General features: G+C 42.6%; 2 protein-coding genes across 4 annotated transcripts; both read left to right on the top strand.

Moving 5' to 3' along the window:
* Positions 1-95,367: 95,367 nt before the first annotated feature.
* LOC311580966 (large ribosomal subunit protein P1-like) lies at positions 95,368-95,826 on the top strand. The gene has a single exon (XM_084752805.1). It carries the CDS (start codon positions 95,449-95,451, stop codon positions 95,791-95,793), a length of 345 nt encoding a protein of 114 aa, XP_084608931.1. The 5' UTR covers positions 95,368-95,448; the 3' UTR covers positions 95,794-95,826.
* Positions 95,827-115,686: 19,860 nt separating this feature from the next.
* On the top strand, positions 115,687-253,194 carry NCK2 (NCK adaptor protein 2). Of its 3 annotated transcripts, none has more exons than XM_084751907.1 (5): positions 115,687-115,926; positions 187,370-187,545; positions 214,629-214,867; positions 235,204-235,925; positions 251,826-253,194. In XM_084751907.1, exons 3-5 carry the CDS (start codon positions 214,642-214,644, stop codon positions 252,018-252,020), a joined length of 1,143 nt encoding a protein of 380 aa, XP_084608033.1. In that variant the 5' UTR covers positions 115,687-115,926; positions 187,370-187,545; positions 214,629-214,641; the 3' UTR covers positions 252,021-253,194. The 3 variants fall into 3 exon arrangements, with proteins under 3 accessions (XP_084608033.1, XP_084608031.1, XP_084608032.1); XM_084751905.1 differs by having other exon boundaries at positions 115,688-115,926; positions 214,626-214,867; XM_084751906.1 differs by lacking the exon at positions 115,687-115,926 and adding an exon at positions 171,547-171,564 and having other exon boundaries at positions 214,626-214,867.
* Positions 253,195-288,358: the final 35,164 nt, after the last annotated feature.

The following is a 288,358-nucleotide window of genomic DNA, read 5'->3' as shown; positions in this document are numbered from 1 at the left end:
TCTACAAAGAAAAGATTAGTTTGACCCCATTTAGGTAAAAGATGTTTATTTGAAAATAAATACTTTATTTAATTAAAATAAAAGAGAACTACCAGTGGACCTGCAATTGGATCAATGGCTTTAGAAAACAATTTAGTATATTTGGTGAAAGAAAACATGCATGCTCAGGCCTGGCTTTGTTGGCTTTGCTTTAAAGAAATTCTTAAAAGTTCTTTGCTATTGTTTGGAACTAAGCATCCCCCTACCCCAAATTTGTATGGTGACAGCCTATTCACCAGTCTGCAATAGTATTGGAGGTAGTGGAACTTTAAGAGGCAGGTCATAATGGGAGAAAGTGGGGCCATGTCATTTTAAAGGGTATACTTGGAAACTTGCTTCTTCTTCCTTGCCATCTTCCTCCATCCTGTTCTCTCTCCCCTCTCCTCTCTTCTCTTCTTCTTCTTCTTCTTCTTCTTCTTCTTCTTCTTCTTCTTCTTCTTCTTCTTCTTCTTCATCTCCCCACCACTATAAGGTAAGAAGCTTGACTAAATACTGTCACTAGCACAATAGAGCCAAGCGAGCAAGGACAGAAATATCTGGATCTATGAGCTAAAGTAAACCTTTCCTATTTATTAAGTTGCTTTTATTATATAGTTTATTATAGGGATGGAAAAATCAACACATCCATAACAAAATGTGCATACAAGTTCTCATTGCTCTGTCATCTATATCAAAAGGAAGCATCAATGTTTGTCTTAAGAGTAGGAACAAGTTCTAGTATATTTATGTACTGTGGGATATACACATATTGTATAAGTATGAAAGTTGAAGAACTAAGGCAATGTAATGAATTGCATTGAAATTAATGCACAAATGTAACATCATGTGGAAAAAATGCAACCTGCAAAAAACTCATCAGTTATTCAATACTGATTATTTTAAACAGTTTTATTTGTAAGGAAAAGATTATTAGAATGTAGATTTACTCCCTCTGTGCTGTGGTTACCTATAGTGAGGAAAAGAAAAAGTGAAATGGGAAGGATGGGACATAATTTTATTACATCTATATTTTTCATTCCTTAACAAATATCTGAATCCATTATAGTGAGTTTGGGGCTGGCCCAGTGAGATTATGTTTTCTGTGCTACTTCTCAGGTTCTAAGCATTTTCTTTCTTGTGTTTTATTAGCACACATTAATTATGTATATTGATGAAATTCAGTGTGACAGTTTCATACATACATGCAGTATGTATCCATCAGTCCTGGGCAGGCTTTCTCTTCTGTTCAGCCTTTGCTTACAGGCCTTTTGCTTCACATATCATGCCCAAACATATCACTGTTTCAGTTATCTGCCCCATAGACCTTTGCCCTCATCATTAATAAATCACTAAGGTTATGAGGCCCCAGACCACAGGCCATGGCAAACTCTGGCCTATATGGCATGAGAGCAAAACCAATGAAAAAATGACTAGTCTTTTCTCCTAATATGTGACTCTTGACTTGCAGGCTTTGTTGCCTCATCTGTCTGTTTTGTCTGTCTGTCTTGTCTGTCTGTCTGTCTGTCTGTCTGGATTTAGATATTCAGTTCAATATTTTCCAGCTGGTGTTTATGCAGTTTGTGGGTACTCCCTCTTTGTTCTACTAATCTCCAGTTGCTAAGGGGGTTACATGCAACACCATCTCATCCCTAAGCTACGCCCCACAGGACACTAGTTACCAAATAGAAATCCTTATGTACACTTGCCCAGCATTTAGTGCACTTGTGACAGTTGTCCCGTAGCATTGCCTCAGAGGGTTGGTGAGGATCCCTGGAGTCACTGAGCTCCATAAATGTTCACATCTGCTATAGAATGTGCAGTGTCAGCATGAGACCTATGCACATTTCCCTGTACAGGGACGACACCTCAGTACTGTTTCTAATACACTATGTGATAGCAGCAGACAATTTGCTGTGCTGTATAGGGAATGTTTCCCGTTGGCATCACAACATGGTCCTTTCCCCAAGTACTTCTGCCCAGTTTGAGGCAGCCATGAGATGTGGCCACAAAGCATTTCCATGGAGCACTGTCAAGATCTCTATCTTGTTTATAAGGATATAATATGGTTTCTGTACCCACTCAGTATGAAACCCCAGACAAAAAAGACAGGCTGATACCCATGGTCTCTCTTGTTGTATAGACAACTACAAAATATCTTCAATGATACTTATTGGGTCACAAAAATAGTTACTATCTCACCCTTTAGAGAAAATGTTTGCCCAATCTGGGAGTAGCCTTTGGAAGATAGTATAAGAAGAAAATTAGGTATATCTTTAACCTTCTACAGGACTCATCTATAAAATGTCTTGGTCTGGTTGATATCTTCTTTATAATGATATTAACTATGAATCTATTTCTTAAAGTGTTATGTTATTAAGCTATCCACTCATATCAATAGTTATATGCTGGGAACTGATGTTTTGGTCAATGACAAGCCACATATATACAAAAGCAGTGCTGTACGATCTACCTAGGGAGAACCATCTGTCAGAAGCTTGAGCACAGTTTGTAGCTAAGCTATTTATTTGCCACAGCCATAGAAAACTCTGTGTTCTTCCCGAACACCTTGGTCCATTTTGTGTTGTTATAACAAAGTGCTTGTGTTTGGATACTTTATTTTTTTAAACAGGTTTATACAACTCATTGTTCTGAATTCAGGAGCACTGTTACCAGCACCTGCTAAGATGTGGTAAAGGCCCCATAGACATAGAACCACATTTTCCCCTGTATACACCATTATTGGAGCATCCTTGGCTATAGCACCTACATTTCATCCATGCATCTCAGTAGCAGACCAAACTAGTCAAAGAAGACTCCCTTCCACCTTTGCACCCTGTAAACCATTTGCTCAGACACCAGATGTTTAATGTGCATAGACTGGTCTAGTCAGCCCACAAGCCATTCCTGGTTGCCATTTATTGAGTGATCAGGACAATTGAGCACAGTGAATAAGACAAATTATAATCCAGAACTTCAAGGAAGTCAATCTAGAAATGAAGATTGAAGATCTAGTAAAAAAAATAATAAGTTTAATAATTATCATAAGTCAGTTTTGGAAGTATGAAAGGGGTTGTCCTCAGCTCTACCAATGAGGGAAATGAAAGTGCAAAAGCCAGACACACACCCAAGGGTGACCAGAGGGTAATATCTATGCCCGTGAACTTTGAGGTAACTGACAGGAGCAGCAGTTAGCTACATGCAAATGGGCTACAGAGAAAGCATCCCTGTGCCCTGAAGAGTCCTAAGAAATGTCCCAGAAGAACAGTAATGCCCCTTGCGGTGTGTAGACACTCTTCCTATCAGTGAGCACCCTAGAAGACTTGGCAGGTACAGGATGGCTGCACAGGTTTTACAAGCAAGGCTAAGTATCCAAGACCTTCTGAGCTAGGGACCTCTCTCTTGAGAAATGCACAATCTCCTCCCACAGGGACTGAGACACACTTCTCCTATCATTCCATCCACTGCCCATCCCTCCCTGCCCTGTCATCAACTCTGACAAAGAATTGCTTCTGTACATGCCTGGAAAGAGGATGTTAGAAACATGGAAGGGTGAAGTTCTCGAGAGAGAGAGGTCTGGAAAGTGGCCAGATTTTTGTGTGAGTGGACACTGCTGGCTGCTGAGCCACTTGACCTGTGACCTGAGGCCTGGGAAAGCTGGCTTCCTCTCTTTCATTTTATTTATGGATCCATGCAAACTTCCTATTTATATAAACATTCTGACAGAAGCCGGCTTTCATTTGGCCAGATCTCAAGGCAGTACAACTTTTCCCTCTGCCTGACTAGCTGCCTCTGCCAAGGGCCTGTGAGTTGGCCTCTAAAATAGTCAGCCTTCCATGCTTTTCACATGTGATTCTGTCCATTAACTGAGATTCCCATGCCTGAAACCTTCTTTGATGTAGTTTTGCAATATTCGTGTTTTGCCATATCCATTTAGCACTTGATAGCTGGGACATTGTTAATCACCAGTTAATTAAATGGCAATATTTGTCCATCAGTGCTAATGGATATTTATTCTCTCTTTGCATACTGTATAAAATGAGAAGATTTCAGTCCACTCTGTAGCACAGTTGATTTTGTACCATGTTTGACTGACCAGACTGTTTTACTTGTGTGTAGATTTTCTGGATGAGGAAGAGAAGCAGAGCAGGTCACAGGCCAACATGCCGACCAGTGTATCTCATCACATGATGGCAGTGAGAGATGAAACTCACACAGTGAGGGCACTGAGACCCTCACTTTGCAAGCTAATAAACTAAGCCTAATTTCTCTTCTGTGTTCCTGTGGACAAGAAGGCATTGTCTTCCAGAAGCATGAGGACCAATGACAACCAGACTCCTCTTCTGAGCTCACATAACACAGGGCAACCCTGTGATGTCATCTTCTGAGGAATGCCCAGAGCAACAAATCAGAGACATTCATTTTTAATTAGCAAAATGGAAAAACAATTATGCTTTCAGTAGCAGGAATTTGCTAATGTAAGCCCAGCCATTGTAAAAAGGGCTGAAATCAGCCCTGGAGATGGAAGGCACCAAAAATAACTTTTGGGTCAGAAAGAAAAGACACTCCAACACCACAGTGGCCTGTTTCCCTCAAGCTGCCTCTTTTCTTGCCAAACACTGGAGGGATGGTTTCTTATTCACAGAAGTTTTTTTCTCAGTTAGTTTTATTTGTTTGGCTTAAATTCATACAGCCTTTGTACAGGCTGTTGGGGAATTTCTTATTTTTCATTTCTGCATCTTTAAGGCCAGTGAATCTACTCTTCAGAGGAAGTTGGGAATCAGAATATAGGAACCTGGCCAAGCATGAGTCACCTGGAATAGTAATTAGAACTAAGCCACAATAGCAGGCACTGAGGGATCAGTAGGGGGAAGGATTTGTGTCCTCAGTGTCCTCTTGGCTGGGCTTGGTCTCTAAGCCCTTCCCAGATCCTCAGCATCCTCCCCTTCTTCCTGTCTCTTTTTCTCTCTCCTTCCTCTCTATCTGGCATTTCCTGTCTATGGGACGCCAAACTTCTGTTTGGAATCAATCTGGGAATCAGGGGAAGCTTTAGGTCTGAATCAGCCATTAGACTGACTCGTTTTCTTAGTTATAACTCCCAAGAAAAGGATCCTAGATAAAGAGAAATATGAAAATTTGAAGTGAAGGTGATGAAAGATGAGAGGAAATATTCTTGAAATGACAACAAGGGAGCAAAATGCTGGATAATCTAGTTATTCAATCAAAGGAAGACATTGTGTCTAAATATTACAGAAAATCCTAGTATTGTAGGCAAGTGGATGCTATACACAGATACGACAGACAACAGTGCAGAGTAAGCCTACAAGTTATCAAAGACCCAAGATATTCTAACTGTTGCCAAAACATTTATTCATTGTTTACAAATATTTAGAGTATTTAAAATACTTCTGAATTGCACCAGTAAAAGATATACAAATTTCTAACCCAGTTGATATATTTGAAATACAGAATATTTAAGCAGTCCTTTTCAAAGTAAAAGAATGCTTTTCATATTTGACTTGTATAATTCCATAGATTTTAGTAATAATGTAATACAGAATTTCTTGGAGTCTAGAAAGATTCAAGGTAAACACATTTTTCAGAGTTTTTAGATAAATGCATATTTTATGTGTTATGAGTGTGAGTGCATGTGAGCCCATGACTGTATATGTGTGGAAGTCAAAGGAAAAATGTCAACTGTCAACCTGGCCTTCCATTTTGTTTGAGAGGTCTCTTGTTGTTCAGGTGTACAGCAGGCTAGCTGACCTATGAGCATCCTTGAGATTCTTTGGTCTCCACCTCCTCTCTAAGCATAAAATTTCTGGAATTACACATACATGCTATGATGCCTGGGTTGTGGGGACTTGAACATAAGTCCTCATGCTTGCACGGCAACCATTTTCCCCACTACATTGACCAACGTCCCAAGCCCTATAACTCTATATTTTTGAAAGTTATATTTTGATGATTCACTTTCTATTTCTAGGTTTACCTGTTAGTCATAAAGATGAGCACCTCTGCCTGTCAGGTCTTTATGCCTCTAGGAACTTCTTGGCAGTGAGTTCTGGCTTGTCTCACCCCACCCCCACCCTGATCCCAAACATTGGTAAGACAAGACTTGAAGAGCCTTTGGAACTCATTCAGATATAGTTGTACATTTGTACAAATTATATCGGGCATTGAACTCAAGAGTTGGAGTCCTGTAGGAACGCAATTCCAAATGAGACTTTAAAAGCTGGGTCTCAGAATATAACACATTGCTACCTTGGCTTTGCTGGTTAGAAAACTTCCTCTCCCAGAATCAAGAAAAGAAAGAAGGAGTATGTATTTCTTTTTAAACTGGCTAAGCTCTCCTAATTCTAGAATTCATTGTAGAACAGCCATGGGGAGACAGGATGATGATCTTCTAATGATGCAGCTATCCTGTATAATGCTGTCTCCATTAGCATTAAAATGCCCTGGCCAAAATCAACTTAGGGAGAAGAAAGGGCTAATTATCTTTATATTTCTACATCACTACCACCACCACCACAACTAGCACCACCACAACCACCAGCACCACCACCACCACCACTACCGCCACCACCACCAGCATCACCACCACCAAAGGAAGTAAGGGCAGGAAGTTCAACTGGCTTGCCCCTTATGGTTTACTCAACCTGCTTTCTTATAGAACCAGGACCACCAATACAGGTGTGGTCCCATGCACAGTGGGCTAACTCCCTCCCCACTTCAAGCACTATAATTAAGAAATTGCCCTACAGGCTTGTCTATAGTCTGATCTTATGGAGGCATTTTCTCAATTGCAGTCCCCTCTGCTCAGATGACCTGTGTCAAGTTGTCATAAAACAAGCCAACACAAATGCCTACCATAACTTAAGATGCATGCCTGTCTACCTATGTCCTCTCTCTAAAACTGCTCATCTTTCATCTTAAGAAAGATAGGCATAAGAAGGCCCTCTAGATCTTCAGCCAAGAACCATGTTTATAAATGACAGAATTTGCTGTTTAAGACCAATAGAAAGCAGCAATAGCAGCCATGAGAGAAAGGGACAATGCATTCTAAGTAGGGATTCTTCTGGAAACTTTAGGTATAAATAGTCAAAAACTGTCATTTATATTATATTTTATAATAGTATTTGTAAAAACATAAAATTAAAGAGACTCAGATATTCCATCCTCAAGCACACATAAGAGTTCTACGATGGCCTCTTAGACCACTGACAGCCTTGCACTCAACCATCGACAAGGAGTCTCAGATGGCCTTTTAAGATTTGGGTATATCTCTTCTTCACTGTGGATTCTAGCACAGTGCCTGGCCCTGTGTTTGATGATCGTTCATATAAGCAACTTGGGAAGCATCCTAGAAGGCCTAACTTGCTCATTATTTGTCCCACACAACGTCACCATGGTAATTAACCAGATTTGCTCCAAGTGAGCACAGGGACCCTCTGGTTGGTCTCAGAAACCCTTATTCCAGATCGTACCGCCTACTCTTCTTTCTTATAGATTATTTTATTACTCCTAGCACCTTGTGCAGTAGCATCTGTCTGTCTCAAAGAGAAACCTGCCACAGAACTGCAAACAGACAACCACAGTACGGTAACTGCCACAGAGGGAAGCCTACCTATAAACAGACAATAATAATACAGGATTCGGGACTCTGAAGCAGAGGAAAGAACCCAGGGCAATGGCCCAGATGTCCCCCACTGTGCTGCTTTTGCTCTCCGTGTGATGCTTTGAATTTTGTCTCAATTCCTATTCTCTTACAATATAGTCTGGGAGTACAACCAGAATGAAAATTAGGTGGGAAGTTTCCTGCTGCCCCTTGTGTATAAAAACAGGGAGGGCATCAAGCCAAGTGATGTAAGATAGCCATAGAAAGAAGTTCTAGACTCTAATGTATCTATATTGTAAGTCAACAATAAGATAACAATTGCATACAACATGCATATTTAATTAAAATTTGTTACATTTATTTGTTTTGTGTGTGCATGTGTATGTGAGTGTGTGTGTGTGTGTGTGTATGAGAGAGAGAGAGAGAGAGAGAGAGAGAGAGAGAGAGAGAGAGAGAGAGAGAGAGAGAGAGAGAAGGAGAGAGAGAGAGACAGACAGAGACAGAGAGAGACAGTGAGACAGACAGAGACAGAAAGACAGAGACAGATAGACAAGGAATGCACATATCAAAGTAATAGAACAATTTATAGGAGTCAGCTCTCTCCTTTCTCTATATGGGTTCCAGGACACAAACTCAAGTCACACTCTTGTCCCAGACAAGCTTCCAATCTCATTTCTACTGAAACATAAGAACCTTTCTCTTCATGTCATTCAGCCACACCTGCAGTCTCTGTGCTTTGCAAACTGCTGTTCAAAAGTTCTGCGTGCTAGCACACAGATATCTGTAGCATGAATATCTCCACTACATGCCAGGGTTGAGGCATAAGCCTGTGCTTTCTTTGGGGGTACACAGAGAAATGCATGCCACCACCTTGGAATTCCTGTCTGGTGTCATGTGCAATGTGGGGACAGCTGCTTTACACTGATAGCCCACTCTAGTTCCTGAGTAGACACATGAGTAGTGAAAATAGAAGTTGGTTCACAGTCACTGTAATTAAAAAGTCATTTTAGGTCACACAATACTTCTGCCAACAGGGCAAGCACATTTTCCTGAAATTCCATTACTCTTATGAATCCATAAGCTTAAGTGTTTGTTACAGAGAGCCTAGTTTTTAGATTCAGTCCATAGCTCAAACACCACAAAGATTGGAACTCAAGGCAAATCGTGACCCATCCTAGAAGCCTCAGATATTTTCTACTGCCATAAGGAGACATCATGGCCAAGGCAACTCTTATAAAAGAAAGCATTTGATTGGTGACTTGCTTACACTTTCAGAGGTTTGTCCATTATCCTCACGGCAGGAAGTAGAAGGACACAGCACTGGATCAGTTTCTAAGAGCTTTTGCATCCTGATCCCCAGGGAATAAGCTTAGGGGTGAAGCCAGTTGGGCTTTTGAAACCTCAAAGCCCATCCTTAATGACACACTGTCACCATCAGGCCACACCTCTTAATCTTTCCCAGTTTCACTAACTGTGGACTCGGCTTTGAAACATATGAGCCTTTGGGGCCATTCTTATTCAAACCACCACAGCAGGCTTGCAGGTTCATTTGTGGAAAAGCAGGGCTTGAAAACAATACCAACATGGCCCAGAGCTAGGAAATGACTTGGTAAGGTGGGACCGCTAAACCAGAAGGTGGTAGAAATAACTACTTCAGTTAGAGGCATCTAGGGAGAGTGAGGATGAAGGGAATTTGGTTTTCAAGTTGTCAGTTTTTCATTCTGCTGTAATGTGTATGTCTCCTAATTTGTCTCATGTTACTATGACTTTACCTCATGCACTTCACCTCCCAAAGCCTCTCCTCTAGACACCATAGTTGACTGTATTTCCATCCTCTCAGTGATTCACACGGGGGGTTTAATTACAGCAGGGGAAATGGGGGTGGGGGTGAGGGGTGAGGGGGGCATTGTCAAACAGCATCACAGCACCCAACCACAGCTCCCAGAAGATCGGTGTCACCAGCATGCATGAGAATCTCCTGAGGGAATGCTGGCCTGTGTTCAACATGGCTTAGGTCCAAAGTGTTAAGACCAAATACTGTGGGAGCTGGAGATATGGCTCAGAGGTTAAGAGCACTGTCTATTTTTCCAAAGGTTCTGAGTTCAATTCCCAGCAACCACATGGTGGCTCACAACCATCTATAGTGAGACCTCGTGCCCTCTTCTGGTGTGCAGGCATACATGCTGTATAAATAATAAATAAAAATTTTTAAAAAAGACATAATACTGTCTCAGGAGAGGAAGGACTGTAGAGAGCACAGCAACCTAACATCTGGGCCTTGGGAGATGGCTTAGTGGGTAAAAGTGCTTGCCAGCAAACCTGACTACCTGAGTTCAATCCCTGGAGCCTGCATGATGAAAGGAGAAAACCAACTTCCTTGGGTTGTTGTGTAACCTCTGCATACGTGCATGGCACATGTATGCACACACACATAAAAGCAAATAGATAAATAAATAATTTAAAAAAGATTAACATGTGAAGGAAGCCAGTTGAAAAGACAAAATGGAAACCCTTCCCTGTCTGGCCTACATGCTACAGAGCACACACTCAACCAGTGCTCATGTAAAAGACTTATAAAAGGCCAAGATACAGAGAGGCTCCTGAGTTCTTGTTGAAGATCCAGGGTCCACTGTGGATGTGCTTTGTGATTCATTAGCCCTTTCAATGGTCTGGAATTCTTCAGTGCTGCTCCCCATATTTTATACATAAGAAGTCTGATGCTCATAAGGTCCCTTCATGTCAGTCTACCTGGATTGTGAACCTGAGATTTGGGGTTTCACAGAGATTGCCTATGGTCCCAGAGCCTATAGGACTTTCCAGATCTCCTCTGTGGCCCAAGTGTCTCAGTGACTGATCAGAGAAACCAGCTGAACAGAAGAGTTCTGAGGTTCATGAGCTTGTCCTGAGCAAGAAAGAGGAAATAAGCCTGGTTCACAGGCATCCTGTGTGGTGAGTCCCTTTTGATCCTTGGATGTTATTCAAACACAGGATTATAAACCACCTCAGCAACTTTCAAATGCAAAAGCAAAAACTGACCCAGTGTTAGAACAAGGGATTTGTTATTTGACCATTAAAAGAAATGCTTTGAAACTCAAAATAATGAAAATTCAGGTTTTGATAGCATTGGGGAGAAATTCTAGACTAATCCTCTTTCTTTGTTCCTTCTCCTCCTTCCCACACACAAAAAAAAACACAAATCCCTTCCCAGGTATCTCTGGCAAGTGACCTCGAACTCCTCCTTTCATGATGAGAGCAGCTCTTTCTCCCTCCCTCCCTCCCTCCCTCCCTCCCTCCCCCCCCCCTCTCTCTCTGAAGCACTGGCGCCTTCATGATAGATTTGATGTCCTCACTCTTCCATTCTACTCTTTCCAGAAAGACACCTTTATTAATCTCTTGTTGCTGTTGTAACAAGTTAGCACATGTTTGACTTTAAAACAACCTTACACCTGAGCTCAGAAGTCTGAAACAAGTGTCAGCTGGCTGAAACAGAGGCCTGGGCACAGCCATGGAGGCCTGTGGAGGTCTGGGGCAGGATGTTCTCTGATAGTTTCTAGCCCCTGATGACTGCCTGCTTTCCTGGGTTCGCAACCACTAAGCTTCAAAGCCAACAGCACACCATCCTGGCCTCCTGCCTGCCTATTGACAAGGGCAATTGCAATTGTAGAGAGCCCAGTTAGCCCAAGATAACTGACTTCGGTGGTCTCCATTTGAAGATCCTTAGTCACATCTGCAAAATCCCTTTTCCTGTAAGTTTAAGGTATCAGGAAGAGCAGTCACCTTTGGGGACTGTTAACAGTGTTGCACAGAGCTTCAATGTTGGTTTTAAAACTATTATGTAAGTTTCCTCCAAAGTTGAAACATTGCATTCTGTAAGGATGCTCCTTAAATAAGAATGTAAACCACTCAAACTAGCTTCAGGAAGTGCCTAAAACTGACTAACTTCATTAGACCCCTCCCTTTCAGAGTAAACAATAAAAGATGAGTCTCCCTCAGACTGAGCTGCAAAGAAGACTCTTGAGATCAGACCAACCCAGCTGCGGAGAAGAAACAAAAATCAGTGGAACTGCCCAGTAGAGGTTTAGCCCAGAGTCACTTGGAAAGGACACTCTCTAGCCTATTGGGTTGCCTGCAAGTTGTGCAGCAAAGTTCAGGTTTCCTAGCATTTGTGGCCTGTCACCCATGCTGGGGTAAGCTTTGGTGATACAGCTGTCTTTGTGTCATTTCTGGTCCTGTAAATTACCACTCACCCGTATTCCTGTAAGTATCCACAATAAAGCATATTGGTTTCCCAAGTTTGGCTTTGGTGATATCCATATTTTTGTCTCTCATCAGTTCCCTTTCTGGGTTATGTGTGCTGCATCTCCCCAGGAAAAGTTTGTCACACAACAAGGACAAGTTTAGGAGTACCATAAGGAATCTTCCCACTGGCTGAAGAGTTAGAAAGCAGGTTCGGAGGGGAAGATGTTGATGTTGCTCACACCCACCTGTAACTCCAGTTCCAGGGTATCCAATGGCATTATTTTGGCTCCGTGGACACATGCAATATGCACATAACCACACACATATAAACATCATTTTAAAATACAAATCTTTAAGTAGTATAACATTGTATCACCAAAGTTGATAAATCTCTCAACTACAGTTAAACCTCACGGATGGCTCTATACTGGGTGAATTGCCTGTGGGCAGAGAAGACTCAGCCTGAGCCTTTTCTACTGTCAGGTGATGCAACTTCAGTGTCAACTTCTGGAAACTTCTTTTCAATCAATTCAGGCTGGAGGTATATGGTCGTCTTCCCACGCAGTCACTCATCCTGCTTTATATTTGGCGTATGGAACTTGGACTACAGTTATGTCGTGTGGGCACCCAACTCAACTCTAGACACTTAGAAGCACTTTATCAGCCAGTGTTTTTCTCTGAGTCCTCTGGCCACCTTCATAGAAGCTGAATTTATACTTATTGATAATTGTGATACCTCTGAACTGCTGAAGATTATATCTGGGAAGTACTTGCCTGCTAAGGAAAGTGGAAATGCATGGTGGTTTTGGAGCTGTGGTTTGGTCTCTGTCTTCCCTATTTGCAGTTTACAGTCTTGTTGACTCCCAGGTTTTCACTCCACAGTTCATCCATGGACCAGCCCTTGGCCTTGCTGCATAGCATGGCTCCTCTCTCAAGGCAGTCCCTTTCCTTTGTCTCTGTTCCCTGCTCACACACAGAACTCTCTCTGTCCTCCCAACCTGCACCTTCTTTCACCCCCACAACTTTGCATACCATAGAAAAGTCCTCAGGGTCATTCAGAATCCTTTTGTAGGGTACACAGCCCCTCCTCCACTGTCACTGGTACTGCCCGGTGTTCCATAGAAAGCAAAGTGAGTCCTGGAAACTTGCTGTTACCATGCAGATGCTCACTCAAGAGGTCTGGGTCCACTGATACCCTGCATTTCTAGTGAGTTCTTGGCAGCACAGAGCTGAAGTTCAGGTTGCACTGTGAGTAGTCACAGGGGTTCAGAGCTCTTCCCGTCACTTAGTTAGTCTTGATACGTCAACTTGACTGGATCTGGAATCACCTATGAAGCACATCTCTGGATGAGCATAACCCGGAAGGGTTACCTAAAGAAGAAGACTGTCCCCCAGAGTGAACAGCACCTTCTGGTAGCATCCTTGGTATAAAGAGGAAAACGTTGTGCTCTTGTTGCTGCCTATGTCCATGCCTGTTAAAATTATTTTTATAAAACTGTGTTTGTTTCTTAGTTTCTCTCTTAACCCAGCCATCACACAATCAAGACTCTTTTATATTTGTTTAATAATAAACTTCACAACACAATAACTGAGCAGTATTACTCTATTCTTTTTTGAAAATTTTAATTAATTTATTCATATTACATCTCAATGATTATCCCATCCCTTGTATCCTCCCATTCCTCCCTCCCTCCCTCCCATTTTCCCCTTACTCCCCTCCCCTATGACTGTGACTGAGGGGGACTTCCTCCTCCTTTATATGCTCATAGGTTATCAAGTCTCTTCTTGGTAGCCTGCTATCCTTCCTCTGAGTGCCACCAGGTCTCCCCATCCAGGGGTCGTGGTCAAATATGAGGCACCAGAGTACATGTGAAAGTCATACCCCACTCTCCACTCAACTGTGAAGAATGTCCTGTCCATTGGCTAGATCTGGGTAGGGGTTTGAAGTTTACTGCCTGTATTGTCCTTGGCTGGTGCCATAGTTTGAGTGGGACCCCTTGTATTACTCTATTCTTAATCTTGTAAATTAATCTGGTTTCCTCCCAGTGTACATCCCAGAGATACTTGCATTTTGTAGCTCTCCCTAATCCAGCTCCTCTCCAGATGTCACCTGGACATCTCCCATCACTGAATCCCCTGCTTTCTCCTCTAACTCCTCCTCCCCTACCTGGCAGAAAGTCCAGCCCTACTCTTTCCCTTGCTCAGCAATTGGCTGTAAGCTGCTTTATTTGCATTATTAGCAGTCAATCAGAGAGCAGTGTTTACACAACATTGAGACAGGAGATTCCCAGAACAAGAATTGTAAGAAGATATTGGTGGTATAGAAATCAACCTTTGAATTACACAGTAAGCTGATGCCTACACAAACCCTTACAGCTATTGCTGCCATTTCTGCCAGTGGAACCCATCTGCTCTAGCCTTCTAACATAGACTGAAGACCAGCAACCCTTCAGGAGTCCTCCATGGCTTCAGAGCTCCATTGGGACCTGAGACACATAGTCTTGTGGATTGAGCAGCTACCAAGATTCAGTATCTCCTGTGTGCATCCAACCATTGCCTGTGTTGCTAATTTAAAGAATATCATCTTTTGTAACATATGTTCATTTTATCGACTCTGCTCTTCTGCAGAACACTAAGATGTTGTTCTTTCAGAGAGAGAGACTCCATTGGCAGGAATATGGGCTTCCTGAAGTTCTCAATTAATGTTTGTGGATGGTAAAATGAATCTTAGTGTCTGAAACACAATAGCGAATCACTAGATATCTATTTAACAGATAAACAAATGGACTTCTTAAGGTTAAGGACATCTACCTGCAAAATATTTGGAGTAGGGCTAGTAATATAGCTCACTGGGTAAAGGTAACTGGCCACAATCCTCGTGACTTGAATTCAGTCCCACAGTGGAAGGAGATAACCAAATCCTGCAAATTGGCCTCTTACTTCCAAAATATACACCATGGATTGCTGCCTCACACACCTACGTGTGATAAATAAATGAATAAAAATGTAATAAAAAACTAGAAATAAGATAGACTTCTCAAACACCAAAGTCTGAGAACACATTTATATGTGACAAGAGAAAATCTCCTTGTTCTTTTTAACAACCATGATGAGCTTCAACTAGTTAAGGGAAGAAGCCCAGGGAATGCTGAGGCTCTTCATCTCACTGTGGGAGAAGATAGCTATTGTCTAACTCACTGTAGTTAAGGCAGACAGAAGGAGGAGGACAGTGTTCTTGCTTTCTGGAATCTTCTATCCTCTGCCAGTTTCTACCTAATGTTTCTAGTATCACTTGTAGAAAAATGAGGTATGGCTCTCCACAGCTGTTGAAACTTAGCTATGAACAAATGAAGCCACCGGGCCAGGCGTGGTGGCATTCACCTTTAATCCTAGCACTCGGGAGGCAGAGGCAGGTGGATCACTGTGAGTTCGAGGCCAACCTGGTCTACAAAGTAAGTCCTGGACAGCCAAAGCAACAGAAGGAGACTCTGTCTTGAAAAACCAAAAACCAACCAAACAACCAAAAAACAAAAGAAGCCATACATAACTAGACTTACTTACATAAGGAATGAAGGCTAAAAGCTCCCACTGGGATGGTGTTTGAGTTTACATGACATGCCTAGAAAAAAAGATAATGCCAAAGTAGGATATCTAAAACCAGGCTTTTCCTCATTATTTGTTTGCAGCCTTCAAATCAATAATTCTTTAAGGTAAAAATTAATTTGCTTACAAGGTCATTTGCACATATAGAATGGTGGAAATTCTGAGTTTTACATTCCAGGTTAAAGGAAGTGGGGTGTGATTCTTCTTCCTCCTCTTCTCCTCCTCCTCCTCTTCTTCCTTTTTCTTTTTCTTCTTCTTTCTCTTCCTCCTCTGACTCTTCCCTCCTCTTCCTCCCTCCCTCTATCCTTCTCTCCTCTCCCCCTCCCTTCCTGTCTCCTCCCCTCACCCTTCCCCCCTCTGCAGAGTCTTACTATGTAGCCCTGGCTGACCTAGAGCTGCCTGTGTATAACCAAGCTGGTCTTGAACTCACCAAGATTTGCCTACCTCTGTTTTCCCAGAGCTGAAACTAAAAATGTGCACCACCATGCTTTTAGATCCTATCTTATTATTACATCTTTCATGCTGTAGAAAACAGTCCTCTTCATTAAATTGTTCCTGCCACTGTGCCTTTGGGTAGTGATCTCGCTGTGTTAACTGACCTCAGAGCACACTGCTGAAGTACAATCATTCCACACAAGAAGGTGTGGTGCACTTTACACTGAAACTGCATGTTAAGTAAGCCTTCTATAGGCATGAGTTATAACATCTTTGACCCTGAGTCAAATATTAATGAATCAATAATATGTATTAAATTAGGACACTTTAGGAAGACGCATACATAACATGCAATTATAGACTGATCAATTGACAAAACTATGATCAGAATTTTATAGGACCCTCTCCCTATATTTCCTCAAGGAGCAGTATTCAGTATTTGCTGAAACATTGTTGATGGCGGCTTTATAGAACATAAGTTCTATGAATTATGAGAATCAAATTTATATACGTTTAGATTCTTGGAGTTTTGGCCTCTTGAGTTCTATCTATATGACATTTTCGTTTGTTTATTTGTTTGTTTCGAGACTGGGTTTCTTTGTGTAGCCCTTCCTATCCTGGAACTCTCTCTGTAGACCCGTCTGGCCTCAACCTCAGAGAGATCCGCCTGCCTCTGCCTTCTAAGGGCTGGGATTAAAGGCATATGCCATCACTGCCTGGCTGGCATTTTTTAAAATTTTGAAATATTTCACTTTAAATCAGTTATTTATCATAATTCTTGCATGCTTCTGAATTTTTTGTTGTTTTATTAAATGTATGTCAATATCCTGAATCTTCTCACTGCAATATGCAGAGAGGAAAGGCCCTTTCTGAGCCAAGTCTGGACTTTCTCAGAGAGCATAGGCCTTCCTACCCGACCCAGAAGATGACTATCTTTTTCCCATTTCAGGAAAGCAATCAACTCAGCCTGCAGAGACACTGTATTTCCCTTGCAAATGAGCTTCATTAACTGCTTGTATTATGACACTTCTCATAGCTCGAATGAGTGGCTTATGGCTCTACATCATAGTGGAAATTGTGTCAGCCCTGAATTATGTGCTCGCCTATAACCACATTTAATTATGAACATCACCGTGAGGTTGTGCTGTGAATACCCTTGTGGGTGCTTCGGAAGCAGCTCTTGGGTGCAGTAGGATTTGTCTCTGCTAAATACTTAGCCTGGGTTTATAGAAAATGTTCTTTTTGCATATTTTATTTATCTTCAGCATTAAAATGAGTAATACAAGTCTTATCATTATTAAGAAACATTATCAAGTGATTTAGCTCAAGCTGAAATCAAAACTGAAGTGACTCTGAAACTTTGAATCCATGTAATTGTCCTCTAATTGGCACCATGTGACTTGATTATTAACTCTCAACTGTGGCCAAGACAATTGTACAAACAAGTCTGTTTGTTGGGAAGTTTTTTTTTTAACAATTGTGTTGACAGAATAAACAACAAATTTTTCAAAGTTCAAACTATCTCATTTTATAAACAACAAAAACCAGAAGCTGCCAGGCATTAAGTATTGTGTTCACATGGAGGAAACATATTAAAGTGTTTTAAGCAATATATATCCCGATATATTTATCCCCTAGAGGGTCATTAGCCACTCTGTTATAGAGTTTTTCTTTCAGGACATTTAATGAAGCTTTGTTCATAGGTTGAAAGCGTGGCAGCATGTATGTGCGACAATTAAAGGAAGAGTGGATCAGCCTTGGCTTTTCCACGCAATGGTCAATCCCTTTGCATCCATTAAAGATTGTGTTTTTGCACAATGGGTAGATGCTAATTAGAACCACAGTGAAGCACCACTCACACCCACCAGACTGGTGAAAATTTCAAAGGCCTGCAGGCTCCTGAATTAATAAGCACTCTAAGCAATGTGATTTCTAGGCAATGCTTGTGGGAATAAAACTATAGACTTTAGCACCATGCAGGAGATGGAAGATTTCTCTGCTTAACAATTCCTCTGCAGATTTATGCCCTAGAGAGACTCTCATGTATGTGAAAATAGGAGGTATATTCAAGAATACTAGCAGCAATGGTGTGTGTTAAGGAAAAATTAGAAAAAATAAATATAGCTAATTTAGGACTCTAGGCATACACAATACATTCGCAGAGTGGCATCTTGTGTGCCATCAGAGATAACTGCAGGGGAGGAGGGTGTCGACTGGGATCCAGAAGAGCCAATCTCCCAAACCAAAGAAGTAGTGGGGGGACAAAAAATCAAACTGAGGGCAAATATGTGGCAATAATTCTTAAGTTTTTATTTTGCTTTGAAATGGGATCTCACTATATAATTCTTGATGGTCTGGAATTCACGATGCTCCTGGCTCAACCTACCCAGTAGTAGAATTACAGGTTGATGCCACCCTGCCCAACATATTATTTCAGTTAACTTACTTAGGTTTAAAAAATATTTGCTATGTGTTGCTTAAGAACATGCCTATATGAGGAGCTAGTGAGATGACTCAGTGGATAAAGGTCATCCTGCTATGATCCTGATGACCTGAGTTTGATCTCCAGGGCCCATATGGCAGTAGGGTGGATCAATTCCCAGGGGTTATTCTCTTACCTCTGTAGCATACACATATGCACAAAAATAAATGTGTGTATGTGTGCATATTTAAAAAAATGACTATATAAAATAAACATATAAAGAAGTGTTTAGGAAAGTCACCCAAGTCCAAAGGGAAGTTGAGAGTGTGGAGGGCACACATGGGGTACAGGTACTAGGTGACTTTGTTTCCTTCCTCTGGGGGCAGGTGTAAGCATGTTGTTGTTGTCTTCAATTGTTTGTGTGCGTTAATTCATTTATACTTGTGTGGGTGCATACATCAGTGTGAAGGTGCGTATGCAGAGGCCAGAGGACGATCTTGGGTGTTAGTTCTCAGGTCTTTGAGACAGTCTATCATTAGCCTGGAATATGACCACAGAGATCAGACTAGTTGGTCTGTGTGTACCTCAGAATCCTCCTGTCTCTGCTCCTACCTTGCAGCATGTGTGTGTTACCATCATGTGCTTCTCCCATGGGTTCTGAGGTTCCAAACTCAGTCCTTATGACTTCAAAGCAAGCACTCTACCAATGGGGCCACCTCCCATGCCTTTGTTGGGTCTCTCCTAAGTATTAGTTATGCATGATTTTGTTAAAGGAATAGATGATCATTTGAAAAGGCACAATGTAGAATCTACTGGGTAGACCCAAGGCAACATACAACCCTACACAGTGTAGAACTTCACGGTGTTTCCATTGGGCTCTCCTAGCTCTTTGCACCTCTTCTTCACATAACCGTCACACAGGGGATAGGGTCTGAGGACAAAAAAGAAGGACTCTGGGTCAACAGAATAGACCCAAAGTACACTCTGCTCTTATCTGGTGGGAGGTAAGGCAACTGGGCAGATTCATATTTAATTTCTCCTTGCTTGGATCAGACCCTTTCTGCAGAATTCTATTTCAGAATATGTAGGTCACACCACCCAGCAGAATAATAGCATTCAGTAAGCACTGTGCACACGCTACAGAATATTTCCAGAAGCTGAAAGGATATCATGCATAATTGAGTGAGCTCTACTCTGTTCTCAGAGCCGGCCTAGTGACATCTGAGACCATGAGTCCTGGATAACTGAGAGTATTTGGTTCTATTTGTCTGGGGTTTTCTTGCTCTTTAACCTAAGGTGTGCTGTCTGCCAGGCACACTAAGAACTGACAGCCATGTGTTTGGGCTCAGCTGGTGCCCTGGCTGTGAGGAGGGCCTAAGAGCCCCAGGCTTGGTGTTTGGGAATAAAGAAAGACTGCTTTTTTAGTTCCTGCATAGCCTTAATTCTAAATGGAGATCAACTAGGGAATAATGAATAAGATTTTCACAAACACTGATGATGCACTGATGGCAGTGTTCCCCTGTGTGGACTTTAAACAAAAAATGTATGGGCTCCAGGTAACACCAGATCTTGCATACAAAACAATGGATCATTTTTCCTTTTGTTTTTGGGAGGAAATGCTGACTCCCTAAAATCACTCCCATGGACCTATTGTGTCACAAAACAAAGTCAAATATTGTGTCTTTGTCCCAGATGCCTTACCACAGCCCATGTGAAGATCTAAAACATTGCAGTCTTAACAATGAGTTCTGGGATGGTTGAGGCAGCCATTGCCTCTGGACAGATGTTTCAACTTCAGTGTGGCAACCCCCAAAGCTTCGTGTCTCTACCTCTTCCCTTCTTTGACTCCAGTTTGGAAATTTCTTGGAGATAACAGCACAGTAAGTAGATCCATCTGCCTGCTGTGCAGCTGCCTAGGGATGGGGATCAAGGAGGTGATGAACTGCGGGAGGGTACCCATTCAGGAATGAAGGGTGATAACTGCCCAGTCAGGCCCCCCTGCATCTGCATCCATCTATGGCTTCCTCACAGTCTTCTTCCATCCCTAGGTAAGAGGCTTTTGAGCCTATAATGGCAGTTTTTTGAGGAAGCTATTTCACTTCTTTTTATTCCTGAACTCAGATCCAGATGAACAAAAGTGATAGGAAGAGAGGAAGATGGGAGAACAGTAGGACTATCATAAAAAAGCGAAAGAATAATGAATAATTGAGCCCACTACCTACTAGTTCTCAGAATATTATGGGAGAAAGTTACCTGAGACATGATCTTCCCTATATTTAACTAACACCTGTGGTGGATCCTCTAAGTGGCAGGGCTCATCCCTGGGACCCCTTTACCTCAGAGGCTGTTGAGATGAGACAGTGGCTGACAGCCATGAATATGCAAACATGGGAGCTCCTTGGCCCTCTATTGCAGCATCTTTGGTACTCATTGTCCAGAGCTCCCCGTGGAACTTGCAGACACTACCCTCCAGTGTTTTTTCTTGACACAGAGGCTTTGGTTGGTCATCATCCTTACCTGCTTTGTAGTATTCCTTTGCTTTCTCATGTCCAGGACTGTTTCTGAGGAACTCAAACTAAGACAACACTGTTTTAACAGTTGAAACACTGGCACTACAATCCTTGGAAGTAGGACCATGAATCTTTAGTGGGCCCAAAAGATGTCTCAATGGTTAAGAGCACTCTTTACTCTTAAAGAGGACTAGAGTTCATCTCCCAGCATCCACATCAGGTGACTCACAACTATATGTAAGTCCTGTTTCACACCCAGCGCCAACTTCTGGACCCTGGGCGTCCCCATTCACTTGCACAAACCCACAAAAAGGCATTTAATTTAAAAATTATAAAAATCAGTCTTTAAAAAAATGAGCCTTAAATCAGTTCCTATGATTATCAGTTGACACTGCCCGCTAGCTATAGTAGAAATGGACAACTATGTGTTTTACTTAATGACTTTCACAAAAGCCCGCTTTGAAGCCAAGTTAGAAAGATTTGTAATGATGAAAAGGAAAAAAATATTTTGTGCTTGTAACCATTTTCATTAAATGTCTTTCTTCCCTTGTTTTTCAGTAATAAATTTAAATTCTCTGGAATGCTCATGAGCTCACTGAACAGGAATTCCCAAAGGGAAACAGAGGATAGGGTAACCAGCAAGGCCACTGCCCTCTACAGTGACCTCCCTCTAACACCAGTAACAATGCAGCATGTTGCTTTTTTGTCCCATGCTCCTGTGGGACACACCCATCCTCTTTACCAGAGAGAAAGTGGGTACCAGAGGTGAGCAGTCTCATCTTAGACGCTGCCCAAGTCTGTGGTTTTTAAAAATTATGTTTCTTTTTTAACTTATACATTTATATTATTACACATGAATAAAACAAACTACATACAGCAGGAAGAACCATGAGACAACCAGGAGTTATATAAATGTTACATTCACAGTGATTTGGCTAATTGTATTTGGCAAACTTGAAGTAAACATCTTTCCTATCTTGTTGGATCTAAATTTCAGAATGAAGATCAGTATCTATCATATTTCATCTCTATTAACTTAAAACACCTATCTTTATCTAAAAACAACTTAACCCCTAACCTACTAAGCTTAATTGAAAGACTAAACTATCTGGTCTTCAACCCCATCTGAGATTTGAGAAAGAATAAAACTTAATTATCTGAGTGAACCAGAAATGCAGAAATGAAAAACTGATTGAGATTGTTTACTGCCTGAATAGTCACCCAACACTCTCTATAATGTTGGAGCATCATCTTCAGCCTTCTTGCCCAATATCTCTGACAGACATATTTGTGAGGCAGGAACTATTGAGGACTTTCTTACCCTGTCTTGACAGAGTTTGGCCATCGACTCTGCCTGCATCTAAACTTGCCCATTTTTAGACAGAATTCTGTCTGTGGCAGAAATGACGACATTTTACCCAGTGGCTCGCTTGCCACATTTAAAGCCAACTCCATAAGAAGGTTCTTTGATGCTCATCATCTTCTTTGAGGCAAGGTAGGTGTTGTAAAAGAATCTGTAGAATAGTAAAAACATCTTTAAATGCCATATTCTGTAGGTCTCTGAGGCTTTGCAGACCTTATTTAACTATTTTACCTTATATATCTATAGAATCATATCTATGTATTAGACCTAGAATATATATTCTTGGGATAAAATTAGACTAGTTATTTACATGAGCATGATTTGCAGCAATCTACAAAATTCAATACCACTGAATTAAAAACAATAACCTTAATTGTGAGTAAGAATTAAGACCTTGAGATGAGTAGATTCAATAATCTACCTTTTGTTCTATACTCCCACTATATTGCTGTATCCCCCTTTCTTTCATTTTAGCCCCTATCTCCTTACCTACAAGAGAAAGATAAAGGAAAAGAGAGACATCCCTTAATCAAACTTAGTTTCCTCTCTGTAAAAGATCAATAATACTTATAACCAATTCCCAGTGAAAATAAGCATCTGTAGACCAAGAGAGTAAACAGAAACCTATCGAACCCCACTTAGAGGGAATGGGACGTGGTCTGTTAGGGTTTCTTCAGGGTGATTTAGGACAAATAATAGCTTTGAAGGCCCCTCTAAGAAATGGGGAAATGGCTAAATAAGCCAGGAATAACATTTGTGGTCCATTTTCCAAATGTTGCAAAATTCCAGGCTTAATAGGAGTCTTGGGTGGGACAGTCTAAAATGCTGAACCAATTGGGAACAGAAGCTTTCTACAATGCTGACCCGGAAGCTGTTCTCGTCTGATGGGTAACAGCAGCTGAGGCACCTGGGGCTGGAATATGGGAAAATCTCTGAGACTGGCTGTTATACAAAAGTTTATGCATAGACAAGGCTTCGTGTTAATCACAGATGCTCTGTGACTTATAACTAGAGGTCATTCTTAGTATGGCATGGAGGAAGATTTGTAGATGTTTTACTTCTGCTCATACAATGAGCAGAGAACCAATCTTAATTGCTCTGTACATCCTGCACAACTCATACAATCACAATGTTAGAACTATATAATACTTGTGAGAAATTATGTTTTCAGAACAAAAGAACTGGACACCGGCACTGGATCAGATTTGGCAGGCTTCATTCCTCTCAGCAAGCTGGATTCTGACGTCCTGCATCCTCCATGCTGTTGTTTGTTTTTGTTTTTTTTTTAAACTTCATCACTCAGGCCACCTGGAAGCCCACAAGGACCCAGAAAACAACTGCATTTTTATTGGCTGGCATCTTTTTGGTAGAGCAGTCCACTCCATTTGTAAGATTCATGACTTTTTTTAAAAAAATCAAAGTTAAGTAAAAAAAAGACTTTACTGAAATCATTATTATTTAGCAAACATTTCTTCTGGTGTTGCTAGGGAAGACTAATTTAGGCTTCATGGTGATCTCTGGAAGGTGAGGTCCGAAGCCTTTCTGCTGCTAATGCAAGTAGAAATCATTCCTGGAGAAAAGAACAGCCCAAGCTTGTCCCTGGTTTTAGAACAAACAGAACCGTGTTTTGTAAGAAAGAACACATAAAATAAGAGAATAGAATAATCCTACGCCTCCCTCCACCCCTTGTCTCATGAGCCAGGGATCATGGCAAAGCGTTGTCTGTTCACTCTCCTTGGTTCCCCTGTACATGGGAGGCCAGTAAGCAGGCAGAGAATGGACCCTCAGGTGTCTGATTAGGTCCGTGTGCTATTGTAAGTGACAACTCACACTACCAAGTGTTTATCATGTAACCTATGGCATTTAAGAATATGTGTGTTTGCAGTGGCTAGCCGCCTCCAAAATCAAATGATGTTAGGAATGGCAAAGTCCACACTGCAGAAGGCAATGGCTGTGTGACAATAGAGGACTCAGTGTGTAAGCACCATCCTCAATCAAAGTTGAGACAGCTGTACCAGCCTCATACCATGTGAGGCTGTGCTGGGAGACAGCTGTGCAGCCAGAGAAGGTGCTCCCATTTTCTTCATATCTGGAGAGGCTCTGGGACTAGTTCCTCACCAATGGAGTAAGCAGGAGCCTTTCTCCTAAGGTCCAGGGCTGCCAGAACGGTTGTGTTGCTGGCGGACATCTCTGCTGGCCTGTGTGGCACAATAACTTCACAGATCCAAAGTCCCATCATTGCTGGTTGGATTTCTCCTGCTGAAAAGATGGGCTCCTCTGCAATGAGCCAGAGGCTGGTTGCTGCAGCATGGAAGCACCCCACTTCTCAGCTTTTGGCCTTCCCACACATTATAACCATATCTGCAAGAGATGCACATCTGGGCTTTAGTAGTGTTCAGTAACAGTGGGGAAAGATGTGTTCCCGAAGACTTGCTGCTCAAAATGTGATCCACACACCGTCACCAGTATCCCTTGCGCCTTCAAAGATATCACATTCCAGGTTGCACCCCAAGACCGCTGAATCAAAAGCTGCTTTTCTGTAAAGTCTTCAAACCTCTCACTCTTGTGGACACTAGAGTTGGTGAAATGACCATCTTGCTGATAAACATCTCCTTGCCACTCATGTGCTTATCGATACATATATACGATCACCTTGAGGTAGCTGATTCCAATGCCTCAATCCGTGGATATTCAAGTCCTTTTTGTAAAAAGGGATGGTGTTTGCATTTATCCCAAGCATAGGTTCAATAAAACTACTAACTAACTAACTAACTACTATATACATATATATGTATGTATGTGTGTGTGTGTGTGTGTGTGTGTGTGTGTGTGTATGTGTGTGTGTGTATGTGTGTGTGTAACTATATATAACTAACATTATCTGGAGATGCATTAGAAACCTCAGTTTACTATGAATGCTGAGTAAAAGTTGTTACATTGTGTTGTTTGGGAGATGGTGATGAGAAAAACCATCAACATGTTCCTAAGAGATGCTGTTTTCTGGCTTTGGCTGCTGGTTGACTCCGTAAACATAGACTCCTCAGGTCTGGAGACTGTGGATGTGAAGACGAGTTGTCTGAAAGGACATGGGCAGATGAGTGCAGTTCTCTGCTCCTTTGAAGTCGGTGGCTGATGCCTGAATGGATGTGATTCCGTGGGTTTTGGGCAAGAGACAGGGGGAGGCAAGATTTCAAAGGAAAATCATTAAAGCATTTCTCTTGTTTTGTTTACTTAATTTCCGTTTTAAACTCTATTTTCCACTTTCTTCCTTTCGAAATTAGTATCCACATTATCAAATCTCTTCATTATAACAGACTCAACACAGGCACCAAACACCTTGGTGACAGAGCTGTGGTACCCACCCCTTTCCTGTTTATCTGATATTCTATTGGTTCTTGAAGAGCCTCTGAGAAGGAAGGAAGATCTCCTCCATGGCACATCTGAGCTTCAGTCTTTAGGCAGGAACTGCTGCGGGCTTTATGATTAACACATTTAACAGCTCATCCACATCTTAATTTGCTTTTGTCTGTGGAGCAGGCTCTCATGATTTTCTTATGCCATTATTAGACTTGACTAATTGTTGTCAAAACCACAAGGAGTTTTATATAAAAAATTGGTAGAAAGATAAAGGAAGTTCTTTTACCCACACTCAGGGGTGAAACAGAGAGAAGAAGAATATGTAAAAAAAAAATCTAGATCAAAGTACTCTTGGAATCTCATACACAGAGGACTCTAAGCCACTCAACAGGCTAGCTGTTTGGTGGTAAGCTTTCCCTCTCCATTGCTCTAAATATTATTAACTAAGACTCAGTGGCTGAGATTTTTCTTTGTACTATCTATCTAATCTATCTATCTATCTATCTATCTATCTATCTATCTATTATCACCATCTGTTTCATGTGTGGGTGTCTTTAGTCTGCATGTATGTCTGTGAATTATCTATGTGCCTGGTGCCCATGGAGACCACAAGAGCATTGGATCTTCTGGAACTGGAAATACAGCTGTTTGTTACATGCCATGTGGGTGCTGGGAATCAAACCCAGGTCCTGTGCTATTAACTGCTGAGCCATCTCTCCATTTCTCAAGGCCTGAGGTTTTGCCTTGGAAATTCCAGGAGCAGGCTCAGGTACATCAGGCCCTGGAAGTTGAATCACTATGTACCTTAAAAGCAAGCCATGCTTCTTCAACAGGCTCATGTCCTTCCTAGCATGCTAAAACATTATCCTTAACTATTTAACTCACTTATATGTCATCCAGCCAAAGAAATAGGAATTCTTTTTATATTTTTTATTTAAATAACCTATTCAGATTACATCCTGATTGTTATCCTCTCACTTGTATCTTCCTGTTCCCCGTTCTTCCCTCTTTTACCCTATTCCCCTACCCTAGGCCTGTCACGGAAAGGGACCTCTTCCCCCACCATATGGCCACAGCCTATCAGGTCTCATTCAGATAGCCTGCTTCCCTTTCCTCTGAGTGCGGAATTCTTAAAGGAAGAGAATGGCTATTTGAAAGGAAATTAAGCTCAATACTTATGGAAAGATCACTAACTCCATTTCTCTACTAATTTACCATTTCAGATATAACACATTACAAATAAACACAAATAGCACATTACAGCAGCTATTAAAGGTCCAGCTGCCAAAATCTGTTAAAGGAAGGTGTTAGGATAAAGGCTTATAAAATTTACAATAAAGATGGGTAATAAAAAAATGTGATTTGTAAAAGAAGCTCATCTACATAACACCTAGAAAAGTCACTGTATTTGTTTTTAAATACAAATTAAAACTAGAAGGTATTGTGTAATGAAAATGGGCAAATGGGGAATAAATAAGACTCAGTGCTATAGAGGATAATGTGAGTCACTCTCACCAACTCCTGAAATGAGACTGCTTAGGCAATTAAATGCTCTAAAAGAGATTGGCCCATATGTGTCAAGAGCCCTAAAAACAGTTAATGCCTTTAAAACCAATGATCCCACTTGTACTAATTTATCTTAAATAAGCAATCATGTACTTGCCTTGGGAGTGTGTAACTCAGTGGTAACTCATGTAGCCATCATGCAGTAGGCTGTGAGTTTCGTTCTTTAGATTCTCCTTCTCTCTCTATAGCTGATTTGGGACATGTGCCCAGGGTTACAGAGATAGAATGCTTGCCTATCATGCCTGATGCATGATGTATACAATGTCTGTGCACTATTTGTGTGCCTGGTGCCCATGAAGACCAGAAGAGAGCACTGGATCTCTGGAGCTGGAATTACAACCAGTTGTTACATGTCACAGTGCTGGATATTGAACCTAGATCCTTTGGAAGAGTAGCAAGTGTTCTTAAGTGCTGAGCCATTTATCTACCCACCAAGAGCCGAGTTTTTGGTTTGATGGTACCATTATATACACATATATCTCTTCTAGTATATATTGTATATTAAATATATGTTATAGATTTGTTTATATTTCTATCTCCTCCCCCGCAAACTCACACAAGAATGGTCAGCCTTTCAGATCCATAAATTCTATAGCTGTTGATTTACCCAACTGCAGAGAGAAAGTTCTCTTCCCATCCCCCTTCTTTGGTGCTGTGTATTGAATCCACAGCCTGTATATCATGTAAGTCCTCTATGACTGAGCTATAGCCCCAGCCAGACTGGAAACACTCTTTTAAAATTATGTCTGTACTGAACTTATTGCAGAGCTATTTCTTGCCATTATTTTCTAAAATATGGCTCACATTGTACCAAATATTATAAGCAATCTGGAGAGGATTTAAAGTATATGAGGGTATGTGCATAGGTTATATGCAAATATTACTCCATTTTGTATGAGGGACTTTAACATTCACAAAAAATTGGTATCTATAAGAGTCCTAGAATAAATCCACGAGGACATACACAGACACAGACACATAATTCTGAAGACAAGATTCATTTATGTTTTAGTAAAAATGTGGGCTGATGTCTGTGACCACATGGTGTCACAGAGAGTCCCAAAGGCCTATCTGCATACTTTCCTTCTGCATAAAGAACAGTGTATCTGACTGAGTTTACAGAAGATGGACATGTTAATACTAAGGCAACCTTATCTTTTGTTAGTGTTCCAGTATTTAATTCTGCTAGTAGACATTGCAAAGCACTCTCTCTGCTTCTAATGCCTTCCTTTACAAATTAAAATGAAAAACTAAATGCAGCCTAGAGTTATTAATATCTTATAGAGCCAGGGTGATCTGTTTCTACATAAGAAACCCCAAACAGGAAGTTTACTAATGAGAACAGATGCATTCCAAAATGTACAAAGATTTAATAACCATCAACCTTCTTCTGTGATGTCATAATTAATATTTTCCCAATTAAACTATATGCCAATAACAGGTAACTGTTCTAATCATTACCACTTAAGTACTGTAAGTTTCTTTGTTCAACTTTCTTGGTCTTTTCAAAACACAAGTATGCAGATGCAGAAATATTCCACAGAGGACAGAGTGGGAACTGGATGAGTAGAATATGAATACATGTTTAGCTCAAGCTTATAAGAATACATTGTTCTCATAAATAAAAACATTAAAAATTGTACCTTTTGTTAAGCTAGTATTATGTGAAGAATATAATTTTGAAAAATATTCAAAAGCTTAAGATTTCACATATAAAAATGACCCTCCTTTTAATTAAAAAAAACAGTAAATTCTGGTAAATGTTATCTAGTAAAGTTATTAAATTTATAGAACAATGTGTGTTAATGAAACTGGCATACAACTTGGCTTTTTCTCTAAGAAGAGCATGAGGGCTTTAAATAGCCATATGTTTATTTTGATTTTTTTTAAATGGGTCATAAATGCCAAAGAAAGCCAGGTTGCTCTTAGGCTGTATTAAATAAGAGTACAGTGTCCAGGAGAAGAGTAACAATCAGCCCATTGTTCATTCTCTTGTTGGAGTGCAGCCCATCTGTAAGCAGCTGACAAATGAGGCCTGCCAGGCACAGGACCCACTGGAGCATGTCAAGCAAGGAGCAGATGCTGAGGCTTTCTTTATTCTAGAAACCTCCTCAGACACTCAGTTCATGGGTGTGCAAGTCCTCTGTACAAAATGTGTGCTGTTTATGTGTGACCTAGTCTCATCCTCCTGTAAGCTGTCAGCTGTCTATAGCTCACAGTGGCACTTAATCTCGAGTGAATTCTGTGTAAGTAGTTGATATGCCGCTGTCTGACTTGGGGAGTCATAAAATCAAACTGTGTGGTAGTGATGTGGTTTTCTTTCCATTATTTTTATGCTGGACTTGGTTGAATCTTGGCTCAAACCTGTGGATAAGGATATCTAACTGATTGACAATGTATTAGCAAGATCTTACTATTAGTGGAAGCCTTTGTAAACCTTCTAGGACAGTCAGTTCCCTAAGCTTACCAATGATTTGCTTTAGCCCAGAGCGAGGCATTAGGGATAGTGAGGGCCCAGACCCTCCTCTCTCACTTGCTAGTATAGCCTAACAAGAGCACAGACTTTACTGTTTCATTCTCATTGAAAAAAGGCATCTTTACCGGCTCCTTCAGTGTTAATGTGGGTTGAAGTGAAAAATAAAAGTTCTTTTAAGTCCCTACTATTTGCAAAGAATGGTCCCTTACACCACAGAGCTTACTGTGTGGTTTGGAAGAAAATAGACATATAGTGTATGATAAAACGTGATAGAAGGCCTCACTCATGTCATTTTTATTATACTATATTATAATTTATTATAGTTATGCTAATATCTTACTGCCCATAATTCATCATTTTATCAAATGTATGAACACACAAGATGACACATTATATATGTATATATATATACACACACACACACATATATATATTGGCTACAGGTCTATGTGGGGTTTCAGAAAGCACCACGGTGAGGCATCTTTGGATGTGTTCCTAATACATAGACAAACTACTGGCCAAGTGAACATAATTTTAGTGTAAAGTAACTTTTAAGATTGTTTAAAATGGTTTGAACTCTAAATGCCTCAGGAATTTTCAAGAGGGGAGACTGGCTGAAGTGAAACGGCACTGAAAACTTGATGATTGCACAAGGCACACACACAAAAAAAACAAAAAACAACAACAACAACAATAAAAAACCAGCAAAACAAACCACAAGTGTAAAAAGAGATTTGCCAAACAGAGGATCAAATTCGGTGGAAAAGGCAAGCCATCAATCAGGCTCCATGCCAAATTCTTTGGTCAATGATCTTTTTTTCTTTTTTTGGTTTTTCGAGACAGGGTCTCTCTGTGTAGCCTTGGCTGGCCTAGACTCACTTTGTAGACCAGGCTGGCTTCAAACTCACAGCGATCCGCCTGCCTCTGCCTCTCAAGTGCTGGGATTAAAGGCATGCGCCACCACCGCCCGGCCCGGTCAATGATCTTTATAGGGTCTTGGAATACTGGAAGATAGACCCATTAGTAAGGAGATGACTCTCAGTATTAATGGGGAGAAGGGGAATGAGGCACGATGATGCCAACTTGCAATCCTAGTATTTGGTCTCACTACTGTGTGAGCTACCTAGATTTCCAACTCCCTAGGTCTTAGTGGAATGGTCTACCATACCCCCAGCACCACCTCCCACACACACACAGTCCATTCTCCTAGGTTACAAACCTGCACAACTTGGTGGCATTTGGTAATGTGGGCCACTGGTACACAATAGTGTCTATGTATCTGAGCACAGAAAGGATCAGAGGCTGGGCATGGTGGCACACACCTTTAATCATAGCACTCAGCGAGGCAGAGGCAGGTGAATCACTGTGAGTTTGAGGCCAGCCTGGTCTACAAAGTGAGTCCAGAACAGAGAAATCCTGTGTACAGAGAATCCTGTCTTGAAACAAAACAAAACAAAACAAAACAAAAATAAAGAAAGAAAGAAAAGAAAAAGAGAAGAAGAGGAGGAGGAGGAGGAGGCAATAGTGAGTTCAGATCCTCTGTTATCTTGTGGGACCGCGGCCATACATGTGAGCTGATGTTAGTTGGAATGCAGATGGTGCAAGACTGTATTCCCTCCACCTAAGTTCAATCGGTTGAGAGAGAAATGTTGTAGCTAAATGATACAGACTCTCTGAAGGACTTTTTTTTTTAAAATCAACTTTCAGAAACTAGAATTTGCAAACTTGACCGATTCTTAGAAAAATGCAGACCCTAGGGGAGCAGTTTTACATCATGTGCTTCCTTTGCTACGTTATGGGTTCTTCTTTCTTCCACCCTTCTGCACCTCCTTTCTTCTTCCTTTCCAGCCTCCTAACACTAGATAGGAGAGGGAAAAGGGGATAGAGAGGAAAGGGGCAACATCTTTGGACTACTTCCTGCTGATTAGGGGCATAGAGTTTCTTGGGGTAAGTTCGATCTTTACAGTCAGGATATCTAATTTCTTCTATTATCTTCTTTGTGTATAACTACTTAACAAGCCATAACCAGTAGCATCCAATCACCAATGAGCAACCCACCCACTGGGGCTCTAGCATTTATATATCCTCTGAAAAGTTCCCAGAATTTCAAACGTCTCACACTTGTAGAAACTGTCTGCAGCTGGCAAAGTCACACCTCTGCTAGAGCACAAGGCACATCATAGTCAGCTGCTTCGAAGCAGCACCATATCCCCACACATGGGAATAAAACGAAAACATAGTCTTATGATATGTCTGTGTTTTTTTAAAGAAACTAAAATTCCAAAATTCTCACTATAGCTTCATATAGCCAGGAGGACATTTTTCTCCCCATCAAGCAGAACTGAAAAGAAAAGATACAGTCTGAAGGTCATAGCCCATCAAATGACCAACAACAGATCATTTCTGCATTCCCCATACCCCCATGCCTCCACCTCCACCCCCCACCTCTGGCTCCCTAACTGTGTGCAAGGGCTTTTACAAACTGTGTCTCTTGGATGTTATGTTTTCTGTTTTCCTAGCTGACAGAACAAAGGGACAATGACTATCTCAACCCGTCATCATGAAGCAGCTGAAAAAGGGTGGCTTCATGTAAATGTCCAGAGTGTTTCCAATCAGAGCCATCTGATATGTCTACACAGTAGCTGCAACCGGGGAGGAGCTCCGGGCAGTCGTGTGAGCCTTCCCTCAGATGCTACCACTAGCCAGGCTCAGGTACTTTTCCCAGATCAAGGTAGTAGTTTCAGTTCTGAGAATATTTTTTTCTTTTTTAAAAAGAAAGTCCCATTTTCCCCCACATGGCTGTGGCTGGCTCCTGGAAGCGAACTGTGGCAGCTGCACTGTTAGGCACCGTTGACACAACACTTTCCTTCTGGTCTCTATTTATTCCCAAACAGCACAGTGGTGATTTATCCAGTGACAATCAAATTGCAGTTTCTAAACATCCTGACTCCAGGGAGAGAGAGCTCTATTGTAGTCCCCGTCCACATGGCTGCTGCTGCTCTCAAAGGAAATTAATGACTTTGGAGAATGACATTTCTGTGACCCTGGAGAGCAGAGGCTGTTTCCTGGTTTTCTGCTGGTCAGAAAACTCTGCTGTATGGTTTCTGTGTTGCAAATGGAGTTCTGTCTCAGAGGACACTCTTTTCCCTCTTAGATAAGCTAAGATGCAGAAGACTGACACTTGCTAGGTGGCATTAGCACCTAAAGTTAGGTACAAGCTACCCGGGAGATGGCTCCTCGGGCACCAAAAGACACATCCTGTCTGCTTATACATGAAGACCTGGGACAAACTTTACATCGGAGGCAAACTTCATGGCTGTTACACCCTGAACTGAGTTACATCGAGAAAGAATGGACAGCATAAAAACCAGGCAATCGTTTAAGGCATACAGCTGTGCCCAAATGCAAGCGACTCTGTGAGAAAACCTGAGTGATAAACAGCGACTAGTGAATGGCGGATGTTCAAGTCAAACAAGATAGCGTCAATTATAAGGCATAAAACAACAGTGTTAGGGAAAACAAATAAAATTCCGAACAGTCTTGACTCAGCTTCCTTCTGACTCAGTGTTTCCCATTTGGAACTCACAGCACTGATCCGAGGAATCAGACGCCAGTGTGCGCTAGGGCCTTCTGAAGTCACTGCTTGGTTTCAGTTTGGATTCATTAGCGTTCAGACTGGCTCGTTGCCATCTTCCTGCAGTTACTGGGGAATGCTTACTTCCCACTGGCAAACGGAAAGAACTCCCCAGACCACTGGGAAAAAAAGGAAAATGAATGAGAGGAGCGAAAAGATCAACGCCTGCCTTGTCTTGCATTGCTTGTACCTTTATTCTGGCAGCATTCATTTGCACAGGCTCATCACTCAACCCACAAGGCTCGCAGATGTAGGCTGTACTGCCATGAGGCCACAGCAGAAACACTTCACTACAACGCTTGCAAGGGCTCCCAACCACATCCTCTGATGCCCCCAGAGAATCTGAGCAAAGGACCTCTGGCTTCCCCCTTTCTCCTCCCAGCCCATTCAGCTCCTTCCATCTTTGCTCTTTTCTACCCTAGTATCACCAAAGCCCTGAAAAGGTCTAATCTGAGAGCTTTACACCCATCAGGATCTTGGTATATTGAGCTGCCCATGTCAGCAAACATACTTGATACCACTCAGTATTGCTGGGAATCTGTTCCTTAGCAGGTATCTATGGGGGTAGACAGAGAGCCGGTTCAGAAAGCAAAACTCTAACAGTTTCTAAGATACTGGGAAGGTTTCTTTTTCATTGAGAACTTTCTGCTTCTCCTGTTTTAAATCCACACCAAAGCCTTGATTTTCTCATTCACAAGATGTCATGGGGAATAAGTGAGAGGCATGAATGTGCCTGGAGACTGCAAGGCGCTGAGTAGATGACCCCATTATTCTCCTTGATAGATGCCAGGCTTCCTGACTAGCAGATGATCAGTTCCTGGAAGGCGGAGGGGGGTGGGGCGCTGGAAGATGTTTCTGCATCATGTGTTTTCCATTTTCTAGTACATGCCTGCTTCCAAGGGAGAAAGGAAGGAAGGAAGGAAGGAAGGAAGGAAGGAAGGAAGGGAAGGAAAGGAAAAAAGGAAGGAAGAACAAATAAGCAAGGGATAAGTGAAATGGACTGCTATTAGAGAAGCCAAACAGCCAGTAAGGTGAAGTCCCTACTTTAAAAAAAGGGGGGGCGGAGGGTAGTTTCTGAGTATTTGGAAGTATAAAACAGGAAGGACAAAGTACTTTGCATGTCACGCAGATTTGTTCAACTGATAGAGCAATGATCCTTGTGGGAGTAAGGATCCCACATCTCAAAAGGGACAACACATTGAGGGGTGTATAAAAATAGGAGGGTCAATGTCCTACTCCTTGAATTTTTGGTTCAGTAGGTTTTCAGAGGGGCTAACAGTCAGTAATGTATCAAGTTCCATAGGTGAAGCTATGGATCTGGGACAATGCTTTAAACACTTCAAGCCTAAGGCTATGAGGTGACTCAGTGGTGAGTGCTTGCCCAGCATGCACTGACAAAAAAGAAGTTGGTACAGAAAACCTGGCATATTTGGGGTGCTGGAGGCAGCCCATCACTGCTTAAAGTCCCGTCTCTTCTTGGGGGACAAAATGTTGATGAACTAACTCCTTGTCTTCTCCAAGGGTAAGTTTCATCATCTGTAAGTTTTCCACACACCACCCACATGATTATGAACCTTCAGTGAGAAATTCTTAGTAAATCACACATTCAGAATGTATCTGGAACACAAGATTCTCCAGTTTCTGTGTATCATTCCAAGAGATAGATAGAAGACCAAGGACTTTTTACTTCTATGCTCCGAGTCAAATTCAAGTAAGTTGCAGACTATTGTGAATTATGGTGGGAGGAAGGAACCAAGTCAGGATCCATATGTCTGGCACAGGAGAGCAGATGCAGGATAGACCAAGCAGAAAATGGAATTCTCTGAGATCCTGGGAATGAACTACAAATTAGCAAAGGACCACTGTGCCAAGGTGGAGGCTAGGTTCTGGTCTCAGCTTCGGTGTTGACCAACTTCCTCTAATGTCTGCAGGACTTACTTTGCTCATGAGGTCACATAGGGGTAAACTCTGACCCTGTGGAGACTGAAGCAGCAAATGGGGAGAGTCTCAGTCTAAGGTGCTAAGAGGAAGAAGGTAGGAGGTGAGAGGTGGAGGGAGATGCCAAGCCACAGGGAATGAGAAAGGATGTTTTCAGGATGGGGGAGTAAAAAGAACTCAGGAAAAGAGATATCTGTCCTTGACATTTTGCCCAGTTTCCCTTGAGGGCAAATTCCAAGGAAGAGAACAGTCTTGTCCTACATCTAAATTGGACTGAATTCTACAAATGACTCCTAAGTTTAGTGGGTAGGTGCTCAGGCCTATTATGGTTAACCAAGAAAATGCTGAAGGTTCTGGGTTATTGGAAAATGAGAGGGGCCACTGGGACCACACATCAAGGCCAATTTTATGGAGAGGGCAATATTCATGTCAAAAGAACTGAGGAGGAATCAGGGCCCTGACAGTCAACAGAGTCTGCCCTGGTTCCTGAAGAGCCTGCTCTAGCTCTGCAGATCCTGAGAACCCAGCCACCTTCGTGTTCTGAGACTAACATGAACTATTAGCAGTTCAGATATAACCAGCCTTGAGGAAAAGGTAGGGGATTTGTTCTGAGTCAGGATTCACCCTGGGAATTTCACTCAATCAGACAAAGGGCACAGAGAAGGAAGTACTAATATGCTCCCAGCAGTCTGAGTTCTTGCTAATTTTGCTATCATCCACTCCTTGCCCCCAGCACTATGGGTGAATAATAATTTGCAGGATCTTTGCAGTGGACAAGGACAAAGAATGGTTCCCTTCGATTTCAGTAGAAACCAGTCTTAGGCCAGGCTAAGGGCTGGTTTGTGAAGGCCTTCTCAGTGTACAATGCTACCCAATGGGGGGTGTGCAAGAACATCTTTTGTGTTGCTGTGATAACATTTCCTGATAAAACCACTAGAGCAAAGAAGAGTTTGGTTTTGTCTATGGTTCCATAGAGATAAAGTCCACTCTGGAAGGGAAGGCAAAGAAGCAGGGTTAAATGATGAGGCCCTGGCTGTTAGGAGGCAGAGACATCACATTTCATCCATGTGTAGGAAGCAGAGAAAGAGAATGGGAAGTGGGGCCAGACTATAAAACCTCAAACCCCAGTGGACTGAACCTCCTAAATGTTCCTTAGCCTTTCTAAACAGCACCACACACAGTGGACCAAGTGTTCAAATGCATGCGTCTATGGGGGCTATTTCTCATTCAGCCCACCACAGGGAAGGAACACGATGCAGTGAGGAAGGCTACTGATGGGACATAATCAGGAGGAGAGGAGACCAGACTTTTAGGTAAAAAGAAATGCTGAGGTGAGCAGAAGAAAGGTTGATTTCCCTAAACCCTTCCCTAGACTGACCCTGCTTTGAGATCAATAGTTTATCTCTTATATGACATTGCACATATCTTTCTAGCTTGTTAGATCTTTAGGATGGCTTCATCTTTATTATCTCCTCTTTCTGGATTAAGAGGACATAATGAAGCTTGAGGACTTGTCAAATGCCACAGGAGTGCTGCCTTAAATCAACAAGCTCATCTCATGTATCTTTAGGTAGAACATTGTTATCAGGTCACTGTATGGACTTGGCAGTTGTCAAAAGACAAGGGAGAGCTTCCAGCTATGGTTTTCTCTAGGAGACTTGGAGATGTGTAGGCATAAGGTTATTGTGTAATACAAATGCTGATTTCTGTACCCTTCCTCCAATCTGGTTTCAGTCCTTGTTCTGAGAATCTTCTGTCTCAATGTGTAAACACTAGTTCCCAACTGTCCCATTGCCAATAAAGCAGCTGATAGCCAATCACTGAGCAGGGAAGAGAATAGGGCTGGACTTCCTGCCAGCAAGGGAAGGGGGAATTAAAAGAAGAAATAAGGGATTCAGCCATGGAAGAGGTCCAGAAAACATCAGTAGAGAGGAGCTGGAGCAGAAAAGCTACAAAGTACAAGTATTGCTGGGATGCTTGTTGGGAGGAAGCCAAATTAGCTTATAGGGTTAAGATTAGAGTAATAGCTGCTCAGTTCTTGTGCTGGGAAGCTTATTATTAAATAAATATAAATAAGTCTCATCTATTTGTGTGATAGCTGGGTTAAGAAAGAACCCCAAAACAAGCACAGCTTTATTTTTTAAAAAAATACTATAACCAAAATGAGTTAAGGTATTGATCTGATATAGATCACCCCAAGAGTAGCTTTAAGTACAAGTCCTTTTCTGTACAGTTTGATGGAACATACAGAAGAGGGTATCTGGAAAGGAGAGTTCACTGTGACTGAAACCTTCCTGTGAGATTTGGATTAGGGCATGGAGAAATGTGCAACAGGGGCAATGTGCATGAGTTATTATCCCCCAGGGAAGTATGTACCATGACTGGATACATCACCAAGCAAACTAAGCAAAGAGATGCTCTCCTCATGAGTACTAGGGAAGAGAACTCACCTGCGTCTCCTGAGCTTGCCTTTACTACAGGCAAGGAAGGGGGAGAACACGCTAGGAAAGAAAGTGACAAGAAGTTAAGCCATATGTACTAAACCCAGACCCCTTTCACTTGCACTTTTTACCAAGGCTGCAGAAGAATACCATTTACCCTGCTAGTGCTAGAGTTTGTAATCTGCCTGTCTTTCCTTCTGGGGAGATTCAGAGTGTGTAGTTATGGGTTATGAATAGATGAGTGTGTGTGTGTGTGTGTGTGTGTGTGTGTGTGTGTGTGTGTGTATGTGTGTGTGTGTGTGTGTGTGTCTTCGGTCTATCATTCTTTCTATTACTTGACTATCACTGATATTCCCTTTCTACCAACATAACTGAAGTCAGGATGCTACCATATTCCTTACTCCCCATCATATTCCTTCTACAATACTAACTCCTTTAGTTATAAATACCTCCCATTAATTTATCATGACTAACTCCACCTCCAAAAACCAAATCTCATTAATCAGTATGTGCTGAAGTCTCCACCAAGCTCTGCCATCGACTTAGCTTCCTAGAGCAAAGTTTGCCTTCTCCGTCTTGGAATGACCTTTAGCCTCCTCCTTAGGCCTTGGGACCCTCTGCCACCACAGCAAGGCCATAGCCACCCACCTTCTTTATCTGTTCCCTTCATAACTGCGTGGCAGTCCTACCTATTCCTACCTTTCTCTCTTCACACTGCCCTCTGTTCCTGAGCATTTAAAGGAAATGAGTGAGTCATCTATCTGCTGTGTCAGAGGTCTATCTCTTGGCTCTGAGTCCCATCTCTGTTCCTCTGTCATTCCCCTACACTCCATTGTTTCTTTGTCGCTTATCTGATCTTCTCTGTCTAGGCCACTGTCCTAGTTAGGGTTTTATTGCTGTGAAGAGAAACCATGACCATCAAAACTCTTATAAAGGGAAGCATTTGCTTGTGCCTGCCTTACAGTTCAGAGGTTTAGTCCATTATTATCATGGTGGGGAGCATGGCAGCATGCCAGCAGACATGGTGCTGGAGAAGGAGCTGAGAGTTCTACAGTTTGATCCACAGGCAGTAGAAGGAGACTGTGACTCATTGACCAGACTTGGGTATATGAGACCTCAAAGGCCACCTCCACAGTGACACCCTTCTTTCAACAAGGCCACGCCTCCTAATAGTGCCAGTGCCTATGACCGAGCACTCAAACACATGACTCTATGGGGGCCATTCCTATTCAAATTGCCACACCCACCTGTTGTCCACTTTATCATCCAGGGACCTAGTAGCCAGCACCACTTTTCCTGACCGACAGTTGTGCTCTCAATAGTAACCATGTGCTACTGGTTGTATATTGTCCAATAGTCTCTGCCTGTCATAGCAGCCTGTCCCAGCTAGCTAGCTAATCATTTGCATAATAGCGCTGAGTAGAATAAGTGCTTCCCATCTAACCACGTAGTTATCTCCCCACCCCGTGTGTGTGTGTGTGTGTGTGTGTGTGTGTGTGTGTGCGCGCGCGCGCGCGCGCGTGTGTGAGTGAGCTTGTGTGTGCGCGTGCGTGCGTGCGTTTGATAATTTCTTCAGGCTCCTCCTTCCTTTCTAAGAACGAGTACAACTATGAAAAAAATAACACTAAAAATAATATAGCCAGACAATGGAATACTGTTCAATGTCAAAAAGAAATCAGCTCAGAGTTTTGAAAAAGCCAGTCCCTTGTGGTTTCTTTTTATTTCTTCCTAGTTATATTCAGTAAAATTACTTATGCATTATTTAAAAAGGAATGGAAGAAATTTAAGTGCATAATGCTAAGTGGGAAAAGCTGGTGTAAGGAAGTCTCTCCTCTCTATCAGTAGACAGTGAGTCACTAGCAGGCTGGGAAGCAAGATGACCAGGTGCTCTGTAAACAAATGCGCTCACTCCCTTCACAGCAGAATGATGGGCTTGGGCAGGGAGCTAGAATTTCTATTCCCACCAGACCCAGCCTGTATTTGCTGTCCCTGCCTGTCTGCTTTATGCCTGACCCTTAGGGCAAACAGCTTCTTAGGTGACTACATCTAGTGATTTTTCAGAAATGGTTTCTTTAGGACACTGGACTTGCAAATTTTTCAGGAGAGTTATTTTTCATTGTTCTAATGATTAGAGAGAAATGGTTCAGCAGTTAAGAGTGCTTAGTGATCTTGCAAGAGGATTGGAATTTGGTTCCTAAGACCCAAAGTCAGGAAGCTCCCAACTACCTGTAACTCCAGTTCCAGGGGAATCGACTGCCTCTGACCTCCTTGGGCATCTGAATTCAACTGCACACACACACACACACACACACACACACACACACACACACACACACACACACACTTAATCTTAAAATAACTCTTTAAAAAGAATGGTCTTTATAAGCATGAAGATGAATGGATAAAATGTGGCATGTATAAGAAAACGGCTATAATATATAGACTCCAAATTTCCAAAAGGTAAATATCTTTTTTTGTTTTTTGTATGTGGAATCCAGATTCAAACAAGTCATAGGGAAAAACACCAAGGAATAAGAACGGGGTGAGAGTTGTCTGGCCTCATTATATGTGCTCATAAATATGCCATCACGAAGTGTCTTATTTTGAATAATTATTACATGATAGTTTTAAAAGGGAAAGAACATAGTCCTGTTGGTGTCCTATGTACTTTCTGCCTCTATGATGAACACCATGACCAAAAGTATCTTGCGGGAGGAAAAGATTTGCTCAGCTTCCACTTTCATATCACAATGCACACTGTGGGAAGCCAGGGCAAGAACTCAATCAGGAACTGAAGCAGGGGCCATGAAGGAGCATCACTTACTGCCTTGTTCTCCATGGCTTGCCTAACCTGCTCCCTGCCCAGAAGTGACACTGTTCACAGTGGGCTGTGCCCTCCACTTCAATTATCATTCAAGAAAGTAACCCCACAGGCCAATCTTATGGAGGCATTCTCTTGACTGCAGTTGTCCCTTCCCAGGTGATCCTAGCTCATATCAAATAGACAACAAACTAACCAGCCCAGACGTTTTCTGTCCCGGTTCACTCTTTTGATTCCAGTCAAATCGTGAGTGTGAGAGTGAGGGTGAGAGATAAGGTGCTGCTGCTGGGATGTCCTGGATGAAGAGCCGTGCCTGCTGTGAGCATCTCATTTCTCAGTGCCATTCCAGAGGTGCAGTGAAGCTTCCTGAGCTGAAGTCGCCAGCTCAGTGAGGAACAGAGACATGTTTAAGCCTAGGCTGCTGACCCTTTGACCATACTCCTCCCTCCAAATTTTGTCTTGAATATGCTCCATTTCCTATCACTCAAATGCTTGGCCTGCTGCACCCTAGGGAGCACACTGGGACCAAGCCTCCTACCTCTCAGCCATGTGCAGCCAGTAGATGTAAACCACAACGTATTCTTCTGGAGCAGATCCCTAGTTGTTAGGAGCAGTTTGGCCTTAGACTCTCAGCTTTCCCTTAGGGCTGGCTAAAGTGAGTTGAATTCTTCATGGTCTCTCACTCCTTCCAGGCCTCTTTCCAAACATTTCAATTATGGGATCTCTGCTGGTTGGTCCTGTCACAACATGACTCTCTCCACAGCATGAGTATGTGAAGTTCCTAAAGGGTCCTTGAGGTAGGCGCCTGGCCCTTTATCACCAAGGCTTTGCCACCTGAATGTCATCTACTTTCTACCTCCCATGGATATCATCATCACTATGAATCAGGATGGCTGAGGAGATGCTCAGTGGGTGAAGAACTTTGTCATGCAGTCTTGAGAATTGCAGTTATTTCAGCACCTGCGTAAAAGTCAACAGACGTGGCAGCTGCTGGTAATTTTGGTACTTGGGATGGGTTCCCTGGAGGTAAGTGGCTACCTGCACCAGACAAAATTGTCAAGCTTCAGGTCCACTGAGAGAGAAAGAGAGGAGAAGGAAAGGAGGAGGAAGAGAAAGAAAAAGGAAGAGAGAGGGAGGGAGGGAGGAAGGGAAGTAAGAGGGAGGGAAGGAGAAAAGGAGAGACAGGGAGGAAAGGAGGGAGGAAGGGAAGGAGGGAAGGAGGGAGGGAGGGAGGGAGGGTGGGAGAGAAGGAGAGAGTGTGAGAGAGAAAGAGAGGGAGATGGGGGGAGAGAAAGTCGTGTAATACAAACATACGTATATATACATACAAGCAAGCATATTCAACACACCCACATACTAAAAACAAAAGAAGTTGAAAAGTAGGATTGGGATGTAGCATAGTAGTATAGCCCTTGCCTAGCATATGGTAAACTCTAGATTCAACAGCCTTAAAATTAATCAATAGTAAGAAGCTTCTATGGTTGGTCAATCATAAGTCATTGAGATATATACATGCAAGAATGTGGAAATCAAGTTTAGTCAGAATGTAAATGACTGAGAGCAGACTTCGGGCAAGAACTTAAGACCTTCATCAGCTAAAAGTTCCAATGACCTGGAAATATAGGAAATGCACACTGTTTGCTCTTGGAGTGGCCAACTGCAGCGAAGCAACTGTGATTTGTGTAGAAATAGGATACAAGATCCTGACAAGATGGCCTCCTGGGATAGTTGGCAGAGAAAAATGAACTGACATTGAAAACATGGCTTCAAAGATCTTTTAAGCCCTGTGGATGCAATAGTAAACTATGAAGTTATCAGTCTGCCTTGAGAGTCAGAGTTCTAAATAGCACTCTCATCATTGAAAACTGTAACATCATCAAAAGCAAGGCTGAATTTAAATTGCAAGGGCAGCTCTGCAAAGGTATGTGGCCCAAGGAGTGATTACTGAATGCTTGGGGGTTCTTTTCTTTTTCAGACTATGCTTTTATGGGGATTTCTGCAGATTTCTACATGCGTGATCAACAAGTGCCAAATTTGTCCTCAGTAGCTTATGTCTGAGAATTCTGGGTGTTCATGGAGGTGTTACAGGACTAGGTTCACAGAATGTGTGTGTAAAGCCTTGTTTCCATCCAGGTCTTTCCAGCTTATGAGACAATCATGTGACAAAGCACATGGACTGCAATCAGAATTTTTAGGATCTAAACTTTTGTGCAAATATTAGTATTTAGAGAATAACTCTTTGAATATTCAAAAAAGAGAGTCTCCTTGGTTTTATTGTGGAAAAAAAAGAGAGTTTTGACATAAAAATGTTTGTTACTTTCCATCTAATTTGATCTTAAGGAAAGGGGCTCATGGTAGCCTAACTTCTAGATTCCTTAATTTAATAAGCTTTGCCTTGTTCTAAAGTCTTATCATGTCCAGCTAGATACATAGGTCACACTATTACAGAGAACCTCAGTGTACACTTTTAATGTCGATTAAAGTATGCATCTTTTAATTAAATATCTGAAAAGATATATAATTCACAAAAATAACTAAAACAATTATCTTCATAAATGTCCTTCCACATTTCTGTAAGAACACATTTTTTAAAAAGTACTGTTTTAATTCAACAGAGAAATAAATACAGAAAGCATTTCAACAAAATAATTCTCTGTGACCTGTAATTTAATATATTTTAAGACAACTTCTCAAATCTATTTTATTTTAACAAAATTTCATAGTGATACCATTGTAATACTTTCTCCTTATTTGATAGTGTTTACTCCAACATTGTAATTAAAGCTCTAAGGAGGCAAAACAAAACAAAACAACAACCAAAAATACCCTACATTATTACAGAAATCGTTGCCATAAACAGAATGATTCATGCTTGCAGGACAGCAATTGAGTGAGCTGATGTATCATGTAATATTGTGCACACAGAGCTGGCTAGCAAACACGTGTTCCTCTAGGTCTTGGAGAGCATATCATCTGAGGTTGCTTCAGGGCGTTGTATTATTGGGCTGTAGAGAAGGCTCAATAGTTGACAGTTTATTTTACTTTTGTAGAGGAACCAAACTGAATTTCTATCACTCACATGAGGCATCTCACAGCTCCCCAGTGGTTTCATTGCTCCTGGCCTCGTAGGGTACCACACTCAAGTGCAATGCCCCGCCCCCATTACACACCGTTAAACATGAATAAATCTTTTTAGAAGTTTTGTATCACAAAGGATGGCCACTCTCAACTTATCCCTGTGTTGTGACCTTACATGAAGAGATTCCCAAATGGCTCCCTCCACCCATTTCTCTCCCTCTCTCTCCCTCTCTCTCTCCCCCCCCCTCTCTCACCAAAGTTGTAAAAACAGCACACAAAACTCAATTGTGTTTTAAATACTAATAAAGAACAATCAAAAAATTAAAATTATACTTATAGACATATAAAAATCCCAAACCAAGGTGACATAAGACCTGTCCATTGAAAACTACAAAACACTAGGTAAAACAAAGTCCAAGAATAGAACAGTAAACGAATATAGCATGAACTGCACAAAAGGATCTGCAGAGTGAATGCAATTCATACCAAACCACATGGCACTTTTTTTTTATAGATAAAACCGTATCTTAAAATGTATATGAAACCCAAGAGAGCAGGCATACAGACAGCCATACTGGCACAGGTCATGCATGAGAGAATTAAGACCAGAATTCTGTTAAGGGATGAGTCTGATTTAAACCTCATACTTGCTAAAAATATCTTTCTTTCTAAAGGATTAATCATTCTCTTAGTAAATTGTTTTGACACATTTATTAAAATTCGATGGACTAAATAACTGTGTCTAGTTATGTCCCATTGATCTACTCATCATCAGTATGCCAATATTACACCATCTTGATCAATGTAACTTTATGGGAGTCTCAAGATCAGATGAGTGCTCCAACACTATTCTTTTTCAAGGATTTGGTTGCTCTAGTCACTGTGTCTGAAATTAACTATTGAACTCTGGAATGAAGTCTGCAGGATTCTTCCAGAGTTTAGGTTGAATTTGTAGATTCAAATACAGATACTGTTTCCAATCCACTTAAGTAATTGATTTAACTCACCTACATAAATTGTCACTACAGTATTCCAGTGATACTTCTGTGCAGAAATCTTACATGCCATCTGTTAAAGAATTTTCTATTTTGGTGGAATTTAGTAGAGAAATAAAATGGACTGCAGATGAGAGGGTGAAAAAATGGGTTTAAGTATATCAACTTTATATATTAGTGATTACTACACTCACTTTCTCGTCTAGCAGCTTTTGGAGATTTCATGTATTTTCTGCATGAACAGCCACATCATCTGTGATTACAGTCGATTTTATACTTCCTTCTCAGTCTTGGCTGCTCATTTCTTATTCTTGGATTCCCACCCTGACAAGGACCTACAACACAAGGGCTGCTGTTTCCAGCATTCCCTCCCTCACCATTAAGCAGCAAAGGAATTTTCCTGGAGGCCAATTGTAAGTTGAGTGGGGTTCTTTTGTACTTCTATTGTCCTGGATATTTTTTAAGATTGGAGTGGTTTGGTAACTGCTTGCTCAGCCTGTTGGGATGAGATTGACAGTGATGTGATAAATTACCTTCGTTGGTTTTTTAAATGTTAAACACAAATAGAACAAGTGCCAGTTAAGCATGACACTTTCCTTATTCTTCTTATACATTGCCGGCAGTTTTCTTAAAGACTACTTTATTTTTATTTTATGTTTATGAGTGTTTGGCACCACGTGCATGCAACTTGAATGTGTGTCTATCTATTACCTACATGAAGCTTCATGGAGGCCAGAGGAGGGACCTGGCTCACCCTGAAACTGAACCCCAGTCCTCTGTAAGAGCAGAAAGTGCTCTTCATTACACAACAGTCTTCCCAGCCCAACATTGCTGGTATTTTGTCAATGAGGTCTTTAGAAATATTTTCATGAAAAATCTTAGTCTGCAGTTTTCTTTTACCATGTGCCATGTTGGTGTATGTATTATACTGACTCTTGAATCTGTATAAGATTGGCATCACTTTTTCTTTAACTGTTTGACAAAATTCCTTAGTGAATAAACTGAGCTTGGAAGATGTTTTGTGTAGGTGTTTGATTATGAGTTCAAGTTCTTGAGTTGTAGAGCTAGCCAGATTTTTCTATTTGTTTATGTGCCATTTATTTCAAATTCCATTTTCAAGGACTTTGGATATTGTACACAGCTATCAAATTCATTAGCATTCAGTTTCTTATGTATGTGAATTTCCTTTCAGAGTCAGCAGGAGCTGCAGTGGCCATTCTCCTAGAAATTGGACTCCATCTCACACTATTTCATTATCATTAGTCTTGCTAGGAGGCAACAATGCTTACATATTTTTTTTTAGAGAATGAACTTATGAATTTCACTACCATAGTTATGATTTCTGTTTCATTCACTTCCATGAGTGATTGATATAGATTGATTGACTAATTGATTGGTTCACTTTGGCAGTCCTGGGATTCATGCATTCTAGACAAGTACTCTACCACTGAGCTACATGCCTAGACCTTCATTTTAATTAATTAATTAATTAATTTTATTTTGAACTTTTGATCTTTGTGCATATCTGGGCTTATAGACCTGTACCTCCAGGCTTGGTTTATTCGCTCACTTAGTATGGCTCCTGGTACTGAAAGCTTAGTTTATGTTAAGCCTTCCCTCTTTTCTATCACTATCAACACTGAGCCCATTCATTGTTCCCAGTGAACTTATTTCTCTTTCACCTTCTTGGCTTCTTTGCTGTGAATGGAATAGTTTCCATCTTTGATTATAATTGCTGTTGAACTGCCTCCCTCTCTTCTGTTTCTAATTCCAATGGAAAACACAACACACATTCCTGTCTGACCAGAGTCTATAGAAATCCAATGCTGGCCCATGTCTCAGAAAACCAGGGAGAAGCTGAACACCATCTTTCATTTGCCCCTCTGTCCTTGTGTCTCACTCATATTTTAAACCAGGAGGTTGTATTTTAAAGTTTTTTTTAAGTTAGTGTTTTTCTTCTGGCCAACTTAGTTAGCAGTAAGCTCTCTTGGCTTTCAGTTGTCTGGAAATATTTTTAGTTCACTATGATTTATAAAAACTATCTTTGCATTTGTTTTCTTGTCTCCTGCACTGGAGCTGGTGGTGAAGAGTCCATGACATGGAAAATTCATTCTGGTCTGATGATCCCAAGTCTTGCTTTTTGCTTTTTTGTTTTCATCTTTTCAACCATGTACCTATAGTCTTTGCTTTTTAGTGTTTTTTGGAGAGGGTGTTCTACAGTGCCTTTTTGAAATTCTTTGGACTCCAAGAGGAGTTTTTATGTCAAATTTGAAATATTTTTTCATCATTTCCTTAAAATCCTCTTTTTAGGCTGGGTGTGGTGATGCACTCCGGAGGTAGAGGCAAAGGCAGGCGGATCACTGTGAGTTCAAGGCCAGCCTGGTCTACAAAGCAAGTCTAGGACAGCCAAGGCTACACAAAGAAACCCTGTCCTGAAAAAACAAATAAACAAACAAACAAAAAATCCTCTTGGTGTCCCATTTTCTTTCTTTGTCTTTTTGAGACTCCAAATACATGCATGACTAAGTGGCTTGGTTATATCCCATGGGTCACTTGAGTTATGTTCATTGGCTTTAGTTCTTCATCTTTCTGGATTTTTAGATTGGATAATTATTTTAGATTGGATAAACATTATAGAATATTTATCTTAAATATACCTTTTAGTTCTATAGTTTCCTTTTAATTCTACCAGGCTTGAGTAATAATTCTCTGCTGAGATTGCCAATCTATTTACTCTTTTTAAATTTTTTATTTTTATTAATTTATTCATATTACATCTCAGTTGTTAGCCCATCCCTTGTATCCTACCATTCCTCCCTCCCTCCCGCTTCCTCCCCCCACTCCCTTCCCCTATGTCTGTGACTGAGGGGGACCTCCTCCCCCTGTATATGCTTATAGGGTATCGAGTCTCTTCTTGGTGACCTATTATCCTTCCTCTGAGTGCCACCAGGCCTCCCCATCCAAGGGACCAAAGACCATCACCCCTCCTCTGTGTTCTTTATGCACCTTTGGCCTAGCAGCTCCAAACTGCTAACAGCAGTGTCAGGCTCATTGCAGTTTCATTTCCTGTCAGCTGTTGTTGTTCTTGAATGTAGTATACACTTTGCTTTAGCTCATGCATGCAGCTGGAACTTCTAAATTTTCTGCTAAACATTTAAAATGATATGTTGTGTGTAAATTCTGCGTGTTTTACTTTGAAGAGTCCTAGATTTGTTTCATCAAGCAATCAAGTTACTGGCTCATTGTTCTGAACTTGTGAAAACTTGGCTTCACGCTTTGTTTAGGCAAATTAAGAATGGCTATCCTTTGAGTCCTACTATCTCTGATAATGTGTTTAATTCTAAGGCATGGCATTTCTAGGGCCTTAGTGGAAAACTTCGGGTTTTTATCAAACCCCTCTAATTTCTTATGGCTTCTTACTACAGTTTGATATTAAATGTCCATCAAAATACTGTTCTGCTAGAAGGCTTGGTCCTTAGCTGGATCCAAATCCTGTGAGTTAATTGGATCACAGACTAATGATAACCCTTGTCCAAATTCAGAAGAAGGGGAGATGAAGTCCTTCTGACAGGGCTGTGAATGTTAGAAATCCAGTGGATTAATTCACAACCTGATGACTGGAAGGTGATGGGTAGTGAGGCCTAATTGGAGGGAGGTTACTCAAGGCATGCTGTCGAATGATCTATCCTCTCTCTCTGTCTCTGTCTGTCTCTGAATCTGTGTCTGTCTCTGTGTCTGTCTGTCTGTCTGTCTGCCTCTCTCTCTCTCTCTCTCTCTCTCTCTCTCTCTCTCTCTCTCTCCCCCCCCCCCCACACACACACACACACACACTAGCAAGTGTCCAGTGATCAGCCAGGGAGTTTAAAGGTAAACTGGGCCTAAGGGCCTAATTATTTATGGCTTCTTCTTTTCCAAGTTTATTTATTCAGTTCCAGAGACAAAGGTAGCTTAGACAATATGTGGGCAAGGCTTCAGCTTCAAGCCATTTCTGATTCACTGACTGGAATTCAGCCATAGCTTTCTTAAATGGAGCTCAGCACATACCATTACCTACCATTATCTTCTTTAAAACTCAAATTTTTTCTCAGTTCTATATCGGTTGCTCTCCAGCACCTTTAGGTAGGTATTTAACATCTTATTTATAGTTGTTATCTGCCAAAGGCAACACTAATATGAACAACTCTACTACTTTCCAAACTGCTATCTTTCTACAGCAGACAATCATGCTAATATACATAAAGAAATCATCACAGAACAACAAAAATGTCAGCATATAACAGTTATGTATTTCAAAGTTCTGCTATAATTATTTGAAATTAATTTGAGTTTTATTTTTTTATTTTATTAATTTATTCATATTATATCTCATTGGTTATCCCATTCCTCCCTCCCTCCCTCCCATTTTCCCCTTCCTCTCCTCCCCTATGACTGTGACTGAGGGGGACTTCCTCCCCCTTTATATGCTCATAGGGTATCAAGTCTCTTCTTGGTAGCCTGCTATCCTTCCTCTGAGTGCCACCAGGTCTCCCCATCCAGGGTCAAATATGGGGCACCAGAGTTTGTGTGAAAGTTAGACCCCACTTTCCACTCAACTGTGGAGAGTGTCCTGCCCATTGGCTAGATCTGGGTAGGAGTTTGAATAATTTGAGTTTTCTTATAAAATTATATGAGCATGTACTCAAGGATACCTTCCTAGGAATCATTCAAAAAGATGAACCTAACAGTAGCATAGCAAGGTTGCTAGGTTGGAGTGGGGAGCTGAAATATTGACATACTGTATGCTTGTACAGAAATAGCACAGTGAATCCTATTACCACATACAATTAGTGTTAGGTAAAGAACATATGCAAGGATGGTTGTATTAATGTTCCCCTACATACAAATTTAGTAATGTGTGTGTGTATATATATCCAAATGGATATATATATCCATTTATGACTTCCACAGACTTCATGTCAGAAGTTCATACTGAACCTGGGTCCACATCAGAGTCTCACAAGATTTAAATTAAAAGTTTCAGCTAGACTGAGATTCTTAGTTTGAGCCCAGGCTTCCTGTCTAGGCTGGATCAGATTTCCAGGAGATTTTAGCTCTTTGTGGCACAGAATGGGCATTACTTTGTTCTTGAGGCCACAAGAAGGTATATCTCTGATGTCTCACCTTCTCCTATGAGGCAGACTTGGTTGTGACCAGCTCATCTAGGAAGATGTCCCTTTAGTCAACCCAGAGTCAGCCTGTTGATGGTCTGATCATGGCTCTTGCTCATACCAGAGAGGTAAGGATGATAAAATTTCCCTGCTGGAGGTGGCAACCTTGGGAGCCATCTTGGAATCAACTCTGTCACAGAATTTGTTGATCTTGTCTGTAGGATCAAAACAGAAGAAACTTCCAGATGACCAACCACTGCTAGCTGCTAGCATCAGTGACCAACAGAAGCCTACTGAAGCAGAAAGAGTGTCTAAGATGTTGTAAGTTACAAGCTGCTGTCCCCGTTGACTGTGGTATGTTAATTTCATCTGTGTGAAAGGTGATCATACACATGAGATGAAGCCTGCATTTTATGCTGCCCCAGATGGGCTCTCCTAGACTCCATCACCTTTCCAGTATGGAGCGCTCGCATTAGGAGGTGGCAGGGTGCTGCTCTGCCTTGCTTGTCATGGCTCAATGGCTCCTCGTGCCTAACCTTAACACCACACTCCCCTGATCAGCACAGGTGTGGAGCTCTTCACTCTCTCCATTGCCCCCACCAGAGCAAACAGGATCCCAAGAAACCTTTGCCGAGGTTGAACTTTACTAGGAGCCATATTAGGCACAGGACTTCACTACCTCCCAAGACACATCCCCAGACCAGTGGTAACCTTCTAACCATACCTGAACATCCACAGCCTCCTTCCATGAGGCTTGCCTTGGGACAAGCAAAGTGGGCCCTTTACCTACTGCCTACATGTGCTGTCCCTATTGTTCTTTTCATATATCTCTGGAGAAACTATTCCGTTGCTATATTGGTATTCCTCTCTATCTGTGAGCTTGGCCATAAACACCATAGTTTCTGCCATGGAAACCAAGGTTGTCCAAGTAAGGGATACAGAAGTGATGTGTAATGTGCAGAGTGAGAGAGTTGCCTCATCTATCACACTCTGCAAGAGACCCAAATGTGGGCTGGGAATGGGGAAGAACTTGGAGGTAGAAAAAAGGAACATTGTAGGTGAGTTCTGATTGGAAGTGCTGGGATAGGCAGCCTCCAAGGCAGTTGAAGCCTTCAGCTCCTTCAGCTAACACTCAGTTGTAAATGGGAGAAGTTAACCATTGGTATACTTACAAGGCAGTTTGGATGGTCTGGTAATTATAGAGGCTGTCTTTGGCTTCTTGGATCACTTCTAGAAGACAAGTCTGGCTCTTCTGCACAGGTGGACTTCTGGGCTGTGATTCTGGTCTCTTTTGACTGGCTTGTAGGCCACAGTGTGTTACTATATATGGCCTGGCTACAGCCTCATTGTGTATGAAGTCTCTCACAGCACTTGGCTATCTGTGTTTGAAGCCTTATCTGTCGAGACAAAGCCTGCTTTGTACAAAATCGATCTGTTTTGATTTTACAAAATTGACTTAGTAGCATCTATCAGAAAACATGCTGGGAAACAGATCAAGGTAATTCAAATCCAGGAAAGGAAGATTGGGTAGTTGGCCATGGCAGAGATAGGAGTATGACTGCAGAATCAGGGATGCTGATGTGACCTCAGTGTTAATCTCAGATACAGTCCCACCCTAAAAGTAAAGGGATGGTGTCACCAGGAGCTGGGCCCAGGGCACGCAGAGGCAAGGAACTCCACAAGGCCAGTGTTTAGGACTCTGAGAAAGGGATGCACAGAGCCAGAGCCTTGTCTACTACTTCAGGCCTAGGCAGGCAATGACAGCAGAAGGCCTTGTTCCTTCCAGCTCCCAACTTTCTTCCACTGTCTTCTATTTGTCACAAACCAATAGGTCTCTGGAAGTATGTCTGGAGAATGGAAGTGATTAAATTCCAACCACTAGATCACAGAACAAAACCTGGGCTTAGAGCTCGACTTGGTTCCCTTTAGCAAAGGAATTAATGAGCATGCTGGTCAGGGTAGCAGCTTACACTGAGAGTACTGTGCTATGTGGATATGTGCAAGGAGGAGGAAGACATCTTTGTAATACCATCAAGAGCCTGGGTCCCTAAAGCCTATGTGCACATCATTGCTGTTCCATGTGCTGTATAGGGTGCATGGCTTGTGCATCCACTGCTGTGCACACACAGAATGACCAGAAGGATGAAGACATCCCAGTCAATGGACAGCACTCAAGAAAAGCTAGAGTCTGTGACACAGTGAGCATCACTCTACAGAGCATGACTTTCTCTAAAAATACTAATATCACAGCTTTAAAACAACCTTACTGTACATTATCAGTGTCCACAGACACTTTCAGCTCATGGTGTCACATCACTGTAGGAAGCTACTGGAAGTCGTATGAGGGGAAGTTGTGTTACATGGTTTGACAGAGGCCCATCACAGAGATTTCTGACATACCCCTCTTGGTAGTGAGAAGAGGATAAGGAATCTTGTCTCTAGCAGGTTTTCTCAGCATTCCCTCTTATATTCCAGAGTAGGATATTCTAGAACATTTATAGAAACTATGCATCTGTTGATGGATAGCAATGAAATGCAGTGCTTGTTTAATAAAACATTCATTCAAAAGAAAAAGTTATGGGAAACACAGTATTTTCCCTTCTTTTGTTTCCCATTTTTGCCAACTCTTCAATCCCTGCCCCCTCTCTTATGTCCTGGAGAACCTCCCTAGGTGTACCCTTCAGTTTGCAAGTTAACTCAAACCTATGAAGCATGCAGAAAAAGTTCTCCTCAAACTTGCATGTGTATTGAGAATCCTCTGAGGGTCTTGATGTCAATTCTGCTTCTGGGACTTACTGGTAAGCTAATAAATAATGGTGGGAGAGGACAGAAGCCTACATGGCCAAGCCCTAATTCATTACAAGGCAAAGGCCCAGGACCAATTTTAGAGAACTTTTTTCAAGGACAAAAAAAAAAAATCAACTTGAGGATAATTGTGATCTTTTCTGGCACATGACTCATACAATTAGAAGAGGACCTATGACCATGCAGGTCCCTGCCCCGTGTGTGTGTGTGTGTGTGTGTGTGTGTGTGTGTGTGTGTGTGTGTGTGTGTCTGTCTGTCTGTCTGTCTCTGTCTCTGTCTGTATGTGTGTGTGTGTGTGTGTGTGTGTGTGTGAGTCTGTCTGTCTGTCTCTGTGTCTCTGTATGTCTCTGTGTGTATGTGTATGTGTGTGTGTGTGTGTCTGTCTGTCAGTCTGTCTGTCTGTTTTCTCTCTCCTTCTCTCTCTGTTACTCTTTTGTTCTTGCTCTTGCTCTGTGTGTATCTGTGTGTCTATGTGTATGTGAAAAAAAAGACAGTCACAAAACATGGTCCTTTTGTGGTCACTTTGTCTTTCTAGGCTTAGTGATATCAGTTTTACCTGTCAAGTTGGACAGAAACAAAAAGTTGATGGCTAGGAAGAAGAGCTACATTCAAGCAGGCTGTCTTAAGGTGCCATCCTAAAAACAGTGCAGATATTAGCTTGAATAAGAATTGTCGCCTGTAATCCCAGCACTCAGGAGGCAGAGGCAGGTGGATCACTGTGAGTTCGAGGTCAGCCTGGTCTACAAAGTAAGTCCAGGACAGCCAAGGCTAACACAGAGAGACCTTGTCTCGAAAAACCAAGAAAAAAAAAGAAAAAAAGAAAGAAATAATTGTCCCCCATGTTCTCTGGCATTTGAAAAGTTGATCTCCATTGGTGGAGCTATTTAGAGGTGTGGTCTTGCTGGAGGACTTATGTCACTGGAGGTGGGCTTTGAGAGTTTAAAAGCACACATCATTTCTGCTTCATGCTTATACTTCAAGATTTGAGCTTCCTGCTCAGGCTGCCATGCATGCTGCTTGCATCATGGGCTCTTAGCCCTCCGGAGCTTAAGCCAAATAAGCCCTTTCTTCTACAAGTTGCTTTGGTCAAGGTATTTTATAACAAGAAAAGTCACTAAGATCTTCATACTGTTACCCTCTTTTTAAAATTTTTTTCGTTTATTCACTTTACAGGCTGATTCTAGGCGCCTCCCACTTCTCCTGCCAGTCCTGCCTTCATGCCCCCCCCATTCCCTCCTCTCCTTCTCAAAGAAGGGGAGGCTCTGAAGGGGTAACAACCCACTCTGGCATCACAAGTTAGAGCAGGACTAAGCACATCTTCATCCACTGAGGCCAGACAAGGCAGCCCAGCTAGAGGAAAAGTATTCAAAGGCAGGCAACAGAGTCAGAGACATCCCCTACTCCCATTGTTAGGGGACCCACATGATGACAATGCTGCACATCTTCTACATATGTGTAGGAGGTCTAGGTCCAGCCCATTCAAGCTCCATTGGAAAACATACAACAAGGTTTTATGTTATCACAAAGTGCCTACTCTGTGCTCAACTCCATCTGAAGCCTACACTTTTGAGATACAGATTCTTAGACCCTGTTCTTTTTTTCAGTCTTCTTCTTCAGGCCTTCTGTCTGTCCATGTAAAACCAAGATGCTCCTAGGTAGAGAATAGTCTCTGAAGCATTGCTTAGTTAAGAAAGGAAAATAGAGTTTGAAAGCCATATGAAGCCAAAGTGAAAAGAGACCTTGTGGGATTGAAAGGGAAGGCTTTGTGGACCAGAGAAAATTCAAGATGGGAAATGGTGGATGAGGAATCAGAAAATGATAAAGTCTGTTTACAAGTTGCCTCTGGACCAATTCAGGGAAGGAACATATGAGAAGGGCTTTGGTAATAAAAGTAATAAAAGTGAATTCAGCTTACATTGAGGTATTGGTAAACACTCTTTGAGAGGCAAAATTACCTCCCTGCAATTGACAACCACCAAATAAGCCATAAAAGAAGCTTATGTGTGACAGGCTGCACAAGTCCAGTATAGCTCCTCAGGGCAGTTCCCTTTCCTGTCCTGCTGTCCTATGACAATGACCTGTCCTCAGAGTCATAAATGGCTGCTCAGGCTCCTGTATCACATCCCCATAGCAGAAAGAGAAGAAAACAAAGGAAGGCAAAGCAAAGGTGCATAGCAGTAGAACTTATTTATTTTTTTGTTGAGAAATGCAGCTTCCTTTGAAGCTTCACCATCAGACCCTTGTGTACAGCAAAAGTGGGCAAAGCAGAGCCATTACTAGGCTGACAACTATATTGGGGAAGAAGAGGATCAAGGTTAGATAGAGAGCTAACAGAGTCAAGACCACAGCAACCAAGTATAAGAAGTTGGACTTCTTTATCTGTTGGTTCTGAATGTGTGGATTCAACCGACAACTAATCAAAAAAGCCTGTTGGTTCCTACTCAATATATACAGGTTTATTTTCTATCATTTTATTATTTTCATTATTCCCTAAATAAGATAGTATAAAAACTACTTAACATTGCCCTCATCCTATAGAGATCACTCAAGTGCCTGGGACAATGCATGTGGGTTACATGCAAGTGTGACACTGTTGTTTATAAGAGACTTGAACATCTTGGAGTTTGCATGTCTGCAGTGGTCCTAGAACTGATCCCCTGTGGATGCTGTAAGATGCATGCATTGTTTCTGGCCCTGAGCTGTGAATTGAGCAGGATAGAATTCTTTAAAAAATACTCTGTGGAACATCTATTGTAGTCTGGGTGCTCAGTGTAAACTTTTCACCTAAAAATGCATTATTTATCTTTGTTAACACAATTATATTTTATTTTTACAATAAAAATTAAATTTAGCTCAATATATTTCCTATACTGTCGTGTTAACAACAGCAACTACCACAACAACAAAACAACCACTGCCTCCAACAAATTTCTTGGCTTCCACATGTCCTACATGTGAAAGCAGTTACTGTAATTTATGATAATCCTACTGTATATTCACAAAGCAACCGAGGCAAGGAGAGGGCAGCTTCTCTTTTAAATGAGACATATAGGAAAACTTCAGAGGACATTAAGTCTTAAAAGATAAACAATGAAACCCTGGTTAGTTCATCCACTTTGTATTACTATAAACACCTGCAGCTGAGTAACTTTATTTATTTATTTATTTAATCACTTTACAACCTGATTCCAGCCCCCTCCCACCTCTCCTGCCTGTCTTGTCCTCATGCCACCCTTCCTCCATTCTCTTTTTCTTCTCAGAGAAGGAGAGGCTCCCAAGGGGTACCAACTCACACTGGCACCTCAAGTCACAGCAAGACTAAGCACATCTTCATCCACTGAGGCCAGACAAGGCAGACCAGCTAGAGGGAAGGGATCCAAAAACAGGCAACAGAGTCAGAGACATCCCTTACTCCCATTGTTAGGGGACCCACATGATGACAATACTGCACACCTGTTACATATGTGTAGGAGGTCTAGGTCCAGCCCATACATGCTCTTTAGTTGGTGTTTTAGTCTCTGTGAGCCCTCAAAAGCCTAGATTAGTTTGTTCTGTAGGTTTTCTTGTGGTGTCCTTGACTCCACTGGCTCCCTCAATCTTTCCTCCCACTCTTCCATAAAACTTGTCTAGCTTGGCCTATTGTTTGGCTGTGGGTCTCTGCATCTGTTTCCATCAGCTGCTGAATGAAGCCTCTCAGAAGACAGTTATGCTAGGCTCCTGTCTGCAAGCATATCAAAGTATCATTAATAGTGTCAGGGGTTGGCTGTCTCCCATGGGGTGGGGCTCAAGTTGACCCTGTAATTGGTTTGCTGTATCCTCACTCTCTGCTCCATCTTTATCCCTATACTTCTTGTAGGAAGGACATATTATGGGTGGGTTGGTGTCACTCTTCCTCCATTGGAAGTTCTACCTGGCTACAGGAGGTGGCAACTTCAGCCTTCTTAACCTCAGCTAGTGTCATACCCATAGACTCCTGGAAGCCTCCCCTGTGCCAAAGATGCCTCCACACAGATTTCTGTTCTCCCTTGGTCCTCTTGCCAAGTAACTTTATAAAGAGAAAGGCTTATTTGGTACACAGTACTGGAAGATTTAAGTGTTTGTACCTAATGATGTCCTTCTTGCTGGCAGAAACACCACTGCATAAGAGACAAGAAATGCCTGTTTCTCCTTCTTAGACAGTCACTAGGATTCAATCACAGAGACTATACCCTAATGGCCTGCTCTAGTTCTAATCACCTTTCGACGACCCCCATGATTATATTAAGTTTCAACCCACTCAGCACCTTGCAGTAGCAATTTCAACACACACACACTCAGGATCCACATCCAAACAACAGGACAAGGAGGAGAAAGTGTCTGATGGGCATCAGTGAGTACACAGTGTTAAGACATAAGGAATATTTGTTCTTTCTTCTCTTTAAACATATTTTTATGTATACTTTATGTGTACTGTATAGCCTTGTAGGATTTATGAGTGTCTGATACTAAAATAGATTAACATATCAACTCACAAAGACTCTCTTTGGACATGTGCCAAGAGTAGCTAGAATCTGCTTCTTAGTGGAAGTCCCTAACAGATACAACCTGACTGACCTTAGTTCTCACATTGTACAGTAATGTCTCCAGACTCTAAGGAGAAATACCTTTCATCCCATAGGAAAAATAGTTCACTGTCAACAGGCCAAGAAGTAAGCAGAGCAACATGACTGGAAATGATTTCAAGAATGTGACCTTTTCCTTCAACCCCCAGCTCTCTCCTTCTAGATGAGGTGGATGGTCTGGGACACTTGGTTCCTGACTAGGATAAGGTAGGACAGCTGTGAGGAGAGGGGCTCAGTGGGAACACAGAATCTGCTCCACATGGTGGAGACTGTCGGGCCACAGAGCTTGAATATATTTCCTGTTTCTAATGCTTATACAGAAAGAATAAATGGATCTCTGAACAGCTAGGGGACAGGTAAGTTTTGTGGAAGAGTGGGGATGAGTCATTGAATTGGGATGAGTCACTAAGGTAGTCTGTGGAGGATGCACAGTGCCTATGTGGCCCATGTCTTCATATTCTTATTGTCCAATCTATGGCTCCTAATTTTATGTTCCTACATCACAGTCTGTCTCCTTCAGGTGTATCTAATTCGGACAATATATACTCTGCTGTTTCTGCTGCTACCTCACACGATATACTTAATGTCCCATGATGACCAAGAATGTAGCACCATTCACTAGGCCACATGGATACTGGCTCTCATGAATACTCAAAGCCTCGTTGTTTTGGCGACCAATGTGTGTGATACCTAAGACTTCTAGGAATGAGCATTCATTTTGTGATCATGTCATACTTGCTGCTCAATGTATTATAGCATAAACATAAAACAACTCTTTTTCCAGGACACTGGCCACAGTGATGGGAGAAGATGCTCTTAGCTTAACTATGGGACCCTGCTAAATAAGATTAAAGTCTGACTTCTCTGGGTAGCCATTTGTGCTCAGTGTATGTTGGTGGACTCCCTTTTCTCAGCGGGGTTCTCACTCCACCTGATGTGGTAACTCCAGATCTTGTAAGGAGCTTCACATAACACTCAGGGAAGATTATAGATGACTCTTTCCTTATAAGGAACTTCTTCCACAAGCACAGGGAATCCCTGGAAGTACCCCACCCTATGCTGAGATCCTAGCTTTGTACCTAACTTTGTACCTAAAGTTATCCCGTCACACATAGGATAATTAAGTACTATGTTTTCCTTCTTGTGATAAGACCCCATAGTACTGCATGCAAATGAGGGCCTATATGTAGATTAAGTGTCCTGGGACCCTCAGCCCTAGCAAATCAGACACATTCACCCTCAAAACACCTTCCCAATGCCTATATTTTTTAAAATAAAGGCTGGATGTCTTGCTTGTGTGTTGGGGGCAGGGTTGACTTGCTTCCTCTCTTGCTCACCATTTCTCCACCATGATGACCACCTCAGACTCCATTTATTCTGGAGACACAGGTGGAAGCAATGGTGGAACTGCCTTTGCAGCTGCTGGGGCCTGTTCCACCACTGCTGTTAGCTCTCTGTGCTGACCCCCAGTGAAGCACCACTAGGCCTGTGTCTCACTGGACATCTGCCTGCTTCCTCAGCTCAAACAAGGAACTGTCACTTTCTGTCTCCTCCAGAGAGACTGGTAACCTGGCCTAGCACCCAGGTGATGGGTCTCACCCTATGAAACAGCCTTTGGGACCTTCGATGCAGAGGTCTGTCCATTCTTGTCTAGAGGCAAACAGTGCCTGGACCGACACTCGGGACATGGAAGCCAGGCCAGCACACCAGTTACTGAATGACCCTTTTCCAGCCCACAGATACATCTGTAGCTGTGAGATGCTTATTACTGTGGTGTGAGGAGAGAGATGGTTTTAATTTATGTATTAGATAAGAACAACCGGCAGTCACCTGTTAAGTCCTAGGCCTGTTCCCCTTGTTCCTCTGAGGTATTTTTGAAAACGGGCCTCATTGAATAGTAGTTTGCTCTTCACTGTTATAAGCATCATTTTTTGCCTTTAAAAATTATTTATTTTTATTTTATATGCATTGGTGCTTTATCTGCATGTATGTCTGTGTGTGGGTGTCAGAGTTACAGACAGTAATAAGCTTCCATGTGGGTGCTGGGAATTAAACGTGGGTCCTTTGGAAGAGCTGTCAGTGCTCTGAGTTGCTGAGCCATCTCTCCAGCCCTCATTTGCCTTTTTGCCAGCATCAACACAAATACAAGGACATTGAACTGTTGATCTTCTGTCTGTTTTCCCTGGCTCTGTTCTAGTACAGTCTACTGAAGTCACTGACTGAGGGCTCTAGGCCTTCTGGGGCCACTGCAGCCCTCTGACTATGAGCAACCATTCCTTACAATTTCAGCACTAACCCCAGAGTGGTAATGGAGTAATGTTCATAAACACTGAGTTGGAAGCTAGCATGAGGCACAGGCCTCACCAGGGTAAGGACAGCTTCACATGTTTTCATGTCTACTTTCCCTTTTCTTTGGGAATTCTTTTGGGGAGACTGTAGTTCTCTGGAGGAAGGAACCCACAGCTCCTCCCAGTGCGCAGAGCTGCCTCACTCTGGCAGACCTCAGGCACAGTGTTTCCTTGATCAAATCATTCAGACAGGAATCCTGCTCCTTTCCTCAGCAATCAGATAAACACAACTCTTGTTTCCTGGGTACCAAACTTCTCATTGCCCAGTAATCAGAAAGGCAGCAGATAGATTCCATTCAATATTTGTGTCACCCTCACCTTGTATCCTGGCCTGTGAGCTGATGGGCATTCATTCCAAGGCCTAGTCTGTCCTTCCCTCAAAGCAGGCCAGAAATTCCTGGTAGCTAATCCCTCTGGGAGCAGCTCTAAGCCAATGCCCAATGAGTATATTGTATAATAAAATGTTGACTTTTATGCAATTATTGAATCCTACACTTAAAGTGAAAATTAAAATAATCATATAGATAGATTTTTTTATACCATCATAAATCCTAAATTAAATGATGGAAGTCTGGGGATTAGACAAAGGATATACACAGCAGGTAAAATTATGCCTTTTGTTAGCTTAAAGGAGGATGATGCAGCAAAGTGATTAGAATTATTGGGTAGGTTAAGGGTAAGTGGAATAATCAAGGGAAATACCACCAAGAAAATAGCACCAAAGTAAAGTTTTACAGGTAGTGAGGGGCATGCTGGCACCAGAAGGCAGATCATCCCAATGATGGATACCAGCATGTACAAAGATGCCAAGTATAACTGTCTGGTAGACTTGGAACACTAAAAGATAACAAATCAAGTTGCATCTGTTGAGCAGACCATGAGCCCAGAAAGGGAATTTTTTTCTTATCAGATTCCCGAAGGTAATTTGTCACTGCTACTGGGATTACTCATGGTGACAGAATAATACTGTCCCTAGAGCCCTGCCTCATGAAAGCTAGTGCTCCTGTATCCTGCATACATGTTAATGCCGTGGTCTTATTCAGATATAATAAGTTAAATGAGATAAAGAGTATATCCATGTTCCTGATCTGAATGATAAAATAAGTAACCTTAGCTAACGTTAAAAGCATCAGCTTTGGTGGGAGGTGAAGAATTGAAGAGGCTAGGACTAGAACAAGGATAGCAAACACCTCATCTTACAAAGTGACTATGTAACTTTTAATCCCAGCACTTGGGAGACAGAGGCAGGTAGATCTCCGTGAGTTTTAGGCCAGCCTTGTCTACAGGGTGAGTTCCAGGACAGCCAGGACTGTTACACAGAGAAACCTTGTCTTGAAAAACAAAAACAAAAGCAAAAAACACCTAAAGAACAACAAAGACAAACAAACAAAACTAAAGTGCCTATGTTCACTCCAATGTCCAGGTGCCAGCACTTAGTGGTGATGGTAATAAGAGGTGGAGCCTTAAGGGATAATTAGGTCATAAAAGCTCCTCTGGTTGTGAGGTTATTCACATATCCCTCAGTCTGCACCCAGCATGGGGCTTTCTTGTAATGTAAGGAAAAAGTGCTCCTGCCTTTTGAATAACTCAACAGTAAGGTGCCATCTTTGAAGCTGGAAGTGCCCTCACCAGAGAGAGGAGCATGATCGTGCCATGGGTTTAGGCTCCCCGGTCTCCAGCACTATGAGAAATAAGTTTCTGTTCTTTATAGATTATTGGATCTCAAAGATGTTGTTATAGCAGTACAAATGGACTGAGAGTGGGAGACAGTCTTGTGTTTGTGGTGAATAAAACAAGATACAGGCATTTACCAGTGATGAGAGGAGACAGATCCAGAGCCCTCCTAGGAGAAGTGGAAGATAGGTATATCATGGCTGCCACCAAAAATTAAGCCTAAAGTAGCAAATAGAGAAATTTTGATGGATGTATGATTGAGGGGTGTATTGGTGGCTACATGAACAGCCACCAACAACTGTCTCTAGAAGGGGTTGAGGGAGCAAAGAGTCTCCTCTTAGAGCATACATGAAGTTCTAAGACCTGAGAAGAATGCTGAGAGACCCAGCAGGCTCCATCCCTGAGCTCTCACTGAGCACATGGCCCTCCCTCAGTGTTTCCTGTTTCCATTCGCTTCCAGCCCATGAGAAGGTACGGTATGTTCACAGTCTCTTGGACATTCTCTACAGCAAGCTAGGTCACAGAACTCAGAATGTTAATGGCTTTAAAAATAGAAATGGCACATATGGCACACATTGTCTGAGCCTCCAGCAGGAGCTGGTACAAACCTTAGACTCCACATACCAGGAGAAAAAACTAATCTAACATGCTCCGTGGGATACACAAAGAGAATACAGTGATCCTTGATGAATCTGGCTAGCTTCTGCCTAAAAAGTCTGATTTCATGCTCTTTGGATTTCAGAAACTCATGGAGGATTATCTAGTTGTGGCTCCATTCTATAGATAACAAAATGGAGGTAACAAATGCTATCAACTACGCAAGGTCATGAAAGCAGAGGAAATAGTAATGTGAGTGTGAGTCCACTAAACCCATAGCTCTTGGTTGCAAAGCTATAATTTCAAGTAAATCAAAACAAAAGCAAAAGAAAAGCAGCCAAAATAACATTCCCAAACGTTTCATTAAATGTCTATAGAACATATATTATGTCAATTTATTAGCTGTTCAATTCAATAGATGGAAAAATTATAACACACTTAAAATTGTTTATAGAAAATAATTTTAATGCACTTGGCAAATACCCCCACAGGCATCATGTTAGCTGAATCACTTGAAGATATGTAATTTCCATGCAGAATTGTAAAAATTAAATTTTAATGTGTAGCACCCACTATGTTCGTGTAATAGAGCCATGGTTACATTGTAGTAGTTTTGACAAGATTTGCTGTTAGCAATTCCAAAACTAACTATACCTAAGATCTGTAAATATATTAAAACTACTTTTGTAGGGGGCAATTACTGTTTATTAAAAGCCTCTATTCTCATTTAAAATGAAACTACATATGATATTGAGATGTTTCTTTGGTTTTTATAATAAACTCTGAAGCAGAGGAAAGAATGGTGGATGTGCACATGTGTGGATGAGAAATGAGAAGTACTGATCAAGGGGACAAAGTTCCTGGTGGGTGGGATCCCTAAACTCCACTGATCTTACAGTGACTATAGTCACCACAGCTGTTCTATATGCATGAAACTGAATGAGAAACTTTTTCTCATCATAAAAACAATCAACTAGAAAAATCAGTAAAAAAAAAAAAATGAAGTGATAGATGTGCCAATGAACGTGAATACTGTACATCATTTGCACAATATTCACCAATATGAACCCCTGTGTAGGTATAAGGATATTGTATTGTTTAAATTCTGATTTCCTGTCTAAAAGTTGTGTAATCTCTACTCCCCAATTGTTCCCCTATTATGTCACTAAAGCACCTTACAGCCTATCAATAAGCAGGGGAGAAAGCAGGGCAGGACCTTCTGCCAGCCAAGAGAGAAGGAGTTAGGAGAAAGCAGGGCTTCAGCCATGGGAGAGGTCCAAGTAAGATCAGGAGGAAGGAGCTGGAGCCAAGGAAAGCTGCAGAGTGCAAGTATTGCTGGGAAGTTTGCTGGAAGTAAGACAAAATAGCATAGAGGGCTTAGAACAGACTTAAACTGCTCAAGATTGTGTTGTGAAGCCTTGTATTATAAGAGAGTCTCAATTATTTGTGTGATAGCTGGGTGAAGAAATAAACTAAGAAGCTGGGTGTGGTGCTACATGCCTTTAATGCCAGCACTCAGGAGGCAGAAGCAAGCAGACCTCTGTGAGTTAGTTCTAGGCCAGCCTAGTCTATAGAGCAAGTCCAGGACAGCCAAAACTACACAGAGAAACCCTGCCTTGAAAAACCAAAACAAAAGAAAGAAAGAAAGAAAGAAAGAAGCTAAGAGAAGCAAATACAGTTTTATAAAAATAATTTGAACACCCCTGTACCCTGAAATTCATGTAAGTTTGTCACTATGACCCGAGGAAGGAAGAGGGATGGCTACTATAGAATCAAAGCCTTAGGAAATGAGAAAGTTACAACTTCATTATCTTTTATATTGATGTAATTATAAATGTAACTAGATGATTATATGATATATTTTCACAAGTACATTTAGCTGCCTTATTGAATAAATCACATTAAATATTAATAAATTACCTAACATAATTTGTTTGGTCTGTGGAAAAGTTAGTTTCTTTAGTTGGATGCTTTGGTTTTATTTTGCTTTGTTTCCTCCCCTCCCCAGAAACATCCTAGAATCAGCAGTAGTAGAGGCTGTGCATGTGTGTGCTCACTTATACTGCTTTCTAATAAGTCTTAATGTCAGGTGGAGTATTTCCCAGTAATGGAAGATAAACTAGTATTTTGCTCTTACATTCTGTAAAGATGAAATTAAACTCTTGTTTTCTGGTAGACATGGGAACTGCTTCCATAGAAGTCCCTTATTACAATCAAGGACAGTGGTGTTACTGAAAGTGTCTTAAATAATATGAAGTGCCCATGCAAAAACAAGTAAGTGTGTAACAACATGGTAGTCACTCACATGTTCACTCAAGAAAGAAATGTGGGGCTTTCCTGAATATCCTCCTACATTCAGGCCATCAATGATCCAGATGTGCCCACAGCTCTGCCTGAATCATGCCACAGCCTCCCTCCTCTCAGCTTCCCACTGTGCCTTCGATAAAGCCAGCCCCTTTCGTGAGGTCTACAGTTGCCCTACAGAAGCTCAGCTCTGACCTCAGCTTTGTCTCTGTGCCAGAATAGGCATTGTCATGTCTTCCCCAAACTCGTACTCCCTACAGACATAGGTTTACCGTCATAGTCAGGTCTTAGCCTGGTTGGTGTACCTTGACAGCTTACACTGCATGCCTGCCTCTGTGTGTGTGTGGGTGTGTGTATGTCTGTGTCTCCAAACCTATAATGTGTATATGGTGGTTAAAACACTTGTATCCAAGCTTATGCTACAAACAAGCATTATAGAAGATGATGGACAGCATGTATTACAAGGATCTCATGACATTATAATGGTTCTATCTGCAATGTTGTTATACTTTAGTGGCATCTTACTACAAAGCATTCCTCTGCATCAGCACTGATGTTAGCGGATTGGTGCCATCAATCAAAATAGAGCACCTGCAATTCTGTGTGGAGCATTTTCCTGGAGAATGGTAGCAGATGACAGCAACTGGCTATGCACTTACTATCCTGACTTCATCTAAACTCAGTGTGCTCTTTCTAAGTACAAAACAAATAAAGCCAGATGCTGTGTTGTGCTAACAGCTGCCTCACACATGCTGTGTTTACTTTGTCTCTTGATTGCATCAGACCACATAAAGGGGAAATTTACACCATCTAGATTTGGTGTTCAAGGTACAGTAAGACAGCTGAGCACCGAGTTTCTCAACACTTGTTCTGCTGTTATGGGGCATATGGTTCTACAAACAGTAATTGCGATGGCATAACTTTTTAACACCTAGATACAATCAAACAAGTTCAATTTCCACTATTTATTTATGTATGTTGCTGAGAAATAGAATAAAGAGCACGGCAGCAGGAATGCAGGGCAGAAGCTGAGAACTGACAACAGATTCACAAGCAGGAATTAGAGAGCGTTAACTGGGAATAACACTGGCTCTAGAAACCTCAAAGCTCACCCCTACTCCAACAATGCTACATGTCTTAATCCTTCCCAAACAGCCACACCATCTGCGGACCAAGTATTCAAATTTATAAGTGTATGGGGGAGGCATTTGCATTCAAACCACCACAAGGCCTAAAAGTGCTCATGATTTGTATGTGTATGTCATGTGCATATGTTTGTATATGTAATTTGAATGTAAGCTGTCTGTAGATGTGTGTGTATCTGTATATTTATGAGTGTGAATGTTTTGTGTATGTTCTACATATTTTTTGTGCTTGTATCTCCTTATGTGTGAGTGCTATTTGTGTATGGCGTGTGCGTGTGCGTGTGTGTGTGCGTGTGTGTGTGTGTGTGTGTGTGTGTGTATGTGTGTGTGTGTGTGTATGTGTGCACACATGCGCGCAGTGTATGTTAAGATGAACTGGAGGGTCCTGTCTCACATCATTCTTTCAGCTCTAAACCCTTCTAACTCTGACTCAAGATGTCTGACATCCTATAGAACGTCATCACTCTCTTCATGAGAGTAGGAAATTTCCTATTGTCAGCTTGTTTAGAATATGTCCTCCAGTTGTTTGAAGAGTACAAAAAAAGTATCCATTTTATTTACCACCATATGCACTGCCCACCTGCATCCTTAAAGCAGAATGGATGGACAGAGGTGAAATGCCTTCTATAGGGGCAGTTGTACAGATGGTGGTTTCTCCGGTTTATATTTTTGTATTTAGTTAATTCTAAGAAAATAGGTTTTAGTATCATTCTCGCTACTAACAAGACACTTCCATAACATTGAAGGTGGTGCCTTTGTTGCATTATCTCTAATGTAAAAAAAAATGAGTGAAAAAGACTGGTTATTGTCATTTTCTATCAGATTTTATACACAATATACCCAAATCAACATGCTTCTACAGGAGGTGAGAACTGTGTGCAGTTTGCTATCAAACCTTGTGTTCTGTGTTTGTTTTTCACCATGTGTTTTCAAAATAAATTTATATCTGTTCTTCTAACACCACATAGACCATCTGTAGCTCCACTATTGCGAGTGGTCCCCAGGCCTGCTCATAAAAATGATTTCCTCAGAGACATCTTTCCTTCCTCTAGAAGATAATGGGAAAAGCCCTGCCAGGATGAGTTGGCCTTTTCAGGGAAGCTAGATAGAGACAAATCATTTATTACATATTTAATTGATTCATGTCCCAGTATATTTTCACAATTATTTTGCTTTATTAAAATGTTATTATTGCTAAGCTTTGATAAGTTATAAACTAGATTTTATCATAGGTCTGTGAATATAGAAAAAACAGACCATATATTTTCATACATACATACATGATTTGATACTATTCATGGCCCAGGTGTCCACTTGGACTACTTGTCTCTCCAATAAAGTTGTCACTATATCTCTGTGTTATTTACCAGGAATCTTCTGTATGGATGCTGGACTCTCTGGAATGGGACTGACATATTGATGTATCTCAGTCACTCTGTTCACTGAGTTTTGAATCTGATACGGCCAGAAAAATCAAAGGAGGTGGCTTGATAAGCCAGTGCATATCAGTCCTTCGATCGATGTCTGGTCAAACTAACCTTGAAAATATTCCAAGATATTGGAGGAAGCACAATCCTTAAGTCAGAACAAGCCCAGTTCATTTAATTCCCCTTCTTTTATTTCTAGTCTTAACATTCAAAGAGGATTTCCAGACTTGAGGATTCTGAGTGAATTTTGACCTTCAAAATTTCAGATCAAACCTTCCAAACACAAAGTTGGAAACTTTTCCATCATCCATGGGATTGTTAAAGCAGAGAAGGTAATCCTTTTAGCTTATCCACTCTAAAATGCTATCCATTGAAAAATTACTTTATATATAAAAAGGAACTCAAAGCCACACTTTAACTGCAGTTAGGAAAACATTTTAACATTGAGAGCAATTGTGCATGAAAATCACCTGTCTTGATTTTCTGTTTTTGGTTTTTGTATCTTTGTTTTTTAATAGAAAAAAATGGAAGATTTCTTAGTGTATGGAGGACCATTATCATTTTTCCCTGAGTTATTTGTTTGGAGAGAGAAGCTGGTGTTTCACTGGTGAGTAAAACATAAGACAATGGCACAGTTCCTTTACAAGAAATGGTAGGCTTCTCTACCCAAGACCCTTCCTAGTGGAGTGTATCTTGTTCTCACTGCTCTGTGTAGCTCTTTCTCCTTTTACTCCTAGAGCCAACATGGACCCTCTCTGAGCAGGACGAGTACTTATAAAGAGGCCATTCCCCTACTTCCGCCCTCAAATCTGCCTGAAACCTGAATTATCTCCAGGCCAAAACCTCTTTTAAAAATAAAAATTTTAATTGATACTTTGTGAACTTCACACCATGTGTCCCAATCCCACTCGTCTCCCTATCCTTCCATGTCTGCTCTCTACCCCTGCAAACCTCCTCAACTAAGAAAAAAATGCTGGTGAGGATATGGAGAAAGGGGCACACTCCTCCATTGCTGGTGAGAGTGAAAACTTGTACAAACACTTTCGAAATCAATCTGGTACTTTCTCAGAAAATTGGGAGTAGTTCTACCTCAAGAACCAGTTATACCACTCCTGGACATATACCCAAAAGATGCTGTGCCATACATCAAGAACATTTGCTCAACTATGTTCATAGCAGCTTTATTCATAATAGCCAGAAACTGGAAACAACCTAGATGTCCTTCAATCAATGAATATATAAAGAAACATTACATAATGGAATACTACTCAGCTATTAAAAACAAGGACATCATGAAATTTGTGGGCAAATGAATGGAACTAGAAAAGATCATCCTGAGTGAGGTAACCCAGACACACCTGGTATGTACTCACTTATAAGCAGATATATCACTTTTAGCCATATAGTACAGAATAAACACTACGATTCACAGACCCAAAGAGGAGAAGTAACAAGAAGGACCCAAGGGAGGATGATTAAATCTCACTCAGAAGGGGAAATAGAATAGACAACAGAAGTGGTTGAAGAAAGGGAAGAAGGTAGGGGAAGGAATGCAGACAGAAATAAGGATGGAGATCAGACCTGGGGAAATTAGGGATAGGAGGAGAGAGGACCTGCAGGAATAAGACAAACTGTGGGCAGAGGGATCTCGGTGACAAGCTGGAAACTAAGAACAGGGTAGGCTTCTGGGAGGACATGGGGATGACCCTAGCTGAGATTCTTAGTAGCAGGGATCATGTAGACTGAAAAGACTGAAAAGTCCCTCTAACTAGACAGGACTTCTAGTGGAGGGAGAGGAGCACCAACCCACACACCCACAAAAACTTCTACCCAAAATTTACCCTTCCTAAATGATATGAAGAGATAGATACAGCAAAGATTGAGGAAATGTCCAACCAATCCCTGGCACAACCCAAGACTCTGACACTATTAACAATATTCTGCTATGTTTGCAGACCAGAGACTATCTGAGTTGTCCTCTGAGAAGCTACACCCAGCAGTAGATCCAAACAGATGCAGAGACTCACAGCCAAACATTGGGTAAATCATAGGGAGTCTTGTGGAAAAGTGAGGGAAAGGATGGAAGGACCTGAAGGTGACAGGAGCTCCACAGAAGACCAAAAGAGCCAATCAACCAGGGCTCAGAGAGGTTTGTGGAGACTGAAACAACCAAGGACCGTGTATAGATTGGACCTAGACCCCCTACACAGATGTAGCAGATGGGCAGCACAGGCTTCATGTGGGTCTCCTAGTAAGAGGAGTGGGGGCATGGAGGTGGTTACCTGCTTTTTGATCACTTCCCCTTGGTGGGGTTGTCTTACCAGGCCACAGGGGAAGAGGACATTCTCAGTCCTGATGAGCTGGGGTGGGTGGGTAAGGGGAGGCTCCCGTTCTCTGAGGAATAGGGGAGGGAGGATGGGGTATGAGAGCATGAGGGTGTGGCTGGGAGGAGAAGAGGGAGGGGGCTACAACTGGCATGTAAAGTGAATTAATTAATTAATTTTAAAAATAAAAAATTTAAATAAATTAAAAGACAAACAAAACAAAACAAAAATATCTTCAGGCCAAAGCTCCTTACCATGGCTCATTGCCTTTCTTTCTAGTAAATTCTTCCAGAAAGATTGTACCATTAATCTTTAATCTTCACTAGTGGCTACATCAGCTCTTCTGAGTCATCTGACGTTCCTAACCATTCTCTTTCTCATCACTATTGTGCTGTGAAAAAAAAAATAAGAAGCCGACCTGCAATCATAGAGTAGGCAGAACTGGGGCTCCTTTTCCAGAGTTAATTAGAAGCCACTCCCCTGCTGCTGAGTCAGGGGTCATAGTCAGGTCTAGGCTTCCATGATAATCGGTCTCACAGACCTCCAGACTGCACCAGTGTTGGGTTTATTAATCAGAACTTCCTCTTGGTTCCTCTCTAGACATCAGAGAGAATACAGTACCAAATATTCAGATACTCTAGTCGCTTTCCCAAACGATTCTCAGAGCATTTTCATTTTACCCATTCTCTTGATACCTGCTGTTCCTATCTGTTTTCAGTTCTGCTTGCCTCCAGCTCCAAATGCAGGTGCTAACATCTCAGCCACCATCTACCATTCCACTTGGCAGAACACCTTTTCTTCAAATTAGCTGGTGGATTTGGAGTTTGGTTATGCATCTGATTTTGATTAGAGCCTGTTGGATAGATGAATGCAGCTGACCCAACCCTGGGAAGAAAATGGTTGTGGATTCTTACAATTTAGTCCCTCTGCACTTTCTAGAGCTAATTCCTATCAAAGTATCTGTGTTTAGATGTTTTGAGGCTGTCTTAGAGAATCTTTATGAGGATGGAAGTTGAAGCCCTCCCTACCTCTCTTTAATATTCATTCATGGTCTTGGGTGATACAAAGAGAAGTGGAGATTTGGCCACTATCCAGCTGATTCAGTTAATACAGACAGATTACCTGAATAATTTAGGTAGCAGAGAAGATGTTTATAGACACAAAGCTACACCATCTTGTTAGTTCCACAGATTTATTGAGCTAAATGGCATGATGTCAACACTCCATTTATGTTATGCTGTGATGTCATAGTGCACGGCACTGGCCAAGCCCAGGTTACTTGAGATTAGTACAAACTCTAAGAGTTCGAGGTTTGTTTTGTTTTAATCCCACAACTAAAATTAAGGCAGAGTTTCCTTTCTGCCAGAATCTGTATGTCTCTATGCGTATGTCAGGGGTTTTCAAACTGAGTCTTCCTCATAAAATCCTTCCTGTTGATGGAATTTTAGGGAAAAGCCCAAGAGGTTGGGGGAATGTTGGTTCCTCTTGGCCACATACAAACCAATGTCTTATTTCACAGTAATACACATTTTGAAATGGACCAATCTCTGGGAAATTTGTCACTGACCAAAGACCATGGGGCAGTTTGCCCTTGACCCAATCCTTCCATGCAGTTTGTGTGGATCAGGAAGAGCAAGAAAGAAAATGGATGACACCACCAACTGAGTGAGGCCCATCAGGAAATTTGATTCACAAAGAAACTCTTTTGATGATGGGCATGAGACAGGGGAGCCACTGCAGTTGTTCAAGGGATTCAGGCTGCACCTACCCCTAAGCCTGGGATTAGCATAGATGTGGGAAGGGGGCAATTGACAGAGAATTAATGAGGTTGAAGAATGCCCTTTCCTCTTTCCTTTGCTTTCCTTCCCATTTCCTGATGGGTTCCCCATTGGCTAAACAAGGCCACATTCCAGGGAGAATAAAAGCTACTGAGTCTATACAGTCATGTTTTACTGGCTAGCCAGCAGAATGGTTGTGCAGAAAGGACAGACCAGTCTCTGTCTGTACTGGTTCTTTCTTCCCCTTCAACCCTTGCCATAGCCATACAAAGATGTATAGTACTACATTATTCCCATGGTGTTCTAACAGGCCTCCCTACACCCATCTTTCTATCACCCCATTATGAAATTAATTGTCCTCCACCATTGTAGAAGGACAAGGTTGGAAAGCTTGTCATTGTTTTTCTTATGGCACCTGACCCTGCAGAACATCTTCACCAGTAACAATACACAATATTGTTTACAAATATACACAGTCTTAATGGAAGACTACTTTAGTTCTGTAGACATTGATAGTTTGACAAGTCCTCCAAATTTGAGCTAAAAATCAACTTCAGAACTTCTGTTCATTAATTTTAGCTATAAAGTTGCAGAGAAAGCCCATTCTCTTTTCTACACAAGAGCCAATGTCCTCTATAAGTTCATGCCCAGATACCTAGTGGCTACCTGACAGGATACTCTTGCCTGCCCTTCTGTTATGTGATAGCAGTCGGCAGATGCAACAGCTTTGCATTCTACAAATGGGCCAGCTGACTCCCTGTGGCTTTGATTTGATGTTCTTGGCATACAGAAAGCCCATAACAGGTATCATTAATGAATGAATATATCCTGCCAGCGATTTCCTCTTGGTAGTAGCTTCCTATTTCAATTATTGAAGAAGCTAAGTAATATGCAGCTGCAACCCAAGGCTCTTGCTGCGTTATTAAACACCGAGGTTTGTTATCCTTAGTGTTATCCTGGACTCTAGGGAATATACTGTTAACTTTTTTTCAAACCAAGTAAAAATCTCAGAAATATTGCAAGAATGAAAGCCAGACTGGTGGCTTATACAACAGAAATTTATTGTGTCACTGTTACAGTGACTTTCTAGCCCCAAATTATCACATCAAGAGGGTTGGTATCTCTGGGTCTATACTACTTACTTTCCCCAGGACTGTGACAAAATGCCTGGAAAAGCAAACAAAAGGAAGAAGGGCTTATTTTTGTCTTATAGTTTGAGAGTACAGTCCATCATGGTGCGGGAGGTGGGATAGCTAGAGGATGAAGCAGCTGGTCATGTTGGGTCTGCGTCAGAAAGCAAAGAGTGCTGACCACACTGGCCAGTTCTCTCTATCCCTTGTATTCAGTTCAAGATCTTAGTTTATAGAATGGTGGCCACATCCATGGTGAATCTCCTCTGCTCAGTTACATCTCTTTGTCTGTGGAAAGGCCCTTATGGATAAGCCCAGATGTCTGTGTTGCAGATGCCTAGTGAGGAGTCAAAATAACTCTCACAGAGGCCTCTCCCCTCAGTGTTTAGTGGCCTATCTTCCCTGTGCTTGTCTGTGTTGCAATCTCCTCTTCTTATAAAGGTACCAGCCACATTCTAGGCCAGACATAGTGGTGCACATGCTTAATCCCAGAACCTGAGAGGCATAGGCAGGTTTAGTTGTGTGAGTTGGAAACCAGTCTGGTCTATCTAATGAGTTTGGGACCAAACAGAGCTACAGAGTGAGAATTTGTTCCAATAAAACCAAACAGAAAACAAACCCCACATTTTATCTTATTGACCTGCTACCTCTAAATAAAGCAACACTGAGGGACTAAAGGTTCTGTGGACTTTGACATAAGTTGCAGTCAGAAAGAAGGGACAAGTCATCTTACAACCAGGTCACGCTCTGTCCTGGTCTCTACGTGGGAGTGCCTTCTAAAACATCAGCCATAAAAGTAGACAGCAGATATCTGCTTGGTCTCATGTAAGGATGGGGAGCTTGCCTTTTACGGGAGCCCATTTCTTTGTTGTAAACTTCAGAGTTTTTGCTTGTGTTGAGTTGAATAAGATTTGCCTATCACCATATTCTCTTTTACCACGTCCGTGTTCCAGGCATGGCCAGGATAGATCTGGTCTGCTTTGCATGTGTTCTTCTGTATTTCTCAGCAGACATGCTTTGCAAACATCTCCAACTGTGAGTGCCACATGCTGATGATTCTAGGCCCCAACTCACAACTGCTCAGCACAGAAAAGCCTGTGAATACTTTCCCACACAAAACAGAGCAGCCAGTTACCGGAAGAACAGACTCCTCCACTCCCCTGTTCTGCCAGGGTGGCTGCTATTGGAAATAGCCCTTTTTCTCCCACACATTCACCACGGAAATGTAGTCTGTTCCAAAATCCCACACAAAAATTCAGAATCTCCACCTCCCTGTTTTCCAGTACTTTAATGGGGCTTTAACACTGATGCAGGCTGAATCAATCCCAGGAAGTTACACTTATTCCTTAGCAATGTAACAAACACCTGACAGGTAGCTCTGTTCTTTAGTATGGAGCATTACTAATGAGCTCATGCAGCACAAGCCATGGTCAATATAAAGCTGAGCGCATCCTATCACTTGGGGTGTTAATGATTAGACTCAACCCAGTCTTCCTGGCTACAAGCATGCAGAAAATATGGTTAATCTAATCTTTATTAACTTCACATCAAAATTCCCTTCACAGACACTCACTAACTCTTTATATCATGACAGTTTAGATGTTTTTAATTGAGGACCCAAGGTGGATCTGACTTAAAAGCATTCTTCCTTTAAAAAAAAAAAAAGTAGCCTTCATGATAGTGGAAGGAACCATGAAAACTTCTAAGAGAGGAAGAAACCTACAATCCTACCTGGCTAGGATGCCATGAACCGCAACAATGACCAGCATGGCATTATAACCCTAAGGGTACAACAATGGCTTATATCTTGGACATAACCAACAGCTCTCTAAATGGACTTAAAGCCGAATCAACAGGAGAGAAATCCTGCCTGGGTCCCGGAAACCTAGGCAACTACCCATGACCACTGAAGTCATGAATCTTATAAAAGAAGCTACAAACAACACTTTACTAAGCTGAACCAGCAAAATTATCATCTGCATCCAAATATTTGTCCCTATAACACAAATACATTTAACATTTATCTTTATCAAAGAAAATTCTTTTGCAAAAGAAAGAGAGCACTATAGAGAACCACAACCAACTGGAATGCAAAGAACAAGTGATTATGGAGTGTCCAGTGTCACTTAATACAGCCACAACACAACTTCTGCACTAAGGCTCATAGAGCACTGTGGAAGAGGACTTGGAAAATTGTAAGAGCCAGAGGACCAGAAAATCTGCTATGAACTGTGCCTCCTAGAAATAACACAGGAACTCAACATTATGACTACCTAACAAGACCTGAACAATTACAACACCAATAGACAGGCTAAACTGGAAATCTCATTGGGCCACACCCAAGGCAAAGAACAATAGGCAACTATAGACTGTTGCGAGAGGGAGAAATATTCTTCCCCTAATTGGTTATCCAATACTACATGGATACATGAAATCACATACATACACATAAAACTAAGAAAACTTAGCAGATTGTATCTATATACTTAGGCAAATATTTGGGGGCATGAAGGGGAGGAGAGAGAGAGACAGACAGACAGACAGAGAGACAGACAGACAGAGAGAATGTTTTCTAGAGAAGCTGGGAGGGGGGGTATGACTATATTTTAATTTAACAAAACTAAGAAGTTCCAGGGGCTCTCCACTCCCTTCCAAAGCCAGGCTATAGTTCCCACAGGGCATCAATCCCTCTTTGAGATGAAAATATTAAATGTGTACTGACTATGTGAAGACTTCCTTCTTGCTGTTATTCTCTAAACAAGCATCTAATACCTACTTACATTGAACTGTGTATTATAGAGTGACATAAAGACTGCAGAACACTACACATTAGTTGTTCCCAATTCACAGGGCACCTCTTATGGTTTGAATTCTGAGGATCATATGGTAGAGGCTTGGTTGCCAGCCTAGTATTACTTGAATCGTATGTTTGATGAGGACGCAATGGCCTTACCTCTCCTTTCTTTCTCTTTGCTTCCCAGCAACTATGAAGGGCACAGCTTCCTTGGTCACATGCGTCACATCAAATTGCCCTGCCTTGCCACAGGCCCCAAGGCAACAGACTGAGACTTCTGTAACCATGAAGAAGAAAAAAACTATTCCTCCTGTCTCCCATTGATTCTCACACAGCAATCACTGAAAGCACAGGAGTAGGGCATCTGTCAGTGCCATTAGGGACCCAGAACCAATCTCTGTGGTTACCTGTGACTGCATCCATTAGCTACCACCCTGTTGCCATTTCCAGATGTTCCTTCTCCACCTCATTCCTGACTCTGCTCTCTGGGAAGCTACTCATGTCAGACTTGGGCTTCCTCATACTGTGACTTGGGCTAGGTTAAACCAATGTGAAGAAACACAAAGAGATTTACAGGTGGGGGCACAGAGTGGGTTTGTCCTTTGAGCAAGTCAGGCATGTATTTATAACTTTTCCATGCTTGTAGCTTTGTTTCTCGCAGTCCTTATATTGCTCTGAGACTCTATCCTGGTCCCTCCTTTAGGGTACCTTTCCTGGGCTCCTGAGTGTCCCTTTCCTTGCTCCTTCCTTTCACAGATCATGGCTGAAGAGCATCACTCTGCTCACAGTCTCTATGCCTTAATGCCCCTGTTGAGTTCCCCAGAGCCACGGTCAATCTCTGAACCACCAAGGCTCTTGGCTGCCTGACTGGGATTCTGTTTCCTTCCAGATCCCATATTTTAATTCCTTTCTATGTCCTTGGACTCCAGTGAAATCTCAGAAGCCAGTTCTGACCGCTCCTCAGAATCACTAAACAAAAGCTTACATACCACCATGTGGGCCTGACCCTTGGAGGCCCTGTGGGAAGAACACAATGCTGGGTCCACATATGTTTCTAGCCAGGTAGGGAGCCTGAGCCTAGGCACTCCCCTCTCCAAAGTTCCCAGGTACAATTCAGCCACAACTAAATGCCACTGTCCCAAATACCACCCTCCCTGCCACTTTGTCTTAACATGATCGCCCTATTCTGTGGAATATGCTATAGTTTCCTTTTTTGCCATATCATGAAGTCTCACCTCAGAATTCACTGACTTTTGGAGCTTTCCCTTCCTGAGCCCAACCAGGGATGGAATCTCAAGACTGTGTCACTTACTCTCCCCTGTGGCTTCTTCCCTCCTCAGCTGACTAAGGCTGGTGTTGTTACTGCCAAATGGCCATGCCAGATACCATCTGCTTCTCTTGTGTTTTCCCAAATTACATAGGAAGCAGGAAGAACAAGCATGGGTGACACTGGTTGAAAGTCTCTAATGGACCATGGTATGACCTTTCATCACGTTTCAGAATTAAAGCCTCTGGCATCTAGTCCACTTCAAATTCTGAAGCTTCCCTGCTTACATCTCTCTAGCTGTAATACCAACATCCCTTTAAAGTGCTTGGTAGAAAATCAATCCTAGAATCATGTTGTAGGGCAGAAGTATTCTGTTTGGCTCTTACATCTGAGTATTCATTAATTGCTACAAATCACAATCAATAGATACAAATGTTGTATCCAAAACAATCCAATAATTTCCGTCAAAGCCCTAATTTCAGATTGTAAGGCAAATGCACAGGAATGCCCATATAAAATGTAAAAATAAATAAATAAACTGATTGATTTTTTTAAAGGAAGTATTATGACAACATCCTTCGATGGTCTATGGCTATCACTCTCCTAAGTTCAACTGTGAGTCAAACAGTTCCACATTCTTTCTCTTCCTTAGCATTTAGCATCTAGTCAGGCTTGCATCAGAGCCTGTGGGCTAGGCTCTCATTCTTTAGCAAAAATGAACTGATATGCTATGGAAATGAATGATGCTGTCTCCTCTCCCATGACAGTCTCTGTGCTTTGCTCATATGTCACATGTGTTCCCCATTCACTGCATTGGGCACCAGCAGTTGAGAGACATGCTTTTATTTTCTGTATAATTAGGAAAGGAAAGACAAGAGAAAAACCTCTGATGAACTGTGGCCAGCTGTCCTGTGGAAGGTGATACTGATTGTAATGTGCATCACTACTCCAGTATTGTCAATATATAAAGCCACGTGTCCTTTGGTTTTGTGAAATGTGTTACCCATTCATCCTTTCTGGCCACTATGTCTGTCCCAAGGGACTGAGAATCTTAGCAATGATCCTTAGTAGTAGTGACTGCTTTGTTTCTTTGCTGTGTAGCCATTATACTTGATTGGATGACTGCACTGAAGACCTATTTCTGTTCTTTAGGATGTAGGTTTTCATCAACACAGAAGCCATAGTGGTATATGCTTGTAGCATAGAAAAGAGATTGGAAGGTGTTGTGTTTGAAATGGCCAGGTTCGTTGGCAACATCTGAAACAGCCAATTACTTCCGAGATGGAGGCTAAAGTTATTGCCAGTATAAAACCAGTTCCTAGTGCTACAGATTTCCAGATGCTACATCATTTCTCAGTTAAATGGGATTAATAAATAATAATATATTTACACTTGTGCTACCCATATGCCCAAATTAATTAGGCACAGTCATTCTCATATAGAGTCTTTTTCTATGCAGAATATAGAATTTGTTTTCAATGCCTGTATTTTTCCTTATATGACTTCCCACCAGTTCTAAATGCTCTCTCTCTCTCTCTCTCTCTCTCTCTCTCTCTCTCTCTCTCTAAGAAATGGTTATGTGTTTTCTATGATCTAACATAGAGAGGTCATCTGCAAACAGAGCTGGATGCCTGCCTATTCTCAGCAACACACTGCCCTGGCTGCAGCAGAGGCTGTGGCAGTCTTCAACTTGAAGAGTATAGGGTCTTGTAAACTGAGTTTTTCTTTTTATTTTTTTAATGCAACACAAACTGTGCACCATGGCCAAGAGTCTGCCCTGACTCAGCCCTGTCCTAGCTGAGTGCCATGAGAGTACCCACATTAGCCTGAGCTTCATCATCTGTATAAGTGACAGCAGGCACTAACTGCACTTTTGCAAGCTTAAAACTGGATATAAAACATACATATCGTTACTAATGCCTATCATCATGTTTTGTGGTTAATTTTTAAATTATCCTGCAAGGGGCTGGAGTGACGGCTCAGTGGTTGAGAGCACTGGCTATTCTTCCAGATGACCTGGGGTAATTGCCAGCACCCACATGGCCATCTGTGACTCTAGTTCCAGAGGATCCAACACCCTCATATGCAGACAAAACACCAATGCAAGTAAAATTAAAATTAAAAATTAGCATATAAAATAATGGGTTTCATTATGACATTTTCAAACATATATTCCATTCTACTTTGCCTATATTTATTACATATAATTCAATTATTAGTATTAACATAAGTATAGACATACATTCATCTGTAATTCTCATTAACTACAGATAATTAGGAATAGCCATACACAACTAAGATGCATCTACCCTTTGATCTAGTAATTCTGTTTACAGAACCTTGCATGTATGCACAATAACACACAGGTGTGTGGAAAGATTTGATGTACTTCAGTATGTGAGAAAGAAAAACACTGGAAAGAAAATACAAATATCACTGGAGAAAAGCCTAGAAAAGACAGATGCCTTTTGTATGCTCATACTTCCCACTGAATAGGGTGTTTGGGTAAGTAGAGAAGAAATGTGGGTGACTGCTACATGTGGTGAGGAATTAACATACATGAGCTACTTCAAAAGTACAATAGAGTAGCAGAGAAATGTATTACACAGACATTATCACTTATCAAATTACTGAGACTCTGAAAGACAGTAATAGTGTTGGACACATGAATGATATTTTGATGGAAATTGAAACTGCACAGTCATTTTAGATTCTATTTTAACAATAAGTATCAAACATACTCACTTTTTAATTTTTTTGCACATTTTATTTTTTATTGAAAGTAGATTCTTCTCTCATGCACTACATCCCAACCACAGTTTCCCCTCCCTCCACTCCTCCCAGCTCCCCTTACCTTCCTCTCTTTCTTCTTCAGAAAATAGGAGGCCTCCGAAAGAGGACAACCAACCCTCAGACTGAGGCTGAACAAGGCAACCCAATGGGAGGGAAAGAATCCCGAGAACAAGCAAAAGAATCAGAAGTGAATCTGTTCCCACTTCTGGGAGTCTCACAAAACCACCAAGCTAACAGCCAAAACATGCACAGAAGACATGGTGTGGATCCCTGTGCTTGCAGCTTCAGTCTCTGTGAGCTCTGCTTAGTGTTATGCTGGTGTCTTCCATCCCCTCTGACTTCATGTGGGAGTGGACAAACACTGTTTGGCTTAATTTGAGTGGGAGCTCATACCCTGTATTACCTGGATAGCCAGGAACTGGAGACTGGTACAGAGACCTAGGGTAGAACTTAGTATGACTGGTAAAAAAAATTCAATGAAATGATTCATAATGATATTCTGTTATACTCATAAATAGGTTCTTTGTCCAGTTATCATTAGAGAGGCTTTCTCCAGTAGCAGATGGGAACAGGTGCAGAGACCTACAGCCGGACATTATGCTGAGAGAGTCTAAATTAGAGGGCTTTGTCAAGTCTCTCCCCTTGGAACTTAGGGAACGGCACAAAAGAGGGGGAGGAAAGATTGTAGGAGTCAAACATACTCAATTTTGAGTCCCTTCTGTCATGACACTTGCATCTTCATCTTCAGAATATATCCTGAAGAAACAAATCAAAGTGAACTCAGAGATGTGTGCCTTGACATTAGTGTTTGTAAAAGAATGAACTTACCAATTTCAAAGCTCAAGGAGAAATTGGTTCAGTGAGTTATTGGGAACACATACCCTTCTTAGAATGATGTTAAAAATAGTATTTGGCAACAGGAGGAATGCCATCATTTATTAATGAGAGAGAGAGAGAGAGAGAGAGAGAGAGAGAGAGAGAGAGAGAGAGAGAGAGAGACAGAGACAGAGACAGAGACAGAGACACAGAGAGACAGAGAGAGAGAGAGAGACAGAGAGAGAGAGACAGAGACAGAGACAGAGAGACAGAGACAGAGAGACAGAGAGAGACAGAGACAGAGAGAGACAGAGACAGAGACAGAGACAGAGACAGAGACAGAGAGACAGAGACAGAGAGACAGAGACAGAGAGACAGAGACAGAGACAGAGAGACAGAGAGAGAGAGAGAGAGAGCTTGAAAGTCCCTCAGTGTAGCATGGCTGTCTACCTCAGGGTCTTTGTGCAGTCTGCTGTTCCCCACTCCTTTCCCTCCCCAATCCTCACTCTGTGAGGTTGTGCTTGCCCTTCAGAATCCAGCTGTGAAAGTCCTTCCCCCACATACTCGCTGTGAGCAGCACTCCTTCTCTGGGGCATACTTGATGAGAGTCATTCAATAATAGTTTCACCCACTGGTTATTGCCCTGTGTCCCCCTCCAGAGATGAGTGGCCGCAACACTGCAGCTGTGCTGAGGGAGTTGTGACACCTTTCACCACCTTCCTTCTTTCCTGTAATGCTCTTACCTTCTTTTGGATTCATTTTAAGCCTTGTTCACAGTTTGCTACTTAAAACAGGGTTCTTATTAAACACTATTTTCTACTTGCTGGTTTTGTAGCAATAAAATGTTTTTTTTTAACATGTGTATCTTTTATTTGACAACTTTGATGTATACCTTTTCCTACATAAACTCCTACACAATATGTATGTGATGACATGTTTTTCTTTTTCACATTTACATTTCCTGTTCTTCTGTCCTGCATTGGCTGAGCCTTTCAGTATGATGGATACTTGGGAAGGTGATCCTTCTTCATGCCTTTAACACGGAATTTATATCATTCCATCCATAAGTGCAGTATCTTATAGAACTTTAAACTGAAAATTGTACTTATTATTACTTTTCACACACATATACGGTGTGTGTGTGTGTGTGTGTGTGTGTGTGTGATAGAGAGAGAGAGACAGACAGACAGAGGAGAGAGACCATGCCCATGTGAAAGTCAGAGGACAATGTGTGGGAATCATTCCCTCCTTCCACTATGAGTTCTGGGCATGAAAGTCAGGCTTGTGCAGTAAGCACTTCTTACTTCTGAGACATCTTGTCAGCTCTAAAACAGTTTTCTTAGTTTCACAAGCACTTTTATGTTAGCGTGTATCATCTGTGTGTTCCTGTGTGAATGTATGTGACCCCATGAGTGTGCAGAAGCACTTAGAAAGCATCAGACTCCTTGAAATTAGAGTTACAGATGATTATGAACCACCAGGTGGGTGCTGGGAACAGAACCAGGTCCTCTGGAAGAGCAGTAATTGCTCTTAACTGCTGAGCTCTCCCTTCAGCCCCCTTTATGTTTTTTGGAATAGTCTTGCTGTATAGCTTTGGCTCACTTTATAGACCTGGATGGCCTTAACCTTGTGCTCATCCTCCTGTCTCTGCCTCTCAAGTATTGTGCTCATAGGTTTATGCCATCACGCACAGCTTTGTATAGGTTTTTGATAACTATGCTCTATCACTTTTGTTAAGAATATATATGTCTAATGCATATATATACATATGTATAGATCAGACATGTAGATGTCAGAATATATTGGCATTGAATTATAATCTATGTTTTCATATTTACATATTAAAATAATTACTTTTTTCTTAATCTATGACTGTAGTAAAAGAATGCCTATGTTAATGAGCATGTTTCATTCATATAGAAATCCTTTCTTGTGCTGTCCCCGTCAGTTTTTTAGTGTGTTATGTGTATTTTCAAGATGACTGGAAGGTACCATTTTTGGTTTTTAGGGAAAAAAAGCTTGCATAAGATTAGCATATCTTGACTGTATATATAGTATATATATATAGTATATATATATATATATATACATATATAATTATTCTTAAGAAACAGAGAACACAAGAGGCTAAACTAGCAAAAAAGCGAAAAATCCACAAACATGTTGCATACATGTTGTATGAGTGTGCACGAATATGTGTATGAGAAAGAGAGAAGAAGACAGAAGAGGGGAAAAAATCAAAAGACTTTCAGTAGGCCACTCTCATCAGCAGCTCTAAGGCTGGAAATTGAGTTAGCTTCCATCCCCACTCTGAGTTCTTTATCTAGTCTTAGTTACAAACTGCCCCACAAAAAACGGCAGCTTTGCACATTCTCTCTGTCACATTTCCACCTGGGAAAAACAATGCACGTGAGAAGCTTGAACTCTGTCCTCTCTTTATAGGATTATTCTGTGGGACTCCTCTGACGGCAGAACACTGAGCCTCATGTGTGTGTGTCTTCTCCTGCTTTTGATGTGTCTCCCATGTACTCACTCAGTAGCATTTGACCATACATTTTAAGTGAGGGTCACTGATTTTTCTGCTTTCCTTTCAAAAGTCATTTGCGCCAGGCATGGTGACACACATCTAAAATCCCAACACTGGGGAGATCTAGGCAAAGGGATTTCCACAAATTGGAGAGTAGTATGGACCACAGAGCAAGTTCTTATCTCAAAGAAAAAGCAGAGTTTTTTCCTATCAATTTGTTCTCCCTAGTTCTGAGACCAAATCTCAATCCAAAACAAAGCTTTTCTTTTTTTAAGTAGCCTGACTCAGATGTTTCCTTATAGCAACACAAAGCTGATGACTACAATATCATTCTGAGTTCTTCAAAGAAAAATATTAAGTATCTAAGGGGAAAGTCCATTACTACTTCTCTTTTTGATCCACACTCATCCTTCACATGGGCGGACACTCTGGTGCCCATTTGCTCTTTCATGTTTATGTTTTTTTAAGGATGCACTACATCACACAATAAAATCTTTTCACGTTTCCTAGTCACCTCCTGCCATGTTGACTCTGTCCTTGTTAATCACTCAGATACTCAAAGGTGTTCAAAATAAACAAGAGTAGCAAAACCATAAACAGAAACAAACAAACAAAAGCCAGCGGTTTCCTCACTACTGACAATAAAAAATGCAAAGATTTGCTCCTCAGTGCAGGAAGGACTCTCTAAGCGGCCTGAGCACTGCAGACATGGTGCTGGCAGGTTTTCCCCTTCCCCCTTCCCTCTCTATTTGCTTATTTGGCCACTCACTCATTCCTGAGATTAAACAAAAAGGTCCAACTATCAAATTCAGGCTACATTGATTAATGTGCAATCCAGGCTTACGAGCTCATCCTAACACAGACTTTAGTTTTTTCTCTTTAAAAACCAGTCCTGCGGGCTGGAGAGATGGCTCAGAGGTTAAGAGCACTGGCTGCTCTTCCAGAGGTCCTGAGTTCAATTCCCAGCAACCACATGGTGACTCACAACCATCTATAATGAGAGCTGGTGTATACATAATAAATAAATATTTTTAAAAAAACAGTCCTGCAGAAACACCTGCTGTCTTTGTCCAACCCAGAGGCACACCTCCCTCTACCTCCAACACCGATTGTCCCTCTAGGCTAATAAATCTCCTTTGTGTTAACAATTTCATGTCTGAGTGTGTTCTGTGAGGACTCTGAGGCCCCCCTCTACAGTATCTATTACAAATTCTATTTATTCCTCTTAGAGTTTGTAGAATTCTGTCAAAAAAAATCTCCCTGAAGTTTAATTTTCCCTATTATCAAATAAGGGAAATAACAAGATAGTAAGGACTAAGTGATAAAAATCTGCATCCAGCATCCAGAGCACAGGATCCATCAGTACTCACAGATGCTCCCCTGGTCTACACCGTCACATCCCTGCCATCCTTGGAGAGCTAATCTTGTTTCTTCCCAGCTGTGAAGCTCAGCATCTCCCTACACATTCAAATGCACATGGGCTTGTGTAACCCAGGAGAAGCCCATGAGGGAAGGGAAGTCTGTGCAGCCAGCCATGTGCCGGTGAGAAAGCAAGGCTGGGACACCAGGGAGTGTCTGAAGTTCTCACTGCCTTTGCCAAAGAGTTTTCTCAGTCTGAGTCGGAAAGCTGAGAGAGTACCCTTCTGGCACAGCTTTTACAAACAATTTGTCAGTAAAATCATAGACCAGCCAGACCCCCACAGACTCCACGGTAAGGAACAGAATCTGCTGCTGAATATCTGAAAAGTGTTGCCTAAACAGCATAGGGGGAAAATGAATGACCAAATTCCTGCTGCCTTTCAATGGCCTCCTCTGTTTCAGAGACACTGGAAAAACATCTGTGCCTCTTGCTTGATGTGCTCATGTGTGCTTCATGCCTACTGCTTTCATTCCAACACTATTCCCCCTCCTCGGGGCTATTTCCTTCTGTTATCTGCTTGCAGTGTATATTTAATGGGCCTGATGGACAGGTGCCAGACGTGGGGATGGGTTAAATCTCATGTCACTTAACAACTTGGAAATAGGTAAATGCAGCCTCTTTCCTGTCTCTGCCTTTAGCTAGCATACCCCTAAGCTGAGTTCATTTGAGTTTTGTCTTCTGTTTTTCCTTGCAGTTAAATATATGTTAAATACACTAGCCATCTTAGTCAAGGGTGCAGTTCAGTGACATCAGGAACAGCTGCAGTGTTGCAAACCCTCTAGCACTGCCTGCCGCCAAAGCCTCTCCTCTTCCCAGACAGAAACCCCAGACCCATTAAACACTAACAAAACCTGCCTCTAACAAACCACTAATTCTCTGCACAATAACTACGCTCTCTTGAGCTCCAACAACCATCGCACGTACTGTTTCTGTGAATTTGACTGTTCTAGAAACTACATGTACGTGAAATGACATAGTATGTGACACTTTGGGATTAGCTTGTTTCACTTAAATAATAACAAATTCATGTATAAGAGAATTTCGTTTAAAATACTAGAATTTCCACGTAAGACCATCATTCCTTTTCAGTTTGCATACTTCATTGTCATGTGTCATGGTTTTTTATCTGTGTGTCTATCCCTGAACATTTGGTATCTTGGTTAGGGCTACTATTGCTGCCATGAAACACCATGACCAAAAGTAAGCCAGGGAGAAAAGTGTTAATTTGGCTTATATTTCCACATCATGATAATGGCCTGAGTCCATCATCAAAGGAAGGGGCCAAGGAAGGATGCTGCTTACTGGCTTGTTCAGTCTTTTTTTTTTTTTTTTTTTTTTTAGAATCCAGATTTGATAGCTGAAGGATGACATAACCCACAGTGGTCTAGGCTCTCCCCTATCAATAACTAATTAAGAAAAATCCTCTACAGGCTTGCCTACAAACCAGTTTTATGGAGGAAATTTCTCGATCAAGTTCGCTCTTGTGTCAAGTTGGCATAAACCATCCAGCACACGAGGGCTATTTCCATTCTCTGGGTATTGAGAAGGCAGCCTGCTGCAGTATTAGGAGAGGCTTGAGAAGAGACACATAAGAATTTTAATAGCATCTACACAGCTCCTTGGGGGTAACTGGTGTTTAACCAATGGCATGAAAATGACATTGTTCCCAGGGCTGCAGAGAAGGGATGCAGGAATATTCCTGGACATCTGTTCTCAGTCACTATTTTACTCATCCCTGGGCTGAGTCCCAACTTCTTTAGAAGTTATCGTAGGAAAGGATTATCTGGGTCTTCCACATGGCTTTGTGCAACACGAACGAAGACCAGATTCTGTTGGAAACAAATCACAGAGATATCAATATCTGCTACCCTAAGACACTGACAGCCTTCACTGGTGATTTAATTCCAAGTCTTCTGGTTCCTTAATGTCCTGGTGCTAGGCCAAAAGCCATTGTGGTTTGGATGGACATTCTCTTTTAAAAGACATTGTCAATATAGAATTACAGACTTCCATCTTGTGGTCTTGTCAAACAGCAATCCATGTCAAAGCTCAGAATCCAAATTTTTCTAAAGCAGCTTCTTGCTTGTTGGAGTATGGATTATTCTTAGAACACTGACTCTTCAACAGAGCTCAAAATTATTATATAAGCAAGGTTCATGCTGAGACCAAGATCTGGAGCAGCAGAGACCCACTGATTCATCTCTGGACAATCTACACTGCCTTTGTAGTTACTCAAAAAGATGTCGCTGAAGAGGTGATGTTGCTGCTATAAGGTAAACCCCTCAATGACTGAATACTCCTGCTGTAGCACAAACACCATAAAGATTAAATACCAGCACTGTAAGCAAAGGTGGGCCAGGCAATATCCTCATTTCTAAGAGTTATAGCTGCTTCAAAACTGCACTGTGAGTTTCACAAAGTCAACACAGTTAATTGGGATTTCAATTTTAATTTAGGTAAACACCTCCACTTCCTCCTTCCCTAGCAGACTGTCACTTTCTGCAGGAGATGACTTCAGATCTTTGATATTTGTTGAATGGGGTCTGCCCACAGTCTTTCTCTATGCTGACTTGTAGAGAAAATTTAATCCAGAAACATGGTTTCTCTGGCAAGGGATCATATTCAAAGACCTTCTAGGTCTGTGTGATCTAGCTGGAATGACATACATTTAATTCCTCTGGCTGGAATATAGACACACCCTTATTACACACCTTTAATCCCAAACACTGAAGGTAAAGGTAGTTTATAGAAAGAAGCAGTCATGTTTGAAAGTGACTTCTAATTGAGGGGCAGACAAAGTAGGGAATCAGAGAAAGATTTGACAGAATAGGATACACCCAACTCTCATGAGAACAGAAAGGAAGAAAAAGTGGAGTTAGTAGAGCAGCACAGGGGTGGGGGACAGTTTTACTTGGGAGAATTTACACGGACAGATTGAAGAGTCAACAAGCTAGACACAGATGAAAACAGAAAGAGCCAGAAAATGAGAAGGAGCCAGAAGACTAGAACAGATTGCTACAGGTAGTTTGAGGCTAAGCAGAGCAATTCAGTCAGAAATGAGAGTTTGATTCAGTAAGCTTGGAAAGGAGTTTGAGCCAGAACAGCTGCATTGAACCAGCCAGCCAAAGTTCAGAAAGAGCTAAAAAGGATGAGCTTATTCAGCAGTAAGTCTCAAAGGCTGAAACATTCTAGACCTAGGTTAGCGGATGGATGCTGGAAGCTGAAGCATTCAAGATTCATGTTAACAGAAGATTAGATTGTACACAGGCTAGAAGCTTCCAGGCCTAGGACAGAAAGAGAAATGCTCTGGGATCAGCCCAAGCTGTGTATTTGCACAGCTTGGGCACAGTTCTCATCTCATCCACTTCTCTAAGGAAATAAAAGTTGTGTTTACACTGACCCAGGCTGAAATCTCTGGGCAATGTTGCATGCATGGAGCTCCAGGCAGATAGATCCCTAAGCAAAGGAAGTAACGATCAGCAATTCCTGATGTAGCCATCAGATCCATGTTATTTGCTGACAGTCTCTTGAACATGAGAAACAATGAGACAGAGGACTTCAAATATTTGACCACAATTCAGTGGCAATTTTCAGTGGGTCAGATGTCAGTAGTAGTAGTAGTAGTAGTAGTAGTATTAGTAGTAGTAGTAATAAAAAAGAATTTGGGACCTTAACATTTCAAAGCCTTACAAGTCTGACTGAAGTCCTTGAGAAAATATACTAAAACTTCCAAAAGAAACTGCCCACTGTGACATGCCCAGTCTTCAGCACAATGACTCGAGATGTTGACTTGCCCAGGCTGCTGGTGCCACCATAGCAAGTCATAACTTAGCAAGGTGATTGGCACAGAGTATAGCAATGGAGTTAAGGCTCATACCTCCTAGGGTACAGAGATTGGAGAAGAGCTCTTCTGTACATAATGTCTATACTGGTGGTCCTGTTGCTGCTGTCACTTCCAGGAATACTTAGTGTCTTCAATGCTAATGTCACTATGAATGTGATCATCATACCAGAAGGGTAATAATAGATCCTTAGGTCACAGTGAATTAAGACCTTTGCTTGGGTGACTCAGCTGCAGCTACTTGTATAGTTAGATTGGGGTGCCTGTTGATATGATCACTCCCAGCCCCCAGGAGACAGTGCTCTGAGCAGATAAACACTCTGGAAAGGCAGGCCCAGGCAGCAGAGGCTCAGAACTCTCCCAGTTCCTGACTGATTTGGCTTGAATATGATCACTCCCCTCTGTGTCTTTTGCTTCTGGCAGGAGAAGGGGAGTGACTCTTGCTATCCCCATCCCCTAAAACTCTTGTATAAATACACACTGTGTGCAGAATAATTCTCTGTAACTTTTAACTGCTGTCACATACATATTGGGAGAACTAGGGTCAAAGCATATTTGATACACAGTATTTTACAATCCACTTCCATGCAGGTGGTTATATCAGTCACACTTTACTTCTATCAGTAACAATTTACAGAGGATGTAGTCTGTCCTCTGTCACATACACACACACACACACACACACACACACACACACACACACACACACACACACATCAAAGGGAAGAGAGAGATAGAGAAAGGAAGGAGAATGTGTATATTTTTCATTATCTCTGGTTTTATAAATACAGAGATGTGAACATTTTTAAAAGGTTCTACCCATTTTTTAAGGGCACTACTTGGGCTAGAGAGATGGCTCAGAGGTTAGGATAACTGCCTGCTCTTCCAAAGGTCCTGAGTTCAATTCTCAGCAACCACATGGTGGCTCACAACCATCTATAATGAGATCTGGTGACCTCTTCTGGCATACAGATGTACATGCAGGCAAAACACTGTATACTTACTAAATAAATAAATCTTTTTTTTTTAAGTGTACAACTTAAAAAACAAAAACAAAAAAACTGAGTAAACTAACCTGAGCCCATGGGGCTCACAAAGACTGAATCACTAACCAAAAAGCATGCATGGGCTAGACCTACATATATGTAGTAGTTGCGCAGCTTGGTTATCATGTGTATCCTCTAACAATGGGAGTAGGGGCCATCTTTGACTCTGTTGCCTATCTTTGGATCCCTTTTACCTAGCTGGGCTTCCTTGTCTGGCCTCAGTGGGAGAGTATGTGCTGTGACTTGAGGTGCCAGGGTGGGTTGGTACCCCTTGGGTGCCTCTCCTTCTCTGAGAAGGAGAGAGTGGCATGGGGGCAGGGTGAGAGGGTGGGACTGGGAGGAGAAGATGGAGGGGCTGCTATCAGGCTGCAAAATGATGAAATAAACAAGTAAATGAATAAATTAACAAAAGAATAGAAAGTGAGGTTGTTGTGGAGAAGACAACAGGCAGTCACTCACAGCTGGGGTGCAGGAATAACTTTTGATGCTCTGAAGCTTAGCAGGGGAATGACAGTTCATAACAGAGGGATGATGGGTAATAACCATCAGTTATGTTTTTCAAAACACAAGGTAGGATTTGAACACTCCTAACACCGAGAAATGATCACCATCTGCAGTAATGGGTAAGCCAGACATCCTTACTTAGCATCATTTATCATACACATTGATTGAAATATTCACTGTGCCTAGTAAATATTCACAATGACTGTGTTGCAGCTACAATAAGAATAATTTCTTTTTTAAAACGACGTTGTGTTTCTCCTGGGATCCTGGGACTCAGATCTGTCTCTAAAGGAAACTTCTTAGTTTCACCTTAGTTAATTCTTCCCTTCTTGTCCTGGAAGCAAAGGAGGGGACAGCACACCTGGGAACTCATTAAGTACTCAAATATGGACTAACATGGCTGCTATAAACAGAGCTTTGGAAGGGAAGAGAAAAATTTCCTGGACTAAGTTTTAAAAAAGAAATAATGCAACTTTGTAAACATCTCTCCGTGTTTAATCATCATTTCCCCTTGCCTCCAGTGTGTATGGGATGGCTTTAGATGCCCTAAAGTCATTCCTTTAGTACAGCTTGAGATGCCATATATTTCATCTTGCTGCCCTGGGGCAGAATAGTAATTAAATTCTCAGAGACATGAGAATCTGTGCTTTTCTCTCTCCGCCGCGTCCCCTCCCCCTCAGGAAAGAACACTTTGTGAGGCTTTTAGAACTGGCAGTGGTCTCCTCACTTAGAGACCAGTGAAATTCCAGGAGGAATTAGAGGCAGTTGGGAAACAGGGCTTTGTAGCAACTGCTCTAGGAGGTGGGAATTCTGGGAACAAGAAGTACATTATCTCATTAAGGGGGTAATTATTATTCTTATCTCTTTATCATGGCCTGAGGTGAACATGCCTTTCTTATGGGTGGTCCCTTAGTCAGGTGATTGACTTGCCCAACTGGAATGTTAGGTCTACACCCAGCTCCAGTGCTATTGTTGGGACTTTCAGCTTCCACCAGATAAGCTAACTTCTTTACTGATAAGTAAGCCAGCTGTGGTGCTCTGCTATAGCACTACAAAATTATCTCAGACATGTGCTAGTTTTTCTCAAGAGATCTTCACAGCTGGGCACAGTGGTGCACACCTGTAATCCCAGCACTTGGGGAGGCAGAAGCGGCAGATCTCTGTGAGTTCGAGGCCAGCCTGGTCTACAAAGAGAGCCCAGGATAGCCAAGGCTGTCCAGACCTATCTGGGTGTTCTGGCACACAACTTTAATCCCAGCGTTTAGGAGGCAGAGGTAGGTGAATCTCTGTGAGTTCTAGGCCAGCCAGAGTCACATAAAAGACCTTATCTGGAAAAAAAAAAAAAGGAAAGGAAGCAAGCAAGCAAAGAAGGAAAAAAACTGTAAACAAGAGCTGAAGCTGAGACCATTCCAGAGGAACACTGTTTACTGGCTTGGTCTCTGGTTTGCTCAGCCTGCCTTTTTACTCTGCCACCACCTACTCAGGGATGGCACTGCCACAGTGGGTTAGGCCCTCTTACAACTATTAGAAAAAGTTTAGATGCTCTACAGATAAACCTATGGGCCAATCTGATGGAGGCAACCTCTCAGCTGACGTTCTCTCTTTCCATGTGTGTCAAGTTGACAACTGAAGATTAACTTTTCAACATGTGAATGGTAGGGTACACATTCAGACCGTGATGTATCTTAGAACACAAAATTAATCATCTGAGGGAAAATACAGTAGAAGTAAAATCCAGGGTGGTAGTGATAGCTGAGCTGATCTAGGGTCAGATCAAATCATTGGCACAGGAGACAACTTCCTGAACAGAACACCAATAGCTCAGCAATTAATAAATGGGACCCCATGAAACTGAAAAGCTTCTATAAGGCAAAGGACCCTGTCAACAGAAGAAAATGACAGCCCACAGACTGGGAGAAGATCTTCACCAACCCTACATCAAAAAATTAAACACCAACAAACAAAATAACCCAATTAAAAAATGGGATACAGAGCCAAACAGAGAATTCTCAACAGAAGAACATGAAATGGCTGAGAAACACTTAAAGAAATGCACAATGTTCTTAGTCATCAGGGAAATGGAAATCAAAATGACTCTAAGATTCCATCTTACACCCATCAGAATGGCTACGATCAAAAATTCAAGTGACAGCACAAACAGGTAAAGATATGGAGAAAGGGGAAGTCTCCTTCATTGATGGTGGGAGTGCAAAATTGTACAACTACTTTGGAAATCAATCTGGTGCTTTCTCAGAAACCTGGCCATAGTGCTACCTCAAGACCCAGCTATACCACTCCTAGGCATACATGCAAAAGATGCTCCACCATATAACAAGGACATTACTCAACTATGTTCAGAGCAGCTTTATTTGTAATGGCCAGAATCTGGAAACAATGTAGTTGTCCCTCAACTTAAGAATGGATAAAGAAACTCTGGTCCATTTACACAATGGAATACTACTCAGCTGTTGAAAACAAGGAAATCTTGAAATTTGCAGGCAAACAAATGGAACTAGGAAAGCTCATCCTGAGTGAAGCAACCCAGACCCAGAAAGACATGCGTGGTATATACTCACTTATAAGTGTATATTAGCCCAACATAAATGTCCTCTGAGAAACTCTACCCAGCAGAGGATCAGGACAGATGCTGGAACTCACAGCTGGACTCTGAGCAGAGCACTGAGAATTGTAAGGAAGAATGGGAGGATGGAAGGGCTCAAAGGGTTCAGGATCCCCACAGGGATACCAGTAAGGCCAGAGGATCTGGACCCAGGGCAGGGGAGGGGGGTAGGGGATGCTGGACAAGCTGTTGCACCAACAAAAGGTGCATGCAGAGTACCTAGACCCCTGTTCAGATATGACCAATGGACAGCTCATTCTCTACAGTTGTGGGAGGAGCAGGGACTGCCTCTGACATGAACTCTGGTGCCCACAATTTGATCACTTCCCCTTAGTGGGGAGGACCTTTGGGCACATAGATGAAGGGGATGAAGGCTATCCAGATGAGACCTGATAGGCTGAGGTCAGATTGTGTGGGAGGAGGGTCCCCATGTCAGAGGTCTAGGGGAGGGGAATAGGGCAGAAGAGGGAGGGAGGGTGGGAATGGGAAGATACAAGCAAGGGCATAACAATTAGGGTATAATATGAATAAATTATAATAAATAGAAAAGAAAAAAATGTAGTGTACAGCTTATAAAACATTGAATTTAAAAATCAGATTGATGTGGTCCCTTATAAGATAGGAATTGGGAAAAGTTAGTTTTCAAACTACTGGCAGTGTATTGAGATGAAAGGGACCATCCATATTTGGCTGAACGTCTCAAGGGACCCTAAGCCTTGTCTTTGGTCCACGCTGGTGTTGGATCTTACCTAATGTCTATCAAAATGTCTTTGTTGACTTTCCTTGGATGCTGCAAGAAAAATCTGTCAATGTGGAAGTGTAAAGCAGTGCTGCGAGTATCCTAGCAAGTCTTGGAAAGACCGGAAGTAGAAGAGACTCTTACAGGCTCTAAAACCATCCAGTGTGACTAACTGTGATGGGACACACTTTAATCTCAGCACTCAAGAGGCAGAGGGAGGAAGATCTCTGTGAGTTTGAAGTCAACCCGGTCTACTAAGACTAGTGGTTCTCAAACCTCCTAATGCTGTGACCCTTTAATACAGTTTGCCTTGAGAATTTGGTCTCTTAAAAAAAAACAAACCACAAAGACATTTTAGGAATATGTTTTCATTTCAGTCCCAGGTGTGGGAATATGGGACTGCTTCACCGCAGATGACTATATGAGTTGTCTCATGCTCTAGCAGGGGAGTGATTTTGCCAACTGCAGATAGTTGCTGCAAGTGTGTGATGTTTGGAATTCTGGGGACTTTTCAGAGAATATATTAATGCTCGAGCCATGGTAAGTGGCTTGTTGGTTGGTCCGCTATTTGTTAGATTCTCATGTGCAAAGAAGAAACAACAGGAAGAAATTAGTTTTCCTGACAGTGACGATCAAACTTGCCCAAGGAGCTCAACGTCCTTAATCAGCAGGAAGTAGTCTGACAGTAACAAACCCCTTTCCCCCACCCTCATCCTTTTTTCTCTCTTACCTAGTGCTAGGGGCTTGAAGGGGTGGAGAAAGGTGGAAGAAAGAAAAACCCCCAGAGTAACAAAAGACTAGCTACAACAGTTCTTCATGTTGTGGCAACTCCCAACCATAAATAATTTTCACTGCTACTTCATAACTAGAATTTTTCTACATTGTAACATAAATACCTGTTTTCCAGTTATGTAGGTTGCTACCCACTTGAGAACCACTGACCTAGACAGTTCCAATCTAGCAATGGTTTCTTAGTGAGACCCTGTCTTAAATGAAACAAAACAAACAAGAAACCTCAAACAAACAAATGATCAACAACAACATAAAAAACCTTCTGTAGCCAGGATGGTGGTGTATGCCTGTAGTCCCAGCACTCAGGGAAGGAGGCAGAGGCAGGTGAAGCTCTGTGAGTTCGGGGCCAGCCTGGTCTACAAAGTGAGTGCAAGACAGCCAACGCTACACAGAGAAACCCTGTTTGGGGGGGAAAAATATCTGCGAGTAAGATAAATTCCCCTTGCAGGCTTAAGAGGAGAGGCCATTGTTTTGACTTTCCAGACACTTTCTCCAGCCTCCCTTAATTTCTTGTTCCTTCTTCCACTCTCTAGCCAATTGGCAATCCAATCCCCAGTCCCACCTTTGGCTCCCCTCTGCCTCCAGGGGTCTCAGGTGTAGTGAGAATTCTGGAATTTTGGGTTCTTTAGAAACACAGAAATACTATAAGAATATGTTTTTGTGGAGATATAGGGCTGCTTCAGACTGACCACAGCAGCTGACTGTGATTTGCCTCTTGCTCTAGCAGAGGCATGGTTTTGTTTCTGTGATTGTGTGATGTTTGGAATCCTGGGAACGGGAACATAATAAAGGTTATATAAATCCGAGGGCCCCCGAGAGGCAGGTTTGGTGGTTGGTGGTTGTTCAGGGGGGTTGTTTGCAGTTGTTAGATATCATGCTCAAAGAAGAAATAAGAAAGAAATTAGATTCAGAGGTCTCTTGTCCTGTATCCTGCTTTCTCTCCTATTTAATGATAGGGACTGAAACTGGGGAGGGGGAATATAGTGGGGAAAAAGAGAAGAACCCTCAAAGTAGAAGTGGCCAGCTACATTCATGCCTTCTCTTCTGCCTGGGATCAAATTCTCCTCCTTTAAAGACACATGTGACCACACTTAAGCATCATGTGGGTAATCCAAGATAATTATTCATCTCTAGGCCCCATCACATCTACATACTTGTTCTCCATGAGGTAACAGTCACAGGTCCTAGGCAGGGGTCAGGTTTTCTGTCTCGCTGGAGGCTATTCCCCATCCTATCACCATACCTTTCTCTGCTCTTTGATTGTGGATATGAAATGACCAGTTGCTTCAGGTTCATACCACCTTGTCTTCCCTGCCATGATGTAGTGTCCCCTGGAACTGTGAGTGGAAATAAATCCTTTCTTCCTAAATTTGCTTCTGTCAGGACATTTTGTCATAGCAACAGGAAAATAAATTAAAACATTTGTCTCCTTGTTGGGGTCAGGAAGCCACTCTAGAAAATTCTAGATATATTGGAATTACCCAGAATTCCCTCAAATATCTTCACTTTTCTGTGTGCTCTGCTCTACAATCCTTCACACAAGTTGCAAATATGGGGTATTCCATCTTCCAAGATTTGGAGCATAAGGTAAAGTGGAGTTAGGGGATTTTGTGTGCACATGCTTGTCCATGCTTCCTCCTATGCTATGGACTATCAGCTGTAATAGCCTTAATCTCCATCCTGGCGATCTCTGTGGAAAGTCTACCTGTTGGCATACAGTTTTAGCTATCTTATTTGGGTTCTTATATCTACCATCCTCTCCACCACAATCCCTTTCAACTCCTGATACTTGGTAGGTGAGAAAGAAGGTTAGAGAGTAAAAAGGGTGTAGACCTGTTTATACTACTCCCTGCTGATTAAGGTCGCTGGGCTCCTTGGGGCAAGTCCAATCTCCATTGGCAGGATATCTCCAACTTCTTCCTGTCTGCTTGCTCACGACCACTTGACAAACTGCAACCACAGCAACCAGGAGCAGCAGCAGCAGCCACCCTCTTCCTTGGAGCGCCCCCCCCGACCCCCCCACCTCTCAGGGCTTCTGAATTTGTGGCCTCCCAAGATTCCTAGAATTCCACATGTAAACTATCTGCAGCTGGCAAAAATCACACCCCTGCTAGTGCATGAGGCAAATCGTAATCACCTGCTGTGAAACAGCCTCTTATTGCACATCTGGGATTAAAACAAAAACATATTCACATAACATAACTAGATTTTTAAAGAAACCAAAACTTTCTCTTCAACCAATCACAATACACTGAGTGAAGAATTTAGTGAAAGAGGCATTAGCTACAAATACACCATAGACTGCAACTCAGGAATGACTTTGATTATCACAAAGCAACAACACAAACTTAATTTTCTATTTTGTCAGTAATAAAACTTTAAACTTGATTTTCCTCAGCTGCTGCCAAGGTGCTGGGTCCTTCCGAGGAAGCTAAGGCTGCGTTGGGGCGAGGCCCTCACTTCATCTAGCAACTAGCAGGGTGCCAGCACTTCACAACATGGCCTCCGTCTCTGAGCTCGCCTGCATCTACTCTGCCCTCATTCTTCATGACTGCGGGGTTACTGTCACAAAGGATAAGATCAATGCCCTCATTAAAGCAGCCGGTGTCAACGTTGAACCTTTCTGTCCTGGCTTGTTCGCAAAGGCCCTGGCCAGTGTTAACATTGGGAGCCTCATCTACAATGTAGGGGCTGGTGGGCCAGCTCTGGCAGCTGGAGCTGCACCCGCAGGAGGTCCTGTGCCAGCCACCTCTGCCACCCCAGCTGAGGAAAAGAAAGTGGAAGCAAAGAAGGAAAAATCTGAGGAGTCTGATGATGACGTGGGCTTTGGTCTTTTTGACTAAACCTCTTGTTAACATGCTCAATAAAAAGTTGAACCTGTGGAATACTATTCAGCTATTAAAAACAAGGAATTCCCGAAATTTGTGGATAAATGGATTGAGCTAGAAATGATCATAATGAGTGAGTTAACCCAGAAGCAGAAAGACTCAAATGGTATATACTCACTTATATCTGCATATTAGCCCAAGGGGCATGTCACATGAAAGCCTTCAATTACCAGGAAACTGGGACAGTGGGGAGGACATCCTATTGGGACTGTAGATGAGACAAGCATAGGAGAATGGCAAAGTAGAAGGATCCAGAGGGTCCTAGAAACCTACAAGTAGAACATTATGATAGGCAGATTTGGACCCAGGGGTCCCGCTCAAACTAAGGCACCAGCCAAGGACAATACAGGCCGTAAAACTTTAAACCCCTACCCAGATCTAGCCAATGGTCAGAACATTCTCCACAGTAGAGTGGAGAGTTGGATATGACTTTCTCACGTACTCTGGTGCCTCATATTTGACCATTTCCCCTGGAGGGGGAGACCTGGTGTCACTCAGAGGAAGGACAGCAGGTTACCAAGAAGAGACTTGATACCCTATGAGCATATACAGGGGGAGGAAATCCCCCTCAGAAACTGTCATAGGGGAGGGGAATAAGGGTAAAATGGGAGGGAGGGAAGAATGGGAGGATACAAGGGATGGGATAACCATTGATTGTAACAAGAACAAATTAATAAAATAATATATATCTTGGAAAAAACAAAAAAACAAACAAAAAAAGTTGAACCTGTAAAAAAAAAATTAAACTCCTGTTTATCACATTGACTTAAAGGGAGTACAACCCATTAAGTGAAAAATATTTGTTATATTTTCTGGTTGAAAAACAGAAACTGGAGAGGCATGGCAATTCTTAGAGGCATGTGAAGAGTAGTACCCACGCTGTGCCCTACCTCTGTCAACACAGCCCTACTCTCCCGTTTCTCCTCCATTTTACCTCTGAGCCCATTCTTTGAGATTGGAGCTTCCAGACTATATTCAAAGTGGAATGATTGATACATCCTGGGATCTTACAGCAAGAGACGAGGAGACCATGTGTTTCCTATGTCCTGAAACCACTGAAAAGCAAGAAAAACCAAAAACCAAACAAACTGTGTGTAAGGAGCTACTTGGAAAGGAATCCTCATATCTCTTTGGCTTAATGTTGAGGATCAGATTGTAGACTCACTGTTCGCTCTTTGTAGGATAAACAGGTATTTACCATAGTTCAGAATTCATCTTGTGCTATCAGGAATGATTTCTAAAGCCCAGGAGGGAAAACGCAGATGGAAAGGGAGAACCCAGGCTTTTACTCTGAGCTTCAGCCTCCGGTTCAGGGTAATAGAAGCTTGTACACTTGAGCTAAGAATAGTCCTGCTTTTTTACTTAATGTGTGTAGCCTCAAAATAGCTTGGCAGAACTCCCTGCCCCAGCATCCATCTGAGGAGAGGCAGCAGCTCAAATCTCACTGAGAGTCAATTGCTTCTGCCACTGTGGTCACCAAATTCTACTTAGGTCTTAGGAGGCCTGGCTGAAATCCCACTTAGATTTTTTTATTTTTTCAGGCTGGGAGGCTTTCAGTTGTAAGGAGTCTGAAGCACATATGTGTTTTAGATGATAATGCTCAGCATCCTTGTGTGGATGATTTTTAAAAGCAGTGAGACCTATCCTGTCCCTAAATGGTGACTGTTATTTCCTTCTGTCCACTCTGCACACTGGGACATGCTCATACAATGGAACTCACTTTTTCATGTCAATGAATATTTTGACACATGTCTATCCAGCGCTTTATTTGACTCCAACATGCAGCTGTTGCTTTTATTAGCAATGACCACTGACAGTGACCAAACTTCACCCAGGAGGCTTTTTATGATGCTGTTGCTCATACATAAAGTGGAGGCTTGGGCCCTCCAGAGATCTAGTGGGCACTTTCAGTAGCAGCTGAGGGTACAGGCCTCAAAGCCAAGGCATAGCAGTTTGTATTCTCAGAAACAACCCTGGCAGGGAGGCCAAATGAGGAAAGGCCCAGTGACAGCTGACATGCTATAGCTATGTGGGACAGGCATTCTCTTGCCCTTATGAGGTCATTCTGTATGTACTGTGCTCTGGTAAAGATATGATACCCAAGAGCAAGGACTGATTACAGAGGAGTTCAGCACCTCTTTATACATTATTACACTGAGTAAAATGGGGCTCATAGTTTCCAGGCATGGGGAGGCATGCTGTTAGCCATCCCTCCCCCCTCAGGATGCACTATGCCCCAACCTATGCCAGCAAGGCATGTGTCCCATTTTCAATTTGGTAGTAGGTGAGATCCACCATCCACTCCTGTGTTTTAGTCTGTTTTCTGTTGTAAGTGAATACCACAATCTAGATAACTTATAAAGAATCAAAGTTTATTTATCTCATGATCTGGAGACTGGGAGATATGGAGTCTGGCACTAGCTCAGCACCGAGTGAGGAACCTCTGCTGGGTCATGGCATAGCAGAGAGGATGACTGCAGATGGTGAGACAGAGTACATCTTCCAGGAAGAGGTACTGCAGTTATCCTTGTCCCTCATCTATTCATCTATCAGTGCTGAATCCATGCAGTCATGCAGAGCCCTTCTGACACAGTCACCTCCCAAAGGCCCTGTCTGCTTCCATCTCTTCATAGCATCAGCACGAGTGTGGGATGGAACTTCCAAACTACAGCAGCCTACTCTTTGAGTCAATGTCTTGTTATCTGCTGGGTAGGACCTTGTATTGATCAGGAAATTTTGGATTACAGAGGCAGGAATGTTCTTTATAATTAGCTCCTGAGAGTAGTTCCCCAGATGACACCGGTGACCTACACCCCCCAGGGTCAAAGTTTATTATATAGTATCTTTCTCCTGTTCAGGGGTAATAGTATCCTGTAACCTGTATCCCACAAAGAGAGCATGGAAAAAGGTAAGTTATAGAAATTCTGCTGTTTCAGTCTGGAGACTTAGCGTAGCCTTCCTTTTATTGAATGAAATTCAGCTGGCATATTTTAAAAATTTTTTTATTTAATGAATTTATTCAGATTACAACTCAATTGTTACCCCATCATTTGTATCCTCCCATTCCTCCCTCCCTCCTGCTTTCAACCTAATCCCCTCCCCTAGGTCTAAGACAGAAGGGGACCTCCACCCTCACTATATTGTCATAGGCTATCAAGTCTCATCTTTGTAGCCTGCTTATTCTTTCTTTGAGTGCCATCATCTTAAGCTGAAACACTTAAGAGAAACAGAGGGTAACTGTTGTGTGATAGACTTTTCCTGAGAAGATACAACACATCCCCATGACAGACAAAAGTATGAATACCACCAAAGTCTGACTTGGTGAACAAATGAGTCGTATTCAGGTTACTTACAGGAATATGGGCGAGGGGCTACTTACAGGAGCAGAAATGACTCAGAGACAGCAGCATTACCAAAGTCCACTCTGCCACAGATGATAGATCACGAACACTGGGAATCTAGGGCACACTGCACAGCCTGCAGGCAGCTTAGCTGTGTGAAGAGCATCCTTTCCTCATGGCTCAGCTAGTCTTTGCCCCTCCCAGGTATAGGGGCATGTCTGAGTCTTGGAAGCTTGTCTTATCTGAGACTGAACTCAGCAAGTCCTTACCACTTATTTTTTTGGAGAGGGACAAGCCTAGTGAATCTGGTTAGTTGCAGGGACTCCTAAAGATATTTGGAGTTACTTACTTCTTGTCTCAATGAGCTTTCCTAAAGGATGGAACATTTCAGCATCAGAGGACACTGTTACACACACAATAGTAACCATTAATGACCAGCTAACCATCAGTCCAACAGCCCGAATGAGCTCCAATCCTGTAAACCAGTTCATGGTCTGCATAAAGCAAGTCTCAGAAACCTAGCAAAGTCTTCAGTGAAGTTCATACCCTTGACCAGGAACATGGTGATACTCGTGGAGACTTGTGTCCAGAGGTCGCAGCAAGACTGTGTTTAGTATTATGACCCATCAAAATTGAGAGGTAATCCATGCATCTTGCTTTCAGAACTAAATTCTGGGTCATCTGTTACATAGCAACTTGTACATATGTGGAGGTATAATATCATGACCAGGAATACAGATTTTATTTTTTATTTGTTTATTGATTGATTTTTTTGAGACAGGGTTTCTCTGTGTAGCATTGGCTGATCTGGACTCACCCTGTAGACCAGAGCTCCACCTGCCTCTGTCCCTTGAGTGCTGGGAGTGTGCCACCACCACCACCCGGCAGAAACACAGAATATTTTAATTGTATGAAATAATGACTTTTCAGAATCTTTTTATCTCGAAGATAATTTCATATGGCATCAGAAAAGACTAAAATATTATCCTAGTCCGTAATTTGAAATGTTTACTTCACTAAAAACTGGTTGGTAGATATCCTAATTAGCTTTAACTTTCAATTAGACCAGATTAGAGACATTGGAAGAGAAACTTTGAGTTGAGGGAAGCTCTTACTATGTATTTAGGCTGGCCCTGAACTTGCTTCTTAGCTCACACTGGCCTCAAACTCTTATCCTCCTGCCTCAGACTCTGTTGTGCTGAGATTAAAAACACGTGCCATAATACCTAGACTACCTCAGAAACTTGATAGGAAAAAGGAAAGCACATTATATTTGACAGAATCATGAAAATGATATTGTGCCTTACCCGGTAACTGTTAAATACAGTAGCTTTAAGAACCACTGGAAGAAAATACTTTCCAAACATGTCTTTGCACAGTACAAAATATAGAAGCAGATTAGTTTTTAATAGTCAGATAGGGAACTATGCGTTGTATGGCCAGAGCATATGAAGTTTTGAAACAGTCTGATTCCCTTGGCTTTGCATGTTAACAGGAGACCTTCTGTTCCACAGCTAACATTTCAGTTCTAGTTTTAATCCTAGTAACACAGGAACCTTACATTGCCAAGCTTAGTTCTTTAAAACTATCTATAAAATGTGAAAACTCATATAGCCTTGCTGCACATCTAAGTTTTGTTAAAAATTATCCTAGCACACTAAAATAATAATAACAACGTCATTTTGTCTGAAGTAGCCATGTGTATTCATGACCTCAGTGTAACCTCCTTCAGTATTGAAAGTACAGTCTATAATTCACATTTACTATGAACAGTTGAAGCCTCACAACCTCAAGATGGCCCTTATAAAGTCAGTTTGTATGATATCACCCAACACTTAAAACACATTTTTGGTTTTTGTTTTCATCACAGTAGCCCTTGCTTGTTATGCGAATCCATTGCTTGTGGTTGTGTGTGTGTGTGTGTGTGTGTGTGTGTGTGTGTGTGTGTGTGTGTGTGTTTTAAGACCTGTACTGTTATTCACTATATAAACATTGCTACATTTCAGTACAATTGCTTGTGGTGGGTTGAGTCCTGAGCATTGAATCTTTCTTGCTTCTAATAGGTGAGTACTTCTTAGAGCGATAAGCTTCCTTTTTCCCTCTAGGATGTATATAAAAGCCATGGCTGGGCGTGGTGGGGAAGTCTGTAATCCCAGCAATTGGGATCTCAAGGCAGGAGTGTGCAGTTAAAGGTTAACCTGGATTCACAGAGAAACTCTGTCTCAAAAAACGAAAGAAGAAAGAAAGAAAGAAAGAAAAGAATGAAGGAAAAGAAAAAAGAAATAATAATGAACAATAAAAATGCAATGTCTATATCCTCTCTATTAAAATATGGACAGTGAACTAGTCTCAAGGCTCCCAGCTCACAGTTTAAGAGTCCTGGATCCGGATTGTTGGATTCTATTGTAGCTCATTCCTGTCCAGTCGTGAACACTGTATTATCTAGTCTCCTGTCACACTACACTTTATTGGTAATATCAATGGCACAAGATCCAGTAACATTTTCTCAACATTAAATACTAAAGTCTCACCTGGTTTGTAAGCTACAAAAGGAACTTCTCACAATTCCATGCATGTTGTGGGGAGGGGAAACAAGATGATAGCCTTTAGGACTCAGTGAGTGTCATGTTCGTTTTAGTCTTTGGCTGCTTGGCCTCCTGAGTCCCACAGGTAATGCAGATGGACCCAGGTAGATGCTGTGCACCCAAAGAGTCTTCTCCTCAGCTGAAGAATTCAGAGCTCAGGGAACTTGAATATTATAATGGGCTGAAGCAAATAAGCTTGTGTAGCCATTGCACTTGAAAGAAACCTCATCGTTATTACATTAGACAGTAAATAAAGCCACTACTGGTCCTTTGGGAAACACCATCTCAATTTTCCAAGACTCTCTGCTGTAACAGCAGTTTGAGAAGACAGCCAAGGAAGGAAGGGTGCCAACACCTCTGCTTGTAAGATGTGCAAGATACCATCTCTCAACAGGAATGGTGTCTTCTTGTCTACTGCCCACAGCCTCATAATGTGAATGAGTTTATAAACACCTTTTCCTTTTCACAGCACAGCTTTGTCTGGAGAATTCTTAGAAATACTATATCGTGAAAATTTGCTCTAGTAGAAACTCTTCTCTTATATAATGAAATAGAGCTGTGGTTCTTAACCTTCCTAATTCTGGGGGACCTTTAGTACAGCTCCTCATGCTGTGGTCACCCCCAACCATAAAATTATTTTTATTAGTACTTCAAACTGTAACTTTGTTACTGTGATGAATTGTAATGTAAATATATGTTTTCCAATGGTCTTAGATAACCCCCCAAAAGAATTATAACCCCACAGGTTGAGAACCACTGAAACAGAAGACTAAAGGAGTGGCCTACTAGATTTGAGCTATTTCAGCATCAATTTCAAGTTATGGAATTACAAATCCAAGAGTTTCTGTACAACTGCTAAATTGTCCTTTCCAATTTGGATGATTTCTGTCTTTGCAGAGCATCTGTATTCATGTAGGTTCCTCCATAAGCATGACACGAGGCTTACAGTATAAGGTCATTAGAGAAAGGGATTCCAGGAAGCCTGGTCAGTGGGGGAAGAGGAGAAAAAGTGGTAATTCAAGGAGAGTTATCAGGCAAGTAAGTACTGGGAACACCTGGGCCTTAATTCCCTGGAGAAATTTAGAGTTATATGAAACTGGAAAGAGCTGGAATATTTATCAAACCTTGAATCTCATCCGCCCTAGCTTGAGGCAACTCCAGGAAGTGCTTGTGTTCTACACTTGTGCCTGTAGTCAGGCAGACTGCGTTGACCAGAGGCATTTCAGGTGGAGTCACAAGGAGGCAAATATGCTTGAGGAATGGTGTCCCGGGAAGATCTGAGTACCAACTGCATTTTCTCCCCAGGCCCAGAGCCCAGTGTCAAGGATCAGTAACCCTTTCTAGATTCTTAGACACCTCTGCATGAAGGGAACCCTGCAAAGTTGCCGAGAATACATGCAAAGGTAGTTTAGATGTTTTTGTTTGTTTGTTCTGGTCTAGTTCAGTTGGGATTCTTTTGTGTGGGTGTGGTGTATGTGCACACATCTAGAGGCCAGAGGAGGACTCCAGGCACCCTGCTTTCTACTTCTCAGCCTTCTTCCCTTGAGGTAGAGTCTCTTACTGAACCTGTGCTAAAGCTAGCAGCCAGCAAGCTCCAGACATCCACCTGTATCCTTCCACCCATCCCCCGCCCCACACACATGCAGTGCTCAGGTTACAGGCATGCGTATGACCACACCCAGAATTTTATAAGGATGCAGGTATCTGAACCCGGGTCCTTGTGTTTATTCAAGTGCTTTTACCCATCTAGATATTTCTCCAGGTCCTCAAATGGTTTTTCAATGAAATAACATTCCAAAAGAGCATAAAGAATCCAGAAAGCTGTGATGAGGAAGCTGAATCCAGAAAAGCTACTTGAATATGTTGGAAAACACTGGTTGTAGAAAGAAGCAAAACAGTAAAGAGGAACCAGGGAAAGAGCTGGAATCAAAGAGTCACGGGGTGTAGGGGCACGACCCAAGGAAGCCATAAGGTCTCCTAGGAGACAGGTTACAAATTCTGGGCTGAGGTCAAAAGATAACAAGCTGATGCAGACATGGCTCTTGGCTACAGCATAGAACAGTGACTTCAAAGCCTTCTTGCATAAACAATGTTTTGTTGTTGTTTGCCCTTTTTTAGATCTTGGTATGTTAGTGGTTGTAGTTTAAAACATGACATTGCATGTTTTTTTTGTTTTATTTTTGTTTTTGTTTTTGTTTTTAATAGTTTAGGCACATAAAAAAAAAAAAGAAAGAAATGTAATTTGGTCCAGGCCCAGCTTGAGAGATGCATTAGTTTAGGGACACAACACTAGGGTGGAGATACACTTAAAATGAAAGGAACCTGAAAGCGTTGTCTGAATTGCGTTAAACACAGGCCACAAAAACATGACAGGAGGCCTTCCCAGAAGCTGCCCGCATGGATGATCTGTCTCTTAAATTTCCCCCTACCGTTGAAGTAGTTTGACACCCAGCTGCCTTTGAGTAGAATAAGGGTATCAGAGAAACAAAAGAAGGGGGCACAGAGAAAGTGAAGATCTGGCCCCATTCTTTTTGCTTAGGAAGGAAGCCTCATCTACTCTTTCACATTTTCATTCTTACATGGTATCATTCGAGGCTGCCCAGAACGTGACTTGGCAGGCTCAGCAGTGTTTTAGGGTGTGCAAAAATCCCTGCTCTGCCAAACCAGGTAAGTGTGAGAGTGTATGTGTGAACATGTTCTTTATATAAACTTTGGATTGTGGCGCAGCTGTCTTCATTTGAGTTCTTATGTTGAGATAAGGATCTGAGAACAAACATTCATTTGGTAAGTGTTAAGAATTGTCTCCCCCATAGCACAAGGTCACTGGGACAGAAACAATCTAAAAGGAGAAGGATTTATTTTGACTCGTGGTTCTGGCAATGAAGTCTACCAATAAATAGGAAGGTGTGGCAGCTGGGAGTGGTCTGTCCAGGGCAGCAAGAGCCCATAGCCTGGCTTGTTCACATTTTACCAAATGAGGATACAGAATTCTGGCAGGAACCAGAAGGAAAAAGTCCCACCCAGCACTCTGTTAGCTAGAACACAGTTCTTGACATCCTATAATGTCCCAAACTAGCTCCGCTGGCTAGGGATTAAAGCTTACACACATGTGGCTCTGTGGGAGCCACTTTGTACTCAGCCATGCTCCCCAACAGATGTGCTTGTAAGAGTTCTACCCTCCGGTGTGAGTATAGTTGGAGGCAGAGCCTTTAAAGAAGTGACAAACATGAAGTGAGGCCTTGGGGACAGAGCTCTACTCTAAGAGGACTGATATACAGAGTCAAAGGGATGCCAGGGGTGTCTGTGCAGAGGAAGAGCCATATGAAGATATAATGAGAAAGGGAGAGGCCTCAAATGGGCTAACCTTGGTGATGCCTTGACCTTGGACTTCTAGCTCCAAAGCTATATGACAATATGTTGCTCACCCTTCCCCAGCCCAACCTGTTCTGTTTTAACTACCAAGTAAATTAAGACAGTAGGTGCTTCAGGGAGCATAGGGGGAGAGTAATTGGTAAGAGAAAGAAAAGGCACTAGGGAGACAGAGGCAGGTGGGTCTGTGTGAGTTTGAGGCCAGCCTGGTCTACAAAGTGAGTCCATGACAGCCAGGACTACAAGAGAAACCCTACCTTGAAACAAACAAAGAGAAAGGAACATAACCAAGGGGGCCAAGCAAGAGACAGCTGAGACTCAGTTGGCTGGGGGACCTTGAGAGACATACAGCATTCTGCAGAGAAGCTGAGTTTGTTGCAATAGGCATGTTTTCAGGCTCATTGGTACTTGACTCCCTAGTGCTGCGTCTTGCATCCTGGGGGCCAGACACCTTCTTATAGCCAGGAGAGGCCCTAACAAGGAGTAAGCAAGGCATGGGATGGGAGGCTGTGGCATGTAAGGAAATGGACAGTCTAGCTAATGCCTCTGGCTGAGAGCCCATAGGGAGAACGTGCTGAGTGCTGACAGCTCCCACAGTAGGCTGAATTAAGTAGCAACACTGTCTTTTTTTGAAGCTACTTTGCTGTTTATAAATTAGCACAGAGCTTAGGCTGGATTCATCATCAGCATCACATTTGTGCCCTCTGCTCATATTAACTGCATGGGAAAGGTAATTTAGTGATGCACCCCCTGCTAGTGTGTGTTATTTTGGGAACCCCTCTATAAATAACATAGGCAACTTGAGGTTTCAGGGTCTAAGGCACATCACATCCTGTGTATGTGTGCAGCAGGTTTTTAGGAAGCCAAGGTTGCTTGGAAGAAAAATTGCACAGGGGCAGCAATGGTGACAATGTGGAAGGCCTGATATGCACTGTGAAGGGCCTGAGGGCTCTGGCCTCATGGCACCTCAGCAGGACCCTGAGCTTTGACATGAGTCTCCAGTGGCTTCCGGTTTTCAGAGTGTCTCACTGTTGGGCATTAACAGCTAAGGTCAATCAAACATGGTTTGAGTACCCCAGGCAATCCCAGGGGAGCACTTGCAGGTATCCACTATACCCTACCTTTTCCCAGCTCACTATATGTCTTGTCAATAATTGTTACTAGCTGTCAGTTTATCTCCAGATTTGACAGTTGCAGAGAGTGTGCCATTTTCCTTAGTTGAAGAAGAATTGATTTTTCTTCTTCTGACTGATGCATAAGATGTTTCTGCCCATATGTATGGCCCAATGAGAAAAATGGAAAAAAGAGGGAAATAACTAAACAAACAAACAAACAACTACCAGAGCTTCTATCTGAAAGCTAAGAACCCTTGTGTTACTCAGCTGTAGTCTGAGTGTATCTTCTCAGGTTCCTGTATTGAAATTTAACCCCCAGTTTTGGGCACGGAGAATTAATCTGATCATAGGTCTGAGAGGCAAAGCTGTTGGCCATTGACTAGAGTTAGTTATTCAGTGTGGCGCCATCACAATTGAACACTGGTGGCTTTAGAATACTAGGCAAAGACCAGAAGACACAAGCACATTCTCTATCTTTTTGCCATGTGATACCCTGTGACACCTTAAGATTCTGCCAGCAAGAATATCAGTCCCACTGTGACCCCTCAACCATGGACAAAAGCCTTGAGCCAAAATAAACTTCCAAGTATTTGGACTTCTATATAAATCGCAATAAAACATCCCTATAGCTAAAGCCTTTGTCTGGAGTCTCAAAAGCCACTTTAAAACTACATCTTCTCAAAAACAAGCAAGCAAGCAAACAAACAAAAAAACCCTACATCTTCTCCCTCAACCCCTTTGGAGAGAGCCCTTGGTCTTTGTTTTGATTATGATGGATTCTTTAGGGTCCTCTGTATTGTCTATAGTTTTGTGGTTATGACCCAAATATCTTTGTAATTGTGTTACTTCTTTGGTTAGGAAACCATGGGTATCCTTGACTTCCTCCAAGAGGTTCTGGGATAGAACATGTAATCTGTAGATGGAAATGGGTTTCTTATAAGAGATTAGGGAAAGTGTCCTCACTTCCCTTAGCCCATGATGCTCTGGGGCAAGGAGCTGCAGCAAGTATCTCCACTAAGATGTCCTCCTTCCCGTGTGCCTGTCAGCTTTTCTTTCCCTCCATGTACCTAAGCCAATACACCCTTCTGTCCTCTCACCTTAGTATACTCCAACTCCTCCCAGAAGCTTCTCCAGTATTTAGTCTGCCCTGTGAAGGATGCTCTAATTATAACCCTTCAAAGGGACCTCTCCTTTAGTCTCTGGAATTTGTGACCATGTTACACGTTGCAAACGGACTTTGCAGGGGTGAGTTAGGAATAAGCCTTGAGAAGGAAAACGATGATGAATTCTCCAGGGCCCTGCTATAATTATATTAGTCCTGAGGGAAGGTCAGTGTCTTACTGTTATATTGCTGTGAAGAGACTCCACGACCAAGGCAGCTTATAAAAGAAAACATTCAATTGCTGACAGTTTCAGAGGGCTAGTTCAAAATCATCATGCCAAGGCAGGAAGCATAGTGGCAGGCAGGCCGACCTGATGCTGGAGTAGTATCTGAGAGTAGGGGCTGGGTGTGACATGGGATTTTGAAATCTCAAATCCTACTAGCAGTGACACACCTCCTCCAAGAAGGCCAGATCTCCTTCCTAATCCTTCTTAAATAGTCCACCAACAGGAACCAACTATTCAAGTTTATGAGCCCATGCGGGCCATTATTATTCAAACCACTATAGTTACCTTTCCTGCCCGGAGTGAAGGAGACTTGAAAGTGGAAGCAGGCTCAGAAGCATGAACCATTGCTGGCTTTGGAGATGGGAAGTCACCATCAGCCAAGGAAAATAGATGTCATCTAAAAACTAGAGAAGGCAAATATAAAAACAAACAAACAGTTTGTTCTCTAGAGCCTCTAATTGGTAAGACAACCCTATGGATGCCTTGATTTTTGTTCTGGGAGACTGACAAATATTGATTTCCAATCAATCTGTGTTGCATAGTCTTACAACTCAGTGGTGATTTGTCAAATAGCTTCTGGTGAGGAGTTCCATGCTAGTCCACCATTGCCATCATATGAATGTATCAAAATAGCAAAAATGAGGAAGCATCATTATCTTTGTTAAGAACTCATCATAACAACAATGTTATATAATATTAAAATTAGCACAAATTCTACTTCTTGGTTGTATTGTCCAGACACCTTACAGACCAGTATTCCATATTTGTATGAAATATCATGCAAAAAAGAAAACATTTCATATTTGTAGGAAATATGCAAAATATTATAGCCACTTTCAAACATTATAAGCATAGACACATATAAATGGTAATCTATAAAGAGAGTCCTATAGTGCCTTCCTCACTAGGGTGTAAGGACACATGGGTGACAGCTCACAATGACCAAAGTGTTACTAGTGACAAGTCGACTCCACTCTCCCCTTTCCACAGGCTTTTTGGACTTTGGAATATTTGCACGCATACAATGATATATCCTCAGGACATAACTGAAATCTAAACACAAAAGTCATTCATGCTTCAGATACTTTTTATATACGAAGCCCAAAGGTAATCTGTTGTTTTTATACACCTGGAACTTGACTGTGACCTTCAGATGAGGACAGAAGTAGACTTTTCTACTACATCATCTTATTGCTGTTGATAAAGTTTTGGATTTTGGAGCACTTAGACTTTGGACTTTCTGGTCACTAAAGACAACTTATAGTTCATATCTAAAAATGTTTGCATTTGACATTTTGTTGGGCATGTGTACATTGCCTATAATTCAGGCACTTAGACAGCTAATCCGGGAATATGGTAAATTCAAGGTCAGTCTAGGCTACATAACAATGTCTTTTGTTTGTTTATTTTTGGTTTTTGTTTTGTTTTGGTTTTAAGTCAGGGTCTCTCTGTGTAGCCTTGGCTGTCCTGGACTTGCTTTGTAGACCAGACTAGCCTCAAACTGACATTGATCCATCCGCCTCTGCCTTCCTGACTACTGGGATTACAGGCATCCACCACCAGGCCTGGTTTATTGTTGTTGTTTTTTTTTTTAAGAGCAACAACAAACAGGGAAGAAAAATAAAACTGCTGTTTCTAGTTGTCCTTTCTCTCACACCTTTCCTTCAAAGCATTAACTTCCAACTTTGAGTGCGATATCAGTGAGACACTCCAGGGATCCAAGGAGATCATCCTTGCCTCTAATCAGTTTGCCATGTTAGAATATCATACAGACCATGAACTACTAGACAACAAGGAATTCTTGGCTACATGATCCCGGTGAGGCTCAAAGAGTAAGGGGAACCACAAAGAAAGAGAGCTTACTGGATCTTGGACAGTGCTGTCTAGCTGGATGGGCCCAGACCATCAGTTATTAAATTACACGGGTTTGTTCTTCAAACACAGCCCATCGCTAGTTTGAACGCTTTGAACAGATTTGACCTTGCTACTCTGAGCAGAGTACTGCAAACAGCAATGTCATAAGGGTGGTATCATGGTTCGTCCTGAGGACTTACCCGATCCTTAATGAAGGAAGGCACATGTCTGCCAGTGCTTTTGACATTTTATATTTTAAAAGTCTTTCCTGTTAAAATATGGATGCAAGTGGGAACTAAACAGAGCTTGGCTAGTTGGATCTCTCCTTCAATAGAAATCTCTTTCAACACTTTTGGGTAAAAATTAAGAAAAAATGTGCATCTTGTTAACATTTTGTTTGTTTGATTTTGAAGGAAGGGTGGCCCAGGAAAGTATTGAACTTGATGTATGGTCCAGGCTGGCCCGGAAATCAGAATTCTCCTGCCTCAGCCTCCCAAATGCTGAGATTATAGACATTAGCTGGCACACTTGAAAAATTGTGTTATCTCTTTTTGAAAGCCCTGAGCAGACAGCTTTGATTTCACAAACACCTTATTGACTCTGATACTCACTTAGCACTGTGGAGTGGGGGTGAAGAAGACCCCAGTGTTAGGAAAGGACCTTACTGTGCTTTCTAAGATGACTTATCACTTTGCAATATATCTCTTCCTCAGACTTCAATTTATATTCCAGCTGATAGGACGTTCTAGGTAATTGTTAACCAACATGGAAATGTAATTTTGCAGAATAGCTTCTTCTAGGGTGCTCTGATTAATTGAGGACTGATTGCAGCTAACAGAAATGTCGCACACATGACGATCACCTGAAGGTGGAATTCTAAGTAGAAATCTTAGCTTTTTCCTTCAAATTGCTCTAGTCAAAAATGAATTCTGCCCTGCTGCTAACAACTCAAAACAATGTGAAGTCTAAGCATTTTTATTTTTTGGAATAACCTAGCCTTTGAGGCTTAAGGATTTTTTTATAGAGTCTACCATCACTACAGATTTATATATTTATTTATTTATTATTATTATTATTTTTTTTTACAAAGCACACAGTGGAAAGGGCGGTAAGTGTTGAGTACACTCAGTCCTAAGCTATACTCAACTCTGTAGGGCTACCTTGTCTTCTCAGTTATTTTATACAATTAGATGTGTATAGATGTTTCTAGAGGTTCAGGTCACATTTCATTTAAAAGTAGGAGAGTCATATTGATCCTATGTAGGTGATGCCTCATACGGGAGAGAGTTTGTAAGAATTGGTTACAGTAGTGTTATTTGTTTGCTTGTGGTACTATGGTTAAGACCTGGAGCCTCATGCATGCTAATCAAAAGCTCTTCTCCTGAAATGTCTACACTCCAGCCAAGGGATGGACTTTTGAAAGGCTCACTGTGCCAGTCACGGAGACGGTGTCAGGTCTCTAACATATTTGTTTCCTCTTGAGTCACAAGAGGAAATGAGACAGAGCAGGTTGGGTGCAAAATTGCCATATTATCTTAAGAGTCATATAACTGTTCTTTCCTACATCCACAAGCCCACTAGAATATTTTTCTGAAAATCTCCTGGCCCCTTATGTGTCTTTTCCCCAATGTTTGCAAACTTTACTCTCTTTGGCAAACTCTTAGGAAGATGTGGTTTCTATCAGTACAGAGTTACAAACTGTCTGTTCTGGTTTGGTCTGGGGTAGTGCAGGAAAATCAGGCTCCATCCCTGCCCTCAGGGTGTTTAGATCCATCCAAGATGGATGGCACAATTAAAGGAGAACAAGGCTCATTACTTCAGAGGACTATTTAAGGCAGCAACAGATAATTTTCAAGCAAAAAGTCACTTGAGGGCAGGATTTGTCAGGTGATCACTTGCAAGACTTATAGAGAGTAGAGTCCTAGCTTCCAGTAAGTTGGCAATAAATTAAATTCATTAAATTGCACAGGATTCTCACACACACACACACACACACACACACACACACACACACGCCTCACAAAACTTTTGATCTTTCTGAGACCAGCACCATTAACCTTAGAGTTAACTTACTCTGGATACTCAGGTTAGTTTTGATGCCACATTCTTGTTCTACTTGATTATCCACATCCAGATAGCTGCTGAAACCTCTGGAGTCTTTCCTCTCAATTCTCCTAAGTAATTTCCCCACCTATGCCCTCTATCTAGCGGAGGTATACCTCTTTGGGTAATGGTGATGTATGCTCATTCTTCCTTATCAGGCATTTCTTGGATACATGTTCCAAAGGAGTTTGCTGATACCCACTTTTGACTGCTCATCTCCTGACCTCACCTTGGATGCTCACTAGCATCCGCTACTCCGCTTTGGCTGGAAGACCATTCATCTCCAGCCTCTACCGCCACTTATCCCTTATCCCTTCATCCATTCCTCCTCTCAGCTGAGTTCTAAAATCCTTCCATGAGGAGCTTCACCATTTCCATGCTTCAAAATCCTACAGTTAATGTTACTCAGGAGTTTCAGTTGTAAGAACAGAAAGTGGCTCTAGCCACCATACGTAAAAGAATGTATTAGAAGGATGCTAAGCAGTACTATGTAAGACAAGACTTAGGGCCAAGTGGGTAGCAGCTCTGGAGAGAAGTGCTGGGCCTGTTTCAGTCTCCCTGTTCCTTGTCATTCTCACGATCGCAACTATTTACACAACACATATGTGGTGTTAGGGCACATATTAGGTATTGCATATCATCTACTGATTATTCAAAGGAAGTAGAGGGATGTGTGGAGGCTACATGAAAACACTGCGCCATTTTGTGTAAGGTGCTTGAGAATCTGTGAGTTTTGGTATCCCAGTGGGTGAAGAGGGTACATCCACAACCTTGCTTTACCAAAGTGGAGCTGCTGGAAGTTTTGAATGAAGCTCTCAAGGAGGAAGGGACAGGAAAAAGGAATTCCCAACTGCCTCTATACTGTAGGAACGTAGACATTGGTATGGCTTTGTGAGGCATTGTGGGGAGTGTATGGTGAATGAAACAAATAACTTTATAGTGAGCAGAGTCAGACAGGAAGTTGTTATGGCAAAGCTAAATGCTTTTGGAAAATATAGGGACAAATACTAATGGGATTTTAAAGGTTTATATATTTTTTCTCTTTCAATAATGAGTTATCAGATGTTATAATAGTAAAAGAATGAATACAGTATTGAAATAGAATGCAGAACTGTATACTGTGTATCTTTTTTGACGAAACAAGCTTTAAAAAATATGTACTCCATGGTGGCCTTGTCATGGATTGAATGGTAGCCCCAAACATGTATTTGGCTATAGGCTGTGAGCTTGACCTTAGGGAATATAAGAGGGTCTTTGTGAATGGCGCATGCTAAAGATGTTGAGATGAGATTATCCTGGGTCAGAGTGGATCTTCAATGCAAGTACAGGCGTTTAGAATGAGAAAAGAGGAGATGATTGCCAAGGACTGGGGACTGGGCACTGGGCAGTGGGCACGTTAGCATGGAGCAGAAGCCACACGAGTTAAAGAATGTTGGAGCCATGAGCAGCCAGAAGAGGTGAGAAAGGGTCTTCTCTGGTGGGCTTCAGAATGCACCTACGTAAATGTCAGATAGGTATGCAACCTCAGGAAGTGGAGACAGGGGAGTCCCCTAGCAGTCTGCTAGCTACAGTAGCCAAGTCACTGAGCTGTAGGTTCAAACGAGAGTAGTCAGGCAGAACACAAGATAACAACATCTGGTCTCCATAAGCACTAGTGCACACATATGATCATGCATTCATAGTGCACACAACACAACACACACACACACACACACACACACACAGAGAGAGAGAGAGAGAGAGAGAGAGAGAGAGAGAGAGAGAGAGAGGAAAATTCATTTTGCAATGAAAACAAAAGGCCAATCTTCTTTAGGAATGCTGTACTTAGATTCTGCAAAGTCAACTCCTTACAGGGACATAGAAACAGGCAAGCAGAAAAAGCAAGGAATAAGAATGAAACACCTTACAACAAGATGATGGGCTTTTAGACAACAACAAAAAAGCCACCTGTTTGAAAGAAAACTAGGTGGGCCGGAGTCTGAGTTTAGATGCAAGATATCACTGGGGACTATCTTAATTTGTATTCTATATTGCTGTGAAGAGATGCCATGCAAGGCAACTCATGTGTATCTATATCTGTATCTATCTATATCGATATATCGATATAATCACTTATATTTATATCATCTATCTATCTATCTATCTATCTATCTATCTATCTATCTATCAGCTTGCTTATAATACACTAAGCTTCAGAGGCTTAGTGTATTGTCATTATGGCAGGCGCAATGGTGGCAGGCAGGCAGCCGGCAAGCAGACAGGCAGACAGGCAGACAGGCAGACAGGCAGACAGGCAGCAGGCAGGCACGCACCAGGTAGGCAGGCCGGTAGGCTGACAGGCAGACAGGCAGCAGGCAGCAGACAGGCAGGCAGGCAGACAGGCAGGCAGGCAGGCACCAGGCAGACAGGCAGACAGGCAGGCAGACAGACAGACAGACAGACAGGCACCAGGCAGACAGGCAGACAGGCAGACAGGCAGGCAGGCAGACAGACAGACAGACAGACAGGCAGCAGGCAGGCAGGCAGGCCGGCCTGGTGCTGGAGAAGCAGCTAGAGCTGCATCCCGATCCATGAGACAGAAGGCAGAGAGAAACACAGGACCTGGCCAAGTTTTTGAACCGCCAAAGCCTACACTCAGAGACACACCTCCTCTAACAAGGATACGTGTCCCAATCCAACCAGTTCAGACAACTGGGTACTAAACATGCAAATATATGAGCCCAGGGGAGCCATTCTTGTTCAGACCGAAATTTTACAGTGAGAGAGGTTCGAGGCCACCAACCAAAGCAAAAAGCTTAAAAACTGCATCCATATTGTCCTACTTACTTAGAATAAATGAATTTTAAATAGGGCTAAGCTATTGATTTGTAAAGCTAGGTATTAGCAAGATGCGGTCTGCGCAAAAGGATGAATGGAGATAGCATCTCCATCTGGAATAGGCAGCTGGATATGCTGACTTTGTACCTGACGCTTCCTAGTGCCCACCTGTCAGGCTACTTTTCAGGTACTTTACATAGAAGGCAGGTTAACATCTCCTGTGATAAAGCTGAGAGAAGTTGCAAAACACCTGTGTAAAGTGACACAGTTCAGGAAGTCTACAATCAAATGACTACAGTGTCAAGCTTCCTCAGGTTAGCATTGCCTGGGGAACTTCCTTTAGGGAGGAGGCAACTGCCTGGGCACTTAGGGTGAATTGTTTCTGCCTTAATAAGGAGGAGCCAAGAGCCAGGGTAGCTCATTAGCATAAATGTGAGCTGCCCAACCAGAAAATTGAATTCACTTAAATATTAGGGCTTCCTTGGGGGAAGGGTGAGTGAAGGAGCTTGGAGAAAAAACAAAACAAAACAAAGCAAAACAAAACATCTGGATTCCTGTGTGTAAAGCATATGTGTTCTTTCCCTTTGCTCTAGGGTTCTAGCGTTTTAAGTTTGCTTGCAGGATAGCCACTACTGGAGGCTGGCTGAACGAGGACTCTTTCTAAAGCTTTCTCAGCCTTTTCCTGTACTAAAGAATTCCGGGGCTCTATAAAGCTGGCCTGGAGGTTTGGAAGGCTGCGGAGGTCGGGTTTCCTCTCCTCCTCCTAGGAAGTGATTCCGCCTGGGAGGATGGAGTAAAAAGTGTCTGGATGGGAAAGTAAATAGATGCAAGGCAAATAAATAAAGAAAATGCCCACAAGCAATTACTGGGAGGAAGTGACATTTTTATGTAAGTCACTTTTCTGACGGACACCAGGCCTGTTTGGCTGAGAGTGCCGTGGGAATGCTTTGGGGGGGGGGGTAGGAAGGTCGCGGTAAGAATCCAACGCACAGGCGAGTGCAGAGACCACCCGGTCTCTTGGGCTGGAAGCGGCACCGCATTCTCCTCGCCAGCCCCCCCACTTCCGATCTAGGGCAGCTTGCGGTTTAAAGCCCCCAGGCGGCGCTTTCCCCAGGCCCGGCCGGGACTCCCAGGTGGGTCCCCCGCCCAGCGTGCGCCGGGCTGGGCCGGCCCCTGGGCGGCGTCACGGCAGCCGGGGAGGAGCGCGGGCGGGGAGCGCGCGGAGGCGGGCGCTGCGCGGGAGGGTCGCCGCCGCGGATCGCAGGCCGGGGCGCGCGGCCGAGTAGGCGGCGGCGACGGCAGCGGCGGCAGCGGCGGCGGCAGCGGGGAGGGCTCGGCGGCGGGCAGGCTCGGGGCTCCCGGGCCGGCGAGGTCCGCCGGGTCCGATAGCGTCCGCTCGGCGGCGGGAGGAGAGAGCGGTGCAGACAAAGAGCGGCATCTGGGCGGGCGCAGCGCAGCCTCCGCCCCGGGACCCGCACCGTTGCCCTCCGGCCTCGGCGTGCGATGTGCAGCGAGGTAAGGCGACAGCGGGGGCTGCAAACTTGGGCGGGTCAGCAGAGTTGAGAGAGAGAGGAGCGGGCGGGCCGGCTCGCCCGGGAAGGGCCAGGGAACGCGTCCCCCTGCGCGCCCCGCCGGTGCCCTCGGCCCCGCCGCGGCCTGGGCGTCCCCGGGCACCCGCGCCTCGGATACACACCTTCCTGCGAGCTTTCGCCTTCCACAGCCCGGGGCTGGCGTGGGGGTGGGGCGCCTTTCTCGGGCGGACGCCGGGGACCTAGGATCGAAAGCCCTCGGGAACATAAGCAGCCCTGGCCTGCGGGCGGGCGTGGGACCGAGCGGTGGCCGGGTCGCAGGGCACGCGTGCCTGGGAAGAATAGCCTGGGATCTGAGGAACCCAGCGCTAGGAAGGGGGAGACTATGGAGGCCGGGGAGAACTTACTGTATTTAGAACTGTTCGTGATCCCGCACAAAGCTGCTGTCACGTTCCATAAAGGAGGTCCTTGCCTCGGCACAGGGCGCTTTTGTGCCTGGTTCCAATTCCTGCGTCCTGCCCTGTATTTCCAAGACTTAAACCTCCTGAGCTAAAGTTTCTCCCACTTGCTCTGTCCCCCTCGGTTTATTCAGGGCGATTTAAGCAAGTGGTTCTACAAGAATTTGGTGTGTGACTTTTAATGCCCCCGACGGCACCTCCCTTTTGAGCACTGTTAGCTTGGCATTGTGTGCAAGGGTTTGATTTGCAAAACGCTGTAATTTATACACAATAACGATTCTCCTGGAAGGTGTGCGCGGGTGATGGTTAATGGATAGCTGACCTGACTTACAGTAGTATTGTGAACAGCTCAGGGATCAGCTGGGCGGCAAGTGGAGTGGGCTCTGCCACTTTAGCCCATTCAGGTCGGCAGTGTCCTCCATATTTTGCTGACAGGTTTAAGGCTAATTTTGCCAAGTTTGCATCATTATATGGGATGAACAGGTCTGCATTTGGGCTAGAGGTGGTGCACAGGCCTGCACCTTGTTTGACCCCAAATGAAACAGCCCAGTGGGCGTGGCTTGCTGGTACCCTCCCTTGGAGACTAATTTTCTGCAGGGATTTTTGAGGAGGAATGAAAATAATTTTGAGTGTGTTTCAAGCCTGGGCTGTTGGTATAGTTATCAACAGTGCTTTTCTAGTCTAAAGGTCACTACGTTATCAAAACATCTGAACTGTGCTTGTGGGCACTCCCTCCGTTCACGTTTCAAGTGTAAGTAAGATATAGACTTCGAAACAGGACTTTCATGCATGTCTCTGGTTTCTGTAGTGAAGGTAGCCAGTGGATACATGGGAGAAACTGCACTTTGGACAGTTAAGGTTTAGGCCTTCGGGTCTTTCCTGAGTGAACTCAAGGGACCATCCTACCTTAAACTTTCTTGCCTCCTGGTAGGTTAGTGTAGTTTTGATTGAAGAAAGTGTTCTGAAGCTGGAATTGAGAACTTTGAGCGGCTGTAAAGCTTGGAGTTGCAGCTCGCTGCCTGTCTTGCTCTCAGCTTTTCAGAAGTGCTGGAACAGAGCCCGGTCTCCCAGAGCTGGGAATTGCTATACGAGCTCTGGCTACTTGATAGCTGATTTGCCCACCTGTGGAGAGACTGACCTCTTTAAAGTGGGTAGAGCTTATCATAAAAGGTGGTTTCCAGTTCCCTGTATTCCATTTCCAGACTTTGAGTTTTGCTTTCCCTACACCGACTTTCCTCAGTCTTCTTCCTCCCTTTCTGTTTGACCCTGTCATATTCCTGACCTCTGTCATGTACAGTGGGGTACTGAACATTTCCAACAAACAGCAACTCCCAGGTGTTTGAGAAATGTGCTTTCATCCTTGTTAAATCTCCCCACATTTTCCTTGCTGGAGCCGACTGATGACCCCTTGAAAACAACCGGAAACTCCCTGATTGCACAGGACCTGGAGTTCTTTATTTGATCACTTGCATTAGCTTAATTTGCCCTGGCAATTCCAGGCGGGGTTGCTCTGTGGGGCACACAAGCTTCTAACTGACTGGCTTGCAGTGTATGTTGGGGCTGACGTGGCTTATGGCAATGATTTTCTGATGTTCAGAATGAGGCTTAATGACTGAAGAATTCACGATTGCTCATCGCATGTGCAGAGTGGGTTGTGAGCTAACTTTTCTTACAGAGGAACTGGGAAGCTCCCTCAGAGAGTGAGGAAATCAGTTTTCCCATCCAGGGGGCTGTCACCTTGTGCTTCGAAATTGTGTCTCTTTCCTAAAAATGAGTGCTGGAAGCATTTCTCAGGGTGTTTCCAAAGGTCAGAAGTGGGGGAGGGGGGGAAGGATGCTGTTTGTGCTGTCAAGTGCCTAAGTGAAGATAGCTCAGAAGGAGGTCAAAGCTGCTTTTTAAAGCAGGCTATCAAAAGTATGCAGCCATGGTGAAAATAATTCCTTTCTTTAGGCCATCAGAGTAGTGAATTTTTAAAAATACTTTTTATTTTTCAGCAATTCACTTGAGACAAGTTGGAGAGAACATGAAGGTAAAGCCTTTCTTAGGCGATCACCCCTATTCCCACCTCACCTCCCATCCTGCCCCCCTGGAGTACACTTCTGCCTGAGACTCTCAGGCCTCCTGGCCCTGACAGTGAAAAGTTCTTTAGTGCCATGTTAGGGTCACAGTGGTATTCCCCAGTCTCTGATTGGGACCTGCATGGGAGTAGCCCAAGAGCCTTCTAGTCCTTTCCCAGCTTCCATGCGTGTCTTAAGTTTCAAATTTTTGAGTGGCCGTTTCTCTCTTATTTCTCACCGTCTTCGGAACTTTCTTGGTGATTTCCTTTTGACAGCTGTGAGCTTCTTCCTAGTTGTCTTCATTGTTTCCTAACCTGATGTGGGCTGGAACGTGTTGAGCATACCACTTGATCCATGGTTCATGTTTGACAGCACACTTACTAGCACATTGTTGATTTCTGGCCTGTGTTGCTGATCTTTGCCTCTGCTCAGAACCCCACCGCCCCAATACGTAGTCTGGTCCCTAGCACTTTCACACAGTGGCCTTTGCTTGGTATATTCTCCTGTCAGGCAGTTTGTAGTCCTTGAGTGAAACCTAAAGACAAAAAAGAAAAACCATGAACTTCCTTTTGATCCTCCGTTGCGCGTTCTGAATGCAGTCTTACATAGTTCTATTTGTGCACCTGTTCTGTGACTGCATGGAGCCAAACAAACCCCTCCTCACAGCCCTGTGGGGGGCTGGCTGAGTGGCTTTTGTTGTTGGGAGACTGGTCTCACTGTGTGTTGCCCTCAAACTGGAGCCCTGTGCTGCAGCTTCCAGAATGCTGGGGTTACAGGTTAGTGGTTGTGTTTTTCAGTGGATGCGGCTGCTGGTGTTAGGCTGCCGTGACATCTCTCGCCAAAGGATTGGTTATGTTGCTAGGAAGTAGTTATTGGTTAGTACTCCCTTTTCTTCTGTCTGTATTGGGGATATTTTTAAAGAAAAGAATGTACAGGTTTACTCAGAATTTAGTTGTAGGTTGAAGATCCCTAATCTGAAAATCTGGTCTGCAAATTTCATGACTTCATTTTACTTTACAGCTGACTCCCATGGTATATGCACCGCGTTTTTCATTATCCGCTCATCTGTTGAAGGACGTTTAGTTGTTTCCTGTTTCCTTGCTATTGTGAGTAGGGTGGCAGTAAACAGGGCTGAGCAGGTATCTGTGCAGTACGATGTCCAGTCCTTTGGGCATGTGCCAAGGAGTGCTGGAGCTGGATCATTTGTTAGATTTATCTTTAGTAGTTTTTTGTTTGTTTGTTTTGAGGATTCTCCATCCTGATTTCCAGAGAAGTGGTACTAGTTTGCATTTACACCAGTAGTGAATGAGCATTCCTCTTTTTCCACAACCTCACCAGCGGGGTTTTTTTGTTGATCTTGGCCATTTTGACTATGGTGAGATGAAGTCTCAAGGTAGTTTTAATTTAAATTTCCCTAATAAGCGTGTTTAACAGTTTTTTAGAAAGCGTTCCCAATTTGAAGGCTTTCTGAGTACCTGTGAACCAACATGATACCATAAAATGGAAAATTCTACCCCCGACCTTGTGACAAATTGTCCACATTCAGGTGGACTAGAAGTACTGAGGTTACACTCAGGGTGCACGTATAAAATATCTGTGAGACACATGAATATCTTGTTTTGACTTGAGTGTTATTTCCTTCAAGTGTGTAACAAATGCAGATTGTAGATTGGGTTGATAGTAAATAGCTAATTTATCAGCAAGATAAACATATAACTTGTCCAGGACTTCCAGTTGAGGGTGGAATACTGCACATAACTCAAAGGCTGACACACTCCTGGCCCCAAGCCTGTTGGACAAGGGGTACTCAACCTGTATTGCAAATTTCTTCTTTTAAGACAGTTTGGGGAAATAGATACATTGGCTCGTTGTTAAGGAAGACTTAAACTACCACATGATGTGAATAGAGTAAGATATTAATGTAATTTATAGTATACAAAGTACTTAGTGTTCTGTATAGAATGGCATTTGGGTCTGGCTCACGTCTGTGTGAGAAGACTGGGATCAAGGACAATGCCGGGGTTGTCGATTGTGTACTTAAGTTGAAGTCTTGTCCCTCAGTGTCCTGTCACCTATCAGAAGGCAGCAGATGAGGCTATAGAGTCACTGAGTTCCAGAGCATTGTCATAGCTCTTGGGCGTTGTCTCAATCGTAGTTTCTAAGGCTGTGATGAAACACCATGTCCAGAAATGAGTTGGGGAGGGGAGGGTTTCTTTATTTATTCGGTTTGCACTTCTGTACCACTGTTCATCATCAAAGGAAGTCAGGACAGGAACTCAAGCAGGGCAGGAACCTGGATGCAGGAGCTGATGCAGAGGCCGTGCAGGGGTGCTGCTCACTGGCTTCCTCAGCCTGCTTCCTTCTAGAACCCAGGACAGCCCAGAGATGGCACTGCCCGCAATTGACTGGGCCCTCCCACGGATGTGTATTGGGCTGTGTGGCAGGTGTGTACAGATGTGGTTGGGGGCAGTTCACATGTTGGGGCCTTTTGGAAGAAGAGCCATTTGTGTGGAGGCAGACAGGAGATAAGACAGTGACTTTGTGTCCTTGCCTCACTTTTCAGAGTTGCCTGGAAAGACTCCTTGTGTCCAGAGTGTTCAGGCTTAGTGTATGTTTTGGTCTGCTTTGTCTTTTGTAGTGGGATGCTGCAGATGAGGTGTCTGGTAAGGAGTGCTCTTCCTGCTGGCCTTCTTGTCTTAACAGCACCTTTTGTTGTTGTTGTTGTTGTTGTTTTGCTATATGCACGAGTCGGGTCTATCACTGCTGTGCTTCTGCCTTTAGGAGGGTAGCAGATCTATTAGATAAGGGCTTCCTTCTTATAACAGTCCTTTAACTGTTACCTTCTCCCACTTCACAATTATTTTAAAAAATTTTTATGCTGTGTGTGTGTGTGTGTGTGTGTGTGTGTGAGTGTGTGTGTCAACGAGCATGTGAGTGTCAGCGCCTGCAGGGGTGAGAGAGTGTGTTGGGTCCCCTGAAGTTGGACTTAGAGTCAGTTCTGAGCTGCCTGACATGGGTGTTGGGAACCAAACTCTGTAAGAGCAGTCTGAGCCTTTAACCAATAAGCATCTCCCGAACCCTGATATGAGAATATTGCTTATTTTGGAGACAGAGGCCTCACTATGAGTTTCTGGCTGTCCTGGAGCTTTCTGTGTAGACCATGCTGACACCCCAAACTCCCAGAGATCTGCCTGGCCCTCCTTCCAAGTCCTGGGATTAGAGATGTGCACAAACACTCCCAGCTCCAGCTATCCTCTTTAATGTTCTGTGTCCAGATACATTTGGCCTTCCGTGGCTATGGTTTTGACCAATTGCAAAACTTTTATCTGTACTAAATATATAGTTTTTAAAGAAATGTATTTGTTGATAAAGTTTCCATACCACTGATATACTGAACCTCTGCATAATCTAGATTGATTTAGAATATATGGGATGAAGTACATAGGCGATATGCAAAGGTTGTGTGATGTTATAGAAGTGATGTGAAAATCTGAGGATTTGGGCATCTCAGCAGTTCTGGAATCAGCCTTCTGTGATACTGATAGAGGATTGTATCGTTATTTGGAGGTTAGTTAGGGCTTCAGTGTAAGAATCTGGGCCTAAAATTCCATCTGCTACAGTGTAACTCTTGTGTTCTCAAGCCACTGATTTTAGGACATGCAGTTGCTTTCACCACACAGATCTGGAATCTTTATCTTTCTTGGAGGACAACTGCCAGGGTTGGGTTCAGACTAGTGAGAAGTAAAAAGAGAATGCCAGCTCATTAAGTCTAGCCCTCAAATCGCATGGCAGGTAAGAAGCTTTGGCCCTGGCCTGGGAGGTTTTAAGAAGAGAGAAAGGCCTGACTCAGTCTATTATGGACACTTGCTCTTACTGTGTGGTATAGCTGTGGGTACTCGCTGTGTTTTGCTTGTGTTTTTTATCTATGAGAACTTTAATAAATACAGCGGAGAATATGGTAGGTTTTGCCTGAGAAGGAATGCATTTGATGATATGTGACAGTGCTATGGACCTGCGAGCCAGTGAGTGCACGGTGAGACATTCCTTGTGCTGTGTGTGCTTATGGCCAGGGCTAGTCTGTTGTTCCAGGTGACCACAGTGGAAGGTGGGGGCTAACCTATAGCCACTCTCCATCCATATAGGTCTGCTAGACCATGGTTCTTTTGTTGTTTCATTATTTTGTTGTTGTTTATTTATTTATTTTTTTCATTCATATGAATCAGTCATCTTTCCTAATTATTTCTAAAACTTCCAGTGTCTCCAACATGGACCATCTCCTGGCCTGCCTTGCCCTGCGGCTACTGTCCTCTTTGGACCTCAGCTAAATCACCCTTGAATTCCCTCTTGTGTCCCCTATCTGGTTATCGGCCCTATTAATTCTGCCTCCAAAAGATTGCTTTCACTGACTCTGCTCCATTCTTTTTTTCCTTTGACTTTGACATGAAAACAGTTTCTAACAACTCCTGCCAGTCAGTTTGCTCACTGTGTCCTAACGCTCAGTTGTGGCCACCTTCTTGCACTGGTGACTCCTCACTGTCCCAGGCTCCGTGTCCCAAGATGGTTGAAGTCCCTGGTGTTACAGATGTGGATGTACACAACACTGACTTGGTTCTCCAAACCTTCCTTTCCCCTAAGCTACTGCTGTCTGAAACCACATGCTAACTCTCCTGAGGAACCACTCTTAGACATGGCTATCCATTGGGGCTGTTCTGGGCTAGCCCTACACTGCTGGGCTGTTCTGTAGCTGTGGCTTTGTATACAACGCAGCGGGAGCCTGCCTTTTCTTTATGGGAAGAGAGATTGTCTGCAGAAAGCAGGGTGAATGTGTGCCTTTTAACGCAGAGTGTCTCCCTGTAAATTCCACTTGAAGCCTTCATTTGTCAGGAGCAGTGCCATCCCATTTAAAATGCCATGTGAGTCACCAGTGCCAGTCCCAGATGTAACTTTAAACGTTCTACAAAGAAACAAATGCTACTGTCATGTTATTTTTTTTTACCCAGTATATGTAAAGTAGCTTAATTTATGTGTATAATCATTAGAAAATATAATTAATGTGTGATTAGACTTTTTTTTTTATTTGATAAAGTCTTCAGAATCCAGCACACGTATGTATTTAATGGCACATATCTTTTCTTTCTTGGTGCATTTTGGGTGGCCCCACAGCTACAATATTGGGGAACTTGGGGCTACACTTCTCATGATTTCTGCTTTATTCTGCCCACATCTTCGAGGTGAAGAGAGCTGATCCTGGTAGTAATAACTGCAGAAATGGTTGAGTGATAAATAGTACAGCCATGATTGCATGTTTCTTTGAATAGTCAGCCTAAGTGGTATAAGGAATGCACGTCACACTGAAACATTTTAGGGTATTAAAATCATTGTATTAAAAGTGATTGAATTAAAAGTCAGTACATATATAACCGACGTACCTTGTGCATCTTACAAATCTTTTAAAATGTGTTTTTAATTCTAGAGATTTAAATTGTTACTAAAATAAGTTTTTATGTATTTCTGACAAGTGCTAAGAACTTAATCTGTATGTAGGTATAGAAGCTAAAATCCTATTTTTGAGTGGTCACACACACACACACACACACACACACACACAGTGGACCAGACATTGTAATTACTGTTCTAAGCACATCACAGACACTAACTCACTGAATTCTCACAGGACCTGAGCATGGCACTTTTCTGCCCTCATCTTTTAAAGAAAAGCAAGGGGACCAGGTTGGCTGCTGCTCAGTGGTTGGTTTGGAACTCCTGATCTGACCACCTCACCCTCTAGGCCAGGCCACCATCCCTTTGTAATGTTGTGCCCCAAATACATAAAACAAAACATAAATTTTCACGATAGTTAAGTTTTGAGAAATGTTGAAAGGAAAGGAAAATTATTACTAGGGAGTGGAGCTTGCATATAGATTCATTCTGGAAACTTCTTATCAGCTACATTGTGAGGAGGCTTTGGACCTTTTGGAAGGACTCAATGAATAATTAAAACTGCTCCAGTGGCCTTGGAGAGGTAGCTATGGAAGGTTCCACTTGTTCTAAGTGTTCCTCTGTGCCCACTTGACATGAAGGTCTTGAGGATTTCCAAGTTGGCTTTGACATCTTTTCTAGTCATAGAGGGCTGGGTTACCTCTTAGTCTGCATTCTTGGAATCCGCTGCTTAGAGTCCCCATGAGAACTGTGGCACTGGCTGCCATTCCAGGGGCGTGGGTGCACCAGACCTTCCCAAACTTGGCCTTTGGTGTTTGGGGTTACCAGAGTCTTGGGAAGCCCTTTTCATGAGCCAGGAAATGATAGTCTGTCCATGTCTCAATTGAATTCCTTCAAGGATGTGGCTCAACTTTAGTAATGTATGAATTTTGACTGAGTATTTAGGGATGTCTGTAAGTCAACAAATATTTTAATTATATCACCTAAGAGCCTGGCTGCAGAAGCATTTGCTGTCTTTCCTTGCTTTCCTACCTCAGCTGTGTCCATTTTATGGCTAATCATTTTATAAACTTGTGTGTGTGAGGAGGGCCAGTCAGAACTGATAATGAATTGTTTTTATTACTATGTGTGATGGAAGCCAGCTTGATGTTAACATAAAAACCACAGGCTACTTCAGTGTTTTTTAAGTTAGAAAAAAAAATAAATTTTTGTTTTGTTTTGTTTTTTGTTTTTTTCTTCACCAAGAAGTAAAGGATTCAGAGAGTTATGTTAGAAAGTTTCCAGAATCTTGGAATGGGTGAATAGTAAATTTAAAGAAACAAACTTAGCAGAATCTGGCAGGATAGGTTGTAAGTTGGGTTTTTTTTTTTTTTTCCTGTCTATTCATTTCCCCTTTCTGTGCCTTGAGTTTCCTTTCATCACTCTTGTGTGATCCTCTGTTCAGCCACTGGGCTTTTCTATGTAGTCTGTTCACCTGGGCTCACACACTACTCTTTATGTCCTTGTTCACAGTCTCCCTAGGATCTACCTTGCTTGGCTTTAGAATAGACTCTTTTCCCTTCTGATCAGTTGTCTGCTTTGCCTGGGCAGAACTGGAGAGTGTTTGAGGAGCTGCCTGTGGGTCAAGAGTCTTGGTGTTCTTTTCAGACTTGATTGCCTTGTACCTGATAAACTCAGTCATCCAAAGCAAAGCCGAGTCTGTCCCCTGTAGAAGTGGATTCTCTTCTCGTGAAGATGACTAGTGAGTGTCAGGGTTCATGCCTAGGGGAGAAAATATGTCTTTTAACGTACTGCATATTATCAGTACATGTATGGCTTCCTATTCATTTGGAGATTTGATTTGCTATTAGATTTGGATTGAGGAATAGAGGCAGTTCACTTTTCCAAGTCTAAAATTGCTTTTTTCAAGGTTTTCAAAGCGTGGAAGCTTGGACATCCTCCACCCATGTCTATAAAATTCACTGAGTCTCAGCTGAACAGCTTTCCCATGCTGACATGTGGTATTGTCTGGGGTCACTTGCCATGCTTAGGGGTGCTTCAGGAGGATGGCGGGTACAGGCTGAGGTTTTAACTTCCGAAATGCATAGACTTGTCCCCACAGCTAAGAATTAACTGGCTTAGAATGCCCACAGTTGATTAGCCTTGAGGAGTGTGATGCTGTTTTCTCCGCTTACGTGTTTTCAAAGTTAGTGACAGTGGATCTCACAGTTGCTTTTAGGAGACCAGTTTCATTCCTCCATTTTAATTAACATAGTGAAAATAATACCTGTTTGAACACCATTTGCACATGTATATTGTTCAATATGTAAAGGAGACACTTCTGTTAATTGACTTTTTTTGGGGGGGGGTGTCTGGAGTAATGTTGAAGTTTGTCAGTGTGCTTATCTAGGTCCTGTCAGCTTACTTGTACCACCGTCCTAGGAAGAGTTGCTAATTGCATCGTGACACCTGGCTGAGGTGTAAATGAAGTCCATTGCTCTCAGAATGCCCACTGATGTGGGAGTGATGGAGGGCCCTTTATCAGTTGCTTAAGCAATGGATATTCAAAAGACATGTTGTCTTAGAAACTTTACACTGAGAATTATCCCAGGAGATGTGTTGTGTTACTACCAAAGCTCATGGTCTTGAGGGCTCAGCCTGGTAAGTTTTGAGCTGGGTGCATGCGTTAGTATTTGAATCTTTGATGTCTGCTTTGTATGGTCCTTACGACCTTCAAAGGAGAGAACACAAATACCACAAATTAGACCTTAGGAAGGAAAAGGAAAGGGAAAATTCTAATTTGGCTGTTAGTTGCTGACTCCCAGCGTCTACAGAACTACTGATTAGCTAGCCTAGGATATGATGACTGTCTGAAACTTTTTTCCTCTTTGTAAACAGGCTCTTTTTTTGATCAAGCAGAAAACAAACAAACAAACAACCCCCCCCCCAGAAATGTGGAGGAGGCTTGCCACTTGGAGTTGCCTTGTCTTCATAGCTGTCTGCTTTGTGTCAATTATTTCCTGTCCTTGTCCTCTTCCTCTTTTGACTGAGTTTCTTATCACCGTTCTTCCTGTTCTGCTGCTACTACGATAAATCCTGTAGCAACATGGTGAAATTTCAACCTGAGGATCCTCTGGAAATGGTAACTCTTGGGGACACTGGGGACTGCAGAATTTGCATGGGGCTGAACAACTTTTTTTTGTTTGTTTGCTGTTGCTTGTGGGCTAGTCGGTGCCATTTCTACTTCCAGTGTGGATGGAAGGAGTCCTCTGTTGTGAGTTGGATGTTTTGTAGATGAAGAAAGTACCTAAACTGGTCCATGGGTTCCCAGCTGTGAAGGGCTCTCTGAATAGAGCGCTGCACTGTGAGGAGCCCTCTGAAAGCTGCATGTCCTGCACTCCGCCATGGCTTGTCTCCTCCCTCCTGTAAGCATCTACCTTAGGTGGGCATGTCTTGGCTTTCCATTATAATTTGAGCTGTATTAAATTATATCATTCTGAACTTGATTAATGGGTGCATCAAAAATTGAATGTCTAAAATCTTGATTTATACCTGGAGTAGAGATCTTTTGTTACGGATTTGGCTAGTTACAGAGTTGCTTTTTACCTTCTTGATATTTGTCCTGTGTTTTGTGAAAGAGGTTGCCACAGTGTTCCTTGATCCCTCTTACAGTTAGAATGGTGTAGTCCTTGATTGGTAGAACTGTTCCTTTCAGCAGCGTGAATCAGTTATTTAAGGGCAGATATAGGGCCTGCTGCTTGTATAGATCCTGGGCTGTGGTTAGGGCTTGAAATGGGTGAGTGAGGAGGTGAGAAAACTGTGCTAGTCTTCCTGTTTGCACCTGTGTGATGGACTGCTGTTAGGGTTGTGTTTTGAATAATTATGTTCATTATTTATTGACACCACCTCTGTGCCAGGGCTGTGGGAGCCAGACAACGCCCTACCCTTAGAGAGCCTGTAAAATAGCCTAGAGAATTTTTTACAAGTCCACACTCATCTCTGGTCCTTAGAACAATTAAAATCAACATTTCACCAGTGTGTGGGAGGTGACAGCATAGAAAAGTCTCCCCTACCCTCACTTGCACCAACAGAAATGTATTTTTATATTTGGAGAAGGATAAATCTTCCCCAAATTCCTTGGAAATGGAGTCTAGTATGGTCACTTGAGTGGAGTTGTTCTCTGGTGTAGTTGTGGGTGCGGTTGGTTGCCCCACTGCCTTCATTCTCTCTCATGCAGCTATTTCAACAGCCCTGATCAAAGTCAGACCACTTGTTTGTACACAGTAGGCTCTTGTTTTGGGGTCAGCTAAATCTGTTCTGTTCATATAATGTAAACTCTACTCATCTGTTGCTTATTACTTAAAAAAAAAATCAGTAAAACTGCTTATTCCTGTTTTTAATAATTGCATTCAGGGAACATACATATAACTTATTTTCTGTTCTAGATGATAATGGTATAAATACATTACCTTACTTTTCTGTTTGTTTTTTGTTTTTATTTATGGTGTTTTGAGACAGGGTCTCACTATGTAGCCTTGGCTGGCCTGGAACTTACTATGTAGGCTGGTCTGGAATTTAAAAGAGCTCCTCCTGCCTTTGTCTCCTGAGTGCTGTAACTAAAGGCATGGGCCACCACAGCCAGCTCATGCCCTCATCTTTTAATTAAGAGAAGGCTTATTCGGTCAAGTGGAGTAGTGGATGTTGCAGGTTAGTCCTGTCCAGCGGTTGCAAGGTCTTGTTTTTTTTTTCTCCTAGGTCTAATTTGGAAAGTACTTAATCTGGAACTTAAAACTGTTTCTTACCTTAGTGTGGTGTTTCTTTTTGCACAAGGGTTGCACCCAGGGCCTCTTGAGTGCTTTCTTTTGTATTTGTAAGTGCAGCGTTTCACACTGCCCAGATCACAAAGGTGTTTTCTAAATCTGTTTTCCATCTCTAAGCCTTGTTTAGCATAGGAAAACAAAGCAGTGTTGCCTTCCAATGTAAGTCAGATTGTGATAACTGATGACTAATTCATGCTGAAGTGACCTCCATCTCCTTTGGCTTTGGTTGGCATGTGTTATTGTAAAAAGTTTCTTGTGAAATATAATAATTAATGATAGACTGTAGTTAAGGTTTCGTGTTTCTCTTGACCTTAATTTGAGACTAAACAGAGTTTAATTTGGAGGTAGGAGGTCTGTGATGGGTTTAAAGGTAAAACAATGCTTGGCTTCCTGGTCTTGGGCCTTGAGAAGGAGAGACTTGTTTAGTGCCATTGAAAGTTTCAAGTTTACTCAGTCTATTTACCATTTTATGTATTCAGGTATACACAATGTGTTCTGTTGGATTTCAGTAATGTAAAACCTCATTCTATTGTATTAAGCTAAGCTAGAATGTTTTTTCTTTTCCCTCTCTCCCTCCCCCCTTCCTTCCTTCTTTTTAATTAGAAAAATCGGTGTTAAACTCAGAACCTGTTGCCCAGGGCCTTGGTCTTGATGGGCAAATGCTCTTGTTCTGAGCAGGGTCCCCAGGCCATTTATTTTCTTGAGTACTGTGATTCACCAGCTTTATCAAGGTATGGTTTGTTCCTGTCCAAAGTCCACCATGCTTCTTTATGCATATGTGTGTATTTTATAATTGCTGTTAGCATGTCCCTCACACTCTAAGGATCTCCCTATATGACACAAGCTAGCTGTGAATTTGCTGTGATATAGCCCAGGTTTGAACATGAGATCTTCATGCTAGCTAGCCCTGTGGGCTTGAATTACAGGCGTGTATCACCACACCCATCTGCACATTTTAAAATACTGTCAGCACCGCTTTTCCTCACTTTATTGTCGGGCATTTACTGATCAGTGTTGATACACAATGTTAGAAAAGCCTGCTCTATGTTTAGATTTGTATAATTAGTACCTAATGTCTGCTCTGTCACAGAACCCCACATTGCTTTTAATCCTGCCATCATAGTGTCAGTGGTCTGGCATAGCTTCCCAGGCTTAATTACCTGGGCAGTTCCAAGGGCTTTGGGCAGGTATTTTGAGGATTTCTTAGTCTCTTTGTGATAAGTTTGGGATTGTGAGAAGAGAGGTGAAGCTCCGGTCTCTTCATAACATGGGTACCGCCCTACTTCACTTTTGTTGCTGTGCTAAAATAACCTGACCGAAAACAACTTTGGAGAGAGGGGATGTGAATTTTAGCTCATAATTCGAAGTTATAATTCTACATTTTGGGAGAGTCAAGGCTGGAACTTGAAGCAGCTAGTCACACCCGCAGTTAAGAGCAGAGAACCAGTGCATGAGTCCCTACTGGGCAGCTCATTACTGCAGTCCAGGGCCCAGCATGAAACAGGGCTACCCACAGTCAGGGCTTAACCCAACGGAGAAAAATCTCCCACAGACTTGCTTATAGACCAGACTGTCGAGGCAGTTCCTCATTGGGACTCTCTCTACCTGTTTTAGAGTGTGTCGAGTTGATAGTTTAAATATCACAGCGTGGTTTGCAGCTAGGTACTGTTTTTTCTAATGTTTCATTTTTCCTTCTTTCTGTCCTTGGCCTTTGGGAAAAGCGATTTTTTGGAGCTGAGAGTTTAGCTCTTCCACCTGGAGTGGTTGTATCTATAGTAGCTGCCTGGGACTCTTCAAGGATGATGACCTGTCCAGCCTGCAGGAGGATGATTTCAGTGGCCAAAGATGACATAACAGCATGCCTCCTTGGCACTGTGCTGGAGGAGGTGATAGGGTGGTGTTTTAATATATTTCTAGAATGTGATTTCTGGATATGGAGAAATGTAAATTCTTGGGGCCTGCTTTGGACTTAATGACTCATTCTGAGACAGATTAGTCTGGAATCTTCTATTGAAGGAGTTCCCCAGGTGATTCTGATCTGTCTGGGACATTGAGGCCTCTGCTATGGGTTGGCATCTGAGCCCTTCCCGTATGTTTGCCTGTGTGGAGGACCTGCACTGCTGGATGCACTGGGTCTGGAAGCTCCATGCCAGAACTTTTATTCTTACAGCCTGTGCTGGCTAGTCTTATGTCAACTTGACACCCGAACTAGAGTTACCTGAAAGGAGGGAACCTCGATTGAGAAAATGACTCCATAAGATTGGACTGTAAGGCATTTTCCTAATTAGTGATTGATGGGGGGGAGGGAGGCCCCAGCCTATTGTAGATGGTGCCATCCCAGGCCTGGTGGTCCTGGGTTCTTAAGAAAGCAGGCTGAGCAAACCATGGGGAGCAAGCCAGTAAGCAGCACCCTCCATGGCCTCTGCCTCAGTTTCTGCTTCTAGGTTCCTTCCTTGTTTGAGTTCCTGTCCTGACTTCTTTTGATGATGAACAGTCATAAGGAAGTGTAAACCAAATAAACCCGTTCCTCCCAACCTTCTCTTTGGTCATGGTGTTTTTGTTTTTGTTTTTTCAGCAACAGAAACCCTAAGTAAGTCCTCTCCCCCCTGCTCCCTCCCCCTCCCCCCTCCCCCTGCAGTTTCTGCCACACTGGACTGGCTCCCTTTTTATGCTCCTGTGTCTGTTTTTTCCCGATAGCTTCACTTCTCAGTTTGGTAGTTTCAGGTTTGCAGTAGAGTCAGAAATGAATAACAGCTCCAAGACCCACTGTGGAAGGGGTAGGTCGAAGAAGGGAGACAGCACTCTGAAATGCTAAGTCTGTCAGAAAGTTTTGTTCAAACGAGGGAGGGACACTCACACCCCGTGTAGGCAGTCTTCAAGTATGTCAGAAACTCCTAGCAAATCGTTAGTTTTCAAGCTTATCCAGTGACTATGCTTGAGGAGAGCTTTACAGCTCTCAGGCAGATCCCCTGGTTGAAGTAGATGGGCAGTGGCCTGAATTGGCTCTGCAACTTTGGGGTCCAAATCTGGTGCTGATGCCAAGTGCCTCAGATAGAGAGCTGGTGGGCTATGTGATGTGTTGGTCTGCCCCTGCATGCTCTGGCTTCCTTCCCAACCCAGCCTGCTGAGCCATGGTCGTCCCCTGCCCCAGTGCTCTGGCAGGCTTTGAGTGTGTTTTGGGCAGGAATAGACTCAGATCCTGGCCTGGGAACATCGTGAAGACAGTCTTTTTCTCCATTGTCTTTCTAATCTGAAATTCCCTCTCCTACCCTGCCAGACAGGGTTTCTCTGTGTAGCCTTGACTGTCCTGTCCTGGACTCTCTTTGTAGGCCAGGCTGGCCTGGCACTCACAGAGATCTGCCTGCCTCTGCCTCCCAAGTGCTGGGGATGAAAGGCCTGATCTGAAATTCTAGAGCAGTCTTTTCTTCCCACCCTTCCCCCCTTAGGAAGGAGAAGAGTGTTTGGCCATTCTCTTGAGTGTCTTCAAGGTCTTTGTTAAGGCCTGTAGCTTGTTTCTTATTATCCCCAGTAGTAATATCATTTGCATGTGCTGTCAGGGAACAACTAATCCTCTGTGTCTCCAAAATGACATAGGTCACTTATATAAATATAACTTAAGATACTGTATTTGTGAATTAAAATAACTAATGCAAGTTCAGTGGTGTTAATTCGTGTTTCTGTTGTAGTTGATGTCCATTTTGATCTGCAGATATCATGCACACATATATACAACACACACACACACACACACACACACACACACACACACACACACACACACGGGGTAGGGGGAGAGACTTTGTTTTAAGAAGGGTCTCACTGATTTACTAAAACACAGTTCAGTTTAAACTCTGTCTCAGGTAATTTTCACAGGTCCTGAGATTGCAGGTATGTGTCACTGTGTCTAGCTAGATTCCTGGTGTTATTTGTCTTATTTATTTATTATTTGAGACCAAGTCTTTCTATGCAGCCCAGGTCAGTTGAGTAGATAAGGTTGGTCTTGAACTCATAGAAATGTGTCTGCTTTTGCCTCCCGAGTGCTGGCATTAAAGGCACAGGCCATCCCACCTGGCTCTGCCTGGTGTTTTCTTAGACACTAGTACTAGTTAGAGAGTATGTGACTTTCAGTGGCTTTGTGTGCACTTCACATGACTCCATGACACTTATGAGGCTGGGGAACATTCAGGGCTGGTTTGTGGAACTGACTGCCTTGGGGCTTTCCTGTCACAAGGCTGCTGGAAGTGTCAGATGCCGATGAGAATGGGACTGAGCAAGGGGTTATAGCTCCTTCATTCAAACTGAGGAAGACCTGGCCCGAGGATGCAGCACACCCTGGGCAAGCCTCAGACTGCGTGCCTGGCCTGGAGTCAGGGATCTCCTTCCCTTATAGTCACGGCAAGTCAGGAACTCTCTTCTCTAAAAAGGGGCTTGCTTGTCTCTCTGCTCAGGCTCTGAGTTTGGTATCTAAATGTTTGTTAAATCGGGTGGTGGGGGTTGGAGGGTGGGGACTAATGTACAGAGTTCAGAATTATTTCTTAAAGTTGTTAGCCCACCCACACCCCTCTGCTCTTAACTTAAAAGGAGTTAATGGGCTTTAGATAGACAACTAGCTTTTAGTTCATATATGGTATTCCCGTTAAGTGTGACTGTACAGAACCGCCTAGCAGATCTTTAGTTTGTGAGCTTATCCAATGGTTATGCTTGACGTAACTTTACAGTTCTCAGGTAGAGCCTTTGCAGCTATTGGAGAAATAACAGCAGTTCCCCCTGTGAGTGCATGGTGGCTGTGTGCTGAAGGCAGACGCCTCTCTGCTTTCCGCTGAGTTCCTGTTAGAGCTGCCACTATATCCTGTTGCTCACTGTGTGCACAGAGAAGCCCAAGGTCTCTGTTGACTGTGTTCCAAACCTAGTTTTGAATACTGAGTTAATAATGGTTAGATACTTAAATTGCCTGAAACCAAAAACTGTTTTAAAACTGGGGGACTCCTAAGAAAGAGTTTTCAGGCTTCAGTATTGTGGCCCAGGAGAAGGGCACATGGCACAGAAGGACAGGTCTGCCTGGGACAAACATCATACTGCCTTCTGATGATGCCCTTGCCGCTGGCCAGAGGCAGTCTGCCTAGGGTGTTCAGGAAAGTAACTCAGTTTTGTTGAAGTACCTAACAGAACTCCTTTTAGCCTTCTAATGTTTTATCTACCTTCAAGTAGATAACATAAAATATGTCCCCCAAAGGAAAATATAAAAATAATTTAAGTTATAAAAAGCCCCATTATTGTTTTTATAAATGAAGTTAATTATTTAAATTTTCATAGTAGGAAAGTATATATTATTTCTTGGCTAAAAACACTAATGTAAATTTGTTTTGGGATAAGTGGTTATTTAATGTTCTGGCAGTTGGGTTGGGGCTTTAGGGACTTGTGATGACTTCTAGGAACAGGAAATGTCAGTAACTTTAAAAGATCTCGTGCATTAAGGCCTTTTTGGCTCTCTGGTATACTGTGGCTAAGCAGTCCTTGGAGTTTTGGACCCGTGTTTTTAAAAAAATGCTTGAAAACTCAGGGATAAGAATTGGCACTCAGAGAGCTGGCATTGGGCTTCCCTAGGTGCAGCACTGTAAATAGCAGCGGTGAGTCACTCCCTTCAGAGATGGCTCGCTCGAAGGTGCAACCTCAGAGCACCACGGCTACAGCGGCTACAGCGGTAGGAGCTGATATTTATTGAGCACTTACCAGGGCTGAGCATTTTATACTTGTGTCTAATTTGATTCTCTGTACAGCCCTACAAAGCCACCCTTAGCCTTGTTTAACACTGAAGTGGCAGGCTTGAAGAAGCTAAGCGATTTAGCCAAGTGCTGGTCTTGGCAGCTTTCCTCTGGAGCATTTTGTTGTGGGTGTGTTATATTTGCCAGCCTCCGACAAGATGCTTGGCTCGGTGTTGGCCACAGTTGCTGAGCCCTAGGTGTGTTGCCCCTGCACTCTCCAGGTTAACGGATGGTGTGTGGATGACGACGCCATCCTTCATTACTTTAACCATGCAGTTTGGGTGGACATGCTCCCTTCTCCGTGGCCTTGAGTTCCATGTGTTTATCTGTGACTACCCTCCCTGGGCTCAGTTCAAGCACAGAACACAGTGAAGCTGCCTCAGACTTTGACAGCCAATTTTGTCTGTCCGGGGCGGGGGTGGAGGGGTAGGGGTGGGGGTGGGGGACGGACCAATTCTGATTTTCTAAAGAGAAGTTTGCAGCTTTACCAGGCAAAAGGATCTATATACAAACAGAACCCTAAGTGGTTTTTTGAGGCCCAGATTCATCTCTTTTTCTTTTCTTTCACTGTCTCTGTCTCTGTCTGTCTTTCTGTCTCTGTCTGTCTGTCTCTGTGTCTGTCTCCCGCTCTTTCCGAGACAAGGTTTCTCTTGTAGACCAAGCTGGCCTCAAACTCACAGAGATCCACTTGCCTCTGCCTCCTGAGAGCCAAGATTAAAGTTGTGCGCCACCAGGACCCCCCCCCCCCGCCCTCTTTCTTATTTGGTTCTTTGTATGTTTGATTATGTATGGCATTGAATGGGTCCTGGGTATATTAGACAAGTGCTCTACCGCGGAGCCGTACCCCCAGCCTTGATTTCTGAGGCATAGTTTTCTGCCACTTTTCTAAAATTTGCTTTTTGTGGTGTGGATGGATTTCTTTGAATAGTAAGGATGATGTACTAACTTTATTCTTTATAGCATGCATCTCTTTATTGTTTTAATTTTTTAAGTGCATGGGTTACCGAAATGAGCAGAACACAGATTTCCTCAAGACAGTTGTGAAGAAGAGTCGTCTCACCTTGCAGACTTATTGCCATCCACATCATGTTTGTGTTCGTGACCACTGTGTACATCTCTCCATCTCACTACTGATCTCTGTAGTATTTGTTCCTGTTAGTGCAAGACAAAGGCCCATCCCTGTGCAACTGTCTATGGAGTTGGACATTTAAGCTTTTGGTCCAGTATACGTGATGCCTGGATATATTCCTTGGCAGCAGAATCCTTTTCTTGCCATAAATTGTAAGAGGAGGCTGCAGAGTTTCATGGTGTAGATATATTTATGGATCTTGACTCATTTTACTGGGATGTGCCATCAGAGTTGCACCAGTTTTCAGTAGCCCAGAAATAAGTTTACCCAGGCTGTGATGCCTTGGAAGCTGGAGTGTAAATGACCCCTCCAGAACATCATTGGAGTTCTTCTCCCCTGGAGAATAATCTGTCTCAGAACAATTAATAACAGCCGTGCTGCTGTCTTCAGTCAGCTGTGATTTGTCCACTTTGTGACTCTGTGATTTTAGACATCTGTCATGTGATTTCATGACATAAACCTAAATGGTACAGGAATATCAGAAAGCCATGTTCGCACCTGGATGCGCGTGTGCCTGCGTGCGTGTGTGTGCGTGTGTATGTGCATGTGCCTGTGTGTGTTTTCCATAGTTTGTAGAGTCACGATGACAGCAATACAGGATTAAATTAAGTGCAAGAGAACACGAGGCAATCAGGAGACACACTAAGTTCCAAGTATTTGAGATGGCAGAGTTGTTTATAGTCAACTTTTTTTTTCCTTAAAGAAAAATGTAAGTAGGTGTACAAGCCAATGATAAAATATAGACTATAGTAAATATATTTGGTGGAAGCAGTCATTTATCATCAAATGTAATGTCCTGCACACAATTTTACATGCACTTACATGTGACTTGTGGCACAGTAGGTATGTTATATCACTATCAATGCCAGCGTGGTTGTGATGTTACCATTGCTGTAGGAGGTTTTCTGTTCTGTTACCCCTTAAGAGACCACTATTATATATATGATCTGTCAACTACTGAAATTTCATTATGTGGGACATGTATTTTCCATCCGTTTATCATGCCTGAAGCAGGCAGATAACCTACCAGAGGTATTGTTCAGATTCTAAATTTCAGAAGAAGGCGTGTTGGTGACTTGGTGTCTTTGTAGACATGCGTATAGGGCATGACATGCCCAGACTCCAAACTCATAGAGGTAAGTAATAGACTGTGTATTTTCAGCTGCTACATGTGCAATGTTTATTATGCAGTGTCAGGTGACTAATACAGTGCAGCGGAGACACCTGTTTTTATTACTCCTTCATCAGCATTTGCTACCAAGCATGACTTCCCAAGATTAATATTCTAATTCTTCATGAGGTTTTTACGGTGTTTTCCCTAGTTTTCAAAGACTCCAGAGAATTACTTTGTGGGGGTACCCTTTAAGATTTTCAAGGGAAATGGAAAGGTAAAGGGGAGATGACAGAAGTGAGGGCTGATGAGAAACAGTGGGTGTGAGAAGCCACAGTGCTAGCAGCATACGGTGCACCGAAGGTGTGCAGCTGTGCTGGGAACCATGTGTGCTGAGTGTGGCCCTGGAGGCCCCGGAAGGTGTAGGAGAACTTGGAGCACTTAGTTTTTACTTGCTTTAGATACCCTTCTCTCCGAGGGATGCTTTCCCTTCCCACAGCCAGTCTACAGTGTGACCTGTACTTGGGAGCCCAGGGGACGGGGTTCTGCAGACCAGTGGGGGGGCTCCATCTGTGCATCTCGCCTCTGCTCCCACAGAGGTTTTGTTCCCTCCATTCTATTTCCTTCTGCGATGTGATCTGTTAGATTTATTAGTAGTTTTTAAAGCCTTCAAGTTAGTGTAATGATGGACGAGTGCCTTCGTGATTTTGAACTGTCATGGAGTGGAGGGAAGTGTAGGTCTCAGAGAGTGTAGCTCCTTCCATTTGGGTTACCTGTGGGTGTGTGGCCCCTGCGAGGAGACTTAGGTGGGAACCTGCAGCTTTTGTCTCTACATTTACTGATGTTACACAGTAGTAGATGGAACCCAGAGCTAGTTCTTCTTGTTTTGAGCTTATTTCCATCCACAAGCCTTGCTTCTGTTTTGGAAGGCCTGCCAGGGTCTCATTGCTTCCTAGTGCTTTCCCATCACAGAGGGTTCTGTGATACTGTGTAGGTGAAGTCCTATCCACTCTGGCCTGGAAGCCCAGAGTGTTTGTTTGATTGTGGAGTCCCGTCTCTTCCTTTCACTCTGTATTCCCTTCGTTTTTATTGATATTACATTGCTGTTGAGCCACTGTAGTTAATAGAATGCAAGCTACACAGGAAACTTTGACGTTACCAGTAACCACATTTAAAAGGTTTAAAAAAAAAGCATTAATGTAATTTGTCATTCAATTGCTACCTCTAGTATAGATGCCGACGTGGTCTGCTTGTGGACAGTAAAAGCTTAGAAGTCTGACAGTAAGTTGACTTGGAAGAATTTTATAGTTTTCATTTAGCCTTGTTTCCACAATAGCTTAATTGGTGTTTTGTGAAAGGTATTTTTGTAGATGTTCTAGCGTGGTGCCCTGATAAGACACATTTAGCAATGTCTCTTTCTGTGTGTATTTGCCTTGGCTTGGCAAAAGCCCATGGATTGAATCTGCCTCACTACTTTTTTTTTTTTTTTTTTTTTTTTTTTGTGATCAGTCTTATTAGAAGCAGCCTGGCCAGGCATGGTGGTCCACAAAATCCTAACACTTAGAAGACGAGGCAGGAAGATCAGGAATTCAAGGCCAGCCTGGCTATGGGTTCCTGTTTCAAAGAAATAAGCACATAAAAAGGGAAAAACACAGAAAGAGAAAAGAAGACAGCCAGGATTGTTCAGCCGCATGCTATGCATGACTGCCTTCCTGGTAGCATAGTCGGATTGAGTAACTGAGAGCTTGTGCCCCACAAAGGCCAAAATGCTGTGTTTATTAGGCCTGTTCTGGAAGAAGCATGGTTACCCTGTGTGTGTGGGAAGTACAGGACTGAAGTGGGATGCTGCTGCATTGGAGCCTTGCCCAACCCTTCCTTGGCACCAGAGCTCTGCACGCTTCTGGGACAGGAGGAGGCGGCAGCCTTCAGCTGAGGGTTCCTGAAGCACTGGGTGGTTCCTGCAGCAAACAAGTACTTCTTAAATGTCAGTGTGAACACCCTTGTATCTTACATCCCATGCTTTAGTCTGTCAGCAGCACCCCTGGATTTTATACCCCATGCTTAATCTGTTAGCAGCACCCCCATAGTTAACACGCCATGCTTTAATCTGTCAGTAGCACTCCCATATCTTACACCCCGTGCTTTAATATGTCAGCAGCACCCCCATTTTTTATATCCCATGCTATAATATGTCAGCAGCACCCCCATTTTTTATATCCCATGCTATAATATGTCAGCAGCACCCCACTAGCTTACATCTCAAGATTTAGTCTGTAGATGTGCTCGTTTCTTCATGAAAAATTTGAGAGTCATTTTAAAGTATTATCCAGTAGAAATAGAACGAAAGCTGGTGTGTACACAATGGATGTAGTTTCCGTGACCCCAGTAACCACAGTTAAAAAGTAAAAGGAAGGAAACAGATTCTAGTAATGTGTGGATTAGCCTAATCGAACCCATGTTATGCCAACATACAGCCATTGTAACAAATTACTACATTGCGCCTGCCTTAAAGCTCCAGAGTCCTTCCCGTATGTTTTATTCTAGTATGTGGAGGCTAGAATAGCCACATCCTGAGGAAGCACCATAGTAGGCAGCCTCATCACCTGACACCAGCTGCCTGTCCTATAATGATCACTCTTGATGCAGACTGCAGGGCTGGGACATCGCTCACAAGTTATGAGTACTTGGCTCAACAAGACTATCCCCCACTTCAGCTGCCAGCTGCAAAGGAACCTCCTGCATTTCTGACTGATCGGTTAGAAGTTCCCATGACTTCCCCTTCCTGTCATGAATGTCATGTGACAACTCCCAGAACTCAGGAAAGGCCATGGGTCCACCTGCAAGCACCACTGTTCATGGAAGTCAACTACTGCTAGTCTACTAAGAAGCCTGCAACTCAGAAATGACAGAGAGGTAAGGATGCACAGGGGATGCTGACGCAGAGGGCCTGTGCTTTCCATCCCCTTCCCAGCTTCTTTTAGAATATCATCCTATACCAGGAAGTCCCCAATTCAGTGTTTAAGAGTTAAGGCCCAGCAAACAGTGGAGGTAAGGCTGAAAGTCCCCAGTCTTTTACTGTCTAGGGACCCTATACTATGTCCCTCCCTTTTTAGGCACCCATTCAGTTGTGGCAGATTAGGGTTCATATCAACTAACAGTCAGGAAATTCTGAGGTTTTCTGGGAGCTCTCTATCAGAAGCCACAACACAGCTCAATGATACTCCCTCCCCCCCTCCCCCCCATGACAGGGCAGCACTAACTCAAGGCCTGCCCCTCCCCTCCCCCCCCCTCCCCTTTTCCCAGCTGGCAATACCTATTTAAAACACTTTTCTGTGAGCAGCTGCTGCTTTCTTATTTTTCATTCTCCCTTGCCCTTGTCTGAGTAATCGTGAATCTCAGGGCTCTGGTAACTCCCCCACATCTTGGTTCTCAGGAAGCATTGCAGGAAAATATAGTAACATTACTAGGGATCTTTAAATGTAGCGTTGTGACTGTGCTCGCAAAACTTGCTGAAGAATAACTGAGCTGTGGAAGATAAGTCTCCCTGTGGGTTTTCTGAGAAATGAGCTATGTGGCTGAACTCTCTACCCTGCCCATTGTCCTTGTGGACACTGGGCAGATCCGACTAACATGGGCACTTGTCTTGTAGCCTTAGGGGCCCTGGATCTGAGAGACTTCCATTAGATAAGTTTTTTTTTTTTTTTTTTTTTAAATAATAGAGAGTTAGAATACAGACAAGGTTGGGTACAACATTTGTTTAACTCATGCGAGGCCTTGGGATCCATCCCTAGTGCTGCAGAACAAACCCAAAACGAGACAAGCACAACAATGCTTTGTGCATAGTCATATTTAAGCATTTTTCACCTTTTCATAGTACGCAGCCCAGGTGAGTAAGGACAGGAACAGAAGAGACTGGTGGTGAAACCTCTGTGGAGCTAAGTGGAATATGGTTGCCAAGGGGATGTCTGGGCGTTGAAAGGCAAGCATTTTGTATTCTGAACTTAGCGTTGTGCAGATTCTTTAACGTTGGGGAACATGGCTGAAGTGGCCTCTGCATGGCTTACAGCTTCAGGAAGAAGCACATTTGGGACCTCTCCGCCTCTAATTTGGAGACCCTTGTAAAGGCTAGCCTTTGCATCTGCTTTTTACTTTCCTAGTAGGTGAATTAGACAGTGTGGCTAAGCAGCTTTTCTGTAATTAAGACGGCATGAAACAGGCTGGAGAGATGGCTCAGAGTTTAAGAGCACTGTCTGTTCTTCCAAAGGCCCTGATCCCCAGCAACCACGTAGTGGTTCACAACCATCTACAATGAGATCTGGTTCCCTCTTCTGGTGGGCAGGCACACAGGCAAGCAGAATATGTATAAATAAATAAATAAAAAAAAAAAAAAAGAAGGCATGAGACTTAGAGTATGTTTGTGAGTGTGTTTGGGTAAATGATGCTATTTAAAATAAGAGTCCATGGAAGGAGAAGACTGCAGACTGTGTGGTGGTCAGTAGTTCTGCTTTGGAAAGGCCAAGATTCTGTAAAACATCTGTGACATGATTCAGAATTTGACTGCATGTGGTATCACAGCAGTTGATAGTGCCTGGCATGTGGACAGCAAGAGCAAGTTGAGTTGTTATTTGTGTGTGTGTGGTGTCCCTGTGTGTGTGGGTGCACACCCCTATGTATGCCCAGTGGAGGCCAAAGTCCTAATTTGGTCTCCACACGGTCTCTCTGATTGGCTAGACTGGCTGTCCATCAAGCCCCCAGCATCCTCCCATTCATGCCTTGCCTTCCTACACTGGGATTACAGGCATGCTCCATCATGCTGGGCATTTTACAAGGGTGCTAGCATCAAAGGCAGCACATACCCACCCAGCCGTGTCCCTGGCTCTTGAGTTAGTTTTCATTATTTTAAATATGGAGCTATTTAGCAGGTGGAGAAACTATTTGGGGGAATATTTTTGACCTTTAAAAACAGTTCAGCTATTGAGGGAAGTCACTCTAAGTAGCAGCCTGGGCTTTGTGCACTAACCCCGCATCTGTTAACACCATGATTCTGTTCTTTTATAGCTGTTATTCTTTCTAGGAAGAAACATGGGATCTGGTTTGGACAGATACTTTAAGAGTATTTTCACTCTTATTATCCTGCTTAGGTAGAAACAGAAACTATTCTGTTAAGACAAAAAGTTTTTTTTTTTTAAAGCTACTATTCCTCATGAGGAGGCAGTCGAGGCTTTCTTTGCATCCATAAACCTTTCTAGAAAAAGCAAGGTGATACTGGAAGTGATACCTAACCATTTTCTCAGGCCCACCTGTCTTTCAAATCTATATTTTCCTTACAGCTGTTCTCAGACGCCCCTGGGGCTTTGATTTCTCCTGCCCATTAGCCCTGTCAGGGCTACCTGTCAGTTCTCCTTCCCTGCTTATCTCAACTCAGGCTTGTGAAGTGTCTGGGAACTCCCTGGCCTCCTAGTTTTGAGGAACTTTGGCTTGTAAACTCCCCTTTTCATTCACTCTGCCGGGGGCAGAGGAGATAGGGATACAGGCAAATGCTGTTAAGGATGGCAACGTGGGAGCTGGGGGAGGCGGAATGATCCCTTCTGGTGTCTTCTCCAGAACCTCCTGAGAATGCCTGCTCTCTCAAACCCTGGGTTTGAGAACCAAAGCCTTACTTGGACTGTTGACTTTGAGTTCCTTAAGACTCAGCTCCAAATTGAACTTGCATACTTATTTCCAGAGGAGAACACGTCCAGCCATTGTGTGACTAACTGGGAGCCCTATCATTGGCCTGTGTTTAGTAAGTAAAAGGCTGAGATACAGGAAACATTTGTTGTGTTTTTCCCTGGAACACAATATTGTTCTGTATTTAACTGTAGTCTTACTTAGATCATCTTTAGTTAGGGGACCAAGTCCCAGACCTACATCTCCAAGAGTGACATAATGTCTCCTGTCTTGATTCCCTCTCACCTAGCACTGGAACTGTGTGGTAGGCCTCACTGAATCAGCCCTTACCTGTATGTCACTCTTAGCTTAGCACAGAGTCACCAGTATAGAGGAAGTGCAGGGGACAGGCACACAAATATTGCCTCAGAGTCCGAATCTTCCTTGCTGTCTTCCGCATCTCAGACTCCCAGCTCTCACCTTCTGGAGTTTTCCTGGCTGCATCGGCCATCATCTCATTTGTCACATGTGTGGGACTTACCCTTCCTTTCAGTTACTGCAAGGGATTTCCTCTTGGCAAGCTTTCTTTCTGTCTCATTTCTTTACCAACAAATTGCTCCTTCCTTTAAGCAGGTCTGTCTTCTCGTCTCCTAAGCGAGGAGTTTCTGTCTTCCTCATGCCCTTGCTTCACCCAGAAGTGTTTCCTCACCTGTGTTACACTGCACTGTATCTGGAGCTGCTGGGGCAGCTAACCAGTTTGAATAGAACTGCTACATTGCTGGGGCTGATGGAGTCTGAATCACCTGTCAAGGGAGTCCTAATGAGGAAATGTCTAGATTAGGGTGACTCGTGGGCCTGCTGTGAGGGATTTTCTTAATTGAGTTAATTGAGGTAGGAAGAAGACCCACCCTGTGTGTGGGTGGCACCATTTCATGGGCTGGGTTCTGGACCAAATAACAAGGAAAACAAAACTGCACTAGCGTGCACACGTTGACTCACCGCTTTCTGCTTTTGACTGTGGATATTCTATGACTGGTTGCTTCAGGTCCCTGCCTCCCTGACTTCCCCTCAGTGATGGATGTAATGAAGAATTCTGAGGCAAATACAATCTTTCTCCCTTAAGTAGCTTTTGTCAGGGTATTTTATTATACCAATAGGAAATGAAACTAATCACATGATACCTGCCATATGTGGTGTTTCAAACAAGGAAGTCTTTCCTTCTCTGAAAAGTAGCATGTAGTATAGACCATGTCTCTGGAATCCAGATTCAGGTGGCCTCAGATGGAAACTGTTATGGGCTGTACAGTGTACTTAGATGTAACATGAGTGCTCCATGTGTACCGTGAGCACTTAAAACATTTCTCTTGTCATAACTCCTTAAAGAATATATTCTCACATGCTATCTTTAAGGCATTATACTGAGTTAGGTAGTACATGTAACATGGGAGAGCATGTGTAAGCATTCTGAAATTGTGGTCTGGTGGAAGAGTGAATCCTGAAGCTACAGATCCCATGAAGACATCAAAGAATATCTCTGTGTGTCCTATCTAAAGCCACTCTTTCTGATTACATGAAAGAAGTGTGGCCCAAGAAGTTTTACATGGAGTACTGTTTAAAAAAAAATGCTTTCTATAACCATTACCAGGTGGCCTCATTTAGAAAGGAACTCACGAGTACCCTCCTGTATGATAGTGACTTGGTTTTCTAAAAAAAAGACTGTGACAGATTTTGAAGGGTAGGGTTTTGAAGGGAAGGGTATTAGTGCAGTGCTTATTCATCCAGGTGTGGCTTTCGCCTACTTCTTTGATGAAACTTTGATTATTTCTGTGTGAGTTTTCCTTTTTTCATACTTTTGGAAAATGCCAAATTGTGGTGTGTCTTGAGTCCAGCAGAAGCAGAGCGGAGTCGCGGCCACTGCAGCATCTCCTTTATCCCCACGTTTTGTCTTGCTTCTGTATTCATTGCTAGGTTACTTAAGCAAATTTTAGACCAGTATGCTAGATAACTTTTTGAAACCATCTATAGTCAGATGCCATATTAAAGATTTAATTGCAAATTGGTTTTGTTCGAACATTTCCCCTATGCTTTGCTTATTTTCCCCTGATGTCATATAGCACTTTTGGGTTGTTTTGTAGCTTACCTTAAACAGATTCTGCTATCAACAAGTGATCTGTTTCATGCTGCCTTCTAAGAAAAGGAGAATCAGCTAATTAAATAGTTTGAAAATTAGTTCTCCCAGCCTTTCTCCTCTCACCCTTTCAGCTGTTATCACAGGAGCACCTCACCCTCAGGGTCCAGGTGTCACAGCTACAGTGAAGCACTGTGTGTGTGTGTGTGTGTGTGTGTGTGTATATTTGCACTTGTACAAATAATGGTTGTCTCAATATTTATATATGAGCGTGAGGCACACTAGTCTCAGAGTTCCTTTTGGTTACTCAGAATCAGAGAAGAACAGTGGAAGACATGCTGGCTAAAAGTTGCTTAGGGAGGCAATGGCTTCTACTTGTGTCTTTGCCCCACTTGGGTGTGGTACTGTGCTTAAGATGCCCATGTGGCCTGGGTTCTCTCCAAGGATCCCCAAGGTTCACTCTGCTGTGTAGGGTTGACACCAATTAGACCCTACTTCCTCTGTATCTCTCAGTCGTTCAGCTGGGGATACCTAATTTCTGCCCCACTGAGATGCCTACATCATTTCCACAAATACAAGATATCTTGAAATTATAGTTGTGGAAGGTTTAGGGTGTGGTTAGGCCTTTGTCATGGAGACTGTGACAGAACAGAGTGGCTATTCTCCAACGGCTGCTTCTGGTGTGGTATGACTTGCCCACGGAAGGCTGTTGGCAGTCTGACTGCCTTGGGTTGTCCCTGGCCCACCTGGGGACCTCTATTACACTTTGACATGACCAGAAAAAGAAACTTGTGAAATTTCATATCTATTCAGCTAGTGGTAGTGAGCAGGCAGCCAGCTGTCTTCCTCTTCCAGCTGGCTCAGCTGGGTCCAGCCCAGCTGCCACAGCAGGGCTGACTTCTTAGGCTCCTGGGATGTTGCGCAGTCCTGCCACGGCAACTCTTTGAGGAATTGCACAGCCCCCGGTTTCTTTCTGTTTTGACTAAATATGACTCATCACTTGAAGCTTCATTTCTCAGATGACCTCTGCCTTACTCTCCTGGCCTTCATTTATATAGAAGGCTTGTAGGTATTTCGCGCAGGCAGAGTCTAGCACAGGGCATGGTTATGAAACAGTGTGAGGGGCTGGAGGAAGCAAAGATTAGGAAAGCTGCCTGTAGCTGGAGTTCAGAACAAGGACAGGGGATTCCCGGGGCTCCCTCTCAAGCCTTGGCTCACTGGGTGCAGCTGCTGCCTGTATCCCCCTACAGAAGCTGCTGTCCTTGGCCATGAGTGGAAGTGGGCAAGGGAAGCAGGGCCTTGTCTTTCCTGTTGTCTTCTAGGATCACACCAGAGCCCGTGACAGTGCCCGGACAGAACCCAGCTGCCAAGGATCTATGGAATACAGCTTTTAGGCCTCCAGCCTCAGCCATATGGAGAACTGCCTGTGAGGTCCCGATACCAGCCCACACCTGGTACTCAGATACTCTTACACGTGGGTGGACTTAATGACACAATGTTCGACATCTGGCCGCAAGTGGGTAGATTGAAGTAGCTGCTGCCTATCATTGTATGGGTCAGTGAAATTGGGTTACCAAAAATATGCTGATGTTACGGAGAGACAAAGCTGTCAAAGCTGGAAAATAGAAAAAGCAGAACTTAACTTGACTCTTGACAGGCCTCTCTGGCTCAGTGTCCTGGGGCTGAAATCGGCTATTGGGACCTGGGGAAAGCATGGCAGTAGCCTGTTGTTGCCTCTTGTAGGCTGTCTCTCTCCCAGTGTATGTGGTGGCAAATGGCCTCTAGAGCATATGTTCAGTAGAGGGCAATGTTTTCCTGATCTGTTTGATATTCTGCCCCAGAGGGAGAATATCTTTGCTCTTGGTCAGTTAGTTGCCGCCCCAAGGCTGTTTGCTGACTGCTCCTAGAGGAGGAGGGTGGCATGGAAGAACCCAAGTGCCAGGGAACCAAAGGAAGGGCTGCAGCAGTGGCCAGGAAGAGACCCAATAGTAGAGTCCAGTGGGTCATACCAACAAAGCAAGTGATATAGGATGCAGTGACTATCTGGGACGGTCACCCTTACCTGGTGCCTTTGTGTATCTCCCTGGGCTCAGAACCAACACTTTGTTACTGTTCATGGTGAATGTGTGCATCAGCTCAGGGTCTGAGACTGTATCCTTTTAAAACATAGAATTTCATTTGCCTTCAAATATCAGGTGGGAGTAATCCTAAGAATTGGTAATACAATGTATCTATTAGAATCTCTTCTGGAGAAAAAAGGACTCAAACTCAGGATATTCTGCTAATTTAAGGGTGTCTTGATCTGGTTTCTGTTTTCTATTGCTAGTAACAGAGCAATAAAGAAATGCTCATCCTTGCTCAAGGTTTGGAGGTCAAGGGGTGATAGCTCCTTGCTGAAAAAGTCCCAGGGTGGACTTGGGTGTGAGTCAGAGGATTGCATGGTGAGGGGGTGTGTTGGGGACATGCAAGAGAAACAGCCAACTGCTTTGGAATTCATGGAGTGTGGCCCATCGGTTAGCACAACCACAGTGACAGCTGTTACAGAGTTTCGCTCTGCTTGTTTCTGCTCATAGTCACCACTTCTCTCATAATCTATGACTTGTATGAAAACTCTAGGGGTTTTCCAGTCCCTCATTGGGCAGTGTCATTGACATTTAGAGTAATGGTGATTGATCTTTCCCATGTATTGGTGCTGGAGCAGATTCATGATTCATCCACCATCTGTAGAAAAAATTGAGAGATGGAGATGTTAGTAAAGTTAGGTTAAGATATTTTTGTTAGTGGCTTTGGCATAGCAAATCTTGGGGTGCGATTTAAAGTTCACTCTTGATAGTTGGCGAGGGATTTTTTTTTTTGAGGTCAGGATATGAACAATGGCAGTCGGCCAGTACTAGCTGACATGACTCTCTTAATAAAGCTGAGCTGGTGATCGAGGTGATGATTAATTTCTTGTACCCATTTTTGCCCCCAGCTTTCTGATATGATTTAATAAAAAAATTGTTAATGAGTAGGTGTGCAACGTGAGGATGTAAAGTAGAAATGGCTGACTGGTTTTTTTTTTTTATACATAGAAGTTTAGATTTGTGATTCTTCTAAGACTTTTTTTTTATAAGATTACTTTTTAAGATAAAAAAGAAAAGTGATTGGTTCTTTCTTTGCAACTGCAAATTGTAGCCTGCCAGTAAGAGAAACTGAGAAAAGTACCCTACATTCTTACATGTTGTTAATTTATAGCAAATTGCTTAGATCCTACTGTATGTATGTGGGCTCTTGGGAATAATTTGTTTTTCACTTGTAATACGTAAAACATGCATTTCTATGTATACTCATTGCAATTGTTCACTTAAAGAAAATACAATGGAACCACATTGTAATTTTTATCTTGCTTGAAAGATTTGGCTCGGGAGAAAAAATAAAGTTGTTGCAACTCCTTGGAACCTCACTTCATCCACTAAGTGTGTGTGAGTGTGTGCTTGCTTTACATTGTCGCCGGCCCCCAATCCCCTCCATGGATGGAGCGGGAGCTGGGCTTGTGGGGGAGACCGTGCGTGTGTGTGTGTGTGCGCGTGCATGCGTGTGTGCGTGTGTATCTTCTGGTCCTTTTTAATGAACTTAGAAAGAAATCAGGATTCGGTCATAGGGGCTGCAGCGTGATGACTAACCACTGTTCTAAGTAATCTCCTCTCAGTGACCCTACCTCTAAACACTGGCCACGTTAAGGAGTGTCCTCTCCTGTACGCTCCCCTCCCTCCCATCAGTGCCTCACAGTGGAGAGATGTAGCTTGAACACACGAGCCCCTGGGAGGCAGATTTATACCATATCCAGATCATAGCAGAGGGGGCGCTTTAGGTTGATTGCTGTAGAGGTCTTAACAGCTTTAGTGTGCTAACTACCCTTTCAGCAGGCATGCTGCAGGGCTCACTTTCCCAGGTCAGGTTGGGTCCTTGAAGAAGAGGTTTATGTTCTATGCACCATGTTTAACCTTATGCTAGGCACAGAGAAAAGGGAAGTTGCTTGAGCATGGAGCGTGTGGGGGAGGGAAACAATTATAGTTCTGTTGCGTTTATAATGTAGCTTTTGCACTGGGCCCGTTGGTTCACAGTGCCCACTCATGCGTATGCACATAGCAGTTCTCTATTAGAGATCTCGTTTTGTGGGCTCCTCTGTTCAGATGGTGACATTCATTTCTTTGACTGGGAAAACGAGCATGAGGGTTGTACAGGATTTGTGAAGTAGCATGTGGCCCGTCCCCACCCACCTGCCACATGGTGTTTGCACACATCCATCTACCCTACCATCAGTAGACTCATTGGGCTTGCTTTTCTTCAATTCTTTAATTCATTCCTAATAATAAATTACCTTTCTTATTTGCTTAGTTTACCCTTTGCCTTATATATGGTGTTATTTCAGCTAAGCATATTTTTCATGTATTAGAAACAAAACTTTAGGTTTCTGGTTGCAAGATAAATGCAGAATAGCAATTATTATAGACTATTTGAATAACCTTTAAAGTGAAAATTTCAATATTAAGGTCTTTGCTTTTTAGACACTACATTTACTTGGGTCCTAAGAATTATAAATATTTAGATATTTTTCATATGCATGTTTCCTCAAAGCTTTCGTACATGCTAACTGACAAAGACAATACTCCTTTTCTTTCCCTTCCTGTCAGTCAGTGCATGTTAACCATTCAGAATGGGAGGCTTTATTGTGACAGTTTCATACATGCTGTTTTAGTTCGGAGTTTGGATTTAAGTTCTAATGTTCATCCTCATTCTTCATAGCCTCTGTCATGTTGAAGTGGGTGTTGAATAATGTGGTTCCCATAGTGTCTGTGCCTAGAAAAGCCATTGACAAAGAGCAAGGGCAGAGAAAACAGTTGCCAGGCAATGTGCAGTCATTGTGTGGCTGAGCGTTTGTCCTTCTGCAGGCCAGGTATTAGGAGTTTAGCTGTTGGGTGATGATGTTAGGAGGGAACTTTTGGGATGTGTTTAAGTCGTGAGTGTGGCACCACAGTGAATGGATTTGCTCTCTTATCCCTTTGCCTGATGTGTTAAATGACACCGAAAGGAGGTGCTGGTTTGTTAACTAGTATGTGGCCCCCAGACATGGACTTGTCCTGTGATTTCAGCCTCAGAGCTGAGAAACCACTGTCTGAGGGGTAGGGAAGGCAGTGGTGTGCCCTCTTCACTGGTGGCTCTGGTGGACGGTACTGCTGTTTCTGGCTGGGTTGTAGGTTTGGCAAAATGGTGGGGAATGCCTTTTGGGGATTTGCAAGCAAGTTACAGTTACAGAAAGTGACAGCTCTAAAGTGTGGTTTCCACTTCTTCCTGAGTGCTCCCTGCCCAAGCTGCTCGCTAAGCAAAATAAGCTTATGTCCTGGCTGTGCTAGAACTAGCCTCTCCTGGATGGCAGGCCTGACTTTGGGGTTTCTTTAGAGCGATAAGTAATGGTTTGCGTAAATGGAAGGAAGTGGCGATGACGTTACTCTGAATGCTGTGGTCTGCCTTCCAGGCTGCGATGCCCTGTCTTGCCTGGTCACTGGGGATCATTCTCCTGGCCTTTCTTCCTCTCTTACGTGTGAAGTCCAAGTTGTCCCGATCCAGGAAGCTGGATGGCATTTCCTCAGACCGGAGTTAGCAGTTGTTGGCTGCTGCTCAGCAAAATGTGTCCAGAAATGTTCATGGCAACTTTAGGAACTACCTGGTAGGGACCGTCTTAGTCTGTTTTCCGTTTTAACAATGAAATACCTGAGGCCAGATACTTCTTTATCTTAACTCAGGAGGCTAAAAGTCTAGGATGGATTGGGTAGCCATTTCTGCAGCCTCTAGGGAAGACATCCTGGCCAGAGACTGCGTGGCAGAAGAAGGCATGTGACAAGAGAGATGGGAAGCCAGGCTTGGGTGGAGCCAGGTTCACTTTGAAACCAACTCAGTCTTGATCTGGAACTTCATGAGAATGACACAGTTCTTTCTGAGAGAAGCCCCTGCAACCTCTTTGATCTTTCACTGAGACTACTTTTTAGGCATCCCGCTACCTCCCCACATCTGTGTGAGGACTAGAATTTTCACATATCAAACCTCTGAATTTATTCATGCACACTGCATCCATATGATAGTGAGAATTCTTAGCTGCTTTGAAACCAGAATCAAATGGTGATTTAGTGTAACTGCCATGTGCTAGGTGCTTGTCTGCTGACTTAGGAAGAGGGTGGGCATTGATGGTAAGATGTAGTATGCCAGAAGGTGTGGCAGCATGGGGTGGTAAATGCAGGGCTGTCGCTGGCAGTTAAGAGCTGTCAGCACTTCCTGTCACAGTTAGCTTGTGGTGAGTGTGCCTACACCCTAGGCATTTCTCAGTAGTGTTTGGAACTTACATTGTATTCCTGTATGTCCGTTGTCTATATAAAATAATGTATGCTAGTAATTCTTACTGGTGCTGATGTTATTCTGATGTTATCTGTGCTGATATTTGGGTTTTATTATTTTTAAAATTTTTACTTGTATGGTGTGTGCATATATGTGTATGCTCAGAGGCCGGAAGAAGGCATAAACTTCCTCTTCTCGCTCTCTTTTTTTTTTTTTTTTTGCCTTATTCCTTTGAGACAGAATATCTCTATAAACCTTGAATTTAAAGTTTTCAGTTAGGCTGATAGCCAGCAGGTCTTAGTGGTTTTCCTGTCAATGCCCCTGACAGCACTGGGGATACAGGTGCACTTGAGACTGTACCCTGCTTCTTACGTGGGTGCTGGGATCTTAACTTGGGCCCTCACAGTTGTGCATCAAGCACTCTGAACTAATGAGCCACCTCTCAGCCTGATGTTCCCTTTAAAGGAAAACTACATTGTAGTTCCAAATGTACAGAAAACCTTCTGTCTTAGGGTTGCTATTGCTCGGTTAAAACACCGTGACCAAAAAAGCAGTTTTGGGGGGAAAGGGCTTGTTTCATCTTATAACTCTCAGGTCACAGTCCATCACTGACAGAAGTCAGAGCAGGAACTCAGACAAGAACCTGGAGGCTGGAGCTGAAGCAGGGGCTGTGGAGGAGCACTGCTTGCTAGGTTGCTCCCCATGGCTGTCTCCGACTGCTTTCCTATGTAACACAGGACCACCAGGCCAGGGATGGCATTTATATTCACAGCAGCTTTAATTCTAAAACCTCATGGATATCAGGGTGGGTGAGCTAGTCCATTCTGGAGTACAATTCATCTGTCTGTCAACAGCAAGAGGGCAAGGAACAGTCAGGGTTTGCGCCGCCCCCCTGCGTTACGTAGGCAGAGTCCTTGTTTCTTCCTCCCATGTACTTTGCTGGCTGACCATCTCTGGGCTTCGGTTTGCAGGTGGAACACTTCATGTCTGTGCTCAGTGTAACCATCCTTTGAAGGACACCAGTCATGCTGGACTGGTGACCCAACCAATGTGGCTGTGATGGAATGCCATTCATCAAGTCTGTCAGTGCCCATGATGGTCTACCTGTGGCTTACCTGTTGGTTGCTGGCCTGTCTGTAGAAGGAGTAGTGCATCTGCCCTGTGGCAGGTAAACCTGTGGGAGATCCTCACTGTATCCAGCCGCTTTCAGGATGAATGTGGAGTCATTGTGATAGAGGTCAGTCTCCACTTATTAGAAGAAAAGAAGACAATGTTATGAATCTGTGGCTGTACCAGTATAGATAAACTTTTCTAAAAAAAAAAAAAAACAAAAAACAAAAAATTCACCGCCAAGTGATTTGTCTCGCTTGGGCTATGTGGCGTGAGAGTTGGCTGAGCCTCAGCCACTTCTGCAGACCTGTACTTAAATGCCCAGCGTTATAAGCTGTGTTTGGTCTTCAGCAAAAAATAGGAGTACATGTTATTGCTTGTGCCTGTAAAGAGCTGAAGACATACTCCTTACTTAGAGTTTTTGAGAAGGGCAAGTATGAGCCTGGTGCTTTGATAATTGTTGGGTCAAAATGGGCTGAAGCTCTTAGGGAAAACACCTTTTCTCAGACTTCTTGGGTGATGTCAAAACTACCCTCCCCACCGCCCCTTGGGGGTCAGTTAGTGGTTGGTTGTTTTCCATTTTCTGTTAGTGAGGCTTATGCTGTAGTTATAGAAGTCACCTGGTCCAGCCTGTTAGACAGATTGTCTTGTGCTGGACTGAATGACGGCTGCTCAGGCTGTCTCCACTGCTCCCAGCTTCTTTTGCTTTGTGTACTCCTGCCTATACCACCTTCTTTCTCCTGGCCTGGCTGGGCTGTGCTTGTACTCCCTCCCTGAAGGCATTTCCTGGCCTTTAGCTGTAGTATTGTGTGTGCCATGAACCCTCACTTTCTCCATCTTTGTGTGACCCCATCTGCTATACTGGGGCATGAAGAAGAAGGATACTTGCATACTGATCTACACAGGGTCCTCCTTACACAATATTAGCTTCTCTGTGCCTTGTCTGCTCCCTCTCTCCAGGCCTTCAGTTCTTTGGTGGCCAGGCATACTGGTCCCACATGAAGCACAGGCAGTTTGCCTGGGATCATCGCAGTTTAATTTCAGCTCTTATTTTTTTGTGTGAAGGGCAGCAGTGTGGCTGTTCTTAATCTCTTGCCCTCTACCCACTTCCTCCTCAGTTTATCTTTGTTTGCCTTCCCTACTGGGGATTGAACCTAGGTGTTTTCATATGCTAGGCCAGCCATCTACCACTTCCCTCACCCGCCTTCTCTTTACCTTTTATGCTGAGACAAGGCCTCCCTTTGTCTACGCTACCCTTGAACCTGAACTTCTGGAGTAGCTGAGCCTCTGGAGTAGCTGAGCCTCTGAGTAGCTGGGCCTCTGGAGTAGCTGGGTTTACAGCTGCATTCCATCAGCTTTGTCAACTCCATATTTCTTGAGGCTAAGCAAGTAGAAGTACCCAGGTCAACCTGCTTCCTCTCCAGAGGGTTCTAAGGTCACAGTGTTATAATGAGGATCTCAATGGGATGCTAACCTCACTGCTTTTTTGTGCCTGAGTCCATGTAGCAGTAGTAATTTTGGAGAGCCAGCCACTGACCCACTGTGATCCTCAGTGCTTCGGAGCTCCCCTCTTTGCACAGACAGGAAGTGAAGGTTTTGAGATTCTTATTAAGGAACAGCTTGAATAATAAAGTGTCTGGCAAGGAACTTGGCAAACCTTAGTGCTAGGGTACAGGCCGACCTGGCTCACCTGTTGCTGCTGCTTGCCTCATCGGAGCTGCTGAGCGTGAGACTTTCAGGACAGGTGGAATCACAGAGTCATCTGTGGGCAAGGCTGATTGCGATGGGACTGAGGGAAGCGGTGGGAACCATTTGGGATCACTGTGAGATGTGCCCTAAGGGCCTGTGTAGGCTCTCAGAGATCATAAAAATGTTTGTATTGGAGAGAATGGGTGAGTTTTGTGCAAACACTGCTGTTTTAAAGAAGGGTCTGGAGTCTATGGATTTTTGGAACCTTTGGGGTAGTAGTTGATTCCTTGAGGGGTGAAGGTATTTAGCTTTCATGGACTGAATGTGACCTGCCTGTCTACAGCATGTCCCTTTTCAAAGTGTGTTTAGCTCAGGCCACTGACTGGGCTGAGCAATATGTGATGTAGGACCTGTGTCACTATACTGAGCTAGTGGATGTTCTCAGGAATACAGACTTGTGTCCAGCTTGGTTGTTGAGTACGGCTTTGAGAGGACCATTTAGAGTGTTAGGGAACTAGATGGATGCTCATCTTTGTGGGAACTGAACTCACAACCCAGATTGCCCTCCTAGGCAGTTTTCACACTGAGAAATCTTCACACTCTGCCAAGCCCAGTTTCCTTGTTAAGAAAATGGATGCGTGTCTTTGAGGAGGAAACCCATTAAGTGCCATGTTGTGCATGCCAAGGCCAGCTGTTTTTCCATTCTTGGGGCTTGGCCTTAGCTGCTAGAGATTTTGTAAATGAAGTTAGTACCTGAAACAGAGGGAACAGGGTGAAGGAACCAAAGCTGTTTAAGAGTAGACTAAGATGCTGTTTGTCATGTGTTTGATTTAGGAAGAAGAGAAGCCAAGATTCACAGGATAGGAGGCAGCGCTGGTGGGACTTCTGTGCCAGTTTGTCCCTGTGCAGTGATGACACGGGTGCTGCTACTGGAGCTAGATAAGGTTTCCTATTGGTTGATGAAAGGGAAGATCAGAGCTAGGCGTGAAGGGATGCCCATGTTCTGGCCCCTGCCTTGAGCTCATACAGAGCATACATGGTGTGGAAGGGTATGGAGGGCTGGCTACAGGGGCAGCTCTTTCCACCCAAGGATTGAATTTAAGTCTTCAAACGTGCACAGTGATAACGCTTACCCACTGAATCATCCCTCCAGACCTGACTGCATATTTACTTAGAGCAAGAGTAGCCGGAGGAGCTGCACTTAGCCATGCAAGTGACCCTTCTGCCACGAGCATCCTCTAGTGCGCTAGACCGATGGGTAGTAGTTCCCACACTGCTGCAATGGCTTGTGGGACAGCCTTTGCAGGCGAACAATGGTGACTTTTGTTCAGCTTGTTCCTTTGAGGATATAAAATATGCAGGCATGAGAAAGCCTAATAAATGTGCTGGGTAATAGTCCTGTGTACATGTGCTCAGATTACCCCCTGCTCCCTCCACCCGCAGGAAAAGGCTACAGATTAAGGCTCATGTATTTTGAGAGGGAAACAGCCTGTTCCAGCTAAGCTCATCCATGATGTCCTGTGACTCAGAGGGAATTCACCAGTGGAACTTTCCAGAAAGTGGAGCCTTTTCTCCCTTGACTGAATATTATTGCCTTGAAACAGAAATGTAGATAGCTTGGGGGTTTGCAGGACAACACAAAACTCCATTTTCTGATGGGTCATTTTGTTACTGTTTTCTGAGGCTTCTGCTACCTTGGGAGCAGTTTCCTTTTGAGATCTGTGACATGCTGCTGATTCTCTAAAATTCAGTGCGGGGTGTTTGATAGTGACGTCAGTCGTGTTTGGTCAGGAAAGGCTTGACTACATTAGTTCTGATAGAAATTTGCTATCCCGTGTCCTATGACAGTGATATTCCCCAGAGGGTGATGCAGGAGGTGGGAGAGTGGCTAGCTCACAGCTTAGGGCAGCCCCTCTAGGTTAATTGCATTAGTACTGATTTTGTGTGGGGAAAGGGGCATGTTCAATTCCAGTAACGTTTGTTTCTGCTGGGTGCTCAGACACATCATATTTGCCTTCCCCAGTACCATAGGGGAAGGGTTAAGTAGTATGCAGATTAAACTGTTTTTCAAGTCTTTAGAATGTAGCATTCTTGTATATATTCTGATAGTCACTATCATTTAAGTCAAGTATGCTTATAGATCTGACAGTTCGAATGCTTTGAAAAGAAGTCTGCCCTTGGAGGGACAGTGTGTCTCCCTGCTTGGGTCTGTTGTTCGCCTGGTGTTTCAGGTCCTGAGTGTTTCCAAGTCAATGGTGTTTTGGTGTTTCCCATTTCAACATCCTTATAATGTGCGTATACCATGCAACTTAAAATGTGGCCCCAGGACACATGGGTGAGGCAAGGAGTATTTGGATGCCATAGTGCCTCTGGATAGCTTCTGAAGCAGGCAGTTGTGGCTCTGGTCTTTGATTTCACTTGGGAAAAGGCAGAGTTAGGCCCCCTCATGATCCTCATTGGGTGATTTTATTCCTTGAGATGTCTGTGGACACAGGAGAAAGTACTTCTGATGTTTGTCATGTGGGAATGAAAAAGTGCCATTCAGAAGGATAGAGCTGAAGCTGAAATTCAGTCTCATCCAGAAGATAGCTAAGAGAAAATTACACACACACACACACACAGACACACACACACACACACACACACACACACACACACACACACACACACGCTTCCTTGTTAGTTCCCAGAACCCAAATGCCCACAGGCTGCCATTCCTCATGCACACAGAGGAGAGGCCCCTTCAGTGAGTGGAACCCATGTTACGTGTATCTGCGCAGGTGTCTGGGTCTGCTTGGCAGTGAGTTCTGAGCTGCTCTACATGTGGTCATGCTTGCTTTTGTTCTTTTTAAGGAAAGCCTGGGAGAACGTGATTGTACACAAATGCCACTCTAGGGCTTAGCTGGAGGAGGCTGGGTGCCAGATCCATAATTCTTAGTGAGTGCTATGTCTTTTTATTTATCTGTTTTTATCTGGTGTGCTGAAAAAATATTACAGCTGGTGTGATGCAGTATTCTTGGTTCAGATGACTCTCTTGGAACACACAGGTTCTTAAACCAGGCCATTCTTATCCCCCTTACATTTGCCTACAGGCATAAATATATACACTTGAGACCGGAAAATGTGCATGTGTCCACTCATGCCTGCTTATCCATTTCCCATTTGTTTTCTGCCTTACTTGCCTCTCTCATATGTCTCACCATTGCGTTTCTGTCTGTTGGTTAATTAACCCACTCATCCAACCAGCCTCTTATTTATTCTCTGCTGTTTTGGTCACTGTGATCGGTGTTGTAGAGAGGACAGTTAGTTGTCAACAGCCTTAGCACTCAGTGTAGGAAGAACGCCATGGGCAAACAGCTCCTGTAACACAAGTGCCACTTGCTTGAGTCTGCACAGAACCTGAGCACTAGTTGTATGTGGGTGGTCTTCTAAGCACTCCATCAGTCCTGGGACTGTTGGAGCCTTTGACTCAGCCTTGGAGTTGGCCTTGGTCTTATTTTGTGTCCTTGTCTGTTCTTCCATATGTATGAGGTACCAAGCTAGCCCTTTGCATAGAGCCTTGTCCATATATTCAGGCACAAGAAGGAAGACCAACCACAGGGCATGGGAACTTGACCTGAAATCTTTTAGCAAAATGTTCAGAGGTGTCAGTTCAGGGAGGCTTGGCAATATGCCATGTCTGCCTGTGGCGGCTGTGGCTTGCTTTGCCTTCCTGTGTGTGGGTATAGAATTCTGCTTCCCATATCTACCCCTGACATGCTCCTGGCCCCTTTTGTGGACTTTGCCATTTTCCCATCTTCTCATCATCCTCCTGATTACTTCCTTTCTTTCTCCTGGGGCTCAGCTGCCTCTGACCGTTTGAGTCCCCATCCTAGAGGCGCCTGGTCTTGAGTACGTCTTACATGTCAGCCATCTGCTGCTCAGTACCTCATCTCTGTGGGAACGCCAGTACCATTCTGTATTGTGAAATGTTGATGCTTGACCAGCCTCGGCAGTTCAGTGTCCTCCAGTGACTGTCTTGGTGGGAAGGTGTGTTCCTTGCTTGAGTTGCTCTGTGGTCCTGCCCTGGACCAACACATCAGGGACCCAAGGCAGCTGCACTGCTGGTCTCTCTACTCACGCGCATCCCTGAGACGCTTGGCTCTCCCTCTTTTTGGATGATTTTTTTTCTTGTTGCACACACTGAAGAAACTGACTCACCACAGTGTAAGGCATGGACTTCATTCTGTGGAGCTTGTATTTAGAGTCTCTGCTGAATCCTTTACCTGTGAATGCAGTGGGTTGAAATGTAAGTGTCCTCAAAACTCATCTTGTGGAGCTGAGTGGCTGTATATGAAGATGGGGCCTTTTGGGCAAAAGTTAAGAGTGGAGCCCAGATACTGAGATGAGAGCCTTTTAGAAGCCATACTAATAACCAAGCATGGTGGTGCACGCCTTTAATCCTGGCAAAAGGCAGGTAGATTTCTAAGTTCTAGGCTAGTTAGAGCTGTTGAGAGCCTGTCTCAAACAAACAAAACAAAGTGGTGGTTGATCTTTGTCTCTGTACCTCCTGAGTACAATGAAAAATACCACCATGACCCAGGATGAGAAATACTGCCAGGAGCTTCCTGCAGCCTGACCCCGAACTGTACAAACGTGAGCTGTGAGTGGCTTTTCTTTGAGATCCAAATCTGTCTTTTTTTTTTTTTTTGGGTGACTAAGTCATCGAACCCCTCTTGTCCTTTGCTGAGGTAAAGATGCCATCTTCTCAAATGTCAGGGTACTGCTAACTCACCCACAAAGGTGTTCCTGTGGGCTAGACTTCTTCATGCCAGAGAACAAAACCCTGTTCCCTTACCTGATGTTACTGAGGGGTGGGATGGGAAGGCTGAGAACGTCACTTTTTGTTGTAATTTTGATCAGTGTTTATGTTGTAAGCTGAACTCCTCCTAATAGACTCACACATGCAGACCCTTGACAAACTATTCCTGAGCCATTGAGGACCAAAAGGGCATGGGATTTTCTGCTGGTTATTTGTTCTCTTTCCTTTTTCTGTCCTCCATCTGCCATTAGGCAGTGACATGACACAGCTCGGACACCCCCTTTTCTGACGTCAGTCTTGCTTCTAGGATGCATAAGTGGTGACTCAGGCTTTGAAAGTTTCTAATGATTTGCTTGCTTTCACTTGGTTATCTGAATTACTGGAGAGGGTAAGGGTGAGAGGTTGGGAAGGAGGAGGCTAATTCTGCATAGTATGTGCCTTTTAGTCAGTTATGTAAATCGGAAACAAAAGCTAGAAAACCTAGACACTCTAGCCGTCACTGGTTTAGAGATTTCGTTTTTTTGTTTTTGTTTTGTTTTGTTGGGGGGCCATGGAAACTCATCCATCAGACACTCCTCGGCGAGATAAAGCTTCTGTACAAAGCAAGGCCACAGAAGAGGAGTGTCTGCTTCAGCCTGCCAGTCACAGTTGAAGCGAATGCTTTCCGCCTTTTCTCTGGATAGGCTTTTCTTTCGGTTGTGTACAGCTACTCTTTGATTTATGGTGTTGCATCTCAGTAAAGCTATCCTAAGTTGAAGTTGAGAGAATATGTAAATTCAAAATGTATTTAATGCAACAGAGTCCATGTCATAGCCAGCACCTGCTCAACTTAAGAGGGAATTCAAACTGCCCACCGGTTACATATGTGTACGGAGCCTAGGTCCAATCCATGCATGCTCTTTGGTTGGTGCTTCGATCTCTGTGAGCCTCCATTGGTCTAGGTCAGTTGGCTTTGTTGGTCTTCTTGTGTCTGTCTTGTCCCCTCCAGGTTCTTCTGTTCTCCCCCTCCCCCAATGCCCACTCTTCCTCAGGACTCCCAAAGCTCCACCTAATGCTTGGCTGAGAATCTTAGCATATGATTGGATCAGCTGCTGGGAGGGGCCTCTCAGAGGGCGCTTGTGCTAAGCTCCTGTCTGTAAACATAGCAAGAATATTGTTAATGGTGTCAGGGGTTGGCTTTCTCAGTGGAGTGGGTCTCAGGTTGTACCAGGCTTTGGTTGGACATAAGCTTAGTCTCTATGTCTGCACATCTTGTAGGCAGGGTAAATTTTGGGTTGAAGGTTTTGTAGGTGGATTGGTGCTCCCCTCTCACCACTCTAAGTTCTGCCTGACTAGAAAGTGGCCTCTTCAGTCTCCGTGCCCCTCACTGCTAGGAGGCTTAAGAAGAGACATCCCTCCCGGATAGTCTTAAATGTGCTGATAACTTTTGTACTATTACACAGTTGGGTAGATTCGTCTATCAGAAATCTAGCTTTATTGTGTTGAACATCTCATGGAATTTATTAACTACCATGTCTGAAATAATGCTGGCAATAGCAGTTCTCTAGTTTGGCCCTTTTCCCGGGTGGTGGCCACTGTCATTCCTCCCTAGAGAGAGTCCTACTGCATGTTGCTAGCCTGGCGAAATATCCTGATTTGAAGTTTGGTTTCTACCCAGTGCCTGCTGCTTTTCCAGTTGTTAGGCCACAGCTGGACACTAAAGAGCTAGGGTCCTACACTGTCCTCAGTAGGTCAACTGGATACACTGAAAGTAGTAAAAAGCAGAGAAAGATACTCCGTGTGGCTACATTGGGAAGAGGAAAAAATCCGTCTTGAGGGCCCGATACGAGGAGGTTTAGACTGGAATACTTGTCAAGAGCTCTGTATAGCTCAGCAGTCTTGGTCAAGGTGCAGTTTCGCATACCATCACCAGGGCTCCTTTGTCTTATAAAGTTGTCTGTCAAGTTGTCAGAACTATGAAACCTCCCTGGAGAGGCACTCTCTCCTGTTGGTCTGGTAATAAGCTTCAGCCCTTTCTTCCCTTACTGTGAGGCTCCTGGAGAAATTCCAGTTCCTTGGAATTTGTTGTCTCAATTGTTGATAGCCAAAAGAAATAAGTGTTTTTCTTTAGGGTGTCTTCCATCCTGTTAATACTGTCACACTTTCGCCCTATCCAGACGTCCCAGTGTTGTGTTGGAATTGTCAGTGCTTGTAACCATAACGGGCAGATTTTCCTGAATGTACTATTATCTCCAAACCCCCCCCCCCCCTTGACAAATAGTGTAAGCAATAGAGGCTTTTAATATTCCCACATGGGTGTAGCAGTAGATGTAATGCTGTGTTACACAGCTACTGGATGCCGCAGTTGGCCTGTAGAACTTACTGGTTTTCCTCAAGTGCTTTCTTCTGGGGTTTTCTGTGTTATTGTTTGTTTTCTTTCAATGCTATTTATTCATAGCTTTATTCCTTTTCTTCATTCTTAAATTAACTTGGCCACAGGCCACTGTAAGTCCGTGCTCTGTGCTTTAAATTGAAAGCCATGTGTACTAATTCTGTTGTGTATGACATGATTATCATGGGCAGGGAAGTACATCATTATCTGCTGGTTTGAGTGCCTGTATGTTTGTTTATTTCAGTCATAGTCATTGTTTTAGAATTCTAAACTCTAAATGGACACACACCCTTTGTTATTTAGAATATATGGTGATCTAGTATTGCATGTTTCTGCCCATCCCCCAGTGCACACAGATCGTCCCTGACACTGAGCTCAGTCTGCCTACCTATCTCAGCTGCCTGTGGCCAGTGAGAGGTCATGTGTCTCACAAACACTCCTGTAATAAGGAATATCCATTTCTTTGGATCCTCAGTAAGGGAGTTCTTTTCAGTCGAGAAAGTGTTTCCCGAGTCTTAGTGATGCTGGTGATTCTCTTACTGGGTAAAGCCCTAACGGTGGTGGTAAAACATGGTGAGAGTCAACTGGGTAAAGCATGTATTCCCGGTGGCAATTTGCCTTTTGAGAATGGACCTTGTAGTTTGGATTCCTCAAAGTTGGTTGTCTCTGGATCAAACATTTCTTTATTTATATTTTAAACTATATGTTCTCGTTTGTGTTGTTTTGTGTGTATATGTGTCCTTGTGCCATGGTGTGCATGTGACAATCAGAGAACAACTTGCACCTGTCAATTTTCTCGTTACACCACGTAGGTTTCACCGTTCCTCTGGTTGTCAGGCCTGGTGGCAGCACTTCTGCTCATGCAGCCGTCTCAGCAGGCCATAGCGAAGGTCTTTTCAAGACACCATCTGCTAACCAGCCACTCACATCTGGTTTGAGAGTGGCTCCTAATAATGTGCACTTCTGAAATGTCCTTAGATGAGGGAGGGGCAACACAGGTCATAGCACTGCTTTCTCCTCAGTCATACAAATGAGGAGTAGATAGGCACAGTCCATAACAAAACCCTGGATCAAGCCTTTACCTTGGAGGAGGAGGAGGAGGATGTGTATGAGGGTATAAGAGTAATGGACTCATGTATTGTCTGTTAGGGAGCAGAGTCTGTTTCTTTTCTAGTAGACATGACTGCGGCCCACCATTGTGACAAACTGTTCTTAAGATTGAGAGACCTCAGCACACTCAGCCCTAAGCCCTCAATGGGATGTCTCCTGCACATTCCTCTCGCCAGGGCTCAGAGAACCTTGGAGAAGAGGCAGCTGAGTATAAAAGCCAAAGGGGATGGAGGACACCAAGGCATCAAGACCCTCTAAATGTACAGGATTGACATATGTGAGCTCACAGCCTGAGGCAGCATGCACCGGGCCTGCAGCAGATGGTATCCTACAGCTGACAGGAGAAGTAGACTCAAACCCCCATCTCTAATTCAGAAGCTGTCTGCAATCGATAACCACCTGCAAAAGAAAACGTAGTTTTCTCCACGGGAATGTCACTCGGGAAACAAACTACTCTTAAGTATAGGCTGCTTGCCCAGCAGTAGATGCCAACAGAAAACAAAACGGACTCAGTGGCATCTTTGGAGATTCCTTGTTGCATAATGTAGTGTTAGGACCTTATTTTATTTTATTTTATTTTTTTATTGGAGGGAGGTAGGGAAGGAGGGAGGTTGAGTGTGTGAATAAATGGTTCTCTATAACTGTTTCATGTGCTTTTTTTGGAGTCTCTTTTACTTCTGTTTGTATTCCCTATTTGGATGTCTTAGTTTTTGTTCTTACTTATTTTATTTTACTATTATTATCCCTTAGATGAGTGGTTCTCACCCTTTCTAATGCTGCAACCCTTTGTAATCCTCATGTTGTGGTAACCTCAATTATAGAATTATTTGTTACTATTTCCTAACTCTAATCTTGCTACTGTACTGCTATTCAGACGGTCCTTGGTGTTCCCTGTGAAAAAACCATTCCTTTCCTCCTGGGGAGGGGCGTTCTCCACCCACAGGTTGCCTTAGATGCTTTTTTTTTCTTTTAAAAAATTATTTTTTAAAATAATTTATTCACATTACATTCCAATTGTAACCCCCTCCCTCATCTCCTCCTGTTCCCATGATTCCTTCCCTCTTTCCCTCTGTTCCCCTCCCTTAGTCCTCTGAAAGGGAGCGCTCTCCTCCCCTATCATCTGTCCCCTCATTAGGACTGCCTGCATCCTCTTCCTCTGTGGCCTGGCAAGGACACCCTGCTAGTGGGCACTGGAGTCCATGTCAGAGATAGATAGCCCTGCTCCTCTTACTAGGGGACCCACATGGAGCCTGAGCTGCCCACTGGCTACATCTGAACAGGGAGGGTCTAGGCCCAGGTTTGTTGGCATTGTTGGTCTCCTTGTGGAGCTCCTGTCCCCTCTGGGTCCTTTTATCTCCCTGTCCCCCACACTCTTCCATATCCCTGACTCCCAGTGCTCTGCCCAGAGTTTGGCCTTGAGTTGGGGTGGATTTGTGTGAGAGGTCGGTAGGGAAGAACTAGAAGGAATAGAGGGAGGGAAAACATAAAATATATCATAGGCGGAGGAAAAAAGACTTTTTTTTTTCCAAAAAGGTCTTTATTTATTTTGTATGCAGTGCTCTGCCTACATGTACACCTGCAGGCCAGAAGAGGGCATCAAATCACATGTGGTTGCTGGGAATTGAACTCAGGACCTCTGGAAGAGCAGCCAGTGCTCTTAACCTCTGAGCCATCTCTCCAGCCCCGGAAAAAAACAAACAAACAAACAAAAAAAACCAAACTATTTTTAATAAAAGGAAAAGAAAAGAATTTAGACAATAAGACCATTTTTAAAAGAGAAAGAAACTGTCCTTGCCATTAGAATTTGTTGATTGGATCACACTGACGGACCTTCTCTGGACTTTTCTCCACCTATTTTAGTTCATCTTGCATGGCTGATTCAGAGCAGGTGAGTATCACATACTCAGTGTCACAGGCTGGCACTGTGAAAGGTAGAGTGCTTGTGAGTGTGGGCTTCTTGCCCTCCACCTACCCAAGAGGAGTCACCAGCAGAGTCTCCGTTTCCCTGTTGCTCGCTGCCTGGCCTGAGCAGTTTGTCTTCATCTCAGGTGAGCTGGTGTGGGACTCCTGTGCTCCAGCCTCTCTTCTCAGCTCACCAAGTGAGAAGTATGCCAAGGGCACAGGTCATGGTTGCAGGCCTCGGCCTTCTCCTTCTTGAAGGCCACCATCCAGGTGACTTTGTCTCCAACAGAAGCTCAGGAGAAACACTTGATTGGAATGTTGACTTCTGAGTTGTGTCAGAAGAAGGTACGGGCTAGTCAGCTGGTGCCCCACGTGGCTGGCTAGTTGTTCCTGTGGCCACAGGACTTAGTTTAAAAAGCCACCACAATTCAGTCTCTTTTCATCAACCCCAGATAGAAACCTCTCAGGCCATGACTTTGGCATATGAACTTGGTTAGAATTGGACAATAACAGTTTGTGGTACTTGAGGGTTTTTTTGTAGCCACAGCTCAGGAAACTTTGGGGCTCTGGAAATACCACTGGATAATGTAAGAGGAAGAACAGTTAGTATATGGGGCAGTCACCCTGCCTCTAGAGTGGCCTGGGCGCCACCTTTTCTGTACCTTCATTTTCTCATTTGTTAAATGAAAGCCTTGCAGCTGAAGCTCTTTAATCCTTCTCTTCAGGATGCAAATTCTGGTAATTTCTGATGGACTTTACCTTTCATCTAGAGAAGCTTAAGGAAGTGATGTCAATTCCTGCCACATTGAAATGGGCCATTTTTCTCTCACTCCAAGGGCTGTCAGCTTCTTCCTTTTACTTACTTAGAAGAAGGCATGTCTGGTGTGAAGGAAGGTTCTGGTAGCTTCTGGATGCTCTTTGGGGCAGGCAGTAGCAAGGGGTACTTAAGAACAATCCGGAGAATGCCCTGTCCTAGCACAGCTGCACCAGCTGGTGTGATCCTGTGGCTTGTCCTTGCTTGTTGTTTTTGGGTTGTCCTTACTATTTCCATATTCCTGTACACAGCGGCTTGTTGTATGTTCATACAGTACCCTGACATGTTTCCTAAGACAGCCTTCTCTAAGGTAAGGGACTTTCTGCTCGGTGCTGATATGGGCTTTAATTTTTCCACTCCTTTAATTCAGGCGAAACTGTGATGACATCATTCTTCTCACAACCTTTGAATCTTGGGTATCGTTTGGTCCTTGTAAAACCTAACTGGTTTGTTACTGATAGTTTGCTTTGCTAGGACACTAAAGGATTGCTTATCAGCTGTTCCTTCCACATTTGCTTCTGAGATTTGGAAGATACTGAAATACTAGTGCCGAGGAAAAATACTCAGCCTGGAAAATTGCAGCTAATTTTTGTGGCTTTACAGTGCCTTCTGACACCTGAATCATGTCTATTTCTCAGAGGACAGTGTCTCAGAATTAGGATTATTTGACTGACTCTTGACCTTAGGGTAGTACAAAAGTGATACATAGTCAGGAGAAACTACTTTGGATATTCGGTATGCACCCTTCTGGGATTCCCTGTGGGGACCATGGCATGCAGTGTTTCCAGGTGCTGGGTGTGCTGTGGTGGGGGTGGTGATTGCATTTTTAATTTAAAGTATGTTTGTTGTACGGTGGGCTTATTTGTAGTATAACTTCATGAATTAAAAAGAACCAGAATTATGGACTCATGTTTGAGATATTTCTGAGGTATCTTCATCCACTGGTTGACAGAGTGCCCCAGCTTTGGCCAGCGAGAGCTGCAAGGTGTACATGCTGGTGTATCCACATCTCTAAAGTTACCTTTCTGACAGGGACCTTGGGCTGGAGGCTCGCAGATGGATCCCACCTCAGACAGAGGCTGTAGTCCTGTGAAGAGCAGTGGTATTGTGGAATTATAAAACAGAATTTGAAACCGCACAGGGAGTTGAGGATGCCTATTTCTGCTGCTTGGACATTGTGTCTAGACCTTTTCAGCTGACAAAGGATTGTTTGTTTTTTTTTAAGTTGTTGCTTCTTTTGAGATATATTATAAGTTCACTTGGCATTTCTAATTCAAAGTTAAAATGATAATTCTTGATATGTGCTTTCTCCTGAAAATAATAAGTAGGTATGTTTACATAATTACTTCTTGGCTTGGTAGTTTTATTTTATTTATACATAATACATTTAAATGTTTCCAGTGGCTATTAATGTTATTGTTAACAAGTGTGTACCAAAAACAGCTGACAATACTTTGTATTTAGCGTTTGTCCCACTGGGAAGCAGAATCAGATCATTGTATTCCCGGTTGTTCAGAAGGATTCCTCTGTATTTACGCCACCAAGTCAACATATAATTTAGTTATTTCATTCTGCTTTTAGTTGTCAGACATTCATCCAGTCATAATTATGTTAATTGTGTGGTTCCAAAGGCAAGCAAGGTGTGGTGTCCTATAGCAGGAAGCCACCCTTACCTGTGGGTTCTGCATCTATAGGCCTAGCTAACTTTGAATGGAAAATGTCCTGTGTCTGCTGACGTGTATGCAGTTGGGCATATGATGTTCAGCCAAGGTTTTCTTGTCATTAGGCATTGTATTTTAACAACTACTTCCAAAACAATTTGTATTAGCTCTAATTTAGAGAGAATTTAAAGTGATATCTAAGAAGATGTGCATAGGCCTGCATCCATAGCATCCACAGACAGAGCAGCTCTGTCTCCTCTCCCATAATTAGCACCGTGGGGGTGGGTTTGCTGAAACTGTTGGACCTCATGGACACACCTTATCAACCTGGGGCTCATAGTCTACTTTGAAGATCATTTTTGGTGTAGTACATTTCATGGATTTGGACATTGTTGTTTTCTAGAGTAAGCAAATATAAATAGTTTTAGTATTTCCTAATTAAAAAAGCAAACAAACAAGCAGTGACACCCTTCATATACTTTGTCTGAGCTAGGGTCTCTAGACTTGCTCCTAATTCTTGCATATTGTAATAGCCGCAGAATGTGCTATTTATTTAGTTATTTTAGAAGGGATAATTACAGCAACATCTGTCTGAACTCTTTAATCATATGCAAAGATAGTTAGAAAATACATGAATATCCCTGTCTGCATATTTCTTTTCTATAATTTACATGTCATTTCGTGTAGTAGTTCTCACTGGGATAATCCTAACAGCTGAGGGATATTTGGCAGCATCTGGGGACATTTTTTGATTTCCTCCACTCAGAGGCGGGTGGACGTTGCTGTGAATCACCCCATAATTCTGGGGACATTCCTAACAAAGCACTACCTGTACCCACATGAAGTATGCCCAGGGTGAGAAAACCTGTCCAGTTCAGCCACGCAGTTGAGGGGTTGTGTTCCTCCCTCCAAACCCACCCCTAACCCCTACTTCCTTCCTCTTCCTCTTTGCTGCTTTTTCAGCAAACCTAGACGTTTACAGCTAGGACTTTAGGAAGACACCATTCATTTAAAATGAAAAGTCACAAGAACATCAATGGTGTTCTTTACCCAGCTTTATAAAGAGGAAAAAAATTAGCATATGAGCTATGTTGTTGTTTCTTCCGGAATAAGTCATGTGTGGAGCCAAGTGGTTTTGGAAAGCTAATTTTGGTTGATCGTGACCCTCAGGGAAGCAGGCTAAGTTAGGTGCACACAGCGTCAGTTGAGAGTAGGCCTGCTATCTTCTCATACTTTGGCAGCATTGCTGGTTCTGTGGCTTCAGGGCTGATTCTGAGGTATTCTTCCTGAGAATTCATTTCAAGTAACGTGTAAGTGCATGTGATTGCCGGGGGTGGGTGGGTGGGGGGGAGGGGGAGGGGGAGGGGGAGGAGGGTACGACCTTCCTTCTGCTCTTGTGAGTTGATGTATGTGTTCCCTCCTTCTCTGTTTTCTGTTGCCCCACTTTATTATCCCATAAAACACATCAAGCCGTAATCACATTTCTACCAGTGAGAAGCTGCTTACATTACTATGGACCCATGATACCTAGATGGTAGGTATTCTTCCACAGTGAGAAAGTCACCCAATGGCACATTTCTTGGCTCCTATCCCCACTGCTAAGTGACTGTACTCAATTTCATTTAAATGGAGTCAGTAATTTGACCATGTGTAGAAGAATGGATGAATGGAGGGAAGTGTTCCTTTTCTTTTTAAGAGGCCTACTAGAAATACTGGCAGTACAGTTCAGTTCAGAGATCATGCCTGGGCAGGGCGGACGTGCAGAATACACATGTCAGGGCTGGTCAATCTGGCCATTCCTTGGGAGCTTGAGGGCCCCATTGTGACATGGCTTGGTAACGAAGAAGAGTGTCCAGTCACTCTTACGCTATTCCAGAAGTTGCTTTCCTTATCCTATATGTATCCTATACTATCATGTAGATTAAATGAATAGGGGAAGAAGGGACAAGCAAAACAAAACACGTCTGGTCAGCTTTTCTCTTTGACAAAAGCAGATGCATACAACTTGTATTTGCAGAAGGATGTGCGCAAATAGACGGCTTCTGGACATCCAGGTGGCGGTTCACAAGCACAACTGCCCCTTTCCCCAGGAGCTGATTTTCAGGAAACTGTTTCCCCAGTAGGTTTCAGCACTCCTGCTGCCTGTGCACCTGCCGGGTGACTATTTTGCTACTGGTTTCTAGGGAGTCTTTAAGAAACGGCTTTAGTTCTCAAAATTCCCCATTTTGAATATATGCCCCTAAGACCAAAAAACAAACAAATACACAGACACACAGACACACAGACACACACAGACACACAGACACACAGACACACACACCACAAAAAAGAAACAACAGCAGCAGCAGCAACAACAACAACAAAACAAAAACCAAGCCAAAACAAAAAAAAGTTCATTTTTAAGCCTTTGCCTCCCAGTATATATCACTAACCTTTAATCTTTGGTCAAATTCAGGATTTTGAAAAAGGCCTACTCTTTTTAATCCCTATGTTGAGTTGTTTGACAAGATTTTGGGATGTTTCTACATAGTTCTAGTGTTCTAGTGCTGAGTGGTGTAGAGCTGATGTTGCAGTCTTGGTTAAGAATGGGCCCACCAGTCCTGTAAAACCATTGTGATATGATAGATAGAAGGACAAAAATGGCTCAAAGACCTTTCTAGAGGGAAGGAGTTGTGGCCATGCAGCAGGCTACCAGGCTGTGTGGACAAATAAAGTATGCTTCAGTACTCTTTGATGGACCCTGCTGGGAAGCCCTGCAGCTGGGATTTAAGGTCTTTAGGAAAGGGGTATCCTAGCATAGAAGCAGGAAGTGTTTGAATTTGGAAGACTGTTAGACAGCTCCGCCCTGATTCCCAGCAGCAAGACAAGCAGATGTCCAGTCTCTCCCGACCAGAGAACAGTGTCCACAGGGCAGCTTCCTGTCTGTTTTTGCTATCCCATAGAAACAACATGCTCTGAAGACAAACCAATTAGTGAATCTGCAGAAACTCGGTGATTTGGTGTGAACTCTGTTTATTAACTTATTAATTTATGGTTTCACAGTTTTCTAAGCTGGTGAATAGTATGCCGAGGAGGAGGGCTGTTTTAATCTGATTGAATCTATTTTCTAGAACACGGTTATAGCAAACTTTGTGGTCTCTGTTTCAGACCCAGCATTAGACATTTGGCCTCCAGGAGAGCCTTTGAATACAGGTGTCCTTAGGATTTCAATGGGAGTTGGCATTTTCTGCACCCAGAGGCCAAGTTGATGAGTTCTTTTTTTTTTTTTTAAAGACTTATTTATTTATTTATTTATTTATTTATTTATTATGTATACAGTGCTCTGCCTGCATGTACACCTGCAGGCCAGAGGAGGGCATCAGATCACATTATAGATGGTTGTGAACCACCATGTGGTTGCTGAGAATTGAACTCAGGACCTCAGCAGTCAGTACTCTTAACCACTGAGCCGTCTCTCCAGCCCAAGTTGATGATTTCTTATGTGTGACTCTCTTGTTTCTTTTTATAAAGACATTTGTCCACCAAAAGATAGTCTTTATGAATAAATAAAATGACTGAATTTTACACTTTTTATTTCTTTAAGTCAAGGTCTCTCTATGTAGTCCTGGTTGTCCTGAATTCAATATGTGGGTCCAGGGTGGTCTTGAACTCAGAATTCTGCCTGCCTCTGTTTTTTGAATGCCAAGATGAAGGGGTACACCACCATGCCCAGCTTCTATTTCAGATGAGACATCTTCATGCTATGAGAATTACATTTCAACTTAATAAAATGTAACTTCAAAATTTGGAAACTAGATTTGGAGACTAAATACAGGTCTATCTCGAGGCTCCCAGGAGATCTGTGCATTTCAGATTTAAAAATAAAAGTGTGTTTATGGATTGCCAAGATGGGGAAGCCTGGAGTGGGCCTGCTGAGGTTACAGTAATTAAATGCACTTGTATTAATGAGTCTAGATGATAATGGTGGTAACTCTGATGTTGTTTAAGCCAGGAGTAAAGACTAGTTATAATTCCCTGGGTAAATATATCAGTAAACAGTAGCAGTTAACCTGCCTTTGGGAAGTTTCCTGTTTAGAAACCCAGGCATCTTTGTGGCAGATCGTGCCCCAGCACACCAGTTCTTTAACAGTCACCTGTTCAGCAATTTCTGCTTCACTCTATCTTAGAACATCAGTCTTCCCCTCCGCCCTCTGCTCTGCTGACACCCTCAAAGAGACCTGCCTCTCTGGGCTCGATAATTTTCCCATGCTTGGAGGTTTTTGTTTCTGTTTCTTTACCTTTTTATTTTGAAGTAAGTTTAGATATACAAAACATTGCTACTCCCTCCTGCGTTGTCAGATACCAGCACATTTCCTAATCAAGCTCAGCCGGAGCAGGGCGGGGCATTGGCCATCATGCCTCATCTCTGCCAGTTTGACAGGTCTCTTGTTAATGGCTTATTCTTTGACAGTTTGTTCATGCACATGGTCCCATTCACCATCCCACCCTTTATATCCCCTGTGTACCAAGCTCCCAATCTCTCACCAAGTCATTCTGCTATCATGTCTTTTGGCATTTGGAGGTTTTGTTTGTTTTGTTTTGTTTGAAACAGGCTCTCATTATGTATTTCTGGCCCTGGGCTTGCTAAATAAATCAGGTTGGCCTTGAAATCAAAAAGTGCTTAAATTAAAGGAGTGCACCACCAGGCTAGACTTGTTTGCTTGTTTGGTGAGTCTTAAATTCTTTTTCCTTTTCCCCTTGATACCCCCCAAACCTTGGGAGGGTTATGTTGTTTTATGGGTGCTGTGCTGATGGCTGAGCAGAGAGTGGGGGGCCTCTGTTGGGAGGCCAGCCTCTTCTCTCTTGGACCACTATGTGTTTTCTGTTTTCCTCTGCCTTTGTTTTCTTGACTTGCTCACTGTATTGCCAATTTGCAGAACTTCTGTCAGGATGGGGAAGGCTTGTCTCCCTTATGTCATAGCTTTTCCCCCCTGGCTCTTATCTTCTGAATCTGCTTCTAGTGTATTAACATGTGAGAAAAGGTTCTGTATTTTTCTGGGTGAATTTATCTTCTTTCTTCAAGATAATATGGAATGTTTTCTGTGTTCTTCTCCTGGCTCTTATTTCTTCTCTCAGTTGTAGGTGCTTTGGGCTCCATTTGTTGGAGGTATGAGGTGCATCTCCACCTTCCTGTCCTGCTGTCCTCCAGAGTGCACATGGTTGGCGTTTATCGAGAAGTGCGTTGCCCCGAGACTGTCTGGACTGTTTGTTGTGTTCCTGTGCTAGGTATTCCATTAGCTTCTACCCTACCCTTCTGTGCCACACCAAAGAAGAACTGATAAATTAATTCGTTGAAAACTTGGCAATTTAAAGGAAATAAAGAGACAAAATACTTCTATGTTAAAGCCCGAAGCTAACAAGTTTCACCAGCCTTCTGTGTTAGTGTTCTCCAATTTAGTCAGCTTGGTTTCAGCCAACGTCAGGTGTAAAATATTTGGATCAAAATTTTGATTTTACTGAACATATGTCCACTTTTTTCCATAAATAGTGTTATTGCTTATATAGTATTAACCATTAAATAAATGGTCTAGGTATAGGTATAGAGAATGTGTGTATGTTATGTGTAAATATTACACAATATTTTGTAAGAGACAGCTTGCAAAACTTAAGCACCTGCTGGTTTTGACAGCCAAGAGGTCCTGGAAACAGTTTTCCGTGAATACTAAGGGCCTACTAACCTGTAATAAAGCGAGACAATAGCAGCCTGAAGGCAACTGCATTAGTTTAGCATATGAAAGGGGGCAGATGGCTCCCTTCAGAGCAAGTGTAAGTGGACCAAGTATATTTACTGCAGGAAGCTGTTGGTCTCTGCCTGGACTCATCCTTGCTTGCTTCTACTATATTCTTGGTGATAGGAAGCAAGTTAAGGATGCCTGGGAAAATGTGATTGAAAACTTTTGATGGCATAATGCTGCTTTTTTTTTTTTAAGAGAAACTAAAAGCCAAGTCGGTCACATTGTGAAAAGGCTGTAAGAATCTTTGACATTCCTTGCAGAGTTCAGCAGTGGGTCACAAGAGAGTCTCCTTTGGGGACACTATTTGCGAGACGTCATTAGATGTGTCTCTGCACCAGTGTTTGACAGAGCTCTTTCTGTGTTTTCTCCTCTGACATGCTCTGTGGCAGGAGGAGTTAGTGTAGTGACCATCTGTGCATCTGTCCTCTCTGGGCTCTAGGTCAACACAGGGCCGATGGACACAGTTAAAAGGTCACACACTCTGAAGACAGCAGGCACCAGATTCCAGCTGTGCCACCTGTTTCTGTCAGTCCTGTGCAGTTATCTGAGTTCTGTGCTGTGAATGGGCATAACGAGGTGTCACACGGCAGTTAGGATTGAATGTAGTAATATATGTCCCTGTCACCCAGGGGTCTGCTCAGTGACTGTTAGCATCAAGGTCTATTTCTCTTCTTTAGCCTATGAATGTTGAGGCACATACTTCTCAAGATTTAACTAGAGTGCCAAACAGCAAGAAGAGCAGCTGCTCATACGCAGGAAGATGAGGTTACTATCTGCTACTGAGAACACACACTGGCTTTGGAGTAAGACACTCCCAACAGACAGCTGAGTTTAAAACTGACTTAGAAAGTGCATCTTTCTCATGTGATGTGGAGAACAGAGAGAAAGGACGTCCTGCTTTCTTGTAAACATTAAATAGCATGAAAATGACCACCCCCCCTTGTCTTTGGGGATGTGTTCACCAAACACTGTGTATATTATATTTTTTCCTGTATGTGTGCACACCTACAATAAGATTTAACTTATAAATTATTCATAAGAGATTAAGAGCAGTAACTAATAAGATAGAGCCTTTGTAACCTCATTCTATAATAAAATTGGTGTGAATGTGGTCTCTCTTAAGTCAAGACAATACTTCCACACTGTGGTTAGTTGGGAGTGACTGAAACTATAGGAAGTGGATCCTTGGATGATGGGCACTAGTGCACTTTAGAGTTATTAGGAGAAGCCCTGAGATCAGACTCCGGCACCGCAAACCAAGACGTGTGTGTGTGTGTGTGTGTGTGTGTGCGTGCGTGCGCGCCCGCGCCCGCACCCATGGTAATCATGTGGAAGGTTTGAACCCAGTTCAGGTCTGAGAGGAAGTTCTTTCTACTCTTGGTCTGTGCTACTTGAGGTGGTAGACTCTTTAGAGTTCCATCTAAAGGAAGCAAGTTAAATCATCGAGGGGGGGGGCATACCCACACCTCAAACTCTTCCTTTTTGTTTTTTTGCTTTCTGACACCACAGGGTAAACAGCTTGGCTTCGCCCCCTGCTCTCACTGTGGTGTTCTGTGCTGCCTAGATTTAATGTCAGCTTGACACAACCTAGAATCATGTGAAAGGAGGGAACCTCAATTGAGAAAATGCCTCCATCAGATCCGGTTGTAAGGCATTTTCTTAAATAGTGATTGATGGGGGAAGGGGAGGGCCCTACCCACTGTGGGTGGGGCCATTCCCTGGACTGGTGGTCTTGTGTTTTATAAGAAAGCAGGCCAAGCAAGCCACATGGAGCAAGCCAGTAAGCAACACTCTGCAATGGCCTCTGTATCAGCTCATGCCTCAGGTTTAGACCATGGTTGAGTTCCTGTTTTGACTTCCTTCAGTGATGGATTGCAATGTGGAAGTTTAAGCCCAATAAACTTTTCCTCTCCAACTTGCTTTTGGTCATGGTGTCATGGTATAGTAGCAACGGTAACCCTTAACTATGACATGTTATATCATGCAAAAGCAAATGACCAATGCCTGAGCTCTGAAGTGTATCTTGTCTAAGGGACCTTGGAGAGGGCTCCAGGAGAGGAGCATTGTGTAAATGTTCTCTCTTTCTCAGTGGAGAAAATGACAGAATCAGGAAAGAGACAGTTGAACATTTTCTAACAGAGTTGAACCTGGCAAGTTATCGACCCTCTGTGTTCCCTGACACTGGTGCAATGGTTTGATCTGAGTATGGATCCTGTGCTGGCTAGTAGTTTTTCAACTTGACCCAAGCTAGGGTCATTTGGGAAGAAAGACTCGTAATTGAGAAAATGCCTCTGTAGGATTAGCCTATTATTAAGTTTCTAGGGCATTTTCTTGATTGATGATTGATGTGGGTGTGCCCTGCCCATTGTGTGTGGTGCTACCCCTGGGCAGGTGGTCCTGGCTGGTATAGAAGAGCAGACTGGAAGTAGCACCCCTCCATGCCCTCTGTATCAGTTCCTGTCTCCATGTTCTTGCCATGACTTCCCTCAGTGATGGACTGTGACCTGAGAATTGTAAGCTGAAATAAATTCTTTCCTCCTCAAGTTTCTTTCGGTCATGGTGTTTGTTTGTTTGTTGTAACAATAGAACCCATATGTGCATGGTACTTACGGGGGGAGGGGTTCATTTTATGCTATTTAATGTTTACAAGAAAGCAGGACATCCTTTCTCTTTGTTCTCCACATCACATGAGAAAGATGCACTTTCTAAGTCAGTTTTAAACTCAGCTGTCTGTTGGGAGTGTCTTACTCCAAAGCCAGTGTGTGTTCTCAGTAGCAGATAGTAACCTCATCTTCCTGCATATGTGCATGCTGGGAAGGTTGCTAGCATCCAGTACTCTGGAATTTGTTCCCTAATACTTGTTGAATGAGTTAACCTAAAGTATATCTGGAGTAATAGTGTTGGAATGGTGACTTGGGAAACCGTGTTTTCTCTTGTCAAGTTAGGAGCGTTCTTCTCTGAGAAATAACTCAAGGAAATGTCATGGCACCTTTTGTTTCAGAGGTTAGTCTGTGCAAAGGAAGATTAGATAGACTTTCTTAGATTTTATCTAAAACAGTTATGTTAATATAAAATAGAGTTATTGGGGTTGTTTTTATGGGATGTTTACTGTAAGTTTTATAGTTTGTACAACACAGCGCTGTTTTAAAAGCAACCTAAATGTTTAGTTTTTTTTTTTCTTTTCCAATAGATAATTTTTCTTGTAGCAAATAAAAATGAGAAGTCAGGCTCTGTGTTTCTGTAATTCACTTTGACCCCCACAGCCTCGGCATAGTTCAGAAGGGTAGAGGCAAGCAAGCTGTGCCTTCTCTGCAGTGTTTTTGCTTGGCAGGAGTGGAATACCTTTGGCTTAATAAGTGGGACTTTTCATGTAGTTCTGTTAGCAAGGTGAATTCTGTAATCTCTGAGGAAACCTGGCTTTTGACTTCAGTACTAGCTTCAGCATTATATACCTGCAGGCTGTAGACCTGGGATTTGCTTCTAGTTTGGAACAGTTTGTGTCATCTGCATCCCATGCACATAGTTGCGAGCATATTCTCACCCAGGCAGTGTCTCCAGTTGGCCATGGTTCATTTCCTCTTCTTTCCCTAACCACTGGTGACCGGTGTGTATGCTAATCCTGCTGGTCTCTGGTAGGATTTGGGTTGTGAGTGAAGTGCTTCTGTTTCTTGAACACCTACCTACTGCCTGCGCTCCTATTCCTTCTAGTGTGACCTGCAGATCCTCTGGTTTGCCAGTTGTAAGTGTGATGGCAAAGTGAAGGGGTAATTTGATTTATTATTGGAGCCCTTCCCAAATCTCTGCCTCAGGTTGTTCTGGTTTTGATTTTATTTTGATTTGGGTTTCTGTTTTGCTTTGTTTTGGCTTTGCTTGCACATTTTCTTGTGAGACAAATTGCATGCAGAAAATCAGGGGTGAATTTGTGATTTAATAGTTTCAAGACTATACTGTATAAGGCTGATGAATACAATTATGAATTCAGAGAAAATTCAAAATCTCTTCCTGTTTCTCCAGTAAATCACATTGCACTTTGGAACTGAAGTTGATCATTTCAAAATGTGTGAATTTGCGGTCTCACGGGGTGGGGGTGGGTGGGTGAGGATTGTCTGAGACCTGGTTGGACATGGATAGGGATTGGCTTGGTGTCAGGTGGTTTTTTGACATGCCTGTTGGCTCTTTGTGCCAGGCTAAAAGGCGCACATGTCAAGCTCTGTGTTCTTGTCTGATTTCACTTTCAGAAGTGCTGACGCAGCTAATCTGAACATTTATGGCTATTTCCACTTGAAGCTCAGTGGGTGGCTTTTTGGGGGATATTCACACAGAAATGGCTTAATTGGATTTCAGCCCAGACACAGTATCTGAATGGTTCTTTATGAATTGCATTAATTGGTCTACTGCCATAGGAAACTCTCCCCTCCACCCCCCACTCCTTAGAATTTAGAAGCTCTGTGATTCAATCCCTTTCATTGGCTTGTTGCTAACTTGTTTAATAAACGAAATATTCTGGATGTGATAGCTCATCTCTGTAAAGGGACTAAAGCAAGACTATTACTGTGAGTTTGAGACTACCCAGAGCTACATAGTGAATTCCAGGCCACTTTGAGTTTTAAAGGGACACTCTATCTCAAAAGATACATGAAAGGCATAAATAGGTTAGGTATGGTGGTGTATACCTTTCGTCCCTGCACTTGAAGGCAGAGGCAGGTAGAGTTCAGCACCAGCCTGGTATATATATATAGTGAGTTCCAGGACAGCCAGAGCTACCTAGTGAGACCATGTCTCAAGCGGGTGGGGGTGGGATAGAACTTTATAGGTAAGAAATACAGTTTGTTAGTTGTGGAATATTAGTATTGTTTTCTAAATTCAAGATTCATATGGTTATTTACAGCCTAATTCAAGGGTATATATAGTCTGTGTGGCACTGAACTTTGAAAGGAAAAGATTTAGGGCCTAAAGTGGCACTGGCTGCTAAAGGCTGTTGGGTAGTAACAGAGGGGATGTTATTAAGAAGTGGCAGTTCACTGGGTGTGGTGACTCATGTTTGTAAGCCCAGCACTTGAGAGGCTGATGTAGGACTGAGTTTGAGGTCAGCCTAAGCTATATAGTAAGTTCTGGGGCAGTGTGGACTAAAGTGAGACCCTGTCTCTGAAGTAAGCAAAACAAAACAGGCAGATGATAACAGCATCCATGCCCCAGCAACCTGAAAGTGTATTGACTGGTTCTGTCTGGAGCCATGACACCAGCACAGGAGAAGTTAAGCTCTCTTCGTGGTGACTCCTCCTCTCTGGACAGCTGTCTAAGTGTCAGACTTCAGTCTATGATTTCTCTGGCAGGAGAAGGCAGTCTTCCAGAAGAGCCTCTAGGAATTTGTGCCTCAACCATGAGGGTTTGGCTGGACAGTGGTGTTGGGAGCTGGAGACTAAGGTGTTTCTGAGAGAGAAGACACTGCAGACACTGGTGGGTCTGGCATCCAGAAAGAATGTGGGTGCTGTGCTCTTACAATATTTGGAATATTTTAAAACAACTAAATGTACTTAAAAAACACAATGTAATTAATTCAATTACAACAATTCATAACCCTCATGTTAAATTTTTATAATCATTAGGTTTTTAAAGCTTGACTTTAAAAATTCAATTTAAATTATATCTACAGAACTTATTTTTGCTAAAGTTTCTTACCTGTTGGCACAAATCCCCATGCAGACTACCAGTCAAACAGCTTTGTACTGTTCTGTGTATGGAGATTATAGTGTTTGTCTTCCTGCACCTGGGAGTTTACAGTCTTCCAACTTATCCATGTTGTAGTATGTGGTGATATTCCTTCCTTTGTTGGGCTCAGTAAGGTAAGCAGTGTGTGTGCATCTCACGTTTTATTGTCCATTTATTTCTCAGAGGAACTTCCTATTTTTATTAGCCTGAAGTTCTTTTGTTTGTTTGTTTGTATGTTTTTTTGTTTCGAGACAGGGTTTCTCTGTGTAGCTTTAACTGTCCTGGACTTGCTTTGTAGACCAGGCTGGCCTTGAACTCACAGCGATCCGCCTGCCTCTGCCTCCCAAGTGCTGGGATTAAAGGCGTGCACCACCACGTCCGGCCAGCCTTAGGGTTCTTAAAGGCTCTACTACTACTTAATAGTGCAAGCTTGAAGGCAAGCTTTTGACACAGAGGCCTGATCCCAGACCATAGGAGCCAGCTGTCAGTGTGATGTAGAATAAGGGTAGAGCGCCAGCAGCACTTCCTACCCTGCATAGCCCTCTTACCTGGAGACACAGTGCCTTAATCCTGAGTTAATGAAAACCTGGGCCCTGACCGGCACGGAGCTCTGGATGCTTCCACTCTGCGATGCACAGATGTGTGGCTGGCAGGCATCACAGGTTCAGCGTTTGTGTGGCTAAATTAATTCATGCTCTAAGGTAACACACAGATGTTCTTATTGAATAGCAGGGGTAAGGGTTGTGAGGTTTCTGATTTGACTAACTCTAGGCTATAGTGAAACTCTTGGGTTTATATAAGACAATAAATATCCTTTGTGTGGAAAATATATTTGACTTTTCTTTTGTAGAAAAACCACAGAGAATGCCAGGCGTAGCCTTGCACTTGCAGCCCTTGGAATAGGGTGGCAGCATCAGAGTCTTGAGTTTGAGGCCAGTCAGGATTGCATAAAGAGCTCAAGGCCAGCCTGAGCTATTTGGGGAGGCTCTCTTTTACGAAGAATAGGAGGAAAGGGAAGGAAGTAGTTTTGCTGCATAGTATAAATGGTGTTGTATTTTTTAGTAGGGTCATTAAGGGACATAACACTCCACTTTTCCAGGGTGGTGTGGGCTTCCTGGAGTCATCTCCCTGGTTGATGCAGTCACTCTAGTTCTCCAGCCTCTGCAGAGGATCATTGGCCCCTTGATAGGATTAAAAACAGGAAAACCTGACTTTGTCAATGCTTCAGGTGATTTTGTAATTTTTAGCCTTTGATTTCATGGGCCTTTACCCCGGGGGTGGGGGGTGGTGAGGTGGGGGTAATACAGTGTATACTTCTTTCTAGAAGGAATCCTAAACCAAGAAGGAAAGGAAACAGGAATTCCCCCAGGGAGTCTTAGGTAAGGATAGGGGGCAAGAGCCAGGCTGAGGGGGAGGTGGACTGCTCCCAGATGCTAAAGCACTGAATAAGCAGGGAATGCTCCGGGTCTAGCACTTAGTCAGGGCCAAGCCCCTTTCCTTGAGAAAATCTCTCCCATCTAAGGGATCTCTGGGCATAACTGCTAACTTCCTGGAAATATCAGGGATTGGGGAGTGTGTAGAAAACACCAGTGAGCCTGAATCCACATGGTGTACAATGCCCCACTTCTGCAGGATGGACAATTTAGCACTGCAGCATGTATCATTTAAATGAAATAGAATTAAAGAGGCTTAGGCGATAGACTAGAGATTATAGGTTGTGGATGTGGCTTGCACCTTCATTCAAATAAATTAGCTATAAAAAGACAGTTATGCACAATGCAGGTGGGACATTTATATTAAGGATTTAATAGTCATTTTGATGTGTAATAGAGCTGCACTTTGTTCCTTTGGGGGGGTGTGCTGAGTTGTCTGGGCTAATTAGATTTCATGTATGATTTGCTTTAAACTCACCTGGGGAGGGCTCTGTATGTATCTGTAATTGTTGAGGTTGGGTGACAGTGAATATGGGGGTGGGCATATATTATGTCTACTGTTGCATGTGTTTAAACATGGTTGTGATATAGCAGTGGTGATTGACACCCCAGGGCTTTGCCAAGGTGTGGAAAATGTCCCCGAGGAAAACATGGTGCTTATGCGGACTTTAAGGGACAGTAACTTTGGAGAACTGGTGAGTCTGTTGTGCACTGGAGGAAGGTGCTGGCTGATGCCTGAGATAGTTGCTTTTGTGGTTTGATGCTTGATTCTAATTCCCTTAGGCTTCAGTCACTCATGTATATTTTCGAGTTCTGAGAAGTCACAGTTGACAGTCTTCTGGAAGGCTCAAGCTACCATTAAAAAGGTGCTGCAGGCTGTTGGGTTTAAACATCAGGCCTCTTCTAATATTTCAGAAGGATAGGAGTCCAAGACCTAGGTGCCATCAGAGTTGGTTTTTTCTGGGGCCTCCCTCAGCAAGAAGATGACTGCCTTCTTGCTCCATTGTCCCTTAGTCCTTCCTCTCAGTACACCGACCTGGTACCTCTTCCTCTGATCAAAAGGGCACCATCATACTGCTTCATTTTAGCTTAGATGCCTCTTAAAAGATCTTATGCCCAGATTTGCTTACATTCTAAAGTAACGGAAGCTCAGACTCCAAGCTGTGACTTTGAAAGGGGGCAGAGTTCAGCCCCTAGCAGACAGAATTTATCAACCTTTGCTATATAATAATTGCCAGAAGCTATGAGGGAACCTAGAAGAAACATTGCTTAGCCTCTTGGAGCATCTTCATCCAGCCAGGGCTGCTTGCATGAAGGGGACTTCCAAAGGCATGACCAGACTGGGGAGGAAATCCAGGCATTAATGGGTGGGTGTGTGTGCCACAGGTGGAGCGGGGTGGGGTGGGGGAGGATAGGCAGGAGGGCCCAGAATAACAAACAAGTTATGGCCAAAGGAGGGGGAAAGGTCCTCCTGTGGGCTATCTCTTGGTTTTTGTATAGAAAGCCAGTGAATCAAGAGAGTTGGCAGGAAGTACATGGTCACTTTAATTCCCTAGTTGTACTCTCTAAGGTTGAATAAAGATAGGTTTCTCATCCTTTTGAACTTGTCACTTGTGACCAATTTAGCAATGGCTATGTCTGCCTTCCTGTCTTACTTTTTGAGATTTTTGTGTTTTAATGTGTGGTGGTGGTGGTAGTGATGATGATGGTGGTGGTCGTGGTGTTTGTGCATGTGCAAGTGTTCAGGGGCACATGCCAAAGGCAGAATTTTCAGCCCTGATTTTAAATACTGTTCTTGACCTTGGGCTTTCTACAGCTTCATTTGTTCAGTCCTTTATGCCCAAAGGTAAGGGTCATGAAATGTTAGTGTTTGACACATATTTTGTAATTAGGCTAAATTATCTCGATCATGTAATGTGCCTGAATTATGTCAGGCAGGATTTCATTGTCCCTCCTCCCCTCCCCTTCTTTCAAAAAACAGTCTGTGTCTCTGTGTGTCTCTGTGTGTGTTTGTGTGTATCTGTGTGTGTGTGTGTGTGTGTGTGTGTGTACATTTTTGTCAGCACACTTTGTGATGTGTTGCACACATCTTGACCATAACTTGACCATGCACACCTGTATTCACAACAGTGGGTGGATTGGGGGGACGCTCCTGGGCTGTGTAGCTAGACCTAGTATCAAGAAACAGCAAACACAAATCACACATAAGAATGTTGGTGAACCTTTTCCAAATCCTGGGTGTGTTTAGTGTTTCATTGAGCTGCTGAGAAGTAGGCCTCACTGCTGGTTGGGAGAGTGGGTTTGATCCAAAGGGAAGGTGTAGAGAAATACCGTAGCAGATGCGGAATCTGCCATGTATTAGGTGATCTTGTGTTTCAGATGGGTTGGGGAGAAAGCATGGTTGGTAAAGTGCTTGCTGAAGAATTAAAATCTGAGTTTGACTACTATATAAAAAGCTAGGCATAGTTGTGTGTGTTTGTAATCCCATTGAGGGGGAGTTGGGAACAAGTGTGTCCCTGGGGCTTGCTGGCCAGACCGCCAAGCCTAAGTGGAGTCCAGGAATCGATCTCAAGGGAAAATAAAACAAACAAAGAAAGAAAGAAAGAAAGAAAGAAAGAAAGAAAGGTGGACAGCTCCTGAGGATCAACAGTAAGATATACACCACACCACACCACACACACACACACACACACACACACACACACCATGCATACAGCACAGTGGGTGAGGAAGTAGATACCTAAGCGGGGCTTACAGCTCTGTGCTTCTCACACACTAGTTGCTGCTTTTTTGGTCCATGTGTTAATTGTAACTGTATGTGATTGGTCCACTGTTTGCAGTGTTTTTCCCCACCTGTCATTCCTGGGATATATGAAGGCAGAAACTATTATTCCAGAGGTTAAAATTTGTCTCCCTCTCCTGACACCCACCTCAGCCTCATGTCATGGAGGCCATTTAGAATCAATACTGGTTTTGATTGTTATGAACTGAGTGTTATGAATACCTTCCAAATCTGATAAAACCAGCATTACTCCTTGGAGTTGGTTATACGATCCAGTTAGCATGGAAAACTTGATGCTTTGCCATCTCATGAGAGCTTTCTATTGAGTGAAAATGAAATTCTGGAAGTAGCCACAGACTTCAGCCCTCCTGGGGCCTTGGGACTGGAGGCGAGAGACTGAGGTCATTCTCTTGGAATCTTTGACTCTAGTTGAAACGCTGAGTTGCTCAGGATCAGGGTTGACTTCAACCAGGGCAGCCAGGGCTGGATTGGAAAGACACCATTTAAGTCAACTTGTTGCCCTTTTCTCTGTCAGAAACCAGTGTCTTTTATTGAATAAGGTATAGCAAGGAAGCTTTCCAGAGCCTAGAGGCTTCTGCTGTTCAGTGTTATATAAAGGATAAACACAATTGCCTTTAACTGTCTTTTGATTAGAAGTGAGGATCTTTTGGTGTTTTATATGTACAGCTTGGAGTTTCCTAATCTGAAGTCTTTTGGTGCTCAAATAGTTTCATCTTTTGGCACATTTTAAGTTTCAGGTTAGAGATGCAAAACTGGTAGCATCTATGCAGGCATTTCAGAGTTGGAAATATTTTCCAAGCATTTTATACAAGGACTGCTTAACTACACACCTAGGCCTTTAGTTGGTGTGCACTGTTGGCCCATCCAGACATGTTATATGGTAGGTCTTTCATGGCAGCAGTGACAAGTAGTTACTTTAAAAATGAAAGTCATGCGTGCCCCCATGCCTTTAAATCTCCATGATTGTCCACTCGTGTTGAATTTAAAGCCAGTCTTTTAGGATAGGAAGCACGTCAGGAAGATGATCGCCACTGATAGGAGTTGCTTACCATTCTCTGGTGATCATGGCATGGAGACAGCACATGCTCCTATACTAACTGTTGGTTCCTAAAGGTTAACGCCTGCCTGAAGGATGGGCACAGGTTCCTTGGTTGCTATAGAAACCAGTGGGCATGGCAGAGGAACCACTGCCCATTCTGCTCTGCTCTTTGTTGTGTTTCTGTCAGGGAGACTGAAGAAAAGTAGGACTTCAGAGTTTTCTGAAGGGTAATTTCTACTGGTTGGTCACTGTAGCCAAGTGGACGGGTTAGCCATCTAAAAAAGCAAAGGGAGTTCTGATGTCCGGAAGTATCAAGTCTATTAAACATGCATATCAAGCCTATTAAACAGAACAATGTATATAACCATTTCCTTAACCCCAAGTGGCCAAGCTAGAATGAAATGCGTTAGCTATGGATGATGTTGGGGATCCATATCAGACCCTAGTTTGGAGGAAATAGTCCTGCACCACAGCACTGCAATGGCCCTTGAAAGTTTGGAATGGCTGCATGTATTATTGCACAACTTTAATCACAGCACTATTGAGGAAGAAGATTCATCTCTTTCAGTTCCAAGCTACCCTGTTCTACAAAGTCATTTCCAGAAAAGCCAGGGCTATATGGAGAGACCCTGTTGGGGGGCAGGCGTGTATATGTGTGTGTGTGTGTGTGTGTGTGTGTGTGTGTGTGTGAGAGAGAGAGAGAGAGAGAGAGAGAGAGAGAGAGAGAGAGAGAGAGAGAGAGAGAGAGAGAGAGAGAGAGAGAGAGAGTATATGAATAGTCAGGTCTGCTTGCACTAGGGCTTTGCCTGTGCTCATTCTGGAACTTGGGTGAGAGAGAGCACTGCCAGGGTTTGCAGCCCATGGGACCAAGCTTTTCAATTTGGAGCATGCAGTTAGAGTTGAAGCAAGTTCTGTAGCTACACACCTCAGAACAGACAGTGGAAATCCCAAGGGATAGTTGCAGTTGAGCAGAAGAAAACCACAGTGTTAACAAGGAATTAGATCTGTTCCACCTTTTGATTTTGCAGTGGAAAATGTTCTATTATTAAGGTTCAAATTAGGGTTAAAAAAAAAAAAGAGAGATATAGTGGCACACACTGTAATCCCAGCACACAGGGAGGCAGATTTCTGTGAAATTGAGGCCAGCCTGGTCTGCAAAGTGAGTCCAGTACAGCCAAGGCTACACAGAGAAAGCCTGTCTGTCACACAGAGAAACAAATACAGGCACGTGCACACACACAAATTCTGTGTGTGTGTGTGTGTGTGTGTGTGTGTGTGTGTGTGTGTGTGTGTGTGTATGCATGCATATATATAGTATAAATGTTTACCTTTTTTTCTAGGGAGTGCACATATATTTTTAATAGCAGTACACACACTTTTTTTTTCTTCATATTTTCTCGTCTGCCCATATAATGGCAGGAAATTCTTGAATAAATTCTTTGGTGAGATCTTTGTACTCTGCATGTGGCTTGTGCCATTCTCTAGCTGGCTGATACATTTTGCATAGGGGTGGTTTTAGATCACAGATTGTCACTAAGATCTGATTTGAAATATTCTTGCTTAACCAAAGTTTTGAGTAAGCTGTTAGGATCAGATTTAGCAGGGGCAGTGAGTGACAAACTTCTCTTCAATGCATGGAAAGGTGTTGGTCGGTGTTTTTTCCTGTTTTGGTGCCCACGTGATAGGTAGGTGGTTTCCTAGCTCATTGCTTATCTCGTGGAAAATACAGTAAATATGTCTCTCACTTCAGTGAAGATGCGTCTCTGGCACCTTAGGATGGGTTCCAGGCTACCACCCCAGCAACTGCATCATCTCAGGTCATGCCCTGATACTTCTTGCTTTTCCTTGTCTGAGGGCACTACCAGGCACTGTGTTTGGACCTGTCCAAACGTTAGACACCATGAGTTTCTAGTTCATATCTTTGCTTGAGGCACCTGGTCCTCTGTTGCTATTTGAAGCATGTTTTCTTTACTCACTATCAGAAGGGACAAAGGGTGTGCAAAGACCAGGTGGGTTCTATCTGTAAAGCCTAACAAGGAAGACCTTTAGTGTCTCTGCTAATGATCTTAAGTGTCCTACAAAGACCATGAGTTAAAGGCTATGGCATCATTAGAAGCTAGTGGAACCTTTAAGAGGTAGGGTCTAGAACAGCGATTCTCAAGTTGAACAGTCCTTTCACAGGGGTTGCCAACGACCAGCGGAAAACAAAGACATTTACATTATAGTTCATAGCAGTAGCAAAATTACAGTTGTGAAGTAGCAATGAAGATAATTTTATGAGGTCACCACAACATGAGGAACTGTATTAAAGGGTCACAGCAGGAGGAAAGTTGAGACCCACTGGTCTATAAGAAGGAAGTTAAGTCCCCTTGCCTGAGTCCTTGAAGGGCTACTGGAACCACTTCCTCTCTTTCTCTTTCACTTGCTGTCCCGTGTGAGGTTAGCAGTGTTGCTCTACCGTGTATTCTTTTCATGGTGTTCTGCCTTGCCATTAGCCCCAAAACAATGGAGCCACCTGCTATGGACTAAATGCTCAACCCCCCTGAACCATAATAAATCTCTCCTCTATTGAAGTCAAGTATTTTCCTTGGGTATTTTGTCGTAGCAATAGAAAGCTGACCTACGCAGTCCCCAAGGGAGTTAACACTCTGTAAATTCAGGCGTTCACGTATGTCCTGGAAGGGTCTTAGATCCAAATCTGCACGGATACTCCTTAGAAAGCCTGACTTCAGACAAGTTCCTCTTTCAGTTAAAATATTAAAAACCCAATCTTTTTCTAGAATAGGTATGGGACTTAGAGATACAGAGATGTTTGGCGGGGCTGTGCCCAAGACACAGAAATAATTAGGTCATTGTGACAGCAGGAGGAATATGAACCTGAGTCTAGCACTAGCACGTCATGTCATCTTACAGTAAACACTTGACAGAGAGTAAGGCATCTAGTATTCTCATTGTGTTTGCTTATGGGCTCTTCCCTATAATAAATCATATTTTTTAAACCATTCAACTCTTGAGATGGAGATAGAAAATGCATAGAGGGATTCATTTTTAAATCAAAATTTATGAACTTGCCCATGTAACACTCACACTTGAACTGTAACGCTCCGCTTGAATTATCACTTCGTATTTGAGGAAAATATAATTCAGTTTTTCTGTGGGATTTTTAGCAGTTTCGGGTTATAATCATCCTAGTGATGAGTTAATAGATTGTCTCCAAGTGAACTGTCAAGACAGATCCCTTCTGGGTTTGCAATGATTAAAGATGCCAGTGAACTCCCTTGGAAATCTGCAGAGCACACCAGAGCCCCCTCGAAAATGCTAGAGGAAACCAGAAGTTTTTGCCCAAGTGTGTGCGCGATGAATGCATGGCCAACTCGACAAGCAGGAGGGAGTGTGGCCTCCCGTGTTGGCTGCTTGCCCCTTAACTAACTAAAGTGCTAGTCTCTGATTTCCTGGTACGGGCAGGGGATGCTTTTAGCATTAGGACTGGGGACTCACTTGGTGGCACTTGGGCAAATGGCAGTGCAAGACACTGTCAGTTGTGAGTAGGAATCTGTGTGGTCCTCCTCCTTATGAGCTTGCCTCTTTTTTTTTTTTTTTCATTTTTACTTTTTTTATTTTTTATTTAATTAATTTATTCAGGTTACATCTAAATTGTTATCCCATCCCTTGTATCCACCCATTCCTCCCTCCCTCCTGCTTTCACCCAATTCTCCTCCCTTATGTCAGTGACCAAGGGGGACCTCTTCCTCCATTATATGATCATAGGCTATCAAGTCTCATCTTGGTAGCCTGTCTATCCTTTCTCTGAATGCCACCAGAGCTTGCCTCTCTTGCATCTGGAATCTTTCCTTGTGGCAATGAATAGTAGTAGAGCAGAGGGTAGAGATGCTTGGGAGCCTTTCCCCATTGTCATTTCTTCACCTGTTGCTCATGCAACATATGAGAGGGGGAGGGAGGGGAAGGGCCGGTGGGGGGGCATGGGAGTGAGTGAGTGTGAGTGAGTGTGTGTGTGTGTGTGTGTGTGTGTGTGTATGTGTGTGTGTTTCCTTCCATTTGTCCGTTCCTGGTCCCTGGTGTGTGTGTGCGCGCACACGTGTGGTGTGTGTGTGTGTGTGTGTTTCTGCAGGTGAGCCTCCAGTGCGAGTTCTGGGAACCAAACTTTGGTTCTCTACAAGAACAGTAAGCACTCTTAACAGCCATCTCCACAGTCCTGTTTCACCAGTGTCTTTCTTTTTTCTTTTTTTTTTAAAATGGATAATTGAACTCAAACAAGCACATCTAATACATGTTCCTTTTTATTTCTCTACAGATCCCATAGGTTGCTTTCCTATAGTGTAATCCTGGCTGGCTCCTACTCATCTGCTACGGTCTGAGCCTGGAGGATCACTGCAGTTTGGAACGTTCAATTTGTTCTCAGCAGAAAAACTTGATCTTTTTGAAGAGTGCTGCGTTTTCCCAGCCACCTATTGTAACTGCGTGCCAAAGGTAAACGTGCACATTTCTGCTGTTCAAGTTCAAGTACAATTTGGTGCTGAGAAGATAAGGTCATATCAGAAGAAATGCAAATAAATAGGTTCCTAGGACTGTTTCATAAATTTGTGCGAGAGATGTGCTTAAGCTGTATTAGAAGGAATGCTGAGTGTAATTGACCTTCTTCAACCAGGACCCCAGAGCCCCCACAGTGATGTTGGTGAACAAAGATGTGGTTGTGTAACGGAAATATTTGAGAGAGAGAGGTACAGAGACATATACACAAACACCCAGAGACACACACAAAAGAGTGTGTGTGTGTGTGTGTGTGTGTGTGTGTGTGTGTCTGGGATGGAAACATGCTGGACAAGCATTCTATGCCCGAACTACATCCCCAGCCCACAAAAATATCTTGGCCATGACTGATGGCTTGAGGTGTTTGACTCAGGATGTGGTGCAGTTCATCCAGTGTTCTCTCTGGTCAGCAGTGAGAAACACCTTGTAAGAAGACATATTATCATCTGCAGAGTATTTCCTCAGAATTGCCGGGATAGCACCCACCCACCACCCTTCCTTTTCCCTACCAATCTCATATTGTTTCTGTTGTTTAGATTGTCTTAAGATAGTCTCAAATCTATGATTTGGTGTATGGAGTTTGGCATAATAATTTCTGCAAATGTATTTTTATGTAAGTGAGTTAGAATTCTCTTTCATTTGGTCTTAATGCGGCCACTGAAACACTTTGTAAATGTGTTGTTTCTCCTTGATGCTTTTAAAATGTCCTTACTCTGCCTGCTGCAATATGTGCTATTTGGAATGCCATGACGTTGATATGCTGTATTTCATAAGGGTGCAATTGATAAAATGCCCCAGCATGTTACCCTGGTATCTTTATGATTTCCCATGGAGAAAGTGGCTCATTGTCCCTGGTATATGGGGGGTCTGTGAGATCGATTTAGAATCCAGGGCTGATGATGCTTAGGCTCTAGAACTGGACTCCCAATCCTCCCTGTTCTATATATTGCATCATTGCCCACGGAGGTTACTGCTGAGCTTCAGATCCCCTCCTGCCTTCCTCCGCATGACAAGCTCCACATGGGCATAGGGAGCATCCTTATCATGGCGGATCGATTGTAAGGGAAACTCCTCAAATTCAGTGACTCGAGGTCTTAAAAGTGGTCACTGAAGTGGAGCCTTATTAGACTCAGGTAATTTGTGAATGTGGTCACTTGTCAATCTGTTCGTCAAATTTCATGGGCAAGTAAGGTAGAAATTATAACTTCTCAGATCTGGTCACAGAATCCATTAATAATTCATCAAGAACAGACTGGCACTGGTTATGAGGAAGTTTTTAATGATCAGTCAGTGACATCAAAAGACTTAATTTGCACTAAGGAGGGGGAGGATTCTACTGGTTCCTGATTCTGGACCAGCCTGCATACTCAGCAGGGTGCATGACACCAGCCAGGCACTGATTTTAAGGGCCATGTTTATTTCATAAGGGATGAGATCTATAAAGAATTCATTTAATTTTGTGGTTTAGAGTGAGTGGTAGCAATCGTTTAATAAATGGCCATCTTCTAAGCCATTTTGCTAGTATTGTTTTTAGCACTGTCTTTTGCCAGCTACAAAAACAGATAAAATGTGGTTCCAGATATCCTTGTGGCCAACTAGACTGCGCAGGCCTGTACCCACTCCGTCTAGAGCACTGCCCTTTGCAGGAGTCTGGGAAGGCCCCACGGATATTACTCTAGAACCAGTTTGAAGGAATGAAAGGGCACATGGGCAGAGACTTCTGCTTGGCACAGGGCAGGCCTGGTAGCCTGAGTGGGTATGAGTCCTTGAGGCAGTGGTGTGGGGGTCTAGCCACATGCTTTCTGTTCAGTGATCTTTTGAAGTGCCAGCAGGAAGCAGAGTGGCTGGACAGCATCATCAGTGTGCCAGAGGGATGCCAGTGTAGTGCTGTCTACGAAGAGTGGTGACTGGGATGGCAGTCTTGGGTACATTTCTAGTTAATGGGTACCTAATATGTGTACCAAGTGTCTTAGGTAGGGTTTTATTGCTGCGGCAAAACACAATGACCAAAAAGCAAATTGAAGTAGAAAAGGTTTGTTCAACTTAACACTTCCACATGCTGTTCATCACTGAGGGAAGTTAGGACAGGAACTCAAACTGGGCAGGAATCTGGAGGCAGGAGTTGATGCAGAGACTATAGAGGAATGCTGCTTATTGGCTTGCTCCTCATGGCTTGCTTGGACTACCTTCTTAGAGAATCTGCAACCATCAGCCCAGGAATGGCACCATACACAATAGGCTGGGCCCTCCCCCATTGATCACTATTTGAGAAAATGCCTTAAATTTGGACCTCATGAAGGCATTTCTTCAACTGAGGAGCCTTCCTCTCTGATGATTCTAATTTGTGTCAAATTGACACACAAAACCAGCCACTACAACAAGTTACTAGACTTATACGTGGGACTGTGCTGAGGGAGGAGTTAGAGAGAGTGGAGACTCAGAGCTTATTTCCAGTGTTTTCCTGCCCCCTGGTCTTACCTCATTAAAGTAAAGGCACAAAATTTGGGGCACTTGGCCTGCCCACTCTGGAGAATGGAGATGATGGAGACAGGATGCTCACACATCCTTTTCACACTCTACTCATTTTAATTACAGGTGATCACTCGGCTGAAAACTGAAATTCCATATTGCTGGTGGTGGCTGTTGCTTAATGGGGAGGATGCTGTGAGGCCTTTGTGTGCAATACCGAGGGGGAGAGATATCTTCCACTGTATTTCCCCAGCTCCTTAGTGGCTGCTGGGATTATCCTGAGCTATAAATGCCAACTGTGATGCTATGTCTATTCCTTTCTTCCTACACAGGTACTACTACAATGCAGGAGAAAGTAATACACCAAGCCTGTCAGTTGCCTTTATATTCCTGAGAATTCTATCTAGTAGTATTTCTTTAATGAATGAAAGTTTCATTAATTACATTCACATTATACTTGATTTGTATAAAAGTTATTTTTTTTAGAGCTTAACATATATTAATATGTTTTGTATTATTGCAACAAAATTCCAGAGACTAGGGGATCATTTATAAAGAAAAGAAGCTTTTTTTAGCTCACAGGTTGGGTGCTCCAGCTGTGATGGCCTTCCTGCTGTGCACGACATCTCTCTCTCTCTCTCTCTCTCTCTCTCTCTCTCACACACACACACACACACACACACACACACACACACACACGGACAGTATGGCTTTTGGAGTCTCTCCTTTTTCATTAAAAGCCACCAGCCTTCGTGCGTGGATCTGTCTAATTCCAATCTGTCTAATCCCAATCAATCCTGTAAGTGTCATAGATTAAATTTCAGCCTCCTTAATACCTTACAAAAGGGATTTTGACACATGAATGCTAGAGGGGCCTCAACCTACCTCCAAACCATTGTTATACGTTTAGAAAATGTGCCTTGGATTTGTTTGTTTCTTGTTTTTAGCATGGCCCCACATTTGTTGTTTTGGAAATTGCTAGTAAATGACTGCCATTGCCCAGGGCTTAGAAAGGCTCATTTGCAGATGAAACTGGATGGTGTGTACTTAAGGTTTCAGGTTCCTGCTGCTGCCGCATGTATACAGCTGGAGGGCTCTGTATGGCCAGGGGGCTCTGTTTGGCAAAAATGACTCTTTGAGTCTTCATGTCCCTGGTGGTTTCCAAGGCCAAGAGAGGACCACAGCATTGATGCCATGCGTCTAAGAGGGAATAGGTCTGTAATAATTGATTAAGTGATGGCCTGGCAAGCATTTACAATGCCATGCAAAAGCCCTGTGGCATTGCCTTCTCTCTAGTTACTGTAATGGCATGCCTGCAGAACCCTGGTAGGGTCGGTATGAAGTTTGCCCGCCCTGGTGTGTTTCTGGCCTTTATTACAAACAGATTAGCTCATGTGCAGGATGACTAGGTAAACAGTAAGCATCAGAACTGAGGCCTGCTGCTTAAAAGATGGGCTTCCTTCCTGTCTGAAGGTTATGCTACCCTTCCTGACATGCCCTGGAGATGTTGGTGACAGCTGTATGCTTACTTTGAACTCTCTAGGCTTTGAGAGAGAAATACCTTGGCCAGAGCTTATTGCTCATAGGTACATAAGGAGGCTGGGAGTATCCTCCCCTGCTTAAAGTCTTTCATTTTTACATCAGCTTCTTTTGATCTTTCTTTTTTTCTCCTCCCTATTCCTATAGGAAAATCTCCGGCCAGTAAATAGGATTTGAAGAGTATTTTTCAGAAACCAAAGTAAAGTGGTGTGAAGGAAGAGAGGGGCAGTGGGAGGGAGGCACCAGGGACCCCAGTGGTGGTTTTGAACTGGGCTGAGGTACTTTTTCAGGCTTCTTAACCCTACAGGTTAAGGGACCCTAGGTGCTCAGGGTCCTCTTAGACTAATGACTCCAACTTACAGTTAGACCTGCCGTGACAGAAATTATCCACAGAGGCCACAAGGGTCTGTGCTCTGTAGTTACTTCCTATGCACTGGAGCTGCTTCTGCTCCCTTCTGAGCAGCATGGCTTCTCACAGTGCTCTTTAACCTTTCTGTGCGTGGTCAGTAACATGATCATTTTCTATGGCTGAGGTAATGATAAGCCATGTTCCCTGCTGTCTGTCTTCACTGACACACCTGTACTACAGCTTCCTAGAAAACTAGAGAAACACATTTAAAAAAAAAATCAAGTCTGCCTATATCCGTTTTCTTTCTTTCTTTTTTTTTTATGAGAGATTATAGAAAGTGAGTAACAAATATTCTGTTGATGCTTTAAATGAAAATATTACCCTTTTATCTAGATTTCATTTTCTGAAGTTTGTTATCTATATTCAGCCATTCCTAGAAAAAAAAATAAGTAGAAGTTTTCCGAAATAATCCATTCAGTTTTCAGCTTTATGCTCTGTGAGTGGTACGAAGAAGTCTTGCTCAGTCCCAATCATGATGTGAATTGTCCTTTTGTCCATGTGCCCGTGTGGTGTCCTTTCCCTCTCTGTAGCCACTTCAGCATGAAATCAGCTGTTCTGTACTGCCTGCTTGTGTATAGGATTTGGAGCTAACTTCATGCTTTCAGGCATGCGGAAAGGGGGTTGGAATGTGTCCCCAGAAAATGGGGTGGGGGTGGGGAGGGAGAGGCAGAGTGTTTCTGAATTGGGTTTTAGAATTTGCAAAGATATTTTTGAGTTTTCTTTCAAGACCTGGTGGTATAGATAAGGCCTCCCATTGAGCAGGGAGGTCATTTTATTTGCCTAGTACAGTGCAGTAAAGGGCGGGTAGTGACATGTGCTCTGTCTTTGCAAACCCCTGGGCCATGCACATAGATGCTGTGCTGAGGACAGTAGGGAGGAAGCTGCCACTCAGCTCTAAATGGCAGCATTGCTGCTGCTGAGACTCAGAGATTTTCTAGAGTAGAGTGGCTTGTCACGACATTCCTTCTGGAAAACAAAATGTCATGTGTATCAGGGCAGGCAATGTAGACATTTAGCAGTGGAACTTTGACTAGGTAACTTTAAAAAAAAAAAAAAGAATTGCTTTGCCAATGCATGGGCAATGGATGGGATCTACCCATCTACCCCTCATCTACCCATCCCGAGACTACACACAGGAAAAAGCAGAGCCTAATGGTTGTGTGGCCTTGAGGGTCGGGGTACTGAGGACATGGTGCCTGCACATGCCCCTGGTGGATCTCTATGCAGGGCCCAGTGGAGCCTGAATTTTAAGCTTCCTCTATCAGGATTAATTTTCTCTTTGACTGCCACTCCCTAAATCATTAGAAAGTTTCTGGACTCCAAGATTTAAAATGGCTCAGAAAACAGGAATAAATTAGACTTTCCAAGATCACAGTTTAAGAGGAATGGTTTGGGGCACTGTGTGGACATTTGAGCCAGATATGAAAAGATCTTCTGGATGGAAACAAAAGTATAGTATTGATGTTGGTGGAAGGTGACCTTGACTTCTGCATATCTGTGACCTTGGAGGCCAGCTTTTGCTCCCTATTTAGGGATATGCCCCCTCCAGGAGTTTTGGTCACACCTAACATAGCACTGACAAGTCTTTTGGTAAGCTTAGAGTATAACACCAACTGTAGGGCATAAAGATGATTCTCTTCTTGAAAAAGCTACAGCCATTTCTCTGCACAGACTATGTAGGTAACAGTGCATACATCACAGTCAGGAGCAGCCCTCCATTAGGTGAGCTTCAAGCCAGAGGGCGTCTAGTAGTGGCATTCCTCTTAAATACCCAGGCAGTCTGTCTACTCCAGGGACACCAGTGATGTCCTCTCTAGGCTTGAGATTCCTAGCAGTTTTTCTATATAGCTTGTCTCTTCTGTCAACTGTCATCTGGGTTGTTTGTAATGCTTTTTTTTAACTTGGTGTGTAAGCAGCAGACCCTACCCTTCTCCCATGGATCATACAGAGGAATGCTTAGGCCACAGAAGGTGACTTTTCATATGCAGTAGTCCTCCCTAGCAGATGGGACATGTTCCAAGACCTTCACTTAAACACCAGATAGAAGTGAACCTCATAAATACAAATCTCTGTATGTGAAAACAAGGTTTTTTATAAGTACCAATTGGGACCTTTTTCTAGGCCACTGGGGAAATTGTTCTACCCTTACTTAGGGCAGTGTATATACCCTGTGGTGGTTTGAATAAGAAAGCCTTACATAGGCTTACGGATTCGAAGTCATAAGGGAGTGAGTGGTACTATTTGAAGAGGATTAGAAGTGTGTCCTTGTTGGGGGAAGTAAGTGCCTGGGGAGAGCCTTTGAGGATATTTTGTCTCTGTCTCTGTCTGTCTGCCCCCCTCTCTCTACTCTCTCCCTTTCTCCCTCTTCTACTCTCTGTCTCTTTCTCTCCCCCCCCACCCCCCGCTTTTCTTCCTCCTCTTTCCCACTCCCTCCCATTCCTTCCCCCTCTTCCTCTGCTTCGGCTCCAAGTGTGCAGCCTTGCTCCCCACCGTGGTGATGATGATGATGATGATGATGATGATGATGATGATGATGGGACTAAACCTCTGAAATTCTAAGTAAGCCCTCAGTCAAATGCTTCCTTTTATAATAGTTGCCTTCGTCATGGTATCTCTTTACAGCAATAGAGCAGTGACTAAGACTCATCCTGGGCTCTCTCAGATGTGTCAGTATCAGACAGTAGAACAACATTGTCACCCTGTTGCCTTCAAGATTGCAGTCCATATGTTACTGTGCCCTGGTGTTTAGAAATGGAGCTCCCAATTCTATGAGAGCCTGCTGGAGCTTTGGAGAACCCAAAGGCTTTTTAGTGGGCTAATTTTGCTTGACAGTGTGGATATTGCTTGTGAAGAGACATGTTATTTTGACCATGCTAAGAGCAAGAGCTTCACAAGACTGATACAGAGTATCTGATGAATCCGTTGTTTCTATGCGAAAATAAAACTAATCAACATCATGTACCCACAGTAGACCCAAGTTTTTGTAGATTGCATGATACAAGGCCTGGAACTTCTAGTTCCTCAGGTTGGAGCTGTTCCTTGCTAGTCTCCAAAGGACCACTATCCATCACAAAAAGAACTGAGCATTGTCTGTTCCTCTGAGAACATTCTTCCACCTTATTTTGGCACATTGTAGAGTCATTGTGTGTGTGTGTGTGTGTGTGTGTGTGTGTGTGTGTGTGTGTGTGTGTGTGTGTGCGAGCGCATGCATATAAGCTGCATATAGAGGGATGGTTTAAGTGTTAATCAAAATAAAGTAAGGGAAGGTTTACAGTAGTATCTTCTAGGAAATGTCCGCAGAGGCCCATTGGTTAGAGGCTCTGTCCTTAGTTGCTGGCACCATTGGGGGTGGTGGAAACTTTAGAAGGTGGGGACATTGGAAGGATGTGGCTTGCCCTCTACTGCCTGACTGCCCTTTGTTAATAAGCCTCCTCTTTTCCATATTCTGGCTATTGTGAAACTGCTTTGCACAGGCCCATTGAGGTCAACAAGGAAACCAGAAATGAGTGTGCCTATGAGTAGGTATGAGAGAAAGATCTGTTGATGGGACAGTTCTTTGTCTTGATGGGTTAGTGGCTACAGGAATCCATACACAGTGAACTGACAGAACCAATTACAAAGTCCTGCCATTAGTGTCTTTATCTGGGTCACATTTAACCCTTGGAAGAAATTGGTGCCGCATATAAGTAACTCTGCACTGTCCTGGAAATTTCCTGGGAATCTCTACTTGCTTCAGATAGGAAGTTTAAATAATTGTTTAAAAATTGCTGGGGGAAGATGTGGGGGGTGGGGTGGGCTATAAAAGGCTGTCTCATTTCCTCTTGGTTCAGGAGCCTGTCATTTGGAGTCAAATAATTTCTAGTTTACATGACTGAGTGAGAGGCTCACAGAAGTGGGAAAATGGGCCTGTGGCAGGAATGGAGCTCATCTCACATTTGTTGCTTGTGGTTATAATGTACAATAAAACTAATGTTGATCAAGTAAATAAATGCAGACCATGTGTATCAACTCCAAGAATACCAAATCCCAATTAACATGCACAGGCTCACCTCCCCCTGCATCCCCCGTCCCCCCCCACCCCCATGCCCCCCCTGCACATGCACATACTCATGCACACATACAAACCAATGTGGATTGAATGCAGTGTTTATTCTCTGTTTTGACTGGAAAATCTAACAAGCAAGGCTATAAACAATGGCTTTACAAGCAAGACTTTGCAAATTATGTCACTTACTGCAAATGAGGCAGCACTTTTTATAGATTTACAGACTCTGGGTCAGGCTTTGGGCTTATCTACTCTTTGATTGACTGTCATTTCTTAAGTAGGTCACTGGCTTATATAGCTTCAGTCCCCTTGTCTGTTTAGTTGTAGCAGGCCTGACAACACCCCGAGGGGCTGCTCTGGGATGAACTTGTTGCATTGTCAGCACTGAGTGAGCGTGAGCTAGAGCATGTTTTGTAAGGAACAGCCGTCACTCAGTGCTTGTATTGGCTGAACCCTTGGGAGAAGTCATAGTCACTGGAATGTCATTCTGATAGAAATCTGAGTGTGACTTCATATACCCCATATCTCTGTGGCTTGGGTTTTTTCCAAGCATGGGTATTATTTTACCATGACTAAATGAACTGATGACTTAGAGACTCTGGCCCTTAACAAGAGTCAGACAGTCCTGAAGTTCAAAGCTCATAGCTGACTAACTGGTATCCCAAGAAACTTCAGTGACTGCTGACTGACAGAATACTAACTCTGTTACCTGACTACCATACAGCAGTAATAACTGGTGAACAGTATTGTTATATTACTGCTAACTGAATGCTAGGCTTCATTTGTTTGTTTTTTTAATTAATTAATTTATTTTGTTATGTATACAATGTTCTGCCTGCATGTGTGACTGTCCACAAGATCTCATTACAGATGGTTGTGAGCCACCATGTGGTTGCTGGGAATTGAACCCAGTACCTCTGGAAGAGCAGACGGTGCTCTTAACCACTGAGCCATCTCTCTAGCCCCTTCATTTGGGTTTTTAACAATCATCCATTTTTCTGCTTCAGTGTACACCAGTCACTATACCCTTTAGGTACCTCTTGTGTGTCATTAGTAAGGGATTCAGTATTTTGTGGAAGACCCTTCTGTTGCACTGTCCCTTTTTTTTTTTTTTTTTTTTTTTTTTAAATCAAATGGGTCCTTGGAGGCTAAGTGCACACAGTCAGCATGGGCTTCCTGTTGGCATTGACCTTAGGGCACCTGTCACATTTCTCCTCTGCAGTAATGCCTTCCTGCTTGACACCCTGTCCTGTAGAAGTAGGACTGCATGCACAGCCACACGCCTTGCTGGAAGATCTACTTCAGTTATTCTGGAACCGATAGGATTTTCTCCTGTACTCCCCATTTATTTACTCACTAGTCATTTGTTCTTTGCTTTTTAAAATTGATTCCAGCAGCCATATATGTAAGCCTGACATATATAATCTAATTTTGTTTGTGCTACTGTGTTATAAAAAAAATGGGACCCTGGATTCTATAGTCCTTACACTTCTGCTACTTCTGTATTCTGAGTCACCTGTGTGACTGCAGGAAGCACTGCGTGCTTTATTTTTCTGCATTGCTGTAGGATACTGAGCTGTGTGGCTGTACTGCTCATCTGTCCCTTTGCTGCTGATTGGGCTGATTCTTGTCTTTTACCATCATCACCTTTGCTGCTGTGAGCATCATTGTGCATCTTCCTTAACACACTGAAATATATCTGAAATACAGAAATCACCGAAACACATAATACCATTGGGAGTGCACCGTTGTGCTTACATCCACATGCAGCTCATAATATCATTCTGAGTTGTTTTTTTGTTTGTTTTTCCACTTGCTACCTAGCAGAACATGGGGACTCACTTCCACTAACAGCCTTTTCTGGTTTCCTCAGCTAAGTGTTAAAATAGACCCTTCCTGTGGTCTTAGGTGACAAATGAGTTTGAACACTGTGTTATGTGCATTGGCCATCTCTGCACACTCACTCTCTGCGGTGGCTTATCTTTTCTCTTGTCCTTTTCTCTGCATTGTAGGGGTTTTCTTTCTAGACACCAGCCATTTGTTCTCTCTCCCCACCCCCCCCTCACTCTCACACACACACACAAATTTTAAAAAAATTTAAATAAAGCTGGAGCATGGGCTTCTTGGATGACAACGTTGTGTCACGCTATGAGAAGGTTGGATGCTAGACCGTCTGCGTAACCAGAGTAGTCTTTGATCTTTCCGTGAGCCAGTAGTGGATGCCACTCTGTAAACTTCATGTCGGAAGATCTTGTATGCTGATGGTTCTGTCGAGGACTGCATACTTCTGTCGTTTCACAGTTCCACAGCCTATCTATATGCATTCTTCTGATGGCTCCTCACCCTTTACATCAAAATACAGAAAGGCGAGAAGATTAGGAGAGAAGAAAGGTTTTTCTGGACACTTGAGTCAAGATTACAGTATAGCTCTTTACAGTCTGCAGGGCTATGGCCCAGGAGCTAGCCTGAAGTAGCATAGAGGTCCGAAACTGTTTCTGCATTATTGGCACCAAAACCAGAATTCTTTGTAAAGAATGTGCGTATAAAGGTAGGTATACACAGTGCTAGACACTGTGGGATCAGCTGCATGGATTCTGTGACCGAGGTCGAGGGTGGAATGAGCCTAGAGCAGCTTGTATTCTTCTGAGAAAGCACAACAGAACAATAGACACAAACAAAATGCTGGGGTACACCAGCATTGGGGTGAAGGCACTGTCTTTTAGAGCTTCTGTGAGCCACAGTTGACAGGTGCTCAAGGTCCAGGCCACCAGCCATACTTGTGTTGGTGATGTGTCCACTGGCTACCCTGTGGTGAATAGTGCTGCTTTTCTTCCCCAGCCTGCACCCAGGAAGTAGAAAATATCGTAAAAGTTCTAATGAAGGTCATTCTATAGAGCAGGGGACCAGCCCTCCTCAAAGCAGGGAAGTCTGGGTTGTCACAGTCAGAAGGCACCTAAGAAGCCTCAATGCCTAATCTAGGATCCTCACAAGGAGGCAAACAGAGAAACAGGACACTGGGGAGAAACTGTCAGTCTTAATAGTATATCCATACTATTGGCTCATTAGTTATAGTAAGTATACTATGCCAATGCCAGATACTAATTAAAAAGCTATAATTTTAATTAGCATATAAAATTGAGCATAAATGCTCAACTTTTATTTCTTCATTCTGATTTTTTGCATTATAGACATCTTTATGTAGCTGTGACAAAATACCTGAGGTTCATATGAGAGGGAGATGTTTATTTTGCAGTTTTAGAGGTTTTCAACCAATCGTTGCTTGTGTGAGACTACACATCATGGTAGAAACCTGCATTCTTTTATAATGAAGCTTCTTCCCAGCCCATTATGTTGTGAGCCTTGTGATGCATCCTCATCCTAGTCAGCTCTGTGTAGTGCTGCAGTGAGGCCGAGTCTTTGAGACCTGAGCATTGGGACCATCCAGACCATAAGAGAATAATATTCCTTTAAATGACACATGCAGTTGGAATGGACAACCACTGTTGAGCTTTCCAGAGTTATTCATAGATGTGTGTGGGTCAGCCCATAGTAGCTCATGTCTCCTTACCCAGACTGGGTCCTTGCTGAACACATGGGAGCAGAGCCCCTGTTCTGAAAGTCAGATACCCACTAAGGGGCTTTTTTATGATGCCTCTCATGAAATAGGAATCTCCAAAACATAAGTAAGTCCTTAGGAATTTGGGTATAATCATGTGAAAACACTGAACCCAAGTGATCTTGAACGTTATAAGACTTGGGTATTCATGGTGTTCTGATTCTGTCTTAGTCCTGCCTGTTTCCAAATTACAGGCATCATGAATCATAGGTGGTAAGCGGAAAGGCCGGGTTCATGTAGCTGAATCAATGTGTTCCTAAGGTGTTTAAATAATGCAAGTCACAGCTACTTTTATGGTTATGGAAGCTAAATAGCAAGGCTCAATAAACCCCTCAAATATGATGCATGCTCCTTGGATATAGACTGTCTGAGAATTCATGTGCTCCAGCATTGTCAAAGGGGCCAAATTTCACCAAAGCTGATATAGTTCATGCTCACAGATGGGAGTATTCCTAGTTGCTTTTGTTTCTCTTTGTCCCGTTATTGAGATGCCCTCAAGGCTGATTGAAGGCAGAGCTCTAAGTTCTGTGTTGTTCACAGATATAAAATTGCTGTACTGAATTAGCAGTGATTATACTGATGGATGTCCAGGCAGCACTCAGCACCCAACACCCAGTCTTTCTCCTGGTATCTAATCTACCCATGGAGAAGGTTAGGAAGATAAGCAGGCTTGTGGCCAGAGAAGTGAATTATGTGTAAGTACTATTTGCCAGGGTTTGAAGTAAGTGGCTTATGTTCTGTTTTCTCTGAAAAGCTTTCCACGCAGTTGTGGGTTCTGTGGACTTGGGTTTAGTCTCGGGAATACTCTTAGAGAAGGCCTTTCCAGACCCACATGCTGTGATAGTTTCTTCCTTCACTGTTGTATCTGGTGGGGGCGGAGAGCTTGATCCTGACTGCAAAGATGATTAGTGAAAGACATTCACCCAAAACTAGAGTCATAAGGGAGAGCTGTGCAACCAGAGCTGTTACTTTCAGTGTCACAATTTCTTTTTATTGAGGTAATTATGTATTAATAACCCTTTTAGGAATGCAGTGAAAAGGAGGTAGAGATGTCATAGCAATTAAGAATACTGCTTTCTCTTCCAAAAGAACCTAGGTTCAATTGCTAGCAACCAGCACCAGACATCTCAACAACTGTCTCTAAGTCTAGGTGATCTGACACCTTCCCACAGACATACATGCAGACAAAACACCAATGGTACATAATATAAATAATTAAACAAACAAAAAAAGAATGCAGTGAGAAGTTTCATAAAGGATTTTCTGAGTACCTCACAGCTAGTAGTATGGCTACTATTAAAAATGTTGACAAGAATGAGATAACGAACCTTTGTGCGTCGTGTGTGGGGAATCCCACAGCCCTGAAAACAGAGACATGGTTATGTAAGCCTTATTACCAGTTGGAAGCTCTCAAGACTCTGAGGGATGGAGGACGGTGGAAACACTTGGTATATCAGAAGAAACTAGGTATTCACCCATCCCAGGTGCTAAGTGCCTCTGGCTGGTATTTTAACTCTCTGTTTGGTTCTTTGTGAAATATGTCCTGGTTAAGTGCTTATTATTGGTATTAGCCATAGTGGGGAGCATTTGGAGAGGGGAACTGAAATATTCCCAAGACTTTTTGGTATCCACTGAAAAGCCCGAGGACCTGAGTTTGGAAGCCTGGTACCCATGCAGTTGCTGGGAATGATGGTGCATGTGTCTGTGTCCCAGTGGAGACTAACAGATCCCAGGAGCTCAGTGACCAGCCAGTCTAGTCAATATGAATAGCTCCAGGCTCAGTGAGAGACTTATGTTTCAATACAAGGTTTACTTCCAATACCTGAAAAGTGGTATTGCAGGCTGTTTAGAATAACTAAGTAATACAAGCTCATTGTTAGTTGGTCAAATCATGGTCATATCAATTACTAGTCTATGTTTATCACAAGAATATATATCCTAGGTGTAACAGATGTGATTCTATATATATAAGGTGAAATAGCTAGGTAAGGTCTTCAAAACCTGCAGAGACCTAGAGAATATGGCATTTAAAGATGTTTTTATTATTCTAAAGATTCTTTGACAACAAGACAGGTTAGCTCCTAGCAATACCCAGTCTACCTCAAAGAGGATGATGAGCATCAAAGAACCTCCTTATGGAAATGGCTTCAAACATGGCAAACGCGCCACTGGGCAAAATGTCCTCATTTCTGCCACAGACAGAATTCTGCCTAAAAATGGGCAAGCTTGGATGTAGGCAGAGTCAACGGGCAAACTGTGCAAAGACAAGGTAAGCAAGTCCTTAATAATTCCTGCCTCACAAATATGTCTGTCAGATATATTGAGCCCGTAGGCTGAAGATGATGCTCCAATATTATAGGGAGTTTTGGGTTACAGTTGACGCATTAAACTGTTTCTGTCATTTTTTTATTTTGGAAGCTGCTAATCTGTACTTCCTGTCTACTCAGATAAATTTTATTCCTTCTCAAGTCTCTGATGGGGTTGAAGACCAGATAGTTTAGTCTTATAATTAAACTTAGTTGTTTAGCAGTTAAGAAGTTTTTAGGTCTAAGTTGATAGAGATGAAATATGATAGATACTGATTTTCATTCAGAATTTCAGACTCAACAAGATAGGAAAAATGTTTACTTCAAGTTTACCAAATACAAATAGCCAAATCACTATTTATATAATTCCTGATTGTTCCCTGGTTCTTCTTGCTGTATGTAGTTTATTTTATTTATGTATAATAATATAAATGTATATGTTTTAAAAAGAAATAAAATATATACACACACGCAGGGAAAAAATTAGGTCAAGAAGTGATTGAAGAAAACAATCCATGTTGACTCTAGGCTCACACAAGCCATACATGGGAATGTAAATGCACATATGAATGCACATGCCCATACGTGCATAAACCATCACATGAAACTGGGGATTAGGAAATCTGAGAAGGAAAAAGGAAAAAAGGAGTAGCAGTCAAGAGTCATCAGTCACCTCCCTTTCAAAGCCACCCAGCCTCGTGGCTCAGTCTGGCTTTCAATCCGTGCCATTCCCCGTTATTGAGAAACTTCTTACAAGGGGTCACACTGGTTGCTGTGAAGGAATCCTTCACAATTTCAAAGGCAGGGGACCTCACAGCCCATCATCCAACAAAGCCAGAAAATGAACCACAGAAAGAGCCCCTCTGTGATAACCCACAGAGGCAAGCTGGCTTCTACTCTGTAACATCCAGCCTGAGCTTCACTGTCAGGAGCCTGCCTCTCTCTAATAAAATATTAAAACCGCAAATCCTATCCCAAGTCATCCCCAGGAGATCAGTGCCTACTGTTTCTCCCTAAGTAATTTCACCTATTCATTTCTCAAAAGAAAAATTGAATTTGGCTTTTGTCTATCATTATTCATCTTCCCCTTAGGACTTATTTTTTTTAGAGCAACAGCAAAATTCTACGTCCAGGTTACACTAGCAGGCAGTAAGAGTAGTAAAGGGAGCCCTGGGGTTGTGGGAGGGCCTTCTGGTGAATTTGAACTCCACATCCTCTGCTTTCTAACTTCGTGGACTTAGGTGAGTTACTGAACACCCCTGAGCCCCCATTTTATCAGTCCTAAATGCGTCCATAGATAATATCTATTTCAAAAGGGTTCGTGTGAACATCCTTCTGAAACGCTGTGATGTGGGTCTCAGTTGACTGTTACCATGCACCCCTTGGCTGTGCAGATGGTGGCAGGCATTCACCTCTCTGTGGCTGTACATGGGAAAGTCTGTTGTGTATATTCTCTTTTATATTGTGCATTTTAATGTTTGTAGGACGGTGGTAAGAACTTGACTGTTGTCATAGCCACTAGATTCCATACTGTCTCCTAGTTAGGGTTAAAGTATGTTAGCTGTAATTAGTGACAGAAGCCACAAACTGGCCTTTCTGTTCCTCCACAGGAGACCACAGGTCCTGCCAAGTACTGTCACATGAGTTGGCATATGCCAAGTCCATCTACACACTTGAGAAGTTAATCAAGAGTGTTAGTTGCTTCTAAGACCCATTTATGACTCAGTCTCTTTAATACAAATGGAATACTGCAATAAGTGGGGGAGAATGTAGAAAGCTTCCCCTTCCAAAGAAAGACTCCTCCCTGAGATCAGCTTTCCTGTTACTGATGGAGCAAATGCCCACAGTAACAGTGTTCCCTACTTCTTATGGTTCTAAAGTTGGAGCCCTGTCAAGTCTCACTAGGTGACATCACTCAAGGTGTTACAAAGGACACACTCCTGGGAGGCCTAGGAGAACTGCCTTTTCTCGTGTCTGGAGACTGCTTCATTTCTTTTAATTTTTATCTAATTTGTTCAGATTACATCTAATTTGTTATCTTCCCATTCCCCTTCCCTCCCTCTTTCATCCTGTTCCCCTTCCCTAGGTCTGCGACAGAAGTAGACCTTGTCCAACACTATAAGATCACAGCCTATCCAATCTCTTCCCAGTAGCCTGGTTACTCTTCCTCTGAATGTCACCAGGTCTCCCCACAAAGGGGAAGTGTCAAATAGGGGGCACGAGAGTTCATGTCCCAGTCAGTCTCTGCTCTCCACACAATAGTGGAGAATGTGGTGTCCATTGGCTAGATATGGATAGGGGATACAGGTTTACTGTATGCATTGACCTTGGTTGGTACAGTAGTTTGAGCTGACCTGCATGGACCCAGATCTGCCATCCTTAGTGGTCTTCTTATAAGTTTCTAGGACCCTCTGGATCCTTCTATTTCTCCATTCCTCCTTACCTCGCTCAGCTAGAGTCCCAATAGGAAGTCCTAGTATCTATCCCAATCTCTGGCTAAGACTTTCAGAGTACATCTCTGTTGTCTTAGTGTCCAATTATAAGTGAGTATATGCCATGTTTCTTTCTGGGTCTGGGTTAACTCACTCAGGATGTTCCTTTCTAGTTCCATCCATTTGCCTTCAAATTTCAGGATTTCCTAGTTTTTAATAGGTAAGTAGTATTCCATACTGTAAATGTACCACAGTTTCTTTATCCATTCTTTGACTGAGGGACATCTTGGTTGTTTCCAGATTCTGGCTATTATAAATAAGACTGCTGTGAACATGGTTGAGCATATATCCTTGCTGTGTGTTGGAGCATCTTTTGGGTATATTTCAAGGAGTGGAATAGCTGGGCCTTGAGGTACCCCTATTCCCAGTTTTCTGAGAAAGTGCCAGATTGATTTCCAAAGTGGTTGTACATGTTTGTACTCTCACCAGCAGTGAAGGAGTATTCCCCTTTCTCCACATCCTCACCAGCATGTGCTATCACTTGAATTTTTGATCTTAGCCATTCTGATGGGTGTAAGATGGAATCTCAGGGTTGTTTTGATTTGCATTTCTCTGATGACTAAGGATGTTGAGCATTTCTTTAAATGTTTCTCAGCCATTTGATAGTCCTCTCTTGAAAATTCTGTTTAGTTCTGAGCCCCATTTCTTAATTGGGTTATTTGGTTTGGTGGTGTTTAATTTCTTGAACTTTTATATATTTTGGATACTTTGTCATATGTAGGGTTGCTTTCTTCTGTTGACAGTGTCTTCTACCTTACAGAAGCTTCTCAGCATCATGAGGTCTCATTTATTAACTGTTAACCTTAGAGCCTGGGCTGTTAGTGTTCTGTTCAGGAAGTTGTCTCCTGTGCCAGTGGGTTCCAGGCTCTTCCTTACCTTTTCTTCTAACAGATTTAATGTCTCTGGTTTTGTGTTGAGGTCTTCAATCCACTTGGACTTGAGTTTTGTGCATGGTGATAAATATAGATCTACTTGCATCTTTTTACAAGTAGACATCCAGGCAGAACCAACACCATTTGTTGAAGGTGTTATCCTTTTTCCATTGAATAGATTTGGCTTCTTTGTAAAAAATCAAGTATCCATATGTGTGTGAATTTATTTCTGGGTCTTCAATTCGATTCTATTGGTCAACCAGCCTGTTTCTATGCCAGTACCATGCTGTTTTAATTACTGTTGCTCTATAGTACATGTTGAGATTGGGCAAGGAGATTCCTCTGGAGGATGTTTTATTGTACAGGATTATTTTACCTGTTCTGGGTTTTTTGTTTTTCCATATGAAATTGAGAATTGATCTTTCAATGTCTTTAAAAAATTGTATAGGTAATTTGAATTTGTGAATTGCTTTTCTTAAGATGGACATTTTTACTATGTTAATTCTCCCAATCCACAAACAAGGGAATCTTTCCATCTTCTGATGTCATCTTCAATCTCTTTCTTCAGAGATTTTAAGTTTTTTTCAAACAAGTCTTTCACTTGCTTGGTTAGAATTATTTCTAGATACTTTATATTGCGTGTGACTATTTTGAAGGGTGTAGTTTCCCTAATTTTTCTCAGCATGTTTGTCATTTGTATATAGAAGGCTACTGACTTTTTTGAGTTAATTTTGTATCATCCAGCCACTTTGCTGAAGGAATTTATCAGCTGTAGGAGTTCTCTGGTGGAATTTTGGGGGGTCACTTATGTACACTGTCATATCATCTGCAAATAGGGATAATTTGACTTCCTCCTTTCACATTTGGATCCCTTTGACCTCCTTTTGTTGTCTTATTGCTCCAGCTAGAACATCAAGAACTATATTGAAGAGATATGGATAAAGTGGGCAGCCTTGTCTGGTCTGTGACTTTAGAGGCATTTCCTTGAGTTTCTTTCCATTTAATTTGATTTTGTCTATTGGCTTGCTGTATATAACCTCTATTATATTTAGGTATGTGCTTTGTATCCATGATCTCTCCAGAACTTTAAACATGCATGGGTGTTGGATTTTGTCAAATGCTTTTTCTGCATCTAAGGAGATGATCATCTGGTTTTTTCTTTCAGTTTGTTTATATGGTAGATTACATTGATGAATTTCCATATATTGAGCCATCTTTGCATGCCTGGGATGAAGCCTACTTGGTATGCTTTGATATGTTCTTGCATTCAGTTTGCGAGTATTTTATTGAATATTTTTGCATTGATATTCATAATAAGAGAAATTGGTCTGAAATTCTCTTTCTTTGTTGGGTCTTTGTGAGGTTTAGGTGACTGTGGCTTCATAGAAGGAGTTTGGTAATGTTCCATCCATTTCTATTTTGTGGAATTGCTTGAAGAGTATCAGTATTAGCTCTTCTTTGAAGGTCTAATAGAATTTTGCAATGAAACTATCTGGCCCAGGGCTTGCGCTGTGTGTGTGTGTGTGTGTGTGTGTGTGTGTGTGTGTGTGTGTGTGTGTTGTTGTTGTTGTTGTTGTTGTTGTTGTTGTTGTTGTTGTTGTTGTTGTGAGATTATTAATAACCACTTCTATTTCTGTAGGATAAACCGGGCTATTTAATTTCTTTATCTGATCTTGATTCAACTTTGGCAAGTGGAAATGATCAAGAAAGTTGTCTATTGCCCTTAGATTTTCAAATTTTGTGGCATACAAGCCTTTGAAGTAAGACCTTTTGATTCTTTGTATTTCTTCAGTGCCTGTTGTTATGTCTCCCTTTTCATTTTTGATTTTGTTGATTTGTATAGTGTCTCTCTGCTTTTTAGTTAGTTTGACTAATGGTTTGTCTATCTTGTGCATTTTCTCAAAAATCACCTCCTGGTTTTGTTGATTCTTTGAATTATTCTTTTTGTTTCTAACTTATTGATTTCAGCCCCAGCTTTTATTATTTCAAGACGTCTTCTCCTCTTGGGTGTTTCTGCTTCTTTTTTTGTAGGGCTTTCAGATGTGTTGTTAAGTTGCCTATATGAGATGTTTGCAATTTCTTTATGAAGGCACTTAATGCTATGAAAGTTCCTCTTGGCACTTCTTTCAATGTGTCCCATAAATTTGGGCATGTTGTTCATTTCATTTTTATTGAATTTTAGGAAGTCCTTAATTTGTTTCTTTATTTCTTCCCTGAACAAGTTGTCATTAAGTAGAGAGCTGTTTAATTTCCATGTGTGTGTAGACTTTTTGTTAAAACTGTTGTTGCTGAAGTCCAGCTTTAGTCCATGGTGATCTGATAGGATACAAGTTATTAATTTAATCTTCTTGTACCTGGTGAGACTTGTTTTGTGTCCTAATATATAATTAGTTTTGAAGAAGGTTCCATGAGGTGCTGAATTAAGGTATAATCTTTTGTGTTTGGGTGAAAAGTTATGTATATATCTGTTTGATTCATGACAGTGGTTAGTGTCATTATTTCTCAATTTAGTTTCTGTTTGGTTGACCTATCCTTTGGTAAAATTGGGGTGTTGAAGTCTCCCACTATCAGTGTGGGGGTCAGTGTGTGGTGTAAGCTTTCTTAATATTTCTTTTATAAATGTGGGTGCCCTTGTATTGGAAACATAGATGTTCAGAATTGTGATGTTATCTTGGTTGATGTTACATTTGATGAGTATGAAGTGTTCTTCCTCAGCTCTTTTGATTAATTTTGGTTGGAAGTCTATTTTATTAGATATTAAAATGGCTACACCAGCTTGCTTCTTGTGTACATTTTCTTGGAATATCTTTTTCCAGCCTTTTATCCTGAGGTAATGTCTATCCTTGTAGCTGAGATGTGTTTCTTGAATGCCAGTTAATGTTGGATCTTGTTTATGCATCCATTCTGTTAGCCTGTGTCTTTTTATTGGAGAATTGAGACCATTGATGTTGAAAGATATTAATGACCAATGACTGTTAAGTCCCTTGATTTTGATGTTGTTTGCAGTAGAGTGTTTGTATGGTTATGCTTTGCAACAGTGAAGTTATCTGTTTCCTGTATTATTTTGGTTATAGTTTGTCACTTTGAGTTGGAGTTTTCATTCTAGTAACTTCTGTAAGGCCATATTTGTGGATAGGTATTGTTTGAATTTGTTTTTGTCATGGAATATCTTGTTTTCTCCATCAATAGTTATTGAAGGTTTTGCTGGATATAGTAGTCTGGCCTGTCATCTGTGGTCTCCTAAGCTTTGCAGGACCTCTGGCTTTTATGGTCTCTGCTGAGAAGTCAGGTGTAAATCTGATAGGTTTGCCATTATATGTTACTAGGCACTTTTCCTTTCCACTTTTAATAGTTTCTCTTTGTTCTGTACATTTTGTGTTTTGATTATTAAGTGGCAGGAGGATTTTCTTTTCTGGTCTATCCTATTTGGTGTTTGGTAGGCCTCTTATATGTTTATATGCATCTCCTTCCTTAAATTGGGGAAATTTCCTTCTATGATTTTGTTGAAAATATTTTCTGGACATCCAGGTGTCTTCTGTTTCCTCAGTGCCTATTATCCTCAGTTTTCATATTTTCATGGTGTCTTTTATATCTTGGATGTTTTGTGTCAGGAATTTTTCAGATTTAGCATTTTCTTTGATGGTTGTTTCAAGTTCTGCCATTGTATCTTCTACTCCTGAGATTCGTTCCTCCATCTCTTGAATTCTGTTAGAGAAACTTACTGGGCATTTCTTGCTTTCTTCTCTAAATTCTGTTGTTCCTGGTTTTCTTCTGTTTGTTCAGGCCAGAACAGTTCCGCCCAATTGTATGGGAGCAGTCTGCTGGGGTGGAGGTTTCTGCCCAATCCCTTCAGACTGTGCTGCCTTAGATCAATCAATATGAGTGTGTGGCTGTGGAGCTGTGGCTGGAGGGCGTATCCACAGCAGCCTGGGCCCTGGGTTTCTGAGGACTGGTGGGCACAGATCTACACTTTCAGGTCCCCTTGGGCCAACTGGATCACAAATCAGTAAGAGAGGGAGACAGAGAATGCAGTGCTTGGCTGTGCTGGGCTTTGGATTTTGTGCAGGTGTGGTTTCCCACCCCTGAGGCTTTCTTGGGATTCAGGGGTTGGTCTTCGGTCAGAACCACCTGTTATCCTGCATTTTTCCCAGGCCAGCAGCTCCAGGCTGGAGTTACACTGCCCAGAGTTCAGTCTCAGATACCTAGTACCTGATATAGCACACAGCTGCAGCTCACTGGTGGGTAAGGGTCCAGACTCTGGGGACTGGGCACTCACCCTCCGTGGGCCAGTTGAGTGGCTGGAAGCTGGACCCACTTGTGCTCTGCACTTTGTGGACCCCTCTCACCTAGGGCTCTTCAGGATTTGTGGTCTGTAGCTCCCAGCCTGTTCCCTAGTCTTCCTCCTGTAGATCAGATATCCTGTGTGTTCGGCGCCAACTTGAATCCCGTCCCAGAGAAAGGTCTTATGACTCCCTTTGGTGCCCTTTGACACAGACCTCTTTTGCTATTTCTCACCTTGTTCCTCATGAGACCTAGAAGGCTCATAGTTTATTGTCAGCACAGATTGATTCTGCTTCATCTCTTGGCTGCAGCATAGCATTTTTAAATATCTCTCTGGCTCTCCTGCCTTAGACTAGCAAGGATATTTGTAGCTATCCAGAGCTTGTTGGATCATCCAAGGTTATCTCCTCATCTCAGGGGGAACAGAGTTAATAACCTTCCTTCCTGTTGGCCGTGTAACCCAACAGATCCGTAGGAGCACTTTATAGTGCGGACACATGCTTACCACAACCTGCAAAGCCTATATGGAGGTTTGGTGAGTTGAACAGTTACAATCCTCCACCTCCCAATGCATGGTATGTTACGTATAAAAAGAGACGTTCCAGAGATTTGAATTTGTTGAAAAGATATTGGGATGACACCTGACTCCATTTGGTGTCAGTTTGCACCACTACCCCCTGTTGTACTCTCTATCAATATCTTGCTCTTCACAGACATACATTCCAATATGTCTGTATACACATGCACATAGATGTATTTTTTTGGTGTTTCAAGTTAATATCCTGCCAGTAAAATGTTAGGCTTCCTTTGTCCTCCTGCCTGCCTATGTGTATATTTTCAATTTGTTTGTGAAATACTGTGTCTTCTTTCTCATGTTTAGATTGGCAGTCCTCTAGTAATTATATTAATCTTTATTAAGACCTTTGTCAATCATTAAAACAAACTCACTTATTCTTTTCAAGTAATATTTTTTCTTTGATATTTTCATATATTTTGGATCACCCACACACACCCAGGCAACCCTTTCCATCCTCCCTTTCCTTCATATACAACTTTGAGTTCTCCTCCTCCTCCGTTTCTTTACTCATAGATTCCAGTTCGTGTTGCTCAACAGATTGGGTGTCCTGTGCCCATCAGGGATCAGAATTTACGTCCTATACCAGAGCTTCTTAAACTTTTTCTGTACAGCCTCATGCCACTGGAGAGCAATTTTTCATACTAATGAGATGGTCTTATTTATTTTAACATGAAGAATTAGATCTCTACTAAATATTTGGCTCTTGGGATGGCGATCATCCACATGTTTTCAAAGTTGATACTTTTATTTTATAATCATCAGTGTCGAGATCACTGTTTCACATATTGTACAAAATAGCAAAAGCTTCCATAGGGCCATGTCTGAAATTGTTTGAGATTCTGTTGGGCTTACCAAGCTTTAGTTTGTTGCCACCGTTCAGTGAAGCTCATGTCAGCCACTCAGCATTTTTAAGAACCTAGCATTCTAACATGATACAACCCAAGTGCACTAATTTAGAGCTTCCATGGAGAGAGGACCGACAGCAAGAGACTGTTAAGTCCTCTTCCCCACAATTTAACCATCTGTTTCTGTAAAAACGGAAGGTTTTGTACAGATAGGAGATGTCTTGGTCTGGTCTGTAATCTGAGCTGAGGTGTTTGGTGAGTGTGTGGGGGGTTTTGTACATGCAGAGCCAACTTGCGGGAGGGCAGTGTGATTCAGCAGGGTGGAGAGCATCTCAGGCTCTTGCTGACTTGGTTCTGAAGTCATTTTGGTTGCACACTCACAAACCTTTTATTGTTACCAAGTGGTTCATGACCTTCACACTTTATGCAACTCCTTCTAGGTTTTCAACTGACAGTTTAAAAAACTTGGGCCCTCGATTGATCATTCAGCCTTTGTTCTTGTGTTCACAGATTTGACCCAAGGAGTATCCTTGAGACAGTTAGTGGCTCAGTTTTGTTATTTTAGTTCCATTCTAAAACTATGAGAAATACTTGAAAAGTATGTGTGGTGGAGGAGTGCAGGGGATAGGGGGGCTCACAAAAGAAGAGGGGAGGGTGTCCTGGTACCTGGCCCTTTCCTGGAGGTTCTGGTATGATTGTTGGAGAAGGGCTCCTGGCCAGTAGCACCTCCCACAAAAGGAGAAAGGGTTTATTTGGCTTCCTAGTTCAGAGGTTACAGCTTATCCAGGCAGGGTAGGCAGGCACTGGAAGCAATTTGGTTTGTGGTCTGAGCAGGAATACTGGGAATACTGGGGCTTAGCTGCCTTTCTCCTTTTTCTCTTTGTATTTAGTCCAGGATGCCAGCCCATGGATTGGAGCCACCATATCGAGGGTAGATCTTTCCTCAGCTCAACACCCTCATAAATATACTCAACACATCCCTGTGCCTCAGTAATGCACTGAGGGATTTTTAGTCCAGTCAGTTTGACTGTTTAAACCACCGTTGTGAACTTGGCACCCAAACACAATACTTAAACCGTAACATTTTACCCCTGCGCCCCCCCCCCCCTCCCGGGGCTTCTGGCCACCTCTTAATGCAAAATGCATTCAATCCAACTTTGAAAGACTTTATAGTCCTATTTCAGCAGTGCCCAAAGTCTTTCCCAAGACCTGAGACAATTTTAACTATGAACTCCTATAAAATAAAAGAAAAAGTCACATATTTTCGATATATGGTAACAGAGTAGGCATAAGAATTGAGGCATAGCAAGAAAAGATCCACCAGAACAAAACTGAAGCCCAACCAGACCAACACCAAGCTTTCCACCTCTGTATCCAGCATGTGCAGCTCTTGGTGGCATCTGGCCCCTGGGCCTTCAGAAAGCACATGTAGCTGTCGCTTGGCTAGCTGCACTCCATACCTGATGCATTTTTTTTTTTAGCAACTGCTGCATGTTTCTGGTCTCATTGGTATCCTGTGCTGTGGCTTAGCAGGAAGCTGTGGGTTTTTTTTATAAGCCTTATACTTCCAGCATGCACTGAAATAAGTGCATCCAAGTTTCCTCATAACTAGTGTTGATGCAGAAGGAAATTCAGTAGAGCACTTTGATTGGCTGGATATCAACTGATTTAAATGATGATCTGTTCCTATTTAAAAATCATTTTGGAAGTTATATAATTCAGCAACAAATCTGGTATTTAAATGGAATCCCCTCCGAGCTTCAATTTTATTACTGCTTTTGTTCCTGTCCTTGACTTTAAAAGAGATGCCTACTTTAATGACTTTCAGGTCTAATCTGATAGAGAAATCAGATGTGCGAGCTACAAGGTTATCTGTCTCCAGCTTTGAGAAGAACTTTGTGGAGACTCCACCCTCTTGGGTCTCATGTGCATTATATGTACCGTTTACAAGCATTTTCTTCTTCTCAAGTGATATTTATCCCTCATATAGAAATTCATAAAAAGACGTGCCTGAGTGTGGTAGAACATGTCATATTCATGCCTGCGTGGATTTCTTCTGTGACTCTGAATTCAAGGTGCAAGATCAGGAGATGTCCATCAAGAGGAGAGAGGGGTTTGTGTCAAGGGTCTTGTCATTGTTCCTTCTGTAATTGAGGGATGTATCCAGTCAGTAGAGAGACTGAATGTTGATTTTTCTGTTGCAAGAACACTGTAGCATCTTCTAACTGAGAAGGGTCCAGTTGCTGAAGTAGGTGATGCCTGTATATGGTTCTTTTTTATTTATTATTTCCCAGATTGACTTCATCAGATCTGTGCCATATTTGTTGTTTTGATAAGCTATATTTTAGAGTAGTTAAATGTGTGTTTTGATCTATATCTATTCACATATATTTGTGATTAGGATTACGTGCATTCACCATCTCTGCATTTCTCGCTTTTCCCTCCTGCCCCCTTCTCCACTGGTACTCTGTCTCCGTAGCTTTTGGCCTTTCCTAGTATATCACAGAGTGAAATTGCTATTCAAGAACTAGTTAGGAGACAGCAGGGCAGAATGTTCAGGGTCCCTGCAGCAAAGTCTGCGGTCAGAAAGACAGAGTTCAGCTCCTGTGTGAGGATAAGTGGGAGTTCATAGCCAGGGAGGAGGAGGAATGTAGTGGGGAGTATCCCACCTAACAGGGTCCTTGCGGAAGGAGGCCAGGGGACCTGTGGCATTGTGGGAGGCTGGGGACTGCACTTCCTTCCACTCCTTCCCCACCACCTAAATATTCCACGTTCAAACAGTCAGTTGTTTTATCTGTTCACCTACTGTAGGACATCTGTGTTATTTCCCAGTTGGGGCAATCATGAATAAAGTGACCTAAACATCTAAGTTTGTGCTTTGTGTATTAGTTTTCAAGGATAATTTCATATTTACAGGAAAGTTGTAGAGTTGATTATGCAGAACATTCTCGTATAGCCCTTAGCTAATTTCTCCAGTGTTAACATATTACATTGAATTGTCAAAACTAATTAACATGGGCACATTGTGATTGCCTAGGCTTTGTTTATGTTTCAGCGATGTTTTCACAAATTTTCTTTCTCTGTTTTACCATACGTCTCATGAATGGTTTTACCACGTTGGATTAGTAGTACATTAATTTGAATTTGAGTTTATAAGAGTAGTTTGGGTGTATTATATTTATTAAATATCTTCAAAGTCCTCAGCATATGCTGAGAATATGAGTGTAAACCTATCAGCTCTAAGGGGCCAGTGTCACTTGTCAGATGAGCACTTTAATTATAAAATTGTTATTTCCAGTGGGTTTCCCCCCCATGTTTGCATCTGGCTTTGGTAAAATGTGCAGCATAGTTAGCACACAGAGAAACGCCACAGGCTTTGGTTATAAGATGTTGTCGCTCAGCTGCACTGGAGCTTATAGGAAGGTCGTTTTAAGGGCAAGTGTTTCAAGGGGCAGGAGGAGACTGGTGTCAGTGTGGTCATAGGAGCTGTCATTGACTAACTTTTCAAATCTGTCAGCAGACAAGATGTTCAGGTAGCTAATGAGCATCTTTAAATGTTTTGCTGGCAGAAGGACTCCATGAAAGATGACAGAAGAAGTCATTGTCATAGCCAAGTGGGACTACACAGCCCAGCAGGACCAGGAGCTTGACATCAGAAAGAACGAGCGACTGTGGCTGCTGGATGACTCCAAGACGTGGTGGCGGGTGCGGAACGCAGCCAACAGGACGGGCTACGTGCCTTCCAACTATGTGGAGCGCAAGAACAGCCTGAAGAAGGGCTCCCTGGTGAAGAATCTCAAGGACACGCTAGGTAAGTATCCATATCCCACCTTGAACAGCGAGGCCACTGCAGAGGCCATGGGACAACATTGCTGCTTTAGCGTGTGTGTGTGTGTGTGTGTGTGTGTGTGTGTGTGTGTGTGTGTGTGTGTTGTGTATGGTGGATGTGTGGTGTATGTGGTCGGTGTGTGTGTATGGTGTGTGTGTGGTGTGTTCATATGTGTAGTATATGTGTGGTATGTTCATGTGTGTAGTGTGTGTGTGGTGTTTGTGTGTGTGGTATATATGTGTGTGTAATATATATGTGGTGTGGTGTGGGTGTGTGTATGGGTGGTGTGGAATTAATGTTAATAGCCTCCTACTTGGGTTTTGAATTGAGATCAAGGTAATGACATTCCTTATCATTTTTTAGATAATTTATACAGTTTGGATTCTTGGGTAAGTCCACTCCTGTGTTCTATAGATGCCTACACAACTGTTTGTCTCTTTGTATCCAAACTGTAGAGAATGCTGACTTAGAATCATGACAAGTTTCATAGCTTTTCCTGTCAGTGCACCAGCCCTTTACTCTTTCAGACTCCCAAGCACTGGCCTCTGTACACACAGAAGGAGAAGGCAGGAGCCCCACTCCCACCACCCCTTACATGATAGGATATTTTATTCCATAGTTTCAGGCAGTTAGTTGATATGTAGTTGGGGTGGTTAACAACATGATATCAGAAGCTTCTTAAATAGATAACTCCATAAGTCCTGTTCAGTTATCACATTCTCTGGTTCTTTGCATTTGTGTCTCTTTTCTTTCTCTGGTGTATTATCATTACTTCCTATCACTGTAACACATTGCCTGAGGTTGGGTGACTTTATAAAGAGTAAGGGTTAAATTGGTTTACACTTACGTGTGAAGTCAAGTGGCTATATGTGTATTACCTTCTTGGCAAGTTTTCAGGGTGGTATAAGTATCATATGGCAAGAGACTAGGGGAGATAGAGAAGTGTGTGTGTGTGTGTGTGTGTGTGTGTGTGTGTGTGTGTGTGTGTGTGTGTGTGTCTATTTCCTGATATTGTTCCTTCTGTAAAGCCACCAGTATTTATGCACCTTCTTTCATCCAAGCCACCCGCACCTCTAAACACTGTGATAGGGACCAGTTTCTTCTTTCTTACTCTCTCTCAGTGGGGATTAAATTCAACACAAGGACCCATGGGAGGAGATGCATTCAAATCCATGGCGCCTGGTCAGACAGGAGAACGTTACCATACTGTGGCCAGCCACACCTGAGTATGCACCTTGTTCTCACCAACCATAGTCACTACTTCAGGTTACCTAAGAATATAATTGGCAGGGCTCTGGAAGAACAACAGAGCTAAGCTGGCAGCTGGCAGCGGTTGCCTCCTTGGGTAAGTATAAATTTGTTTGTAGGCAACAGTGTTGGCTTGTCACTGTGGGCTTGCTGTGGGAGTGAGCGAGTGTCATCACCTGGGCCAAGTGAGTATATGTGGGCTTTTCTGTGTGTCACTAGAAGAAGGATTAGTTTCATTGGAAGGGGCACAGGGTGAGGGAAATATGGGAAAACTGAAAACAAAATCACACTGACTGGTGGGAGTTGAGGGTACCCATCTTCTCTCTTGTATAAGCTTCAAGGTCTGTGCTCACTGTTCAGTCAGTCACTCGGAAGTGTTTTGTGCTGTGGTTGGTTTTTCTCAGGATGTCCGGCTAGTAGACTCTTTGAGACTGCTGGAAGGATTACGTTTGCTGTTAGCATTCTCGGTCTTTTTCCACTAAGCTCTCACCCCTCTGTATTTTTCTTTGCTTGAGAATGTCACTGGAAAGAAATGTTCCTGTCCTATTCTTAGGACTCTAGTTAAGTATGGTAAATAAAGCAGCGTGGTGAATGGGTCAGTGCTTCAGTGTTGTTCTGAGAGTATTTGGCTGACTTTCCAGCCTCCTAACACACCCTCTGTAGTAATGTTGAGAATCGTTGACATAGTTTGCCTTTATTTATTTATTTTTTTTCAGAATTCTATAAACCACAAAATATGCATGACTTGGAAGCGGAACAAGTAAGCCCCCTCAGCTCATGGAGAGCTCCTCAGGTGGCTGCCTTTCTTAGGAGAAATGATAAAGTGTTAGATTGGAGCTCCAGGCCTCATCTTTGCCCAGTTTGTTCATATTAACCCCAAGTGTGATCATTTCATCTGATTTCACACCTGTAAGTAAGAGCAAACCAGCGTATCTCCACTCCAGTGCTGGGCCTGCTCCCCCGTCCCCGACATGCTGCTACCCAGCCCTGTTGGAATGCTTAGACTGCCAGAGAAGGCCAGCTCCATTTTTGGAGAACACAGATTGTTAGAAAGTGCTTCCTTAAATAGAATCAAAATGTTACATTTCTCAAACTTCCTCCCCTTGGCTCTGATTCTGCCCTCAAAGGCTATGCCAAGCAGCACAAATCCCTTCAGTGAGTGACAGTTCTTCTGTGAACTTCCGACTCAATTTCAGCACATAGTTCTGTGGAAACATTTGCATTAAGCATGAAAGATTGAAAAAATACATATAAAACTATGTTTTAGATATCTATATTTATTACTAGATTTGATTTTCATAGCTGGGAGGCCTTTGGGAATCAGGGAAAAGTGGCCCAGTTAATTTTTTTCTACATTTTATGTGTGTTTGCATAACCACAACATGTATGTATGGATCAGAAGACAGCCCACGGGAGTCTGTTCCTTCTTTCTACCATGTAAGTCTCAGAGATTGGACTCATTGGGTCTTCAGATATGATGTCAAGCACCGTGTCCACTGAACCACTACCCTGTCTTGGCACTCATTTTTAGTATTTTGTCATTGCTATTTTTTGTTTTAATACATGTCATGATCACCTTTGCTATTAGACGAAGAGGGACCTTGTTACTGAGCACTGGCTTCCTATTGAAGTAATATCTAGAAGAAGGGGAGCTACCTTCCGATTACCAATCTCTGTGTACAATAGCTTCTTTCTCTACAGCCTGTCTTCGACCAGCTGGTAGGCCACAGTCAGGTGAGAAAGCTTTCCGTAGCTCCTCCTGTCTCCCAGCTATCTCTTTTAATATAAACCTCAGAGACTAAGTGTTTATGGCTTCCTCTTAGTTACAGACTCTGCTATGTCCTCAGAGTTAGATCATGCATTTTAGACTGCATGCGCAGAATCGAAAATGTCCCGCTGTGTGGACATATCCAAACAATATTGACCTACACTGAGTACCTTAGCCTTCTAGTAACTGAATGGTGTCCTTCATGTGGAATTTATACTGCTGTGGGAATCCACCTGAGTCTGAGGTCCCTGGCAGGACTCCTATAATTCGTCTCCACTTTGAACTAAATTGCACAGGAGTCACCCACAGAGAGAGCTGCAGTGCTGTGAACTAGAGCTTCTGTCTATGAGGAGAGGAGACAGTGGCTCTATGTGGTTCTCTGTGTGCCTTGGCTCTGCTGAACTTATTTGGAAATTGAAGTCTTGTCACATACAGTGTTTTCTTAGAGCCACTTGAAGGCAACATTGTATTTGACAAAAAAACATCTCTTGAAAGTATTAACATTCTTTTCCTTTAATAATTTGTAGTTGAGTAAAACAGTCTTTTATTTTCTTTCATGAGGGCAAAACATTTATCTCCTGGGTCTCCTTTCATGTTCTGCTCCTGGTCATGGGTAGTCAAGATGGTCCTGTGCAGAACAAGGAGTGATTGATTGTCAAGAGCTGATTCTGCAGGCAATGTCCTGGCATTGCTTTGAGCTCAGCAGTGACTGAGCAGGCCCAGTCTTCTTCTGGCACTGACACTGCAACTTGACCTTTATAACTGTAGGGTAGGCATTGTACAGGCCTTTTGGGATGAGGGAAACTTCTCTCTGGGAGATAATTTTCAAAGACTTATCTGCTAGTGCCTCCAGTACAGTTTTTGTTGCTATTCTGACTCTGGCTAGAACACACCAAGCCTCAAAGGAGTTGAACCTTTTCTGGGTGATTATGAACAGTAGAAGCATTGTGGCCTCTGCAGAGAATGAGAGGAAAATGGGAGGTGAAGAAAGGCAGAACTCAAGAGGCAGACATACCCTGATCCAGACCAAAATAGGAGACTGGGAGGACTTAAAAGAGACAGGAAAAATTGACACCTGTCCCTATGCCTGCAGGTGCATTGGGACAAGGTGGCATTTGGATGTGTACCTCATGGGATGGTGGTACATGGTTTCTTTGCTTTCACCAAGCTCCTGCCTGGGAGTCCTTGGGTCCTAGGATGCTTCAGTGTCAGGGGATCCAGCCTGGTACATGAGCCCTCCAGCAGACAAAGACAAGAGCTGCATGCATAGAGAAGGATACGATGCCTTTATTGACTTTTATACCTCTACCAGGTTTGGTTTTAAAGTTTGAGTGAACTAGTAAGTGAATTTTTCCTTTATGTAGAAATTAAACACTTAGTTTAACAGTTGAGATTCTTATAACTAACCCCACCAACATATAGAGGGCTTACCATGTAGGCTGGTCTGGTTTGGACTACCAGGTAGACCAAATGACCTTGAATTCTCAGCAGGCCAGCACTTCTTACTCAGCCTTCTAAGTGCTGAGATTATAGGTATGAGCCCCTATATGTGGCTTCTCATGTTTTAAACATTAGAGCCACAAGCAATCTTTCAAGGCATCATATACAGACTTGATATATTTGGAAAAAAGTAAACTGGTGAACCTGATTCTGATACCTCTGCAGTGAAATGGTTCCCTGTAAGAACTGTGGGCCAGATCACAGGGCCAAACAATTTCTTTTCTGTTAGTGCCATCAGATTTTGCTTGTCTTAAAACATACTTGTTTCCCACAAAGAATACTTCCTTAGTCATTCTAAGTTTTGTCTTTAATTAGTCTTTCATTAAACTGGTAGTATGTAGTGGTGGGCAGGAGGCAGATGGCATAGAGTGCCAGGACCAGTAGGTGCCTGCAGCAGTTACCTAATAAATGAACACGGAACAGCTTGCAAGTCACACAGCACTCTACCCTTGCCAAATCAGCTTACCCCACATACATTTTTTCTGTTAACTGTAAAGATGTCAGCATTCTGCCTAGAAAAGTCTCTGGGGGCTTCAGAGAACAGGAAGGGGCTCTTGAGCCATTGTCATGCTAGTATGCTTTTACAGCTTAACATAGAAAGATATGGTTTGTTAAGCTAAGCAAAATGTGTTTAATCAGTTGGGATGTGGGCTTATGAAAACATCTGTTATTATATAGACATAGGTAATACCACTCCTGTCCTGAGAATGGCCCTGTGACCTCCCTAGGAACACTAGATATGAGATCCAGGAGTATATGTCAGCTCTAACTGGCATGCTTTCCCTATATAGATTGACCATCTGGATTGCATAGCAGGCTTCCCTGTACAGTAGATTAGGTAGATTAGGAACTATCTCCAATTTATGAAGTGTTGGAGAACAGTTTGGAAACAACAGTTTCCTAATTTTAGACATGAAAAACTAGGGCCTGATTAGCACAACTTGAGTGAGGTCCCAGGTTAACCGATAGTAATGAAGAAATGTAAACTTCCCCCATTTGATTGGTGTCCTTGTATGTAGTACTGGGGTGATGGAATGTGCTCGAAACAGCCTAGTCTCAAATGGGCCCTGGAAACAGGGCTCCTGTCACTGGCTGTGCATTAAAAGCATACAGACCCACTTAGGCCTCGTGGCATTTCATGGTCAAGAGGATGCTATGACATGAGCCCCAAGCTCTGTGGGAACATTTGCAGTAGTGTATGTAGTGACTTCAGTTTGGAACTAGCCTTTCGGAGACCAGATGTTACCATGAGTATGTACTGTGATTGAGTGTAAGACGTGGGAAAACTGCAGGCGCTCATGTATTCTTCTGATTCCTCATCAAAATGATACCCCACCTTGATTTGGAACTTCCTGTGGTCTGCTTATTTTCTGTGTTTCTCTAGATTGAGAGTAAGGAATGCCTGCTGCTTGCTGCATCTACCCAGCCTGTGTTTTTTAGCCTCCCTCTGGTTATTACAAATGTGGGGGGTTAGTGGTAGGCTCCCTGCTTCTATTTCTCAGTTCCTTTGTGTGAGGAGAATATTAAGTTTTCATTTAGGCATCAGCACAATACCTGCTCTTGTGACTGTAAACATTCTCACAAGTCTCTGTAACTATTTGGGTTTGGACGGAACTTGGGAGGTGAATTCAGCAGCCTGGCTCTCGTGGAATGGGATGGCCAGACATCTCTTCTAAGCCACTGTATTTCCTACAAGTGACTTTGCAAAATAAAACCCGGATGTTTTATAGTAAGGATGGCAATGTAAACACATGACAGGCTATATTCAGATCAGACAGAGTCCCTGGTCAGTTGCTGCTTCGTCTGGCTGGATTTTAAGTCAAGGCCTGAACCTCAGCTGTTTTAGACTTACCTAATTGGGGTATATAGTGGCAGTCCTCATCTAAGCATAGCATTGTCTCTGCCTGGTCTGTTGGGTACTGGGGACCAACTGCCCCCATGGCATAGCTGTTAGGAGGAAGACTTCTAGAACAGTGGTTGTAAGCTTTCCTGGTGCTGCAACACTTAAATACAGTTCCTCATGTTGTGGTGACCCCAACCATAAAATTATTTTTGTTGCTACTTCATAACTGTAATTTTGCTACTTTTATGAATCATATTGCAAATATTTGATATGCAGGATATCTGATATGCGACCTCTATGAAAGTATTATTTGACCCCTATTGGAGTCACGACCCCCGCACCTCAGATTGAGAGCCACTGCTCTAAAGTCTTAGCACACCATGTACTTGCCACACAAGTGTGAAGACCAGAATCTGTGTCTGTAGCACCCACATAAAAAACAGGTGGACATGGGAGCCTACTTGTAATCCAGGGCCAAGGATTTGAGAGACCCTTAGGGCAAGCTGCCTAGTTGATTTGTTGGGTTTAGTGAGAGACCCTGTTTACTAAATATAGTGGAGAGTGATTGAGGAAAGCAGCTTCTTACTTCTTCATAATCAGTCTCAATTAAAAAGGACTGCCTCTGGGCTAGGTTATGCCTTGGGGGGAGGGTAGCCACGTTATAGAGAACCTAGACAATAGTTGACCACAAGTCCTAGACACATAGAAGGACAAATAAGCCAGAGGACTGGAGTGATTCAGAACAGGCACTGGCCTCAGTGCTCAGAGCAGCCTGTACAGAGCCCCAGGACTAAAGGCTTGGAGGATTCCACTTTGCTGATAGAGATGTCTGTTATATTGATGGTAGGTCTTCTGGCCCTAGTTTTCGTGGTGGGATGGGGTGTAGAGGACCGTATCTATTTTCAGAGGCTGGGAACAGGGTTTCAACATGATCCAAGGATGAGAAAGAAGTGATGCTTTGAAGGGACCTTTCCAGACCTTCTGGCTCAATGTGGAACATAAAAGCATCAGTCCTTGATCACTCGGGGAGTCTGAACCAGAAGGACCAGCAGAATGACAAAGAGAACGAGGGAAACCAGAAAAAAAACCTCAGTCTAGAGAGGATAAGTAAGACCTGTGTGAGTTGAGTGGCGAGCAGGATATTTGGAAGAAATGAGAGATGGTACACTCCTGAATGACTTTGGTTGCTGCTAGAACAGAGGACCTCAGACTGGTTGCTTTGTGAGTAAAAGGAAATACATTAGCTAGGTATGGTGGCACACGCTTGTAATCCTAGTACTTGGGAGTCAGAGGCAGGAAGATCAGAAGCTCAAGGCCTTCTTTGGAAACCTACTGAGTTTGAGGCCAGCTTAAGCTACATGAGGCCCTGTTTCAAAAGAGAGAGAAGGAAGTGGCCTATCTGGTAAAAAAAACTTGCATTAGGACCTGAGTTTTAACCCTCAGGGCCCATGGAAAATGCCAGGAGTGTTTGTATGTAGTAGTAGTGTGTGTGTGTGTGTGTATGTATGTATGTATGTATGTATGTATGTATGTATGTATGTATGTATCCCTAGCACTGGTGGAATAGGGGGTGTGGGGGTGGAAGGAACTGGTGGTTGCTGGCCACTAATCCAGCTTCAGGTTCAGTGAGAGAGACCCTGTCTGAATAGAACAAGGCAGTAAATGGCCAAGCAAGATACCCAGTGTCCTCCTCTGGCCGTTACCTGTACACTAGTGTTTGTGCCCAGGATGTGTCATTTTACATAGTTCTGCAGGCTAAGTTGTGGGACATAGTTGCCTTGTTTGTCTAAATTTAAGGTTTTGGGGTCATGTAAATCATTTTTATCTGGTGACTACAGCTGGTGCTTCTGATGTAGCTCATACGTACCTCAAGCCAGCCTTTCCATCTTTTTTTTTTTTAATTAAATGACTGGCCTTTAATGTCAAGTCTTCAGTGTGTGATTTTGTCCTCCCTTAGGCATGACTTTGGCCTGCTGAACTCAACTCCTATGCTTTGTGAGAACCTTCTGAGCACTTGGTAGGCAGCTGTTCCCCTTTGCTTGCACCAGTATCTTTGTTAACGTCAATAGAATAATGCCCCGGGGGTGGGGGTGGGGTAACAAAAAACCACATCCTATTAGTTAAAATCTGTCACTGCTTTATTCCATGGCAGAAAAGGTCTGAAGAACTTTATGATAGCATTCGGGAGGTGGTACAAGGGTGTGGACTCCCTGTTGGGCATTGTGTAGCCCCAGCCTTGAAGCCCAGCAGAACACTCACCCAGAAGAAAACCCAAGCCGGGTCCCCACCTGACTCACATGTGTTTTCAGTGAATGGTCAGCATGATGTGGCTTTTTTCTTTTTTTGTGCCAGTAGCCCACCGTCAGCCTTCCAGGGGTCTGAAGCTTCACTTACTTAATCTTTGCTTTACTCATAAGAGGGAAGTGAGTAGTCTCACTCTTCAGGAAAATGTTGAGTGTTAGGAGTTACTGTTGTGCCCAAGAACACAAAATAAGGCAAGAGGTTGGAATTCAGACCCAGAGAACCCTGACCTCTCTCTCTTTCGTTCTTCAGTCTCTTGGGGGAACGTCATGGAGAAACGAGTGATTCCTGTGGGCTGTTCATATTGGTGACTTGGTTGTTCCCTGGATGCTCCCACGAAGCTGTTTTGATTTGCTACCCTTAACGATAGCCTCTCAAGTCTTAGCAAACTGCTGCTTCAGCAGATATTGCTCTGGTCCAAATTACTAATTTATTAATAAATGTGCCTGGTTCTTTAATGTCAAGAGGGAAAGTAAGGCATTCATTCATATGAGTCAGAAGCTAAATACCCCAGGAGCACAGCTTGTCCTCATATGGTGCTTAGTATTCTGACATCAAGCTTGTCTTAGTGGACATCCATACTTTTCCAGCCATCCTTGCCCTTCACAGTTCTCAGCGTGATGCTGGATTCTGTGAATAGGTAAGCCTCATAATTATAATCCCTTTTCACTTAGTATGGCTATTGATACTGTCACTGTTCAGGGCTTGTTAATGCAGCCATTTCTAAGAGAGGCAGTCTCACAGAAGACCTTTCAGTCAGTAGTTTGGCTCTCACAACCTTCCCACCCTCTTCTCTGTAGTGTTTGTTCCCTGAGCCATAGATGCAAGAGCTGTGCTGCCAGTGAGTGAAACAGTTGGGCCTGTGCTCCATGCAGTCCTTTGGTCTTTGCATTGTGTATGTCATTTTTCTGTGATGGTCTCTAATACAGAGCAGTTAGCCCTGAATGGGTATACATACAAACAATCAAAATGGGCTAGGCAAGGTAGGTGTGTGTGTGTGTGTGTGTGTGTGTGTGTGTGTGTGTGTGTGTGTGTACATGAACAAAGAAAAAGAGGTTATCAATTTGAAATGGTGAGAACATGGGAGGGGTTGAGGGAAAGAACTGAAGTAATTATATTTTAATAAAGAATGAAAAAAATTCCTGAAAACTATATTTCATAATACTATTAAATAGTTGTCTCCAGTCTTTAAAACAGGCATACCTTTAAGAAAATTGGAATATATAGACAAAATTGACAGAAGAAAGCACGTCTCCTGGAGTCTCTTGGCTCAAAGAACCAGTTAGCATTTGTGTCTAATATCTTAGTGTTTGTATGCATTTAAGTTAGGTTGCTTGGATGGTTCACCATTCTCAGTGGAGGTAGTACAAGTACTCTGTCTGCAAGGTGCCTGACAATGGCCAGGGAATTTCAGTTTTCTGACAGTCCCTGTACTTTTTTGTTCCTTGGATGCTTAGAGTTTTGAGATGTTGATTTGTGGCAGTGCATTTGCTGTAGGCGCCATGGGCTTTTCTGTACTGACTGTTCTTTAGGAATGAGAACAATGCTGCTTGCCACCCTACCCTGGAACATGCTTCCTAGCCAGTCCCTCTGGAGCTGCTTCATTACGGAACAGGACAAAGCCCAACACGCCCCCAGAAAATTTGTTTTGTAGCATTAAAAAAAAATCAGGATCTCAATTCCATCTCAGATGTCCAGCTCTCAAAGTCGGCTTGTCTATTTCACCCTGTCTGTGCTGTAATATCTACTATTTAGTGCAAGTATGAATTAAACATAATGCATTGTAATTTAGAATCCATTACAACTCTGTCTCACCAGATTGTTCACAGTAGAAACAGACTGTCACATGTATTACTGCTGGAATACTATGGAAACTTCTATAGTGCTGCGCTGCCAGACACTCAGAATAAATTCAGATTTGTTTCTGTGTGTCATACACTTCCAAGTATTTAGAACCAAAAATGTAAAACAACTTACAACAGATTAGTGGGAGGATAATTAGAAAATAGACAGATTGTTTTGAAAAATAAAATAGTAAGAGGACAAAAGTTAAGAGAGGCCATGAGATGTGGGAGGGGCGTATACCTCAGAAATCTTGGAGAAGCAAGTATGAAGTCAACAGAGTGCATGAAACCCATGTTGCTGTACCCACTGGGCTGTAATAGCCCCCCTGTTTTCACGAAGGTCAGATTCAGTACCGTGAGCCTCTGTGCCTTTCTATTGGTTCCGCACTAAAGATTCTACCAACCGTGAGGAGGTTGAAAATTATCAGAAAATTACGATGTTTCTATGAGTATGTACAGGTCTCTGTTGTTGTCATTATTCCATACAATACAGCATATCATCTACACAGAACTTACTCTACATAGTGGGTAATTCTTGACTTACATTATATGGGAGGATGTGCACAGGTTCTCTTCTATGCAAATACTCTGCCATATTATATAAAGGATGTGAGTAGATATGGTATTGGTGACCATGGCAGATCTTTGGGATGCTGTCCCGAGGGTCCTGAGAACTGACTGTCTTTCTAGATAACTAACATGTTGATTACTTCTTACAGTCTCACCCCTGCTGAGCAAAAGAGGTACAAGAACTGAAAATGCCTAGAATAAGTAAAGCCATCTTACTGTGTTTCTGGTTGTGTTTCTCCATATGGCTTGCATTTGTTGTTAGCTCCCATCTGTGTCTGGAATGGCCCTTTTCTCTATGGATGTGTCCCTAGGTAGCTGAGGCTCCTTAGGGCATTGCTAACTAGCTGCTGAGTGCAACTCCCTCCCCTGCCCCCCACCCTCGACAACTGCCCTGAGCTACTACTGGTTCTTCCTTTCCTCTGGCCCTGGCCTTGTGCTATGGAGAGGGTAGGTGGGGGCACCCAAAGGCTTCTGCTTGGTACACAGAGTATCATAGTCTACTTAATGGGCTCAGCCAGTACAGCTGATGCTGGGTCATTTTCTACCTGTCAAACAAGGTCCATGTGTCACTTTTTGCCTAGATGAGTGGTTCTCAACCTGTGGGCTGCAGCCCCGTGGAGGGGAGTATTGAACAGCCTACTCACAGGTTTCACCTAAGACTATTCTGGATGTCAGTTACTTAACGTTATTACTCATCACAATAGCAAAACATAACAGTAGCAAGATTACAGTTGTAAAGTAACAACAAAATAGTTTAATGGTTGCGGGGGGGGGGGGGGGGGGGTCACCACATGAAGGGCGAATTGTATCAAAGAGTCCCAGTACTAGGAAAGTTGAGAACCATTGGCCTACAGGCTTGTCCTTCCAGGCTGCTGTTGCTTTTCTGCTCTGTTTCTGAACCTACATATTCTGCAAATGCATTAGGTCATTGTTGTTTTCCCCAGCTGTGGAAGCCACTTTGCAGGGCTGTTATTAAAAATTTTTTGAGGCTACATCACCCGTGTTTCTTCAAGGATGTATAGCCAGGGTAATGGCTATTGGAGGAAATTTGCTTGATTTTTCTGTCTTTTTGTTTCCTTAGGAAACACAGCTGCTCACCGGCCGACCTCTAAAATGTGCAAGTGGGTATTTGTGAGTTGTTAGTAGTAGCATGTAGTCATTGCCATGCTGCTAAGTTAAGTTGATCAGATCTATAATATTTAACCTGGTATGCTAAGTTAAAATGTAGCATTGACAAAAGTTAGCCTTGTGTCCTCAAAAGGACCCTTTGATCCACAGTGGCTTTTATATGTTGTTTTTTCCCCTTGTAGAGAATTTATGTTGATTTCTAGAATGTACCTCTAGATCACCCTGCCACACTTTGCTGTGAATGCCAGACAGTTGAGGATTAGACAAAGCAAGGAGCGAAGACCCTTGTGTCCTCTCTGGGCACAGTTGACTGTAGGCCACCAGTGGGTGAGGGCTGAGAGGCAGGTGCCCAGGTGTCTGGAGGACTGGGCATTGATCACCTCTGTCTGCTTCACCCAGAAGAACAAGTAGTCTGTCCAGCTACCCTTGCCTTGGAAGTGATTCCTTTGTCCTCCCGAAACCAAAGCTTTCTGTTGTATATGCTGAGAAGCTTCTCTCTGATTATTCCTGATCACTCTGGTACATAAGCTGCCTCTGACCCTGAGGGCAGGAGGGAGGTGACACCTGCCCCTGGGAGTGGCTGTAGGAGACAAATTCAAGCAGCTCAGTAGAGAAAGCCTTGCGTCTACCATTCTTCAATCGAGCTACCTCTGATTTTTAACTCTAGCATTAACATCAAAATCCTTGTTCACAGCAGACGCCTAGGCACCTGCCACATGGGTGCTTGCTGTGTGCCCATCACCTGAACCCAGGGCTTTCCCCCGCTACTTTACCTACCTGGCACTGCCTTCCTCACCATCTGTATCTGTTGGAGGTGAGGGTGGGGAACGGAAGAGGTGCTGTGGAATTCCCAAGGCCAAGAGCTAGGCAGCATGAGAGCTGGATTCCAAGTTTGCTTGGGCATTTCTGTAGGGGTGATGTGTCCCTGTGTCTTCCCCATGACCATTTACTTATTTCAATTTGAAATGTTCAATTTTTGTGGATTGAATACAGTCTTAGAAAGTTAAAGTGTGTATTCAACTTTTGCTGGTGGCTTGACACTTTCATTCATACTGAAAAATGTCACATGTGATCTGTGCCACATTTCATATACTCTTTTACATATTCAAGATATCCTCTTGGATTGGGTGTATGTGTTGAGAGGTACTAAATATATATTTTTATCAAAATTGTAATGAGAAATTAAGGTATTTTTAATGGCATCTGTGTTACTATTTGACTATTAAACATTTGTTTAAAAATAATTCCTCCAAATCATTTTTCTTTAAGTTTAAATATTTAGTCACATTATTTACCTGCCTATTAACAAAAGAACATACATTCAAGTTCAAAGCCCTGTGCATAAGGAACCATGTGATCACGGGGAGATCTGAAGAGCCATTTGCCCCAACATTCTGTCCCTGTGTTGGCTCTTGTTGCATCTGCCCAGTGGAAGAAAGACAGCCTGGGCACAGAGAACACGATTGGTGACAGCTCTCTCCAGATCACAGGCCCTTCAACCTGGCCTCCCTTCTCCTACAGCTATTCCTTTTTCTCCCATCCTTAGCATTCAGACCTGAACTTGGGAGGTTTATATGGCTCTCAGTAGAGTACTTCACTATAAGGCACACACTCCTAAAAAGAAATAACCAGTTCCAGAATCAGGAGAGAAGTCAGGATTAGTGCAACACCTTGCCGGCTGCTCCTTCCCACCCACATAGACACACAGTGAGGTTTTGGAAGAGCTGTAAGACGAGGCTGTGGGGGGCGTATGCTGAGGAAGAGGACTGACCTGCTAAGGCTGCCAGGAGTCACCAGCATTGGTTTGAAAGGACAATGATATGTATGGAATGGCTGTGGTGAGATAGGAAACGTGGAGTTCATTAATCAAGCATATGTGTTTTTGATGGCCATGTGACTAAAATCCTGCAGGGAAGAAGTACACACAGGATGGTTTCCTTACAGGGTGCTCTGCTGCTGTCTTTGAATGCTCTTGACAAATCCAGATGCTCAGCAGATCTTTCGAGTAAACCCCACTTCTATAGAAGAAAAGCCCACATTTTACTTATTTCTTGGGCACTGTCATTGCACGTTATGTGTCCAAGACATCTTGCTATACAGCTGTGCTGTCTGGGACCCACAAAGGGCTTTTGGGATCAACTCAGCATGTAGAGAAGACATTGATTTTAATTTTTCAAAGTTAGAGTTAACGTGGAAGAACAGAGTTCCTGGATAAGTTTTCTGCTCCACTGTCAGTCTCCTTGGGTTTACACATTTTGGCTGCCAGAGGGTACGTACTCTTGCCTCTTCAAAGCAAAAAGACACCATATGACCCCAGTGACACTGCCTGATGTCTTGAGGTGAGGTGGGATGTTTGTTATACAGGAAGGATCAGGGAAAGCATCAAGGCAGGTGCTGCCTTTGGTGTCTTGTCTCCATAGTAGTTTATAATTCATAATTCCTTTGCATTCCTAATGGTGTTTCCCCAGTGACAGATGAAGAGGATTTCCCACAGCAGGACCCTGAGATGGGAATGCACAGTTGACAAGCCTTTTGCTTTGCCCTGTGTTGTCCTGCCAGCCTTTGAGAGAACTCTGCCTCTCCCATGCCCACTCACCCTCTCTGTAGTTTCTAAGCAGCCTCTGGAGCCTCCTGCGCATGCACCTGCTCCCACCTCCACTCTTGCCTTGTGTCCTCTGCACCTACTCTCTGTGCAGAACCCAGACCTCCACATGGAGCATTCAAAGCCATCTGCACCTGACTCCAAAAAACTTATAGTTCTTACTATGGACACTCCTGGTCCTTATCTAGGTAGGCGCCTCTGCTTCCTGCAGGCTCAGAAGCCACAGGCTCCCAAGGACCTTCCCCTGAGGCCCTTTTATTGTTCTTGTCGCCAGATTGACATTTAGTATTAAATAAAAGCTTCTCATTATTTTTAGTTGACTTTAATAATGGGTCCTAACTCTAATGGAGGAGATGCCAACACATTAATGCCAATGCCTCTGATCATAACAATGTAAGCAACATTTGATCATAAGAGATATATTTTTTTTTGTTGTTAAATTCAGTTTAGGTTATAAGATCTAATTACTGGCAAAACTTGTTATTGGCATCTCTTCTTTGAGTCTTCATGAATGACTCTTCTGCAATGGTCTGTGATTTCCAAAGGGAAAGAGGGGCATTCTTCTTGCTTTGCTTCTGGCTAAACACTGAAGAGTGAACGAGCAGAAATAATTCTTGAGAAGATAGAGAAGAAGGAGGCATAGACACGGCTGTCGTTTATAGAAATTTGCTTTATAATCATGGCTGACCTAGCTCAGTGCTTTTAAGAGGGCATCAAGAGCTGCTATAGTCCGGTAGAATGTTCCTGAAATCTCCTGCAGCCTAAGAGCAGGAGCCTCTTGAACAGAAGATTGTGCAGTGGTGTACAGATGTCGGAAGATGTGACCTGTCTGGGTTGCATTCTCTGAAGCCCACACTGGTGGAGTTCTTGAGTCGATGTATATCAGGATATGATACTGGGAAATACCTGGTCCTCTACCCACCTTTGGTGGTTATTGCTGTGGCTGAAGTGGTCTAGTTTCCATAAAAAATATCACTGGCCTTTCAGATCCCTCATTCACTAGCCTGTAAACATCTGTAAATCAGTATTGGCTTAGTCTGGTATCTGTAAGACCAAAGGAACTGACCCCATTGTGCTTGAGTCCATTTTGATTTATACTTGACTTTGTCTAAAATTGTTTTGTGTTCAAGAGCCTGTCCTATTCCCTAAGCTACAATTGGGATTTCTTTGGTACTTTCTAAGACCTTGGCCATAGTGAAATGCATCCGTGCTACTTTACACCAAGTCAGATAGCTTGCAGAAGACAGGTTGCTTGGTGAGTGAAGCCTCCTGGCTATAGAAGCCGACTCTCATAGATTGCTTGTAAGAACTCTGACCATGAAACCTAAGACATGGTAGCCTCAGCAAACAGCATGCACCATCCCAGGGGTTCATGGAGCTCATGAGCAGGGTTTACAGACCTTCTCTTTAATATCTCCTGTCTCCCACAACCAAACTCAGGAGGCTCCAAACCATCAAAGTGTTCTTTCCCACAGATAGCACTTTCACAAATAGGCATCAGTGGTTTGGTACTTTCAAAAACGTGGAGCCGGAGAGTGAAGATGGGGAAGGCTGTTTTATTTTCTCAGGACTCTGAATTGATGAGACAAAAATCAGCTGAAACTCAGGTTTAAAAAAAGAAAAAAACAACTAAAGTCAGCTTATCATGAGTATGCGTGTTGGATTTGGGGTTCATGCTGTGAGGACTCTGTCTCTTTGGGTATTATTTGGTTCACCTCTAACCTTCATGAAGTGCAGCATGCTGCTGGCATCTGCTGCCCATGGCCTTTCCTGGAAAGCTTGGGTAACACACATATTCCCTCTGGCTCAGCAGTGCAAGTGGATTGAGCTTGGCTAACCCAGGTGGAAAAGCTTGAATATGAAAGGATTTAAGACGTGCTGACCAGGTTAAAACTAGAGGCACTGTTACCTTACATGGCCAATCTGTGCAAATATCCTTACAGTGAGTGTCTTAGTAAGAGTTTCTATTGCTGTGATAAAATACCATGACCAAAATAATTTGAGGAGGAAAGGGTTTATTGGACTGTACAGCTTGTAAGTCCATCATTCACAGAAACCCTGAAGTAGAGGCTGGAGAGCAGTGGTTCTCAGCTTTCCTAACGCTGTGACCCTTTAATACAGTCCCTCGTTGTGGTTACCCCCAACCCTAAAATTATTCTCATTGCTACTTCATAACTATAATCTTGCTACTCTTAAGAATCATAATTTAGATATCTGTGTTTTCTGATGGTCTTAGGGCAGCCCCTAAGAATTGTTTGTATTGTTAAGGATTGAAAGGGCTCTTTGACCTCAAAGGAGTTATGACCCACAGGTTGAGAACCACTGCTGTAAAGGCACACTCCTTACTCCGTTTCTTTGCAGGAGTGGCATCATCCCCAGTGAGCTGGGCCCACCCACATTATTAATCAGGAAAATGTTCTGCAGGCTTGCCGCAGGCCTGTCCACTGGAGGCAAACCCAACTCAACTTGTGTTGAGTTGACAAAACACATAGCAAATTTGAGGTTTCTCTTTTCACTTACTCTGATAGTTTTGTTGTGGTTGTTAAATTTTTTAAAACTTTATCCTGAAATAACTGAATTGATGTTACCAGCATTACCACAAAACTAGATGCAAATCAAGTCAGTGCACAGTGATGTGAAATCACTGAAAAGCCAAATATTAAATGCTTCCTCTCGCTGGAAATTTGCTGTGGTCACTATGTGCCTTCCTTAGTCAGATCTCATGGCCTCTATTAATAAAGGCCTTTCCTAAGTTTTAGTTGACATTAATAATAGGTCCTAACTCCAATGGGGGAAATCCCTACACTTGAATACGCTCCAGTCACAACAGTTTAAGTAGCGTTCTGAGTAAGGGATATATTTGGTTAAATATTGCTTATGGTACAGATATGATTAGTGGCAAAATTAAGTAATTTGCCACAGAATCCCCAAAATTCAAGCACACTCCATGTGAACGAGTCAGCTTGAAATTATTTCAGAACTATGGGGTTTGTTTGGCATTTTCTCTTGGATATGTAGACTTCCAGCTGGAAGATGAGAGTTAGAGCATGTCTCAGAAGTGTTTTTTACAACCGCCCTTCATCTTTGCGGGGGGGGGGGGTGTAGGGGTGCAGATACATAAAAGATTTTGACTTTAAATTGACTAACATTAATAATACATGACATACTCAAACTTTTATTAGAACTTTAGTGTATGTAATTTTATTCAAATGTTAAAATGTGCCTGTTATCATACCAAAAAAAAAATGTAGTTCATGACTGAGCTAACACCTGGTGCCAAAAAATTGTCACAAAAGTGGAAAAGCGTAGTCTGCCTGTAAACCCAGCTCAGCTGTTAGCTATTTAGAACAGTACCCCCCTATCTGCTCAGAAGAACAAAAATACCATCCCACAAAGTACTTGTTGTTCCATACAGATGACATATGGTACAATTTGCAGCTGGCTTTTCCGTAGGTCTCTACAGAAGTGGCTTCATTAGGAGCTCGATCACCTATTGCTGGCAAACCTCACCCACTTTGGACATCTTTATGCCAGGGAAGGTGGCTGCTTGGCCAGGAACAGCTCAGCTGGTCCAGTCAGCCTCTCTGAGGTTCTGAAACCTGTGTCAACTGCTGAGCATACTGTTGATTGCTCTCCAGCCTCAAGCTCTGTGGAGAGAAAACAGCCTTGCAGCTGCTCGGGTGCTGCAGGGAGGAACTAGCAGGGACAGGGGCACTTGCTTCTAATCTCGTTGGTAGAACACTGCAGGACTCAGTGCTTCCTACCCACAGCAGAAGCTGAAAAATACTGGCCAAGCTGCTATGGCCTGAGCATTTGTGTTCTGCCTCACCGCACCTTCCCCTTGGTCTTGGGAGGTGTAAGGCCTTTGAGTGGCCTCAATAGTGGAAGATCAATGTCCTTTTTAAAGACGTAGGGAAATGTTTTCCTCCCTTCCTGCCTGGTGAGGACATAGCCAGGAGACAGCATTCTCACTACTGTGAAACAGGAGTTGGACCTCACCCAGTCTTTCAGCTCTGATTTTAGACTTCCAGCTTCTAGAACTTGGAGATTAATTGTTTCAGCTGTGGCCTTGTGTGACAGCAGATAACTGCACAGGTGGACCTCTAAAGTCTTTTAGTGGTAAAGGCCACAGCTTTATTTTTCTGTTAAAAGAGGTGAACACAGGGCTTTGGAAATGTATGTAAAAGTGTACTACCCTCAGTTCAATACCATAATCTTAAAATAATAGTTTCAGAAGATTGAGAATTTTCCCTGAGTATAGGTCTTCAAAGTAAGTGTTTGTTAAAAATCTTGTTCCTGAAAACAGCATCTTGCAAGTATTTTGTTTTGGGATTTTTCACTGGGTTTTTCTATTCCTTCTTTGTTCTCTCTCTCTCTCTCTCTCTCTCTCTCTCTCTCTCTCTCTGCCAAAATGTTGCAATTTAAACATAATTGAACAAGCTATACATAATGAGAGCCATTACTTTGCACAGTGTGGTACTTTACCTGACCCAACATAGACCGTGTTAAGCAGCTGGGAAGTTTCTAATAGTCTCACTCTAGATACTCTCCTTCATGTGCTCTATGCAAGGCTAGCTGCAGCATCATGCACAGCTGAAACGCTCACTCCCCAGGTCAGTGCAAAGCTAGCTGCAGCAGCATGCACAGCTGAAACGCTCACTCCCCAGGTCAGTGCAAAGCTAGCTGCAGCAGCATGCACAGCTGAAACGCTCACTCCCCAGGTCAAAGCAAGGCTAGCTGCAACAACATGTACCACTGAAACGCTCAAACCCCAGGTCAGTGCAAGGCTAGCTGCAGAAGCATGCCCATCTGAAATGCTCACTCCCCAGGTCAGTGCAGAGCTAGCTGCAGCAGCATGCCCAGCTGAAACGCTCACTCCCCAAGTCAATGCAGAGCTAGCTGCAGCAGCATACCCAGCTGAAACGCTCACTCCCCAAGTCAGTGCAAGGCTAGCAGCAGCATACCCAGCTGAAATGCTCACTCCCCAGGTCAGTTCTTTGAGGGATGATTTTATGACTAACATCAGAATTGGTAAGAGGAATGTGTTGCTGAACTCTCATGAGAAGTTTGGTACTCTCACCTTGTTATGTACTGTGTCTGTGTAGGTGTAAGATGACACATACTGGCATGCTTGTTCTGGGTAGGATATACTGAGGGCAACAGGAGGGACCCACTGTTGGTAGCTGCGTCATACTCTGCTAAAAAGGATACAAATTCTGGAGACAGTGCTGGGAAGTACATGTTATCGTTTGTGCCATAGACCTACTGGCAATTGTTAATGGGTAGAAGGGAACAAACCAGTTTCAGTGAGTATCAGCTTTCAATAATTTCATATCTGTACCACGCAGCTGAGCCATTTTCTTTTCCAGCTTGTCTCTCTTGTTGGTAACTGGTCTTTTTGCATCCCTCTCTGCCTAGCCCCCCAGGGAAAAACTTACATGCCCAGATAATGTAGGAGTGGGCATAGTGTACGTGTGCCCAGTTGCAACTGAACCCTTTGCCGTGTCTTCGCAGGCCTCGGAAAGACACGCCGGAAGCCAAGTGCTCGGGATGCATCCCCAACGCCAAGCACCGATGCCGAGTACCCCGCCAATGGCAGCGGCGCTGACCGCATCTACGACCTCAACATCCCAGCCTTTGTCAAGTTTGCCTACGTAGCAGAACGAGAGGATGAGTTGTCCCTGGTGAAGGGCTCCCGTGTCACAGTCATGGAGAAATGCAGCGATGGTTGGTGGCGTGGCAGCTTCAACGGGCAGATCGGCTGGTTCCCCTCCAACTACGTGCTGGAGGAAGCGGACGAGGCTGCAGCGGAGGCCCCCAGCTTCCTCAGCCTGCGTCGGGGTGCTGCGCTAAGCAACGGGCAGGGTGCACGGGTGCTGCACGTGGTGCAGACTCTGTACCCTTTCAGCTCGGTCACTGAGGAGGAGCTTAGCTTCGAGAAGGGGGAGACCATGGAGGTGATTGAGAAGCCAGAGAACGACCCTGAGTGGTGGAAATGCAAAAATGCCCGAGGCCAAGTGGGCCTGGTCCCCAAGAACTACGTAGTAGTCCTCAGTGACGGGCCTGCGTTGCACCCCACGCATACACCACAAATCAGCTACACCGGGCCCTCAGCCAGCGGGCGATTTGCTGGTCGTGAGTGGTACTATGGCAACGTGACACGGCACCAGGCCGAGTGTGCGCTCAATGAGCGGGGCGTCGAGGGCGACTTCCTCATTAGGGATAGCGAGTCCTCGGTAAGTGCCCAGCTGCTCCTCTGCTGGGGTCACGCTGCCAGAAGAAGGCTAAATACAGTTCTTTCAGGGACTCCTGCAAACCGTGGTCTGAGGATATTCAATGATATTACAGTTCATTTGCCTGATTCTTCATTGTTAAATGTCTTACCAAGTCTAACTTATGAGCTAGACTTACTGATGGCCATAACAAAACAAAACAAAAACAAACAAAAAATTCTAGGGTTTTGATCTACCATGGTTTCAGCCATCCGCTGCAGTTCTACCTTGTGTAAGTGACATGACTGGTGTGCGATTCCCTTGTCATGTTCCCTGACTATACTTGAAATAGCAAATGTGGTATTTGGGGGCACACACTAAACTAGATAAACACTATGCTGGCACAGGATCCCCTGCTCCCGGCTTAGCTAAATCTGGGCTGGTAGACTGAGGACCTGTTGCCACTCCTTTTCCTAGTTGCAGGGAGATGAGGCAAGTGATTTTTCAGCTCTCAAGATGGCTTTAGGCCTTATAGTAAGGCTCTCCTTTTTTCAGTTTAGAGAGGCAGGCTTTCTTTCCCTTCCTGGTTTCTGCCTGTGTAGAAAACCCCTCTGATTACCTACTCGGTGCCATCTGTATCGGAGTGTACAGCTAACAGGTGCCCAGCTTCTCATGTAGCCCTTTGTTGCTGGTTTGCTTTTCTTTGTAAACAACAAAATCCCAGAGTTGTCTCGGCTGCAAGCAGAGCCCCTGAAAAGCTCATCTCTGTAAAGCTCTTAAAGAACTTACAAACAGAATGGAACAGAAGCCTGGAGTGCTCAAGGGAGATGAGTAAATGGGAAATGAGGCCACCTGTCTGGCACAGCCTTTAACAGGCATCTGGTTGTAGGGGGTTATGGCTCATCGGGACTACCTGAAAGAACCAGACAGTTCCACCACAAGCAGCCTTATTGTGTGTACCTCTTGAGAATAATGCATTTTGTAGATATCTTCCCAGTGGCCATTCCAGACCTGTAAGCAAAAGTCAGTTCAGTATGTTCGAGTGTTACTGGTTCTTCTAAGCTTTGGTTTCATGTTGTGTTTTAAGTGCACATTGTAAAGAGCAGAATGTGTGTGTTCCACTCTGCTAGCAGAGTGAGCAGTGTGTACTCCTCCCTCAGAACTGATCCGAGAGGAGGTCACAGCCCCTCATGGAGAGGGGCCACTGTCGTCTGTTCTTTAGAGCAGAAGGGGCATTGAGCTGGTGGAAACCAAACCCCTTTATGCTGTCAGCAGCTTTTCAGGCTGGCCTCAGACTTAGATGTTCTCAGGCAGGGCTCTGGATGCTGACTGCATCTGCGATCTGATGTCCTGGTCAAGACGAGGGTTCATCATTGCTGCATGGGACTTCTCATGGCATTGTTTCACACGTGGAAGGCCCTGTGCATGGCTGCCTTTAGAAGCACAGGCTTCCTCTGGGCCTGTGAGGAACTCAGGGCAGCGGTGCCTCCAGCCCTGGAGAGCAGGAACAGGCAAGGCACTGGAACACTAAGCAGAGTACAGAATGCACAATTCAGATTACTTAAGAGCCAAATGCTTGAATTTGAAGTGGCTTCTTGGAAGAGAGAGGGCCAGCAGCCATATAGTAGGGAGGTACTGGCTTCATTTATTGACAGATGAGGAGGTGTCCCCTGGGGTTCCTAGTACAAAAAAAGACCTGTTTATTTCCTGTGTCCAGATAAGCAGTCTTCTTCCCACCAATGGAGTCATTGATTATTTACAAACCAGTTTCACACTTTTCTGTGAACATCCTTTATTCTGTCTGAAGAAGCTGAGGTGAGACTGGCTTTTGCTGTGAGGGTGTGGGGGCAAAGAACGCTTTGTTGGAATGTGTATCCCTTTCAGAGACACTGATTGGCCAGCAGCCGTGTGTTGGGCTTCCTGATCCCACAGTCTTGGGGCTGTTAAGCTGTGTATCCGTGCAAAGAGCCTGGTAAAAGGAGCTCCAAGTTGTGTTAAATTTTCTCCACTGAGAAAAGAATAGACTAGTTTCAGATTTACTGTCTTGTCTTTTTGCAGCTCTGCTCCATGACGGTGAAGGGCCTGTCCTGGTGGACTCATGGGTGACCCCCTTCCTCATTTTTTTCCCACCTTCTGCTGCCTCTCCCATGTTCTGTGTCATTGACCTGTTCTTTTGGGATTTTTCAGTTCAGAGCCTTGTTCTCACAGCCAAGCCCAGGTCACACAGAACGTTAATTCATGGTCTAATTGCATGTCACTGGGTTGAGGGATAGAAAGTTTTCCCAGAGGCTTGACTCTCCCGCAGGACTAAGTCAGAGACATTTGAGCCTGTAGCCTTCATTATTGAGGGGACTGTGGGAAGCCTGGCTACTGAATAATGTGAACAGTAGGTTGCGGGAACACATCTTGCTGATGGATGTCAACTAAAGTGTAATTCAGGTGATTGTAAGGTAATGAGCAAAGCGCTGGATGGTGTTCTGCACTGATAAGTGCCTACTGTTTTTCTTCTTTGAAGAATTACGATGGGCCCATTCCCGAGTACAAGAAAGTCTGCAGTTTTGAGGAGAGAGGTGCACATTGCAAATAAAATGAACATTGCTTCACCTGTGCCTCCCAGGCTAGGGGAGTGCTAGGCACTTCAGAGTTCTGTTGGCATGGTGCTGGACTTGGGGAATGAACAAACAAGCAGAGCTGTTTGACTCTCCCATCACCAACTGTGGTACCCAGCGTCCTTTCTCTTCTGGCCTCAATTCCTTTTTTACTCTCTTTACTAATCTGTAATGATAGTTCTTCTTGAAAGCTAAAGGAGGCACAATATTTTCCTTTGTCAACCAACACCTTTGTGTACTAAACCTGCCTGGTGGAGAAAATTCACAGAAGCCCTGCCTGCCCTGTATGGGCATCAAATTCTTACGTGTTGGCCTACATTAATTCTCTGGGGTTGCTTAAGGGTCTGGATTTAAAATCAATTTGACTTATGGCAAGCAGTACAGGTGTTAGTGTTTTATTTTCTCAGGTACTAGATCCCTTTCCTTGTAAAACGTACTCATAAGGCATTTGATGTAAAATAAGGAGACATTCTGAGAGGTAGAGAGGGTGTTGGGTTGACACAGGACAGCATCAGCCAGACTTTTGATCCCCGGAGAGCTAGTAATACCCCTGTGGTGGGTTATGCCCAGCTCCGTAGCCTGTGGCTCAGTCCCTAACTGAGTCAACATTAGGAAAAAAGCAGGTTACCCTGAGCAGCACCCATATTTATCCCTCCCTGCTTTAAGAGTTTCTGTTGCTGTGATAAACACCATGACCAAAAGAAACTTTGCGAGGAAATGACAGAGTTTTGTTTTGTTTTTTTATTTTTAGCATATACTTCCATATCACATGATAATAACTAGGTACTGCTGGTTGTCATGTTTCACGTTCAATTGAAGTAGAGAAAAAGGCCTGTGTTAAAAAAAATTTAATATACTGTTGGCCCCATGAAAAGTCAGTGGCTATTTCATTTTCCCTTCTAAAGCCCATTAATTTTACTTGTTTAGGAAATAAAACTAATGAGCTCTTCGTTTCAAAATCATTGTATATTTTACTTTCAAAATTTTATTTTATGCATATGGATGTTTTGCCACCATATATGTCTTTGTGCCACATGTGTGGATTGCCATTCGTGACCAGAAGAGGGCGTTGGATCCCCTGGAACTGGAGTTACATAGGGTTGTGAGCCATCATATAGGTACTTAGAATCAAACTTCATCTTCGGAAAGATCAGCAGTGCTCTTAACCTCTGAGTCATCTTTTCATCCCACAATTATTTTATTTCTTCTAGAAAGATTTCTAACTGCAGCTTAAGAATAATGAGTTGGGACATTTTAAGAATTTATTTCTTAAAGAAACATTTCTAAGCACAACTTCATAGACCATTTGTCTAGATGGGTATGCTTACAATACAGGTCAGATGCAGATCCCCCCAGGAACTGTACATGAAGAGATTACTACCCTCCCACCCCCTCAGCATTCTTCAAAGTGTGAACTCTTTCTGGGTCAGCTTGGAAAACAGTCAGATGAGTCCCTGGGGTTTTCACTGCCCAGCTCCCTAGCCTGTGCCTCAGCCCCTGAGTCAGCATTAGGAAAAAGGAGGTTACCCTGAGCAGCATCCACATTTATTCCTCCCTGTCTTAGAATTTCTATTGCTGTGATAAGCACCATGACCAAAAGAAACTTTGGGAGGAAATGACAGGTTTTTTTTTTTAAGCGTATACTTCCATATCATAATCAGTTGTTGGAGGATATGAGGGTAGAACCCTGAAGGCTGAAACTGAAACAAAGACCGTGAAAGAGTGTTCTGTGCTGGCTTTCTCTTCATGACTTGCGCAGCCTGAACCACAGAGAGCTGTATCCTCCCACAGCAGTTATCAGTTAAGAAAATGCACAGCAGGCTTGCCCACAGGCCAATCTGTTGGGGACTTTTTTTTTTTTTCAATTGAGGATCCCTCTTCCAAAATGACTCTAGGGTGTGTTAAATTGACCTAAAACTAGCCATCACACTCGGGTTTGGAAGAAAGTCATTGTTGTCAGGCTTTTTGCACAGTACCAAGTGAAAAATTTCTAACTTTAAACTTATTCTCATTTTTAAAAATTATTTTAATTCAATATATTCTGATCTTGCTTTCCCTTTCCCTGAATCCTACCCATCCCTAAACTCCATGTCCTTCCTCTCTCCCTCTCTGCCCCTTACCCCCTCCCAGAAACAAACAGGCAAACAAACAAACAAAAAAATCAAACAAAAATTTTTTAAAGAAACAGACACATATACAATACTACAAAACCAGAGCCCATAATGTACATCCAAAAGACCAAGAAGATCTAACAAACCAACAAAACGCAATATGAGACAAAAAGTTTACAAAAATACCATTGCGTTCTTTTGTTTTATTTGATCATCTACTGCTGGGCATGAGGCTTACCCTCAAGGGAGATTCCACTGGAAAAAAAAAAACTAATCTTTCTTTTTGAAGTGGGTGTCAATTGCAGATAGTTTCTTAGTTAGGGGTGGAAACCAGTATCCACTTTCTCCTCTCAGGAATAAGAGCCCATCTGGCTTAAACTTGGGCAGGCCCTGCTCTTGCTGCCAGACTCTGAGAGATCATGTGTGCATCCATCCTGTTGTGTCTGGAAGACACTCTTTCCTTAGAATCATCATCCCCTGTGGCTCCACAATCTTTCTACCTCCTCTTCTGCATAGGTTCCTAAGCCCTGAGGGGAGGGGTTTGATGAAGCCATCCTAGTTAGTACTAATTGTTTCAGATTCTCTCATTCTCTACACATTGTCCAGTTGTGACTCTCTGTATTAGTTACCACCCACTGGAAGTGTCTGTGGTGACGGCTGAGCAAGGATTGATCTATGGGTGCAACCGTGTGTCCTTAGGAGTCATTGTGTTCCTATGGTCCTTTAGCAGAACAAAGTATTTTGTTTTCCCCTAGCCTGTCCAGTCACGAATTCTTGGCCACCTAAAGCAGTGGCCAGCGTTAGTTCTATTTCATGGAGTGGGCCTCAAATGCAGTCATAGAATGGTTGCCTGTTTGTACCACTGCAATGCTTGTACCACTGTTGCTCCACTACAGCTAGTGTGATGATTGTTTTTCTCCTCCTCTGGTAGTGTGCAGAGTATTGTCCAGTACCATGAACAGTAGTCAGTCAGTAAGGATGAAGCCTATAGTTGGGTGCCAGCTTGGCATCTCTGTGTTCGGAGTGATATGCAAATGTTGTCCTCAGCAATAGGACCTTACCATTAAATCATAATCTTAGAAGCCCATACACATGTTTAGAATGGGTTCTTTTTCTAAGAGCCATTGCTCATTACCTGACTGCTGCACCCAATTTTCAAGTGAGCCAGAATTCACTTTTCCAGCCTTTGATCTTCAGTACTCCCTTTAAAGCGGAAAGCACACCATTTTCTGGGGCCTGTGGAAAGATATGGTTAGCATGAGAGGCCAGCTCTCACTCAAAGATGGCTCATCATGGACGTGCACATTCTCCAAAGCCCAGCATTTCTGGTCCCAAGTATTTTGAACAAAGCATATAGACCTATAGTCCTGAATCCATGTTGACCTCTGTGAGTGAAATGTAGAACTATAGCAATATAGAAAAATAGAGAACGACCTACCACAACTTGGGAATCACAGTGTATCGCTGAGATGAGTCACCTGAACCATCATTACCCTGAAGGTGGCCTCTCAGTTTCCCCAGCAATGTGTCTAACTTCCGTTAATCACATACTCACCTCCATCAGTTCCTCCAGCTTGGCTTTTGCCTGTTCAGACCTCAGTACAAATGTGGAGGACTAAAACACTAATTCCCAACCCCTGCAGTACAACATGTCCACCATCTGGCAAATATACATTTTTCCAATCTCATTCTGGCCATCTTTACTTCTGAAAAGTCTTGGCTGGCCTGTAGGCTTGAGCCAGGTCCTTCCTCCATCCCCTTGCATGCCCCTTTCAGTGAGGGTTAGCACAAGGATATGCAAGGAACACTTAACCATGGCTGTCTTGCTTGGCATTGAAGCATAAGAACAGTTGATTATGTACACTGGGGAGATTCTGCTCTGAGCCCAGCAGAGCTATGGGGCCGCCCAGTTCATGCTGTATCCTGTTCTTGTGGGGGTTGTGCTGTACTACTGGCTGGCTTGGGTCAGACCCGTGGCCTCTGGAGTACCAGTGCTGCTACTGCTATAGGGTCCAGGTGCTCGCTCTTCAGGCCTGACAGCAAGGTAAGAGGAGAGGAGGTCATCCACTGTCAGCTAAAGCAGCTTTTCAGAATAAGAAAGGATGTCAAATCAGCAATTCAGTCTTAAGAGTGTTCAGAAATGTTCTCATTAAAATCCCTTAGACCAGTAGCTCTTTTTTGTATATAGATTTATGAAAAATTGCTAGTACAGGGTAGAAATATTTTTCACCCAAAATATGCAAAAGTATAATGGAAAATGAAACTTAAAACCCCAGGTCAAAAATACCTTTATCACTTGAGTCCCCGAAACACCCATGTGGCTAGTACCCGAACTAAACTAATGGGCGACTTCTGGGGTTGGCTTTTTGCTGTTCTTTTTTTTTGATATGTTTTGCAGTTTTGACTGTGGCTGCAGAAGATGCCTTAAAGATAGAGACCTTCCTTTGCCTCAGGGAGGAGTCATAAGAGTTCAGCTTGCCTACTGGCAGTCCCACAAGCATGCCATGTAAAGTGGTCCTGATGAACTTGTGGAAATGCTGTGACTTGAAATGTGTCCGCCTTTTACAAAGCACATGCAGAGCAGAGTAGAACAGGGTGAGGCGAGTGAGTCTGTGGACCAGCAGCACCATGCGTGAGCCCTTCTGCCTCATCAGTGTCCTTTGAAGAGTTCTTTGCCATTTCCCAAAGAAACTCCACAAGAAATGTGTCGGCATACTTTTTATCTGTTTTATTTGTTTGTTTAAGCCTCTCCCTCCCTCCCAACTCCTCAACACTAGGTAGGAGAGAAAGGAGACATAGACCTCAGGAGACTACTTCCTGTTGTGTAGGGATGTAATTTCTTGGAGGCAATTCGATCTTCATAGTGAGTACGTCCAGCTAAACAGCAAACACAGCAATGGGATGAAACAGCAGCAGCGTTCTTCCTCCTCAGACTCTTTTCCTCTCAGTGCTCTGGCTGCAGAATTAAACTGTCTGCAGCTGTTAAAGACCCGTGCCCCTCCACAGTTAACAGCTATGGAAACTAAAAGCAGCCCCATATCCCATGCTTGGGATTAAAACAAAAACATATTTACATAGCATAACTGCATTTTTAAAGGAACTAAAACTTCCACTACAGAAATGTTTATGTTTAAAGAAACTTGTAGATAAAACTTGTCACACAGCTTGTTCAAGGCAGCCAAACACTTTGCCTAGGCCCAAACTCTATTCATTTCCATGAGCCTCTGTACCTTTAAGAGGGCCATCCTGACACCATGGAGCCTCACTCAGTTTTACACTTTCACTTTCAGTTTTTTCTGACTTGGTATCCACAAAAAAGAAAGAGCTATGATAGACTTGTAACTAGAAGAATAGCTAGCTTTATAACCCCTTTCACAGTTTGTCCTTTTGCCTGCATTCCATCCACAGTGTGTTATTAATGTCATCTCCTCCAAAGAGGTACAGTGGCTCCAGTAGCCACAGGCAGTCAATGTCCAAGGATTTTTTTTGAAAGATGTATTTATAAGAGAATACGCCAGAAAGAGATTTTATGATGCTGGGGCCATCTCTCAGGTTTTTCCTGGTCCCTAAGAAAAACTGAAATGGTCAACAGGTGTCTCAAGTGGCCTCATACAAACTCTCTGTTTGATCTCCAAGAAGCATCACATGAGGATTGTGGCTCCTCCCAATGATTTCCCCTGTTCTTCCTGGCCACTGCGGGTAGCTTCTGCGGTAGGGAAGGAGCAGCCTCCCCATCCACTGCTGCTTCTGTTTCCTGAAGTCCCATCAGAGTTTCACAGATCTTTTATAGATAATCACTTAACGAACCTGTGTGTGTGTGTGTGTGTGTGTGTGTGTGTGTGTGTGTGTGTGTGCACGTGTGCACGATAAAACGTCTTTGAAACCAAATTGGCTGTTTTAGCAGTTTTTAAATGTGCAGTTCAGTGGATACTTTCACACCATTGTGCAGCTGTCTGTCTTCAGAGCTTTATTACTGTCCCAAACTGAAAGTTGTTCCCATTGAACACCGACTTCCTAATTGGCCTCTTCCCTGAGACTCTTTTCTCACTCTGAGGTTTTATATTATAGGGCCCTCTTATAAATGGGAACATACAGTGGCTGTCTGTCTGTCTGTGCCTGGTTTATTTTACTGAAAATGTCCTCAGAGTTCATCTATGTTACAGCAGTGCTTTAGAAATTGTCTTTTGATGCTGAGTAATATTCTGTTTTATATATCCATTTATCTGTTGATGGAATGTCAGGGTGTTCTCATGTTTTTGTTTTTAATTATTAATAATCCTGCAGTGATTGTGCATATATAAATATTTCTTAAATTTTCTACTTTGAATTCTCTTGCATAGGCCATTTGGTAGGTTTGCTGAATCAAATGGTAAATATATTTTTTTAATTTTTTGAACATCTATATATGTTTTTCACAGTGATGGCCCCATTTTCCATCCCTACCAGCAGTGCACTGGAATTCAAATTCTCCATCTCCGGCAATATTAATTGCTGTAAAATATCTAAAACATACAAAAGAACAGTCTAGTGAATGTGAAGTGGTTTTGAGGAGTTGTACAATCACAACTCAGAGTTAGACTGGACTGTGCTCATATGTGTGTAGTGTGTGTGCATGTTCCTATGGGTGCATGTACCTGGTAACATTGGATGTCTTTCTCAGTTGTTTGACTCAGACTTTGCAGAGTCTATCATTAAACCTGGAGCTCATCTATTCAGTCAGGCTCCAAGCAGCCCCATCACCCAGGCTAGATGTGAACCCCCTTGGGAGGCTTATTTTTTTCCCCTTGAGGTTCTGGGGATCCAAACTTGTGTGTGCATGCTTGCATGGCCAGCACCTTACCTACAACCCAAGCCACCTCCCTGTCCCTCAGAGTCTCTAAGCACGGCCTTACCAGGTTTTGTTGTATTTCTCTTTAGAGTCCGTCATTATGGGATGTTTCTCAAGGCCCTGCCCCTAACTTTTCCTTAACAAAGATATTCTCATGGCAAGAGCAGCAGAGCAAGAAGGTGGTATTTTCAATGTCATGGAGTCTGCAGTACACGGTAGATTTAATGTATGGTAACCATGGTGGAATCCCATGTATGCCTTCCATGCTGCATTCTGTTTCACTTTTTAAAGTTCCTATTATGTGATAAACATTAGGCATGTAACAGAATCCACTGCAGGAGGCTCAGCAAACGAATGGGAGTGCCCTTGTGAAATTCCTCAGTGCTCTGTGCAGTACTTCTCAGACAGGCAGCATCCTTGTCAGCAGCAAATTTAACTAGAAATGCGGAGTGCCAGCCCCCTCTAATGGTTCTGATGCTGGGATTTGAGAAGGCCTGCCTTATGGAATGTAAGCGTGTTTGAAGCCCCTGAACAATGTTTATTTTATGGTCAAATTAATAACTTACTGGGCACACTGGCTTACAACTGTGGTCCCAGCACTCAGAAGCCTGAAGTAGAAAGACCACCAAGAGTTCAAGGCTAGCCTGGCTACATGGTAGGTTCCAGGTCAGCCTGAACTACAGAGCAGCAAATAAACAAAACATGTTCTTTAACTACATGCAGTGAAACACTGTGAACAGACAAGGAAGGACAATATTCCTAAAGTCTGTACAATACAGTATTATATTGGAGAACTCTGGGGGGCGGTGCAGAAAGGGTAAACAGTCACACAGGCCTGTTTGAAGATGAACCTGAGAGCTCTGTTAGTTTCTAAGGTTATTGTCTAGTTGAGCATTATTTTTCTTTATTAAAATAAGTTTCATACTAATGAAATGCATATGTTTCTGTTACCTGTGTGTTGTCTTTAGGCCAGTGGAGTAAATAGTCCGAGGCTTGAGCACACGATAATCTGTGTAACCACCAAGTGCCACCAGCACTGATGGAAGCATTTTAGTCAGTTTTCTTGTGACTTAAAATATAGGTTGCATTGAACAACCAGGGAACCGTGAGTATATTGCTCGGTAGAGCCCATTTTACCTCATATGCATTGGCTCTTCACTTGGGCATCAATGAACCTCTTCTTTAGCAAGAGGTTCTTTTACTCTACTGAAGTAAAAGAGAAAAAATATTTCTTGCTTAAATGAAAAAGAGGGAGAGGCTGTAGCATTTGTTGAGAAAGCAATATACTGCCTTCTCTGAAATTCAGGGAGGATCAACATAAGTGTAGATCCTTGATACTTGAGAAAGTGAGCTCATGTGGGTGGTCAAAGGCATTTCCCCTCTTGTCCAAAGTGGGTAAATTTTATGGTTAATTAGACACCAGGTGTGTCTCCTGACAAAGTCCCCCTCTTCCCTTGTTTCCTTACAGACATCATGCTTAGGAAACAAATCACAGTAATGCTTACTAAGCTCTTGGAGGTGAAGGAGAAAAGGATATTAAAGATCATTCTTAATGTTTGTGTTTTTCTCTCTGTGTTTGAGGAAGGAAGACAAGTATTTTCCCAAGTTACCTGCTCTATGGGGAGTACAGAGGCTCTTCTGAAGCTTTCAAGGCAGTGGATTAAGCAGGTGCCACTGCAGAAACCATCTGACCCTGTAGAAAGTAACAGTGAGCATTCTTTCAGGAGTTTTTTTTCTAAAAACACCTATGAATAAAAACTGCTGAGATGCAAGATTTAATGAAGTGAATAGTGGAAGAAGTGAGGTGGTCAGAATTGGGAATCAATAAGTACCCATGAGCCTAGTGCAAAGCTGTGAAATTAAACCAAAATCTTGGATTTAGGGAGATTGTATAGTAAATGCCTCAAGGAAAGTTTATTCTATCAACCTCTTGTCTTTAGATTCACTTGAACATGACTTCGTAGAAAGAAGAGGGGCGTGGGTGGGTTGTGTTCATTTGTTAATGCTCCAGAGTCTTGGATTCCACTAGACCGTGAGAAAAATAGAATCATCCCTTACAAAGGAAGAGACAGAGAAGGTGGGCAGAACATTCCAGCATTAGGGAATGCGAAGGTGGCCTAGTTATTAGCTCAGAGGAATGTCTACAAGCAGATCCAGTGCTGGAAGAACATGTGGATCCCAGGCAGGCATCCAAATGGGGAACAAAGAGAGGACATAGAGGCAAGTGCTTCCCAATAAAGAAGGTGCAGTCTTAGTGTAGCCAGAGCTTAGTCAGGCCATAGAAAGGTCTGATGGCTAAAGCATACAGACTGGTAGACAAATCTGTCAATCCATTCTTCACTACCCTTTCCTTGGGAATTTGGAGCCTGTTCAGTGACTGACTTCTAGTGACTAGAATGGGGTGAAAGTGGTGATGTGTAACCCAAAATGGGCATTGACAGCCGGAGTCAGCCTCCGTTCTTCTTTGGAACACCCTATCTGGTTAAGTCAGCTGGCATGTTGTATTACACTCACACAGCCTTGCCGGGGCCTTGTGTGGTTCAGTGAAATCCTAAATTGAGCCAGATGACTACATGTCCTGTCTTATGTCTTGTGTTATGGAGCTGGAGATGAGGACTAGAGCTTCCCCTGTGCTAGATGAACATTCTAGCAGGGAGCATACATATAACCCGTTGCTTATGTGTTTGAAAACATGGACAGGTTTTCAGACAAGCTTTACGTTAGAGTACGCCATCATACCACAGTGCCCTGCTGCTTCTTGAGAAGAGGTATGAGTCATCAGGCTTTTTCATCCATTGATGAGTCTGGTTCACAAAAGTTGGCACAGGAGGTTCACAACAGAACGAGGAAGACTGACGGAGTAATGTGTCTCAGTCTCATTGCCCTGCCTGGCGTTCTTTAAGGTAGACTTGTTTGGAGCCTAGAATAGCTCCCATTTTCAGAAGACCCAAGGGTTAGCTCACATGATAGGAGCAAGTGTTAACCTTTTTCAGCATGTCATCCCATTAGTGGAAGTTACTCTCAGGGACTGGCCACACAGAACAAGGAGGACCGTATTACAGACCACCAAGGAAGCTGACAGTGGGCCGCCCTCTCTCGACTGCTTTGGTCATAGTCAGGTTCACATCTTTTCTGATGGTCATGTACATTTATTTATTAGTGATTACAATCCTGTTGGCTGGCCCAAGGCCTGTGAAATCCAGGTGGCTATACTCTCCCACGTAGGTGACCTGGCCCAGCACTAAGTTTCTTTTTCTGGAGCAAGCCTAAGAACCTCCCTTCATAAAGTCCCCATATTATGCCACTGATGCCGATCTGGGGACCACCGAGCTATACCATTTCCAGGCTGCACGTACAAACGGGTTCAAAAGTGCGGGGTGGGGGGTGCCTCATTTATAATCTGAAAGGTGAAAGTATAACGTTATTTTAAAACACTTTACAAAACATACTGTCGGCAATTGGGATTTAGTTCAGTGGGTTTGTTCCTTAGCTCTAGAAAAGAAAGGGAGGGAGAGAGGGAGCAAATTAGCTGTCAGTCAAGCTATATAAGGCTTAATTGAAACATAAGTTACTGTTTTACACTTGGGTCACATCCCCAAACTATTTCAGTGTATGTGCAAATACTAAAAAAAAAAAATCCAAAATCTAAACATTTTGTTGAGAAACAGTCAGTACCTGTAGCCAGATGGGATGTCTACTGCCATAGGTTGTTCATTTTCATATTGTTCAAGGAAAGTCTTCTCAATTTGAATTAAGAACACTCCAGACTCCTGGCACTCCTGCTTAGCATCAGTTGATTGTGTGTCCTTAACTTAAAAGTTTCTGCTCAAGAAACCCATGAAAGTAGAAATTCTTTTCCTGTGGCATCATTTTACTGCCGTGGTGTAACAAGCCCTCATACATCATGGCATCAAATTAAGAATCTGATTAAAAGCATAGTTCCCTGTTCAGAAGTTATCTTACAGGCATATCATATGCCGACTACAGTTATCCCCAGTTAATCACCCCTAAAACAAAGCTGCTTTGTCTTGGTTGATTAAAGAATCATCTAGGTAGCACAGCCTGGCTAGTGGCAAGCTGACACAGGAAGGGCATCATATTTTAGCTCAGAATAGACCAACTTATAAACTATTAATAGTGAGGAGCCTGGAACTAAAATATAATCCCTCTAAAGAGAACCTGGGGCCATTGGGAGAAGATTGAACAGCTCCAACTTGTATGTGTCTTTGTACTCAATTGTCTGATGACTGCCTTGTGACCTTAGTGCCAGTGTACACCTGTTGAGTAGTACCTGTTGTTCCCTTTCCAAGTGGGCCACTCAGAATACTGAGGCTAGCTTGTATCCGTCTGTAGCTATTTTGGTTATCAGGTCAATGGTTGTGATGTTACATGGTTACATTAAAGTAGCCTTATTTAATACTGACGTCAGAAGGCAGGAACAGTGATGCTGGCAATATGAATAATCCAAAAAGAAATAAACTGTAGTTTGCAGTATTTCTGGGGGTCTTAGTAATAAATATTTATTGTAGATGATGTTGATGGGGCTGGTTGGCATGCTTCTAATTTGTATCCATCTCTAGCTGTCTTGGTTATCCGATCAACAGTTGAGCTCTCATGTCATTACATTACACCCTATTTAATGCTGATATCAAAAGGCAGGAACAGTGATGCTAGCAATTTAAATAGTTCAAAAGAAAATAAACAGCAGTATTTGGGGACTTGGAGGAGGAAAAAATGTCTGTTGTAGATGGTGTTTATGGAGCCAGTTGGCATGCTTACCTGCCATGTCAGAGTTCCATGATCCTTTGAAAGTGTCAGGTTCTGTGTTTTGCTTACCCAGAGGCTCATGCATGGCCATGATACTGAAAACCTATACCCCAGGGTCCCCTGGAGATAACATAAATGCAAACTCTCATTCCTTTCTTTAAGCAACTATGGCTGGGAGGTGACTGTGCTGCCTGCTAAGTTTGAACTGCCCCAGGCTCCTCCTATCCTGGAATAGCCAAGTCTTTAGGACTTGCCCACTACATCAAACAAGCCACTGCCCTTTGTGAATGTCACATGGAGGTCCTGCTGGGAGAGAGGGCCAGCTACTGGCTCCCTGGGGATAGGAAAAAGCAGGAGCAGGCTTAGAAGGACCCATAGTGGATGTGGACTTACTGCTTCCGGGTGAACCTAAGCACCATCCTGACTCTGGCCAGCGATTGGAACTTTAGAGAGCAGCTTTTAGAGAATGGCCAACCAGGGGACAGGGGACAGAGCACAGATCAGGAGCATCATGAGTAGGAGCGAAGGGGCTCTAAGATGTGAGTTTCTGCACTTCCTACACACTGCCCTTTTTAGTACCACAGAGTGGCGGGTCCTCCTTTCTCTACACAGTCCCATCACAGTGCCAGCAAGCCCGTGCCTCCCATAAGTCAGCTTCAAGTCCTCTATCTGTAGAGGCCTCTCCTAGCTCCACAGTAAGTGTTCAGCTACACTCATGTGTGCACATGTACACTCACATTCACACATGTGTGAACATACACAGGTTTCACATTTCCTATTCACTTTTATATACAACTTTCGCAAATACACAGCTCATACCTAAATTATGTCTCTTCATATAAAGTTCATACCTAAAATTATGTCTCTTCATAATCATGGACCAAGCCCCATACTCATCTTTCTTACTGGGTACTATTTAAAGTGTTGTGTGTCTTATGGATATGTGCAGGGCATGGGTTGCCTGGTAAATCAGCAATTAGTAAGCATTGAATCAGTTAATACCACCATTCAATATCCTTTCATTTACTAAAGTCAATGGACTGGATGAGTGATTGTACTAAAAGTACTGGCATATCTCAAAATATTCTCAAATAAGTAAGTCACTGAGCTCATCACAAAATTTATACTTTTCTTACTGAAATTTATGCTTGAACCACTGTGGAGCCATCTCTGGTATATCACAAATTCTTTAAAACATACCTACATTATCCACTGCCTTGACACTATCTATGGCTAAAGAGCTTAAAATTTAGTAGACATCAGAAGAAACAATTCCAGTTTTCTGCCTGCTGAGAGCCACTTTGAATAATTCCCAGCTTGTCAGAAATAATTTGGGGAAATGGAAATTTCAGGGTTCTTCTGCCTCGAGGTTAACCCAGCTGCTATTCTCTCTATAATGAGTTCCTACTTGTCAGAGACACAGAGTACATTTATCCCTGAATCCATGTGAAGCAGGATTTCATTAGTGTTTGACTGCAAACCTGAGAGCCCTGGCCTGCAGGTCAGTCAGTCTGAGGCCCTGGATGAACGAACGCAGTGCCTGTTCAGGCAGACCCTGTTCTCTGCAGGTGCCTACCCTGCTGTTAACTTCCTTCTGCTTCCTCCCTAGCCCAGTGACTTCTCTGTGTCTCTCAAAGCATCGGGGAGGAACAAGCACTTCAAGGTGCAGCTTGTGGACAGCGTCTACTGCATTGGGCAGCGGCGGTTCCACAGCATGGATGAGCTTGTGGAACACTACAAGAAGGCCCCCATCTTCACCAGCGAGCACGGGGAGAAGCTCTACCTCGTCCGAGCCCTGCAGTGAAAGCAGCCATTGGCCTCCCCATGCCCTGCCCGCTGTGGGCCTCGCTGCCACCTCCGCCTCCTAGAGCCTGCCTGACCACCTCCACCCATGTGGCTTGGATCACCACTGTGGCCCAGTCAGTCCTTTTCAGCCCTGTTGGTCAACCATAGCTACCCAGGCCCTCACAGCCATATCCATGGCTACCACCTTTCTGGCTACCTTCTGGTAGTGAGGGTCAAAGGGAGCAAAGCTGCTCACTTTTTTTTCTTTTTAAAACAGTCTGTTTAAATCGCACGCGTCCACACATACACACACACGCACACACACACACACACACACACACACATACACACACACAGAGTAAAAGACTAGGGCTTATTCAGAGGGCAGTGAGGCTTACATAGTAAACATGTAACCTTAGCACACACTCCGAGAGCTGTGTCCACAGTGTTTGGTGCCTCCCAACAGCTATGCTGGTTCAGGCCAGCAGCTTGTATCCTGGGCCTGTTTTTGTTTTTTAATTTTTTGTTTTTTGTTTTTTGTTTTTAATGTGAGGCTCCAGGCTCTGCAGGAGTCCAAGAATGTGCAGATAGCAATACTGACCCTGGGGAGGTAGTGGTGAGGGAACTGCCCAGTGCCTTTGAGGCTGTATTTGCAATAAATGAGGGCCTTTGTGAGAGTCCTCTGCAAAAGGTGGAGCTGGCGACACAGAAAGAAAGCTACTCTGGTAATGTACCCCCAGGTGTGCCATCCACATAGTGCTTTTTCCTTCTTGCCCTTCAGCTTGTTTGAATTTCACAATTATGTATTTAATTCTCAGAGTAATATGTATCTATAGCTGTTTGTTGACACTAATAACAGTTGATTAAGGCAAACAGCTGATCTCTTGGGTAGGGGAGCTACCAGTACTTTATACATACACACTATATATATATATAATATGTATATATTATATATATATTATTTGCTTTACAGGGAAATTTTTCAGGGTTTACAAAAGAATATGTGATTGGTAGTAACAGAATGTTTATGAAGAAATTGCATTTTCCTTTTTCTCTACATTTGAACTTCTTTATAGTTTGACTATAGAGTCCTGAGATGGCACATTCCTACGATTGAAGAAGGGGTCTTGAGATCCCCTAAACTTGCATACCCAGTTTTTTGAATATTGTAATAAAAAAAAGTATTATGACAAGGCTGTGTGTTTGTATTTTGGGAGAACTGACTCTCTTCTAGGGAAGGAACAGCACAGGAGTCATGGAAAACTCATGACAAACAGAAGATGGCTTGTTGCGGCCTTTCCACTTTCTCCTTGTTGGGAGATGGGGGGAGAGCAGTGTCCACCTGAAGACTGAGCAAAAGTTCAGTAGTGGAGCCAATGACTGAAAATGAAGGCTCCATCTGCAGATTGTGTTTCTGTTCTAAGGTTCCTGGCATTGCCCTTTTAAGAGCAGTTCCTTCAACTATTAGGCTTTTGGTTCACCACTAGGTTTGCTTCAGCACTCTAATCCTGGAGGCAGGAGCCACCTGTGGGTTTTAATTGGGGTCAGTCCTGGAGTTGCACTCGGGACCTTGGACATGCCAAGCATACAGTGCCAATGAGCTAGGCAACCATTTTGGTTCTGGGACTCATATCCAAGGTCTTTTGTTCAATGAGTACTTGACCACAGACTTGTTCTTGCTATGTGCCCCAGGCCGATCTTGTGATCCTCCTGCTTTTAGCCTCTAAGTGCTGTCCTCACAGGTATCCAACTCCATACCCAGTTTCTCATCTGTGGCTTTGAAGAGCTTCTAGGAGATGCCATTGTTTGTCTAGTATCTTAACATCGTAGGGTTTCAAAGCCACCTACTCTCTATCTCAAAGTGCATAAAGGCCTAGGGTCATATCTTGCAAGATGGCACTCTCCAAGAGACATTGCTTTGGTACCTCAGACAGAAGACTTGGCTCTGCCCCTTTTATCCATCTCAATCCAGACATTGTTTTAAATTTTTATTGTTTTTTAGAAAAAAAGCTGGTATCGCCTCAAAATCAGGGTCAAAATGTGCTACAGGGTAGTGTTACCTATAGTATATTCATCAAATAGTAACGGGTCAGAAACACCAACACCTGAAATACAGGTTAAATGTTACCCCAGGGCAGTCTGAGCTTTGACCCTAGAAGCCCCTTGCCTATCCTAATCCACTCCTAATTTTTTATTTTAAACAATCTCAAGTAGGTCTGTACATGTGGTATCAATAGACAGAAAAGTAAATTCATGCAAGTGCTTCATTGGGTTAAACCATTACACCATCAGGAGACCTTTCAAATCACTCTTAGATTTCAGTTCTGGGATTTTTGCCTGAACACCCACTGGGAATTTACAGCAACTTCCTACCTATTTGAAATATTTTCTTTGCAGTTTCCAACACCCACCAAACATTAGTCCAGTGGAGAGCCAGAATCCATTTGTACTTAGTCAGCATTGTCCTTCCTCAGCCACAGGCACACTGGTTACGACCCTAGGGATTCCTTCATGTGAACAGACTTGCACAAAGGCTGCTCTCAGTTGTTTCTCTCTGACCCTGGAAGTCCTCTGGCTGAGTCCCTTGCCTGGAACCTAAGCTACAGCTAAGCAGAGTGACACAAAAGGACTACTGTGAACTGTAAGTAGGAGGCAGTGGGACCCAAGGCTGACTCACCCAAGTGTGTCTGCCTCAGTATCTTGGGTCCTGAGTGGGCAGAGCTTCCTGGGTGCCATGGGCTTCATTCCACTGCCCTACATCTAAACACTGCAGCCTAATCCACAGCAGTTCTTGAGCCAGTGTGATCAGAGAAGGGTTGGCCCATAGTCTACCTAAAGTTTACATGTGGCGATGTTAGAGATCCTGATCATTGGCCATTTCCAACAATTGGTGTATTGGCCTCTGCCCTGCAAAACATTTCATAATGCATATTTTTTTAGCCCATTGGCTGGGCAGTAGTTAGAGGGCAAGGCCAATGGAGCAAGGCTAAGAACAAAGTAAAACCCAAGAGTGAGGATCACGGAATCTAACCTACATTATTTTCTATTGCTCTGATAAAACACTGACTAAAAACAAGTTGGGAAGGAAAGGCTTTATTTTAGCATAGATGTTACAGTCCATCGTCTAGGAAAGTTATGGAAGGAGCAGAAGGCAGGAACCTAGAGGGAGGAACTGAAGTAGAGACCATGGAGGAACACTGCTTACTGACTTCTTCTCCATGGCTTACTCAACTTGCTTTCTTATACAACTTAGGACTACCTGCCTATTAATATCCTGGAAAATGAGACAGGCTGGGGATATTCTTGAGCCTGGCAAGATTAGGAGTGAGCCATGGGCTAATGTAGTTTCTTGAGACTCGGGCTGACCCACACTGTTGTCACTGATCATATATAGACACTGGACATACTGGAATGAAGACATACTTAAGTGCAAAATACATACCAATTTCTGAGGGAATCATGCTAAGTAGAAACTATTTCATAAGAGTTTATCTTGATTTCACATTGAAAGCATAATAAATTGAATATGTTTGGCTTAATAAAATATTAATGAACCCATTTTAGTCTTTTCCATTTTACTTTTAAACACATGTCTGCTAGGCATTTTTAAATGGCATAATTTAATCAAATTGTAATTTTGGTAGTGTTGCTCTGGGACATTTTCTTGCCTATATACCTCAGGTATTCCCACTTGGTCCCCAAGTTCTGCACAATACTACACTCATAATACAGTGGAGTCAAATAATAAAATACTATCAGACTGGAAGAGTGAGAAAAATCACAAGTGACCTTGCTCATAGACTTATTAGACTGGACAATAATGTTGAGAAAAATTTCCAACATTAGAAGAGAGAGAAGAGAAACTATATGATTGGATATACAATAACTAAAAATCAAATTACTAAGAACTCCCACCATCAAGAAAAGGGGAGAAAATGATGGAAAGAAAACTGTTTAAACTACTGTCCGTACAGGCTCAAAATTTAGATCTTGACTACCATCATGGGAATTTGATAGGGAATGTCTAAAACTGCAAAATGGAGTTTCCAAGATCTGTGTCCTACGGCCCTTCAGATATTTGGCCTTGAAGTATTGAAAGTGGGATCTGTCGGGGAGGACCACTGCAAGTTCTTGGAGAGATGTAGCATAGTCAGACATCAATGCAATTACCAAATCTTACTCATATCACTGAGAAGTAATCCAGATTTAAAGGCACAACATGAGAAACCTAGAAATGCTTATAAAACAAAACAAAAACACTGTATATTGATTAATTTGGGATAAAAAACAATTTAAAAAATTAATTATTATGTATATAGTGCTTTGCCTGCATGTACACCTACATGCCAGAAGAGGGCATCAGATCACATTATAGATGGTTGTGAGCCACCATGTGGGTGCTGGGAATTGAACTCAGGACCTCTGGAAGAGAAGTCAGTGCTCTTTACTCTGAGCCATCTCTCCAGCCCTGATAAAAACAATTTTTAAAAAGCAGTGAAAACTAAAGATGGGGCAAGAACTGAAAAAATATTTTTATTATATTTTATGAGGAAAGGCTTTAAAAGAAAAACTTGTACTTAATGTACAAATGAAGAAAAGGGTATGAATAGCCAAGGAAACAATTGGCCATATGAAAGAATAAGGAAACACAAGAACTGAGGTTAAATCCAATTTCTAACTTTTAATACCCATCAGGCATAGTGTGCAATGCTGGGGTTCATTGTGTATGGTTGTTGAGGAATGTGATTTTTTGTTTGTTTTGGGGACTGGATCCAGTGACTTTCCCATTGCAGTTCAGAATTCAAACACTGAAATAAATCTCCAAATAAAACAATATAGCAACTATTTATAAATCATTTCCATTGTAGGTTAAAAGTATTCCAGCGAAGCTTTAAAATATATGATTGGGGATATAAATACATTATATGCAAAAATCATGCCATTTTAAATAAGGTATTTACATAGGTATGAATTGGAGTGACCACATGGGGTTACTGGATCTACTCTGTCATGGATGCTGAGAGTCACCTGTATACATAACCTCATAACATATAAAACCATGTAAAGCAGAGTTGGATACACTAAAGTTATATATGTGCAAACATCTCTAACTAAAGGACACAATATAAGTGCAAAGACTAACAGCAAATTCAAAAGCTACATTGGGCAAGGAAAGAGGCAATGGCCAGGCAGCTGCCCTCTATGCCTGACTGTACAGGTTATGTTTCCTTTCTTAGACTGATGTGAAAACATCTTTCTTTTGAAAATAGTTCTCAACTTATCTCTGTGTATGTGTGTGGTACATTGCATGTTCTTGTGTGTTCCCATGTATGCAAAAGCATGTGGAAGCCAGAGATCAAGAATTTCTCCTCTGGTTTTTTTTTTTTTTTTTTTTTTTTTTTTTTTTTTTTGAGTCTGTCATTGGAACTCATCTAGGCTGCCTGGCCACTGAATTCCAGGGATCTTCCTGTCTGCAAGCCCACGGTGCTAGGGTTACAGGTGCATACAGTAAAGTGTGACTTTGAGGTCAGTGTTGGAGCTTTGAACTCTGGTCATCACACATGCACAATCAGCACCTTGATTAAGCCTTCTCTCCAACCCCTGTTCAATGTGTTTGTAAAGCAAATGTTCACAAATGTACCACACAAATCAGGACACCAGAAAAGCATAGTTTGGTTTAGCCTGAATTAAATTTCTATTTAGGTGAAATAGCATTGTACTATTTTGAACCCAGCTTTCCCCTTCTATTGTCTATTAATAAAAATGAAAAGCAATGCTTGTGCTTCTACTGCACCCATATTTATTACCAAATAATAAATCTTTTGTGTTAACAGATATACATTTATCCATTCTCAGAAAGTTTTTTTTCTGAATAGTGTATTCTATTATCCAAATTTTAATGAGCTGCCCACATCCCAAAAGTTGCCTGATTTAAGAGGAAAAGAAAACTGAAAAAAGAACACCAGAAAGTGGACAGTGTATGTTTCATGTTTACGTCAAGTTTTAGCTCAGACATAGGAAGTGACACTGTAAGTCACTTGTTCCCACACCCATGCTCTGAAGAGTATTAGCCCTGGGTCTGCTTTAGCAGACACCAGAACCCTTGTGAAATAGATTAATCAAGATCCTGGGCCCAAACCTGGAGTGTCTGGGTGGAGCCCAGGAAATCTCACTTCTAGTGAAAACTGAACTTGGAGGGCTGCTATACACAGCCTTTGGCAGAGGCTGACAAATGTCCTGAACTTGAAGCAATAACCAAATGCTAACTTTTGAATCAGAATGTCTCTTTCAAAAATCTTGACCTGGAAGTTTGCTGGGATCAAGCAATGCTCTTCTTCTCTGTATAAAATGCAATCATAGCTGAGCTATCTGGATTTCACTGAGACAACAGGTTGGCCTATTGCACTCCATTTCTAAAGCTGTGATATATCATCTCAAAGGGTAATGCATGTACCCTTGAGATATAAGTAACCACTGTGTCTTCAGACCCACATATTACAGGAAAAGCCATTACTGTAATCTAGAGTCCTTATTTTAAGAGTTTGACTTGAAAATTTTTGGAAAGATGTATTTGCAATTGTTTACATTAAATTTATTAATTCTAATAATTTATGTTGCAGATTCAGATTTTCTTTATTGATAGTAGCATCTTCTGAAAAGTAAATAAATGACATCATCAGACCTAGGGATCCTGCACCCCCTGTCCCCCCCCAAAAAAAAAGGACAAGAAGTGCCTTCCACTGCTGGGAATCCCTAAAGGCTTGCCAAACTCCCACTATAAACAATCCCCATCATGAAGTTCATGCTCTCCCTTTGTAGAGGTATCACTGGCCATCTGTCTAAGCATTCTATGATTTACCTAGGTAGAAATCGTAGGTAGACAAGGAGCTTCTAATGCTGGTACTAGGAACTTTCAAGTGCTGAACAGCATTGAGAAGTGGCAGCAGAAGAAGCAGGAAGCATTCTTTAAATAGGACAATCCCTGTAAAGTTTCTTAGCCTTACAAGTAGTGTAGTCTCCATGGGATCTGAGTCTCTCCCTCAGCCCTAAGACTTAGCAGCTCTTTAGAGCTCTTCTGTCCTAGGAGCTATCAGGGTCTTTTCTCTAACACCCCACAGCCTTTCTCAGCTCTCCACTCCATTGTCCTCTCTGATTCTCCCCTTCTTCTTGACGTAGTCGTCCTCCATCTGGAAGTTGGGGTATCCAGAGGGCCCTTCAAGAATTGGGCACCAGGCATAGCTAGAAACATTTAGACACAAGCATCCTCTTCCATAGGGTATGGGATTGTGAAGAATGAGGTTTTCAGGCCAGGTCATTAGGCAGTCAAAGGATGTGATGCTGTACTGTCATATTCAAATTTAAAGGTAGTGCTGGTGGACAGTGTAAGTCACAGGTGGACACGTAAGGCCTCTACAGTGCTTTCTCAGCAATCAGCAGTTGCAGGTGCTTTGTGATATTAAGCTATCCCAAGTATCAGGGACCAGATATTAGAGATTAAGTGCCAGCCACTGAGACTACCTGCAAGGCCACAGAACCTCTTCATCTGTCAAGTTGTTGTGAAAGCCTTTGTGATGGAAATACCAATGCTCAAGAACACACAACAAGGCTGAGAACACTGATTATTCTTCTAGAGGGCCTAGGTTTGATTCCCAGCTCTCATCAGGTATCTCACAACTATTTCTAATTCCAATTCTAAGGATCAGATGCTGTCTTCTGGCCTCTTCAAGCACCAGATATGTATGTGGTACATAAACATGCATGCAGAGAAAACACCTGTACATATAAAATATTTATTTAAAAAAAAAAGAATACACAATGGATTGTTTAGGAGGCTCAAGATCCAGTACTGCCAGAAGTGGTATGAACTCAAAGATAGTGTTTGATTCTGTTGGGTTCACCTAGGACCAAATTGCCAGGGGAGGTTGGTGCCAGCTTCAGTTTTCAAGCCTCCAGGTCCACACAGCAACCACAATCAAGTTTATGTGTGGTCTGTGAAACCCAGCCACTAAGGGCTGGTGCCACTTCTCAGGGCCTGCCCTTACTCTAGCTGTCCAGCTGCCCCTATTTTTTTTTCTGCCACCAGGGGAAACAGGACACTCACAGAGTGAGTCTAACACACTGTTTATATGGCTAGACAAAGGACAGCTGAACTAGTCATTTTTTTTAACACTCTGCCAGGGAAAGTGTGCCCTCTCTGGCCATGTTTGTGATTGCAAAATGCTTTGATAAGCCTGCACAAACTGATGCAGTAACCAAGGACAAAACAGGGTACCTGCGCCCCCTGTTCAGATACAGCTGATGGACAGCTCATGCTCAATGTGTATGGGGAGGGAGGAGAGAGGGGACTGCTTCTGACATGAACTCTGGTTCCTGCAATTTGATCGCTGCCCCTTTCTGGGGCAGCCTTGGGGGCACATGGAGGAAGGGGATGCAGGCTACCCTGATGGGACCTGATAGATTGTGACCAAATGGTGGAGAAGGAGTCCCCCCTTGGAGGGTCTAAGGGGGAATGGGGCAGAAGAAGATGGAGGGTGGGAATTGGAGGATAAGAGTGAAGGGATAACAGTTGGGATGTAATGTGAATAAATTATAATAAAAATTAAAAACAAACAACAACGTATCACTAAAAACACAACAAACAAACAAAAAACTGTTCAAACCTCTCTGGCAGAGACTGTGCCTTCAGGAGCCCGGGAGATCATCTGCAGTCTTTTGCATATTCGTCCCTGCACATTTTTCAAGATAGCTGGAGCAGGCATGAGGGTGGTCTGTCTGTCTGTTAGACTATAAGTCATTTTGCTCAAGGCACTTCACAAAATTTAAGAATAGTGCAAAGAAATGTGTTTAATAAAAAGAGTTATTGAACTGGAATTTGCTAAGAGGTAATGGCTTCCATCTGTTCTCCAGCCATTCGAAATAGGTCTCTAGTGACCCACAGGGTTAAACTTACTATACAGATATATTTTTAAAATATGAGTACAGGCACAATCATAGGCTGCTTGAGAAACTGACAATGTGCACAACTGCCACCCAACATCCCTCTACTAATACATGCCTGGAATCTTCTAGTCTTCCAAGGCCAGTAGGTGAGGAACTCATTTCTTCTAGTCTCCGGAAACTAGAGTCCTTGACCTCACTGAAGATCTACCTCCTGATGCCTGTGGGGACATTTCATTTGGAACCAGTCAAGTAATCACAAAGGTCCACCTTGCAGTGTCTGCTCCCAAGATCAGAATAGAGGGGGTTGGTCTGAGAGAGAAAAAGAATGGGATGTTGGTAGGTTTCTGAGACAGCATCTTTGCTGGAAATAGGTTCTGCTAGATGACCTACAAGCAGTTAAGCAATAGGAAAATGGTGACTGAAAATCTATCCAGGCATCTTGATTGCTGTATGTGAGCAGTTGAATCTACATTGTGAGGTCTGGCAGAAACCCAACTGCCTTATCTTAAAGAAGAGGGAAAGCGCATGATGTAAGACATTCTTTGAGTGCAGGAGGACTCACATCTTCATCATTGCACTAACTCCTAGAACACACAGGACACTTCATAAATTGTGCTCAGGATGGTGAGGAAGTGTTCCTGGACTGAAATGTATTTTAGCAGTAATTGGAGATTCTCTGCTTCCTTGCCCCCCATGTTCAGTGAGAATTACAGGAAATCAAAACAGGAATAGTGGTTACTATTATTATAACCTGGGGGAGAGCAGCAGCCAAGTACTCTCACAAAGTACTTATAGCCATTTTCCCATGAGTCAAACAAATATAAAGAGAATCTCCCAAGGACCAAATTTATTACTGATCGATGAAGTGCTTTCACCATTAGGCAGTAGGCAGTGGTTAATTAGCACAAGGCAGTGGTGCAGATTACATCAAACATTTGTTTTACATTTGAAAACTCTGGAAATGAAAATTAATGGACTCATGCTGGAACAACCCTGTTGGTGGGGGACCAATAGCTCTGAATAGCCAAGCGATTATTCATTTTCCTTTGAGTTCTTTTCTGTGATGGAAAAAAAATGATTTCAAGAAGGAAACTGCTTTATGGAAATCTGGCAAGTTTTTCCCAGAGCTGAATTGCTCTTTTGTTTTCTGACCTGTGATGTTAGATTGTCATCTGAAACCAAGTGTCTGCAGCCTTTCAGCAGACTGGCCTTGTTCAAACCTACAAACACCAAGTGCTGACATGGCTCTGCTCTGGAGATTGACACAGAGGCCATGCATGGTGCCTGGAAAACCCTGGGCATGCTGGCCCAAACACACTGTAATCTTGGCATTTCAAAGGGCAGGTATGGTAATCTGAAGCTATAGGCAGATGTCCTCTACAAGATAGGTAATAGTTAATTTAGTTGCCATGAAAATGATGAAGAGAGAGGGGAAAAAAATCAATCAAATAAACCCCGATCTACTGACTGCTTTTTCACAGTTGCCTTACTTTTTACTCCCAGGGAATCCTTTTTATATCCTTAGTGACTGCCTGAAACTGGATAGTCTGATGTACCCATACTGTCTCTTGATAGTGATGGATAATGCAATTTCCTCCATATGTACACACAACACAGTGGGAATACATTGATGATGGGATGACTTATGGCCCAGAAGGGACAGAATAGGGCAGGTTGAGATTTTATCACACTATTCAAAATAGTGTGCAATTAAAAACCTATGACTCTTATTTCTGGAACTTTCTTTTTTAATTAATTAATTTATTTTTATTTCTGGAACTTTCAATGGAATGTTTTCAGATTGTTATTGGCTAAAGAGAACTTAAGCCTTAGATAAGTGGTGTATTGTATATGCAGACATAGTAGAGGTATATACACCTTGTGACTCACAGATAGCCCTGAGCCTGTGATAGTGAGACCATCATTTTTGATAAATGATTGTTTATTCATTACAAAAACCAAAGGGGCCAAAGAAGCAGGAGGAAGATGCCTGTATGACAACCAACCTCTAACAGGTGACATCTGTTTTTGTTATTCTTTTATTTTAAAGAGTGTTCCAGATATGGGACACTGAAGCTGAAGTCTGTGGCAGAGTGGTTAACTGGACTTCTATTTGAACTGAGGATCTTGGAGGCATCCCAGAGCTGTAAGGAGTTAAGGGTAGAGGGAGGAAAGATGATGTGACAAGCTAGCAGCACTGCTGGCAAGATCAATAGAGGTAAATGAACTCATTAGTTCTCTTACAGCCAAACTGAGCCCTTGTTGGTTGGTAGCTTATAGCAACCAGGCTGAAGATTGGCTTTCTTGCACCACCACACCCTAGGGTGGCTGAAGCCTGGATATAAAATAATTCCAACGGTTATTGAGTACCATTCTTTCTTTTTAAAGGCTTATTTATTTATTACTATGTATACAGTGCTCTGCCTGCATGTACACCCGCAGGCCAGAACAGGGCATCAGGTTACATTATCTATGCTTGTGAGCCACCATGTGGTTGCTGGGAATTGAACTCAAGACCTCTGGAAGAGCAGACTGTGATCTTAACCACTGAGCCACCTCTCCAGCCTCTTGAGTAAGGTTTGTAATGTAACATTTTAAAATCTTAAAATGATCTGTTAGGAATTAGTTATATAGTTTCTGTTTTAGAAAGTTCAGTGAATTGGATATTGCTATGAAGTTCTTTCCATTACACCCAGCGCTTACATTATATAAAATAAGAAAATATACACACATATACATACATATATGTATACACATAAGCATATATGTATACTTTCTAGATCTCCTATAATCATACAAATCAGAGGGCAATTATATTATTCTGTGTTCTGGAAAAAAACAATATCAAAACCAGGTCTAGAACATTGGTCTCACTCCACTGAATATCAACAAATTCCTGTCATTGTTATATCAAGTGCCATCAACCAAATGCTGGTAAGCACAATGCCCCAAAGTAGAAACAACTGCTATTTCTTAGTTTTGGTTCTCCTTAGACCTTTGAGTATTTCTTTCAGAGTGGGAGACACCTGGGGGTGCAGGCTCGAAGAGGTCCTTGTTATGAATGCAGAAATAAAAGCCCACACAAACCTTCCTAAATGGACCCTCAGTGGACACACACACACACACACACACACACACACACACACACACACACACACAGAGCAGAGGGATCTGTCTTTAACAACTGAGAATGTTACTGTATTAGTTACTTGTTATTGTGACAAAATGTATGAGTAAAACCAACTTTAGGCTTATTTTGGCTTATGGTTCAAAGGGATATAGCTTACCATGACAGGGAAGGTAATTGCAGTATGGGCAAGAGGTGGGTCACATTGTGCTCAAAGCCAGGAAACAAAGGCTGATTAATGCTGGTACTCAACTCATGTTCCTCTTTTCATTTAGTCTGGCTCCCTTGACTCATATTTACATTGAGTGCTCCCACCTCAATTAACATAATCTAGAAAATTCCTCCCAGACATGACCAGATTCCCATTGGTGATTCTACATACTGTCAATGTCAATCATCATGGTTACATACAATGTTTCACTCTCAGGGAGTCATGACATTTGCTAACAACTAGAGACTCTGGGAATTCCTGCAGTGAGGAAGTGCACTTCGGACAAGTTCTATGTACTCTGAGTTTGCTAGCACCAGCAGCATCACAGATTCTACCACAAGATGACTTAGAAACACCCACATGAAAGGAAAGAAGTGCTTCAGCAGTCTCTAGAGACCCTGCTGTGGAGTCATTCCAGACTGCAGACTGTTATTCTTTTTTTTTTTTCTCATTTTTTTGAGACAGGGTTTCTGGTCTCAAATTTACAGAAATCCACCTGCCTCTGTCTCCCAAGTGCTGGGATTAAAGGTGTGAACCAACACACCCAGTCAGACTGTTATTCTTAGGAGCTACTCTGGGAGACTTGCCTTTCATTTCAGAATCATCTGCTTGGCTGGAATGTGTTCTAAACCTAAGAGAGTCTGGGGCAGTGGGATCTGGAGGTCCAAAACAGACATGCTAGAAACATCAAGGGGCCTTTCCTGAGGGCTCAGATTGAGATAAGGTTTGACAAAGGACCTCAGATTTCTCTCCATTTCAGTGCACAGATGTAATTATAAATTCCCTAAGAATCACATTTTAACGTAAAGAAAATTTTAATATATTTTCATTTTAACATAATTCAATACAAAATAAATTAATGAGATCCTTTTTTTCTTTTTCCATTTATTTTAAGATGAAGTGTCATGCAGTCAGACTGATGGTGAACTTCATATCCACTATGATTGACTTTGAACTCCTTATCTTCAAGCCTCCACCTCCCAAGTGCTAAAATTACAAGCTTGTTCCATTATTTATCATTTAGAGAGGGCCTATGTTACTATCTTTCTGTCTATTGAGGATCCATCTAGTGTTGTAAGCTTCTTAACCTGATTAAACTCTATAGCCTCCTCCATTTAGACCTACTTTAGTTTCTGCATAACCCTGGCTCCTCTGTTAACACCTGTTGTCACTTTTAGTACATCAGAAGGCATTTTTTCCTCTAAGTCTCCATTTTGATCATAAGGTAAAACTAAGTCTCCCTACAAAAACAAACAAACAAACAAACAAACAAACAAACCAAACAAAAAAGACCAGGGTCAGATGGTTTCAGTGCAGAATTCAACCAGATCTTTAAAAAGAAGAGCTACTTCAATACTCTTTAAACTACTCCTCAAAATAGAAATGGAAGGAACATTACCAAAGTCATTCACGAGGCCACAGTCACCTTGATACTTGAATCACACAAAGACCCAACAAAGAAGGAGAATTTCAGGCCAGTCTCTCTCATGAACATTGAGGCAAAAATACCCAATAAAATACTTGCAAATTGAGTACAAGGAGACATCAAAAATATAATTCACCATGACCTAATAGGCTTTATCTAGGCATGCAGGACAGTTCAATATATGGAAATCCATTAATGTAAGGATCGATCCTTCGACTCACATCTGGCTTCTTGGTGGAGTGCTGAGAGTTGTATGGAAAAGTGGGGGCATGGAAGGACCCAGAGAGTTAAGGAGCAAGTAACATTTCTAATTGTTCTATCATCTATAAATTGGGGAAATAATTTCTATTTTGTGTAGTTCAAGTAAAAAGAATAGTATTAAAAAAAATAACACAATCAACAAGAAGCAGGGAAATATTGCACTACCAGCTATCCTACTACAGCAAGCTCTGGATGTTATAACACAACTGAAGCACAAGAGGACGGCCTTAAATCCAACCTTATAAAGATTATAGAGGCCCTTAAAAAGGAAATGAATAAATTTCTTAAATAAATACAAGAAAATACAATCAAACAGGTAGAGGCATCTAAAGAGGTAACAAATAAATTCCTTATAGATATACAGGAAAAAACTGGTTGGACAGGTGAAAGAAGTGAATAAAACTGTTCAAGACTTGAAATGGAAGTAGAAGCAATAAAAGAAACCTAAACTGAGCAATCCTGGAGATGGAAAACATAGGGAAGAGAACAAGAACAACAAATGCAAGCGTTACCAACAGAATTCAAGAGGTAAAAGAAAGAATCTCAGGCAAAGAAGACACAATAAAAGAAATTGATACAATAGTCAAAGAAAATGTGCAATATAAAAAAATCCTTTTACAAAACATCCAGGAAATCTTGGATACTATGAAAATACCTAACTGAAGAATAATAGAAATAGAATAAGGAGAAGACTCCCAGCTCCAAGGACAAAAATATCTTCAACGAAATCATCAAAGAAAATTTCTCCAACCTAAAGAAAGAGATGCCTATAAACATATAAGAAGCTTACAAAACATAATTAGATTGGACCAGAAAAGAAAAATCCTCAAGCCAAATAATAATAAAAACATTAATCCTACATAGAAAGGAAATAATACTAAAAGTGCAAGGAAAAAAAGCCAAGTAACTTACAAAAGCAGACCTATCAGAATTATACCCAACTTCTCAAGAGAGACTTTAAAAGTTAGAAGGGCCTCAACAGATGTCTTGCAGCCCCTAAAAGATAACAGATGCCAACCTAGATTACTACACCCAGCAAAACCATCAATCACTGTAGATGGAGAAATCAAGATATTCCAAGAGAAAACCAATTTTAAACAATATCTATGCACAAGTACAGCCCTACAGAAAATACCAGAAGGAAAACTCCAACCCAAGGAGATTAACCACATCCAAGAAAACACAGGAAATAAATAATTCCATATCAGAAAAAAGCAAAAGAAGGGAAACACACACACACACACACACACACACACACACACACACACACACACACCCCAACATCAAAATAACAGGAATTAATAATCACTGATCATTAATATCTCTCTGCATTAATGTACTCAATCCTCTAATAAAATGATAGAGGATAACAGAATGGATGTGTAAACAGGACATACTCTTATGCTACATACAAGAAACAAGTCTCAGCAATAAAGATAAACATTGACTCAATGTAGAGGGCTGGAAAAATACTTTCCAAGCAATGAACCCAACAAGAAAGCTGGAGTAGCCATTATAATATCATATAAAATGGATTTTCAACTATATTTAATCAAAAGAGATGAGAGAAGACACTTCATAAAAAAAAAAGTCCAAGGGGAGGACATCTCAATTCTGAACATCTATGCCCTAAATACAAGGGCACTCACATTTGTAAAAAAAAAAACCATTACTAAAGCCTAAATCAAAATAGAACCCTACATGTTAATAATAAAAGACTTCAACACTCCTTCCTCAGCAATGGACAGATCATAGAGACAAAAATTAAAGGAAGAAATAATGAAACTAGCAGATTTATGGATCAAATGGACCTAACAGATATCTACAGAACATTCCATGCAAACACAAGAGAATATACATTCTTCTTGGCACCTTATAAAACCATCTCCAAAATTGATCACATAGTCACAAAGTAAGCCCCAACAGATACAAAAAATTGAAATTATACCTTGTATTTTGTTAAACAACCATGGGTTAAAACTGGACTTCAACAACAGCAGAAACAACAGAAACCATACAAACTCATGGAAACTGAACAACTCTCTACTTAATGACCATTGGGTCAGGAAAAAAATAAAGAAATTAAAGACTTTCTAGAATTCTATGAAAATGAATGCACAACATACCCTAACTTATGGGACACAATGAAGGCAGTGCCAAGAGGAAAGTTCATAGTACTAAGTGCCTTCATAAAGAACTTGGAAAGATCTACTACTAGCAATTTAAAAGCACATCTGAAATCTCTAGAACAAAAAGAAGAGTAGATGGCACCAAATAATCAAGTTTAGGGATGAAATCAATAAATCAGAAACAAAAAGAAAAATACAAAGAATCAACAAAATCAAGAGCCGATTCTTTGAGAAAATCAACAATATAGACAAAACCTTAGTCAAACTAATTAAAAGGCAGTGAGACAGTACCCAAATTGGTGAAATCAGAAATGAAAAGGGGATATAACAACAGATACTGTGGAACTCCAAAGAATCATTAGGTCTTACTTTAAAAGCCTGTACTCCACAAAATTGGAAAATCTAAACAAAATGGATGATTTTCTTGATACACACCACTCACCAATATTAAATCAATATCAGATAAACAATTGAAGTATACCTATAACCCCTAAGGAAACAAGCAGTTCTTAAAAGTCTACCAAGCAAAAAAAGCCCTGGCCTGGATGATTTTAGCATAGCATACCAGACTTTCAAAGAAAAGCTAATACCAGTATATCTCAAACTACTCCACAAAATGGAAACAGAGGAAGCATTGCCAAATCCATTTTATGAGGCTACAGATACCCTAGTACATAAACCACACAAAGACCCAACAAAGAAATAGGTTTTCAGACCAATCTCCCTCATAAACATTGATTAAAAAATACTCAATAAAATATTTTCCAACTGAATCTAAGAACACATCAAAAACATCATCCCATGGATACAGGGATGGTTCAACATATAAAAACCCATCAATGTAACCCACCACATAAACAAACTTAAAGATAAAAAGACACATGATCGACTTATTAGATGCTGAAAAACCTTTGACAAAACCCAACAGCATTTCATGTTAAAAGTCTTGGAGAGATCAGGGATCCAAAGTTCATACCTAAGCACAATAAAGGTAATAAACAGCAAGACAATAACCAACATAAAATTAAATGGAAAGAAACATAAGGCAATTCCAGTAAAACAGAGACAAGAGAAGGCTACCCACTATTTTCATGTCTATTCGATATAGTACTTGAAGTTCTAGCTAAAACAATAAAACAACTAAAGGAGATAAAAGGGATAAAATTGGAAAGAAAGAAGTCACAGTATTATTATTCACAGATAATATGAAATTATAATTGACCTCCCAAGATTCTACCAAAGAACTCCTACAGCTGATAAACACCTTCAGCAAAGTTGCAGGATACAAAATTAACTTAAAAAACAAACAAAGAAAAATCAGTATGCTTCCCATATACAAGCAATAAATAGAAAAATATTGGGGAAACAATACCCTTCACAATAGCCACAAATAATATAAAATAACTTAGTAAAACTCTAACCAAGTAAGTTAAAGACTTGTATGATAAGAACTTCAAGTCTTTGAAGAAAGAAATTAAGGAAGATATTAGAAAATGGAAAGATCTCCCATGCTCGTGGATTGATAGGTTTAACACAATAAAAATGGACATCTTAATGTCTAATCAACTAAGCTTAATTGCAACACTAAAGTCTTTGGTCTTCAACCCCATCAGAGACTTGAGAAGAGATAAAACTTAAATACCTGAGTGAACCAGAAGGGCAGATTAGCAGCTTCCAAAATGAAAAAAAAAATGACTGAGACAGTTTACTGCCTGAACAGTCACCCAACACTCTCTATAACATTGGAGCATCATCTTTGGCCTTCTAGCCCAATATCTCTGACATTTTTATATTTGCAAGGAAAGAACTATTGAGGGTTTGCTTACCCTGTCTTGGCAGAGTTCGGCCATTTACTCTGCCTGCACCTGAGCTTGCCCATTTTTAGGCAGAGTTCTGTCTGTGGCAGAAATGAGGACATTTTTCCCAGTAGCTAGTTTGCCACATTTGAGGCCAACTCCACAAGGAGGTTCTTTGATAGTGATCATCTTCTTTGAGGTAGGCTGGGTTGACGAGTTAACTTGTTTTGTTGTCAAAGAAACTTTAGAATAATAAAAAACACCTTTAAATGCCATATTCTGTAGGTCTCTGAGGCTTTTGAAGACCTTATCTAGCTTTTTCACCTTTTGTATATATAGAATCATATCTATCTGTTCAAAGTAGGATATATATTCTTGTGGTAAAATTAGACTAGTTTTTTGACATGACCATGATTTGCATCAGTATACAAAACTCTATACCAATGAATTAAAAATAACCTTACTTGTAAGTAACAATTAAGGCCTTGAGTTGAGGAGTAGAAAATTTATAATCTGCATTTTGTTCTACCCTTTCTGAATATTTCTATATCCCCCTTTCTTTATTTTCAGCTCTTATCTCCTTACCTATGAAAGAAAGATAAAGGAAAAGAGAGATGCCCCTGAGTCCAACCTAGTTTTCTCTTCTGTCAAAGACAAATAATAACTTATAATCACCCCCTGATGAAAATAGGTATCTGTAGCCCAAGAGAGCAAACAGAAACCTACTCAACCCCCATTAGAGGAACTGGGATGTCATTCTCTGAAGGTTTCTTCAGGATGATTTAGGGCTAATAATATTTTTGAAGGCCCTCTTCCCCCCAAAAATGGAGAAATGGTTAAGTAAGCCAGGAATAACATTTGTGGCCCAGTTTCTAAGATGGTTTTAGATCAAAATAGATGTTTTAAGTTAATAGAGATGAGATATGATAAATACTAATTTTCATTCAGAAATTTAGACCTGACAAGGTAGGGAAGATGCTTTCTTCAAGCTTGACAAATACAAATAGCCAAATCACTATGAACGGAACATTTATATAACTCCTGATTGTCTCATGATTCTTCCTGCTGTATGCAGTTTATTTTATTCAAGTGTAATAATATAAATGTATGTGTTAAATTAATTCTAAAATAGGGAAAAATGGACATCTTACCAAAGACAATCTACAGATTCAATGCAATTCCTATCAAAATTCCAACACAATTCTTTTCAGATCTTGAAAGAGAAATCCTTAAGTTCATATGGAACAATAAAAGCACAGGATAATTGAAACAATTTTGTCCAATAAAAGAACTTCTGGAGGTATTTGCCATTCATGATTTTAAGCTGTATTACAGAGCAATAGTAATAAAAAAAACTGCATAGTATTAGGATAAAAACAGAATTGAATAGAATTGAAGGCCCAGAAACAAATCCACACATCTATGGACACTTGATTTTTGATTTAAAAAGCCTAAACCATACAATGGAGAAAATATAACATCTTCTTCAAATGGTGCTGATCTATCTATATCTCTGCATGTAGAAGAATACAAATAGATTCACATTTATTACTGTGAACAAAACTCAAGTCCAAGTGAGTCAAAGACCTCAAATAAAACCAGATACAACTAATGTAATACACAAGAAAGTGGAGAACTCCCTTGAACTTACTGGCACAGGAGACAACTTCCTGAACAGAACACCAACAGCTCTGGCACTAAGTTGAACAATTTATAAATGGGACATAATGAAACTGAAAAACTCATGCAAGCAAAGGACACTGTCAGTAGGACAAAGTGGCAGCCTACATATTGGGGAAAATGTTCACCAACCCTACACCCAATAGTGGGCTAATAGTCAAAATATATAAAGAAATCAAGAAATTAAACGCCAACAAACCAAATAACCCAATGAAAAATGTGGTATAGAGATAAATAGAGAATTCTCAAGAGAGGAATCTTTAATGACCAAGAAGCCCTTAAAGAAATGTTTAGCATCCTTATACATCAGGGAAATGCAAACCAAAATGACTCTAGATTCCATCTTTCACCCATAAGAATGGCTAGGATAAAAAAAAAAAAACCTCAAGTGACAGCAGAAGCTGGTGAGGAAAAGGGAAGACTCCATTGCTGGTGGGAGTGCAAACTTGTCCAACCCCTTTGGAAATCAACCTGGCACTTTCTCAGAAAATTTGGAATAGTTCTACCTCAAGACACAGCTATAGTTCTCCTGAGCATATACCCAAAAGTGTTCCACCATGCCACAAGGACACCTAATCAACTATGTTCATAGTAGCTTTATTCCTAGTAGCCAGAAACTGGAAACAACCTAGATGTCCCTCAACTGAAGGATGGGTAGATAAAATGTGATACATTTACACACTGGAATGCTACTTAGCTATTAAAAACAAAGACATCATGCAATTTGCAGGCAAATGAATAGAACTAGAAAAAAATCATTCTGAGTGAAGTAACCAGACCCAGAAATACAGGCATGATATGTATTCACTTATAAGTGGACATTAGCCATAATGTACAGAATAACCAAGCTACAACCCACAGACCCAAAGAAGCCAAGGAAGGCCTGAGGGAGGATGGTCAAAATCTCATGCAGAAGAGAAAATAAAAGAGTCATCTGAAGTAGAAAGATGGAGGGAGGTATGTGGGAGAGAGGGTAGGGGAGAGTAAAGAGGGCAAAGTTCAGGAGTGTGGGAGTGTGGGCAGTAGAGAATGGGAGGGCAAAGGACCTGAGGAGAGAAAACAAATCAGTGAGGGAGGATTCTTGGGACAGGGAGGCCTCTGGGAGTTTGTTGGGGTGACCCTAGCTGAGACTTCTAGTAGCATGAGGTCAAGGAGCCTGGAGTTGCCACTTGTAGCCAGATGGGACTTCCAGTGGAGGGAGGGTGACACCAACCCACCCATAAAACCTTTGATCCAAAATTTGTCTTGCCTACAAGAAGTATAGTGATAAAGATGGAGCAGAGATTGAGGAAACAGCAAGCCAATGACTGGCCCAATTTGATAACCACCTATTGAGAGAGAGCTAACTCCTGACACTATTAATGATACTCTGATATACTTGCAGACAGGAGCCTAGCATAGCTGGTTTCTGAGAAGCTTCATCCAGCAGCTGATGGAAACAGATGCAGAGACCCATAGCTAAACAATTGGCTGAGTTCTGGAAGATTTGTGGAAGAGTGGGAGGAAAGACTGAGGGAGCTGGAGGGATCAAAGTCACCAGGAGAAGACCTACAGAGTAAACCAACCTAGGCCCATGGGGCTCACAGAAAATGAATCAACCAAAGAGCTTGTATGGACCGGACCTAGACCCCCTACATATATTTAGCAGATATGCAACTTGGTCATCATGTGGGTCCCCTAACAATGGGAGTAGAGGCTGTCTCTGACTCTGTTGCCTGCCTTTGGATCCTTTCCCCCTAGCTGGGATATCTTGTCTGGGCTCAGTGAAACAAGATGCACTTAGTCCTACTGTGACTTGAGGTACCAGGGTGGATTGGTACCCTTTAGGAGCTTCCCTTTCTCTGAGAAGAAAGAGAGGGGGTAGGGGAGAGAGGACATGAGGGTGGGACTGGGAAGAGAGGAGGAAGGCAGATGTAAAGTGTTTAAATAAAGAAAAAAATTTTAAATTGAACAAATATTTTGACATAAATAATTGTGTATAAATTAACTGGGTTTAAACTATGGAAAGTAGTGTTCTAGGCTCACACAGGAATGGAGGACAATTAGAATTAAAAACCATGAGTAGGGGCATGCCATTGAAGTGCAGTAAAAGCCTAATGCACTGCTCATATACACTACTAACATTTCATGATATGTTAGTTATTTTTCTGTTGTTGAAACACAACACATGACCAAAAATAACTTATGGAAGAGTTCATTTTGTTTTAAAATTTCAGAGAGAAAAGAAACCACTATGGCAGGGCTGAAGCATGGTAGTAATTGGTAGGCGTGGTAGCAGAACCAAGCTCACATCATTGACTGCAAGCATGAAGCATAGAGAGAAAACTGGAAATGGTGTAAGGCTTTAACCTCTCAAAGTTGATTTCGGTGACATCTTCCAGCAAGGCCCCACCTCCAAAACACCTCCCCAAAGTGCCACAAACTGGAGATCAAGTGTTTAAGTACCCAAGCCTATGGGGGACATTTGTCATTCAAACCAACAAACACACACCTTATTTTCTCATCCAGAGCCTCCTGCTTTTGTTATTTCTGTAGGGAGACTGTTTATTTTCAAACAAAAGATCCAGCACTTTATAGCTCTATTTTCTGAGGACACAACTGTTCCCTTTAGCAAGAACTGTATTGTTTCTGAATTAGTTTGGTGCCATGAGTCCACAGAATATATCTGGAGACATTTTTTTTTTGGTTGTAGATTCTTCTAAGAGCTAGTTATTTAAACTCACTTAAAATTATAGAAAGATTTCTACTTCTGAGGAAGAAGACTCATGGACAAGAGATGGGCTGTAAGATAAGAGACCTAGCTGTCTGCTGAATGGCAAGAAATAAAGAAAGACACTGGTGACTTTCTCTGTTAATAAGGCTGGTTTCATATTCCATTGTTTAGATTTCTCTCAAAAGAGCCATCCTTGTGTACTTCACAAGTTGATGTGCTTGAAGAGTATGTGGAGAAGGTGAATTTTAGTCCTAATGCCTCAATTTACACACAATGTAGCTTCTCTATAAAGCTACACTGGCTGCTATGCCCTTCTTCTTGCTGCTTGGGCTGGCACTCTACTACCCATAGTGACTGATTCTTTCCTATAAAACAGCCTGTTGAATTTTCCAAAAGGAATATGTACTATAAAATGCTTCTCATTCAGAGATTCTATGAGAATGTTCCAGAAGAGCAATGCTGAAGTTGTAACTCTGAAAAACAAAACTGAATGCAGAGATTATTTTGAAGATGCATAGTGTCCCATGCCATCTTTATCTCAAGACAACTTCAGATGACCAACTGCATGCAGGCAAGAATCAAGTGGGCTACAAGAACAAGGGGGAGTTCTTTTACATATTATTTTATTCAGAGGGAACTTTGAAAGGCTTAAGGCACTGGCCTTAACTGGCCTCAGAAAGAACAGGTACAATGTGTTCAGTCTAGAACTACTAGTGAACCCATTACTCACTCTGATTCACTGGTTGACCCAGATGTTGATACAGAAGTCAAAGAGAAAGGACAGGAAAGTTTCACTTGGTGACAACAAAAACACTGATACATTCTCTATCTCTGAGCATTGTAGACATTCTAGGAGGATTAAAAAGGCATTTGAGAAATAGAAATAATAGAATTTATTCTTATATATCTATGGAATGATCCCCACTACCAAAAGACATGCCAAGGTATTCAAGCAGTGGTGGGGGAAATGAAAACCTCAGAGCCACCTTCATTCCACAAGGCTTATAGCAGGGAATGGGTGGCATCAGATGTCTCTACTGGGGAGTTCCTAACTTAGTGACTCATGTTGGACCCTGGCCCAAAATGTTGGACCCTGGTGGTCCAATTTGGGAAGGGGGTCACTGCAAGAGATCACTCAAGTCACACCAGCTGAGAGGCATAGGTATAGGTAAAATTTATTACTGACACTTCTAAGGTCCCAATTGTTGATGTGTCAGGGTCCCTCAGCACTTGGGAGGTGAAGGACCCCAAGTAGCTGTTACAGGCTAGTTTTAAAGGCAAAAACCACAAAGCAGGTGGGGTTGCTTATCACTGGAATCCATATGGACATTAGGACATCTGGCCTGAGGGAACCTCTTGTGAGGACATCTGATATCTGCAAATTTGCATGTAACTATTCTGGGAATTAGGGTGGAACTCTTGAGGTTAGCAGTTCTGAGAACGGGGAGAGGTTCTCAGGCCACTGGGCAAGCAAAGTTGGACAAACAAACAAGCATCTTATATTTTATAATTTTACAGTTTCTCACTCAATGTTCAAGTAAGGGGGCTAAGTCAGTTCACTAATTTTAGGAAACTAGCAGGACAATTCAAGTCTGCTAAAAGTGACACATGGAGAAAATACACAAGACTGGAAATTTGGAAACCCCAGGATTTGGCTAGGTACTGAGACAAGCAAATAGCAGAAAAGGAGAAGGTGAATGTGTGCCTTTGCCTCCATTTGGCCACACCTATGGATCCTCATAAATAAGGGATGTGGATAAATAATACATTTTTTAATTCTTCTAGATGACTGGTTCTACACAAAATCAGGAACAAAAAGATTTATGGTAAAAAAAAAAAACTTAGGGAAAACTAGGGATCCTGGAATAAATTTGAAAAGATTTCCAGCCTACCCACAGAATAACCAAAGTCCTTGCACAAAGTCACTGTGAGCTCACTGGTCTCATGCTCAGAGATGCCACTTCTTGAAGAATCTTTCTGTCACTGAAACATCCAGTGTTGGGACTGGAGGGAGAAACTATAAGATCTATGAACCCAGTACGTACTAATGGAATGTTCTGGAAGCTTCACAGCTAAAGTGGATCTCAGGCATAACATTGTCCATAAAATTTGCATAAAAATAACTAGTAGTTAAGGAAATATCACAAGGACATGGGTATCCTGTAGAAAGAGGTGGTAGCCAAGTCACAGGCCTCCTGGTGCTGTTCTCATGTTTTGTCAAGGTGTAGAAAAACTTTGCTGCAGCTAGACGTATAGAAGTTCATAACCTGAGACAGAAAGATAAAACCTAGAGTCAAGATTGTGGGGATTGCTTCACTCTGAAAGGCTTTGTCTAATGACTTCAGGTAAGTAAACAGGGATTCAGCTGTTTCCTGCAAATCACATTTGAAAGAATGAATACCAGTTCTTGTGTGTGTATGTGTGTGTGTGTGTGTGCATGTGTGTGTGTGTGTGAGAGAGAGAGAGAGAGAGAGAGAGAGAGAGAGAGAGGGAGGGAGAGAGAGAGAGAGAGAGAGAGAGCTCTCATTGGCCTTAAGTGTTTGAGTAGGCTATACTGCTAGCCAGTTAGCCTTGAACTGGACTGTGTCCATCTCTTTGGTGCTGGGATTGATTACCAGTGAGATCCATCATTATTGATTTTTGTTTTGTTTTGGCTTCGTAAATGTGGGTTTTAGATATTGAATTTAGGTCCTTATGCTTTCAGAACAAGCATTTAATTAAACTGACAGAGCCCACAAATACCTTTTAAAGACTATGGCCAATGGGTGGGTACCTAGATACATAACTAAATTAAATTAAATAGAAACAGAAAACCTGAAGACAGCATAAAGACAAATGGACAGAATTTTTTAGGTGATTAATGATTAAATGCAATATTTTCAAATTCTTCTGGGTATCTTAGTTATCACAATAAACTTTCACTGAATCATATCAAGTGCTTTCCTGTTGAGATCAGTGTACACATCTTTCTATCCTAAGAACAGGTAAATTTAGGAGTCCACTGAAAAAGGCAGTTAAATGAGTTACTGTAACTATTATATATACACCTGTTCCTTTGAAGCAAGAATCTTTTATACTTGAATACAAACAATCCCCTCCTCCATTGCCTACGTAGGCTTTTGTGTCAGTCACAGCGTGCTGGAAAAATCGAATCAGGGTTCACCTGAAAAAGGGAGTGGGGATTGAAAGTAGGATACAGAGACATGAGAAATAATGAATTAAGTCAGGAAATTTCTGATCAAGATTCACTTTAATGCCAACTAGTAGGAACATATATAGAACAAGTTCAATAGGATCTATTCTAATCTCACTCACCCTAGCCCCCGGGCAAGAATACAATAATCTAAATTGCTCCCTGTAGAACTTCCTAGTTCTCTGAGTAGTTCCCTGTAAGAACTTCCTTGATCCTCTGGGTGGTTCCAAGTTGGAACTTCCCTACTTTTTTCAAAGGTAAATAGTCAAGGATAGCCTAGAACACAAGACCTCATGAGGCAAAGGTCAGCAACTCAAACATCACAGCATACAGCCTAAGCACAGGATTTCTGGCATGGCAGAATTTGGCATGGCTTGAATTTGGCATGGCTTCCCACACTTTTGATATAATTTGAATTTGTTAAACCTTGCAATATAAATTTTGAATATATGTGTTCTGTCCTGAAGACTTCATTCATGTTTTGATAGTGAGTTTCTGATCATCTGAAAGAGCCCACTATCCACCAAACAGCTTCAATATCTTTCCCTTTTCCTGCACAACCAAGAGGTGTCAGAAAGGCAAGGTAGAGAAACAGGATGTCTTTGTCTTCATCCCCTTAGATCATTGACTGAAGTACATGCTGTGCATCTTGCAAGGCAAATCCCCATGAACCAAGTATGTGCTAGGATGTCTTTGTCTAATAGATAGAAAAAGAAAAGCTATGTGATCAGAGCACAGGAACACAACCACAGAAAACCTGTCTTGGGAGTAAGAAATTGAGAAGGATGTTAGTTCCAGATACTCACTTGTGGATACAGTCCTGCTTGCTGCTTGAAATAATCTTGAATTAAGTGGATAATCTACTCAACATTCACATTCTCACTACCTCCAAAACACACATGCCTACCAGACATGCATATACATATGCATTCACATGCACACTCACATAAAACTTGTGTGGCTCTCACACATTGATACTTCTAACACACAACACTCAATCATACATTCCTATGCAGTCTACACATTTCACAGACACACATGAACACATGCTTCTACTCACCATACTCATACTCACACACTCACTAACACACACAAACCACAACCACGTGCATGTATACATATATTGGCACATATCCTCACCCCATTTGTACATAGCATCCCCAGATAATTTTGTAATTATCCTATCTCCTTCTTTACCTTGAGTTACTTGTGTGAATAAGATCTTACCAGAAGTCCTAAAATCTATGTAACTCAACAAGTATCTTAGCTGAAAACTGGATTCCCAATTTGAAGATTTTTTTTAACCAGAAAGCAATTGTTACCTTTGTCAGTATAGCCATAGTCTTCCAGGGTCCACAGAAAAGGTCCACATCATGATTCTACCTATTCCTAAGCAGTTACTGAGATCGGCTCCTCCTTTCTTCCTAAGCTTTTGCAGCCACACCACATATCCGTGGCTAATACTAAGCTTGGTTTTCTCCTGACTTGGAATCCAGTTGGTTCTCTGTTTCTAGTTTCTGCTCACTGGCCTCTAATTTACTTTGTGCCTTGGATGATACATTTTCATCAGATAGTCACCTAAGCTGTCTAATACATTCCATAGGGTCAAATGGATGAAAGGCAGAAGAAGAGATAAAATCCACATTTCTTATTCAGCACCACACAGATAGAAAAGGATAACATTAGCATCTGGACTTTGTGACCAGATACTGTGTCAGGACAGTGCTTTTATGCTAAGGCAGTCTATCTTCAGTACACAAAGGAGAATCCATTTTCATAGTAAAAGGATATATGAGACAGAATCAAGGAATTGAGTGACTTATCCATCTGAAACAGAAAAAACACTCAAAAACTGAACTGGCCTCTGAGGCATGCTGTGTATCCTGTTGCAATGGCCTCTGTGGCATCACATTGACCCAGTATTTTCTACTGCTCTTGCTTCTGTAGTATTAGATTGGTCTATATCTCCCAGTGCACTTGGTTTTGTGACTTTACATTGGCCTCTAACTCTCACTGCACTGGCATCTGTGATATTAGACTGAGTTGTGTCTCCTGTTGTACCGGACTATGTGGCATCACATTTGCCTGTGTCTCCCATTGTACTAATTTCTGGAGAATGCATTGGACTATGTCTCTCTACTAGTCTATGCTATCATACTGGCCTGTGTCTCTCAATGCACTGGCCTCTATGGTGTCCTGTTGACCCTTCATCTCTCATTGCACTAGCTTCTTTGGTTAAAAATGACAGTGTCCAATGTAAACAATGTGATTTGCTTTCTGAAAAAGCAGCCTGGTGGAATAGAGAATACCATGATATCACTGAAATGTCTTCATGGATTGGTGATGACAGAAGGACTCCTGGGTCTCAGGCCTTAATTTCGAATCTCAACTTCAGGTTCCCCAGGAAATATGACATCTGAGAGGAGCATCATCCTTCCTGCTACCATACATTGGAATATTAAAACCCCTGCTTCTTGGACATCTCCTCCTACCTCTGTCTTGTAGACAACTTTTATATTCATGATACCCATAGACAATCACAAGCATAGGATTTGATGGAGTAAAGGATTACAAATTCATTTGAGGCCTCTTTGGAAGAGAGGCTATAACCTTCATGAAATAATGAATGCAAAAAACAGTGACAGTGGCTTCTAGGACACTGAGATGATGAACTATAAGGAGGTTGATCGTAACACAGAGTAAACTGACAACCCATAGCTCTTTAGCCCAGACTAACATGTCATCAGGCATGGGTATCTAAGACACAATATGCTTCTGCTGGGACTGAAAAATAAAACCTAGCACTGGCCACAGTAATTATAGTCAGGCTGATAACTCTATACTTTATATTTTATACTCTAGAGGTATACTAGAAAATAGAACACTTGATTAGGTACCAGGAAGATTTGGCTAGCAGGACTCTAAATATAAAACTTCACATATTCTAAATAAGTATTAATTAACTTGAGCTGCCATCATAAAATACCATAGGCTGGATAGCTTAAATCACAGAAATTTGTTTTCTCATGATTCTAGTGGATGAATGCCAAGCAGTTCAGTTTCTAATAGGGCTTGCGTACAGCTGCCTGTCCTTATAAGCAAAATAGTTGCAGTAGGGTCTGTCTGAACCTTCTTATGAAGGCACAATCCTGTTGTATCAAAACCCTACTTTTATCAACTCATTTAACTGTAGGTTCAAAGACAATTGTGCTGGGTGCCAAGGCTTGAACACATGATATTTAGGGGGAAACAATCCAGTCTACAGCATGAATGTTGAAAGTGGCCCCTCATTAAGCCAATATCTGCACCCAGTGACTCACTGTGTCACAGTCCTAATTTGTGTGGGAACGCCAGTCGCAGTGTACAGTTTTCTTCTCTTAGAGTCCACTCTACCTCATTCCTTTTAAGATGTTGGCTCAGCATCTGCAATGTACCAGACTTGTACTAGGACCCTGAAGTGTCCTGTGAGAAGAGGTGGCAAGGGCTCCAGGCCCAAGGAATAGTCAGTAGCCAGTTAAGATGTCAGAAATTCTGGAGTTGATTCAGAGAGAGAAAAAGTTTGCAATTAGAGATAAAATGATCCACCCCTTAAATATTTAGTTATGTGTATACATATGTGTTTGTATGCGGGAATACATGCATGAATGCAGGTACCAATTGAGAGCAGAGGTACTGGATCTTTAGGAGATGGAATTATAGGCAGCTACTAACTGACTGATGGGTGCTGGGAACTGAACTCAGTTCCTCTGCACAGCAGTACGTGCTCTTAACCACTGAGTCATTTCTCCAGCCTCTGATCCACCTTTCAAGATTTTATTATATATTTTTTTCAGATAGAAGGGATCCAACTGCAATTATCTGCCACTACACCTGGTTTGCAGAACCAAGAGCTGGAGGAAAACTTGCTGTGTGTACAAACTACTGAGTTTCATTAAAAGCTGATGCAACTTTGAGGAACATTCAATCCCAAACACAAAAATGCTCCCAGTGTGGTTGACTATGGTTCAGTGTTGGAAGCACTTTTATGGCCAGATCACTTAACTCTGCCATCTTAGGTAATTCATTTTATGGACTGGACAAGGTTAGAGGCCATGGATCAGATTATCTGTGTTAACACTTCATTAGGTTCAATTTTCTCTGCAGCTACCTATAAACAAATTTGCAACTAAGTCTTTGTTCTTTTTCCCTCTTGTCTCTTTTATATGGTACCAGGTCTTAGTTTGCTTTCTATTGCTGTGATGAAGTGATGCCCAAAATCAAATTAAGGAATAAAGTGTTTACTTCAATTTACAGTGACAAGCAACTGTGATGGGAAGTCAAGGCAGGGATGCTAGGCAGAATATTGAAGCAAAGACCATGGACTAACATTGCTTACCTGGTGGATTTTCATAGCTTGTTCATCCTGCTTTCCTGTAAGTACCCAGCATCACTTCTCCAGGGGTAGCACTGCCCTCATTTGGCTGGACCCTTCACCATCAGTCATTCTTCAAGAGTATGTTGTGATGGAGGTATTTTCTTAATTGGTGTTCCTCTTCCCAGGAACAACTGGAACCACTTTCTGGAACCACTAAATGGATACTAAAAACTAAGCGTATAGTACCATCTTTCATGACCCCTTCAATAAACAAACAAAGAACCCCTCCAACTCCCCCCCCCCAAAAAAAATAATATAAATTTCCCTTCCACAGTCTGGATTCCAAAATTTTAGATTGAAAGTTGTCATTGAGAACATCATAAAGGAGAAAGATTCCTAAAGACTTTCAGGGAAATAGACCTTCCCTACTCCATTTTTTAGTGCTATAACAGAAGACCTAAGACCAGGTGCTTTATAAAGTACTAGCTAATTGCCCTGGAGGATGAGAATTCCAAGACCATTGTGCTTGCATTTGGGGAGAGTCTTTTTGCTGTGTCATAATGGGGAAGAAAGTATTACATTTCAAATGGAACAGTCATACTAACTTGGCTCTCTCTCTCTTTCTCCATCTCTGTCTCTGTGTCTCTGACTCTGTGTCTCTGTCTCTGTCTGTCTCTGTCTGTCTCTGTCTCTCTGTCTCTATCTCTCTGTCTCTGTCTCTGTCTCTCTCTGTCTCTCTGTCTCTCTGTCTCTCTGTCTCTCTGTCTCTCTGTCTCTCTCTTTCTGTCTCTCTCTGTCTGTCTCTCTCTCTCTCTCTGTCTCTCTCTCTGTCTCTGTCTCTCTCTCTCTCTCTCTCTCTCTCTCTCTCTCTCTCTCTCTCTCTCTCTCTCTCAAAAAGCCATCAATACCATTCTGGAGACCCCAATTTCATGGCCGCATCTAGACCTAATCATTTCCTAAAGGTACCACTCCACAATATTGTCACTATAGGAATTTGGAGATTTAAATTTCTGACACATGACTCTGGGGACATATTCAACCACAGAAGTCCCCAAGTTGGAGTCATTCAGAAATGAACCACCTCTCAGGGTTCTCCTGGCCAGTCCCTTCTCCCAGTTGGATGGTACCATAAACCTATGGCACCTCTAGCCTCACTGCAGACTGTAGTTAGAAATCACAGTATGGTTGGCAATGTTCATAAGAATGTAGTATTTGAAAATAACCCAGCGTCACTCAGACTCTTGAGAGAATCTGCATCTGATGAATGTTGCTGAATATACATAGCATCATATACAGTTTCTAATCTGCATCTGGGGGGTGAGCCTGAAGGTATGCAGCTGAATTCACCTAGCACTACACAGTTCCTAGAGGCAGTGGATGGAGGAGATCTTGCTGTTTGCTTTCAACCTAACTGTGGGTGTCCACCTCCAGCTGTCGGCTGAGCAGAGAAACTGAATTAGCAATCTAACAGCAATTAACCTTGCATAGAGGAGACAAATACACAGACTGAAAAGAGACTTTTTCTTCCTTGTGGGAAAATGCAAGGTTTTCATTTAGCAGTCTTCAAAACGCAGTTTGTGCTGCCAAATAAAGGTTCTAGGAACCAGACTCAGAATAAGGCAAAGGGGCAGTTTCTGCCTGAGTAAGTATATTAGTAACCTCATTTTCTTACTTCTGACTGTAAGACCTGGCATGTTTATCAACACAAAGGCGTGTGCTTAAGGAGTACACACTGAAATTCTTGTATTTATGTTTATCACATAGAATTTAGTTCAGGATACTGTAACAGAATGTTATTACCTGGGTGGCTCGGACAACACATTTTATTTCTCACAATTCTAGAAGTTAGAAGTATAAGATGAAGATGCTGCTGTATTTTATACATGGTGAAGCTGTACAATCTTGTTCATAGATATCCATTTATTACTGCTTTCACATAGTATGAAGAACAAAAGAGACCCTGGAAACTTATTTTTATAAAGACACTAATTCCATTCATGAGTGTCCCACCTCTGTGACTTAATGATATTCCAAAGGAACCTCCCTGTCCCACTTTCTCATACTATATGTTGGGGGATGTGGAACTCTCTCTCTCTCTCTCTCTCTCTCTCTCTCTCTCTCTCTCTCTCTCTCTCTCGTGTGTGTGCATGTGTGTATGAGAGACAGAGACAGAGACAGAGAGAGACAGAGACAGAGAGAGACAGAGACAGAGACAGAGACAGAGACAGAGACAGAGACAGATGTCAATTTTGAGTGTTGTTCTTTAGGAGCTGAGCTGTCTGTCTCCTTTTTTGGAGAGTTGAGTATCCATTGATGTGGCACTCACTGAGTAGGCTAGGTTGCTTATCAGCACAACCCAGGAATTCAGCTGCTTCCACTTTTCCAGCTCTGGGACTGCAGTTGTACACCACAATATTTGCCTTTTGTATGGATTCTGAGCATCAGAAGCAAGCTCTGAATTAACTAAACTATCTCACAGCCCCAAGGACTTGAATTTTAACATTGAATTTCTAGAGGTCAAAAACATTCAGTTCTTAAGAGTCAGATTTATTAAGTTCTATGTACTCTGTGGACTGATGATAGTGAGATTATTCAGTGGTGTAAATATGATGCTGAAGTGTTCGGTCACCATTGTGCCATTGTTCTTCACAGAGTCAGCATTGTTCTTGACTGCTTTTCAACATCTGGATTGGGAAGGTAGTAGCGCTATTGGCCCAATTTTTAGGCCAATCTGTATCTAGATTTTTGCCGTGTGATTTGTATTATTTTTCCATTATTGTAAAAACCAAAAACAAAAAACAAAACACCAAAAGTAGTCAGCTTGTAGGGGGAAAACCTTAATTTGGTCTCACAATCTCAGAGGTTTCAGTCCATGTTCATTTGAAATTATTACTTTGGATCTGCATTATACCTGTATGACAGGAGCACATGGCAAGCAGGATCATTTTCTCCTTGCAAGGGAAGAGAAAGAGGGAAAGGAGAAGGAGTTAGGTGTCACAATCCAGTTTGAGGACATACTTTCAATGAGATAAGGCTCTGTGCAAGATTTATGCATGCTGCCATCATCTCTATGAATTCATATATGTATCATTTTCATTGTATCTAGATGTCATTGTTTCCTTGGAGCCATCCATCCCTGTAGGCTCCTACCATTTTTCTACCTCCTTTTCTGCATAGATCCCTGAGACTTGTAGTTTGGTTTTGATAAAAACCTCTTATTTTTTGACTGGGTGATCTAAGTCTCTTACTCTCTTCATATTATCTAGTTGTGGGTATCTGTGTTAATTGCCATATACTGTAAAAAAGCTTCTCTGATATGCATTGAGCAAGGAACTGATAAGTCATTTTACTTCTATGTTCTTTTGACAGACTTAAAGTAGGCTTTCCCCTAGGCCAGTGACCTGTCTAGTCTTAGATTCTTGACTACTTTATCAATGTCAGGTTCCATCTTATGAAGTGGGCCTAAAATACTCCCATAATATTTGTGCCACCATTGCACTCATATATTTTGCAGATAGGTTTCAGGATTTGTAACTGGATTATATTGGTGACTATCTTTCTCTTTTGGTAGTCTGCAGAGTACCATAAAGTTGAAGTCAGTAGGGGTGAAGTGTTTAGTTAGGTACTAGCTCAACTTCTTCATGCACAATGACATGACACAAGTAAGTATTGTCTTCAGTCATAGGATGTCATCATCAGATTGTCAGGCCATACTTCTTCAAGGCTCTATCACTTCCCAATATAGCCAGCCTGAGGATCATGGCCTTTTTTAATTATTAATTTATTCAGATCACATCTCAATTGTTATCCTATCACTTGTATCCTCCCATTCCTCCCTCCCTCCTGCTTTCGCACTATTCCCATTCCCTAGGTCTATGACCGGGGGGGGGGGGGGGGGGAGGGACCTCCCCCACTATATGGTCATAGGCCATCAAGTCTCATCTTGGTAGCCTGCTTATTCTTTCTTTGAGTGCCACCAGGCCGACCCATCAAGGGGAAGTGTCCAAATATGGGGTACCAGACTTCATGTCAGAGTCAGTCCCCGCTCTCCACATACATCTGGAGAGTGTCCTGTCCATTGGCTAGATCAGAGTAGGGGTTTAGTGTTTACTACTTTTATTAGTTGGTTAGTGCAGTAGTTTGAGCAGAACCTCCTGGGCCCCAATCTACCCATCACGATGTTCTTGTAGGTTTCTAGGACTCTCTGGATCCTTCTATTTCCCCATTCTCCCATGCTTCTCTTACCTAAAGTCCCAATAGGATGTCCTCCCCTCTGACCCACTTTCCTGGTAAGTGAAAACTTTCATGGGATATATCCCTTGGGCTAGTATCCAGATATAAGTGAGTATATACCATTTGACTCTTTCTGCTTCTGGGTTAACTCACTCACTATGATCATTTCTAGTTCAATCCATTTGTCCACAAATTTTGGGAATTCTTTGTTTTTAATAGCTGAGTAGTATTCCATAGTGTAAATGTACCACGGTTTCTTTATCCATTCTTCTACTGAGGGACACTTAGGCTGTTTCCAGGTTTTGGGTATTATGAATAAGGCTCCTATGAACATGGTTGAGCATATGTCCTTGTGTGGGGGAGCATTTTCTGGGTATATTCCAAGAAAAGGAATGGCTGGGTCTTGAGGAAGTCCTATTCCTAGTTTTCTATGAAAGCTCCAGATAGATTTCCAAAGTGGTTATACAAGTTTGCCTTCCCACCAGCAATGAGTGAGTGTTTCTCTTCCTCCACACCCTTGCCAGCATGTGGTGTCACTTGAAGTTTTGATCTTAGCCATTCTGATGGGTGTAAGATGGAATCTCAGAGTCGTTTTGATTTGCATTTCTCTGATGACTGAAGACATTGAGCATTTCTTTAAGTGTTTCTCAGCCATTTGATATTCCTCTGTTGAGAATTCTCTGTTTAGTTCTGAGCCCCATTTCTCAATTGGGTTATTTGATTTGGTGGTGTTTAATTTCTTGAGTTCCTTATATATTTTGGATATTAGACTTTTGTCAGATGTAGGGTTGGTGAAGATCTTTTCCCAGTCTGTAGACTGTCACTTTGTTCTGTTGACAGTGTCTTCTGCCTTACAGAAGCTTCTCAGCCTCATGAGGTCCCATTTATTAATTGTTGACCTTAAGGCTTGGGCTGTTGGTAATCTGTTCAGGAAGTTGTCTCCTGTACTAATGTGCTCTAAGTTCTTCCCCACTTTTTCATCTAAGTGATTTAGTGTCCCTAGTTTTATGTTGAGGTCTTTGATCCACTTGGACTTGAGTTCTTTGCATGGTGACAAATATGGATCTGCTTGCATTTTTCTACATGTAGACGTCCAGTTAGACCAGCACCATTTGTTGAAGATGCTATCCTTTTTCCATAGAATAGATTTGGCTACCTTGTAAAAAAATCAAGTGACCATTTGTGTGTGGATTCATTTCTGGGTCTTCCATTCGATTCCATTGATCAGCCAGCCTATTGCTGTGCCAACACCATGCTGCTTTAATTATTGTTGCTCTATAGTACAGCTTGAGATCAGGTATGGAGATTCCTCCTGAGTATCTTTTATTGTAAGATTGTTGTTGCTATTCTGGGTTTTTTGTTTTTCCATATGAAGTTGAGAATTGATCTTTCAATGTCTTTAAAATTGTGTAGGTATTTTGATAGGGATTGAATTGGATCTGTAAAGTGCTTTTGGTAAGGTGGCCATTTTTACTGTGTTCATTCTCCTGATCCACGATCAAGGGAGATCCTTCCATCTTCTGTTGTCATCCTCAATCTCTTTCTTCAGAGAATTGTTTTTTTTTTTTTCAAACAAATCCTTCACTTGCTTTGTTAGAGTTACTCCTAGATATTTTATATTGCTTGTGGCTATCATGAAGGGTGTAGTTTTCCTTATTTCTTCCTCTGCATGATTGTCATTTGTTCCTGGTGCACTATGGTTTCTTCCACTGTAGTGACATGTGGAGCTTGGAGTTCCTGCTTAAGAAATAAGTCCAATTTTCTGCCTTGATTTCTCTGGCATCTAATCAAGGTCCACACTGATCACCGCCATCTTGGACTCACCCATGATTGTCATTTGTACATAGGAAGGCTACTGACTTTTTGAGTTAATTTTGTATCCAGCCAATTTGCTGAATGTGTTTTTCAGCTGTAGTTCTCTGGTGGAATTTTGGGGGTCATTTGTGTACACTATCATAGCATCTGCAAATTGGGGTAATTTGACTTCCTCATTTCCCATTTAGATCCCCTTGATCTCCTTTTGTTTTCTTATTGCTCTGGCTAGAACTTCAAGAACTATATTGAAGAGATATGGAGAAAGTGGGCAGCATGTTTGGTCCCTGATTTTTGAGGAATTTCTTTGAGTATCTCTCAATTTAATTTTATGTGGGCTATTGGCTTGCTTTATATAGCCTTTTTTTATGTTTATGTATGTACTTTGTATCCCCTATCTCTGTAAAACTTTAAACATGAGTGGGTGTTGGATTTTTTAAAATGCTTTTTCTGCATAAGGAGATGATCATGTGTTTTTTTTT

The sequence above is a fragment of the Acomys minous genome (assembly GCF_964271855.1).
Source record: "Acomys minous genome assembly, chromosome: 13".
Classification (NCBI taxonomy): Eukaryota; Metazoa; Chordata; class Mammalia; order Rodentia; family Muridae; genus Acomys; species Acomys minous.
Note: the sequence above shows the minus strand (reverse complement) of the source record. Positions and strands in the feature narration are given on the sequence as shown.

Coding starts and splice junctions, on each gene's coding strand:
- LOC311580966 (XM_084752805.1), top strand. CDS start 95,449: ATGGCCTCCGTCTCTGAGCTCGCCTGCATCTACTCTGCCCTCATTCTT.
- NCK2 (XM_084751907.1), top strand. CDS start 214,642: ATGACAGAAGAAGTCATTGTCATAGCCAAGTGGGACTACACAGCCCAG. Junction 214,868..235,203: donor GAATCTCAAGGACACGCTAG/GTAAGTATCCAT, acceptor GTGTCTTCGCAG/GCCTCGGAAAGACACGCCGG. Junction 235,926..251,825: donor TTAGGGATAGCGAGTCCTCG/GTAAGTGCCCAG, acceptor CTTCCTCCCTAG/CCCAGTGACTTCTCTGTGTC.